The sequence below is a fragment of the Salmo trutta genome, chromosome 6 (assembly GCF_901001165.1).
Source record: "Salmo trutta chromosome 6, fSalTru1.1, whole genome shotgun sequence".
Taxonomy (NCBI): Eukaryota; Metazoa; Chordata; class Actinopteri; order Salmoniformes; family Salmonidae; genus Salmo; species Salmo trutta.
The window spans coordinates 38923638-39211995 of NC_042962.1; the positions used below are offsets into that span (position 1 = coordinate 38923638).

The following is a 288358-nucleotide window of genomic DNA, read 5'->3' on the forward strand; positions in this document are numbered from 1 at the left end:
GGAAGAACCCCTGAGAAGAACCAAGGGATGCGGGTTGTTCTGGACGTGACACAGGGACTCCGTGGCCACAACATCACATGCAATAACTTTTTTACTTTGCAGAAGCTGGGCCAGGAGCTCCTTGTGATATTCTTCAACATCTCGGACAGTGTTTGTCATCTGGATGGCGTTGACCCCAGCTTGGAACAGAGGGAAGCTCCAGAGGAGATGGCTCTTTCTCAAGGAGCTGGGCAATGCATTGGTAAGACCTCAAATCCAGAGGAGGCAACATATCCCAAGGACCCCAGCCATCATGAGGAGGATTCAGGAGGAGGATGCTAGTGCCCCATCCCCCAACCCACAGAACCAACAACTCTAATACCGGAGGTAAGTGTGAATGATGTTGTTGCATGTGTGTGTATCTGACTCTCCAACCTTGGCCTGCTGTAACAATATATGTGCGTGAGTGAGATGTTAGTAAAATTCCTGAACTGTGTTTTCATCATTCTAGATTGTAGCTGGTAGCAACAAGAAGCGCTGCAATGTGTGTGGACCCAAGAAGGACAGGAAGACACAGTACACACGCATCAACTGCAATAAATACATTTGCAACACACACACAGTAAAACTGTGTCCCTCATGTGGTGTGTAGACCGGCCTTAATTTGTGATCAATGGGGCACATTTTTCATTTCCATAAAATACTATATGTAAAATGTGTCATTACAATTTGTTCAGTTCAAAGCAATAAACATCAGTAGTGATGAAAATCTGGTTTCATTTATATTTGTTCAATATAAACATGATTTATTCCACCCATGTCTTCATTGTAATAGCTGTTATTGATAAATGTGATCTAGCAGAGGTAAATGGCAAATATTAAGTCAACATATAAGTATTAAGGATTTTTACGTAAATTGTTATGGCTATATTGTTGAAAAACCCAATAATGTTATGGGTCCATCAGACCCGCAAACATTGGATGAATAACAAAAACATGAACACCACCCAAGTGTTAAAGAAGGATTTTAAAGTCTTGAGACAATTGAGACCTGGACTGTGTATGTATGCCATTCGGAGGGTGAACGGGCAAGACATAAGATTTAAGTGCCTTTGAACGGGCTATGGTAGTAATTTAGGTGCCAGGCTGCTGAGTTTTTCACGCTCAACAGTTTCCCATGTGTATCAAGAATGGTCCACCACCCAAAGGACATCCAGCCAACTTGACACAACCTTGGGAAGAATTGGCGTCAACATGGGCCAGCATCCCTGTAGAATGCTTACAACACCTTGTTAGAATCCATTCCCCGACTACTTTTGTCTGTTCTCAGATCAAAATAGGGTGCAACTCAATATTAGTAAGGTTTCCCTAACATTTTGTACACTCTGTGTATGTTAAGGTTTTTGAGGTTTGATCAAATGTGACCAGATTTCTCTATGAAAAGTCCAATTTAAGTGGTTCACTTAATTTTTTTATTTGATAAAAGTACAGACTCAGATCTTCAAAATGTTACAAACTGTAGTTGGAGGAAACATGGGAATGTTATGCCACTTCGAAAGTTGATAAACTTGTTAACCCACTTAGGAGACAAGCAGAAAATACCCTTGAAAGATTTTTATGAGGTTTTCACACTTGCTAGAGAGCTCTTCTTTGCTTACTCCCATTCAGCATCGTTCACCACATTTTAAGCCTTAGTCCCACCCGTCTCTTTAAGAATTCACATACAGATACATGGTCAACCTCTCCATTATCTCAGCCAATCGTTGTTAGCCATGAAGTATCCTGTCTTTCTCCATATAAAGCTCAGCGCTTTCTTCTTGGCTAAACTAAGCTCATAATTAATAATATTTACGGATCACATACAAGTTTGTAATTAAGGCCTAGAAAGTTCACATATTCAAGAAGGCATTTCTGGAGATTTTTTTTAAATAGTCATATATATTTTCTTTCTTTCACACGGCATTACTTTGAGGTAGAAACTATTGTCAAATGCCCCCGATCCTGTAACCAGTCACAAATGTAATTAATATTTGTTTAAAGATCACATGCTAACCTAAGTTTAAATATATCTGCATTATTAATTTAGCATCATATGCATTAACATCCATTCTCACTTAACAAGCATAGGTCAATGAATAAACCGGTTTTCAGACATATACATAACATTGACAGAGCTAATTCCTCTATCTGGCTGCATTATTCTACACACAAGGAGTAGGGTGAAGTTTCCCTTAGACACTGATCTTGGGTCAGAATTGCATTGTCAGTATTGCCTGCCCTCTAAATACACCTCTGCTGTCTTCAACCAGGAACTCAGCGATCACTACCTCATTGCCTGCGTCCTCAATGGGTCCACGGTCAAACGACCACCCCTTATCACTGTCAAAAGCTCCCTAAAACACTTCAGCGAGCAGGCCTTTCTAATCAACCTGGCCCTGTCACGACTTCTGCCGAAGTCGATGCCTCTCCTTGTTCGGGCGGTGCTCGGTGGTCGACGTCACAGGTCTTCATCATTGATCCATTTTTCATTTTCCATTGGTTTGTCTTGTCTTCCTACACACCTGGTTCCAATCTCATTCATTACATGTTGCGTATTTAACCCTCTGTTTCCCTCATGTCCTTGTAGGAGATTGTTTGTTGTTATGCTCATGATTATGGATTGGTGCGCGACGGGTTCTTGTACCCACATTTTTTTTATTATGTACTTTGGTTTTGGAGTTTTTGTTTTACGTTATTAAACTACTCCATTTATACCAAGTTTTATTCTCCTGCGCCTGACTTCCCTGCTACCTACACACACGACGTGACAGAATCTCTGACCCTAATATGAAGTCAGCAGAAGAAGGTACCCCGGACATGGAGGTGGAGGAGCGCATCCAGGATCATACGGAGAAGCTTTACCATCTGGGCGCCGCCATGGATCGCGTTGTCCAGAATATGGACCGCTGGGAGAGACAGGGAGTTCTTCCAGTGCCTCCACCAGCACAACCGGGGTCTATCCTGAGCGGCCCTTTTCTACCTGAAGCCAGTGGGATCCGTCTCTCCATGCCACAGGGGTACAACGGAAGTGCTGCCAACTGCCAGGGTTTCCTCTTCCAATTAAACCTTTATCTGGCCATGGTCCACCCAGCTCCATCGGACCGTGAGAAAGGTTTCGCCCTCGTCTCGTGCCTCACCGGGAAAGCCCTGGAGTGGGCCAGCGCCATGTGTGGAGAGGGAGATGCGGCATAGGACCATTTTGAGGAGTTCATCCGCCATTTCCGGGCAATCTTTGACCACCCAACCGAGGGCAGAGCGGTGGGTGGGCACCTCTACCATCTAAGGCAAAAGATGAGAAGCGCCCAGGAGTTTGCCCTGGAGCTTAGGACCCTGGCTGCCAGTGCTGGATGGAACCACAGGGCCCTGATCGACCATTACCGTTGCAGTCTGCGCGAGGACATCCGTCGGGAGCTGGCCTGCAGAGACACCACCCTCACCTTCGACCAGTTGGTGGATCTGTGGATCATCCGGCTGGACAACCTGCTGGCTGCTCACGGACGTCCAGATCGGGGTCTGGTGGTTCCATCCTCCCGCACCCCCTCTCCGATACCCATGGAGCTGGGAGGGGAGGTGCACAGGGAGACCGGAGGGGGTTCCCGCTTGTGCACCATCTGTGGCCGCAGAGGTCACACTGCTGGTCGGTGCCGGGTTGGTTCCTCTGAGAATCGAGGCAGCGGGCAGGGCGCTCTGGCGTCACCCCAGGTGAGCCGGCACCATTCTCACCCAGAGCCCTCTGTTGCACATATATTTGTGTCTGTCACTTTTCCTGAATTTTCCCCGCGTTCCCAGCATAAAGCGCTAGTAGATTCAGACACGGCTGGGAATTTCATTGATAAAGCGTTAGCTCATAGTTTAGGGACCCCCATTGTACCCGTGGATGTGCCTTTCCCCGTTCACGCCTTAGATAGTCGACCATTAAGATCAGGGTTTATCAGGGAGCCACCGCTCCTTTGAGTATGGTGACGCAGGGGGTCGCGAGAGTGCTCAGGTAGGTGTTTAGGGGTTTCCGTTGGTGCTGGAAAGTCCAGACCAGGTCTCCACCGTGCGCATTCTCCCAGAATATGCCGATTTGGCTCTCGCCTTCTGTTAAAAGGCTGTGACTATATTACCACACCCTCGACGGGGGGATTGTGCGATAAATCTCCTGGTAGACGCTGCACTTCCCAGGAGTCACGTGTATCCCCTGTCGCAAGCGGTGGCTATGGAGACATATGTCTCCGAATCCCTGCGTCAGGGGTACATTCGGTCCTCCACTTCACCCGTCTCCTCCAGTTTCTTTTTTGTGAAGAAGAAGGATGGAGGTCTGCGCCCCTGTATTGATTATAGAGGTTTCAATCAAATCACGGTGAGGTACAGTTACCCGCTACCTCTCATTGCCACGGTGATTGAGTCAATGCACGGGGCACGCTTCTTCACTTAACTGGATCTCAGGAGTGCGTACAACCTGGTGCATATCCGAGAGGGAGACGAGCGGAAGACGGCATTTAGTACCACCTCAGGGCATTATGAGTACCTCGTCATGCCGTACAGGTTGATGAATGCTCCATCAGTCTTCCAATCCTTTGTAGATTAGATTTTCAGGGACCTGCACGGGCAGGGTGTAGTGGTGTATATCGATGACATTCTGATATACTCCGCTACACGCGCCGAGCATGTATCCCTGGTGCGCAGAGTGCTTGGTCGCCTGTTGGAGCATGACCTGTACGTCAAGGCTGAGAAATGCCTGTTCTTCCAACAGTCTGTCTCCTTTCTAGGGCATCACATTTCCACGTCAGGAGTGGAGATGGAGATTGAACACATTGCAGCCATGCGTAATTGGCCGACTCCCACCACGGTGAAGGAGGTGCAGCGATTCTTAGGGTTTGCCAACTACTACTGGAGGTTTATCCAGGGTTTTGGTCAGGTAGCGGCTCCAATTACCTCATTGCTGAAGGGGGGACCGGTGTGACTGCAGTGGGTCGGCTGAGGCGGACAGGGCTTTTGGTCACCTGAAGGCTCTGTTTACCTCGGCTCCCGTGCTGGCTCATCGGGATCCCTCTTTGGCGTTCATAGTGGAGGTGGACGCGTCCGAGGCTGGGATAGGAGTCGTGCTCTCTCAGCGCTCGGGCACGCCACCAAAGCTCCATCCCTGTGCTTTCTTTTTGAAGAAGCTCAGCCCGGCGGAGCGAAATTATGATGTGGGGGACCGGGAGTTGTTGGCTGTTGTCAAGACTCTGAAGGCGTGGAGACATTGGCTTGAGGGGTCTAAACACCCTTTTCTCATCTGGACTGACCACCGCAATCTGGAGTACATCCGGGTGGCGAGGAGACTGAACCCTCGCCAGGCAAGGTGGCCCATGTTCTTTACCCGTTTTGTTTTCACTCTGTCATACAGACCAGGTTCCCAGAATGCTAAGGCAGACGCACTGTCCCGGATGTATGACACAGAGGAGCGGTCCATGGATTACACTCCCATACTTCCGGCCTCTTGCCTGGTGGCACCGGTGGTGTGGGAGCTGGACGCGGACATTGAGCGGGCGTTACACACAGAGCCCACTACCCCCCCCCAGTGTCCAGCTGGGCATCTGTACGTTCCGTCTGCTGTCCGCAACCGTTTGATCTATTGGGCCCACATGTCACCCTCCTCTGGTCATCCTGGCAGCGATCGGACGGTGCGTTGCCTTAGTGGGAAGTACTGGTGGTCCACCTTGGCCAAGGATGTGAGGGTTTATGTTTCCTCCTGCTCAATGTGCGCCCAGTGCAAGGCTCCCAGGCAACTGCCCAGAGTGAAGTTACAACCCCTACCCGTTCTACAACGGCCGTGGTCGCACCTCTCGGTAGACCTCCTGACGGATGTTCCTCCCTCACATGGCAACACCACGATCCTGGTCATTGTGGATCGGTTTTCTAAGTCCTGCCGTCTCCTCCCTTTGCCCGGTCTCCCTACAGCCCGTCAGACTGCGGAGGCCCTGTTCACTCACATCTTCCGGCACTACGGGGTGCCTGAGGACATAGTCTCTGATCCGGGTCCCAGTTCACGTCCAGGATTGGGAGGGCGTTCATGGAACATCTGGGGGTCTCGGTCAGCCTCACCTCAGGTTTTCACCCCGAGAGTAACGGGCAGGTGGAGAGAGTAAACCAGGATGTGGGTAGGTTTCTGCGGTCATATTGCCAGGACCGGCCGGGGGAGTGGGCGGCGTTCATCCCCTGGGCAGAGATGGCCCAAAACTCTCTCCACCATTCACCTCTCCCCCTTCCAGTGCGTACTCCCCCAGCCGGTTCTGGCACCTTGGCATCAAAGCCAGATCAAAGCTCCTGCAGTGGACGAATGGTTTAAGTGCTCGGAGGAGACCTGGGACGCTGCTCATGTGCACCTGCAACGGTCCGTGGGGCTGCAGAAGACAAGCGCCAACTGCCACCACAGTGAAGCCCCGGTGTTCGCACTTGGGGACCGGGTCTGGCTCTTGACCCGAAACCTGCCCCTACGCCTGTCCTGCCGGAAGCTGGGTCCGGGGTTTGTGGGGCCATTCAAAGTCCCGAGGAGACTGAACGAGGTATGCTACAGGTTACAGCTTCCCTAGATTACCATATTAACCGGTTTAGGATAGGGGGCAGTATTTTCACGTCCAGAAAATAACGTACCCGATTTAATCTGGTTATTACTCCTGCCCAGAAACTAGAATATGCATATAATTGTTTGATTTGGATAGAAAACACCCTAAAGTTTCTAAAACTGTTTGAACGGTGTCTGTGAGTATAACAGAACTCATATGGCAGGCCAAAACTTGAGAAGAATCATTTATTGGCCTTCTATAGCCTCTTTCTCAAAAACAGAGAATCTCTGCTGTAACGTGACATTTTCTAAGGCTCCCATAGGCTCTCAGAAGGCGCCAGAACGGGGAATGATGACTCTGCAGTCCCTGGCTGAAAAACAGCAGGGGATTTGGATAGTGGTTGATTTGAGAACAATGACACGGGCGTGCGCATGCATGTGAAGACACCATTTTCTTCTTTCAGTCTTTGAACGAAAGCAACGTCTCCCGGTCGGAATATTATTGCTATTTTACGAGAAAAATCGCATAAAAATTGATTTTAAACAGACATGCTTCGAAGTACGGTGATGGAATATTTTGAAATTTTTTGTCATGATATGTGCCGGCGCATCATCCATCGAATAGTGTCTTGAACGCAAGAACAAAACGGAGCGATTTGGATATAACTATGGATTATTTGCAACCAAAACAACATTTGTTGTTGAAGTCCTGGGAGTGCATTCTGACAAAGAACAGCAAAGGTAATCCAATTTTTCTTATAGTAAGTCTGAGTTTGGTGAGTGCCAAACTTGGTGGGTGTCAAAATAGCTAGCCTGTGATGGCCGGGCTATCTACTCAGAATATTGCAAAATGTGCTTTCACCGAAAAACTATTTTAAAATCGGACACCGCGATTGCATAAATGAGTTCTGTATCTATAATTCTTAAAATAACTGTTATGTTTTTTGTGAACGTTTATCGTGAGTAATTTAGTAAATTCACCGGAAGTTTTTAGTGGGTATGCTAGTTCTGAACGTCACATGCTAATGTAAAAATCCTGTAGGTTCATGCTCTACAACATTCGCAGAGTACGACCCTGCCTCACACAGGAAGCGACGCAGGCCCTAATCCAGGCACTTGTCATCTCCCGTCTGGATTACTGCAACTCGCTGTTGGCTGGGCTCCCTGCCTGTGCCATTAAACCCCTACAACTCATCCAGAACGCCGCAGCTCATCTGGTGTTCAACCTTCCCAAGTTCTCTCACGTCACCCCGCTCCTCCGCTCTCTCCACTGGCTTCCAGTTGAAGCTCGCATCCGCTACAAGACCATGGTGCTTGCCTACGGAGCTGTGAGGGGAACGGCACCTCCATACCTTCAGGCTCTGATCAGGCCCTACACCCAAACCAGGGCACTGCGTTCATCCACCTCTGGCCTGCTGGCCCCCCTACCTCTGAGGAAGCACGGTTCCCGCTCAGCCCAGTCCAAACTGTTCGCTGCTCTGGCACCCCAATGGTGGAACAAGCTCCCTCACGACGCCAGGACAGCGGAGTCAATCACCACCTTCCGGAGACACCTGAAACCCCACCTCTTTAAGGAATACCTGGGATAGGATAAAGTAATCCTTCTAACCCCCCCCCCTTAAAAGATTTAGATGCACTATTGTAAAGTGGTTGTTCCACTGGATATCATAAGGTGAATGCACCAATTTGTAAGTCGCTCTGGATAAGAGCGTCTGCTAAATGACTTAAATGTAAATGTAAATGTAAAAAGCTGGTTTTTGATATAAATATGAACTTGATTGAACAAAACATGCATGTATTGTATAACATAATGTCCTAGGAGTGTCATCTGATGAAGATCATCAAAGGTTAGTGCTGCATTTAGCTGTGGTTTTGGTTTTTGTGACATTATATGCTAGCTTGAAAAATGGGTGTGTGATTATTTCTGGCTGGGTACTCTCCTGACATAATCTAATGTTTTGCTTTCATTGTAAAGCCTTTTTTAAATCGGACAATGTGGTTATATAAAGGAGAGTCTTGTCTTTAAAATGGTGTAAAATAGTCATATGTTTGAAAAATTGAAGTTTTGGGATTTTTGAGGAGTTTGTAATTCGCGCCACACCCTATCATTGGATATTGGCGAGGCGTTCCGCTAGCGGAACATCTAGATGTAAGAGGTTTTAATCCCTCGTTCGATGTATCTCTCCTCAAGCCAGTGGTGGCTGGTCCACTCCAGGACTCTGAGGTATGGGAGGTTCCTCCGCCCCCTCTGGACATCGAGGGGGCCCCGGCGTATGCTGTTCGAGCCATCCTGGACTCGAGGCGTCGAGCGGGGGGCCTTCAGTACCTCGTGGAGTAGAAGGGGTACGGTCCGGAGGAGAGATGCTGAGATGTAGATCCCGTGTGGCTCAGTTGGTAGAGCATGGTGTTTGCAATGCCAGGGTTGTGGGTTCGATTCCCATGGAGGACCAGTACGCGCTACTTTTTTTCAGCCAGAGCCTGCAAAGCCACGATTCAGCTTTTTGCCGCCTTCTGAGATCCCATGGGAGCCGTAGGAAGTGTCACGTAACAGCAGAGATCCCCTGTAATGGATAGAGATAATCAAGAAGGGCAAGAAATGGTCAGACAGGGTACTTCCTGTATAGAATCTTCTCAGGTTTTGGCCTGCCAAATGAGTTCTGTTATACTCACAGACACCATTCAAACAGTTTTAGAAACTTTGTAGTGTTCTCTATACAAAGCTACTAATTATATGCATATTCTAGTTTCTGGGCAGGAGTAATAATCAGATTAAATCGGGTACGTTTTTTATCCGGCCGTGAAAATACTGCCCCCTAGCCATAACAGGTTAACTTTACTCAGAAGTATTCTGGCATTACATGGTTCACATGGCATATCACTCATACTGTCTGGCTACTGTAAAACATGGAAATGGAATCCCACAGTATGAATACACAGACTGGATTATGGCATAATGTTCAGTACATTACATCCCTCCCTTATTTCAAAATATAGATACACTTAGGTTATCAGTACTGGTCGGTATACATTATTGGTCGGTATACATTTCACTTGGGATACAACATTAAGGTTAACTATTTCACAGTCTTTGAACTCAATTAATGAAATCTCTTCAATTAGATATCTATTGGGTCTTCTATTGGTTCTCATAGAGTATCGAGGGTTTTGATCAGGATCCGGGTCTCGATCTGGTTGTTCAGCGGCATGTTGACAAGTGTTCAGGTCATCCTCTTCTTCCAACAGCTCGGGGTCAAAGTTAACAGCTATTGACAGTGAGAGCTTTTTGAAGGATAAGTTTCTGGTTACCAGACGTCCAGAGCTTGTCACCGTTATTATCAATCCTCTGATTCTCATGACATTGTAAGGTTTAGGATCATAGGGATTCATGAGTTTTCTTTTGACGTGCTGACGGCAGAGTACCGTGTATCCTGGTTTGAGTGTGGAGGGTCGTGCTCGGTTCTTGCATTGCTTTGCATGTTGGTCAGTGTCATGTAGCTTGGAGTTTGGTGCAAAGTGAGGCATTGTGGGAAGTGTAGTGCAGAGTTATTTCCAAACATCAGCTCTGCTGGGGTTTGTTGAGTAGTTCCGTGAGGTTTTGCGCGGTAGTTTCTCAGAAAACTGTACATATTTTGTTTCCAAAGTTTTCCTTCAGAGTTTGTGGCTCTGACAGTTTGAGTGTTCTCATGAAGCATTCTGCTTCGGCATTAGCTCCCGGCCAGTAAGGTGTTATCTTTCTATGTTTAAATCCAAGGTAGTGGCTGAAATCTGTGAAGGACTGTCCATTGAAGGGAGTACCATTGTCCGTTTTTTGCAATCACAGGTACTCCAAAAGAGGAGAAAACTTTGTCAATCTTGGGAATGACAGAAGTGGCCTTCACGATTTCAACTTCCGGATACCTTGAGTATTCGTCGACAACTACAAGTTGGTAGTCACCCGATGGGAAAATACAGCAGATATCAACTGCTACTTCTAGCCATGGACCTTTGGGTAGTTTCAACATAGACAGTGGTTCCATAGGATTTTCTGCAGTGGCAGCTTGACATGTAATGCAGTGCTGAATTGCTTTTTAAACCATGTCATCTTTACCTGGAAACCAAACCTTCTCTCTCAGTAGATGTTTTGTTTTCACAATACCTAGATGTCCTGTGTAAGCTAGGTTGATTGCTTTTTTTATGGAGAGAGGCTGGAAGAATGAGCGTGTTCCTCTCAGAATGATGTTTGCTTGTGCATTGATTGTTCACTGATGTCTCATGCAAAATACATTGCGTGCACAATTATTAGGCAAGTGAGTATTCTGACCTTATCATTGTTTCTATTCACATTTTGGAACTCCAAAACATATAAACTTGAATGCTTATTGGATTTAATCATTTTCAGGTGATATGTATTTGTGTAATGAGGGAGGGTGTGGCGAAAGTGAATAACACCTTATATCAAGGTGTGCATAATTATTAGGCAGCCTCATTACTTCAGGTAAAATGGGCCAAAAGATAAATTTAACTGACACTGAAAAACCAAAAATGTAAAATGCCTTTCAGATGGATGCAACACTCTTTAAATAGCTAAACTATTGAGGTGTGACCACCGGACATTCAAACGTTTTGCTGTGAATAGTCAACTGGGGCGCAAAAAACGCATGGGGAAGAAAAGGCACAAATTAACTGCAAAAGACTTGAGAAGAATTAAACGTCAAACTACCAGGAACCCATTATCCTCCAGTGCCACCATTTTCCAGAACTACAACCTACCTAGAGTGTTCAGAAGTACAAGGTGTCAAGTGCTCAGAGACATGGCCAAGGTCAAGAAGACTGAAACAAGACCACGACTGAATAAGATTCACAAGTTGAAGCGTCAAGATTGGGCAAAGAAATACCTGAAGACAGAATTTTCAAAGGTTTTATGGACAAGTGACTCTTGATGGACCACATGGATGGGCCCGTGGCTGGATCAGTAATGGACACAGGGCACCACTTTGAGTCAGGTGCCAGCAAGGTGAAGTAGGTGTACTGGTATGGGCTGCTATCATTGAGGATGAAGTAGTTGGACCTTTTCGGGTTGAAGATGGACTGAAACTCAACTCCCAAACCTACTGCCAGTTTCTGGAAGATTCTTTCATCAAACAGTGGCACAGGAAGAAGTCCTCAGCATTCTAGAAGGCCATGATCTTTATGCAGGACAATGCTCTATCACATGCATCCAAGTACTCCACTGCTTGGCTAGCCAGCAAGGGCCTCAAACATGCCTGAATAATGACCTGGCCCCCTTCCTCACCTGACTTAAATCCTATTGAGAACTTGTGGGCCCTTCTCAAACGTGAGATTTACAGTGATGGAAGACAATACACCTTTTTGAACAGCATTTGGGAGGCTGTGGTTGCTGCTTCAGCAAAAATTGAATGTGAACAGATCAAGAAAGTGACAGACTCCATGGATGGAAGGCTCATGGCAGTTATTGAAAATAAGGGTGGCTATATTGGTCACTGAATATTTTTGAAAAGCCAAACATTTTATATAATTGTCATTTTGTGTTACTTATCTGTTACACTTACTCTAAAAATTGAGAATAAACAAGTGAGTTGAGAGAAATTATTTTTGTAATTTAGTTGCCTAATAATTGTGCACACTAATAGTTGCCTAATAATTGTGCACACTTATATATTTCCCTGAGAAAGACAAAACTCACTTTTCCTTTGTTAAACATTCAGGTTTGAGGTTCAATAACATTTTGGGTTGACTGAGAGCATTGTGTTTGTTCAACAATAAAATGAATCCCGAGGAATACAATTTGCCTAATAATTGTGCACGCAGTGTAGTGCATTTAATGTTTGGAAATCAGCATCTTGTGTGTCACTTGGTGCACGTTGGTTCAAATGACATTATGGAGGTGAAGTCTGAGAGACTCAGAAACAATTTCTTGTTGCTCTTGGAAACAGTTCGAAGCCTTGTGGGAAGAATCGTTATCAGAGGACCAATCCCATCTCCTTGCCATTGTGGGACTGAGAGTTTTAGTCGTATGTGGCCTTTTCATCATCTGTTGCTAATGCATCTTTCTAAAGACATGGGTATGTCATTTGTTGAAAATGTTGATTGTTTTTGGAAAAACAGAGGAACTTCGTCAATAATGTAATTCATCTGGGTGAAAATGGCATCCGCATGCTATCATCCAACATTGAAAAGGTATTTAAACAATCAAAATGCTATAGGGCTAGTCCCAGTATTGCTTTAACAAGTATTTTGTCAGACTACAGTTTAACCATATGTTTTCATAAACATAGGAGTAACGTACTTAGTAATCTTGTCCCCATTCACTTGGTTCACACTGGCGATTATACTTGTGTAAACACCTCAAGTACCCTGTCGATATCAACCATCTACATGTTTTTAAAAACTGTAAGGGACTTGGGTTTTTACAGTTGAATATACGTAGTATATTGTCAAATTTTGATTTTAATAAGATTTTAGTTTCTCATGCTAGTCCTGATTTCTTTGTTTAATCTGAAACTTGGTTATCAAGGAATTCTAATGATGCAGATATTGCACTGGATGGGTATAATGTTTTTAGACCTGACAGGATGAGTAGAGTGGGAAGAATGGCTATCTATGCTAAAAATTACCTCTCCATTGCACTAATTAAATCTGTCTCCATTCCAAATCAATTTGAAGTGATAGCTCTAAGTCTTACATTAGGTAACAACTGTAACGTTACAATTGTTGGGGTGGCAGGTAGCCTCGTGGTTAGAGTGTTGGGCCAGTAACTGAAAGGTAGCTAGATTGAATCCCCGAGCTGACAAGGTAAAAAACTGTCGTTCTGCCCCTGAACAAGGCAATTAATTCACTGTTCCCCGGTAGGCCGTCATTGTAATTAAGAATTTGTTCTTAGCTGACTTGCCTAGTTTAAAAAAATGTATAAAACAAATCGCCCACCTTCTGCTAGTTAGAATATGCTTAGCTATTTAACAGAATTATTAGCCACTTTTATATCAACTGAAGTCATTTTGCTAGGAGATTTTAACTTTGATTGAAAAACACAGGACTCAGACAGTTATAAAGACGTTTGTACTGAGGTAAATCTCACACAATTAATCACCGAGTCAACAAGGCCAAATCTTAAGGTGCCTACAAAGTCCTCATTGCTGGACTATATACTAACAAATGCACCTGAGAAATATAGAGCTAGGGGAGTATTTTCACTAGGTTTCAGTGATTACTGCCCCATTGCATGTGTTAGAGATGTCAGAATTCCTAGGGCCAAACCTTGTATTATCACAAAAATAAATTACAGAAACTTTAGTGAACAAGCTTTCTTACAGGATCTTTCCCATAGTAATCTTGAATCTATTTGTAATATACATGGAGCCGAGTTGGCATTAGAAAAATGTACTTGTGTTTTTATTTCCATTGCCGATGAACACGCTCCATACACTAAGGTTAGAGTAAAGAATAGATCAAACCCATGGTTTAATTCGGACATTTCTGATGCTATTCGTAAAAGAGATGTAGCATGGGCTAAGGCTAGAGAAACTTCTTCTAGCTCTGACTGGCTGACTTTTAGGCAGCTGAGAAACCTGTGCATCAGATTTGTTAGAAGAACGAAATCGGATTACTACTTGACTAGTTTAAATGACTGTTATGGGAATCCAGCCAAATTCTGGAAAGTAGTTAAAACATCAAAGAACAATATGCACTCCACACTCCCAAATCAGACAAGGTTGGATACTGGACTCATTACTGATAAGAACGGCATTGCTAATGCCTTCAACAATCACTTCATTGCAGCAGGCAATCTTTTTGAAAAAATGTCGACCACAAATGAAGAAAGAAAAGATACATATCAAGGGATTATGCATGAGTATGCTGATGGTCAGGGTTTCTCACTAAGCCTCTTTACAGAGGGGAAAGTTATTGATGCGTTGCTAGCCATAGACACTAAGAAAGCAACATGGGCTGACAAACTTGACCCAGGGTGGCTGGCTAGAGCTGCACCACTTATCTCTGGTGCTCTTACTCATATGTTTCTCACGTTGTCTATGTGCTGCCTCTGCACAAAGGTGGGGATACTGGTGACCTTTATAATTATCGACCAATCTCTAATCTGTCTTTTATTGCAAAAATGTTAGAGTCATTGGTAAATGTACAGCTGCACTCTTTTTTGGATGACAACTGCATACTGAACACATTTCAGTCCGGTTATAGACCGGGGAACAGTACTATTACAGCCACCACACTGGTTGTAAATGATATTGTAAGAGCTTTGGATAAGAAGTTGAACTGTGTTGCTTTATTTGTTGACCTGTCGAAGGCAGTTCATCATTCTCTTCTGCTGAAGAGATGGGGTAAAATCATATTTTGCCACTGTTCAGAAAGGAGTGAACTATATACATACATTCTATCTTTAACTCAGTGAAAAAAATGCAACTTTAATTTCTATGCTGACGGCACAGCCCCATCACTTTCTCAAGCGTTTACATTCATGCAGTTTGACTTTCAATTGCTTCAAGATGCACTTGTAGATCTTAGGCTGGTGCTTAATCAAGTAAAACTAAGTATATGGTATTTTCACGATCCAAAAAAATACAATTGGAAAATCTGAACATTGCTACAAATGATGGCACTCTCTTGGAACATGTTCATACCTATAAATACCTTGGAATTTGGTTAGATGATAATCTCTCTTTTAAAACTCATTACTGAGCTGGTAAAGAATCTGAAATTGGAGAATTTGATTTTTTTATAGAAATAACAATTGTCTGTCATCACATCACAGAAAGGAATTGTACAGGCCACTTTTATCAGTGCTTGATTATGGTGATGTTTTATATATGCATGGGTCAGCATCATTATCATGGAATTCTAATGATGCAGATATTGCACTGGATGTGTACAATGTTTTTAGAGCTGACAGGATGAGTAGAGTGGGAAGAATGGCTATCTATGCTAAAAATTACCTCTCCATTGCACTAATTAAATCATGCAGCGTTGTGCTTTGTTACTGGTGCAAAATTTTGCACACATCATTGCCTTTTGTACACTTCGGTTGGCTGGGACTCCCTGACTTTTAGAAGGGCCAGACTGGTTGACATTTGTCTATAAATCTGTCTTACAGAAACTTACTGATTATCTTAACTCAAAAATCCAGTGGTCAAACAGTATTTATCACTCGATTACAGGATATGCTAGTGCTAGAGATACCCCAGATTCACTCTGAGTTAGGCAAAACGGCATTTGAATATCCTGCCCCACACTCATGGAATGAACTGCAGAGAACTCCAGTTAGATGTTTTGGTACCTGTAAGAGAGTTTAAATGCACATTACATTAACTTTTTATTATAAGTCAATCACCACCTTCCGGAGACACCTGAAACCCCACCTCTTTAAGGAATACCTGGGATAGGATAAAGTAATCCTTCTAACCCCCCCCCCCCCTTAAAAGATTTAGATGCACTATTGTAAAGTGGTTGTTCCACTGGATATCATAAGGTGAATGCACCAATTTGTAAGTCGCTCTAGATAAGAGCGTCTGCTAAATGACTTAAATGTAAATGTAAATGTATAAACTCTGATTGCTTTTTGTAATGTGTGTTTTTCTTATAGAAGTTTATTTATTTTAATCTCCATCTTGTACTTTTTATGTTTTAATTTGTTTGTTTTAAATTCTTATTAATTGCTGTGTTGTTTTTATTGTTGTATCACAGGGCACAACTGTAAAATAGACTCAGCTTATTTCCCCTGTTAAAATAAAGGTTAATAAAATAAAAATAAAAATCATGGTCATCAGCTGCTCCGGCATCTTACAGTGTGTCAAATATATCATACACAGCCGACCCTGCATAGTGTAACAGTAATGCCCTTTTCTGTGTGTTATCCACAATGTCTAAGGCCACTAGATAATTGTTGAATCTGTTGATACATTTTTTACGCCGATGGCCAATTGAGGTGTGTTCTGTGTGCACAACAAACATCGGAAAGTTTGGTAAACCATTGTGGTTTACCAATGTTAGCTAGCTGATTCCGAGCTAGGCTGTTGTTGTGATCTGCGTTTACCCACATAGGCACGTAGTTCGTCTTGTAAATTGCATTCGTCGCCAATTGTAACGTCCCACTGTTTAGATTGCTTATGTTTATAAGAACTGAGGTCGGGGCGTTCGTATACTTTAGTTTAACCTTACTCAGAAGTATGCTGGCATTGCATGGTTCACATAGCATACGACTCCCACTGTCTGGCTACTGTAAAACATGGAACTGGAATCCCACAGTACAAATAAACAGACTGGATTATGGCACAATGTTAACTACATTACAATTATAAGCTCATGAACAAAGGGGAGATGATGAGTGGAAATAGTTTAAATATCAAGGTATCTTAACAGAGACCAACTCTGTTTTAAATACCGTATCATTATCTACTCCCATACCGTTTGTTGATCACACATTCTCTACCGAAAATAGGCTAGGCTCTAGGACAGGAGAAGATAACAATTCATAGAGGCACGCCTGTGACAGAAATGCCTACAGTACCTACAGAAAGTATTCACACTCCTTTACCTTTTCCACATGTTGTGTTAGACTGAATTTAAAATGGATTCAATTTAGATTTTGTGTCACAGGCCTACACACGATACCCCATAATGTCACAGTGGAATTATGTTTTAGACATTTTTACCAATTAATTAAGAAGGAAAAGATTAAACAGGTTAACATTCACAAGGCCGCAGTGCCAGACAGATTACCAGGACGTGTACTCCGAGCATGCGCTGACCAACTGGCAAGTGTCTTCACTGACATTTTCAACCTGTCTCTGACTGAGTCTGTAATGCCAACATGTTTCAAGCAGACCACTATAGTCCCTGTGCCCAAGAACACTAAGGTAACCTGCCTAAATGACTACCGACCCGTAGCACTCATGTCTGTAGCCATGAAGTGCTTTGAAAGGATGGTCATGGCGCACATCAACACCATTATCCCAGAAACTCCAGACCCATTCCAATTTGCATACCGCCCCAACAAATCCACAGATGATGCAATCTCTTGCACTCTACACTGCCCTTTCCCACCTGGACAAAAGGAACACCTATGTGAGAATGCTATTCATTGACTACAGCACAGCGTTCAATACCACTGTTCCCTCAAAGCTCATAACTAAGCTAATGACCCTGGGACTAAACGCCTCCCTCTGCAACCTGGACTTCCTAACGGGCTGCCCCCAGGTGGTAAGGGTAGGCAACAACACATCCGCCACGCTGATCCTCAACACGTGGGCCCCTCAGGGGTGTGTAATCAGTCCCCTCTTGTACTCCCTGTTCACTCATGACTGCATGGCCAGGCACGACTCCAACACCATTAAGTTTGCCGATGAGACAATAGTGGAAAGCCTGATCACCGACAACGATGAGACAGCCTATAGGGAGGCGGTTAGAGAACAGGGTGTGTGGTGCCAGAACATATGTATTGATACACCACCCAAAGTGTAGTTAATTTGCTCAAAGGGGATATTCAATGTCTGCTTTTCTATCCATCTGCCAATAGGGCCCTTCTTTGGGGAGGCATTGGAAAACCTCCATGGTCTTTGTGATTGAATCTGTGTTTGAAATTCACTGGCGACTGAGGGACCTTACAGATAATTGTATGAGTGGGGTACAGAGATGAGTAAGTTCTAAAAAATTATGTTAAACACGATTACAGCACACAGTGAGTCCAAGCAACTTATTATGAGACTTGTTAAGCACATATTTACACCTGAACTTGTTTATGCTTGACATAACAAAGGGATTGAATAGTCAAGACATTTAAAGGTCTTACTCACATCGGCTACTGAGAGCGTGATCACACAGTTGTCTGGAACAGCTGATGTTGTCATGCATGTGTTACTTGCCTCGAAGAGAGCATAGAAGAAATTTAGCTCGTCTGGTAGGCTCATGTCACTAGTCAGCTTGTTAAGCACAAGCGGCTTTGATTCCCTTTGTAGTCTGTAATCTTAGTCCTATATTGAGGCTTTGCCTCTGATGGTTCATCGGAGGGCATAGCGGGATTTCTTACAAGCTTCCCGGTTAGAGTCCCGCTCCTTGAAAGCAGCAGCTCTACTCTTTAGCTCAGTGCACATGTTGCCTGTAATTCATGGCTTCTGGTTGGGGTATGTACGTACAGTCACTGTGGAGACGTCGTCATTGATGCATTTATTGATGAACCCAGTGACTGATGTGGTGTACTCAATGCCATCGGAAGAACCCAGGAACATATTCCAGTATGTGCCAGCAAAACAGTCCTGTAGCTTAGCATCTGCTTCATCTGACCAGTTTTTTATTGACTAAGTCACTGGTGCTTCCTGATTTAGTTTTTGCATGTAAGCAGGAATCAGGAGGATAGAATTATGGTCAGATTTGCCAAACGGAGGGCGAGGGAGAGCTTTGTACGCGTCTCTGTGTGTGGAGTAAAGGTGGTCTAGAGCTTTTTTCAACTCTGGTTGCACATTTAACATGCTGGTTTAATGGGCAACTAGGATTTAAGTTTCCCTGCATTAAAGTCTCCGGCCACTAGGAGCGCCGCCTCTGGATGAGTGTTTTCCTGTGTGCTCATGGCCGTATACAGTTCATTGAGTGCGGTCCTTGTGCCAGCATCGGACAGCTACAAAGATTATAAATGAAAACTCTCTTGGTAAATAGTGTGGTCTATAGTTTATCGTGAGATACTCTACCTCAAGACTTCCTTAGATTTCGTTCACCAGCTGTTGTTTACAAATATACACAGACCGCAACCTCTCCTCTTACCGTAGGCAGCTGTTCTATCCTGCCAAAAAGCATAAAACCCACCAGCTGTATGTTATTCATGTCTTCGTTCAGCCACGACTCGGTGAAAGATAAGATATTACTTTTTTTATGTCCTGTTGGTAGGATATAAGTGCTCGTAGTTCGTCTAACTTATTATCCAATGATTGTACGTTGGCTAATAGGACTGATGGTGAAGGCAGATTACCAACTCGCCGTCAGATCCTTACATGGCACCCAGACCTACGTCCCCGATATCTCTGTGTCTTTCTCCTGCGAATGACGGGAATCAGGGCCTTGACAGGCGTATGAAGTAAGTCCGACTCGTTAAAGAAAAAATTATTCTTCCAGTATGGGGTGAGTCATCACTGTCCTGCTATCTAGGAGCTATTTTCAGTCATAAGAGAAGTGGCAGAAACATTATGTACAAAATAAGTTACAAATAATGCAAAAAACACACACAATAGCACAATTGCTTAGGGAACCGTAAAACGGCAGCCACCTCCTCAGGCACCATTATCTATTTTCCCATCACTCTCCTTCTTGGTCAAATAGTCCTTACACATCCTGGAGGTGTGTTGGGTCATTGTCCTGTTGAAAAACAAATGATAGTGGGACTAAGCTCAAACCAGATGGGAGGCGTATCACTGCAGAAGCTGTGGTAGCCATGCAAGTTAAATGTGCCTTGAATTCTAAATAAATCACTGACAGTGTCACCAGCAAAGCACACCCACACCATCACACCTCCTCCTCCATGCTTCACGGTGGGAACCACAAATGCGGAGATCATCCGTTCACCTACTCTGTGTCTCACAAAGATACGGCGGTTGGAACCAAAAATCTAAAATTCAGACTCATCAGACAAAAGGACATATTTCCACCGGTCTAATTTCCATTGCTCATGTTTCTTGGCCCAAGCAAGACTCTTTCTTATTGCTGTCCTTTAGTAGTGTTTTCTTTGCAGCAATTTGATCATGAAGGCCTGATTCATGCAGTCTCCTGTGAACAGTTGATGTTGAGATGTGTCTGTTACTTGAACTCTGTGAATCATTTATTTGGGCTGCAATCCTCTGCAGCAGAGGTAACTCTGCGTCTTCCTTTCCTGTGGCGGTCCTCATGAGAGTAAGTTTCATCATAGCGCTTGATGGTTTTTCTGACTGCACTTGAAGAAACTTTTGAAGAAACAAAGTTCTTGAAATGTTATTGACTGACTTTCATGTCTTAAGGTCAACGGCATCATGAACTCTACTAAGTACCGGGACATTTTAAGCAAAACCTAGAGGCTGAAACTCTGGCGCAAATGGATCTTCCAGCAATACAATGACCCCAAACACACATCAAAATCCACAAATAAATGGTTAGTTGACCACAGAATCAACATTTCGCAATGGCCATCACAGTCTGCGGACTTGAACCCGATTGAAAACCTGGTTTGAATTGTAGAGGGCAGTCTGAAGCATATCAAGGATCTGGAAAGATTCTGTTTGGAGAAATCCCGCCCCAATGTGCTCTCAAATCTCATAAAACATTATAGAAAAAAGCTAAGTGCCGTTACCATTGCAAGGGGCTAGTGCACAAAGTATTGATCACAGGGGTGTCAATAGTTTTGACATCGACAGTACCAGGTAATAGTTTGGACACACCTACTCATTCCAGGGTTTTTCTTTATTTTTACTATTTTCTACATTGTAGAATAATAGTGAAGAGCTTAAAACTATAAAATAACACATATGGAATAATAAAGTAACCAAAAAAGTGTTAAACAAATCAAAATATTTTATATTTGAGATTCTTCAAAGTAGCCACCCTTTGCCTTCATGACAGCTTTGCACACTCTTGGCATTCTCTCAACCAGCTTCATGAGGTAGTCACCTGGAATGCATTTCAATTAACCTCTACGGGCTAGGGGGCAGTATTGAGAATTTTGGAAAAAATATGTGCCCATTTTTAACTGCCTCCTACACCAACTCAGAAGCTAGAATATGCATATTATTGTTCAGGTTTGGATAGAAAACAGCCTAAAGTTTCTAAAACTGTTTGAATGGTGTCTGTGAGTATAACAGAACTCCTATGGCAGGCAAAAACCTGAGAAGGTTTCATGCAGGAAGTACCCTGTCTGACAAGGTGTTGTTCTTGCTTCTGTTTATTGAAGAGTCAGGATCTTAGCTGTAACGTGACAATTCCTAGGGCTCCAATAGGCTCTCAGAACCCGGGAAAAACCTGAACGATGACGAGGCAGCCTCAGGCTGAAACACAGAATCCCCTTTTCCAAGTGTCCCATCAGAGGACAATAGAATTAGGCGCGTGCGCGATTCGACCCCGTGGAGTATTTTCCTTTGGCTGTTTAGCTAATTGCAGATTCCCGGTCGGAATATTATCGCTTTTCTACGAGATAAATTGCATAAAAATTGATTTTAAACAGCGGTTGACATGCTTCGAAGTACGGTAATGGAATATTTAGAATTTTTTTAACTCTCGTTAATCTAACCACACTGTCCGATTTCAAAAAGGCTTTACAACGAAAGCAAAACATTAGATTATGTCAGCAGAGTACACAGCCAGAAATAATCAGACACCCATTTTTCAAGCTAGCATATAATGTCACATAAACCCAAACCACAGCTAAATGCAGCACTAACCTTTGATGATCTTCATCAGATGACAATCCTAGGACATTATGTTATACAATACAATGCATGTTTTGTTCAATCAAGTTCATATTTATATCAAAAACAAGCTTTTTACATTAGCATGTGACTAGCATGTGACTAGCATTCCCACCGAACACTTCCGGTGAATTTACTAAATTACTCACGATAAACGTTCACAAAAAAGATAACAATTATTTTAAGAATTATAGATACAGAAGTCCTTTATGCACTCGCTATGTCCGATTTTAAAATAGCTTTCGGTAAAAGCACATTTTGCAATATTCTGAGTAGATAGCCCGGCCATCACAGGCTAGGTATTTTGACACCCACCAAGTGTGGTACTCACCAAACTCCGATTTACTATTAGAAAAGTTTGATTACCTTTGCTGTTCTTCGTCAGAATGCACTCCCAGGACTTCTACTTCAATAACAAATGTTGGTTTGGTTCCAAATAATCCATAGTTATATCCAAATAGCGCCGTTTTGTTCGTGCGTTTAAGACACTATCCGAAGGGTAAAGAAGTCATTTCGTGACAAAAAAATTCTAAATAATCCATTACCGTACTTCGAAGCATGTCAAACGCTGTTTAAAATCAATTTTTATGCTATTTTTCTCGTAAAAAAGCGATAATATTCCGCCCGGGAGTTGTTGTTTTCGTTCAAAGAGAGAGAAAGTAAACATGGTGTCGGCTCATGCACGCGCCTCCAGTCTCATTGTCCTCAGATCGACCACTTACAAAATGCGCTACTGTTTTTCAGCCAGGGCCTGCAAAGCCACCATTCATCGTTCTGGCGCCTTCTGAGAGCCTATGGGAGCGTTAGAAAATGTCACGTCATGCCAGAGATCCCCTGTTTTGGTTAGAGATGATCAAGAAGGCCAAGAAATAGTCAGAGAGAGCGCTTCCTGTTTGGAATCTTCTCAGGTTTTGGCCTGCCAAATGAGTTCTGTTATACTCACAGACACCATTCAAACAGTTTTAGAAACTTTAGGGTGTTTTCTATCCAAATCAAACAATTATATGCATATTCTAGTTACTGGGCAGGAGTAGTAACCAGATTAAATCGGGTACGTTTTTTATCCGGCCGTGCAAATACTGCCCCCTATCCCCCACAGGTTAATGCAACCGCTGTGAAAGATTTCAAAAAAGCTTCACGGGGAAAGCACACTTTGCAATAATCTGAGGACGGCGCTCAGAAAACAACATCAGGCAATACAGATATCCGCCATTTTGGAGTCCTCTAAAATCATAAATAGCATTATAAATATTCACTTATCTTTGATGATCTTCTTCAGAATGCACTCCCAGTAATCCCAGGTCCACAATAAATGTTCGTTTTGTTCGATAAAGTCCATCATTTATGTCCAAATACCTCATTTTTGTTCACGCATTCAGTCCACTACTCCAAATGCAGGAAGCGCGCACAAAATTTAACGACAAAAAGTTATATTGACGTTCGTAGAAACATGTCAAACGATATATAGCATCAATCTTTAGGGCCTTTTTGACATAAATCTTCAATAATATTCCAACCGGACGATTCCAATGTCTTCAAAAATGTAATGGAAAACAGCTGCCTCTCACATGAATGCACGCCACTGAACTCATTATTTTCTGAGTCACCAACTTCCCGGCCTTCTCGTTTGCTCTCTGTTCACTGTAGAAGCCTGAAACAACTTTCTAAAGACTGTTGACATCTAGTGGAAGCCTTAGGAAGTGCAAAATGAACCCTAAGTCACTGTATACTGTAAAGGCAATCACTTGAAAAACTACAAGCCTCAGATTTCCCACTTCCTGGTTGGATTTTTCTCAGGTTCTTGCCTGCCATATGAGTTATGTTATACTCACAGCCATCATTCAAACAGTTTTAGAAACTTCAGAGTGTTTTCTATCCATATCTACTAATAATATGCATATCCTACCTTCTGGGCTCGAGTAGCAGTTGATGTTGAGATGTGTCTGTTACTTGAACTCTGTGAATCATTTATTTGGGCTGCAATCCTCTGCAGCAGAGGTAACTCTGCGTCTTCCTTTCCTGTGGCGGTCCTCATGAGAGTAAGTTTCATCATAGCGCTTGATGGTTTTTCCGACTGCACTTGAAGAAACTTTTGAAGAAACAAAGTTCTTGAAATTTTATTGACTGACTTTCATGTCTTAAGGTCAACGGCATCATGAACTCTAAAGTTTAATTTGGGCATGCTTTTCATCCAGAATTCCGAATGCTGCCCCCTACCCTAGTGAAGTTAAAGTGGACAGTCTAGATGCTGCTAATAATGGAAATGTTATCATAGTCATGAGTTTAGCTCTCACACAGTCAGCATCAGAATGAGTGAAGAATAATACACTAGTCTTAAATACATCTTAAACTAAAAGCATTGTATTTGTTTCAAAACATTTTTTAAGACCTAAACCTCAGTTGGAGTATGCACAATGGGTGTGACCATTTAGAAAGTTGAGGAAGCTAAACTCCTCGGTATACCCCTGGATGGTCTATTATCATGGTGAAATCATATTGACAAAGTTGTTGTGAAGATAGGGAGGGGTATATTTGTTATGAAAAAGACGTTTTTGCATTTTTGACACAAAAATCAACTGTACTTGTTGTTCCAGCTCTGGTCTTGTCCCATCTTCATTACTGTTGGTTAATATGTTCAAGTGCAGAAAAGAAAGACCTAACAAAGCTGCAGCTGGCTCAAAACAGAGCAGCACACCTTCCCCATAATAGCACATACAGAACTAACATCAACAACATTCATGCCAGTCTTTCCTGGTTGACGGCTGATGAGAGATTAACTGCTCTTCTAGTTTTTATGAGAAATCGTCACGGCTTCATTGCTCCAGACCACCAGAAGGGGGAGTTAGAGCACTCATTATGCATTTGGGACCCAAGGTTTTTATATTACCAATTATATTGAGTGGTTCCAATGACGAATTGTGATGCGAGCCACCTGTCCCTGGTGGCGTTCTTCAACAAAATTGGCTGACAAAAATAATTATAGATACACTTCTCCTTAATGCAACCGCTGTGTCAGATTTCAAAAAAACTTTACAGCGAAAGCACACTTTGCAATAATCTGAGTACAGCGCTCAGAGACGAAACCAAATCCGCCATTTTGTGGAGTCAACAAAACTCAGAAATAACATTATAAATATTCACTTACATTTGATGATCTTCGTCGGAATGCACTACCAGGATTCCCAGTTCCCCAATAAATGTTCATTTGTTTCGATAAAGTCCATATATATGTCCAAATACCTCCTATTTGTTCGCGCGTTCGGTAGAGTACCCCAAATGCACTGTGCTCGCGCAGTTAAGTTCAGACGAAAAGTCAAAAAAGTTATATTACAGACGATGTATAGAATGTCAAACGATGTATAGAATCAATCTTTAGGATGTTTTTATCATAAATCTTCCATAATATTCCAACCGAACGATTCCTTTGTCTTCAAAAAAGAAAAGGAACACAGCTAACTCTCACGGGAGTGTGCGCCACTGAGCTCATGTCATTTTCTCACTCATCTACTTCCAGGAGCTCTTATTATCTCCCTATTCACAGTAGAAGCATGGAACAACGTTGTAAAGACTGTTGACATCTAGTGGAAGCCTTAGGAAGTGCAAAATGAACCCTAAGTCACTGTATACCAGATAGGGAATCACTTGAAAAACTACAAACCTCAGATTTCCACACTTCCTGGTTGGATTTTTCTCAGGTTTTTGCCTGCCATATGAGTTCTGTTATACTCACAGACATCATTCAAACAGTTTTAGAAACTTCAGAGTGTTGTCTATCCAAATCTACTAATAACATGCATATCCTACCTTCTGGGCCCGAGTAGCAGAAAGTTTAATTTGGGCACGTCATTCATCTGAATTTCCGAATACTGCCCCGTCACTAAAAAGTTAATGAAGCCTATGCATAGAGTAGAATATAATAACTTTATTGTGCCAAGGATGCAAGTCCTATATACATGTACTGTAGTTATTACCACACATGAGATTCCCACATTGTAGCCTGTACATTGAATATATTCACTGATCATGTACTCTTCCTTGGCAAATAAACGTGCGGTTCAGGTATGAATCTCTGAGACATTCTTTTTCAGTCATATCAAACTCCATTATTTGAATGATGCTCTGTCTGCATGTATGTATTACAATTATACACTTCAACAGTGTTCACCACTCCTGCTACTGGGACATCAATGATTACACATTGTAACTATGCAATAGACGCGAAACATGATTGATTTGTAATTCAAATATACAGAGAAAAAATATGCATATCTAACTCCCTTCATCTGCATTAATCCGAGGACACAGGATAGAATTTAAATAAAATTCTTAATTTCAACCAGTGGAGAATGTGAAACGCTTTATTGAAAGAAGTTCATTATCCAGGTGTTATAAATACATAAATGCATTATAATAAGTATAATTGTAATATTATGAATACAAGTTCAATCTGTTCTTCAATGCACATATGGTGTGCATTATAAAACGAGGAAGAAAGACGAGGTGGGGAGAGAGGTGTAGAAGACAGAAAGGGAAAGAGGTAAGAACATCGGCAGACAGCATATGATTAATGAATTACAGTGCTACCCTAATAGTCTCTCAGTTCATCACAATTGCGGTGTCTCCTAACCAACCTTGGGCACCAGTTGGCCCGAAGGTTATCTTAAGAGCGGGCGAGGTGGCGGTGATGGGACTGGTTTCCTCTCTCACATCAAAACATACCTGCAGACGAGTGCAAATTGGGGAGGGGGGCTAATAGCTGAACAATAGACTATTCAACCTTTACAAAAGAATATTCTAATAGCCGAGCTACGTGTGAAACCCCCCCCTCCTATCACAGACCAAATTTGCCCTAACGACCAAGGGGTAGCTTGCTACTCAATGTAATAAAGTAATGACTTTTCAAATAAGTTACCTTACACGTTATGTTGGCTGACAATTTGTTAGCTACGCTGCCCTTACGAAACACATAGCATATCATTACAGCAGTATGTACGGGTACGTTAGCTAGCTACCTAACGTTACTAGTTATACATCAAACTTGCCAGTATATTAACTATAGGCTATCTAACTACCCAATGTTTATTGACTTAATTATTCTCGTCATTCTTAGCTTAGCTAAATGGTATAGTCGTTGTGCTTTCTCAAAGGACATTCGGGTGCTTTCGTAAATTTGCTCAGGCAATCTATAGGCTGGACAATAGAACGAGTCAAAATTCACCCTGAAAAACAGCTTAAGAACGTTGGCTAAACTGGAACACTAGCACGAGCCCATAGCAAATGAATTGAATCGAACGTTCGCAGAGCCTGTTTTGACTGGAGTGATGCTTAGAATTCCATAAAAAATGCATCCATTTTTATTTTACCACTACAAACTGTTCGTCGGACGAAACTGGAAAAAAACTACTTTTGTAGAAAGTAAACATCCGCACCTTGATGGTGTCAACTGTGCTTATGTCTGCGTAATGAAAAACTAGGGAAAAAATAAAAACTTCTGACTATTTCTGGTCTAGCGATTGATGAAAAAGAGCTCGTTGCCCAGACTTCCATAATTACAAAGAGGAGATTCTCCTGATTTAAAATGGTGTGTGTGTAACAGTTTGCTTCTGTCCCTCTCCTCGACCCCTACCTGGGCTCGAACCAGGGACCCTCTGCACACAGCCACCCTCGAAGCATTGTTACCAATTGCTCCACAAAAGCCGCGCCCTTGCAGACCAAGGGCAACAACTACTTCAAGGTCTCAGAGCGAGTGACGGCACCGTTTGAAATGCTATTAGAGCGCACCCCGTTAACTAGCTAGCCATTTCACACTGGTTACACCCGACTTGAAAAAAACTAAATATACACAGTGAGATGTTTGGCGAAAAAGACCAGCATGTCTCTCCATAGGCAAACAAACGAGCTCAGGACAAAAAGTATTTTTGGGCTAGCATTTGATGACAACCGAGCTAGCTGCCCAGGCTTACATAATTAGAAAGAGGAAATTCTCATGATTAAAATGGCATCCGACTTGAAAAAAATCTAAATATACACATTGCGAGATATTTGGCGAAATAGACAGACATGCCTATATTTCCCCCATAGGAAACAATGAAAAGACCGCAGAGTTCCAATATTATTTTTGTTGCTTACATTTAACTATAAAACAACATGAGCAGGTCTCATTGCCAACAATAGCGAAGCAGGCATTGTGACGTTGAACAATAAGTTGGGAATAGAACATTCGGAAGGCGAGTTGGTGCCACGGTGCTCAATAGAACTAAAAGGAGCTGGCAGGGTGAAAATGCACTAAAATAAGGCCTGTTGTTTCGCGACTACTTCAAAATGACGGCAAGCAGTTGAGAAATAGGGTCATATTATGAAACTGGACTCCACGGCGGATGAAATGAACTAGTTATCAGAAAAGAACGTTGATAAAAATGTTATGTGTCCAGCCTACTATCTACACAGATTTCAGAGCACTCTCGTCTGAGTGTACCAGAGTGCAGAATAAGTAATTTACGAGAGCTCAACACTCGTTGAATATGGCCGGTGTCAGTAAACATTGGAAAAAAGCGTAATTAAATTGTTTCCAGCAGCACATTTACAGTCACCAAAGCTCTGGTTAACACGAAAACTGCCTTACCAGCTCTGCTAGGTAAAATGGTCAGTGGTCTCACATGTGTCTGGAAGTAGCTAGCAAGCTAGACAACTTTAGCTTGCATGCTTGACTGCCGTTGTAAGTCCAGAAAGCTCAAATCAACCCTACTCCTCGGCCCGAACATCCAGTGTGCACTCCGAGAGCGAAACGGTCAAAATTTACAAACTGAAAATCTGACAATGCTCTGAATTTATGAGCGCCACGTTGTACAGCACCATATGTTCTGTTCCATCTTAACGGAAACCCGGAAGGTTTTTCATTTTTCATGGAATAGAAACACCATAATATTAATCAAATGAATTAAGCAAGTAATGTTACCAGTCAAAAGTTTGGACACACTTACTAATTTTCTTTATTTTTACTATTTTCTACATTGTAGAATAATAGTGAAGACATCACAACTATGAAATAACACCGGTCTCCTGTGCGCCCTGCATTCTGTAGTACAGACATGGCCTGCTTTCCCTTATGTAAGGAATTAGGCACTTTCCCATGTTCACTACACTATGTGTTGTAGACTGCACAGTAGCCTAATAAACAAATAAACTCATTTCGTTAATGAAATAATGATAAAGGGTTTTGTTTTTTGTTTTTCTCTGAATAGAAACACTATAATATTAATCAAATTAATTAAGCCAAATTTCTTAAAATCAATTCCATATACTATGTTATTACAAAAAAGTTTTTTTTTTAATTCTCTGGTAAGGCCAATATGGAATACTATCAAATGCTTCTCAAAGATGCCCTCTGGTGGTCAAACTAGCAATAACTTGCAGTAACAGAAAAAATGTCTGGGAATTAAATGACGTGCCACAGAATGCTGCAGCAGCATGCAAGGTGTGCCGCAGTATGACACAACTTTTAAAGGAGGAACCACTGTACCCCACTAGACATTCCACCAGGGGTCTCTTCACAGTCCCCAAGTCCAAAAATCATTCATGGCAACGCAAAGTATTATACAGAGCCATGATCGCATTGAACTCCTTTCCATCTCCAATTACTCAAGCAAACAGCAAAATTACCTTAAAAACAACATCTAATGGCACAAAAAGGACTGTAAAATGACACACACACAAACACAAATGCACAGAGACACACTATCACACTCTAACACACAATCTACACACATTATGTTTTATTTGTATTGCTTGTATATTGTTGTAATTTAATGTGTGTGACTGTTCTTGCCGATCAGTCTTTTGTTACTTTTCATGCTTTATGTTTTTGTGTGGACCCCAGGAAGTATAGCTGCTGCTTCGGCAAAGGCTAATGGGGATCGGAATAAATCAATAATAAACCAATTTCACTCACACAGCACCTGTTTTCACGATGGTGTATTCCAGCATCATAACCTTTCTTTTCTTTTTCCTGTTACATTAGCCATTTCCGTGTGAGCTAAGAGTCAAGGAAAATAAACATGGTAACGAATTGTCACGTGGCGCAAGGGAACAGAACCTCTGCAAGTGGACAAATTAGGAATGATTCAGCACCACACAAATAACGGACAGGTCCCTGCACCGCTCTCGCTGCTTGCCTGGAAGCTTAGGCCTAGGCTATGTCTGCTTCACTACTCACATAATTAAATTATGAACACAATTCAACACAACAAGCTGGGTTTGTAAAAAAATGTATTATCTTAATTTAAAAATGTTTTCGACCTGCAATATAATTGTTCTGAACCACAAGCCGACCTTCGGGTTGAAATAATATTTTCATTTTACCCACAAGCTGATTTTTTTGGGGGGGTATCCAATCCGATGCAGGACTTTTATGCATATGAAATGATCGCTTACGGCGACCTGTATCTAATTACATTTCTTACATTTATTTGACAGGGACAATGCATTTCAATCAACATTTCTGTAAATGCGCCAGATTTAGCCAGCTAGGTAATTTTTAGCTCTAGTCCCTGAGCAGGTAGATAAAAACATTTAAAACACATTCATAAATATTTGCATGTCCCCAACTTGACACTTAATCAATCATCACAGGTTCCCCATCCTCAGCTGTTTCATGGACATGAGAGAGTGTGCTCACAAAGCCCATGATAAAGGTCATTACCTTAGGGTGGGTGGAATTCTTTACTGGGGAGTCTTCTGCAAAGCAACTGCTATCTGACTTCTGGCTGGCTCCTCTTACTAGCGCTGTGATCGGGAGAAAAAAAACAGATTGATTGAGAGAAAGGGAGAACATTTTGGGCCGAATCCTAACTTGAGATCTGACATCAATGCATGACTTATGTATTTATACATCATTTCAAGTGAGGATTCCGGCCTAAGGCAGAGTCTTACAGTGACAATTTCATTTTGGAGTCATTATGAAGTTTTTCACCATTAGAGGGTAGACTTTCCTCACTTCCGGTTATGTGGTTTCAAAAAACACAAACTGAGATACACACTGCTTTTACCTATAGAACTGATGACAGTTGGTGTAAACTCGCCTTTAAATGAAAATAAGTCCCTCTAATGTCCTCAAGATTTTCACCTTCATTACTCCCTTCATCACTCTGCTTTTGATGGAGAAGGGAAAAGTATTATAAGTTTTATTATGTATAATGTGGCTTTCCCGGATGCAGTTAATAACGTACAGAATACAGCTTTTATCAAAAGTGTAAAACTACCATCAACTGTTATGGTAATCTCAGAGCTAGAAATCAAAAAACAAATAAAAATACACTGTCAAATCACATTTTATTAGTCACATGCGCCGAATACAACAGCTGTAGACCTTACAGTGAAATGCTTACTTACGAGCCCCTAACCAACAATGCAGTTAAAAAAAAAAACATAGATAAGAATAAGAAATAAAAGTAAAAAGTAATTGAAGAGCAGCAGGAAAATAACAATAGCGAGACTATATACAAGGAGGTACTGGTACAGAGTCAATGTGCGGGGGCACTGGTTAGTTGAGGTAATGTGTACATGAAGGTAGAGTTATTAAAGTGACTATGCATAGATGATAACAACAGAGAGTAGCAGTGGTGTAAAGGCGGGGGGGGGGGGGGCAATGCAAATAGTCCGGGTAGCCATTTGATTAGGTGTTCAGGAGTCTTATGGCTTTGGGGCAGAAGCTGTTTAGGAGCCTATTGGGCCTAAACTTGGCGCTCCGGTACCACTTGCCGTGCGGTAGAAGAGAGAACAGTCTATGACTAGGGTAGCTGGAGTCTGACATTTTTTAGGGCCTTCCTCTGACACCGCCTGGTATAGAGGTCCTGGATGGCAGGAAGCTTGGCCCCAGTGATGTACTGGGCCATTCGCACTACCTTCTGTAGTGCCTTGCGGTCGGAGGCCGAGCAGTTGCCATACCAGGCAGTGATGCAACCAGTCAGGATGCTCTCAATGGTGCAGCTGTAGAACCTTTTGAGCATCTGAGGACCCATGCCAAATCTTTTCAGTCTCCTGAGGGGGAATAGGTTTTGTCGTGCCCTCTTCACGACTGTCTTGGTGTGCTTGAATCATGTTAGTTTGTTGGTGATGTGGACACCAAAGAACTTGAAGCTCTCAACCTGCTCCACTGCAGCCCTGTTGATGAGAATGGGGGCATGCTCGGTCCTCTTTTTCCTGTAGTCCACAATCATCTCCTTTGTCTTGATCATGTTGAGGGAGAGGTTGTTGTCCTGGCACTACACGGCCAGATCTCTGACGATCTCCCTATAGGCTGTCTCGTCATTGTTGGTGATCAAGCCTACCACTGTTGCGTCATTGCCAAACTTAATGATGGTGTTGGAGTCGTGAGTCATGAGTGAGTGAACAGAGAATACAGGGGGGGACTGAGCACGCACCTCTGAGGGGCCCCTGTGTTGAGGATCAGCGTGGCGGATGTGTTGTTACCTACCCTTATCGCCTGGGGGAGGCCCATCAGGAAGTCCAGGATCCAATTGCAGAGGGAGGTGTTTAGTCCCAGGGTCCTTAGGTTATTGATGAGCTTTGAGGGTGCTATGATGTTGAACGCTGAGCTGTAGTCAATGAATAGCATTCTCACATAGGTGTTCCTTTTGTCCAGGTGGTAAAGGGCAGGGAGAGGTTGAAAATGTCAGTGAAGACACTTGCCAGTTGGTCAGTGCGTGCTCGCAGTACACGTCCTGGTAATCCGTCTGGCTTTGCGGCCTTGTGAATGTGAGGCGTTGGTGTCTCAAACTAGACACTCTAATGTACTTTTCCATTTGCTCACTTGTGCATCGTGGCCTCCCACTCATCTTTCTATTCTGGTTGGAGCCAGTTTGCGCTGTTCTGTGAAGCGAGTAGTACACAGCGTTGTACCAGATCTTCAGTTTCTTGGCAATTTCTCACATGGAATAGCTTTCATTTCTCAGAACAAGAATAGACTGTCAAGTTTCAGAACAAAGTTTCTGGCCATTTTGAGCCTGTAATCAAACCCACAAATGCTGATGTTACAGATACTCAACATGTCTAAAGATGGCCAGTTTTATTGCTTCTTTAATCTGCACAACAGTTTTCAGCTGTGCTAACATAATTGCAAAAGGGTTTTCTAATGATCAATTATCCTTTTAAAATGATCCACTTGGATTAGCTAACCCAACATGCCATTGGAACACAGGAGGTTGCTGATAATGGGCCTCTGTACATCTATGTAGATATTCCGTTAAAAAATCTGCCGTTTCCAGCTACAAAAGTTATTTGCAACATTAACAATGTCTACACTGTATTTCTGATCAATTTGATGTTATTTTAATGGACAAAAAAATGTGCTTTTCAGGGTACATAGTGTTAAATTCTCAAAAGTAACTAAACCAATACACAACTGAAAGGTTGTTGAGAATTCATTCTGTTTGTAGACTTTGAACATACACGTGAAGTGTATTTTCTTTGTCTTCGAGCTGTTTATTCAGCCAGCAGACCGAAATTTTCCATAGGGGTCAAATTAATTCAGGGTATGGATAAGGCAAGATAGCAAAGTTTGAAAATGACTGGGGAAATGATTGATGTCTCAGAAACAACGTAACTGCTGAAGTAAGGAAGGAAAATAAAAACTACTACTCAGCTGCTCTACAAAAAAAGGTAGACAACTGTGCAATGTGGAAAATAATCAACTCTTTCACTGGTAAAGCCACAAGAATATGTCAAGTGTACAGAGTATATCTACACAGGATGCCTAAAAAACATCTGACCCACTAGAAATGGCAGAAGCTTGCTAATTAAATAGGCTCCCTCAGAATACCCACTTTCATATGTTTCAGACTCAGAGCATGTTTTTGGGCAAGAGCTAGTTGATGAAGTAACAGTACTAAATGAACTTCAGAAAATCAAGCAGCAAAAGCCCCAGGGCCAGACAATATTCCACCTAGAATTCTAAAGTACTCTGCCACAGTGATAGTGGGTCCACTGACTCATATCCTCAATCTGTCAATCTCAAAAGGGGTGATACCATATCAATGGAAAACGGCCTATATAACACCAATCTACAAGTCAGGGGATAGATTGGATGTGGCCAACTATCGTCCAGTGTCAATTCTATGTGCTCTCTACAAAGTGTTGGAAAGATGGTGCACACACAGGTTGCTAACAATTTATCACTCAACAGCCTATTTACAGCCTTTCAAAGTGGTTTTAGAAAAATACACAGCACATCTACAGCAGTGCAAAGGTTTGTCGAGGACATCAAATTAGCTAGTAAAAGTCACAGCAGCACTCTTCTTGGATATGAAGAAAGCTTTTGACACTGTTCACCACCACATGCTCTAGAGGAAGCTTGAGAAAAAAGTTTTGACAGCACTGCAATCAAGTGGTTTATATTATACTTACAGGGGAGGAGTCAGTAAAGCACGAAGTCAGCCTAGGTACCTGTGGTCAATGGCATACCACGAGGGAGTGTGCTTGGACCCCTGGTGTTCCCTATTTACATAAATGACCTTCCATTGGTGCTGGAGAAATGCCATATACATATGTGACCGACCGGCTCAAATCGGTCTTATGTAGCAAAATTTGAAATGGTGTTTTTTACATTGGATAAAAGTAGACACTCAGAGCTACAAACTGGTACATCATACACTACAGATGAGGAACAATGGGAAAGTAATTTTGCTTTGAAAGTTGACAAACTTGTAAACTCACTTTTGAGAAAATGGCCTTTGAATGTTTTGGTACTACTATTGGAGAGCCCTTCTTTGTCTGCACCCATTCAGCATCGTTCACACCCTCTTAAGCTTTATCCCGACCCATCTCTTTAAGGGTTGATCCAAGTGTTCTGTACTAACAGCAGTCAAACACCCAACCTACTTCCAGACATCTAAGATGTTTTCCAGCAGCATACCACCCTGCATCCCACTGCTGGCTTGCTTCTGAGACTAAGCAGGGTTGGTCCTGGTCAGTCCCTGGATGGGAGACCAGATGCTGCTGGAAGTGGTGTTGGAGGGCCAGTAGGAGGCACCCTTTCCTCTTGTCAAAAAAATACCCCAATGCTCCAGGACAGTGATTGGGGACATTGCCCTGTGTAGGATGCCGTCTTTCAGATGGGATGTTAAACGGGTGTCCTGACTCTCTGTTGTCACTAAAGATCCCATGGCACTTAACGTAAGAGTAGGGGTGTTAACCACGGTGTCCTGGCTAAATTCCCAATCTGGTCTTCATACTGTACCATCATAGCCACCTAATCATCCTCAGCTTACAATTGTCTCATTCATCCCCCCTCCGCTCCCCTGTATTTATTCCCCAGGTTGTTGCTGTAAATGAGAATGTGTTCTCAGTCAACTTTTTTTAAAGTGAGAGAGAGAGAGAGAACAGCTCACTGAACATAACTCACCCTAGCAGAGCTGGTTATGCTTTTATGTTATCCATAGCGCTGGTGACTGCAGAGCGTTTCGCGTTCAGAGCACACACTGGACGCTCTGGCCAATGAGTAGGGTTGAGCCGAACATTCTGACCTCACAATGGCAGTCAAGCACCCAAGCTAACATTGGCTAGCTTGCTAGCTACTTCCAGACACATAATGAGAGAATACCCCACTCTGACCATTTTACTCTGGCTGTTTGAATGTTATCTAAAGTGTTGGTGACTGTAACTGTGCTGCTTGCAACAATTTAATTATGCTTTTTTGCCAACGTTTACTGACGCTGGCCATATTCAACGGGTGTTGAGCGTTCGTAAATTCATCAGTTAGACTGCACTCTGGAAAACTAAGATGAGAGTGTAGCTAGCTAGCTAAACAATGAACCATAATCCCAACTCATGACGTTACTACCCTGCATGAATCTGCAGGTAGCTAACCAACCAGGTTCAATGTTAGCTAGCTAACATTAGGCTATAACTAGTCAAACAAATGTGTTTGAGATACAAAGAATAAGATCATACACATAACATTAGCTAGTGAGTCAGCCAGCTAATGTTAGCTAGCTAACAGTACACTTTAACTTGAAATGAACCCACTTTCTGTCAAAATTAGAAATGTGTAATGTCTGAAAAATGTACCTTGCTAGACTATCTTACCCATATATATCATGGTTGGATGCGTCTCCTTCCGGATGCCATGGTTGCCCTTAGTTTGAAGATGTAATCTGGAGACAGGTGTTTTCTCCATTTCCTTAGCTATCATACTCGAATTCCACTGATTTCAAAACTCGGTCCTCCAGAAAGTGAAGAGCATACACGTAACGTTAGCTAGCGAGCCAGCCAGCTAACATTAGCTAGCTAACTGTACACTTTAACTTGACATTAGGTTTATGCAGTTTTACTACGCGATACATTTAAAAAAAAGCCGCGTTAGGCAGGATTACCTAAACACAGATTTAAAAAAAACACCTACACTGGACTGAACACGCCAGCCTGGTCACAGGGAAACTACTGTCTGGGCTTGGCACTTGAAAAAGGGCAAGGGGCTTCGTCTCCAAGGACATCATCCTGACAATTTAGTACACCATGTTAACAACTCACATGGACTACTGTGCCACAGTTTGGCTTCCCACACTACATCATTGCAATAAGACCAGTCTTAATCAGCTACAGCATATCATCAACAGCGCTGCTCGTATCATGACCGGGAGGGAACACATAAAGACAGAGGTTCTTCTCAATTCCTACCGATTGAGATACAGATACATTTTCTCATTGACAATGTAGCATTTGTAGGTAAGGACAAAAAGGACATGAAGCCCACAATGTGTCCAGCACACACAAACATGGCCTTTTGCTGTCCGCATTTCATTGACTGGCGCTACCGGAGTTGGGATGGAATTACCTCGTCTAGAGTAGGTGTCTAAATGACTAAGAGTAGGTGTCTAAATGACTAAGAGTAACTGTGTTATCACAATACTGAAGTCAGCCATGAGAGGGTGTGTAACTGAGTTGAACAGACTGTATTTTCTCCCAACATGTCACATTTTTACACACACAGCTCTAAGACCATTCAATGTAGACTACAGGGTAAGGGGAGAGGTGTAAAAATATCCTCTTCATTTCCTTAAAACTTAGGCCAATAGTGGGCCTACTGTTGGGTTGCCTCACATCTCAAACAAACAAAAGCTCCAAACATTACAACACAATGTAAAATTAGGATATTTTACGATGTATTTAAAAAATGTAGTGTTTGCACAAGAGAATAACAGGCATAAGGAGTTGAATTTGAGTGTTTTAGAAAGACATATTTTTCCCAATGAATGGGGCACAATACAAACAAAACAAAAGAGATGTGAATGTATAAACTGTGTGCGTGAATAAATTGCAACCAAGTTGAGTGGGAAATCATGTTGGGTTTTTATTTTAGTGGAATATCCACACCTTGAAATAAAGGAGTAGGCTACCTATGGTACTTACACACGCATGCACGCATTTGACATTGGGTAGTTGTCTGTGGTCCTGAAAATGTTCCCTATGGGGACATAAGGACATTAGGCTATTGAACAATCAACTAAGACTTTAACAAATAACTTTCCTATGTTTGTTTTAAAATTGGCATGGATGGTCTTACCACAGTCTACAGCAACCTGCCAGCAAATATCCCTGGCTAACCTATTCGGTCAAGCAAGCATTTAGGCATATAACTCATCATGACAATCCCAAAGTGATATCAGCAGAGCAACGGTCAAAACGTCAATTACTTTTTGGATTACGTTGAATAGAAAAGAGCAGCTGTTAAACGTCTGACCAAGTTAGTGAAGTGGAAAACACTAGTACATTGTTATTGCGTGTGCGGCTTGCGTTCCCAACCCTGGTTGAGAAGGACTTTTGGCTCAGACCTCGCATCGACCATCTCTCGAGCCATCAGCCAAGGCACGCACAGTTAGAGAGATTACACTCTGAAAGCAGAATATTTTATAACCCAATTAAATCCATGTTAGAGTTGTCTGACCCACTGGCCTACCTCTCTTATTGTGCATTTAGGCCTGGAACTTTCTTGTGAAGGGCACTCTTTAGGGCTACAAGCTTTTCCCTGTAGGCCTAGAATAGGCTACTACCTGAAATTTCTAATAATAATAGGCCTATGTCAATTGCCTTGGCTATTAGGCTAATCCAACAGTCAAATCCAACATTTGACCAAAACAAATTCACACTGTCACACTAAGCATAACTGTAGGCCTATAACCAACCCTCTCTCTGTCATAACTCTAGGCCTTTAATGGAAACAAAATGCAGGTCTATGTTGCTGGGTGAAATAGGTTAGGGTGAATGTGAGGATGCTTCTTTTATGGCACATGCCTGCTAATTGGAGTTAATTTATCCTTCGGGTGCAAACAGGTTCTTGCAGTCTCTGACTGGTGACAGATGGTAGTTTTATTTTCAGCCACGATAGGGAAGGCACCCAGAGGTCCGGTGAATCTAAATTGGAAACGTCACGTGAGGCTTGAGGCCTTTTGCCGGAGTCTTGGCCCGCCATATGGCACGTGTCGGAGAAAGGGGCGGTCATTGATCCCACCACTGTCCATGCAGGGATTTTACAAAGTGCATCCATAGGTGCACTACACCATCAGTCAGCCTCAGCATCAATACTATAAAACTGCAGCATCCGGAGTTTGCAGACAGATTGAATCAGAACTTTTCAAAGGATATGGAACTCTTTTAACAACATAAACTGCATTAAAAGGTAATTATTTATAGTTTCAGTTTTAAGAATGTCTCTTGTCAGCTTTTTATTGCCTGTAGACTGCTATTTGTGTTGGGTTTAAACATTACTCTGCTAGTGGGTTTTTTTTGGGGGGGGGGCACTGTGGAGTTTTATAGCCTATATTTTTACACTTACTAGTACATCGTACTGAGAAGTGGTTATAGGGCTATTCAACATAAGGGTCAACTTGTTGTGGTATATAGGCCTATTTATGAAAACAATAGCAAAGGCACTTTATTATGCACAGGGATGATGCATAGGGATGATAATGATGAATGTATCAGTGCCTCATTCAGCCTACCATGCCTCATAACATGATTCATTGCTTGCATGGCTATTTGGCAGGCATTAATAGTTGAATCTGTCTAAGCTCAGATCATGCAGTTACATAATCATACATGGGTGTTAGGATTACATAGAGTTACACACATTTGCCGCAGGTGTCTTTGTATCAGCAGTTTTGAACTATGTAAGTAACTTTCTCCTTCTCTGCCCTGACAGACCGTCTAACACAGAGGACAGCGGCATGCCAGTGTCACAGCAGGATGTTTCCAAATGGACCGAGGAATGCCGCAACACTCAGAACATGGAAACAGTAAATGGTGAGCACAAGACCATGAGTATGGACGGTGACAATGACGACGATGATGGATTCAACAGAATGGAAGAGAATAACGACGATGAGGAGCAGGGGGAAGAAGGAGGGTTGGGGGAAGAAGAGAGCCTTGAGGAGAGTCCTAAGAGGAGTGGGACCAAGAGGAAGAAAATGACAAAAGCCCGACAACAGAGGTTTAAGGTCCGACGCATTAAGGCCAACGAGCGAGAGAGAAACCGTATGCACGGGCTCAATGATGCGCTTGAGAGTTTGCGTAAAGTTGTACCTTGCTACTCCAATACTCAGAAACTTTCCAAAATAGAAACATTGAGGTTGGCAAAAAATTACATATGGGCTCTCTCTGAGATCTTGCAATCGGATGAAAGTCCAGAGTTGATGTTGTTCGTGCAGGCTCTATGCCAAGGACTGTCCCAGCCCACCACCAATCTAGTGGCAGGATGTCTGCAGCTCAACCCCAGGACGTTTTTACCAGAGCAGGCCCAGGACATCCCATCTCAGGTGCACCAGACATCGACTGCATCCTTCTCTTTGCACCCCTCCTATCCTTACCCTAGCCCGCCGTATGGTACCATGGACAGCTCCCATATCCACCACGCCAAGCCCCACACTGTCGACAATGCGCTTGAGCCGTTCTTTGAAACTACATTCACAGACTGTACCAGCACCAGCCCCCGGTTTGAGGGACCACTAAGTCCACCATTGAGCGTGAATGGGAACTTTTCCTACAAGCACAAGTCAACGACGGAGTTCGACAAGAGCTATGCCCTTTCGATACAATATGCAACTCAAGGTCTGGCGGGAGTACAATGTCTTCATCCGTTTTATGCAAGCTCATCACAGCGCTTTGATATTCCCATGGACAACTTTATGTCGTACGAGACTCATAACGAGAGGATGCTGAACGCTTAGCTCAATGTCATATTCCAGAAAACATGAAACCCCTGAAGTGTCTAACATTTTGTGTTTGATTACACATGGACAATGAATGCACTTGTAAATGATTTATGTATTTGTTTATTCGTTACTACCTTTACGGGTAGAATTATCTTTTTTGTATGACACAATTATACTGTTTCATTTTTCTATGCAAACTTCTTGATAGAAAGAGCAAATTAATGTGTATTGCCCAACCCAATCATATACCAAGAGCAATAGTTTGGATTCATCAAATAATTGTTACAATAAACAATAATGGAAATAAAAGCGTTTCTATATGTATGACTTTGTTTGTGTATTTCTCAACCAATTACTTATCCCTCTTTGTAATGATTATGCTATCAATGTATACCATTAATTAGGCTACGCATTCTTTTACCCAAGCATTAGCCTGCAAACAAGCGCACTGTAGGTGCTGTCCAGTGCTTAAATTAGAACCTGGAATAAGATGTAGGCTAACTAACGATAATGGACATCCAGCTTTGCATTGGTACAAAATGTGCCAAAATTGGCTAAGTCCAGCTGACTGCACTGTTCGAAGGAAAAAAAGATGGCAATAGTCATCATCATGTGTTTCTCCTTTCAATGGGTCAATACTCTAGCTGCTCTGAAGTTGTTGGACGCTCATACATATGATTATTAGTCAATAACACAGTTATTATTCCATTTGTCATTAGCTTCTGATGTTTGCCTATCAATTACTTTGGTAGTCAAAACACAACAAGATACTGAACACAACAAGACGCAACATTGTAGCCTTCCTCCACCATTCAAGCTTCAGACAGAGTCAGTAGACATCAGATAACGGGTTCAAATAGTATTTGTTTTCTTTCAGATACTTTAGCTGTGCTTGATTGAGCTTGCCAGGCGTAATGGAACCGATGCAATAGTGCCAAAATTGCAAACCCCACCCATCTGGCACTCCAGGAAGGTTAAATTATATCACTAAGTATTTTAAATAAAGCAAATACTATTTGAACCCAAATATGGACATAAAACAATAAGCACAAACTGCTGCCAAACGTTTTGTATTGTAGATATGTGGTAGTTGTTCTTAACTGACCTGCCTAGTTAAATAAAGGTAGTAGAGTAGTGGCTCGAGGGCACACACTTAATGTGTTGTGAAAAGTGTTATGAAATGTAATGTCATGTAATATTTCAAATTGTATATAACTGCCTTAATGTTGCTGGACCCCAAGAAGAATAACTGCTGCCTTGGCAGCAGCTAATGGGGATCCTTAATGAATACAAATACAAACATTACACGCTTCTGTACAGTATAGTAATATGTAGTACACAGTATGAGCATACTGTAAACTCTGAAGCATTATATTATGAATGTGTGAAACACCTGAACCGAGGACAAATAGATTGATAAAGAAGAGTGTCTTTCCGAGTGCTGACGTAATCTATAATGCTTTTGCTGGCTAAGGCTATGTACTGTAATAAGGCTTAATGATGTAATCCCTGTTATTGTTGTGCAGATGTTATGAAACCATATTCCTCATCTACGGCCATTTTATGAGATCATTAAGTCCTTTATCCACCTCTGCATTAGAAATGACACTGTAGTTTCCAAGGTTAATGAGGTGGCATCCTTGTTGTCCACATTATTTCCACAATACACAATTTACAAGGTAGTTGCCTATACTGTGCTTTTGATTTGAAATGATCAGGGGACCCATAAAAAATATAATTTACACCACATATAGTATATACAGTACAATGCAAACACAAACAGTGACAACCTATTTGTGTGTTGGTTACACCCTCATGATACAAAGCCAAGCTTGTCAAGGCTAACTAAGTATTAAGGGCCAACCGATTTAGGTGTCATGAGATTAAATGAGGAGAAGACTCTCTTAACTGGAAAACAACTTCAAAACTATTTACTGAAGTCGTTGTGTGTAAAGAGGGAAAATGTGTATATTTTGGGATGTGAACACTTTGACCTGACGAAGATCAGTTTCGGATCGAAACGTTGTCAATAAAGAGGTGAATTGGGAGCTTTAGCAGTGTGCGGGCCTTCTTGTTCTATAAAGAGGGCAAAACCATCATGTGAATGAGATTCTGCCTATATTGCAGCAACCCCCACCCCTGTTAGACAGACTGAGATAGTTACCCTTTCAAATAATACGCATAAAGCATCATACCTGAATGTTTAAGTATTATCGTATATGTTATCTTATATTGAATACCATGGTTATGTGGAAAGACAGAGGGACCAAACAAGGAATGCCAGAGTGGAGGGGGCTGCATGACTCCAGTGCTACCAACTCTATCATGACCCCAACAAAAAAATTCAGTGTGTCCAAAATGTTATATGTCAGTGTGTTCCCAACAAATATGTCTAGCGGCACTCTAGCCAATACAAATTGTTGGTTTCAGAAGTTTCTGAGTAAATGTTCCACTCCATGACTTATTACCTGACTAAATAAAGACTATTAGCTGTAAATTGTATGATAACTAAATTAACCCTCAACCGGCTGGTAGAGCATGTTTGACAGTGGATTTAAAAGTGGATATGAAACAAAACTTAACTTGAACTTGATTGGTCATCTCTCCAAGCTCTCCTTTCAAATACATGTAAAATAAATACTGCCCATCTCTCTCTCTCTCTGTGTGTGTGTGTGTGTGTGTGTTGCCAGTTAGTGTGTCTCTCAGTGATCTACTTTAGGGTCAGCTCCAGAGATTGGGTTAACCACTTCTGAGAATCAGCCCATGCTCAGGTGGGGTGGGTTCATGGGTGCTCATTTAACCCCGATTGAAGAGGGTAATCCTGGGACTTGGAATAAGTCACTGGATCAGATGGTCAAGGTCGAGGCACGTAATGGCATGACAGGGTTGTGTTCGTAAGGCACCAAATGGGAGCAGTGTGCCCATAATCCCAGTTACCTTCTAGGGATTTACTTTCCAATCCAATTTTAGCCTGTCATTTCAGTTAAGATTGTCAGACTAATACAGATTAGCCTATTTACTGAGCCAAGCATGTTATGTCTTCCTTGAGCATTCAGAGCAGTGAGGCCATCCTTGTTTGTTAACTGACCTACAATCTATGTACATACAAAGTAAATAAAAAGTGTTGGCATGGACCAAGCCAATGTTTGCAGACTTCACTGACCTCAGACACTTTAGATGACACATGGTGGATACATTTTGGGCTGACATTGTCTGATATTTAATTTGATTGAGTGGAGGTCAGTCCAGGTAGGAAAGGAAGAATGTACCTCCATTATAAATTTGAGAACATTTTAAAACAATATTTAAGGAATTTAAAAACAAACGTAATACAACTTTAATGTTCTGATTATAGGTTAGCAAAACAAGCTTTATTCACTTATCACAGCTATTTAACTGTCATTGATGGGCAAAAATTACAAAATACAATTACAAAACACAAATACAAAATAGCATAAAGATCAATGCATCAAATTATACAATGGGTACTAATCCTGAATGCTGATTGGTTAAAATTGCATTCCAGCCGGTGTCTATTTCACAAGTTACCACCAGCTAAATCTATGATTTAAAATGCCTATTTACTCTGTTCCATCTGACTGCGCAATCCACTGTCTCATCAGCCCAGCCAGGCAATTTATAAACTTGATCTCCACTATAAAAACATCTAGACAGGATTATTTGTGAGGATAACATCGAGGAGAGTAGCCTTTCTGGGTGTTTGGAAATATACCTTGTGGATTTGGTGATAATCTGAGAAAGATTTAGGGAGTCCCATTGCTTTAGGACTTGGTCAGATGGTTCAAGCATGTCCCAGTTTAGGTCACCTCGCAGGAAAAATTCAGACTTAGTGTAACGGGCCAGGAGAGAGCTTAGGGCAGGTAGGGTACAGGCCGGTGCTGATGCAGGACAATAGCATCCAGCAACAATCAACAAAAAGCTATTTGAAAGTTTAATGCTTAAAACCAGCAAATCAAATTGTTTGGGGACAGACTTGGTGGATACAACCGAGCACTGAAGGTGATCCTTGGTAAAGATTGACACTCCCCCACCTTTGGAAGATCTGTCTTGCCGAAATAGGTTATAACCAGAAAGGTTCACATCAGTATTCAAAACACTCTTTCTTAACCACGTCTCAGTAATGACCAACACATCTGGATTGGAGCTGTGAACCCACACTTTCAATTGATCAATTTTAGGAAATAAGCTTCTAGTGTTAATGTGCAGAAAACCCAGGCTTTAACGAGAGCAGAAATCAGTGAAGCAGATATCAGAGCACAAGTTAGAATTGGGGCTAGCAACAGTAGGTGGGCCAGGGTGTACATTCCAGATATCATCATCAGTAATACAATCAAGGCACAGCATAGGACAGGGAGAGCTCTGCAGTGCTGATTTATGACATCTGAATGTGCATCAGATGGCAACAAGATAACATTGTACATCAATTTCATCAGGTAACATGAATACAAAACTGGCGAAAGGTGGTTAGAATAGGATGGGAGGCCAAAGTCTGTGTAACCAATAGAGAGTCAGAGTTCCGAGTGTGGGAACAAACAGTCTGTCCCATCGTTGGATAAAGAAAGTTTGAAGTCAACAAAGTATGCAGGTGTCCTGAGGAAAATAACAAAAGGCACGTGAAAAAAATGAAATACACTGCTCAAAAAAATAAAGGGAACACTTAAACAACACAATGTAACTCCAAGTCAATCACACTTCTGTGAAATCATACTGTCCACTTAGGAAGCAACACTGATTGACATGATGAGGGTGACAAAATGACTACCGTAATAAGTTTGAGAGCGCTCGATTTAATCTAAACAGTAAACAAAAAAGTTGTTTGACCTTAACCCGTTCGGCAATTTCATTGGTCTAATGAAAGCTTCATGCCGCCAAAAAACTGAGCACGTCACAGAATGTGTTTTTTTGGAGAAAAAAAAATTGAAAGCGGGAAAAATCCATATATTAGCCACGTCATTGTTTAAGCCGCAAGGTTCAAAGCGTGAGAAAAAAGTTGCGGCTTATAGTCCGGAATTTACGGTAATGCTGAGGTTGGAGCCCGAAGTCGGGCTGAGGCTGGAGCTGGGATTGTGGGTCGGCTTGGGCTGGGGTTGGAGGTCGACTTGTTGCCTGCTCATGGCATAGCTGCAGCTCAAACACCACTCTCAGTGTATTATTGGTGAGAGAGCAGGGAAGAGAGAGCGAGAGGATTACATAGGTCAGGTGGGTTGAGGCAGAGGAATGTAATCACAGTTACCAGGGCAGATGTGCTGTAAACAGCATGGAAAGAGCACTTGTGGATGAAACACAATTTAATAACACTGATGTTGTAAAGGGATGCATTGGGGAAACAAGATTAAACCCTACTTACAAGTAGAGTAGGTAATGTTATATGTTATATATGTTATATATGTTATTTAAAAAAATGCACAAACATTTAAATGGAACACCACTGGCTAAACAGTAACAGAGTTTTGGAAGAAAATGACTGCGACCATCCAGTATTATTTATTTTCTTTCAGATTATGAACCAATGGAATAGTCCCAAAAAATGCTAATCCCATCCATCTCCCACACCATACAGCCTTGATCAAAAATGATTTGAAAGGAAACAAGCTATGCTATTTTGAACTCAGGTCTGTTTAGAGTCCGTTCATAGCTCTCCTTTCAGTCAGGAGGTCCACACTGCTGCTGTGTCTTTGAAGAGCTGTCTGAGCCGAACATATGTAATTACAGCAGACTCAGGCTAGGACTAGAGATCCTCCTCAGTAATACAATATCATCCTAATCAGGAAGGGAAGGTCTTCCGGCCTTCAACTGCAGAGCGCCTGGACATCTCCTAAATTCACCACATAACTTGTAAATAAATGAGTCCTTGACCTGCAGTGAATCAATGATCGTGCCAATTGGATGTATTGATGTCTGATATGGCTATGGTTCACAATTGCACCCCCCCCCCACTCCAAACATTGGTAGTAGAATGGCCCTTACTGAAGAGCTCAGTGACTTTCAACGTGGCACCATCATAGGATGCCACCAACAAGTTAGTTTGTCAAATTTCTGCCCTACTAGAGCTGCCCCGGTCAACTGTAAGTGCTGTTATTGTGAAGTGGAGCAACAACGACTCAGCCACGAAGTGGTAGGCCACACAAGCTCACAGAAGGGGACCGCCGATTGCTGAAGCGCGCAGCGTGTAAAAATGGTCTGTCCTTGGTTGAAACACTCACCACTGAGTTCCAAACTGCCTCTGGAAGCAACGTCAGCACAAGAACTGTTCGTTGGGAGCTTCATTAAATAGGTTTCCATGGCCGAGCAGCCGCACACAAGCCTAAGATCACCATGGGCAAAGCCAAGCTTCGGCTGGAATGGTGTAACGCCATTGGACTCTGGAGCAGTGAAAACGAGTTCTCTGGAGTGATGAATCACGCTTCACCATCTGGCAGTCCAACGGACAAATCTGGTTTGGCGGAAATGCTACCTGCCCCAATGCATAGTGCCAACTGTAAAGTTTGGTAGAGGAGGAATAATGGTCTGGGGCTGATTTTCATGATTCAGGCTAGGCCCCTTAGTTCCAGTGAAGCGAAATCTTAAAGCAACAGCATACAATGACATTCTAGACAATTCTGTGCTTCCAACTTTATGGCAACAGTTTGGGGATGGCCCTTTCTTGTTTCAGTATGACAATGCCCCCGTGCAAAAAGCAAGGTCCATACAGAAATGGTTTGTCGAGATTGGTGTTGAAGAACTTGACTGGCCTGTACAACCCTGACCTCAACCTCATCAAACGCCTTTGGGATGAATTGGAACGCCGACTGCAAGCCAGGCCTAATCACACAACATCACTGCCCAACTTCACAACTCTCGCGTCATGACCGCAAGCGTTGCAAAATACATTTACACATGTTATTCAATCATTGCACCCACACTGATTGCACGCGTCAATGAGCGTCTACATAGCCAGGCACTGCAAGTCCCGCCTCTCCCATCTCCTCATTGTTTTTTAGAAGCATATACCCATGTAGGTGATTGAAAGATGAACTGAGGTCCACACTCCAGTTCAGTTGGTGGTGGTAATGCACCTTAAAGTTGGCTGCCAACCCCCATATAAAGTCCAAAGAAGAAGAAGAAGCCTGAAGGAGGAGAGATTACTAGAAACAAACTTGGTTTATCCTTTTATCTGTGGATAAATTGTAGGAGTAGAGGACCTTGTGCATTTCAGGTAAAAAAACAATCCAATGTTTATATCCCAGGACAAATTTGCTAGCAACAGCAAGTTAGCTAGCTAACTGACATAAATGTTTAATGCTTTTCAACCTGTCCCTAAATTAATATAGTTGGTTCAGAGATTGTTTTGATATTTCAACATGCGTGTCCTGATCGCATCTGGTGTGGGTGGACAAAATCATAATGCGCATGCTAGCGGTCCGGTCTAGTCAGCATGTAATGCTCTTGTGGTTGAATGGAAACATATCCCCGCAGCAATGTTCCAACGTCTCGTAGAAAGCCTTCCCAGAAGAGTGGAGGCTGTAATAGCACTAAAGTGAGGACCAACTCTATTAATGGCCATGATTTTGGAATGAGATGTTCGACGAGCAGGTGTTTACATACTTTTGGTCATGTAGTGTAGGTAGCCTAAACAGTACCAACTACCCAGCCTACAGTATCCAGATAACACTGGGCTCACCACTAGATGGCAGCGCTGACAAAAATCAGTAGCCAAGACACTGCACCATAGAGCCACTAAGCATTTAAGGTCAGTGTTGGTGTTATGAATATAAAATAAAGTATTTTTGCTGTATTTGCACAGTAGCTCTTTTTTTTCCAATGGTGGAATTAAAAACCAAAGAATTGTTGTGGGTACTTTTAATACTACTACTACTACTACTACTACTACTATTAATACTGATACTACTACCACCAACAGGCAGACTCCCCTCACAGGTATATGCTTCCAGTGATCAGAATAACAATACTTTGTAGACAAAACAATTGCTATGGGGTTTCATTGAAATTCTAGCAATTATTTTCTCAATATAGAATAATTACAGGAACTGAAATGTATTTGACCTTTCAGGTTCAACACAGTAAAAGTTATATTTATGTATGTAATTTGGAAATACAACATTGAAATGTCTCTTTGATGAGAGCTCAATAATAAAATATAGGAAGGTGACAGTGCAAATGCTGGGCAACTGATGAGAGAATTATCTAAAAAGGTAAATGAATCAATAAAGCATGATGAATTATTAGTCATGTAGCATGGTTAATGAATAATCAATGTAATGAATGATTAGTCCGATTAGTCCCAGAAAGTCTAGTAGAGGCTGGAGAGGGAGAGAAATGTGTGTGTGTATTTAATGTGCCCAAGAGGGCAGGGGCCAGATGGTAAAGTGAGTAGAAACTTCAAGAGGTTCCTAACCTTGAGGGAAAGGAACAGGCTGAGCTGGATAGTGATAAACAGTGTGGGAAGTCAAAGGGGGATGCAGTTCACCAACAGTTTGTGTGTAAATGCATGTGCGTAAGTAAGCAAGAAACTATATAATGACTGTTTTGTTATCTTGACGTCAGAACGTTCTCTGAATAAAGCTACAGAAACCTTTTGCAGAAAGCTGAGTCCTTGCCTAATTATTTAACCCATTGTCTTACACACCTTGGGCATTAGTCAAGGCGTATTGATTATTGATTATTATCATCAAGATATACAATTCTTTTAACAGCAACATCATCAGTATATTCAAAAATAGTATCTGAAAGTACAAATGCAATTGTATAATGTGCATGTTATTTAGGCTACACACAGCACTCGGGTAAAAACTGTTCCGACAGCAGTTGGTGCCTGTTCTGGTGCTTTGGTAGGTTCCTGAGATCTGAAGCTATTGTAAAAGTAAAATGTGAAAGAGCCATGAGTGAGCAACAAAGCACATTTTCACCCATAGTCGATTTGCATCACCTTGAGATTTGAATGACAGAAACAATGACCTTATCAAAACATTTTGTCTACATATTAGAATAGGTTGGGAGCATAACTGTTTGGAAACGTAATTGCATTAATTACTTTATTCATTCATGTTTTGTGTCTCTTGGGCCATGCTGTAAATATAATCATGTAATGGGATCTGCGCTATATACTGTACAGTGTGTGTGTGTGCATACATGCTCGTCTATACATCTCCCAACATTGATAACAAAGAAACAGAACAAAACACACGCATAAACACATCCCCCTGCCTGTCCCTGAGGAGAGTGTTTCCACAGTGTGTTTAGTCCTTCTCTTCTGATATAGTCATTGAAAAGACTCTCTGAATCACACCATCAGTGACTAATTAATTATTACCAATTGTATTTCCCAACCAATGCTGCAATCACATGGTACAGGTACTGTATAATTAAAACTAACTTGTTCGCCTTTTTTTTACAATTGTAACAGACACAATTTGAAATCGCCCTTCGAGCTTGATAACAGACATTGGCAAGATGCTTAAGTTGGCCCTCTCTTGGTGGTAATTGAAGCATTGCTCGAGATGCTATGACAGACTCATAAATGGCCCATGGGGCTCTCATCAAAAGTAGTGCACTATGTAGGGAATAGGGTGCCATTTGGAATGCAGTCTTTAATAGATTGAATCACCTGTGAGGGCAATCAGACAGGCTTTATTTGTTTCTTTACTTGTCACGGCCGCTGGAGAAATGAGCTGCTAGCTAGGTCAGGGAAACTGCTGACACGTCGTTGGGGAGCATCAAGATGCTATTCGGACAGATTGCACAGAGGACATTGTGGCACTCACACAGACACACACACACTCTTGTGTGCATACATGCACGTGTGCGCACACACACATACACACACACACACACACACACACACAGATGGCAGCAAGAGCAGTGAAGCATCCCGGGCTGTGGTGTGGGATCTCTCTATTTACTTTCCATTAAGGACAACTTCTGTTTGGGTTAGAGAAATTATGCACATGAAAAGTGATCCAATTTTAGTATGAGTGGCATCCCGTGCCGGTGATTTGGTATTCAGGCACTGTCCAACAGCCTCCTGTCAACAGAAGCAGAGCAGGGCTAACGCGGCAGGTTAGGGGGAAGGAAAGGGGGAGGAGAGGGGTGAGGACGGCGTGATTGGGCTTTGGGAACTGTAGGAACTCTAGAGAACAACCTTGAGAGAGCCAGATGTTTGACTGACATTTCTGTTGCTCCTGTCCACCAAGCCTCTTCCTCCCTCTGCCTCAACAGACTCCACTCGGCACACCAAGGTCATTTTCATTAGGACAGGGTGGTCCAAATTGCTCCCCATAACCCCTCAATGTGGTTAGGATGTCTGAAGAGTCTGGATAGGTATAAACAGTGTAGTAGTAAAGCTTCCACCATATTGCTTCCTGCAAGGATTATGGCCAAGTAAAGTGATAGGGATCGAATTGGGACTAGCTTGTTGTGTAGTGTACCATAGTGTAGCGTAATGTAGTAGAGTAGCGTAGCATTGTGTAGTTTCGGGGGTTGTGGCGGACTGCTGTGCATGCATTGCTTTCACACTCCAAGGTCATTTTCACACTCTTTATGTAGCACGTTATTGTCTGCCCTTGTAGAGTGACATGAGAGAAAGATTGAATTATATTGCACATTAAAAAAGTTGTTTGAATCAGTGACACCCCCTATGGCTAATGTCCTTGTATTTCATCATTCTCAGTATTACTACTGGCCAGCACCATTGACTTGGCAGCATACAGTATATTTGAGGAGCTTTACATAGCCAAGATCTTTTCAGAAGCTTTGTTTCATTTTGGCCATAGTACATCCCTTAAGGCTCGAGACTTATGTTTGCCATATCAGAAGGTGGAACATTTATGGCGTTTGGCTCATGTTGATGCTCTCACTCTGTGTCAGTGAGAACACATGCTCTGTCGGTAGCTCAGTGTTTGCAGTTCTAGTCCTCTCTCTCTCTCTCTCTCTCTCTCTCTCTCTCTCTCTCTCTCTCTCTCTCTCTCTCTCTCTCTCTCTCTCTCTCTCTCTCTCAAGGGGCTTTATGGCATGGGAAACACATGTTTACATTGCCAAAGCAAGTGAAATAGATAATAAACAAAAATTAAATGAACAGTGAACATTACACTCACAAAGTTCCAAAAGAATAAAGACATCATATTATGTCTACATACAGTGTTGTAATGATGTGCAAATAGTTAAAGTACAAAAGGGAAAATAAATAATCATAAATATGGTTTGTATTTACAATGGTGTTTGTCCTTCACAGGCTTCCCTTTTCTTGTGGCAACAGGTCACAAATATTGCGGTTGTGATTGGACACTGTGGCCTGTCACCCAATAGATATGGGAGTTTTATCAAATTTGGATTTGTTTTCGAATTCTTCGTGGGTCTGTGTAATCTGAGGGAAATATGTGTCTCTAATATAGTCATGCATTTGGCAGGAGGTTCTCTCTCTCTCCCTTTCTCTCTTGGCACAGGCCATGCCATCACACTGTGGCCATGGCCAGGCTCCCTGCTGCTGTGTGCCTGGCTCTCCATGCCAGTCCTGCTTTATTTATCCCATGCCTGGACAGTGCCAGGCCCTACTGATGCCAGGAAGACCCCAGCCCTCTCACCCCCTCATACAGGGATTAAACTGGGCAACCCCCCAAAGGGACAAACAGGCACTAACGGTTCAGAGAATAAATAAAAAGGAAATGTCAAAAGGGAATTGTCAGTTGAAATTTGAAGGAAATGTCTTGTTCGTCTTTAAAAATGTGTGTGTCTCTGGTGTATCACATTTGCTCGGACCTTGCGGGGGGCCCCACGAAACTATGTGCACGTGTGTGTCATTGATTTCTCTCACTTTATGCTGTGTGTGCATGCGTGTGGTGTGTACATGTGTGCGTGCAGGCGTGTGTGTGCATGTGAGAAAAACAGCGTGACAGAGACTAACAAGAGTAGACAGGCCATTGGGTTGTTAGCTGCTTGGTTAGATAGTGAGAGGAATAACATGATCTGAACATCAATCAATCACACACACACACACACACACACACACACACACACACACACACACACACACACACACACACACACACACACACACACACACACACACACACACACACACACTTATTTCCAACTTACTCAGAAGTGTCACTGTGAACTAGTCTTTCCTCATCTCATTTGTTATCTCTAATGGCATGGCTTGTCTGTGTGTGTGTGGGTGTGTGTGCCTGCGCACATGTGGTGCCAGCTTGTGCGTGTGTGTTTGTGTGTGCGTCTTTCTCTCTTTCCTCCCACAGAGTGAGGGGTTTTCTCAGGGGGAATTGAGCCAGTGTCTAGGAAGCTGCGGAGATGTGCTGATCTTAGTGTGTTTTCATACTGACGATAAGGCTCAGAGGCAAGGCGTGCTAGTTCTCCACCACTCAACACAGTGCAGCATTTCTTTCTCTCTCTCTCTCCCTTTCTCCCATTTCCCCTACTATCTCTCCCTCTATCGCTCTCTTTCTTTGTCCCCCTTTCTCTCTCCCTCAATCTCCTTCTCTCTGTCTCTCTCTGTCCCTCTACCCCCCCCCCCACACACACACACTCCATCTCTTAAAATAGGAGGACACAGATTCTATTCAGCATTGGGAGGGAGTTGTGTGTGTGTGAATATGTGGACCAGTCTACTGAGCCGAGGTGAGCGATGCTGTTCCGTTGTTGCTGATTTGTTTTCAGTACTGCTGTGTTTACAGAACTCGTAGCTGGTAACAGTACAGCAAATGCATGACTTCAACATTTCTTTCAGTTTATTGATTTCATTGTAATGGTTCGCTGCTTTGAGTGAATAAGTGTGTGATATACAGTGTCTCTGTTAGGTTACAGTATGCCAACAGATTTTTTGATTTCTTGTCTTTTTGTATTGACATTTGAGATGCATTTTTTTTAATGGGGTATAGTATTTTGATTACACAGTTATGGACAACTCTCTATAGCTGTAAAGGGGTTGCCGTGAATTTGACAGTAACTTACAGGCAGCTAGTGGTAAGTAAGTTACTGTATTTCATATTGCAGTACAACTACTGTAATCTAAATACAGTATCAAAGCAAGTACTGAGTAATGACATGCAGTAAAATACCGTAGAATTGACTGTATTATACTGTTAAAAGAATATATATGTAGTAATTCTACGGTAATTGGAATGAACTAATAAATGAATGTATGAATTAATTAAATTCATTAAGGGCAGATGGGGTTTGTATTTCACAGTATTATACTGTAATTACATGGGATTGGTGCAAGCAGGTTGGCTGATAGCTAATGTGTTTACATTCTGTCCCAAGATGGCGTAGCAGTCAGACGTCTTTGTCCTTCGTCTTGTCCCATGTGTATATATATATATATATTTACATTTTTTCTTCACATATCTTTTTATATATATTTTTTCTAAAAACTCAACCTCAAAACACTCTCCTGCAACCCTCCTCACCAATTAAAAAAAAGAATAAGTATTATTAACCTCAAAGCTGAAATCCTCAACAGAAGCTAGCCAGAGGTTAGCCAGAGGTTGGCCAGTTAACTGGCTAACGTTGGAGTTCAGCTAGACACGGTTAGTGGTCATCAGCTATCCCTTAGCTCAAAAAGCTATCGCCAGTTTTGTACAGCACGACTCAGACCAGAGCATACCGGACCTATTTTCTCTCCATGTTCCCGGATTTCTACCGCAGGCTCTGGACATCTACACCTGGATCTTGCAGCTAGCTAGCTGCTACCCGAGTGACTATTGGCTAACGTCAGTCCCGGAGCTAACATCAATTATTCCGGAGCTAGCCATCTGAAGAGTTCCATCAGCCACTCCTGGGCTGCAATCACCTATCCGGACCCGTTTTACTGTCGATGCGGAGCCCCATCGGGCCTTCATGACTGGACTACCAACGTTATCTGCCCGAGGGAGTTATCCAACTGGCCCCTCCGTCGCAACGTAACCTGAACGCCCATCTGCGGCCTGCTAATCGTTAGCTGTCTTATCGGCTGATATCTGATTAGGTCTATCGGCCGATTTTCTTGGGCCACTATAACTATAACTATTTTGCCAATTGGACTGGTCCCCCCTACCACACGAAACCCCACTAATCTACAGACGGAAACGCATGAGGTGGCTAAATACAGACCTCCCTCCATCTTATGCCAGGTTGCTACCTATGATCCGGCTAGCTGTCTAAATCACACGGGACCCTTATGATCACTCAGCTAAGCATGCCTCTCCTTAATGTCAATATGCCTTGGCCATTGCTGTTCTGGTTAGTGTTTATTGACTTATTTCACTGTAGAGACTCTAGCCCTGCTCATTATACCTTATCCAACCTTTCAGTTCCACCACCTACACATGCTATGACATCTTCTAGAGACAATATCTCTCTCATCACTCAATGCCTAGGTTTACCTCGACTGTATTCACATCCTACCATACCTTTGTCTGTACATTATACCTTGAAGCTCCATCGCCCCCAGAAACCTGCTCCTTTTACTCTCTATTCTGGACGTCATAGACAAACAATTCTCATAGTTTTTAGCCGTACCCTTATCCTGCTCCTCCTCTGTTCCTCTGGTGATGTAGAGGTGAAATCAGGCCCTGCAGTGCCTAGCTCCACTCCTATTCCCCAGGCGCTCTCTTTTGATGAATTCTGTAACACAGAAGTCATCAAAATGATTTCTGTGTTACAGCTAAATGCAGCATTAACCTTTGATGATCTTCATCAGATGACACTCCTAGGACATTATGTTATACAATACATGCATATTTTGTTCAATCAAGTTCATATTTATATCAAAACCCAGCTTTTTACATTAGCATGTGACTAGCATTCCCACCGAACACTTCCGGTGAATTTACTAAATTACTCACGATAAACGTTCACAAAAAACATAACAATTATTTTAAGAATTATAGATACAGAACTCCTTTATGCAATCGCTATGTCCGATTTTAAAATAGCTTTTCGGTGAAAGCACATTTTGCAATATTCTGAGGAGATAGCACGGCCATCACAGGCTAGCTATTTTGACACCCACCAAGTGTGGTACTCACCAAACTCAGAATTACTATTAGAAAAATTGGATTACCTTTGCTGTTCTTCGTCAGAATGCACTCCCAGGACTTCTACTTCAATAACAAATGTTGGTTTGGTTCCAAATAATCCATAGTTATATCCAAATAGCGGCGTTTTGTTCGTGCGTTCAAGACACTATCCGAAGGGTAAAGAAGGGTGACGCGCACGACGCGTTTTGTGACAAATTTTTTGAAATATTCCATTACCGTACTTCGAAGCATGTCAACCGCTGTTGAAAATCAATTTTTATGTGATTTTTCTCGTAAAAAAGCGATAATATTCCGACCAGGAAAACCTGTTTTTGTTCAAAGACCAAAAAATAAAAACATGGTGTCGGCTCGTGTTCTCAGATCGACCACTATCCAAATGCACTACTGTTTTTCAGTCATGGCCTGCAAAGTCACCATTCATCGTTCTGGCACCTTCTGAGAGCCTATGGGAGCTTTAGAAAATGTCACGCTATACCAGAGATCCCCTGTTTTGGTTAGAGATGATCAAGAAGGCCAAGAAATAGTCAGAGAGAGCGCTTCCTGTTTGGAATCTTCTCAGGTTTTGGCCTGCCAAATGAGTTCTGTTATACTCACAGACACCATTCAAACAGTTTTAGAAACTTTAGGGTGTTTTCTATCCGAATCAAACAATTATATGCATATTCTAGTTACTGGGCAGGAGTAGTAACCAGATTAAATCGGGTACGTTTTTTATCCGGCCGTGCAAATACTGCCCCCTATCCCCAACAGGTTAATACTCCAGCCATCCTACAATCTAAGCTTGATGCTCTCAATCTCACACAAACTATCAATGAACCTACCAGGTACCACCCCAAAGCCGTAAACACGGGCACCCTCATAGATATCATCCTAACCAACTTGCCCTCTAAATACACCTCTGCTGTTTTCAACCAAGATCTCAGCGATCACTGCCTCATTGCCTGCATCCGTAATGGGTCAGCGGTCAAACGACCTCCACTCATCACTGTCAAACGCTCCCTGAAACATTTCAGCGAGCAAGCCTTTCTAATCGACCTGGCCCGGGTATCCTGGAAGGATATTGATCTCATCCCGTCAGTGGAGGATGCCTGACTATTTTTTTTAAATGCCTTTCTCACCATCTTAAATAAGCACGTCCCATTCAAGAAATTTAGAACCAGGAACAGATATAGCCCTTGGTTTTCCCCAGACCTGACTGCCCTTAACAACACAAAAACATCCTGTGGCGTTCTGCATTAGCATCGAACAGCCCCCGTGATATGCAACTTCTCAGGGAAGTTAGAAACCAATATACACAGGCAGTTAGAAATGCCAAGGCTAGCTTTTTCAAGCAGAAATGTGCTTCCTGTAACACAAACTCCAAAAAGTTCTGGGACACTGTAAAATCCATGGAGAAAAAAAACACCTCCTCCCAGCTGCCCACTGCACTGAGGATAGGAAACTCTGTCACCACCGATAAATCCACTATACTTGAGAATTTCAATAAGCATTTTTCTACGGCTGGCCATGCTTTCCACCTGGCTACCCCTACCGCGGTCAATAGCACTGCTACTCGCCCAAGCCTTCCCCATTTCTCCTTCTCCCAAATCCAGTCAGCTGATGTTCTGAAAGAGCTGCAAAATCAACCCCTATTACTAGCCTGTTCAACCTCTCTTTCGTGTCATCTGAGATTCCAAAAGATTGGAAAGCAGCTGCTGTCATCCCCCTCTTCAAAGGAGGGGACCCTCTTGACCCAAACTGCTACAGACCTATATCTATCCTACCCTGCCTTTCTAAGGACTTCGAAAATGCAGTCAACAAACAAATTACCGAGCATTTCGAATCACACCGCACCATCTCCGCTATGAAATCTGGATTCAGAGCTGGTCATGGGTGCACCTCAGCCACGCTCAAGGTCCTAAACGATATCGTAACCGCCATCGATAAGAAACAATACTGTGCTGCCGTATTCATTGACCTGGCCAAGGCTTTCGACTCTGTCAATCACCACATCCTCATCGGCAGACTCAATAGCCTCGGTTTCTCAAATGATTGCCTCGCCTGGTTCACCAACTACTTCTCTGATAGAGTTCAACGTGTCAAATCGGAGGGCCTGTTGTCCGGGCCTCTGGTAGTCTCTATGGGGGTGCCACAGGTTTCAATTCTTGGGCCAACTCTTTTCTCTGTATACATCAATGATGTCGCACTTGCTGCTGGTGAGTCTCTGATCCACCTCTACGCAGACGACACCATTCTGTATACTTCTGGCCCTTCTTTGGACACTGTGTTAACAACCATCCAGACGAGCTTCAATGCCATACAACTCTCCTTCTGTAGCCTCCAACTGCTCTTAAATACAAGTAAAACTAAATGCATGCTCTGCCCGCCCGCCCGTCCAGCATCACTACTCTTCATGGTTCTGACTTAGAATATGTGGACAACTACAAATACCTAGGTGTCTGGTTAGACTGTAAGCTCTCCTTCCAGACTCACATCAAACATCTCCAATCTAAAGTTAAATCTAGAATTGGCTTCCTATTTCCCAACAAAGCATCCTTCACTCATGCTGCCAAACATACCCTCGTAAAACTGACCATCCTACCGATCCTCGACTTCAGCGATGTCATTTACAAAATAGCCTCCAATACCCTACTCAATAAACTGGATGCAGTCTATCACAGTGCCATCCGTTTTGTCACCAAAGCCCCCATATACCACCACTGCGACCTGTATGCTCTCGTTGGCTGGCCCTCGATTCATACTCGTCGCCACTGGCTCCAGCCAAACCCACTGGCTCCAGGTCATCTACAAGACCCTGCTAGGTAAAGTCCCCCCTTATCTCAGCTCACTGGTCACCATAGCAGCACCCACCTGTAGCACGCGCTCCAGCAGATATATCTCTCTGGTCACCCCCAAAGCCAATTCCTCCTTTGGCCATCTCTCCTTCCAGTTCTCCCCTGCCAATGACTGGAACGAACTACAAAAATCTCTGAAACTGGAGACACTTTTCTCCCTCACTAGCTTTAAGCACCAGCTGTCAGAGCAGCTCACAGATCACTGCACCTGTACATAGCCCATCTATAATTTAGCCCAAACTACCTCTTCCCCAACTGTATTTATTTATTTATTTTGCTCCTTTGCACCCCATTATTTCTATTTCTACTTTGCACTTTCTTCCACTACAAATCTACCATTCCAGTGTTTTACTTGCTATATTGTATTTACTTTGCCACCATGGCCTTTTTTGCCTTTACCTCCCTTATCTCACCTCATTTGCTCACATTGTATATAGACTTATTTTTCTACTGTCTTATTGACTGTATGTTTGTTTTACTCCATGTGTAACTCTGTGTTGTTGTGTGTGTCGAGCTGCTTTACTTTATCTTGGCCAGGTCACAATTGTAAATGAGAACTTGTTTTCAACTTGCCTACCTGGTTAAATAAAGGTGAAATAAATAAATAAATAAAAAATTACAGCATATCAATTAATATTTAGTATTTTATATCACTTGCACTTCCAGAGGTCTTATCAAAAGCTTCCAAATTGACAGTGACTACAGGGCAAAACTGACCAAAAGGAAATGGCAAAATGCTCAACTGTTAAAGTTTTAAGACTTGCTCCAATCTGTCCCCTATACATTTTAATTTCATGGGACACTACTACTACATACCAGCTAAATTGGTACAGCATTGTTTAAATATGTTAATGTGCCAGAAACAGCAATACCATGCACCCACTCGTGGTCAAAATGTTTTTGGCACTCCAAAAATACGGTACTGTACTGTATTCTGTGGGATGGAATTACAGTATCATTCAAAATTATTTCCCTGGCCACAAACCTTTCCCACAATGCACAATAAATTACAGTATGCTTCAGTAAATAGTTTCACACTATTTTACTTGTCACGACTCCCGCCGAAGTCGGCCCCTCTCCTTGTTTGGGCGGCGTTCGGCGGTCGACGTCACCGGCTTACTAGTTGCCACCGATCGATGTTTCACTGTTCGTTTGGTTTTGTCTTTATTGTGTACACCTGTTTTTGATTTCCCTAATTATGTTTATTATTTAACCCTCTGCATTTCCTGTTTGTCTTGTCGGCGATTGTTTCCTGTTTTGTGTTCTTGGAGGGGTTGTTCCCCAATCCTGTATTAGAAGAAGTTTATTCATGAATTTACACTCATCCATGTGTCCTGCGCCTGACTCCGACACTTCTTCTAACTAGTGCATTACAGTACTGCTGATAATACCCCAAATGACCGTATAAATTACAGTTTCCGTTACAGTGTGTCTGTGCATGTGCTCTACTCCATCTACTTGGGAATCAGAAGGTGTGTGTGCATGCGTACAGCGTGTGACTGTAGATTGTTGATACGAGAGTGAGGGCTGTTTTATTCTGTAACAGACAATCATGACTGTGTGTGTGTGTAAGAGAGAGAGGGTTTGTGACTGTGTGTGTATTTTCTTTGGTTGTGCGTGTGTGCATGCGTGACTGTGTGTGTTTGTTTGCTGAAAGAGCTATTTTGAGTTTGGAGTTTTCTCCTCTGTCATTACGTAGAAAGCTCATTCAAGAGGTCAACATCACACCGTCTGTCTCTCTGTCTGCATGTCTGCCTGTCTGTCTTGCCATTGGCCATCAGAAATTAGTGTGGCTACCGTGCACGCAGTATATTGGTCAATTCTAATGCCCATTGATTGTATTTATTGATGTTGTCTGGATTTGAATGTATGTCCAGCATTACACATTATGTACTTCAACCTTATGTAGTTCAATTACTGTAGCTCAATAGACACAGTATTAATGTGGAGAATAGCTTTAAATCTGCTTTGCAGTGATGGGAGGAACTCCATATTGCCGTCTCACACCATGCCACTTTTATGGGGGGCTGAAAAGTAGTCAGTCTGCTTAATACTTGCCCTTAGGCCCCCTTATATTGAGTTGCGTTCATTAGGGTACACAACAAAAAATCCTTTAAAACATTTCGCAAGGGTAAACGAAAATTAACATTTCTATTGGACAAATCCAGGTAGTATCTATCCCTTTATTTCGGACCCCTTTCTTACATGTCATGCTTAATGAACACAACCCTGTTGGTGTGATGCTTTAGCCTCGCAGTCCACTGCTCCTCCACAATACAACTCCAGTTCATAGCCTGGAGGAACCATGGAGAAATGGTTTTTCAGACATTTGCCCTCAGACAGGCTGGCTGGAGTTAATACAAAAATATATATTTTTATGTGATGTGCATGTAAGTTCCTCTGGATAATTTTTACTTGCTCTCTCTGCTGAGTTAATTTATTCTTTGTCAGATGCTCTTGAAGTCTCTTCTGTGATGTATTCATTCTCAGCGCTTAACAACAAAATCCATTAAGCCCACCTTGTACCATGGAAATGACTGAGGTTTTGTTAGATGGAGATGGAGGAGGGAGAGGTAGAATTATATTAAAGTTGAAATCTGGGATTCAAACAACGTCAAAGCATCCACCCTGCCAGTTTTTCTGATAAACAACTAAGGGGTTGGGGCGTGAAAAATGTAACTCTATCATATTCATAGATGGAGCTATGGATGCAAGGATCAATGACTATATATCATTACTTTAAAAGTCAAAAATGGTATGTACCAATCCCAAATTGCAATTTCAGTACAACTGAAGTAAGTGCCTTTTGAAATTTGTGCGTCTTTGCACTTTAATATGAGAGTTCAATGCAATTTAATTACATTTTAATCAACTCCAACAACCGACACACTACTGATTTAGAGAAGTACCAAGATCAAATATTGGATGAATAATGTGAGGAATGTCTTTAGAGATCAAATAGTAGTTTCGGAATTACCGGTAGCGGTGCGTGGGTAAAATCAATGGGGAAGCCAAGCCAGAAAAAAAAGTAATATAACAACCTACAGTTGAAGTCGGAAGTTTACATACACTTAGGTTGGAGTCATTAAAACTAGTTTTTCAACCACTCCACAAATTTCTTGTAAACAAAACATAGTTTTGGCAAGTCAGTTAGGACATCTACTTTGTGCATGACACAAGTCATTTTTCCAACAAGTGGTTACAGACTTGTTGGAAAAATATTTCACTGTATCACAATTCCAGTGCATCAGACGTTTACATACACTAAGTTGACTGTGCCTTTAAACAGCTTGGAAAATTCCAGAAAATGATATCATGGCTTTAGAAGCTTCTGATAGGCTAATTGACATCATTTGAGTCAATTGGAGTTATACATGTGGATGTATTTCAAGGCCTACCTTCAAATTCAATGCCTCTTTGCTTGACATCACTGGAAAATCAAAAGAAATCAGCCAAGACCTCAGAAACAAAATTGTAGTCCTCCACAAGTCTGGTTCATCCTTGGGAGCAATTTCCAAAAGCCTGGAGGTGCCACATTCATCTGTACAAACAATAGTACGTAAGTATAAACACCATGGGACCACACAGCCATCATACCGCTCAGGAAGGAGACGCGTTCTGTCTCCTAGAGAGGAACGTACTTTGGAGCGAAAAGTGCAAATCAATCCCAGAACAACAGCAAAGGACCCTGTGAAGATGCTGGAGGAAATATGTACAAAAGTATATATGTCCACAGTAAAACGAGTCCTATATTGACATAACCTGAAAGGCCGCTCAGCAAGGAATAAGCCACTGCTCCAAAACCGCCATAAAAAAAAGCCACACTACGGTTTGCAACTGCACATGAGGACAAAGATTGTACTTTTTGGAGAAATGTCCTCTGGTCTGATGAAACAAAAATAGAACTGTTTGGCCATAATGACCATCGTTATGTTTGGAGGAAAAAGGGGAGGCTTGCAAGCCAAAGAACACCATCCCAACCGTGAAGCACGGGGGTGGCAGCATCATGTTGTGGGGGTGCTTTGCTGCAGGAGGGACTGGTGCACTTCACAAAATAGATGGCGTCATGAGGTAGGAAAATGATGTGGATATATTGAAGCAACATCTCAAGACATCAGTCAGGAAGTTAAAACTTGGTTGCAAATGGGCCTTCCAAATGGACAATGAGTCCAAGCATACTTCCAAAGTTGTTGCAAAATGGCTTAAGGACAACAAAGTCAAGGTACTGGAGTGGCCATCACAACGCTCTGTCCTCAATCCCATAGAAAATGTGTGGGCAGAACTGAAAAAGTGTGTGCGAGCGAAGAGGCCTACAAACCTGATTCAGTTACACCAGCTCTGTCAGGAGGAGTGGGCCAAAATTCACACAACTTATTGTGGGAAGTTTGTGGAAGGCTACCCGAACCGTTTGACCCAAGTTAAACAATTTAAAGGCAATGCTACCAAATACTAATTGAGTGTATGTAAACTTCTGACCCAATGAGAATATATATATATATATATATATATATATATCCTGAGCATTCTTATGTCTCCTAGATATAGAACAAACACCTCAAAACCTTGTTTCTTATAATACATTTTTTTTACTGTCTTTTTTGCCATTTATGAATGTGTTATTCAGTGCGTTTCTTTGGGCTATAGTATGAAAGGCCAAATTCAATATATTCTCCAAATAAATGTATCCCATAAGTGGTCCTAAGATTCAATATCAAATAGTTAAATGATCCATAGTGTGACCACCTTAAAACAATTCGATATGTCAGTTTAGAACCCCCTCAATGGTTTAGACTTAGTCACCCTATTCTTACAAATGTAGTGCACTATGTAGGGACATTTGAAGTAGCACACTATATAGGAATAAGGTGAAATTTGGGACACAACCAGAATGCCAAAGCCTAGGCACTACATCCTGAGATCAATAGGAACCCAATGAAAGTTTCAGAAGGCTCCCATCCAATTACTGGCATTATTCAAATCCCAAGCTTGCTAAACACTGCATTGTTAAATGGTGCATATGTTGTTTGATGTTAATTTCAAGAGCTTGAAGCCCTCAGAAGTTCCCACCTTTGACTGGTTAGACTGTAGAGACATTGAGGGGACTTTTTGTTGTGAATGGTGCCAATAAAAATAACGAAATGATGGACTTGTTACTCTTTGAACTTTTAATTATACAGCACTATAGGTCAATACACACAGCATTGTGAAAATGCCTTCAAATCGGTTGTTTGTCTCAGAACATGTGGCTTTGAAAGCATTGGACCCAGCCACATTTCTTTGTTTGATAAATCCTGACTTTTGTATGGTTGGTCTACCTGTCAACCTGTCTGCCTGCCTGTTTGTCTTTCTGTTCATCTATCCTTATTTGGCACTGTATGAAGCAAAGCAAAACCGCGCTTTACCAACCTCTTTCAGTAGTATGTTCCGTCAGCTCAAACGACAGTGACAGTTAGAAAGCGATGACTCCATCGCCTCATTCACACTGTCACACATACAGCACCCCCACCAATGCTAAAGAGGTATTTCAGCATAAAGATTATCTGGAAGGTATGTCCCATTCTACTCAATGTTAATATGATGTTGTAAACATTGTGGGAATAAAAGCTGGGCTCAGGCCGGAGTGTATGATCTGTGATTGATGAGTGTGTCAGCTGTTTGGGATGAAAGGCCATTATCACTGGGAGATACAATTATAGATCATGACACGGTTGGATTTCACTGGGAGCTCTGTTACCTCTGTCTACTAGCTTAGTCTACACACAGCACCACGCTACTGTAGTTGTGTTGAGGGGAAAACTCATGCTTTTGTATTGGTAAGGAAACAGGACAGCATTATGTTAGCCTCAGAACATCTTTACTAAGACAATACTGGATATGCTGTAGAGAGCATATGGCTTCTGTAGCATAATGCTTCAGCTCTGGTTAATGATATGATGGTGTGAATAAATAAGAGGTGCTTGTATATGCTTCAATTCAAGAGGGCTAAGTCAGGGGTGTCATACGAATTTCAGTCTCCCCTCAAATTTGGGCACACACTGCAAATTTGGATATAATGCCCTGCCCCCCCGAAAAAATGCTTCTGTGTTTCGATGCTCCCGGACTATAGATTTTATTTAGGTGATTAACAGTCACATAATTCAGAAATACTTTCCCCTGCCCCCTCTGCTTGTCCATCTTGTTCATGCTTCTATAGGACCTTACATTAGATCAGACTCTCCTACCCACATGCAAAAGCTCAACAGGAAATTCACTTATGAATATTCATTGAAAAACAAGAACAAGAATAGTTTCCTTTGGCAAACCTCGCCCAGTGTGGTCTAGAATCCATTTGGTGAGAGTGTTGTTCTGTTGAATGATCACAGTGAAAACCTATGGTCTCTCTGTCTCCTTGCTATGAGCCAGAGTGTTTGGAACGGGGAGAGCAAAGGGGAGAGGGGAGAGCAAAGACTCCATCGCATGCAGACCCTAAACCAGGAGTGTCAAACGTCCGGCCCACAGGCCGGATCAGGCCCGCAAAGGGGTTTAATCCGGCCCGCGAGATGATTTTGTAAAGTATAAAAATGAGCTGCAATTTTTCAATAAAAGAAACTGCTGTTCCAATTGCGTCAACTGGATGGCGCAATAGCAATTGTGTTAAGCAAGCAAACTGTTTGTACCGGAGCAGAGCAAGTAGGTCAAGCAAGTGCAGCCAGTCCGGATGAGCTACTTTGTTTTGCCCGCGATATTTATTACGGCTTCTACTTTTAACATTATGTGCTTTGGCACCCTCATTGCCCCAATATGGCTCTGTCAAAAAAGAGAAAAGTGGACGCAGAGTGCAGTGTTCCAAGAAAAATGGTATTAAAACAAAGATCGTATTAAAACAAAGAAAACAATCTGAAGTTGTTGTTTTTAAGTTATATATACCATGATTTTACCGGTCCGGCCCACTTGGGAATAGATTTTCCTCCATGTGGCCCCTGAGCTAAAATGAGTTTGACACCCCTGCCCTAAACCCTTTCTATCCTCTCCTTACATTACCTGTCACACGTGGAGGAGATTAGGGCTGGGGTGGGGATGTGTAAAATAAGGATATGCATGTAACCAGAACCAACAACAGCACATGCTTTCTATTCAATGCTGCTTGGTTGTAGTGTAAAAGCATCTCACTAGGCCTTTGGAAATTGATACTGAAATTGATTTGTCACACTGCTTTGCTTTATCTTGGCCAGGTCGCAGTTGTAAATGAGAACTTGTTCTCAACTTGCCTACCTGGTTAAAAAAAGGTGAAATATATATATTTTTTAAATACCATGGTTTGGATCTCAGCTGTATCCCAGATGGCACCATATTCTCTGTTAATGAACTTCTATTTTAACCAGGGCCCATTGGACTCTGGTCAAAGTAGTGTAGATAATAGGTTGCCAATTGAGACACATACCTATAACGACACAGGGCGGGACCCAGATGCAGACACGGGAGGCAGATGGTTCGAGTCTCTTGTTTATTGAAATACAAGGGGCAGGCAATGGGCAGGTCGGGGAGAGGCTGAAGTTTATAAACCAGGTAAGAGTCCAAAAGGTACAGTGGGAGCAGGCAGGCTCGAGGTCAAGGCAGGCTGAATGGTCAGGCAGGCAGGCAGACTTAGTGTAGCCAAACTTCATATCAATTTGTTTAAAGACCCAGTGCAGCCCAAATGGGATTTCCCTGTGTTTTATATATATTTCCACTAGGGCTGGGCGATAAATCAGTATCAATAATTATCCAGGTAATTACTTCCCTCAATAACGATATAAACACGTTTAGATTCATTTTCGATAATGTCAATATAGAATAATTAAGTACAGCAGTCCATTTCACCTCTGTGACGCAGTAGGAACGTGCGGAGGAGTGACAATATGCACATGGAAAGGTATACGTTCACTAAAAACCACTTAGAACCTCGAGTGATGGAGTAGCCACTATTAACCACGAAAAATGAGTGTTGTAGGCGAAACATTGGCAGTGATAGCCATGGAGAAGGAGCAGCTTCCAACAAAGAAATTATTGATAAAAAGTGTTAAAATGTTTCAGTAATTTGGAAGTGTTTTGGCTTTTTGAAGTCCGACAAAGAGCAGAGCAACGTTCGGTGCAAATTGTGCCGTAGATAGGTGGCTACGAAGTCTGGTAATACGACAACCCTTTTTCAACATCTGAAGCAAAATCACTCTTTGGAACATGCAGGAAGTTTGAGTTTGCGTCACATTATTGATAAACGCCATTCAAGAACCAGCCAATCTAGGGATGTTTGCCCGAAGCAGTCAACACTGACAGTGTTTCTGCCCTACAAGCAAACATCGAAAAGACACAAAGATATCACAAATGCTATTATGGATTGCATTGCTAAGGACATGCTACCAATTACCACAGTCGAAAAAGGAAGGTTTCAAGACACTTATCAATTTAATTGACCCCAGGTACGTGCTCCCTGGCCACAAACATGGAACAAATTTCCTTCAAGTATAATTTTATGTGTAGCTCACTTAATTATATATTTTTTAACTTTATTTAACTAGGCAAGTCAGTTAAGAACAACTTCTTATTTACAATGACGGCCTGCCGGGGAACAGTGGGTTAACTGCCTTGTTCAGGGGTAGAACGACAGATTTTTACCTTGTCAACTCGGGGATTCGATCTAGCAACCTTTCGGTTACTGGCCCAACGCTCTAACCAAAGTCTGTTGAGGCATTCTTGAGTTCGAAGCAGATATGCACCACACTATGAGGTTGGAATAATACTGTGAAATTGTGAAAATGTTGATAATGCCCTTTTAGTGTCAGAGCTGTTTGAAAAGACCGTCTGAAATTTCAACCTGTTTTGGTGGGATGGAGTTTTGGCCTGCCTGGTGACATCACCAGGCCGTAAATTAGTTATAGACCAATAAGAAAGAGTTCCAAACCTCTCTGCAAATAACAGCTAGCTCACCTCTGGACTGAGACACAACCACTATGATCCTACTCCACTCCTATGAACAAGACAGCTGTCATACCACCAGAGCTGAGCCTGCCTCATAACTTTACAATGGTAGAATCACAGTGGAGTGGGTTGTGTAACAGAACAGTAGTTATACCCCACCTGACGTGGCTGCTCATCCCACTCCACATGGAACTACATTTCAAACAGCGATGATAAGCTCCAAGCAAGGCTCCATAGGTAATATGAGCACTACTGGTCCAATCTTAGTGTAATAAGGAGCTAGTTGGTCTTAGTGATCTTGTAGGAAGATTCCTTGTGAGACCTGGGTTCCATGTAGCACAGCTTTTGTGCATTTTAAATAGCATACACTTAGCATACACTCTCCACAATGCTTATGTAATTATCTTTGTGCAGAAAAACTCTGTTGTATCACCGCCGTTGTGCCAAATCTGTTGTACATCGAAACAACTTCCGGTCCGGAGCGAGCAGTCGCACTTCGCTTCGCTCCACAGGTAATATTACACTTCTTTACATTACAACGGTTTGGTTTGTTTGATCTGAGCAATATTCTCTTAGCTATCAAAGATAATTGTGTAGTTTAGAGTAATTAGAGTAATTACCGAGGCCAGCTATTTTTTCGTCCTCCTAACGTAGTCAACACTGCTAGCTGCTAGCTGCTAGCTAGTCAACACCGCTAGCTAGCCAACCGTTACCGACTAGCAGCGCTGTAGATACTAATACATTACAACGGAACGATTTGACTAGTGCAGTGTTAGCTAGCTAGCTACATAGCTGTCTTTGTCATAGCTTGATAATTGTGTAGTTTAGTAATTATCTAGGTTAGCTAGGTTAGCTAGCCAGCTATTTCCGTCCCCCGCGACGCCATTGTTCCATACCTAGCCAACTATTACCGACGAGCAGCATTGTAGAAACTAAATACATTACAAAGGAACGTCTTGATTAGTTATGTTATGTTAGCTAGCTACAAAGTTGCTTTTGTATAATAGCCAACCTCTACCAACTAGCAGCACTGTAGAAACTATTACATTACAACGGGACGACTTGATTAGTGTAGTGTTGTGTTAGTTAGCTAGCTAGTTAGCTAGCATTTGTCATTTTAGTCAATAAGATTTTCGCAACGTAAGCTTAACTTTCTGAACATTCGAGACGTGTAGTCCTCTTGTCATTCCAATCTCCTTTGCATTAGCGTAGCCTCTTCTGTAGCTTGTCAACTATGTGTCTGTCTATCCCTGTTCTCTCCCCTCTGCACAGGCCATACAAACGCTTCACACCGCGTGGCCGCTGCCACTCTAACCTGGTGGACCCAGCGCGCACGACCCACGTGGAGTTCCAGGTCTCCGGCAGCCTCTGGAACTGCCGGTCTGCGGCCAACAAGGCTGAGTTCATCTCAGCCTATGCTACCCTCCAGTCCCTAGACTTCCTGGCGCTGACGGAAACATGGATTACCACAGATAACACTGCTACTCCTACTGCTCTCTCCTCGTCTGCCTACGTGTTCTCGCATACCCCTAGAGCATCGAGCCAGCGGGGTGGTGGCACTGGAATCCTCATCTCTCCCAAGTGGACATTCTCTCTTTCTTCCCTGACCCATCTGTCTATCTCCTCATTTGAATTCCATGCTGTCACAGTTACCAGCCCTTTCAAGCTTAACATCCTTATCATTTATCGCCCTCCAGGTTCCCTTGGAGAGTTCATCAATGAGCTTGATGCCTTGATAAGTTCCTTCCCTGAGGATGGCTCACCTCTCACAGTTCTGGGTGACTTTAACCTCCCCACGTCTACCTTTGACTCATTCCTCTCTGCCTCCTTCTTTCCACTCCTCACCTCTTTTGACCTCACCCTCTCACCTTCCCCCCCACTCACAAGTCAGGCAATACGCTTGACCTCATCTTTACTAGATGCAATTCTTCCACTAATCTCATTGCAACTCCCCTCCTAGTCTCCGACCACTACCTTGTATCCTTTTCCCTCTCGCTCTCATCCAACACTTCTCACTCTGCCCCTACTCGGATGGTATTGCGCCGTCCCAACCTTCGCTCTCTCTCTCCCGCTACTCTCTCCTCTTCCATCCTATCATCTCTTCCCTCTGCTCAAACCTTCTCCAACCTATCTCCTGATTCTGCCTCCTCAACCCTCCTCTCCTCCCGTTCTGCATCCTTTGATTTTCTCTGTCCCCTATCCTCCAGGCCGGCTCGGTCCTCCACTCCTGCGCCGTGGCTCGACGACTCACTGCGAGCTCACAGAACAGGGCTCCGGGCAGCCGAGCGGAAATGGAGGAAAACTCGCCTCCCTGCGGACCTGGCATCCTTTCACGCCCTCCTCTCTACATTTTCGTCTTCTGTCTCTGCTGCTAAAGCCACTTTCTACCACTCTAAATTCCAAGCATCTGCCTCTAACCCTAGGAAGCTCTTTGCTACCTTCTCCTCCCTCCTGAATCCTCCTCCCCCTCCCCCCCTCCTCTCTCTCTGCGGATGACTTCGTCAACCATTTTGAAAAGAAGGCTGATGACATCCGATCCTCGTTTGCTAAGCCAAACGACACCGCTGGTCCTGCTCACACTGCCCTACCCTGTGCTTTGACCTCTTTCTCCCCTCTTTCTCCAGATGAAATCTCGCGTCTCGTGACGGCCGGCCGCCCAACAACCTGCCCACTTGACCCTATCCCCTCCTCTCTACTCCAGACCATTTCCGGAGACCTTCTCCCCTACCTCACCTCGCTCATCAACTCATCCTTGACCGCTGGCTACGTCCCTTTCGTCTTCAAGAGAGCGAGAGTTGCACCCCTTCTGAAAAAACCTACACTTGATCCCTCCGATATCAACAACTACAGACCAGTATCCCTTCTTTCTTTTCTCTCCAAAACTCTTGAACGTGCCGTCCTTGGCCAGCTCTCCTGCTATCTCTCTCAGAATGACCTTCTTGATCCTAATCAGTCAGGCTTCAAGACTGGGCATTCAACTGAGACTGCTCTTCTCTGTGTCACGGAGGCTCTCCGCACTGCTAAAGCTAACTCTCTCTCCTCTGCTCTCATCCTTCTAGACCTATCTGCTGCCTTTGATACTGTGAACCATCAGATTCTCCTCTCCACCCTCTCCGAGCTGGGCATCTCCGGCGCGGCCTGCGCTTGGATTGCGTCCTACCTGACAGGTCGCTCCTACCAGGTGGCGTGGCGAGAATCTGTCTCCGCACCACGTGCTCTCACCACTGGTGTCCCCCAGGGCTCTGTTCTAGGCCCTCTCCTATTCTCACTATACACCAAGTCACTTGGCTCGGTCATATCCTCACATGGTCTCTCCTATCATTGCTACGCAGACGACACACAATTAATCTTCTCCTTTCCCCCTTCTGATAACCAGGTGGCGAATCGCATCTCTGCATGTCTGGCAGACATATCAGTGTGGATGACGGCTCACCACCTCAAGCTGAACCTCGGCAAGACGGAGCTGCTCTTCCTCCCGGGGAAGGACTGCCCGTTCCATGATCTCACCATCACGGTTGACAACTCCCTTGTGTCCTCCTCCCAGAGTGCGAAGAACCTTTGCGTGACCCTGGACAACACCCTGTCGTTCTCCACTAACATCAAGGCGGTGACCCGATCCTGTAGGTTCATGCTCTACAACATTCGCAGAGTACGACCCTGCCTCACACAGGAAGCGGCGCAGGTCCTAGTCCAGGCACTTGTCATCTCCCGTCTGGATTACTGCAACTCGCTGTTGGCTGGGCTCCCTGCCTGTGCCATTAAACCCTTACAACTCATCCAGAACGTCGCAGCCCGTCTGGTGTTCAACCTTCCCAAGTTCTCTCAAGTCACCCGCTCCTCCGCTCTCTCCACTAACTTCCAGTTGAAGCTCGCATCCGCTACAAGTCCATGGTGCTTGCCTACGGAGCTGTGAGGGGAACGGCACCTCCGTACCTTCAGGCTCTGATCAGGCCCTACACCCAAACAAGGGCACTGCGTTCATCCACCTCTGGCCTGCTCGCCTCCCTACCTCTGAGGAAGCACAGTTCCCGCTCAGCCCAGTCAAAACTGTTCGCTGCTCTGGCACCCCAATGGTGGAACAAGCTCCCTCACGACGCCAGGACAGCGGAGTCAATCACCACCTTCCGGAGACACCTGAAACCCCACCTCTTTAAGGAATACCTGGGATAGGATAAAGTAATCCTTCTAACCCCCCCCCAAAAGATTTAGATGCACTATTGTAAAGTGGTTGTTCCACTGGATATCGTAAGGTGAATGCACCAATTTGTAAGTCGCTCTGGATAAGAGCGTCTGCTAAATGACTTAAATGTAAATGTAAATGTACATCAGTTGTACAACATGAGTGTGTAAGGGGCATTTGATTACATTAGATATGCCCTCAAGTCACCAAGTTGTTGCATAACTGACATGGTTATAAATTAATAATAATAATACAATAATGTTGTTGCATTCCCCTGGCTTTGAAATATGCACTGTGGTCCTACTATATTTCACAGTGAAAGTGTTCCTTAAGTGAACAGCCAGCAGAAGGATGTTGAAGTGAATTGTGAAGGTGTTTGAAAGAGCGTTGATGATGATTGTACTTCTGCTTCAAAATCTAGGAGATGGCACACTAGTTATCAAGCTGAGAAATCCCCCTCCTGCTGACAATCCCAAAGAGGAGAGTACATCTGTTGTTATTGTGGAAACTCATGTCTTCCTGTCAACTTAAATTGAATGATAACAATGCACCACTCTGAATATAGCAGTGAACATCTGAAATATCACCCTGACTGAATGACTGAACTATCACTTGGTGACTCGATGAAATGGCATTCGCACCGATATCGTATAGCTGGTGTACATACTGCACTGCTGTCCGAGTAGACCTGTTTCCACTGCTAACAGTGAAAGGATGTATCAAGTGTGTGTGTGTGTGTGTGTGTGTGTGTGTGTGTGTGTGTGTGTGTGTGTGTGTGTGTGTGTGTGTGTGTGTGTGTGTGTGTGTGTGTGTGTGTGTGTGTGTGTGTGTGTCCGTGGTTGTGTTGTTTGTACGTGAGCATGCGTGTGTGTGTGTCTCTGCTTGTGCACATGCATACATACCAATGTGTGGGTAAAGCTGAAACACAGCGAGGGTGATGTTTTGTGATGGGAATTCATTGATGGCTGTGAGCATGAGCTCGACCATTTGTTTTCTTTGTCAAACCCCTTTGTTCATTCAATTAATGCAATGGTAGGCTATGGCATTGTGCTTTATATCTTTACATTATGCTTCATGACAGCTTATGAGAAGTGCATCTAGGGCATTTTGTTGATTCCTTCTGTTAATATGTGGTCTCAAAATAGTGAAGAGAATGCAATGGAAGGCAATTTCATTTGATCGATTTTATTGTGTATGCTACTATATTCAGCATCTCATTTACAGTGTGAGTCATACAACTGTTTTGTGTTTTGTCTCCTGTTTTTTACCTTTTAGTGGACTTTTCAAGTGCATAAAGTGCCTTGATATTCATCCAAATGAACGATTTCACAAGAAATCTGAGATACACTCTGTGTATGTGAAACTAATAGCATTATTGGCTGCTGAAATTAAGACGGGTTAGCGTTTAGCTACAAATTAGATGTGCCTGGGTTGGTGTCTGAAGTGGTTTACCTGCATGTTTGTTTCATTGGGCATCGTCACCTCTTCCTGTCCTCGTCCTGTGAACTTCACATCTAAGCATTTCATTTTAATGTACTGTATTTCATTGTATTTTATTATTCAACATTTTTTCGAGCAGGTGTGAACTTCACAGAAGTGTTCTTTAAGTTAGGCCTAATTGCAATGGTAGGTTCTATATCTTATACAAGCATTGCTGTAGCCTGTTTTCCAATTGTTCTGCCACTGGCTTTGACTTATAAAGGCAGTCTATGTTTATTTCCCATGTGGAATCTGGACTTTCGTTTTCTGTAGAGCACGCTGCTCTACAGAAAACGCTTTCCCAAACTCGGTCCTGTGGTTCCCAAGGTTTGCATATTTTGTTTTTTTGCCCAAGAACTATACAGCTGATTTAAATAATAAATTCATTATCAAGCTTTAATTATTTGAATCAGCTGTGTATTGCTCGGGCAAAAAAACTAAACCTGCACCCCTTAGGGTCCCAAGGACCGAGTTTGGGAAATGCTGCTCTAGAGAGAGATCCCAGGTGGTCCCGTATTTATGGTTTCAATCACACTAGAAATTGCTAATAGCTCCCACATTGAGATCCACCACTCTCTTTTCATTTTATGCCAACATGTTGGATTTGTCTTTGCATTTGTCCATACTAGCAAGCGATATTTAATTATGACTTAATTATGTGGGATGGAGACTCAGTGTTATGCACAGATGCTCTGAAGTTTAAATGTTTTAAAGAAGTGGGGCATATTTTCTGTTCAGTGACCACCCTGTTCACTGCTCTAACCCAACTCTGCCTTGACCAATTCAATCAACCAAAGCCAAATGCAAACCTTATGACTGGCAGGTCTCTACTTATTAGCCTCTGTTCCCACCAGGTCATCTGCCTCTGCAATTGAATCAGTCCTCCCTGGCATGCGGACCCAAGTATGTGACATGCCCTGATTTCATATCACCCAGTCTGCATCAGGTGTTTCTAATAGAAGGGAACCTTCAATCTTCTCACAAAAACGTCTGTAGCATCCGAACGGTTTGGCCTCCCCACTATTATGACCCCTCTATGGAAAGATGAGACTCTCACGAACACGTTTTGCTCTAGGACCCCCACAAGCTCGTGGGACTCATCTGACGTCAGTACAGCCGATCTGCCAACTTCTGTCTGTACCGTCCGAACAGTTTGGGCTACACACTAATATTTCTGTGGATAGGTGAGACTCTCACGAACAGGTACACTACCGTTCAAAAGTTTTGGGTCACTTCGAAAGTTCCTTGTTTTGAAAGAAAATGTGGGAATGTGATGAAAGAAATAAAAGCTGAAATAAATAATTCTCTCTACTATTATTCTGACATTTCACATTCTTAAAATTAAGTGGTGATCCTAACTAACCTAAGACAGGGAATTTGTTACTAGGATTAGATGTCAGGAATTGTGAAAAACTGAGTTTAAATGTATTTGGCTAAAGTGTATGTAAACTTCCGACTTCAGCTGTAAATGGCATTGACCTTGACCCTGGAGTAGAGGAACTTCAACTCTTATACTATAATACCCCATAATGACAGAGTGAAAACATGTTTTTAGAAATGTTTGCAAAATGGTTTTAAGATGAAGTACAGAAATATCCAATTTACATAAGTAGTCGAAACATGTTAGAATTACCTTTGGCATCAATTACAGCTGTAAGTCTATAAGAGCTTTGCACACCTGGATTGTATAATATTTGCACTTTTTTTATTCTTCAAGCTCTGTTAAGTTGGTTATTGATCATTGGCAGACAGTCATTTTCAAGTCTTGCCATATATTTTCAAGTCAAAACTGTAACTAGGCCACTCAGGAACATTCAATGTCGTCTTGGTATGCAGCTCCATTGTATATTTGGCCTTATGTTTTAGGTTTTTCACCTGCTGAATAACTGAATTTGTCTCCCAGTGTCTGTTGGAAAACAGAGTGAAACTAGGTTTTCCTCTAGGATTTTGCCTGTGCTTAGCTCTATTCCGTTTATTTTTATCCCCAAAAATCTCTCTAGTCCTTGCCGATGACAGGCATATCCATATCATGACGCAGCCATCACCATGTTTGTGGTACTCAGTGATGTGTTGTGTTGTGTTGGATTTGACAAAACATAACGCGTTGTATTCAGGATATAAAGTTAATTTTTTTGCCAATTCTTTTTCAGTTTTACTTTGGTGCCTTATTGCAAAACGGATCCATGTTTTGGAATGTTTGTATTCTGTACAGGCTTACTTCTTTTCACTCTGTCATTTAGGTTAGTATTGTGGAGTAACTACAATGTTGTTGATCCATCCTCAGTTTTCTCCTATCACAGCCATTAAACTCTGTAACTGTTTTAAAGTCACCATTGGCCTTATGTCGAAATCCCTGAGCAGTTTCCTTCCTCTCACGCCAAGGTTCTTAGAACTCTGGGAGGTGGACACAATGGAGTTGTCAACCGTGATGGCGAGATCATGGAACGGGCAGTCCTTCCCCGGGAGAAAGAGCAGCTCCGTCTTGCCGAGGTTCAGCTTGAGGTGGTGATCCGTCATCCACACTGATATGTCTGCCAGACATGCAGAGATGCAACTCGCCACCTGGTTATCAGAAGGGGGAAAGGAGAAGATTAATTGTGTGTCATCTGCGTAGCAATGATAGGAGAGACCATGTGAGGATATGACAGAGCCAAGTGACTTGGTGTATAGCGAGAATAGGAGAGGGCCTAGAACTGAGCCCTGGGGGACACCAGTGGTGAGAGCACGTGGTGCGGAGACAGATTCTCGCCACGCCACCTGGTAGAAGCGACCTGTCAGGTAGGACGCAATCCAAGAGTGAGCCGCGCCGGAGATGCCCAACTCGGAGAGGGTGGAGAGGAGGATCTGATGGTTCACAGTATCAAAGGCAGCAGATAGGTCTAGAAGGATGAGAGCAGAGGAGAGAGATGTAGCTTTAGCAGTGCGGAGAGCCTCCGTGACACAGAGAAGAGCAGTCTCAGTTGAATGACCAGTCTTGAAACCTGACTGATTTGGATCAAGAAGGTCATTCTGAAAGAGATAGCAAGAGAACTGGCCAAGGACGGCACGCTCAAGAGTTTTGGAGAGAAAAGAAAGAAGGGAGTAGTTGTTGACATCAGAGGGATCGAGTGTAGTGTGCAATTTGATGTTTTGGTGCCGCTCGGGCAATTTTAAAATATTGAGGAATGTTGTTGTTTTCTTGTAAATGTGTGTTGTGTGGTATTTTACTAGTTTTATATTGTAGTTGATGTTAGATTTTCTCTTATGAAATTATAGATGCAAGGCTCCCTTGTGAAAGAGACCCTTGTATAAATGGTGACTCCCTGCTTAAATAAAGGTAATATAAAAAAATACCTTTCTTTACATTTCCTTTGAGGATCCTCCGCTCCTCCAAAGCCACATGCCAAAGTGTGTTTTTGTCTGAAAAGATCTTGAAAAAAAAGTTGGACACGTTTTATGAAACTCTACTGTGATGTATTCGTCCTGTTGTGATGTATAGCTGCCGAAATTGCAAACTTATGATTGATTTATCGTTCTCGTTTCCTTTTTAATTGAGTTTCAGCCGTTATACGCTTTTATAGAATTATGTCTGCTTACACATCACCAACAATGGATTATGTGATGATCTAAGTGAAGAGCTATGAGCTATAATGTTCTAAGAGATTTCAAGTTACATTTTAGTGTGTGTAAGACTGATTTTCTATAGCCTGTATATATACTACCGTTCAAAGGTTTGGAGTCACTTAGAAATGTAATTGTTTTTGAAAGAAAATAACATTTTTTGTTCATTTAAAATTACATACATTTTTTCTGAAATACAGTGTAGACATTGTTAATGTTCTAAATGACTATTGTAGCTGGAAACGGCTGATTTTTTGTGGAATATCTACATAGGCGTACAGAGCCCCATTATCAGTAACCATCACTCCTGTGTTCCAATGGCACGTTGTGTTATCTAATAGCAGAACAGCACAAACTGGCTGAACTCTGCCTAGAAGGCCAGCATCCCGGAGTCACCTTTTCACTGTTGACGTTGAGACTGGTGTTTTGCGGGTACTATTTAATGAAGCTGACAGTTGAGGACTTGTGAGGCATCTGTTTCTCAAACTAAACACTCTAATGTACTTGTCAAATCAAAATCAAATCAAATGTATTTATATAGCCCTTCTTACATCAGCTGATATCTCAAAGTGCTGTACAGAAACCCAGCCTAAAATCCCAAACAGCAAGCAATGCAGGTGTAGAAGCACGGGGTCCTCTTGCTCAGTTGTGAACCGGGGCCTCCCAATCCTCTTTCTAGTCTGGTTAGAGCCAGTTTGCTCTGTTCTGTGAAAGGAGTAGTACACAGCATTGTATGAGATCGTCAGTTTCTTGGCAATTTCTCGCATGGAATAGCCTTCATTTCTCAGAACAAGAATAGACTGATGAGTTTCAGAAAGAAGTGCTTTGTTTCTGGCCATTTTGAGCCTGTAATCGAACCCACAAATGCTGATGCTCCAGATACTCAACTAGTCTAAAGAAGGCCAGTTGTACTGCTTCTTTAATCAGGACAACAGTTTTCAGCTGTGCTAACATAATTGCAAAAGGGTTTTCTAATGATCAATTAGCCTTTTAAAATAATAAACTTGGATTAGCTAACACAACGTGCCATTGGAACACAGGAGTGATGGTTGCTGATAATGGGCCTTTGTACGCCTGGTTTGAATCCAGGCTGTATCACAACCGGCCATGATTGGGAGTCACATAGGGCAGAGCACAATTGGCCCAGCGTCGTCCGGGTTTGGCCGGTGTAGGCTGTCATTGTAAATAAGAGTTTGTTCTTAACTGACTTGCCTAGTTAAATGAAGTTAAAAAATTATATATATTTTGAAATATTAATTTAAAATACCTATCACGCTCCATCTCCTCTTTCTCCGTCCTCTTGATTCCGTTCGTAGGAATGCATTACATGTGTGCAAACACTGCCGCAAATAGAACCATGGTTTCCTATGAGTTTGGAAGACATTTAGCTAATCTCACTCACACACACACACACACACACACACACACACACACACACACACACACACACACACACACACACACACACACATATATATATATATATATATATATATATATAGGAAGTGCCTTCCATAGCAGCTATCTCCCGGCGTTGGTGCGGACCCCTCCTATTATGATGCTGTCCACTCTGGATATGAAGTCCTTCATGTCCTTCCCAGTGGACACCACATCAGCAGTGGGACTCTTCCCCAACTTCAACACAGTGAGTCTCCTGCTATCTTGCTGAACTGCTCTGATCTGAATTGATAAGTGATGCTATAGGCAGGACTATTAAATTTGACCAAGAGGGAGAGTGATGGAGGGATGCATCAGATGACCTGGCCCCCACAATCACCCAACCTCAACCCAATTGAGATGGTTTGGGATGAGTTGGACTGCAGAGTGAAGGAAAAGCAGCCAACAAGAGCTCAGCATATGTGGGAACTCCTTTAAGACTGTTGGAAAAGCATTCCAGGTGAAGCTGGTTGAGAGTATCCCAAGAGTGTGTAAAGCTGTCATCAAAGTGTTTAACACTTTTTTGGTTACTACATGATTCCATGTGTTATTTCATGGTTTTGATGTCTTCACTATTATTCTACAATGTTGAAAATAGTAAAAATAAAGAAAAATACTGGAATCAGTAGGTGTGTCCAAAAAACTTTTGACTCGTACTTGCTTAATTAATTTGATTAATATTATTTTTCTCTATTCCAAGAAAAATGAAAAACCCTCTGGGTTTCCATTAGGATGGAACGGAAAATATCGCGCTGTACAACGTGACGGGTCGACAATACAGTACTGGGCTATTTAGCTAAAAAATCCCCGCAGGGCACGAGGAAGGAGTAGACTGTCCTTGTAAATTAGGATTTGTTCATAACTGACTTGCCTAGTTAAATAAAGGTTACACTAAGAGCATAACATTTCTGCACCCTAATTTTCTAATTCTTGTTTAACCAATACCCAAATGGAGATTAAGTGAAAATAAAAATGTCATTGATTTATCAAGACCAGGCCCATGCTTACCTCAGAGCAGCGCGAAACGGTGCTAAAATAGTTGTAGGCTTTTTCTTCTAACTTGTATATGCTCTTTAAATATATGAGACATGCACCATTTTTAACAGCACACCACTCAACACTAGTGAGACTCATTTCGCCTATGGTAGGCCTACAGTATATCAAAGAAAAACACATTTCAATGACGTGACTCTCCGCCAATAATTAAATTTAGAGGATTGGAGGACTAAATTAATATCTAAGGGGCATTTTCCGTTAGGATCTGTGAGAATATCTGACAAAATCTAAGGGGCTTTTATATAATTCTAAATTAATTAATAATCGCTTTGTTTAAAAAATAACGATATTTTGGAGATTTCGTTTTTCATTTAACCTAGAGTGAGAGAGAAAAAGGCAATTATTGGACATGGGGTGAGACATTCTCACTCATTTGTAAATAAAGCCATTTATTATTTATTTTGTTATTTAGGTTTCTCCAGAAATAAATAATTCTAACTTGATTATTTAGCAGACATCACTTGCTTATATTCAGGCAATAGATATTTAAGAATATTATGGAATATTTGAACATCAGCATTTTGAAAGAGTATTTTTATCATTATTTTATTAACGAAAGCATAAAGATGCTGATGAAGAAATACAGTACTGTACAGTATATGCTTTTACATTTGGATAATAAAGCATTTAAAGCCTTTTGAAGATGCATTTGTTTTTTAGGCTACTGTGCAGTCTGACAAGTAAACATAGCATACAGTACATACTGTAGTAAACATGAGAAACTGCCTAATTAGCAGGCCATGTCCAGACTTTCTCGGTAAACTTAAGTACTCATTAAATCTGTCTTTTAATGCTTTTTTAGGGTTGCATCAGTCATGGACGGAAACTTCTGAGACACAGTATTAATGACGAACACCCAGAGGTTCTCTGGTAAGCCATATTTGCCTTGGGATCCATTCCAGTTTGTATATTTTATTTTACCTTTATTTAACTAGGCAGTTAAGAACAAATTCTTATTTTCAATGACGGCCTAGGAACAGTATACTGTGCTCACTCATGGTATCTCTCTTTGGTTACACATCCTTGGAATAGCAGAACAGAATAACTGTCCGGGCGGCCCTTGCTGTGCCTGGTGAGCAGTTGGTCAAGTTCTGTTGTCAGAAGAGGAATGGAAATGTCAGGGTGAACCCGACGACCTGACGAACCCACCATATATGTTGACTATGCCTGTCAGAGGTGGAGTTCCGGAGCTCACAGGTGTGCTTTGAATGGATTGTGACTTCATCTCGTTCCTCTTCCTTTTCAAACGCCATTCTCCACCTGACTCTCCGCCAATGCCGCCTGACTCTCCACTAAATTGTTTCAAGACAATTACATTAGAGAGTCAACTTTGATTGAATATTTTTTTAAAAAAGAAAAAAAAGGTAGTGCTTTTTCAGCCTTGTTCTTTAATATCTAATGTATGTACAGGGAAGATAGTTCACATTGCTCTCTATTATGCATTAGGTATAAACAAATAGAATATTCTATAATTGTGGTACAACAAAGGTAAACTATTCTGCATTATATTTATTTATTTATTTCACCTTTATTTAAGCAGGTAGGCAAGTTGAGAACAAGTTCTCATTTACAATTGCAACCTGGCCAAGATAAAGCAAGCAGTTAGACACAAACAACAACACAGATTTACACATGGAGTAAAACAAACATACAGTCAATAATACAGTAGAAAAATAAGTCTATATACAAAGTGAGCAAATGAGGTGAGATAAGGGAGGTAATGGCAAAAAAGGCCATGGTGGAAAAGTAAATACAATATAGCAAGTAAAACACTGGAATGGTAGATTTGTAGTCGAAGAAAGTGCAAAGTAGAATAGAATAGAAATAATGGGGTGCAAAGGAGCAAAATAAATAAATACAGTAGGGGAAGAGGTAGTTGTTTAGGCTAAATTAGATATGGGCTATGTACAGGTGCAGTAATCTGTGAGCTGCTCTGACAGCTGGTGCTTAAAGCTAGTGAGGGAGATAAGTGTTTCCAGTTTTAGAGATTTTTTAAGTTCGTTCCAATCATTGGCAGCAGAGAACTGGAAGGAGAGGCGGCCGAAGGAGGAATTGGCTTTGGGGGTGACCAGAAAGATATATCTGCTGGAGCGCATGCCATAGGTGGGTGCTGCTATGCTGACCAGCGAGCTGAGATAAGGGGGAACTTTACCTAGCAGGGTCTTGTAGATGACCTGGAGCCAGTGGGTTTGGCGACGAGTATGAAGCGAGGGCCAGCCAACGAGAGCATACAGGTCACAGGGGTGGGTAGTATATGGAGCTTTGGTGACAAAACGGATGGCACTGTGATAGACTGCATCCAATTTATTGAGTAGGGTATTGGAGGCTATTTTGGAAATGACATTGCCGAAGTCGAGGATCGGTAGGATGGTCAGTTTTACGAGGGTATGTTTGGCAGCATGAGTGAAAGATGCTTTGTTGCGAAATAGGAAGCCAATTCTAGATTTAACTTTGGATTGGAGATGTTTGATGTGAGTCTGGAAGGAGAGCTTACAGTCTAACCAGACACCTAGGTATTTGTAGTTGTCCACATATTCTAAGTCAGAACCGTCCAGAGTAGTGATGCTGGACGGGCGGGCAGGTGCAGACAGCGATCGGTTGAAGAGCATGCATTTAGTTTTACTTGTATTTAAGAGCAGTTGGAGGCCACGGAAGAGAGTTGTATGGCATTGAAGCTCGTCTGGAGGGTTGTTAACCTCTATGGGCTAGGTGGGATGCTTGCGTCCCACCTACTCAACAGCCAGTGGAATCCCGTGGCGCGATTTTCAGATACCTTAGAAATGCTATTACTTCAATTTCTCAAACATATGACTATTTTACACCATTTTAAAGACTCTCGTTAATCTAACCACACTGTCCGATTTCCAGCCAGAAATAATCAGACACCCATTTTTCAAGCTAGCATATAATGTCACAAAAACCCAAACCACAGCTGAATGCAGCACTAACCTTTGATGATCTTCATCAGATGACACACCTAGGACATTATGTTACACAATACATGCATGTTTTGTTCAATCAAGTTCATATTTATATCAAAAAACAGCTTTTTACAGTCTCTACCTCTATTAGGCTGTAAAGCCTCATAACTTAACTGGCTGAGGTAGGCTATGTTATATAGGTCTAGGCTCTGAAGAAGTAGACTCCAATTAAGCCCACTTGTTGTTTGTAAAGTCAAATTCAAATTTCAAAAGGCACTCGCACATCTGAGCAATCTTTTTTGCATGTGCATGGCAATTGTTGAACAAGATGAAGGAAAAAGGAAACCTCACACTGCTCTTGATAGTACCACTGATATTTAATAAGCTTACGTATCGGCCTCACGGCCTTCGTCAGAGCTTTTGCAGTGTGCGGTTTCCTTAACCTGTTAGGGCTAGGGGGCAGTATTTACACGGCCGGATAAAAAACGTACCCGATTTAATCTGGTTATTACTACTGCCCAGAAACTAGAATATGCATATAATTATTGGCTTTGGATAGAAAACACCCTAAAGTTTCTAAAACTGTTTGAATGGTGTCTGTGAGTATAACAGAACTCATATGGCAGGCAAAAACCTGAGAAGATTCCAAACAGGAAGTACCCTCTCTGACCATTCCTTGGGCTTCTTGGCTCTGTTTATTGAACATTTAGGATCTTTGCTGTAACGTGACACTTCCTACGGCTCCCATAGGCTCTCAGAACCCGGGAAAAAGCTGAATGATGTAATTCCAGCCGCTGGCTGAAAAACTTTAGCGCCTTTGGTAAGTGCTCTATCAGGGGACCATCAGACTGAGGCTCGTGCACGAGGGGATCCCATGAATATTTTCGCTTTTTTACGAGAAAAATGGCATAAAAATTGATTTCAAACAGCGGTTGACATGCTTCGAAGTACGGTAATGGAATATTTAGAAATGTTTTGTAACGAAACGCGTCGGCCGCGTAACCCTTATTTACCCTTTCGGATAGTGTCTTGAACGCACTAACAAAACGCCGCTATTTGGATATAACTATGGATTATTTGGGACCAAACCAACATTTGTTATTGAAGTAGAAGTCCTGGGAGTGCATTCTGACGAAGAACAGTAAAGGTAATAACATTTTTCTTATAGTAAATCTGACTTTGGTGAGTGCCACACTTGCTGGGTGTCTAAATAGCTAGCCCTGTGATGCCGGGCTATCTACTTAGAATATTGCAAAATGTGCTTTCACCGAAAAGCTATTTTAAAATCGGACATAGTGAGTGCATATAGGAGTTCTGTATCTATAATTCTTAAAATAATTGTTATGTTTTTTGTGAACGTTTATCGTGAGTAATTTAGTAAATTTACCGGAAGTGTTCGGTGGGAATGCTAGTCACATGCTAATGTAAAAAGCTGTTTTTTGATATAAATATGAACTTGATTGAACAAAACATGCATGCATTGTATAACATAATGTCCTAAGATTGTCATCTGATGAAGATCATCAAAGGTTAGTGCTGCATTTAGCTGTGGTTTGGGTTTATGTGACATTATATGCTAGCTTGAAAAATGGGTGTCTGATTATTTCTGGCTGGGTACTCTGCTGACATATTCTAATGTTTTGCTTTCGTTGTAAAGCCTTTTTGAAATCGGACAGTGTGGTTAGATTAATCCTTCATCTTGTAAAGTGAAATTAAAATGAAGATTATTGTTGAAATGAATTGCTTGACTGGTGTAGGTTTTCTCCATCTGTTGGTGTGCAACACTTGCATAACAAGTTAGCTATATTTTCAGCACCAGCCACTGTTCACCTCCTATTCATTGCACTGCGGTTGCCACCAGTTTTTTTTTTAAATGTAATCTTTATTTAACTATGCAAGTCAGGTAAGAACAAATTCTTATTTACATTGAAGGCCTACCCCAGCCAAACCCAGATGACGCTGGGCCAATTGTGTGCTGCCCTATGGCACTCCCAATCATGGTCGGATGTGAATCAGCCTGTATTCAAATCAGGGACTGTAGTAAAGCCTCTTGCACCAAGATGCAGTGTCTTAGACCACTGTGCCACTCGGGAGCCATGACCAATATATATATATATATATATTTTTTTTTTATTTTATTCCCAGAACACTAACCGTGGGTAGGTAGATGTGGAAAGATAGATACAAATGATTTATTGCACCTAGCTCAAGTTGGGGAAGGGGGGGGTTCACACTGAGCTCAAGAACAAGAATACACTGACAAGTTTCAGAAGAAATGTCTGTTTCTGGCCTTTTTGAGCCTGTAATCGAACCCACAAATGCTGATGCTCCAGATACTCAACTAGTCTAAGAAGGCCAGTTGTATTGCTTCCTTAATCAGGACAACAGTTTTCAGCTGTACTAACATAATTGCAAAAGGGTTTTCTAATGATCAATTAGCTTTTTAAAATGATAAACTTGGATTAGCTAACACAGCATGCCATTGGAACACAGGAGTGATGGTTGCTGATAATGGGCCTTTGTACACCTATGTAGATATTCCATTAAAAACCAGCCGTTTCCAGCTACAATAGTCATTTACAACATTAACAATGTCTACACTGTATTTCTGATCAATTTGATGTTATTTTAATGGACAAAAAAATTAGGTTCTCTTTCAAAAACAAGGACATTTCTAAGTGACCCCAAACTTCTGAACGGTAGTGTATATTGTCACTTTCTCTTTCTCTATGGTTCACAGATCCCCCAGCCTCTTCCTCTCTTGCTTCGTGGTTTGTCTTGACACCTTATCAGTAGGTTGGCCCCACCTTCCGAGCGTTCCCCTTGCTTCTGGGGATTGTAGTGTTTGGTGGTCGGCCATGTTGTGATCTGTAGTTCTGGTCAGGGTGGCTATTTTAGTGAGAGGGCAGAGCCCGTTTATTAGTTCTGCCCTCACATATCTGCCATTTATCACTCGACCCCCTTCTTTGCCTCAATATGCTCATCAAGTGAGAGATCAGGGTCCAGAGTAACACCGAGGTCCTTCACAGTTATATTTGAGACAACTGTATAACCATCAAGATTAATTGTCAGATCCAACAGAAGATCTCTTTGTTTCTTGGGACACAGAACTAGCATCTGTGTTTTGTCCGAGTTTAAAAGTAAAACATTCGCCTCCATCCACTTCCTTATGTCTGAAACACAGGCTTCCAGGGAGGGCAATTTCGAGGCTTCACCATGTTGCATTGAAATGTTCAGTGAAAGTTAACATTATATTTTCCAAATTACATCACCAAGAGGTAAAATATATAGTGAAAACAATAGTGGTCCTAAAACGGAACCTTGAGGAACACCGAAACTTACAGTTGATTTGTCAGAGGACAAACCATCCACAGAGACAAACTGATATCTTTCCGACAGATAAGATCTCAACCAGGCAAGAACTTGTCCGTGTGGACCAATTTGGGTTTCCAATCTCTCCAAAAGAATGTAGTGAACGATGGTGTCAAAAGCAGCACTAAGGTCTAGGAGCACGAGGACAGATGCAGAACCTTGGTCTGACGCCATTGAAAGGTTATTTATCACCTTCATGAGTGCAGTCTCAGTGCTATGATGGGGTCTAAAACCAGACTGAAGCATATCGTATACATTGTTTGTCTTCAGGAAGGCAGTGAGTTCCTGCGCAACAGCTTTTTCAAAAAGATTTGAGAGGAATGGGAGATTCGATATAGGCCAATTTTTTATTTCACCTTTATTTAACCAGGTAGGCAAGTTGAGAACAAGTTCCCATTTACAACTGCGAACTGGCCAAGACAAAGCAAAGCAACACAAACAACACAGAATTACACATTGAATAAACAAGCGTACAATAGTTTTTTATATTTTCTGGGTCAATGTTTGGCTTTTTCAAGAGAGGCTTTATTACTGCCACTTTTAGTGAGTTTGGTACACATCCAGTGGATAGGGAGCCATTATTATGTTCAACATAGGAGGGCCAAGCACAGGAAGCAGCTCTTTCAGTAGTTTAGTTGGAATATGGTCCAGTATGCAGCTTGAAGGTTTAGAGGCCATTACTATTTTCATGAATATGTCAAGAGATATAGGATTAAAAAACTTGAGTCTCCCTTAATCCTAGGTCCTGGCCGCATTGTGCAGACTCAGGACAATTGAGCTTTGGAGAAATACGCAGATTTAAAGAGGAGTCCGTAATTTGCTTTCTAATGATCATGATCTTTTTGTTGGTTCTTATTCTCCTCAATTAACAAATTCTTATTTTCAATGACGGCCTAACTGCCTTGTTCAGGGACAGAACAACATATTTTTTAACTTGTACCTGCCACCCCAGGTAGCCTAGATAGCCCCGATAGTCCAGGATTATGAGGAAAAACATTAAGATCCAAAATATTTATTCCACGGGACAAAACTAGGTCCAGAGTATGATCGTGGCAGTGAGTAGGTCTGGAGACATGTTAGACCAAACCCATTGAGTCAATGATGGCTCCGAAAGCCTTTTGGAGTGGGTCTCTGGTGTTTTCCATGAGAATATTAGTCATCAAAAATGTGAATATTATTTGCCATGATTACAAGGTCCGGTAGGAATTCAGGGAACTCAGTGAGGAACGATGTATACGCAGAACACACCTCAATTGAAACTGTTGTTAGAAAATAAAACTTGTTCGAAAATAATTTTATAATTTTCAGGCAACGTGCCTTGGTTTGAGGCAGCGCGGGTAACTGTCCTGTTGCGTAACAATCACATTTTGGAACAGAGAGCATTATAAAACTCACGCAGGGGGTACGGTTATAGATATTTCGAATTCACTCGTGAAAAGGTTAAAGGAAAATTCCACCCCAAAACAATCTTTTGGTATTTGTTTCATTAGTCCATTGTTGACATTGTCCCAAAATGTTTTGCCTGTCAGAAATCAAGTTTTCCAGATATGTAACTTTTAAAATACAGAAATCATCCCCGTGTGGTGAATTTTGCAATATTTGATTTCTGTATTTCGAAAGTTACATGTCTTTTAAACTTGATTGCTAACAAGCAAAATATTTTGGGACTAAAATATATATTTTGGGTGGAGTTTTCCTTGAAGTATCAAAAGTAAAACAAAGTATAAATCATTTCATATTCCTTATATTAAGCAAACCAGACAGCACCATTTTCTTTCTTTTATAAAGTAAGGATAGCCAGGGGCACACTCCAACACTCAGACATCCTTTACAAGCGAAGCATGTGTGTTTTGTGAGTCCGCCACATCAGAGACAGTAGGGATGACAAGGGATGTTTTTGTATTTGCATTTATTATGGATCCCCTTTACAGCTACTCTTCCTGGAGTCCAGCAAAATGAATGCAGTAATACAATTTTAAAACATTAAAATACATTTTAATGTCTCCAACTTTCTCAATGTCCACATTATTAATTACAAGATTTAGTTGAGGTTTAGGGTTTAGTGAATTATTTGTCCCAAGTACAATGCTTTTAGTTTTTGAAATATTTAGAACTAACTTACTTATTTCTTGCCACCCATTCTGAAACTGACTGGAGCTCTTTGTTAAGTTAAGTGTTGCACTTGCTGTACTACCTGACGTGTATAGTGTTGAGTCATCTGCATACATAGACACACAGGCTTTACTCAAAGCCAGTGGCAGGTCATTAGTAAAGATTGAAAAAAGTAAGGGGCCTATATAGCTGCCCTCGGGAATGCCTGATTCTACCTGGATTATGTTGGAGAGGCTTCCATTAAAGAACACCCTCGGTGTTTTGTTAGACAGGTAACTCTCAATCCACAATATACCAGGGGGTGTAAAGCCATAACATATTCTATATGTTTTTCCAGCAGCACACTATGATTGATAATGTCAAAAGCCGCACTGAAGTCTAACCAAACAGCTCCCACAATCTTTTTATTATCAATTTCTCTCAGACAATTATCCGTAATTTGTGCAAGTGCCGTGCCCTTCCCCATAAGCATGCTGAAATTCTGTTAATTTATTTACTGTAAAATAACAATGTGTCTCGTCAAACACAATTTTTTCTAAAAGTTTACTAAGGGTTGGTAACAGGCTGGTTGGTCGGCTATTTGAGCCAGTAAAGAGTGCTTTACTATTCTTCGGTAGCGGAATTACTTTTGCTTCCCTCCAGGCCTGGGGGCACACACTTTTTTGTAAGCTTAGATTTAAGAGATGGCAAATAGGAGTGGCAATATCGTCCACTATCATCCTCAGTAATTTTCCATCCAAGTTGTCAGACCCAAATGGCTTGTCATTGTTGATCGACCCACCCCCCCAAAAAACACGATGCTAGTGTTTCATAATTTGGTTAGTTATACTTGGATGTGTCGGTTCAGTGTTTGTTGTTAGTATGTCATGCCTAACTTGGCTAATCTTGCCAATGAAAAAATAATTAAAGTAATTGGCAATATCAGTGGGTTTTGTGATGAATGAGCCATCCGATTCAATGAATGATGGAGCTGAGTTTGCCTTTTTGCCCAAGATTTCATTTAAGGTGCTCCAAATCTTTTTACTATCCTTCTTTATATAATTTATCTGTGTTTCATAGTATAGTTTCTTCTTTTTGTTCTGTTTAGTAAAATGATTTATCAATTTGCAGTAGGTTTGCCAATTAGTGATGCAGCCAGACTTATTTGACATTTCTTTTTGCCTTATCCCTCCCAACCATAAAATGTTTCAATTCCTCATCAATACATTTTTTTTACAGTCATTTTCTTAATGTTCTTAATATTCTCTTGCTGACAGGTGTGGCATATCAAGAAGCTGCTTAAACAGCATGTTCATTACACAGGTGCACCTTGTGCAGGGACAATGAAAGGCCACTCTAAAATGTGCAGTTTTGTCACACAACACAATGCCACAGACATCTCAAGTTGAGGGAGCATGCAATTGGCATGCTGTTGCCTGAGAATTGAATGTTCATTTCTCTACAATAAGCTGTGAAGGGATCCTGAGGCCCATTGTCGTGCCATTCATCCTCCGCAATCACCTCTTTTTCAGCATGATAATGCACAGCCCCATGCTGCAGGATCTGTACACAATTCCTGGATGCTGAAAATATCCCAGTTCTTCCATGGCCTGCATACTCACCAGACATGTCACCCATTGAACATGTTTAGGATGCTCTGGATCGGCATGTACGACAACGTGTTCCAGTTCCCGCCAATATCCAGCAACTTCGCACAGCCATTGAAGAGGAGTAGGACAACATTCCACAGGCCACTGATCAATTCTATGCGAAGGAGATGTCACGCTGCATGAGGCAAATGGTGGTCACACCAGATACTGACTGCTTTTCTGATCCACGCCCCTACCTTTTTTTAAGGTATCTGTGATCAACAGATGCATATCTGTATTCCCAGTCATGTGAAATCCATAGATTAGGGCATAATGAATTTATTTAAATTGACTGATTTCCTTATATGTACTATAACTGAGTAAAGTCTTAGAAATTGTTGCTTGTTGCATTTATATTTTTGTTCAGTATAAGTACTTTACACCACTGGTTAAGACTCATAGCCTGAGGGGTGCCTGGGAATGGTTAGGCCGGGCGGATGCAATAGAAGGTGATGGATTCTGGGTTCTGACTCCTGAACTTGGAATAATGTTAATTATCAGGTATCCTATTGAAATATTGAGTGCTATAGTCTAGGGTTTATACCAGAAGTTAGGAGGAATGTATATGGTGGATGCAATTAAGCTTGGAATGTACTGAGTGAAGGAAAGACGATCACATTTTGGCAGGCACTGATAAAGCTGGAGAGATGTGGTTTAGTGAGGAAGGGTGTTGAGGTCAGGTCATGTTAAGGGAGAAGGAACAGTTTATTGCCCACGTCACTTAACTTCCTGGTTAGCAATAAAGATGTAATATTTAGAGAGAAGGAAGATGTCACCCAAATTGGGGTATATATACTACGACTGGTGGAAATATGTCTTTGTCTTATGCAGCTGTATTACCCAGTGGGTGAATAAACTTGGTTTGAGGTTTACTGATCGTCCGTGAAATGTTAAGGTTCATTGAGAACCTAACAAAAGGTGAGGCATGACAGTCTATTATCAAATATACACTCAGTGGCCAGTTTATGAGGTACACCACATTTACACGCAGAAAGAGTTTCAGGCTTGTTTTTTGAAAAATGAGCTAGATTTTGTAGTTTTTCTAGGTGGCTCCCATTTTGGCTGTAGTGTTGCGGTGCTCGTCGGTGAGGGCTCGAACTTCGTTATTTATCTCCGGTAATGAACATACTATTCTCCGTCTTAAATTGTATTGTTTATTTACATATTAGGGTACCTGAGGATTGATTAGAAACATTGTTCGACTTGTTTGGATGAAGTTTATTGGTAACTTTTGAGATTCACTTGTATCCATTTTGAACGAGGGAAACCGGTGGATTACTGAATCAAGCGCGCCAACTATACTGACTTTTTTGGGATATAAAGAAGGACCTTATCGAACAAAAGGACAATTTGTTATGTAGCTGTGACCCCTGGGATTGCAAACAGAGGAAGATCTTATGATTTATTTTATCGCTATTTCTGACTTTCGTGACACCTCTGCTTGTTTGGAAAATGTTTGTAATGCTTTTGTATGCGGGCAGCTGTCCTCAGATAATCGCATGGTATGCTTTCGCCGTAAAGCCTTTTTTAAATCTGACAAAGCGGCTGGATTAACAAGAAGTTAAGATTTTAAATGATTTAAGACACTTGTATTTTCATGAATGTTTAATATTACACATTTTGTATTTTGAATTTGGCGCTCTGCAATTTCACCGGATGTTGTCAAGGTGGGGTGCTAGCGGCACGCCTATCCCAAGGTGTGATCCTAGCATAAATGCTAATTGAATGTTGCGTTGTGCATGTGCGTTTATGTTTACACAAGCGCGCATATCAAGGGAAGAAAACCAAGTATCCTGGCAGATTACAACTTGTTCAGAATGAGTCTGACGTAATCAGTTAATTTTCAGGTCAATGCCTGGAGGAATCTGTAGTGGTTTTACTACAAGTCACTGTCTTCCACTATTGTAGTGGAGATAGCTATGAAATAGACTTCTTCATACCTATGTTATCCACGGAGGAGCTAACCTCATGACGGAAGTACTCTACGTGGTGTGATCATGGTTCATGACTTCTAATAACTTTCCTCCTGAATGGAGGGTTCTATTTATTAGTGGCATGTGTGTTAACCATTGGAAGAGTGCTCTGGAGATTCCCTTCCCCGTGTTGCACTCTGAGTGACTCCTATGTCGCTGTTGTCAAGGGTAATTTGATTGGTTAGGTCTCTAACCTTCTTACTGATTGTAGCTGGACTGACTGTTGCTGGTATTGGTACTCAAGGGGACCAGTTATCCTACCGATTTATTCTGAAATATTATCCTGCCAGAACACATGATTAGAGCATTTTACTAGATGTATTATAGTTGAACCTGAACTCTGGCAAGGCTTGACTATTTTTGTATTTTTTTTGCCATTTGTTTGAGGTGGAAGTCCACTGGACTTCTTCTACGACTAGTGTGGTACACCTCAGTAATATCTTAGATGTGTTCTAAGATTATTCCCATCTAGGGGCCTATCTGCTCCTCACTGTTCTCATAGGTGAGTTTACAACTATATTTGATTTATGCTCTGGCGGCCTCGTACGGTGTTGCCCAAATTCTCGACCCACCCACCGGCCTCGATGAGGCTCATCATGGGTCTGGGCTACTATTCCCCCCCTTTGTGTCTCGGGACCCCCCCACAAGCGGGTGGTGTTGGTATCCAAGGCGCAAACGAAAAGGTCGGACCCTATGTACGAGTTGTCAGCGGCCGAGATGTTATGAGAATGGCTGTAAACTTTCAACCAAATCTCCTGGTGTTTGTGCTTAAAAACGCTCCGCGTGTGGCAACCTCTTCAGTACCTGTGAACTGAGACGAGGATATCGGTCTGTGATATCGCAAAGTATTTCACCAGTGGGAGTCATCAGGTCAGATGCTGGACTGACGCCATTAGTGTCATTGTAAGGGGTGACAGTCCCCCACAAAGCGGAAGGTGTATCATCGGAAGCAGAGTATTCTCTGCGCATCAATGTTTTTTTGCTGAGACAGCCGCAGTGCTTGCGAAGGGCAAGAGAAGTTCATCTCAACTACCATATTGCACGACTGCAAGGAGGAGGGATGTTGCTCATTCAGAGACAGCTGGCTCAAAATCATGAAAAGAATGGTCAATCAGGTTAGCTGATGGAATGTGTTGAGATATCGTAATATCTCCTTGGATTGGATTCTAAACGTCTTCCCAAGGGTGCTTTCGACAGATACCCCTCGTGAATGACTGTGTTGCAGCTAGCTTTAGGGGAAGACAGTGTGGTCAGTGGAGAAGGCACTGTGGCCTGTGACCATACCTGGTTGGGTTTCCAATCCATCAGTGGGAGTAACCGATCCATCAAGTCTGCTCCAAGTAGCAAGGGTACAGATTCGAGGCTGGTAACATACACAGGGTGAACAAGCGATACGTCCTGGAAGTGTAGTTTCAGCATGACTCTCAACGTAAGAGGCGAGGTAGTGTGAGTGACCCCTCGAAGTGCAGTGTTGCATCGTTCCACTTTCAACCAACATTTAGTTGGCTTCAAAGCCCTTTTAAGATCATCAAACAATGTTTGAGAGATGAGCAACATTGTCGCGCCAGAATCAATTAGCGCATGACAAGTTAAGCAATCCTCCAGCACTGTTTCCAGGTATGGGTGTTTAGAGTCGTGCTTAGTGGACATGTTCCCCACAAAGTGGAGTGGTCATTCGCAGCGATGTGATGTGCCATTTCTGTTCAAGGTGGAAGCAGATCGACTTTTCAGATTTTGAGTGGGCTTGGCTTTAACGAAACGTTTTACCTTTTTCTTCGCAACCTTTGTATCAGAGTCTTGTGGCAACCTTTGATCAAGCGGGCCCTGGATAGGGTCTCGAGTGAGAGCAGGAGAAATTAGAATTTTAACATCCTTGCTATGGGTATTAATTCCTGCGGACCTAGTGTCAGTACTTCTCCGTCTAGTCCTTGTAACTTATCTTTTACCCTTTTCTCAACTTTTTCTCGCTTAATTCTTCACGTAGTGGAACTTCTGGAGAACATTGGTCTATGTTTTGATCATCCTTTAACCCTTTGTTACCCTTGTGCTCTGACACTTTGTGTGGGTTGGGTGCAGGAACGTAGCGAACAGGTTGATTGTCGCGGTAGTCGTTTTGATGGTGACGTACTTTATAGTTATTTCGACCACGGAGGTTATTGGAATCGTGGTTTTGTGGTAGAAACTGTGTTGTGTGTCATCTCTCAACACTCCAATACCTGATAATGCACCCTCTAACTGGAGTGAGGGCTCCTGGTCAAACTTCAAAACAGAGCGGTCAGGGCTCTTAGCGTTGTGAACTTTTGAGGCCTCAAAAGCTGTGCTTGCAAGCTCTCTGAATTGTAAGATGGGCAAGCCAACGTGGGCTGCAGGGCCCAAGTAGGTAATGAAGGTGGGATACATATTCGACAGAAACATTTGTTGGAATGGTAACAGCTCTTCCATTCCTGTTTCAGTGATTAGGCCAAAGTAAGCTGAACGAAGCCTTTGATAGTAAGCTTGTGGGTGTTCATTCCGAGATTGTTTGACGGTGTTAGCCAGTGAGCTGTCGTGTTTGCGAGTCGCAGAACCACTGAATTCTAATTTCAAAGCTGTGGCAAGTTTAGCGTAGTCATTTAGCACGTGTTACTGTTGTAGACGAATTAACCTCGTCACGTGTTTATTTGACGTTCGCTTCAACAGGTAAACCCTGTCAGAACCCGTTGCGTTCGGGTAGCCATCCAATGCATCCTCTATGTCAGCTAGGAACATCTCAGTATCGTTTGGCTGACCTGTAACAGGGTCAAAAGTGGGGAAATTCTTGACGAGTTTGTCAAGGTATTCCACTCCAAGCGGGCGGAGAGGGTTGGCTTCATCCTGTGGGGAAATTAGGGCCGAAAGGCCAAGTGGAGAAGCCAAACTTTGGCTTTGTTGGCCAAGAGGCACCACCGAATGGCCAAGAGGAGAAGGCTGAGGTACACATGAGGGAGGCAAAGTCGGAAACCTATCATCTTTACTCCTTTGAGTACAGGGCTCCAGTTGCTTGGATGGGTGGTCGCTGTAGAGTGTGACCATTCTGGACTTCCTCCAGATGGTACCTAAGGGTGATATTCTGCTGCATTGCAGAGTCCACTTGAGCACTTAGAGTACTGATTTTGGACACATGAGTGTCGCACTTGCTCCTTTTGGTCTCAAACTTATCTGTGATGGTTTGCAGATAGAGGTCTTGAGTACGGAGCGAGAGATTCAGTGATGAGATTTCCTCCGCTTTCTTAGAAATCAATATTTCCATCTTCATCACCCGAGTTCTCTCATCATTCGTTTGGTCAGCGACTTCAATGAGTTCTGCTGATCTGTCATCCAACTTAGTCATTGTGTTCATTAACATATCATCTTTGGTCTGCAGCACTTTGAGTAGAACCGTGTTACTTTGAGTAACATTCAACAAAACTGCATGCATGTAATCAAGCTGAGCGCTGCTGTTTGTAGATAACTCTTCAGATTTATCTAGTTTGACGTGGACATCATCATATTTAGTTTTGGCTAAATTGAGTTGTTCCTGTAGCATATGATTTTGTTCCTGTAGATTACGATTTTGTTGAAGAGTTTGTGCTTGTTCATCATCATCATAAGTTTTTGCAATTATATTTAATTGTTCAGTTTTCAAACACTGTTCCATAGCTAGCAGAATTTTTCCAAATTCTGCATTTGTCATTGGTTTCCCGGTTCTCTCCACCTGTCCCTTTATGTCTACCATTACCTGCTCGTGCTTCAGCTGTGCACTGTGGTATTGGACTGATGCCAACCAATCAGTCAGACATCAGGGCTAGACTGGAGAGAACCTTTACGAGGCCTGCTCCCGATGGTTGATTTTGGAGAGCGCTGTTGTCTGCTGTTTTTACGCTAATGGCATAATTAGGGTTGGTATCGCTACTAAGGTCAAAGATCAATCCATTCATGGGTGGAGGTTCACTAATTAGCGGGCGAGTGGGGACTACCCCCTCTGATAGCTTGCACATTATTAGAACATTTGAAAGGAAAAATATTTTTCCTAATTTTCCAAAGTTTGGTTTTGGAATACGTTGGGAGCTGCAAAGACGATTTTAATATATTTATAGATGTTAATGAACCATCAGTACTGTACCAGTACTGTGGGAGTTGGACGTGAATGAATTTGCAAACGCAAATTGAATTAATTAATCAATGATAATGATTAATCATACCTGGATAGGCTATCTGGGAATTAAACTTTACTTAACCTGTGAAGTTGGTTCATCTAGGTTACTATTGCAAAGTTTAAAATGTCTCATTTAATTGGAAGAACCTAGAAAGGTACGTTTGACAATTTAACTTATTACATTGAATGAGACAATGATATCCAAGCAATTGGGATTGTCTGAATTATCACAAAAGTAACCAGTAGTTTAAATGTTAAGGTACATTCACCACTAGGTTCACTTCTCCCTAGGGCCACATGGGATTCCCGCCGGAGGCGGGACTTCCGTCAGTACTGGGTTTACTGAATGTGCTTTGGAAAAGCAAATTTTACTGATTGATCTATGTTAATGATAAATCAAACCTGTATAGGCTATCTGGGAATTAAACTTTAAATTAACATGACAGCGTTGCTTCATCTAGGTTAATGTGGAGAAAGTTTAAATTGTCTCATTGTTGAAACCCAATCAATTTGGATATTATTTAAAAGATCCACTTGAAAGGTAAATCTGGCAATTTCACTTGTTAGTTAAATTGAATGAGACATCGATATCCAGTCAATTGCGATTGGCTGCATATCTTAACGTAATCCAGGTTTGGGTGTCACCTAATTCTTTTTCAAAAAATATACTGGCGATTCTTCACCACCAGTGAAGCAGCAGAAAGCTGAAATCAAACGGAGGTACAAAGGGCGGGACTTCCGTCACGCAAGGCGGAGGAATTTCAACGTGACACAGAAAATAGAAAATACTGTTTCCCTTTGTTAGCTTAGCATCTCGTGCAAGCTAATTGTACTTTGTACAGAAATCTCACTTCCAATCACAAAATAGGGTCCCCTTCACCATGGAAAGGGGGGTTTACTAGTAACGTCTCACATTAACCCATTTGGCATACTTTGCTAGCATTATGTTGACCGGAGCTACACGGTACATAAATACAGATACGCCTGTGGCCTACCCAAGAGGTAGGCGGACAGAATACTTTGGCACAGTCACCGAACAGATCTATCCTCTAATTTCTAACCTTACTGGCTCTATGCCCTTGCTCTAGAAATTAATATTAACCTAACAAACTAAATCTGGAATTTACAACTCATTGCTATGACTATCAACACACAGGACCGGTTGGCGCTCTCCTTAGCTTGTTCAAATGGAAACACACACACAACCAATTTGTATACAAAGCAATCGGTTTGTTCAGATCTGTTTGCACAATTGATATATATACACTGCTCAAAAAAATAAATGGAACACTTAAACAACACAATGTAACTCCAAGTCAATCACACTTCTGTGAAATCAAACTGTCCACTTAGGAAGCAACACTGATTGACAATACATTTCACATGCTGTTGTGCAAATGGAATAGACAACAGGTGGAAATTATAGGCAATTAGCAAGACACCCCCAATAAAGGAGTGGTTCTGCAGGTGGGGACCACAGACCACTTCTCAGTTCCTATGCTTCCTGGCTGATGTTTTTGTCACTTTTGAATGCTGGCGGGGCTTTCACTCTAGTGGTAGCATGAGACGGAGTCTCCAGGATGGCACATCAATGCGAGCTGTGGCAAGGTTTGCTGTGTCTGTCAGCGTAGTGTCCAGAGCATGGAGGCGCTACCAGGAGACAGGCCAGTACATCAGGAGACGTGGAGGAGGCCGTAGGAGGGCAACAACCCAGCAGCAGGACCGCTACCTCCGCCTTTGTGCAAGGAGCAGCAGGAGAAGCACTGCCAGAGCCCTGCAAAATGACCTCCAGCAGGCCACAAATGTGCATGTGTCTGCTCAAACGGTCAGAAACAGAGTCCATGATGGTGGTATGAGGGCCCGACGTCCACAGATGGGGGTTGTGCTTACAGCCCAACACCGTGCAGGACGTTTGGCATTTGCCAGAGAACACCAAGATTGGCAAATTCGCCACTGGCGCCCTGTGCTCTTCACAGATGAAAGCAGGTTCACACTGAGCACATGTGACAGACGTGACAGAGTCTGGAGACGCCGTGGAGAACGTTCTGCTGCCTGCAACATCCTCCAGCATGACCGGTTTGGCGGTGGGTCAGTCATGGTGTGGGGTGGCATTTCTTTGGGCGGCCGCACAGCCCTCCATGTGCTCGCCAGAGGTAGCCTGACTGCCATTAGGTACCAAGATGAGATCCTCAGACCCCTTGTGAGACCATATGCTGGTGCGGTTGGCCCTGGGTTCCTCCTAATGCAAGACAATGCCAGACCTCGTGGCTGGAGTGTGTCAGCAGTTCCTGCAAGGTCTGGGAGGAGATCCCTCAGGAGACCATCCGCCACCTCATCAGGAGCATGCCCAGGCGTTGTAGGGAGGTCATACAGGCACGTGGAGGCCACACACACTACTGAGCCTCATTTTGACTCGTTTTAAGGACATTACATCAAAGTTGGATCAGCCTGTAGTGTGGTTTTCCACTTTAACTAAGAAGTGCGACTCTGAAACCAGTCCTACATGGGTTGATAAATTGGATTTCCATTGATTATTTTTGTGTGATTTTGTTGTCAGCACATTCAACTATGTAAAGAAAAAAGTATTTAATAAGATTATTTCTTTCATTCAGATCTAGGATGTGTCGTTTAAGTGTTCCCTTTATTTTTTTGAGCAGTATATAATTCAACAACAATGTCCAAATCTTAGATTCCTCGCACGGGGCGTCATAATATGTTGTGTCTTTGGCATCATTGAAGAGAAGACCGTTATTTTATCAAATCGATTCTCTGTAATTATTATTACGTGATTAAACTAATCATGTAAATGTAATTAACTAGGAAGTCGGGGCACCAAGGAAAATCTTCAGATTACAAAGTTATAATTTTCCTAATATAACTCTTCAGATATTTTAATATCTGATCAATTAGTCTTCTAATTAATGTATTATTCTTTACCTCACGTTAGTCTCATTCCAAACGTCATAAATTGTTGTTTATCTGCACGAACCCAGCCTTTACTATGAATCATCCATACACCAGTTGTCTTAATAATTTATTTACTAACTAATTAAATAATCACAGAAATGCATAAACAAACAGTAGAAATGGTTACAAGGAGAAGGGTGGGAAATACAAAAAGGAGTCACTACACAGTTGATAATTATATTAATTGAAATGCTAATCCTTCGCTCACTCATTGGGGAATAATTGCAATCAATATATATTTATGCGCAGTGTGTTGTCGTGACCTCTGTTGGAATCGTCCGTCTTTCTGTCGGAGAGTTCGTCCGAGCGTCTCTCTCTCTCTGCTTCCCTGTCTTTCGTGGTTAGAATGGTTACTTCAGAGTACCCTTCAAAAATGTTCTCATAGAATAGATTTTCGGAGGATGTCGGTCTTCGCATCCCATGTTGACATAATTTCTAGCTGCAGCTAGAAATTAGTATCTAAGATTTGCTCTTATTCTGTCGGGATCGATAGACTCAGAGTTTAACCATTTCCACCCATGTAGCCAATGCTCCACGTGGTATGGTTCGGAATTCAACAACCATAACAACCTCAGCTGACCGAGGTATGCGTGGTCTCTACTCAAACCTTTGCCCCCTCAGTGTCCATCGAGGTACGTGTGGTCTGAAGAGGATTTCTTCAGGTGGGGGTTTTATTCATAACAGTAGAAAAGGGCTGTCCCATGAGCCAGATCATGTCTATGCTCATGGGGGCGGGCCAATGACTTAGTTAAACTTCAAAGGGAATACAATTCCATCACATTAATGGTTTAACATAGCATTACATCATTTCACAAATAGTTTCATCTTTACTCATTCATTTTATACAATAATTAGACGCAAACCTCATAACGGAGGCACCTGTATAAACAGAGTTATGGTAATGTGGCTGTATTGTCTTTCATGAGGTCACAAACATGAAACAAAATGGACCGGGTCGTAGCTGGCTTCCCCACCGACCGTTTACACATTCTCCAAAACATGGATATTGTTCTGTTCTCAAGTTCTGTGATGTAGAAGAAGTTCCTTTGTTCTACTGTGAAACTCTCACTCTCTCTATACTGCATGGCCAGGAGGAGAGAGTCTCCTCGGGGAATGTACAACCTGAGATAACTGAACCTGGGTGTAGGAGAGCGAGAGAGAGGGATGCCACGATATATACCCAGAAAGGGCCACGTCATGACACTACTGTAGCCTATAGAAATGCATTGAATAACACATTCATAAATGGCAAAAAAAGACAATCATGAATCATAAGGAATATAGGTTTAGAACTGTCTGTGCTATATACAGTATAGGAGATATAAGAAAGCCCAGGAAATATATTATTTTTTGCACACATATTTAACCCCAGAGTTGGGTAGTTTACTTTCTAAATGTAATCCGTTACAGTTACTAGTTACCTGTCCCAAATTGTGATCAGTAACGTAACTTTTGGATCACCTGAACTCAGTAACTTAATGCATGTGAGCCAATCAGTTGTGTTGTGACAAGGTAGGATTGGTATACAGAATATAGCCCTATTTGGTAAAATACCAAGTCCAAATTATGGCAAGAACAGCACAAATAAGCAAAGAGAAAGGACAGTCCATCATTACTATAAGACATGAAGATCAGTCAATGCGGGAAAAACAAGTGCAGTCGCAAAAACTATCAAGAGCTATGATGAAACTGGCTCTCATGAGGACCGCCACAGGAAAGGAAGACCCAGAGTTACCTCTGCTGCAGAGGATAAGTTTATAAGAGTTACCAGCCTCAGAAATTGCAGCCCAAATAAATGCTCACAGAGTTCAAGTAACAGACACATCTCAACATCACCTGTTCAGAGGAGACTGCGTGAACCAGGCATTCATGGTCGAATTGCTGCAAAGAAACCACTACTAAAGGACACCAATAAGAAGAAGAGACTTGCTTGGGCCAAGAAACACGAGCAATTATACCAGTGGACATTAGACCGGTGGAAATCTGTCCTTTGGTCTGACGTCATCAAGGCAAAGGCGGGCTATTTGAAGAATCTGAAATATAAAATATATTTTGATTTGTAGCAAATGCAGCATATGGCATTCTTTTTTTCACATGTAAATAACACTTTTCAGTAATGCTCAAAGCATGCCATTCCCATGAGTGCAGCGTTTATTTTTCAACTCAAATCAAATGAGCCCAATCAGTGAAAAATCATAAACTGTCAAGTCTGCTTCCACTCCCCCTCTCCGGTGCTCGAGGCCACCAGTTCACTCATCATTATGCACAACTGCCAACATAGTTACGCGCACCTGCGCTTAATTATGGGACTCACCTGGATTCCATCATGGGGTATAACAGGGGGCATAACATTTTTTGGAATGACTGGAATTCTGACAGACTTTGTTGTTTAATGTAAAGATATAATTTAATCATATTATTATATGTAGTAGAAAGCGATATCCATATATGGCAAGCTATGTAAACTTTAACATTGATTCTATCCTGCAATAGAAGTCGTTCAATTGGTAACATACATTTTTGTCTTCTTCTAATGCCTCTTCAGGGAAAAGTAATCTAAAAGTAACTGAATGTAATCAGATTAAAGGATCGCACCCTTTTTTCAATTATTGACTGAAATTACATACCCAAATCGAACTGCCTGTAGCTCAGGACCTGAAGCAAGGATATGCATACACTTGATACCATTTGAAAGGAAACACTTTGAAGTTTGTGGAAATGTTAATGTAGGAGAATATAACACATTAGATCTAGTAAAAGATAATACAAAGAAAAACATGTGTTTCTTTTTTATTTTTTGTACAATCATCTTTGAAATGCAAGAGAAAGGACAATGTATTATTCCAGCCCAGCGCAATTTAGATTTTGGCCACTAGATGGCAACCGTTTTAGACTGATCCAATGAACCATTGCATTTCAGTTCAAAATGTTGTATCAACACTGCCTAAATGTGCCTAATTGGTTTATTAATACATGTTCAAGTTCATAACTGTGCACTCTCCTCAAACAATAGCATGGTATTATTTCACTGTAATAGCTACTGTAAATTGGACAGTGCAGTTAGATTAAAAATAAATTAAGCTTTCTGCCAATATCAGATATGTCTACGTCCTTGGATATTTTCTTGTTACTTACAACCTCATGCTAATCACATTAGCCTACGTTAGCTTAACCATCCTGCTGGGGATCCAGAAATTCCACAAATTAACTTTTAACAAGGCACACCTGTTAATTGAAATGCATTCCAGATGACTGCCTCATGAAGCTGGTTGAGAGAATGCCAAATGTGTGCAAAGCTGTCATCAGGCCAAAGGGTGGCTACTTTGAAGAATATCAAATATATTTTATGTATTTTGATTTGTTTAACACTTTTTTGGTTACTACATGTTCCCATATGTGTTATTTCATAGTGTTGATGTCTTCACTATTATTCTACAATGTTGAAAATAGTCAAATAAAGAAAAACCCTTGAATGAGTAGATGTGTCCAAACTTTTGACTGGTACTGTATATATATTTTTTCATATATACATGTTTGTATTTTTTCCCCTTAACCCTACCATTCCTCCCCTAATTGGGGTAAACCAGTGGACAAAAACACTTAGGCTTCTACTTCCAGCTTATACATACATTTCATGGACACAGTATATTTTACAATTGTTATTTTTTGTTTGTTTTTAGTCCCATCCTTCAGCTCCACTCAACCCCTCCCATCTACTTTTGAATTCTATTCACCACAGATTTTTCAACTGTGCTGTGATGTTTCACAAAAGTTCTGAAACTTTTTATTCTCATAGATTGTACATATTGTAAATTAAAAATGTAAAAATTGCTAAGAGTATTATAATATTATTGATTGATTTTACATTTACTTTTTAAATCATGCATTACTACACAATCTAATATGACTCATGGCCCTTCTAGCCGTCTCTATTTAGGACAACAAAAAGTAAACAAAAATGCCCACAGTCATCAAGCAAGTTAAGCGATTATTAAATATGTTTAAGTGGTTGATAAGACTGAAGAGATCTTTTAATCAATCTTCTAACAAATGAACAACTCTTACAAATAAAGTAGAAAGACCATTTTTGATTGCCTTTAAGACATCCTCTATATCAAATTTCAGCCAGACCGCCCAGCCAACACGAGCTGCCTACACACACGAGCTGCAATCTTCTTATAGCCCAGGCCATCTTTATGTAGAGCAACAATAATTTTTTTCAGATCCACAGAGAGTTCTTTGCCATGAGGTGCCATGTTGAACTTCCAGTGACCAGTCAGTATGAGGGAGTGTGAGAGCGATGACACCAAATTTAACACACCTGCTCCCCATTCACACCTGAGACCTTGTAACACTAACGAGTCACATGACACCGGGGAGGGAAAATGGCTAATTGGGCCCAATTTGGACATTTTCACTTGTGAGTACACCCCTTTTTGTTGCCAGTGGTTTAGACATTAACGGCTATGTGTTGTGTTATTTTGAGGGGACAGCAAATTTAAACTGTTATACAAGCTGTACACTCACTACTTTACATTGTAGCCAAGTGTCATTTCTTCAGTGTTGTCACATGAAAAGATATACTCAAATATTTACAAAAATATGAGGGGTGTACTCACTTTTGTGAGATACTGTACCTTCGGTAGGAGTCGTGACAGTCCTTCAAACTTTGCTTTCATCAAAGAATCCTCCATTTGCAGCCTTGCAGACCTTTGGCATTCTAGTTGTCAATTTGTTGAGGTATTCTGAAGAGATTTCACCCCATGCTTCCTGAAGCACCTCCCACAAGTTGGATTGGCTTGATGGGCACTTCTTACGTACCATACGGTCAAGATGCTCCCACAACAGCTCAACAGGGTTGAGATCCGGTGACTGTGCTGGCCACTCCATTATAGACAGAATACCAGCTGTCTGCTTCTTCCCTAAAATAGTTATTGCATAGTTTGGAGCTGTGCTTTGGGTCATTGTCCTGTTGTAGGAGGAAATTGTCTCCAATTAAGCGCTGTCCACAGGGTATGGCAAGGCGTTGCAAAATGGAGTGATAGCCTTCCTTCTTCAAGATCCCTTTTACCCTGTACAAGTCTCACACTTTACCTCCACCAAAGCAGCCCCAGACCATCACATTGCATCCAACATGCTTGACAGATGGCGTCAAGCACTCCTCCAGCATCTTTTAATTTTTTCTGTGTCCACAAATGTTCTTCTTTGTGATCGAACACCTCAAAATGCATCTGTCCATAACACTTTTTTCCAATCTTCCTCTGTCCAGTGTCTGTGTTCTTTTGCCCATCTTAATATTTAATTTTTATTGGCCAGTCTGAGATATGACTTTCTTTGCAACTCTGCCTAGAAGGCCAGCATCCCTCTTCACTGTTGATGTTGAGACTGGTGTTTTGCGGGTACTATTTAATGAAGCTGCCAGTTGAGGACTTGTGAGGCATCTGTTTCTCAAACTAGACACTAATGTACTTGTCCTCTTGCTCAGTTGTGTACCGCGGCCTCCCACTCCTTTTTCTATTGTGGTTAAAGCCAGTTTGCGCTGTTCTGTGAAAGGAGTAGTACACAGCATTGTACGAGATCTTCAGTTTTTTGGCAATTTCTCACATGGAATAACCTTCATTTCTCAGAACAAGAATAGATTGATGAGTTTCAGAAGAAAGTTCTTTGTTTCTGGCCATTTTGAGCCTGTAATCAAACCCACAAATGCTGATGCTCCAGATACTCAACTAGTCTAAAGAAGGCCAGTTTTATTGCTTCTTTAATCACACAATAGTTTTCAGCTGTGCTAACATAATTGCAAAAGGGTTTTCTAATGATAAATTAGCCTTTTAAAATTATAAACTTGGATTAGCTAACACAATGTGCCATTGGAACACAGGTTGCTGATAATGGGCCTTTAAAAAAAAAAAGCCGTTTCCAGCTACAATAGTCATTTACAACTTTAACAATGTCTATACTGTATTTCTGATCAATTTTATGTTATTTAAATGGACAGAAAATGTGCTTTTCTTTCAAAAACAAGGACATTTCTAAGTGACCCCAAACCTTTGAATGGTAGTGTACCCTTAATCTTATGTACAGTATCACTAGATTTGTTTTAACTTGACATTTCTTCCATATATTGTGGGAGGATAACCAACCTTCCAATTAATGGCAATGCATTTATTAGACACTATAAATACTAGTTTACACAATTTTTTCAGTGTCAACATTTCCAAGCAAACAAAAACTGGGAGAATGGAGAATCTGTAGACATGCTGAAATAAAAGAACATACTCTGCCAGAATTCAGCCAGTCTTCACAAGACCACAACATATGCAAATTTGTCCCCTTTTGTGCTTTACACCTCCAGCAGAATAATACAATTTCTGAGTGCATGATATTCAGTTTCACTGGCATATAGTGCATTCAATGGATGGTCTTAAACTGCAGTAATTTATGTCTGAGATTACTGCAGTTTGCTGTCCTGTAGCTACTGTAGGTCTACCCATCAATTCTAGATGGAAATTTGTATCATTCACATCATATACTGCAAAATGCACCTGAGCTCCGTAGGTTGGTCTTCCCTGGCTGTCTGACCCTGCTGGGACCCCTGTCACCATCTGATCCTACTAAGACATGATGAGCATAGTGTTGGGTACTCACTGCACTAGAAGACTGCAATCCCATGGGATGCCTGCTGGACCTGCAGGTCCCCACAGAGATCATTGCGGTGCGGTCAGCATTTTTCATGCTGCAGGCAGGAGCGGGCAGTCAGACAGACAACTTTGGGATGAAAATATTTTTTTTGCACCACAAATTATTTTGAAACGGTCCTTTTTCTGCTTTGTATGCTTTAAACTATTGTATTACAATCACATATTTTGTGCACTATTCACTACTTCCCTGCTTCAACTTCAGTACCCTAACTCTCCTAGTTTGGCGTGAGAATTAAAGTGTGCCTAGTATGTGTGGTCTCATTGAAATATTGTTGGCAGGGGCGAAAATCTGATCAACTTTGGAGGGGACAATTACATCAAATTTTCTCAAGAGCAATTCCTGAGGGGGACACCAAAAGTAGTGCTGTAACACATAGCCTACATTGTAATATGGTAAATGTATATTGAGGAACCAAAGAAATAAGGTGTTTGCCGTACTCCTAACTACCGGTACCCAAAACTACACAACTAATCACAACAGCAATACCATTGCCTTTAACAAATCTTAGTTCAGTCACCAGTTTAAGTTGAGAGTGGGGGTATCCATGGCATTTTCCAATTATGTTCCTATTTTACAAGTAAAAAAATGGAGAACCTTTCATAATGTTGCCAAAGACTCAACTTACCTGAGACTCCCTGTCTCTGCCAGTCTGTCCCTGCATATCTGTCCCCAACTCTGCTGTCTGTGTGCCATCTCCTGCCTGCTCTGCCTAATGACATCATTGTGAAACATTTCCATTAGAATTTCATTTCTTTCTTATGAAGATTTTATCAACTAGTCTTTGAGATATTAGGCTACTAGGTTCAAACTTTGCATTTTGGTGTACTGAAAAATACTCTGATGTCCGTCTTTTTAATTTTTCTGCCATTTTTCTACCTGGCTGGCTGGCTGGCTACACACACACTGGCTACAAACACACAATGATAGAAGATAAGATGATAGAAGCCCATCTCCTACAGTAAATAACCTACACACTGTGTATCATTCTATTTGGGCTTCGATCTAAAAGCTAGCAAATGTGAAACGGATTGCAGTGACAAGAGTTGACAGCTGTACGAGTTCACCATTTACACAACATATGCTGCAACCTTTTGTAATTTTAATAGTTTGTTTCATATTGGCTGGCTTCCAACAATAGCTGAATTTGCAAAGCTAGCGAGCACCAATTTCGTTTCAGTGGTGTTTGCTATAATCTTTGCTACCCGGGTTAAATAAAGGTGAAATAAAATAAATAAAAGTTCCCTTGCGACAATTTAGCTTTTGCAACGAGACCATTAAATATATTTAAGACAATGGTAGAAGAGAGTGTAGTTCTGTTCAGTTTGGACTTTAGTTTATCGCTGACCTTATCACAGGGACTTTGAAGCACTAATTTACATCATCTGCATGCTGATCTTGGAATAAATTGACGATAGCAAAGATTCCATCTTTGACGAGGCCACATAAATGGAATAGGTACTAGCTAGCTTAATAGTTCATATTTGCGCGCTAGCTCTGCAAATTCAGCTAGTGTGTGTGTGAACCCTGCCAACATAAAACAAAACATTGCTATGGGCGCAATTGACTGGATGAACCTCACGTCAGTTACGTGCATTGAGTGCCTTTCAGACCGTAGACACGACCCCTCTGTTACCTTGCCAACTAAGGAACTGGCAGTGGATCAAACCATTGTGAGGCAAAGGGTGGGGGGGTCGCAATCTTTTGAAACTTAAAAACGCACAATTAAGTGTCTATAATCAGCACAATTGCTTTCATTGCATATTATTAATATTATTTAAATTACATAGTTATGTTTACAGTGATATATTGGGGGGAACAAATCATATTTTTCCCAGGATGGGGGGGGGGTCATGTCCCCCCGTCCCCCCAGGATTTCTGCCCCTGATTGTTGGCTGCCTACATGGGCAGAGAATCACGTGGCAGTTAACTTGAATTTGAAATTAACTTAAATATGATTAGACTGTAGTTTACTAGTGTCCATAAATAAATATTAATGAAAATAAGTGGAGGGCGCTCAACAAACGTGAGTCAAAGTGCAATCCCCCCAAAATAATCTTCATTAAAACGGAAAATGCACAACGCGTACATAGCGAGCGAGTGTTGCACCTTTTCATTTTCAATAAGTATGGATTAGCCATTTATTTCTCTGCCTGCAAATCGTCCTCCTAAAAGGTAGGCTATATCCTATAGGACTATGCATAACGTAACAAGTGTCGCTGTCATCATTACTGCTGCTTCCATTTCAGTAGCCATACTTACGAGACCAGGTGCGCGTGTGGTCTCAATTAAATAGAGTAGTCTGTGGCCTATGAATACACGGGCAGAGAAGCACGGGGCAGTTATCTTTCCAAGGAAATGTACTTCCTAAACAGGCCCATGATTAGGCTATAGTTTACTACATTGCCTAGAAATAGGCCTAAATATTGATCACACATATTTCTCCGTCTGAAAACCTTCCCACTCATAAAAGGTAGGCAATGAAAATCGCTCAAGAGAAAGTGCAAGTCTCTCCAACTTTGCTCTCTTCAAATTACATCTACACATATTGGCTGATATAGCCCAGTAATACAATTAAGTGCCATGTGAGAATCTCTGGTAATTTAAAGGTTCTTTTTGCACATTTGATATTGCCTATAGTGCGCAAAATTGCTGGCAACATGGCTGGCAAGTGTGCTGCGTCACATACGCCCAAAATAACATTGCGGGACTGCGGTTGGGTTTGGGACCAGTTCTTGCAGTAGGGGGTGGGAGTCAGAAAGCCAGCAATTGCGGGCGGGCGGGAGCGAGATGAAGAAATCGGTCCAGCCCAGACCTCTACTGTGCACCATGACAGTGAAGCCAGTAACTTTAGAGCTGCTTTTTTTTTAACTGTGTCAGTGTGAAAAGTATGGACTTAGCTTGGGAAACTGACAGATCAATAACGTTACATTGACGTTATTGATCTTACTAATACAACTCACATTGCACTGAAAACACGTCTGAATATCAATCGTCAATCGTTTGGCTGATAGTTTCATTCAGGTCTAGTTTGATTTGAGGCAAACATAATAGCTAATGTAAACCAACTTTTGGCCAGCTCTCTCTCTAACTGGTGAAAGCTTGCCAAGTTAATTTACTTATGAGACATGACATAACAAAGGCTACAAAACTTTACCATATAAACAACTGCTGTTCGATAGTAATAATAGCCACCTCATATCGTTATCTGACAGATAACTAGCTAGAGCTGATCTGGCTGTGGTGGCTACTGTAGCTTATTCCTTCTCCTCAGTCAAGAGGGGATGAAACATTAAATAACATTACATGTCAGTTACAATACTTGCTCAGCACTGTGAAAAAACATTTTTTTTTAATTCTCTTAAGTTAAACAGCAGTTACCCTTCCAGCTACATCAGTCAACTAAAGAGTAGCAAGTACACACTAAACTATGCTCAACTCTCCCGTGCAGGTCCAGCCAGCCTTCCAGAAGCTTTGCCTTCATCCAGCCTCTCAGCCCGCTCTGTGGTACAAGTAAACACTCCAAAACAGACTACTTGAACTCTCACAGGCGTTTTTGTATCACATTCCAATGATCAAACTGGGGGAACACAAATGCAATTTCAGGACGGACGGACGGACGGACTCACACACACACACACACACACACACACACACACACACACACACACACACACACACAGGGATCAAACCGGGGCCTGTAGTGATGCATCTAGCACTGAGATGCTGTGCCACTCGGGAGCTAAAAACAGTGGGGTGGACACGGGGCTTGAACTGCGGTCTCTAGTGGGGCAATTTGCTATTTATTAACATACTGCTTGTTGTATCTCCTGTTTAATGCCTCTTCAATTGACAGCAACTGGGCTCTGTTGTCCTCGGTCCAAGTGTTCTCCTCTCTCACTCTCGCTCCAGACACGTGAAATGACTCAGGGTGTTTGAGACTTTTGCAGACAGGCAGTGTTCAGGAGAGCTTAAGTGTTGTGGTATTTAAGTATTGTGGAGTTGACATTGTCTGCCCTGTTTAATTAGGTAGTAGTTAGAGAGAATAAAGTAGATGGCATCGGTCAAAATCGTGATTTATGACCCTATGTCCGGCTGAGGCGTACATACCCAAATAAGGGCATCCGGTCAGGACATCCTGGCGGGAAGGTGTCACGTGGTTAGGGTCATATAGTTGCATCTGTCACGTGTTAGAGTGTGTGTTATTTTATATCTATATTGCGTCTCTTTGAAGTGGTCATAATGATTGATGTGTAGGGACCTCATTGAACTGGGGGGGTTGTGTTTGAACATTTCAAAGAGGATGGCCCCCACACCCCCCTATTTTATTGTTCTTAGGGTTGTTGTCTATGAATTAGGAATGTCCAGGGGGCTATGTGTTGGAGGCTGATGGCCATATGACTTATATGTTCAAACCTGAGGATTCAACGGTGAATATTTTCACAGACAGCGGCCCCAGACCCCTTTATCATACAAAACCCGGGAGTTTTTCTCCTGCACTGCGTATGAGAGAATGGCTTAAGATACGCCTAGCGCTCTGTCAAATTGAACAGGCCTTTAGCGCTACAGAATTACCAGGCTATGCATTGGAAGAGCTTGTGGGGGGTCGCCATGATTTACAAGCCATCAGGATCTCTTCAATGGCTTATAGCCCCGACTCCAAAGTGACAATTTTAGCATGTGAACAATTTGATAGTACAAATGCGACGAAGTTTGTCAGTTCATATTATTTTCCAAAGCCTGCAAGGATGTGAATTATTTTATGCCTGTGTTTAGCTTTAAATGGAGGGATTACCCTATATTCATAACCCTGAGGAATAAGATGGACAGTCTTTTCCAAAATCGTGAACAATTACGTCGATGGCCGCTTCTATCCTTAAGACACACGGGCGAGTGTCTACAGGCCAGACGTAGGATCTATCCCTGTGTTGGAGGCAGACGTCTTATAAATACGCCCCAGACACACATGTGGCCCCAGAACACTAAACATGATTTTAAAAATAAACATGGATTTTGGTAAAGCAGTGATGACCGTAACAACTGAAGCAGGACCGCGGTTGAAACATAGAGAAAAGACCCAGTATAAAGCAACAATATACAACACGCCAAAAAAGCGGTTTCTATGTGTGTGTAGAACCCAAATACCGCCCGCAACTGCACTGAAAGATCAAGTGATGATGTCTAATGGACAGCACTGGGGGTATCAGTTTGATTACCCGGCCCGTAGATTGAAACTCTATACTGTAGCCGAAGGTGGAGAATATACAGACCAGACTTTAGGAGTGAACTATGGGGCAGAAGACTGGTCGGTTTCTCTCAAGGTTTTGTGTCCCGAACTGAGAGTTATCACCAAGGGGTATAGCTTGTTCACGGCCTACGAGACCCGTTGGGAAGGTACCCCAGACTCCTCCGGAAGAGTATTTCACAGGGTGAAAATACAGAGAAAGAATGGACTTCCATGTGGATGCATGGAGTTCTATATCAGCAACGAGGAAACCCGCAACCAAAACATTTGTGATGGTGGCCTGACTAGGGATTTCAGGTTGCGCATGCTTATTCCTTTTAAAAGTTGGGATCTAATAGGAGTTGAGCATGTTAGTTGTTGGACGTTCTTTTTGTACAGAGCCAACAGTGGCAGAGCATTGTTCGGCTAAGGAAGTGCATAATATATATGTATCCTGGGGATTATGATTCAAAGGAACTCCAAGAAGGGTCATCCTCAGAAGGGTCAGCCTCCGAAGAAAACTAAGTACGCGGCTGCGTTAACCACACCCTGACCCCCCCAAAGGCCTGGTTCTACAATAAAAGGAGGTCCCTTAAAGCCTCCACTTCTTCATTTCAGCATATACCATGGATATTCTACAACATACCTGGACTCTGATACGTCATGGGGGCCAGACCCTAAGGACTGTATGCCTCGCAGCCAACCATTCTACTCCCCCCAGCCAAGACCCGCGACACCCCCTACATGTCCACAGCCTGAGGATGTGTTTGATGGGGTGGTCAGTACTATTTTTGTGGACACCATCAAGGCCTCTGTAGCTTCACTTTTAAACGTGGTGATTGGAGAGTATATACGTGAAAAATGCATCGGTTGTGAGATCAATCACCCCAGCCAGCGCCGGCATCCGTGTTTATATGAGCCCCCAAAATACTACTTCTTCACTTCTTCCATTTTGAGGAGCTGGTGAAAAGACTGTGGTCCTGCAGGTTTATACCTGCGCTGGTCAGAGCCTTGGAGTCTATGGGTCTTGTGCCGTCTATTCACAGAGTTTACGGGGTAACCGAGGCTTTCCTACATGAACTGAAGGAGGCGATCTACATCCACGAGAAACTCAAAGAAATCCGACACACCCTGGTGGACGACAACAAATACCGGGAAGCTGTGGTGGAGGACGTGATGCCTTTCTGGCTCAACAAAACCCCAAAGACTGAGTGCCTTCCCTGTGGCTCAGTTGGTAGAGCATGGTGTTTGCAACGCCAGGGTTGTGGGTTTGATTCCCACGGGGGGCCAGTAGGAAAAAAAATGTTTTATGAAATGTATGCATTCACCACTGTAAGTCGATCTGGATAAGAGCATCTGCTAAATGACGTAAATATAAAAATGAGTGACAATACCTATTTGTTATTTAGATGTAAAGCAATGTGGAACTATATACTTACGTTGTTAGAGAGAATAAATACGTTTTTTCTTTTGAGAGAACTTACAAATGTGATGCATCAAATTATTGAAAATAAAGTGAATGTATCGTTTTACACAACCCATAATACATGGGCTAATGTAGAGCGTGTGCTAAAAATGGAGCAAATCATGAATCATGTACGACATATGGGCATATGTTTACGGGCAGCTTACATAAAAACCCATTTAATTTTCAACACTTCAATGCAGAGTATGTAGCTCTCTGTCAGGACGGTTATTTTGCTGAGGGTTACACATTGTATGCTTTCAATTTATCCCCTGATGATGACACCTCAGGAAATCTGTCTGTGGTGTCCCAAGGTAACCTCAGGCTAGAAATGCGTTTCCGTACACCTTTAGCCTGTACAGTTAGCATGATTGAATCAGAGCACGCATAAACAATCTTGGAAGTGAATGCCTGAAGACAGGTCTTAGTGGATTATTATTAAGGATCGTTGAGCAAAGACATGAATACCCAAGAGTTGGAGGGGCTCATGACCCGCTTGATTGGAAAACTATTTTATGGAGCGTGGGCTTGTGATGAATTACCTATTGAGAAATGGCCTGAGTGGCCGGCCATGTTTATTGTCAATACCCATCCTAAACACATGCCGGGTGAACACTGGCTAGCTGTGACACTAGAAGATGAAGGAGGAAGAAAAATCGAAACTTTTTTTGATTCCTACGGCTTTCCCCCCGGTTTTTCACATTTTCCCAAATCTATTTTAAAGATTTTTTGACCAAAAACGGATCAAAAATCTATTACAGCATCAAACAAGTGCAAGATAACCTTTCCACTACATGTGGTCAACACTGTGTATTCTACCTGTGTCAAAGAGCCCGTGGAGTTTCTTTTGAAGATGTTATGTCTCTTTATAATGATGATTTAAGAAGTAATGATGCCGTTGTAGATTGTTTTGTTAGAAAATATCAAAAGTGTTCAAATATGTGTCCTTTAACCTGTTAGGGCTAGGGGGCAGTATTTACACGGCCGGATAAAAACGTACCCGATTTAATCTGGTTATTACTATTGCCCAGAAACTAGAATATGCATATAATTATTGGCTTTGGATAGAAAACACCCTAAAGTTTCTAAAACTGTTTGAATGGTGTCTGAGTATAACAGAACTCATATGGCAGGCAAAAACCTGAGAAGATTCCAAACAGGAAGTACCCTCTCTGACCATTCCTTGGCTCTGTTTATTGAACATTTAGGATCTTTGCTGTAACGTGACACTTCCTACGGCTCCCATAGGCTCTCAGAACCCGGGAAAAAGCTGAATGATGTAATTCCAGCCGCTGGCTGAAAAACTTTAGCGCGTTTGGATGGTGGTCGATCAGAGGACCATCAGACTGAGGCTCGTGCACGAGGGAATCCCATGTTTTTACTTTCTCCCTCTTTGAACGTAAACACGCTTTCCCGGTCGGAATATTATCGCTTTTTTACGAGAAAAATGGCATAAAAATTTATTTTAAACAGCGGTTGACATGCTTCGAAGTACGGTAATGGAATATTTAGCATTTTTTTGTCACGAAACGCATCGGGCAGGTAACCCTGTCTTGAATGCACGAACAAAACGCCGCTATTTGGATACAACTATGGATTATTTGGGACCAAACCGACATTTGTTATTGAAGTAGAAGTCCTGGGAGTGCATTCTGACGAAGAACAGCAAAGGTAATAACATTTTTCTTATAGTAAATCTGAGTTTGGTGAGTGCTAAACTTGCTGGGTGTCAAAATAGCTAGCCGTGATGGCCGGGCTGTCTACTCAGAATATTGCAAAATGTGCTTTCACCGAAAAGCTATTTTAAAATCGGACACCGCGATTGCATAAAGGAGTTCTGTATCTATAATTCTTAAAATAATTGTTATGTTTTTTGTGAACGTTTATCATGAGTAATTTAGTAAATTCACCGGAAGTTTTCGGTGGGTATGCTAGTTCTGAACAAAACATGCTAGTGTAAAAAGCTGGTTTTTGATATAAATATGAACTTGATTGAACAAAACATGCATGTATTGTATAACATAATGTCCTATGAGTGTCATCTGATGAAGATCACCGAAGGTCAGTGCTGCATTTAGCTGTGGTTTTGGTTTTTGTGACTTATATGCTAGCTTGAAAAATGGCTGGATACTCTCCTGACATAATCTAATGTTTTGCTTTCGTTGTAAAGCCTTTTTGAAATCGGACAATGTGGTTAGATTAATGAGAGTCTTGTCTTTAAAATGGTGTAAAATAGTCATATGTTTGAGAAATTGAAGTTATAGCTTTTTTGAGGTATTTGTAATTCGTGCCACGCTATACCATTGGATAGCGACACCCAAACCTGAAATAGACCAAGCTGGGTTTATCAATGCCTTTTCAAAGGCTCTAAAATCCAGAAATATCTTGCTACGCAAACGAATGGTTGATTTACTCGAGCGGCAATACAGTCAGGATCTATCCTTCTGGCGTAGAACAATGCCCCATTTGTTAAGCAACAAACCGTTTAAAAAACGCAAATACCGGCGGTAAAAACAGTTACCGAAATGGACGTGCCAATAATTGAGACGGTTGAAAGCCTTTTGGTGAAAGTACCCCCCGATCTACAAGCTTTAATTGAACGGATGAACGGATGAACGAGGGTGGGGTATCAGACATAATTCCGATAGACGAAAATCAATTTTCCCAAATTCCCGCCGACCTAATTGAAATAATTAAACATATGAACGAGTCAGGAACAACCTATGAAAACCAATTATCGCAAATCCCGCCCGCCCTAGTTTTTTAATAAACCAGATGATTGAGAGCCTGAGATCTTCTACACCCAGGGGCGGAAATCCCGGGGGGGACACACGACCCCCCCCATCCTTGGAAAAATATGATTTGTCCATCCCTAAGATATCACTGAAACATAACTATGTAATTTAAATAATATTAATAATACGCAATGAAAGCAATTGTGCTGATTATAGACACTTAATAGCGCGTTTTTAAGTTTCAAAAGATTGCGACCCCCCCACCCTTTGCCTCACAATGTTTTGATCCACTGCCAGTTCCTTAGTTGGCAAGGTAACAGAGGGGTCGTGTCTACGGTCTGAAAGGCACTCAATGAACGTAACTGAAGTGAGGTTAATCCAGTCAATCGCGCACACACACTAGCTGAATATGCAGAGCTAGCGCGCAAATATGAACTATTAAGCTAGCTAGTACCTATTCCATTTATGTGGCCTCGTCAAAGATGGAATCTTTGCTATCGTCAATTTATTCCAAGATCAGCATGCAGATGATGTAAATTAGTGCTTCAAAGTCCCTGTGATAAGGTTAGCGATAAACTAAAGTCCAAACTGAACAGAACTACACTCTTCTACCATTGTCTTAAATATATTTAATGGTCTCGTTGCAAAAGCTAAATTGTCGCAAGGGAACTTTTATTTATTTATTTTATTTCACCTTTATTTAACCCGGGTAGCAAAGATTATAGCAAACACCACTGAAACGGAATTGGTGCTCGCTAGCTTTGCAAATTCAGCTATTGTTGGATGCCAGCCAATATGAAACAAACTATTAAAATTACAAAAGGTTGCAGCATATGTTGTGTAAATGGTGAACTCATACAGCTGTCAACTCTTGTCATTTTAATCCGTTTCACATTTGCTAGCTACCTTTTAGATCGAAGCCCAAATAGAATGATAAAAGATAAGATGATAGAAGCCCATCTCCTACTGTAAATAACCTACACACGGTGTGTGTGTGTAGCCAGCCAGCCAGGTAGAAAAATGGCAGAAAAATAAAAGACGGACATCAGAGTATTTTTCAGTACACCAAAACGCAAAGTAAGAACCCTAGTAGCCTAATATCTCAAAGACTAGTTGATAAAATGTTCATAAGAAAGAAATGAAATTCTAATGGAAATGTTTCACAATGATGTCATTAGGCAGAGCAGGCAACAGATGGCACACAGACAGCAGAGTTGGGGACAGATATGCAGGGACAGACTGGCAGAGACAGGGAGTCTCAGGTAAGTTTGTTGAGTCTGTTTGGCAACATTATGAAAGGTTCTCCATTTTTTTACTTGTAAAATAGGAACATAATTGGAAAATGCCATGGATACCCCCACTCTCAACTTAAACTGGTGACTGAACTAAGATTTGTTAAAGGCAATGGTATTGCTGTTGTGATTAGTTGTGTAGTTTTGGGTACCGGTAGTTAGGAGTACGGCAAACACCTTATTTCTTTGGTTCCTCAATATACATTTACCATATTACAATGTAGGCTATGTGTTACAGCACTACTTTTGGTGTCCCCCTCAGGAATTGCTCTTGAGAAAATTTGATGTAATTGTCCCCTCCAAAGTTGATATCAGATTTTCGCCCGTCTACACCGGAACCCGTACACACCCCGCCATTAACGCCCATATCAGAAGAGTCTGTAACGCAAAATGATGTTTTTGAGGAATTGGAAAATTGTCTAATAAATCAGGAGGGAGATGATCTTGATAGAAGTGTCAGGGTTGTGTACAGAAATAAATTCAGCAATACAGAGATTAGACAGTTTTTCAATTTCACATGGATGAATCAAAATCTCAATTATGCGATTTTCATGTCCAACATGATTTTGGATACTCTGAACGAACTGTTAGAAAGGGCAAGAGATTATGGCGAACCTCGTGATGTCTTACAGTTGGACATTTGTGGAGATAGCATGCAAAACACTATCTCTTATTTTACCCAATGGTGAAGCAGATCTTGAACAATTTATAGCCCTGCTGGAACGACTTGTTCAATCAAATTTATCCATCATAGCCGATAGGTCGCTAGAGCTTATAGTGCAAATAAAACGGCAACCTCTGGGTGGTGGGAGTCAGAGAAGGAAACTTGATAGCCTAATGCAATCAGAAATCATAAACAATAAAAGGGCATGCCTCATAAATGTTCACAATCCTGGTAATAAGCTATGCTTTGCAATAGGCCTAGCACATTTACTAAACCCTGGATGTACGGATCTAGAGGCGTTACAAAAGGGTAGAGAGCTTCAAAATACTGTCGGTCTGGGCATACAGGATGCAGTGGCATTCTCTGACATAGTCAAATTTGAAAACTTTCTGAACATCAAGATGCTTCTCTCTTGAAATTCCAAAACAACCCCCAACCTCATCCTCAGATCCTGTACTTTTATGTGCAAAATGACCATTACTATGCAGTTACCAACATCGGAGCGTTTTTAGGCGTACCGTATGTGTCCAGCCTGTCATAAAAATCACCACAAAACATGTCATTAAACTGTTGACAGCCCCTCTCTCTTTTTTGTTGTTGTACTTTTAACCTCTTTTCCGTGATAGCCAATTGGTAGTTACAGTCTTGTCCCATCACTGCAAATCCCGTGCGGACTCAAGAGAGGCGAAGGTCGAGAGCCATGCGTCCTCCGAAGCACAACCCTGCCAAGCCTGCTCGCGGTACAACTGGTGACCGAAGTTAACGTGCATGTGCCTGGCCCACCACAAGGAGTCGCTAGAACGCAATGGGACAAGGACATCCCAGCCGGCCCTAACCCGGACGATGCTGGGACAATTGTGCGCCACCTCATGGGTCTCCAGGTTGCGGCCAGCTGCGACACAGCCTGGGATCGAACCCGGGTCTGTAGTGATGCCTCAAGCACTGAGATGCAGTGCCTTAGACCGCAAGCCACTTGGGAGGCCCAGCCCCTCTCTCTGCGCACTTGAGAAAGGAATGAAGGAGAGAGGGGAGAAGATGGAAATACACAGTGATATTCTGTAGCTAAAGGTAATGTGTAAGCCTATTAATTATGAAAACATAAAAATGCCCTATTACTAGGCTATTCAAAATCAAATACAAGTTCACTATAATTGTAGCTCTGTAAGCCGCCCTGCACAATCAATAAACCAACAGCCTCGCCTAGGCCTATACGTTCTCTCCCAGATTCATGGATAGACATTTTAGAGCATAGTATAAGGTAACCAGTCCATCCAGTATGCATAATAATACAGCACAGTCAAAGACGATTACTAGAATGTGTTTAATTTTGGAATAAATGCTAGACCAATTATGTAACAAAGACATCTTAAATAAATGTTTATGTTTTTCTGCCATGCGTAATATGAGCTAGACTAAAGTTGTATAACGTCACAGTCATTTTAATTAGCAGGGGTTTTTTTGGGGGTGGGGGGTGCTTGGGCTCATATATAGGCCTATGCATATGGGTGTTTTGAATTAATCATAACCTTTCATTTTGTTAGACCCTGTTTTCCACTCAGCTTCAACCTGTTGTTCAACTTCTTTCTTCAAATTGATCAATCACAGTGAGGTGAGTTATAAAAGCACATACTGTTATGGTGATAAGTGTTTGTGGCTCCTGAGTGACGCAGCGCTCTAAGGCACTGCATCTCAGTGCTACAGGTGTCACTACAGACCCTGGTTCGATTCCAGGCTGTATCATAACTGGCCGTGATTGGGAGTCCCATAGGGCGGCGCACAATTGGCTGGGGTAGGCCGTCATGGTAAATAAGTATTTTGTCTTAACTGACATGCCTAGTGATTGTTAGGGAGTTGGGTGCTACCAACACATGTCCAGAGTGCATAAAAGGAGATTACTGTGACTCAACGATCATATGTAATTTTACTCCGGTCATAACTCATGACTGCCGGTGTGGCGGTAACCGCAACAGCCTTAGGGGGAAGTGAACAAGTGTGTTCTTGTACACAGCCTTTGGTTTAGAGAGCGACTGCTGGGTGGACACTCACCGATTTTCACTTATTTTGGAATTGAAGTAATTGTGTGTGTGTGTGTGTGTGTGTGTGTCCTTACAAAAAGATACATGAACAAATCACATGCTATCAATACTTTTGGGTTTAAGTTTCATTATTTTTGTTTGCAATACTAAGAATTTTGTTCTCGACTTCAGAAGTTTTGCTTGATATTAAATGGGCCAAAAGTAACTCAGTCTAGAGGATTGCATCATATTATAAAACTGTTACTCTATTGATGGTATTTATAGTGGCAATCCTTAATTGAAACATTAACAAAGTGTACTCCCCACCCCAGGTTCAGTAAAAAGCTGAAGGATGGGGCTGGAGAAATGCAACCACTCTCAAATCCATAGACTACGCTATGGATGCTGACCATTAAATTATATCAAAAATTATAGTTCTGCCGGTCTCAGGGTAATTGCCCGTTAATTAATATTAACAGGTTTAGCATCTGCCACTTTGGACCATTTACATTTTAAAAAGTCTAAAGGATCCATTTATTATAGCCTACATCATCACAATAAATCCATTATTCATTTTAGACAGGTCTAAAGAAACATGAAATGAAGAAAATGTAGTCTATTTCAGAAGAGCAGAATAGCATAGTGAGTTGTCATTATGTTAGGCCCTGATATGGCTATGCCATATGGATGTGGGCTACACTAGTGCATTTAGCAGACAAGATTTGCTTAGAATTTCATGCCATCATTTTGTATTATTATATAGTATGAAGAATACAATTGAAAATAACTTAAAATAGAAAGGATATTTTCTCCAAATGATTTCAAAGTAAGTGTGCAGATGCAGCTATTCTGTGTTGAGCGGTTAACAAAGAAACAGGTCCTCCAACAGTATATGCTTAATTGAGTTATTTATGCAACTTTAACTGTGCTACAAATGTTGGGCTATATGTTTTCATTTTTAATACATTCCAAGGCTGCATGATGGGACTCTAATGATGATTTGGAAAAAAGTTGCATGAAAGGCATGAGCTCTGATTTGTTTATTGTGCAGGCTGCACACACTTCCTCAGTCTCTCATTCACAATATGACAAGCACTTGATAATATTCTCTACAGGCGTCAAATATCCTGGCGTCATTCCCCTTGTGTGGCGTAATGCCCCCTAAAACATCCATGCTATTTACGGCCGCCCTTGGGCTGAATATAATAAATATAATTCCCTTCTCCTGGCTGCAATGCTCCAAAGCACCTCTCACTCACATGGCTCTCTCCGATATCTCAATTCTTATTAGCCAATGCCAGTCATGTGATCAGGTCCTTCTCAGAGGAATTTCAGCTAAGAGGTAGACTACAAGTAAATGCGTGAGTCCCTCTTATCGAATTCCGAGGGGCATATTGAAGATGTTAAGTGTCCACATTTATCCTACTTTTCATCAGCCAACAAGATGAGTAGGCCTAACGAACAGCAAAAGCACTAGCCTATGTCAATCTACTATTCCCCCATAGGACAAAAGTTGACCTGTTCTATTGGTCAACTTGTCCTTCTGTGCAATAAATACATATTTAAAAGCAATAAGGCTGATGCAACAGATCGGAACATTTAGCTTAAAATGTTGATACGCTATTAGGCTATTTCTTCACATTATAAGCATAGCGATGTGCACATGGCAGTAGGCTATAAGTGAAAATATTCCTAAATAAAATCAATTAGCGGTAAAACACTTCACGAAAGTGAAAGCAAACGCAATAATGCATGTAATGCTTTATTATAAAGGTGCATTTTTATGGTGAAATGATCTTCCCCAAACTTGAAACTCACATGCAGTCTATGAACAATATGCCAGTTAGTGTAAGGGATGCGTACTGGCGGCAGAGAAGTCAGGCGCAAGAGAGCAAAAACTGTGTTTACAACGGCGCAGTTTAATAATAAAAACCACCGGAAACAGTACAATCAATCAATGGGTACAAAACCCGTCGCACACCAGACATAACTTGCACAAGCACTTACAATAAACAATTCCGGACAAGGACATGGGGGGGAACAGAGGGTTAAATACACAACATGTAATGATGGAATTGAAACCAGGTGTGGGGGAAGACAAGACAAAACAAATGGAAAATGAAAAGGAGATGGATGATGGCTAGAAGACCGGCGCCGCCGAACGAACAAGAAGAGGCACCGACTTCGGCGGAAGTCGTGACAGTTAGGTTCTACACCTGTTATAAATCCAATTTAATGTGCTTAATTGAAAAAAGTTATTTGGCCACATTAGTTGTGATACAAACCTTATCAAAACATAGGCCTATGGGCTAGGCTACATGGGATGTGCAACTATGATTTGAAAAAGTCGCAACAAAAAGGCATGCACTGTTTCTTGCCTTACTGCACAAGCTGGGCATCATTCTCAAGTGATTGGCCAATATTGTCACCCATCAGACTATTCTTAATTTAATGTTGTCTTTACATATACTAAATAATATGTTTGTAATGAGTTTTGATTTAGAATGGACCATTATCATGCACCTGTCTTAGAACATGGGCATGGGGAAAAAAATACATAATCTATGCACTTAAATAGCAAATGGAGGAGACTTTTCCCATGGTTAATTGTCATGCCAGTCAGGGAGGCTATACTCCTGTTGTAAAGTGAAGCAATGTGCTTAATATTAGGACAGTTGATAAATAAATATAGTAGGCCTATAGAAAGCTGATGGGATCATCCTCTTTTTAATAGAGGCCATCAAAACTGTTTTCTCACACAATTGCATAGCCTATAGAATTGCTGTGCAACATGATCTCATGGGCTCTCATGAAGTGTTTGATTTGATTTTCGAGTGATGAGTGTGACAATAGAGTTCTGAGTACCAGGCAGTTAGCAAGTTTGGTAGGCTACTAATGACCATCAGGAGAATCAGAGCTTAAAGAAGCCTAGTTACCATCATGTGGAATTTGATTGCAGTCATCATGACCCGTGACTGCTGGTGTGGCGGTAATAAGGTCACAGTAAAAGCCCTAGATCTACAAGTGTGTGTGTGTGTGTGTGTGTGTGTGGCGGTGATCTCTGTGTCAGAAATGAGCCTGAACAGTTAATTTGTTCTCCTTTGTAGAGCCAAGCCGAGGCACACTACAAAGGCAGCAAACATGCCAAGAAGCTCAACGTGCAGGAGACTCCTAAACATAACACCCTGAAAAACAACAGCACACCCAGCCAGGACAGAGGAAAGAGTATCACATCCTCCACCACCACCTCCTCCTCTTCCTCCTCCAGTCACGCTGTCACTGCCTGCAGCTCTGAGCAACGAGGTTAATAGCTCCTCTTGTTTACGTATGAGTACCAAATGGCATCCTATTCCCTACATAGTGCATTACTTTTGACTAGAGCCCTATGTGTACTCTGGTCAAAGGTAGTGCACTATATAGGGAATAGGGTACCATTTGGGACAGGAAATTGTCTGCTACAAATATTTATGCAGCATGCGTTTGGACAAGTGATGATGTGTGTGTGTGTGTGTGTGTGTTAGTTATTGTTATACTTCAGCTCAGAGGCGCTTGTAAACATGTGTCAGGGTCATTTTAATTTAGTGCCTACACCAACGTGCTGAGTTTGATTGCTAAAGTCACTGACCTTTGAAAGTGGTGTTGGATTGCATACCCATTGATCTGAGTTGGGATTGGTAGGCTACGCTACAACCTGGGCTGTTGCTTGGTTTAGTGATTGATGTATTTGTGCTGGATAAGTAGTGATGGGTCCCAATATCAATAATTTGTTATGATATCGATATAATTTGATATCAAAATGAGCAAGGCATATTGTGAATAGGTTTAACACCGCCACAGCTTAGGGATGGGGCTGGAGAAATGTTAGCACCTGCAAATTCATAGACAAAGCTATGGATGCAAGGAATGACCATCCATAATATCAAGATTATAGGCAAAGTGGCCGTCAACAATTACATTGTTTTACTCCCTTGTGTTTGTAAACAATCTTATATTTTGGGTTCTGATGGGTTACGACAGTTGAATTAAGCTCATGTGGCATTCATGAGTTATACTCTTCAAGAATCAATGGGTATATTTATGTACCAATTGCAGATTGCCCGTAAAAAAATATTTTTAAAAAGCTCCATCATCATGTACGGTCTGTTCCTCCGCAAGTCAGCTCAAATATACTGGCTAATTCATATGCACGAAAAGGAAGAAATAGGTCCGAAATGGGGAAGTAATACCTGAAATTGTGTTTTCGTTTTGCTACAGCGTGCTCTTATTAACACGACCCAGGTCACTGCCTTGCAGCAGCTGTGGAAATGCTCTCTGACTCATCAGTCCTGAACAGAGGGAAGTCAGATGATGTTAGGTTGGATTAAGGTTAGATAAAACCATAGAGGGAGTCTTCTCTTGTGGTAACAACGGCATGTATCAATACCTTTACAGACTATGACATTCAGACTAGTTTGAGAGGGAAAAGGCTCTTAAGTCATTAATTCAATTGATCACAGATTGCATGTATCAATGCCCAATTCTGTGGCCTGTCGTGGTCAAGCGGTCTCCAGAATACAGCCACTGTATCAGTGCAAGCGTGGGTTCGAGCTAGTGTCCTATCTAATAAAACACACACACAAAAAAGGCCAATCCCCCTACTTACTAACTCTGTAGCACAACACTGCGTTAAGTGGGTTATGAGGTGGTTTAACTGTTGTATCTGTTTGATTTTCAGTTAAAATAGGGTTATATCCAAACAATCTCTACACCATGGCATCTTCAAAAAAGTTTTTCCCAGCTGCTGGCCTGGCATTGGCATCCTCATCTAGCCTGTGTAAACCTCTGTGTGAGCCCACACCTGCCAATCGGGTCCCAGAGATGCCAAAGCCCGCCCTCACCAAAGCAACCCCAGTGCCTGTTGTGCCTGCTGCTCCCGCTCCGTGCGAGCCCTCTGACGAATCAGAGGAGGAGAAGGTCAAGAAGCTCCTCTACTGTTCGTTATGCAAAGTGGCCGTCAACTCCCTCTCCCAGCTTGAGGCTCACAACACAGGTCGGCTAAATGGAATCTACTAGTTGCTAATTGTTTATGTAAACATTTGGGTATGTTTCCTATACTGTATATATAATGTAATAATACATTTATTGTCTGAGGTGTAATTTCTGTCCATCTATGGGATGTACCCCTTTTGGCTCAAGAGCACCCTTTAAACATCACATATAGCCTCTTTAATTTGCTTGCTTGTTATTCGACATCCTTAACCAGGTTCCAAGCACAAAACAATGCTGGAGGCGAGGGATGGAGCAGGGCCCATCAAAGCCTATCCCAGGCCAGGGGCTAAGCTCAAGGTCCAGGCCACCATCACCAAAGGCTCAGGCCTGCAGAACAAGACGTTCCACTGCGAAATCTGTGACGTCCATGTCAACTCAGATATCCAGCTCAAACAGGTAAAGAAATGGACAATTACAGACATTTATTCATTCAATTGATCACAAATCCAAAATAATACATTTTACCTCTGTACAACAAGTGGATTTAGTTAGACTTGGCAGAACAATCTTCTTTCCAAGATGGCATAGCAGTCAGACGTCTTTTGTCCTTGTCTTGTCGTGTCTCGTGTGTGTATATATATATATATATATATATATATATATATATATATATTTACTTCTTTTCTTCGCATATCTTTTTATATATATTTTTTCTTTTAAAACCCAACTTCAAAGCACTCTCCTGCAACTCACCTCACCAATAAAAAAAAAAGTATTATTCACCTCAAATCTGAAATCCACAACAGAAGCTAGCCAGAAGCTAGCAGTAGTATTCAGCTAACCACGGTTGGCGGTCATCAGCTATCCCTTAGCTCGAATAGCTATCGGCAGTTTTGTACAATGCAAAGCAGACCAGAGCATACCAAACCTATTTTTCTCTCCATATCCCCGGATTTCTATCGCAAGCTCTGGACATTTACACCTGGATCTTGCAGCTAGCTAGCTGCTATCCGAGAGACTATTGGCTAACGTTGGTCCCAGAGCAAACATCAATTATTCCGGAGCTAGCCAGCTGAAGAGTTCCATCAGCCACTCCTGGGTTACAATCACCTATCCGGACCCGTTTTACTGCTGATGCGGAGCCCCACCGGGCCTTCACGACTGAACTACCGATGTTATCTGCCCGAGGGAGTTATCCAACTGGCCCCTCCATCGCGACGTAACCTGAACGCCCATCTGCGGCCCGCTAATCGTTAGCTGTCTTATCTCCTGCTATCTATAACTATTTTGCCAATTGGATTGGTCCCCTCTACCACACGGAACCCCACTAATCTACAGACCGAAACACACAAGGTGGCTAAAAACAGAGCTCCCTCCATCTTCTGCCAGGTTGCTACCTATGGCCCGGCTAGCTGTCTGAATCTCACTGGACCCTTATGATCACTCGGCTAAGCATGCCTCTCCTTAATGTCAATATGCCTTGTCCATTGCTGTTCTGGTTAGTGTTTATTGGCTTATTTCACTGTAGAGCCTCTAGCCCTGCTCATTATACCTTATCCAACCTTTCAGTTCCACCACCCACACATGCTCTGACATCACCTGTTTTCAATGATGTTTCTAGAGACAATATCTCTCTCATCATCACTCAATGCCTAGGTTTACCTCCACTGTATTCACATCCTACCTTTGGCTGTACATTATACCTTGAAGCTATTTTATCACCCCCAGAAACCTGCTCCTTTTACTCTCTATTCCGGACGTCATAGACTACCAATTCTCATATATTTTAGCCGTACCATTATCCTACTCCTCCTCTGTTCCTCTGACGATGTAGAGGTGAATCCAGGCCCTGCAGTACCTAGCTCCACTCCTATTCCCCAGGCGCTCTCTTTTGATGACTTCTGTAACCGTAATAGCCTTGGTTTCATGCATGTTAACATTAGAAGCCTCCTCCCTAAATTAGTTTTATTCACTGCTTTAGTACGCTCTGCCAACCCGGATGTCCTAGCCGTGTCTGAATCCTGGCTTATGAAGACCACCAAAAATTCTATAGTCTTCATCCCTAACTACAACATTTTCAGACAAGATAGAATGGCTAAAGGGGGCGGTGTTGCAATCTACTGCAGAGATAGCCTGCAGTCTTCTGTCCTACTTTCCAGGTCTGTACACAAACAATTTGAACTTCTACTTTTAAAAATCCACCTCTCTAAAAACAAGTCTTTCACCGTTGCCGCCTGCTATAGACCGCCCTCTGCCCCCAGCTGTGCTCTGGACACCATATGTGAACTGATTGCCCCCCATCTATCTTCAGAGCTCGTGCTGCTAGGTGACCTAAACTGGGACATGCTTAACACCCCAGCCATCCTACAATCTAAGCTTGATGCCCTCAATCTCACACAAATTATCAATGAACCTACCAGGTACCACCCCAAAGCCGTAAACACGGGCACCCTCATAGATATCATCCTAACCAACTTGCCCTCTAAATACACCTCTGCTGTTTTCAACCAAGATCTCAGCGATAACTGCCTCATTGCCTGCATCCGTAATGGGTCAGCGGTCAAACGACCTCCACCCCTTACTGTCAAACGCTCCCTGAAACACTTCAGCGAGCAAGCCTTTCTAATCGACCTGGCCCGGGTATCCTGGAAGGATATTGACCTCATCCCGTCAGTAGAGGATGCCTGGTTATTTTTTTTAAATGCCTTCCTCACCATCTTAAATAAGCATGCCCCATTCAAGAAATGTAGAACCAGGAACGGATATAGCCCTTGGTTCTCTCCAGACCTGACTGCCCTTAACCAACACAAAAACATCCTGTGGCGTTCTGCATTAGCATCGAACAGCCCCCGTGATATGCAACTTTTCAGGGAAGTTAGAAACCAATATACACAGGCAGTTAGAAAAGCCAAGGCTAGCTTTTTCAAGCAGAAATTTACATCCTGCAACACAAACTCAAAAAAGTTCTGGGACACTGTAAATTCCATGGAGAAAAAGAACACCTCCCAGCTGCCCACTGCACTGAGGATAGGAAACTCTGTCACCACCGATAAATCCACTATAATTGAGAATTTCAATAAGCATTTTTCTACGGCTGGCCATGCTTTCCACCTGGCTACTCCTACTGCGGTCAACAGCACTGCACCCCCCACAGCTACTCGCCCAAGCCTTCCCCATTTCTCCTTCTCCCAAATCCAGTCAGCGGATGTTCTGAAAGAGCTGCAAAATCTCGACCCCTACAAATCAGCCGGGCTAGACAATCTGGACCCTTTCTTTCTTAAATTATCTGCCGAAATTGTTCCAACCCCTGTTACTAGCCTGTTCAAACTCTCTTTCGTGTTGTCTGAGATTCCCAAAGATTGGAAAGCAGCTGCGGTCATCCCCCTCTTCAAAGGGGGGACACACTCTTGACCCAAACTGCTACAGACGTATATCTATCCTACTCTGCATTTCTAAGGTCTTCAAAAGCCAAGTCAACAAACAGATTACTGATTATTTCGAATCCCACCGCACCTTCTCAGCTATGCAATCTGGTTTCAGAGCTGGTCATGGGTGCACCTCAGCCACGCTCAAGGTCCTAAACGATATCGTAACCGCCATCGATAAGAAACAATATTGTGCTGCCGTATTCATTGACCTGGCCAAGGCTTTCGACTCTGTCAATCACCACATCCTCATCGGCAGACACAATAGCCTTGGTTTCTCAAATGATTTCCTCGCCTGGTTCACCAACTGCTTCTCTGATAGAGTTCAATGTGTCAAATTGGATGGCCTGTTGCCTGGGCCTCTGGCAGTCTCTATGGGGGTGCCACAGGGTTCAATTCTTGGGCCAACTCTTTTCTCTGTATACATCAATGATGTTGCTCTTGCTGCTGGTGAGTCTCTGATCCACCTTTACGCAGACGATGCCATTCTGTATACTTCTGGCCCTTCTTTGGATACTGTGTTAACAACCCTCCAGACGAGCTTCAATGCCATTACAACTCTCCTTCCGTGGCCTCCAACTGCTCTTAAATACAAGTAAAACTAAATGCATGCTCTTCAACCGATTGCTGCCTGCACCTGCCCGCCCGTCCAGCATCACTACTCTGGACGGTTCGGACTTAGGTGTCTGGTTAGACTGTAAACTCTCCTTCCAGACTCACATCAAACATCTCCAATCCAAAGTTAAATCTAGAATTGGCGTCCTATTTCGCAACAAAGCATCCTTCGCTCATGCTGCCAAACATACCCTCGTAAAACTGACCATCCTACCGATCCTCAACTTCGCCGATTTAATTTACAAAATATCCTCCAATACCCTACTCAATAAACTGGATGCAGTCTATCACAGTGCTATCCGTTTTGTCACCAAAGCCCCATATACTACCCACCACTGTGACCTGTACGCTCTCGTTGGCTGGCCCTCGCTTCATACTGGTCACCAAACCCACTGGCTCCAGGTCATCTACAAGACCCTGCTAGGTAAAGTCCCCCCTTATCGCAGCTCACTGGTCACCATAGCAGCACCCACCTGTAGCACGCACTCCAGCAGGTATATCTCTCTGGTCACCCCCAAAGCCAATTCCTCCTTTGTCCATCTCCCCTTACAGTTCTCTGCTGCCAATGACTGGAACGAACTTCAAAAATCTCTGAAACTGGAAACACTCATCTCCCTCACTAGCTTTAAGCACCAGCTGTCAGAGGAGCTCACAGATCACTGCACCTGTACATAGCCCCTCTGTAATTTAGCCTAAACAACTACCTCTTCCCCTACTGTATTTATTTATTTTGCTCCTTTGCACCCCATTAATTCTATTTCTACTTTGCACTTTCTTCCACTACAAATCTACCATTCCAGCGTTTTACTTGCTATATTGTATTTACTTTGCCACCATGGCCTTTACCTCCCTTATCTCACCTCATTTGCTCACATTGTATATAGACTTATTTTTCTACTGTATTATTGACTGTATGTTTGTTTTACTCCATGTGTAACTCTGTGTTGTTGTATGTGTCGAACTGCTTTGCTTTATCTGGCCAGGTCGCAATTGTAAATGACAACTTGTTCTCAACTTGCCTACCTGGTTAAATAAAGGTGAAATATTATTTTTTTTAATTAAATATAAAATCGCCTCAGTGTGTGTTCAACACACACTGAGGCGATTTTATATTTAATAAAAAAATGTTATTTCACCTTTATTTAACCAGGTAGGCAAGTTGAGAACAAGTTGTCTTTCACAAAATCCTGTACAACGGTATAGTTTTTTATTTCTACAACTTTTTGTGTATATGCCATGCCATTGCCTGTATAGTCTGTATAGCCTGTATAGTCAAATTACATTTCAAATGTCTGTAGTATGATATGTCATCTTGCAAAGTTATCATAAGAAGTCTCTAATTCATAGAATATGTCCTCCATGAGTCAACTAGGTGGGTGGCTTTTGTATTTTTCTCCCACAAGTATTATTAAATAATTACATTGTCAATCTCGACCAAAATAAGTGGCTGATAACGTCACATTCATAATGAAAAGGCCGACGGCATGGGTTGTCATTTTCTGGATGGCCGCAATATATGCAGGCTTTTGTTCCAACTGTTAAAAAACCTGATAAACTAGTCTTGATATAAAGTATATTGATTGATTGATTGATTTAAAGTATATTATTTCAATCAGTCGTGTTAGTACTGGGCTGGAGCAAATGCCTGCACATACTGAGACCCTGTAAGATCAGAGATATGTCCTACAGAGATATGTCCTACAATGAAAGGTTACAACTGCATCAAACTGATTAGCTCCGAAGAAATACGAAATCAGTGCCAGTTTAGTGATTTGCTTACGGCGGCCATATTGAGGTTGTGATCCAACTCAATCTTTGAGTATGAATGACTTTGAAATATAATATTTCATGCGCATACAGGACTAATGTCAACCCTTTGTTTCAGCACATTTCCAGGAGGAGGCACAAAGACCGAGTAGCCGGGAAACCCTTGAAACCCAAATACAGTCCTTACAGCAAGCAGCAGCACAGCACCACCACCACCCTAGCAGTAAGGCAGTATTATCATCAGTCATTTTCCTCAGTTTTGGTGGAGATAGTCAGTCCAATCTACACTGAATGCACAAAACATTAGGATCACGGCAGGTGGGTAGGCGAGTTGGGCCAGTAACCAAAAGGTTGCTGGATCGAATCCACAAGCTGACAAGGTAAAAATCTGTCGTTCTGCCCCTGAGCAAGGCAGTTAAACCACAGTTTATTTGTTTGTTTTATTAAATTTATAAAAAAAAAAAAAAAAATTTTAAGGGGGTGGATCTGTTTTAATATTGCAGATAATTTACATTGATGGAAGCAACAATCTGTCTGCATCATTTCCAATCCCCCATATATTCTTGGGGTAAATATATATTCATCTACGTACAGTGGGGAGAACAAGTATTTGATACACTGCCGATTTTACAGGTTTTCCTACTTAGGTTTTCCTACTGCCAAAACTATCGTTTGTTAACAATATATTTATGGAGTGGTTGAAAAACGAGTTAATGACTCCAACCTAAGTGTATGTAAACTTCCGACTTCAACTGTATATGTATATGGGTATGTGTATATATACAGTGGGGAGAAGAAGTATTTGATACACTGCCGATTTTGCAGGTTTTCCTACTTAAAAAGCGTGTAGAGGTCTGTAATTTTTATCATAGGTACACTTCAACTGTGAGAGACGGAATCTAAAACAAAAATCCAGAAAATGACATCGTATGATTTTCAAGTAATTAATTTGCATTTTATCTCTAATGTTCAATTTACATAAACTTGTAAATTACTTATAAATGAATAAACCATGATAATAAATCATGAAATAAAAAAAAATAAAAAATGATTATAAAACATGAATTAAACAAACTAACAAATGGAACAAACAATGAACAAACATTCACCGCGAGGTTTACAAATTCAGAGACTTATGGCCTCTGTACTATGATCACACAATTTTATTTCCATCTATCATCACACAACAAAATGCCATTCCAGCTGAATCTGCTGTCTTGTTCTATGTCAGATGGAGCGGCTTTTAGTTTCTCCACTTCCCCCTTCTGGTTCCTCAGAGAGTAATAGCTTATGAATATATGCATGAAAACCAAAGTCTGAGACTATGACAATTCCCACTCTCTCTTCACCTGACACTCTGCCTCCAGGATACTTTCCTGTTGGGTTCCACAAAAATGAAAGCTCTAAAAAAACTTTCTCATGCTTTCGCCCAGTCTTCCCCTTTCGGCCTCAGGTTCCGAGAGGTGTTCCCAAGTCATGTCATATTCACTTTGTTCCCCATCTCCTCTATTTCACCTGATAGGCACGTCACCTGATATGCAAGTGCGTATCCCTAATCAACGTTACATCCTCTTGAGGTAACTCAGCACTATATATGCTTTCACATCAATGCCTTCAACATTTTGTTCAGAGTACAATTACCCCAACAGCTATCCTCTATCACATTAACCAATAAAGCAGCTAACCCCAACCCAAATATGATGTTTAAAGTAGCTCCCAGGCCCAACCCATCTGTATGTCTTACAGTGAAATCGAGTCTCTCGCTCCGCTTCCTCTGTCATGGTGTCTTCACTCACCCATTATGCAGCTGGACCTCACTTCACGTGAGAACAATGCACCCCCCAAGGAGAGACATGATGATCTTTACCGCTGCAGGTACTGTACGGCGTAGTGTGTGTGGCCCAAACCAACGCTGTCCCAACACCCCTGCCTGGTGTCTCTTGATGGTCACTCAATCTCCAGAATTCAGCCCATGCCCTTGGTTATTTCTGCTTTCACCTGAGGATATACACACTGCAACACATCGGTCATTTCCTGACAACATAAACTCTCCACCTATGGCAAGATCACTAATTTGTGACATTTGAATAACCACCTACCCTGTACTCCCATCGGTCTCCCAGTTACAATTACCAATCCATGTGGCATGAGTCTACATAAACTAATATCCCAACAATGCTACTAAAGTAACCCCTGCTACTACCAACATGGCCCATGACTATAGTATCACAATACCCCTCATTTGCACAGTAGTCCAATTCCATTCTGTCAATATAGCATCCTTCGCTACTAGTACTGCTCCTTCAGTTATTGTCCCTACAGCGACTGCCGTGAGAATAACTCCAGCATGTAATCTGTCAAATGTTCGCCGGCTATTAGAAATTGGTATGAGTTGGGAATAATATCCAATCTAACAAAACGCTGAGTCACAGGTGTCCTGAAAGTTTACCATAGTGTCTGAAATGCCACCACTATCTCTTCTACTCTCACCATGATCTAGGTATGTGTAATGTTCAACTAAATCCCCATATTGTGTACAGTTAGCTGTCCTCCCTCGCCTATGAGCTATCTCCTATAACAATATACAGTCTCTGGGAATGATACTCTATCATTACATCTAACCCATAACACACAATACTACTTCTAATGCATTTTCTACAGTTATAAACACACTAACACATTCTCAAATCAGTTAGTCAATATACATCATTCCCTTCTATGGAACAATGAACACCCACATATTCCACGAAACCTAAAAACATATTGACTTGAAAAGGAAAGAGAAAAAAAAGTACATGTTTAATAACATCACTGATGTGATGTAACATAATTCTGAATACAGGGTAAAACAAAAGAGAACAAAAAATGTTAATGGTTGTCCCAAGCTATCATCCAGTGATTCCCCTAACAAACCTCCTCCCCTCAGGATGACACTTAGAGATAAGTTTCTGGAGACTCTCTCAGCCGAATACATTTTAGCAGTACCCCCACCCCTCATCGTTATGTAGCAATTCCTTCTCTTTGTATCCCAATCACAAAGAACACATTTAATAAATTATCCAACCCAAATTTAGATTGACCAGTCCTAAGTGCTTACTTTGAGTCTAGGACTCGAATTCCAGCTTCTCAATTTAGCACCGATCACCCCTGTTAGAACATACATTTATAAACAAACCTTTTATTGGCGGTCATAACGCTTCTCATTACAGCCCCCTTTTGTCCCCGTTTTCCAATCACGAGTGGCCTGGTAATGAAAGATCAGTATCTCTATGCATCCTTAGTCTAAATAGTTAGCCGGTTGTATACCACCACCTTTCCTTCACCCGGCATTTATCATTCTAGCGTGTTTTCTTCAGACGTCGTTTACAGTTATTTTTCCCAATGGTACATGTAACATTTGCCTGTCACATTTCATGGCCCTTGATAATGTTCCGATTTTAATATCCAAATAGATACTTCCGTTTATCCCATGTACATGAGTTTGTCACCTGAGCCATTCTCTCCACGCTCACTCCACATGTGCTCTCAGCACCTGTCTCTCATTGCATGCCTTTGTTGGTCTTTCTTCAGCCGGTTAGGGAGGATTTGAGGTTTACACACACTGTTTGTGGTCAAATTATTCCTACCATGCATTAAGACACAATATGACGTCACCTTCCATGATAACCTCAAAAAAGCACAGATCATATTAGCAGTTTAGTTCATTTCATTTCTGTTTCAGGAAACCAGACAAACATTGACTATATGTCTAATTATGACAACCATTTCTTAATAACATTATCTCTACGACAAATGTCAAAAAGCATAACAATGTTACTGCTAAAACCATTTTATAAATTAGTCCATACTCCCTTATTCTACTGGCGACCTCTCGGAAGAGTTACCAGATTATGAAGTTAGCCTCCTAACCCCTCGCAGAATTCCCCACTCCAGTATTCTCATCTGGTGAAATTTGTATCGAAACAAAAACACAAAATGAAATCAGCAATACATATATCACAATCCATTTGAAGTAACTGTCATCTCTTATTAACATATATTTTCATTTCTATATGCAGACTGAACACAGTACCACTGTATAAGTACACAAAGACCAGGACCCTCAGGGAACTGGTAATTTTCCCCTTTCGAATGCGTGATTCAAAAACATGTTAAATCGAAAATAAAACAAATTCGAATAACTTATCGACTTAGAATTACAACTCTTTATAACTCCCTATGGAAATAATAATAATCTCCTAAAGTAATGGTACAATTTGGATAGAGAATGGTGTTTCTCATACATTTTATATTTAAATCCCCCCGATAATTTCTAGTGAGGTTCTAGTAAGGGTCATTCCTCACCAGAAATTCTAGGATACAGGGCATTCGACACCATTAAAATGTTTCCTCTCCCTTTTCTTTCCCTGCCCTTCAGAAACTATGTAAATACCTTTCAAAACATTTCCATCCTTCTGCTTACCCAGTTTAACTGAATTGAAAAGACCCCATCCAATAAATCCCACAGTATCAACACACCACTAACGCACATTCGTAACCAGTAAATGGTGTGTGAACAGGCCTCACTTATTATCCGGAACTCGTTTATGGCCTAATCCAGATACGTTAATAACTAAAACTGCTGAATATCACTAAACTCTCACCCCCTTCAAACTCCAGGGACCAGCAATCCAAAAGTATTAATTATAAACCAAACCTTTTATTTGTAAATCCACTGTCCTTACTCCAATCATTAAATGTTTGTCTAACGATTCACTGGTCTCTTTTCCCCATGATTCTCCATAACCACCACACCACATAAAAAAATGTAAAGTTAATTTTAGGTTTGGTAACCCCTATACCAATTACTCGTGACCCCAGTTCATTTTAGGTTAGGTAACCCCTATACTAATTCCTTGTGACCCCTCCACCCTTTCGTCCATTCTAGAATTCTATTCCACAATAAGATGACATAAAATGTAAATCTATTTAAAAATAAAACCACATAAAATGTCTTATGATATAAAAAAAACAAGGCTTTCTGAGTTTGCAAGGAGTGTTTGGCCTTCTAATTTAAATTTGTTACCTTTATAATCTATTCCCCTGGCATTTTGCCTAGATTTTTCAACCCAAAATACATTTTCCTGTGGCAAATTTAGCCAATTTCTCATTGCAAGGAATCCGCAATATGTACATGTGGCTCTCTAACACTTTCTCTCACCAAGGCTGCCGTCTTAGCCATTTCGTCTGCTTTACGATTACCTATGGCAATTTTATCTGTACGACTAGTATGAGCTTCACATTTCACCACTGCTAATTTACTGGGTAACTGACATGCTTCTAATAATGCCTCTACCTCCAGACCATTTTTTATTGGTGTTCCTGTTGCTGTTAACATGCCCCGTTGTGACCACAATGTACCAAAATCATGAACTACTCCAAATGCGTACCGAGAATCAGTGTATATTGTTACATTCTCCCCTTCCGACAATCTACAAGCCTCGGCCAATGCATGTAACTCTGCCCCCTGTGTTGACACCGAGGCTAACAGTGGGTCAGCCTTCACTATTCCTCTGTCATCACACACAGCGTACCCCGTTGTTCTCTTCCCTTCTGTGTTCATGTAACTAGAGCCATCTGTATACAATTATTGTCCCGATTCCATTGCTGTCTTTTGCAAAACAGGCCTAGGTTTTGGAGTAATCTGATCTGGGTTACATGTATGCGATTCACCCTCCCCAGTCAACGGCAATAACAACGCAGGATTCAAAGCACCAATCTTATGAAATTGTAGACTTTCCCCATTTAACGTTAACTCCCAGTTTGTCCATCTTGCACCAGCAACATGTTGTGCTTTCGTGCTGTCCACCATGGTTGCTACTGCGTGTGGAACATACAAATCTACTTTTTGACCCATTGTAATGGAAGCCATGTTATGCAACACTATTTCTGTCGCCTGTACCGCTCTAAGGCACGGTGGCATTCCTCTTGTCACCGAGTCTAGCGATTTACTCCAGTACATTACTGGTCTTTCTCTACCCCCAATGCCTGCTCCATGTAAAATGATCCTGGTATTGTCACTGGTCCTATGTTTAATGTCATAGGTAATAGTTGTATCGCCTTAGATTGTGACCCTGTTACCCCGCTGAACGTGATACTTTTCCCTGTCGCATATTTTGCCAATTTTTCATCGTATGGAATCAGTGATATGAGTGCTTGTATCTATTAGAAAGTTGTGTGAGACGTGACCTCCTACGTCACCTTTCACATAAAAAAAGTAATCTCTATGAACCACTATTGATCGAACGGAGGCCATGTGTTCCTATGCAAAATGTTCCTGTCCCGCTGCTTTCAAGAGGGTTTGCTGCTGCTCTTTTGACACAGAAGCAAAACGCTTTTACAGCGGCATTTTCTCCCAAAACAGCATGTTCCAGTACCACTGTATACTCATTCTTCCAATGCCCGCTCCATTTTACCTCACAGATCTTTATTTTTCTCTTTTTGTAGTTTTATCCGCTGCTGATAAAATGCTGTGATTAGGATGCCTGCATATTGTGGTTTGGACCGTTCTCTGATCTCAGTGTTCCACATTACGATTGCATCCATACATTCTTGACTATTTTTAAACATTCTATTACCGGAAAATGTGTTCCAACTTCGCTAATTTTCCCCACCATTTATTTGGTACTTGGTTTGATCATATGCTTTTTTAGTGCCTCTAAGGCTATGGTAACATTTTCCTTTTCTACTCCTCCCTCCCCGGGAGTATCCTGGACTTTAGAAGCCATTTCAGTTTTATTGTCTCGGCGTCACCCCCCCAACTGCGTTAAGTAATAATAGTCTAGCCTATTAATAATTTGGACACTTTTGTACCCTTTTAGTGCTGGTTTTCAGGGAATAATAAATAATAAAGATATATTTATTAAGTGTGTATATGTATGCATGTATATACAGTTGAAGTCGGAAGGCTACATAGAACTTAGCCAAATACATTTAAAATCAGTTTGACAATTCCTGACATTTAGTCCTAGTAAAAATTCCCTGTCAGGTCAGTTAGGATCACCACTTTATTTTAAGAATGTGAAATGTCAGAATAGTAGTAGAGAGAGATTTATTTCAGCTTTTATTTCTTTCATCACATTCTGAGTGGATCAGAAGTTTACATACACTCAATTAGTATTTGGTAGCATTGCCTTTAAATTGTTTAACTTGGGTCAAATGTTTCGGGTAGCCTTCCACAAGCTTCCCACAGTAAGTTGGGGGAATTTTGGCCCATTCCTCCTGACCGAGCTGGTGTAACTGAGTCAGGTTTGTAGGCCTTATTGCTCACACATGCTTTTTCAGTTCTGCCCACGCATTTTCTACAGGATTGAGGTAAGGGCTTTGTTATGGCCACTTCAATACCTTGACTTTGTTGTCCTTAAGCCATTGTTGTCCCCATGTGCAGTTGCAAACCGTAGTCTGGCTTTTTTAATGGTGATTTTGGAGCAGTGGCTTCTTCCTTGCTGAGCGGCCTTTCAGGTTATGTCGATATAGGACTCGTTTTATTGTGGATATCTACATCCACAATGAAAGTACTTTTGTACTTCTTTCCTCCAGCATCTTCACAAGGTCCTTTGCTGTTGTTCTGGGATTGAGTTGCACTTTTCGCACAAAAGTACGTTCATGTCTAGGAGACAGAACGCGTCTGCTTCCTGAGCGGAATGATGGCTGCGTGGTCCCATGGTGTTTATACTTGCGTACTATTGTTTGTACGGATGAACGTGGTAACTTCAGGCATTTGGAAATTACTCCCAAGGATGAACCAGACTTGTGGAGGTCTAAAATTTCTCTTCTGAGGTCCTGGCTGATTTCTTTTGATTTTCAAATGATGTCAAGCAATGAGGCACCAAGTTTGAAGGTAGGCCTTCAAATACATCCCATGTACACCTCCAATTGACTCAAATGATTTCAATTTGCCCATCAGAAGCTTCTAAAGCCATTACATCATTTTCTTTTCCAAGCTGTTTAAAGGCACAGTCAACTTTAGTGTATGTAAACTTCTGACCCACTGGAATTGTGATACAGTGAATTATAAGTGAAATAATCTGTCTGTAAACAATTGTTGGAAAAATTACTTGTGTCATTCACAAAGTATATGTCCTAACCGACTTGCCAAAACTATAGTTTGTTTGCAAGAAATTTGTGGAGTGGTTGAAAAATGAGTTTTAATGACTCCAAACTAAGTGTATGTAATTATCCGACTTCAACTATGTTGAAGATTGAAAAAGAGTTTGGTGCATTTTTCCCCATATTACATGCAGTTCGCTTTATTTTTATAATATACTGCTCAAAAAAATAAAGGGAACACTTAAACAACACAATGTAACTCCAAGTCAATCACACTTCTGTGAAATCAAATTGTCCACTTAGGAAGCAACACTGATTGACAATACATTTCACATGCTGTTGTGCAAATGGAAGAGACAACAGGTGGAAATTATAGGCAATTAGCAAGACACCCCCAATAAAGGAGTGGTTCTGCAGGTGGTGACCACAGACCACTTCTCAGTTCCTATGCTTCCTGGCTGATGTTTTGGTCACTTTTGAATGCTGGCGGTGCTTTCACTCTAGTGGTAGCATGAGACGGAGTCTACAACCCACACAAGTGGCTCAGGTAGTGCAGCTCATCCAGGATGGCACATCAATGCGAGCTGTGGCAAGAAGGTTTGCTGTGTCTGTCAGCGTAGTGTCCAGAGCATGGAGGCCCTACCAGGAGACAGGCCAGTACATCAGGAGATGTGGAGGAGGCCGTAGGAGGGCAACAACCCAGCAGCAGGACCGCTACCTCCGCCTTTGTGCAAGGAGGAGCAGGAGGAGCACTGCCAGAGCCTTGCAAAATGACGTCCAGCAGGCCACAAATGTGCATGTGTCTGCTCAAACGGTCAGAAACAGACTCCATGAGGGTGGTATGAGGGCCCGACGTCCACAGGTGGGGGTTGTGCTTACAGCCCAACACCGTGCAGGACGTTTGGCATTTGCCAGAGAACACCAAGATTGGCAAATTCGCCACTGGCGCCCTGTGCGCGTCACAGATGAAAGCAGGTTCACACTGAGCACGTGACAGAGTCTGGAGACGCCGTGGAGAACGTTCTGCTGCCTGCAACATCCTCCAGCATGACCGGTTTGGCGGTGTGTCAGTCATGGTGTGGGGTGGCATTTCTTTGGGGGGCCGCACAGCCCTCCATGTGCTTGCCAGAGGTAGCCTGACTGCCATTAGGTACCGAGATGAGATCCTCAGACCCCTTGTGAGACCATATGCTGGTGCGGTTGGCCCTGGGTTCCTCCTAATGCAAGACAATGCTAGACCTCATGTGGCTGGAGTGTGTCAGCAGTTCCTGCAAGAGGAAGGCATTGATGCTATGGACTGGCCCGCCCGTTCCCCAGACCTGAATCAAATCAAAATGATTTATATAGCCCTTCTTACATAAGCTGATATCTCAAAGTGCTGTACAGAAACCCAGCCTAAAACCCCAAACAGCAAGCAATGCAGGTGTAGAAGCACGGTGGCTAGGAAAAACTCCCTAGAAAGGCCAAAACCTAGGAAGAAACCTAGAGAGGAACCAGGCTATGAGGGGTGGCAAGTCCTCTTCTGGCTGTGCCGGGTGGAGATTATAACAGCACATGGCCTAGATGTTCAAATGTTCATAAATTACCAGCATTGTCAAATAATAATAATCATAGTAGTTGTCGAGGGTGCAACAAGTCAGTAACACAAGAGTAAGTGTCAGTTGGCTTTTTCATAGCCGATCTTTGAGAGTATCTCTACCGCTCCTGCTGTCTCTAGAGAGTTCAAAACAGCAGGTCTGGGACAGGTAGCACGTCCGGTGAACAGGTCAGGGTTCCATAGCTGCAGGCAGAACAGTTGGAACTGGAGCAGCAGCACGGCCAGGTGAACTGGGGACCGCAAGGAGTCATCAAGCCAGGTAGTCCTGAGGCATGGTCCTAGGGCTCAGGTCCTCCGAGAGAGAGAAAGAAAGAAAGAAAGAGAGAGAGAATTAGAGAGAGCATATTTTAAATTCACACAGGACACCAAAAAAGACAAGAGAAATACTCCAGATGTGACAGACTGACCCTAGCCCCCCGACACGTAAACTACTGCAGCATAAATACTGGAGGCTGAGACAGGAGGGGTCAGGAGACAAGACACTGTGGCCCCATCCGATGAAACCTCCAGACAGGGCCAAACAGGTAGGATATAACCCCACCCACTTTGCCAAAGCACAGCCTCCACACCACTGGAGGGATATCTCCAACCACCAACATACCATCCCGGGACAAGGCCGAGTATAGCCCACAAAGATCTCCGCCACGGCACAGCCCAAGGGGGGGCGCCAACCCAGACAGGAGGACCACGTCAGTGACTCAACCCACTCAAGTGACGCACCCCTCCCAGGGACGGCATGGAAGAACACCAGTAAGCCAGTGACTCAGCCCCCGTAATAGGAGTAGAGGCAGAGAATCCCAGTGGAAAGAGGGGAAACCGGCCAGGCAGAGACAGCAAGGGCGGTTCGTTGCTCCAGCCTTTCCGTTCACCTTCACACCCCTGGGCCAGACTACACTTAATCATAGGACCTACTGAAGAGATATGTCTTCAGTAAAGACTTAAAGGTTGAGACTGAGTCTGCGTCTCTCACATGGGTAGGCAGACTATTCCATAAAAATTGAGCTCTATAGGAGAAAGCCCTGCCTCCAGCTGTTTGCTTAGAAATTCTAGGAACAATTAGGAGGCCCGCGTCTTGTGACCGTAGCGTACGTGTAGGTATGTACGGCAGGACCAAATCGGAAAGATAGGTAGGAGCAAGCCCATGTAATGCTTTGTAGGTTAGCAGTAAAACCTTGAAATCAGCCCTTGCCTTAACAGGAAGCTAGTGCAGGGAGGCTAGCACTGGAGTAATATGATCACATTTTTTGGTGCTAGTCAGGATTCTAGCAGCCGTATTTAGCACTAACTGAAATTTATTTAGTGCTTTATCCAGGTAGCCGGAAAATAGAGCATTGCAGTAGTCAAACCTAGAAGTAACAAAGGCATGGATACATTTTCCTGCATCATTTTTGGACAGAAAGTTTCTGATTTTTGCAATGTTATGTAGATAGAAAAAAGCTGTCCTTGAAACAGTCTTGATATGTTCTTCAAAAGAGAGCTCAGGGTCCAGAGTAACGCCGAGGTCCTTCACAGTTTTATTTGAGACTGTACAACCATCCAGATTAATTGTCAGATTCAACAGAAGATCTCTTTGTTTCTTGGGACATAGAACAAGCATCTCTGTTTTGTCCGAGTTTAAGAGTAGAAAGTTTGCATCCATCCACTTCCTTATGTCTGAGACATAGGCTTCTAGCGAGGGCAATTTTGGGGCTTCACCATGTTTCATTGAAATGTACAGCTGTGTGTCATCTGCATAGCAGTGAAATTTAACATGTTTTCGAATGACATCCAAGAGGTAAAATATATAGTGAAAACAATAGTGGTCCTAAAACGGAACCTTGATGAACACCGAAATTTACAGTTGATTTGTCAGAGGACAAACCATTCACAGAGACAAACTGATATCTTTCCGACAGATAAGACCTAAACCAGGCCAGAATCCAATTGAGCACATCTGGGACATCATGTCTCGCTCCATCCACCAACACCACGTTGCACCACAGACTGTCCAGGAGTTGGCGGATGCTTTAGTCCAGGTCTGGGAGGAGATCCCTCAGGAGACCATCCGCCACCTCATCAGGAGCATGCCCAGGCGTTGTAGGGAGGTCATACAGGCACGTGGAGGCCACACACACACACACACACACACACACTACTGAGCCTCATTTTAAGGACATTACATCAAAGTTGGATCAGCCTGTAGTGTGGTTTTCCACTTTAATTTTGAGTGCGACTCCAAATCCAGACCTCCATGGGTTGATAAATTGGATTTCCATTGATTATTTTTGTGTGATTTTGTTGTCAGCATTCAACTATGTAAAGAAAAAAGTATTTAATAAGATTATTTCATTCATTCAGATCTAGGATGTGTTGTTTAAGTGTTCCCTTTTTGTTAATCAGTGTATATTACAATGGATCTTTCTTGAATAAGTTCCTCTATTTTTTTTTGTTTTTCCTTTTAACTTATTCTGTGCCTCTATGGTAGAGTTTTTATTGCTATCCATCTGTACTGTTAATTTCCTTTGTTAATATGGTGTCAAGGGGTGAGTGTAGCTGGTGCATAGAAGTCAGGCGCAGGAGAGCAGAGATGAGTGGACAAAGCACTTTACTTAGGCAATAATTTGCATAGAACGCAACCGTGTCATAAAACAAGTGCCCAACGAACAAGTGAGGCAACACAAAGTACAAAAACCCAAGTACAAAGTACAGGCTGCCACAAAGCACAGGAAAAAAACAAAACCCGGCGCAAACCAGCTGGAAGCGTGCCAACCTCAACAATAAACAATTTCACACACAGACATGGGGGGAACAGAGGGTTAAATACACGACAAGTAATGAGGGAAATGTAAACCAGGTGTGTGGGAAAACAAGACAAATGGAAAATGAAAGGTGGATCGGTGATGGCTAGAAGACCGGTGACGTCGACCGCCGAACGCCGCCCGAACAAGGAGAGGAACCGACTTCGGCGGAAGTCATGACAGTACCCCCCCCTTGACACACGGCTCCAGCAGTGCACCAAAAACTGGCCTTGGGGACAACCCGGAGGGCGAGGTGCAGGGCAATCCGGACGGAGACGGTGGAACTCCCACAGCATTGAAGGATCCAACACGTCCTCCACCGGAACCCAGCATCGCTCCTCTGGACCGTACCCCTCCCACTCCACGAGGTACTGAAGGCCCCTCGCCTAGAATCCGGTATGGACCGAATACACCGGGGCCCCCTCAATGTCTAGAAGTGGAGGAACCTCCCGCACCTCAGACTCCTGCAGCGGGCCAGCCACCACCGGCCTGATTAGAGACACATGGAACGAGGGGTTAATACGGTAATCGGGGGGAAGTTGTAACCTGTAACTAACCTCGTTCAGTCTCCTCAGGACTTTAAATGGCCCCACAAACTGTGGCCCCAGCTTCCGGCAGGGCAGGTTTCGGGCCAAGAGCCAGACCCGGTCCCTCACTGTGGTGCTGGTCTGCGCTGGCTTTCTGGCGCAGCATGGCCCGCTGAAGGTGAACATGAGCAGTGTTGCCCAAACGCCGCCCAAACACGGAGAGGAACCGACTTCGGCAGAAGTCACGACATATGGACTCGACCTAAATTGCATGACCTCTAAAGGCACGTTTGAAAGCGTCCCATACAATAAGGGGATCTGCTGTACCTATGTTGTCGGAAAAAGTCAGTTATAACTTGTTTACAACTAGGACAGAAGAATTTATCATCCAGTAGGCTTTGATTAAATTTCCAATATCCTCGTCCACGTGGAAATTCTGTAAGAGTAATATATATGCCAATTATGTGATGATCCGACCACATGCTGTCCCCTATCAACACTTTAAACTTTTGGTGCCAGAACGAATGACATAAGAAAGTAATCAAGATGACTAGCTTGATTAAGCCTCCGCCATGCATTTCTCACTAGGTCAGGGTATTTAAGCCTCCATATATCCACTAATTCCAATATATCCATGACATTCATGATTTCCTTAACCTCTTAGTGACCCATTCGAGACAGGATCCCGTTAACGGACAAACTAGCATGGCGTGAAATTCAAAACAGCAAAAATATCAATTTCAATTTCTCAAACATACGACTATTTTAAAGATACACTTGTCCTTAATGTAACCACATTGTCCGATTTCAAAACGGCTTTACAGCGAAAGCAAAACATTAGATGATGTTAGGAGAGTACATAGACAAAAATAACCACACAGCCATTTTCCAAGCAAGGAGATGTCACAAAAACCCAAAACACAGCTAAATGAAGCACTAACCTTTGACGATCTTCATCAGATGACACTCCTAGGACATCATGTTACACAATACATGTATGTTTTGTTCGATAAAGTTCATATTTATATCCAAAAACAGCATTTGTTCAGAAAATGTGATTTTCAGAAAATGTTTAGCCTCCAAAACTTCCGGTGAATGAGCACAATGAGCACACATATTACAGAAATACTCATAAACGTTGACAAAATACATAAATTATTTTAAGAATTATAGATACAGTACTCCTTTATGCAACCGCTGTGTCAGATTTTAAAATAGCTTTTCTGCGAAAGCACATTTTTCAATATTCTGAGTACATAGCTCGCCATCAAAGCAAGCTATACAGACACCCGCCAAGTTCTGGGGTCACCTAAACTCAGAATTAGTATTATAAATATTCTCTTACCTTTGCTGATCTTCTTCAGAATGCACTCCCAGGACTGCTACTTCCACAAGAAATGTTGTTTTTGTTCGAAATAATCCATATTTATGGGTCACTATCCAAAGGCATAACGCGAGACACAAAAAGTCAAAATGTTCCATTACCGTTCTTAGAACATTTACATTTTAGTCATTGAGCAGACGCTCTAATCCAGAGCGACTTACAGTAGTGAATGCATACATTTCATACATTTTTTTGTTGTCGTTGTTTTTTTCCCGTACTGGTCCCCTGTGGGAATTTAACCCATAACCCTGGCGTTACAAACACCATGCTCTACAAACTGAGCCACACGGGACCCGTGAAGCATGTCAAACGTTGTTTACGATCAATCTTTATGGTATTTTTAAGGTAAAAATGCGATATTCCAACCGGACAATAGCGTAGTCATTCCAGAAGAAAAATAAGGAAAGGCGCACTCGCGGGATCGTGCATTACCAATCCCTTTGTCCATAGGCAGTCCACTCATTGACTGAGCTACTATTCTCTGCCCGGTTCCAGGATAACGAGGAAAAAACTTTCTGAAGGCTTTTGACAGCCAATGGAAGCCTCAGGAAGTGCAACGTGACCCCACAGACACTGTAGTTTCGATAGGCATTCAAAAGAAGAACAACAATTCTCAGATCTCCCACTTCCTGGTTGAATTTTTCTCAGCTTTTTGCCTGCCATATAAGTTCTGTTATACTCACAGACACCATTCAAACAGTTTTAGAAACGTCAGAGTGTTTTCTATCCAAATCTACTAATAATATGCATATTCTAGTTTCTGGGCCAGAGTAGTAACCAGTTTAATTTGGGTACGTTTTTCATCCGGCCGTGAAAATACTGCCCCCTATCTCTAAGAGGTATCTGTTTATTGTCTGTCAAGTTGTGTATGGTTCACACTGCAGCTCTTTGCCCAAACTTGAAAAAGGCCTCTTTAAGGACTGAAGAACGCAAGGGCAAAACACAAAAAGAAATCTACATTACTTCAAGTAAGGTCATTTCAAATTAAATATATAATCTCAATGTAGTCATTATCTAAATTATACTATATACTAAATTAGACAATTGGTCTCAATTCTCAACACAAATAAACACCTAACTGGCAACAATTTTACACAACAATGTCCATGTGCCTACCGGTTGAGTCTCCAGAATCCTAAATGAGCTGAATGTGTATGAATGAGAGTCTCCTCTTCCATGAAGGACTTCCAGTGAAATGCTTTTTCACCAAACATTTCACCACCTGCTATCACAAAGGTGCACCAGTATATATGTTCCCCAGGGAAACACAAGCTAATGATGGGTTCCACAATGCATTCACTCTTTCGCCCCCTGATGGTGTTTTATCTTTGAAATCAGTTCAAAATGTGAATGCCTTGAATATGAATACCTGTCTTTTTGACGCAACATTGTCCAATAACATATTTAAAATCATCCATCTACCTTGATCATCCATCTACCTCAAAATTACTGTTAATTAATGTCATCACTCCTTTTGAATTTCATTGCCCATGTGAGAAATATATTTCACCCCCCAGTCCTTTTTCCACAAAACTTAATCTAAAATTGTAGAAATGAGTTTCCTGTGAACGATAGATATTATATTCCTTCTCTTTTAGCCAGATAAATACTGATCGTCTTTTCTTATCTGCTAAGCCATTACAATTATAACTGGCTATACTTATTTCACCAATTACCATAATGAGACACAAGTTTCAATTCTATTTATCATAATATATGTTTGTAAACATACCATTAAAAAGTAACATGAGTAACCCACTGTTCCCCGGGTGCCGATGACGTGGATGTTGATTAAGGTAGCCCCCCGCACCACTCTGATTCAGAGGGCTTTGGTTAAATGCGGAAGACACATTTCCTTCCTGAGTTGCACTTCCTTTTGCCCTCAGAACAACCTCAATTCGTCAGGGCATGGACTCTACAAGGTGTCGAAAGCGTTCCATAGGGATGCTGGCCCATGTTGACTCCAATGCTTCGACAGTTTTGTTAGGTTAGCTGGATGTCCTTTGGGTGGTGGACCATTCTTGATACACATGGGAAACTGTTGAGTGTGAAAAACCCATCAGCGTTGCAGTTCTTAACACACTCAAATTGGTGCGCCTGGCACATACTACCATACACCGTCCAAAGGCACTTATATATTTTGTCTTGCACAATCACCCTCTGAATGGCACACATACACAATCCATATCTCAATAGTCTCAAGGCTTAAAAATCCTTCTTTAACCTGTCTACTCCCCTTCATCTACACTGATTGAAGTGATTCAAGTGGCATCAATAAGGTATCATAGCTTTCACCTCAATTAACCTGGTCAGTCTGTCATGGAAAGAGCTGGTGTTCCTAATGTTTTGTACACTTAGTGTATATACACTATGTTTCCAGACTGAAAGAGAATAGCAACTCAGTGAAATAATATCCAGTATCCTGAGATAATATGTATATTAATTCAGTTGACATACAATGTACAGTATTAACTGTATTATCTCACCCTGTTCTCTTGTTCACGCTGTCTCTCCATGCAGTGGCCTTATCTACTCACCATGTCTCTCACTCATTTACATTTACATTTACATTTAAGTCATTTAGCAGACGCTCTTATCCAGAGCGACTTACAAATTGGTGCATTCACCTTATGATATCCAGTGGAACAACCACTTTACAATAGTGCATCTAAATCTTTTAAGGGGGGGGGGGTTAGAAGGATTACTTTATCCTATCCCAGGTATTCCTTAAAGAGGTGGGGTTTCAGGTGTCTCCGGAAGGTGGTGATTGACTCCGCTGTCCTGGCGTCGTGAGGGAGCTGTCCTAATATGGACACCATGGCTCGATTTTTATCCATAGGAATTCTTTGAAGGTATGCCTTCAGAAAGTATTCACACCCCTTGACTATTTCCACATGTTGTGTTAGAAAGTAGGCTTAAAACGTATTTAATTGTCATTTTTGACAACGATCTACACAAACTGTAATGTGAAAGTGGATTTTTTTTCTCAAACATTTATAAAAACAATTCATGAAAAGTTAAAGACTATCTTGATTAGATAAGTATTCAACCCCCTGAGTCAATACATGTTAGAATCACCTTTGGCAGCAATTACTGCTGTGAGTCTTTCTGGGTAAGTCTCTAAGAGCTTTATACACCTGGAATGTAACATTTTTGCACATTATTATTTACATTTTCTTTCAAGCGCTGTCAAGTTGGTTGTTGATCATTGCTAGACAGCCATTTTCAAGTATTTTTAGGTCATAACTGTAACTAGGCCACTTAGGAACATTCAATGTCGACTTGGTAAGCAACTCCAGTGTATATTTGACCAAGATTTATTAACATTTACTAAGTGTTTGCATCAGGTGCAAAATTGCAACTTTTCAGCAAGTGATAAAACACCAAAAACAATGCTAAAACATGAAACTGCATAATTTACATAATTTACTTTTGTGTTATTCTTTCTCCTAACCGTTATTTTACTTTTTTTGCTCTGTCCTCGATGTTTAATTCCGTTTTGAATATACAGGTTTTTTTCAATATTGGCCCTATATGTGTAAAAACGTCATACTGTATGTCATATGGGTTTATCCACAAATATGAGTAAGTACTGGTGTGACTCATGCTGCAGCAGGATTTCGTTATGCAAGCAGGTTATGTAAAGAACGTGTGTCTTTTGATCCTCCTGCCGAGTGCTGTGTAAGAAGCTCAGCATCACTCCACTGACACCACATCTAGCTTATACTCAAAACATGTTTACATAAAATCACTTAGTACAGGCTACACTGCATGAGAAAAGCTTCCCTGTGGCTCAGCTTCCCAGTAGGCTCAGGTTTCCCTGTGGCTCAGTTGGTAGAGCATGATGTTTGCAATGCCAGCATGGTGTGTGCAACGCCAGGGTTGTGGGTACGATTCCCACGGGGGGCCAGTACAAAAAAAAAAATGCATGAAATGAAATGTATGCATTCACTACTGTAAGTTGCTCTGGATAAGAGCGTCTGCTAAATGACTAAACGTAAAAGCATGCAAGAACAAAAATATGCAGTGGCTAAAATCACCAGTTATGTTTTCAGCCATATCAGCAGAATCACCAGAGAGATTACATTTCATATTTAAACAATTTACACATAATCTACATTGGCCATGTTGATAATTTAGTACTGCATTATAGTTTTGAGCCTTTAATGTGGCTGTTATGACAGGAAAATCTTACCACATATGTCAAAGAACACAATCTAACACTAGAAAAGATTTTAAGAAATTTTAGGAAAGTATTTTAGCAGTGTGAAAGACTCAAGTCCTCAAGTCTTTTCCCCCCCTTTCCTTTGAAGTGAATGCCGGGGTTAAACCGTGGTTGTCATAGTATTATGAAGGCCTTATGTCAGCTTATCTATGTACTCTTTTCGCTCGCCCTTGATGCGGGTGATCCCACTTAAACACCCAGGCCCCATGCATAATGTTGAAAGCAAGTCATTACAGTCGAGAGCGCTGAAAGAGGAACACAAGTGTCACAAATCTCCCTTGATTGCAGTTAATGCCAGATTTAGAAAGCATAGTCCTCTCCCTTCATATTTTTTAAATGTCAGTACTTAACTGGCTAATTTGATCTGATAGGCATGGTTAGCTGGTTTGTGCTACTGTAGAGTGAGAATGAATAGCAAATACTAAATAGCAATAACACTGGGCAGTTCTCATTATATAATTTTATGGTTGGCCCAACATGAAAAAATGACCTTGCAAATAATCCAATAGCAAATCATAGAAACATGTACAGTATGTAGGCTACTGACTATTAATGCTATGCCCTGACACACCATTTCTCCCTTCTATGAAAAGGCCTCCAAATGGCAATATTTTCCCTATATAGTATACTAACCAGAGCCCTATCGACCCTGGTGAAAAGTAGAGCACATATAGAGAATAGGGTGCCATTTGGGATGCAACCACTTTGTTTGCAATCTGCCTGGAGTGCTTTGTATGCACAACCATTAATCTGTTAATTCTTGGGAGACTGGGAGCAACAGTTTGACTCTAGTCTTCTGTTATGAAAACATGACTACATGGAATCTCTCTGTTTCTCTCAGAGCTAATATCACACTGACATGACTGAACATACCAGAGTATGATACCGTTCAGGTAGGAAAGGGAGAATGGACCTCGTTAAAAAAAGGAAAATAAATACAGTTGTTGCATATGGACATAAACATTGAGACGAGCATCACTACAGACAGTTAATCTGGGCTGGCTGCTCACCTCCTACTGATATATAGGAAGCTCTGTGTTAGTCTTATTGAGTTGGCCCTGGTATCCTCTCTGGAGGGAAGCCAATTCTGTTCAGTAGTGAGGGAAGGGTGCTTAACATCATTGAAGCTACTACCAATATCCATCGGCGCTCAGAAACAACCCCTAGCCCTCCTCCACCCTAGACACTTGAAGATCTGAGAGGATATTCTAAAAGCTCTACCTTGCCTTCTGATAGGCTAGGTGGAATAAACACCTGTGCAATTCTTTCACATCTAGGGGGTATCGGCGGGCACCAGTGTGAAGCTAGCCACAATAAGGATTGGCCACAATAGTGGAATTTTTATAAAAATCACTCATTGAAAGTGATGCAAATGGTTACAAATATTGGAATCAAGACATATTTGGATTAGATAATGATAAACAAGGTTGGAATGTTGTTATATAAATTCAAGAAAAGACACCCTACCCTATGGATTGTGCACACATGAAAAAACTCCTGCAATAAGAGCTGAAACACTAATATTTGTTTAAACCCTACATAGTTGTGTTCTGTGAATATCACTGAGCTGGCTGATACCCAATTTCATGAGTGTATAATCCATAGGTTAGGCTGTACAGTGCAATATGAATGTCCAATGCACACAATATACTGACTGAAAGGTGATTTCCTACAGTCAAAGTCCTGCAATAAGAGCTAAGAAGCCAATATTTGTGTCAACTCTACACAGTTGTGTTCTGTGAGTGTCACTGAGCAGGCTCATACCCCATTTCATGGTTGCACAATCTCTAGCTGTACAGTTGTATAGTTCAATAGATACAGGTAGCCTCAAGGTTAGAGCGTTAGACCAGTATCTGAAAGGTTGCTGGTTCAAATACCAGACCCAACAAGATAAAAAATAAAACAATTCTGTCACTGTGCCTTGCCTAATTGCTGTACAATGGTGCTGTGAGTGTCACTGAGTAGGCTGATACCCACTTCATGGGTGCACAGTCCATAGCTTAGGTTGTACCGTGCATATGAGTATATCCCCAGTGCATTTTTATTTATTTTTATATTTTATTAACTATTGTCTTTTGTTGAATTTATATAACAACATTCCGACCTTGTTTAGCATTATCTAGTCCAAATATGATTCCACTTTTTCAATTAGTTTGAATCATATTTTTTGGGGGACCTTTAGTTTGAAGGTGAACCTCAAATTCCACCATTGTGGCTAATCCTTATTGTGGCTAGCTTCACACAGGTGTGGCGGGGAATGAGTTGTTTCTGGATAGGGCCTATAGACCTTTATTCTAAAAGCCTAAAGAGAGGCATATGACTTGTTGCTAGTGTAAACTAGCTGGTAAATCACTTCAAGTTGAAAGATCTATGACAGTTTATTCAAGCTCTCAGATTAATGTGTGGCTGATCATTTTCTGGTGTAACTCATGCATTTAATTCCACATTTGTTCGTTGATGGCCCCTGATTTAGAGCAAATACAGCCAATCAGCCCCCGAGTGGTGCAGCGGTCTAAGGCACTGCGTCTCAGTGCTAGAGGCGTCACTACAGACACCCTGGTTTGAATCCAGGCTGTATCACAACCGGCCGTGATTGGGAGTCCCATAGGGCAGCGCACAATTGGCATAGCATCGTCTGGGTTTGGCTGGTGTAGGCCGTCATTGTAAATAAGAATTTGTTCTTAACTGACTTGCCTAGTTACATTTTGTTTTTATTTTAAAAAATTTGCAGGTTCATTTCTCATGAACATACTCCAGTCAAACCATTTCCATTTCACATTCTCTACAGTCAATTGCTCCACAGCGACAGTAAGCAGTGAAGTGAGGTGTATGATAGTATAATGAAGTCTTTCTACATTTCAAATGATCTTGTCACACCAGAATTACAACACATCTCAACTGCGAACGAGAATGATTTTGTAACTGAGCCTTGTACTTGTTTTCATGATAGTATGGCGTCCTCTACTGTAAAATGTGATAACAAAAGCGCTTTGGACAAAAATGTGATTGTTTTGGACATCCTTTGTGTTTTATGTTCTTTTATTATTCCCATTAAATGCTTCTTGTTTGCATTCACTTCTTTTCATTTGACTGTTTTACTGTAAAGTGTGCTGCAATGTTTTATTTTAAATGCACTTTAAAGTTTGATTAGACTTTTAATTTGACCATATTTCTGTACGAACTACAGGATGAAGATCTGATTTAGAATACAAATAGAGCATTTATCACCACAAAAATGACTAGCCTTTCTTTGAAGAAAAGACGTTCCAGTAAGGGACTGTTGATCTGTTGGTAATAAAAGAAAATGGAAAATCAATAAGGAAATTAATCGAATAGACAGCAATCACTTTTTTCCCCTCTGCACTACATCTTGAGAGTAACAGAATGTTCAGTTCACTTAATTGGCCTTGTGGGTGTTTGCCTCACATTTCTTGGAATTCAAATCAACAGTTGTCATCTATGTGCCCTAAACTAAAACAGGAAGCACCCGTGCTCAGGTCTGTTCAATGCTGGTCCGACAAATCAGATTCCAAGCTTCAAGATTGCTTCGATCACGTGGACTGGGATATGTTCCGCATAGCTTTCAACAACAACATTGATGAATACGCTGATTCGGTGAGCGAGTTTATTAGCAAGTGCATCGGTGATGTTGTACCCATAGCATCTATTAAAACATTCCCCAACCAGAAACCGTGGATTGATGGCAGCATTCGCACAAAACTGAAAGCGCGAAACACTGCTTTTAATCAAGGCAAGGTGACCGGAAACATGACCGAATACAAACAGTGTAGCTATTCCCTCCGCAAGGCAATCAAACAAGCTAAGGGTCAGTATAGAGACAAAGTAGATTCGCAATTCAACAGCTCAGACACGAGAGGTATGTGGCAGGGTCTACAGTCAATCACGGACTACAAAAGAAAAACCAGCTCCGTCGCGGACCAAGATGTCTTGCTCCCAGACAAACTAAACAACTTCTTTGCTCGCTTTGAGGACAATACAGTGCCACTGACACGGCCCGCTACCAAAACCTGCGGGCTCTCCTTCACTGCAGCCAAAGTGAGTAAAACATTTAAACGTGTTAACCCTCGCAAGGCTGCAGGCCCAGACGGCATCCCTAGCCGCGTCCTCAGAGCATGCGCAGACCAGCTGGCTGGTGTGTTTACGGACATATTCAATCAATCCTTATCCCAGTCTGTTGTTCCCACATGCTTCAAGAGGGCCATCATTGGTCCTGTTCCCAAGAAAGCTAAGGTAACTGAGCTAAATGACTACCGTCCCGTAGCACTCACTTCCGTCATCATGAAGTGCTTTGAGAGACCTGTCAAGGACCATATCACCTCCACCTTACCTGACACCAATAGACTCACTCCAATTTGCTTACCGCCCCAATAGGTCCACAGACGACACAATCACACTGCACACTGCCCTAACCCATCTGGACAAGAGGAATACCTATGTAAGAATGTTGTTCATAGACTACAGCTCAGCATTTAACACCATAGTACCCTCCAAACTCGTCATTAAGCTCGAGACCCTGGGTCTCGACCCCGCCCTGTGCAACTGGGTCCTGGACTTCCTGAGGGGCCGCCCCCAGGTTGTGAGGGTAGGTAACAACATCTCCACCCCGCTGATCCTCAACACTGGGGCCCCACAAGGGTGCGTTCTCAGCCCTCTCCTGTACTCCCTGTTCACCCATGACTGCGTGGCCATGCACGCCTCCAACTCAATCATCAAGTTTGCAGACGACACTACAGAGGTAGGCTTGATTACCAACAACAACGAGACGGCCTACAGGAAGGAGGTGAGGGCCCTCGGAGTGTGGTGTCAGGAAAATAACCTCACACTCAATGTCAACAAAACAAAGGAGATGATCGTGGACTTCAGGAAACAGCAGAGGGAGCAGCCCCCTATCCACATCGACGGAGTGGGAGGGTGGAGAGGGTGGAAAGTTTTAAGTTCCTCGGCATACACATAACGGACAAACTGAAATGGTCCACCCACATAGACAGCATGGTGAAGAAGGCGCAGCAGCGCCTCTTCAACCTCAGGAGGCTGAAGAAATTCAGATTGTCACCAAAAACACTCACAAACTTTTACAGATGCACAATCGAGAGCATCCTGTCGGGCTGTATCACCGCCTGGTATGGCAACTGCTCCGCCCACAACCGTAAGGCTCTCCAGAGGGTAGTGAGGTCTGCACAACGCATCACCGGGGGCAAACTACCTGCCCTTCAGGACACCTACACCACCCGATGTCACAGGAAGGCCAAAAAGATCATCAAGGAAAACAACCACCCGAGCCACTGCCTGTTCACCCCGCTATCATCCAGAAGGCGAGGTCAGTACAGGTGCATCAAAGCGGGTACCGAGACTGAAAAACAGCTTCTATCTCAAGGCCATCAGACTGTTAAACAGCCATCACTAACATTGAGTGGCTGCTGCCAACATACTAACTCAACTCTAGCCACTTTAATAACGAAAAAATGAATGTAATAAATGTATCACTAGCCACTTTAAACAATGCCACTTTATATGTTTACATAACCTACATTACTCATCTCATATGTATATACTGTACTCTATACCATCTACTGCATCTTGCCTATGCCATTTGGCCATCACTCATTCATATATTTTTATGTACATATTCTTATTCATTCCTTTACACTTGTGTGCATAAGGTAGTTGTTGTGAAATTGTTAGGTTAGATTACTTGTTAGATATTACTGCATGGTCAGAACTAGAAGCACAAGCATTTCGCTACACTCGCATTAACATCTGCTAACCATGTGTATGTGCCAAATAGAGTTTGATATGATTTGATAAAGACTTGTCTCGCATGAAAGATGTTAACATAGGTGTAACTCAAATATAAAGGTGAATAAAAACATGGCTGACTGTTTGCTATGATGCTGCAATCCTCAAGATACAGTTCAGGCCTCTTGAGCTGGCTCACCTCCTGATTGACAGGAGTACTATCCTTCAACCACTCCCCTGTCAGGAACCCAGACACTCTACTGGCATTGGCTCTGGCCTGCATATGATGCACAGCACTCTGGGCCAGGCCAGGACACTGCAAGGCCTACGGTTCAGCTCAGTATCCGACACAACCTTCTGAGATGAGCCTGGATGATCAACTTCCCTCAGGATCATCAGAGGGGTTTCTGGGGTCAACACACAGGATGGACTCCCAGAGGAATTTAGCCTTGCACCGATCAGTAGTTCCAGCACGGTGAGTGACTTTGACTTTGGAACCAAGAGATGGAGCTCTAGCTGTGTTGTTACCATTGGAGACTTGAGCAGTAGTCTACTGTTACTTGAGATGGGCATCTCATCTGAATTGCATCCTGTGGTAACCTCAGAACCCAGATCCAACAAAATGTATTTTCTGTCACAAGAGACTATTCCTATGGATTCCTGAAAAATGGGGAGAGTATTTGGAGAATACAAACTAGGCCTAGTTGAATTTACACTACTTCTAAATAAACTGATGTTTTGACTTGAAAGGCTGTGAGAACAATTTTTTTTACAGCTCCAGGCATAAGCGACAAAAAGGGGTAAGGGATAGGAGAAAGGGGGATATCTAAGCAGTAAGTTAGAAATTTGGTTGTGCATCAGCAGTTTTTCTCTTGTTTTGTCAGTCACTGACAGTCACTCAACAGTGCCAGAAAGTATTCACACCAGATTTTGTTGTAGTGTGAACAACCTACTGTACAATTCCTAAGCTATCATTCATTACATTAAAAGTAGGCCTAGTTCCATGTCAGTGATGCTTTGACCTGCTTGCTTTGACTCTTAAAAGGATCACTTTACAAAAAAAGATATGTTTGGGTAAAAGTCCGCTGTTGATATGGTCCCAAAAGTTGAGCATGTCAAGCAGGAAAGTTATGATAGAGCATTTTGTGGAAAAAAGCAAAAATGTATGATGATGCAACATGCACCATATTATTGTCCATGGAAAAATGGGCCACAGAGGTCATCCACAGTGTGGGACCCTCACAGTCACTACACTGACATAGGGAGAATCTCAATTGCATCTCCTTGATACCTTGCATCCTCTCTCCTTGCCGCCGTTTCAAAACGCATTGGATGAGATGATCAGAAGGAAGGGACCTCCCTTCTGATCTTTCAACCCCCCCAATGGGGTTTGAAAAGGAGGCAAAAGGACACAAGGAAATTAAATTGAGATTGTCATATAGTGACATTTAGTAAGTTGGCATCCTTCATGGTGGCCGGTGCTTGCAACCCTAGGGGTCAGGTGCTTGAAATGAGTCATCAATGTCAGCAGCACCCCCTGCTGGCATAGATACGTGGCTGTGTTACTTCATTGTCAGTTCATTCTGAGAAGCTTCCAGTCTGAAACTGCTGGCATCTGAAATTCTTTCACAGATAATGAATGCATTGTATAATTCATTGTATTTCTTAAAATGAAAAGGGGTTAGGCTATTTGTGACAGCCTTTCAGAATAGAGGGGCAACTGTCCAATATGACAGGTTAATCAGATATTCATAAAACATTTTAGACTAGTAGTACTGATCTAGAATCAGCACCCTCGTTCCCATATAACTGTTTTCATTATGATCTAAAAGGTAAACTGATCCTAGACCAGCACTTCTACACTGACACTATGAAGATGAGCCCTGCTTCTCATTGCAGGACATAGTGCTAAAGAATTGTGGAAAGTGCAAAAATTGCCATATCCCTCATTATATAATCTGGCAGCATAGTTCAATTAGGAACTTTTGTTCAACAATGTGTGTTATAAAGAGGTGACTATTCATTGTTCAGTTAAAAAAAATGTAATCACCTGCAAAATGAGGTTTACAGTATTTTTGCACTAAAAAAAACATCCCCCTTTGTCTTCTGTCAGATTAAACAGTATTATGATAATCAATTTGCGGAAATCATATACAAACAAGTGATTTCACTTCATTTTTAAGATGCATCTTTACATTTCGAACATCAACATCATACAGTCACAGAACTCCTTCCATGCCCAAAATCTTTTTTTAAGGCATTACTCTTTTGGTGGCAAACATGATAACTTAAAAAAACAATACAAAGTGTCTTTCACATAGCAATATAGTGAACACTGTGGGCATGCCAAGTTTAAAACATTGGGCGAGTTTGTTTTGCATCTCCCGGTGACTTGGGTGGGTGGAGATTTCACTCTAGGACCAATGGAATGGTCTAAAATAGACAAACTCTGCCCACCCGGGGTACCAGGAGATGCAAGCGAACTCAGCCCATTGATGAAAATGTCACCACATACAAACATTCTAAATTGGTCCTCAGCACAGTTAGCAACCCTGACATGTAAGGGTTTTGGTTAAAGGCTAATGTATTCCACCTCTGTGTTTCAAGTGAAATTGTTCACTCCATAGTGAATGAACAGTAACATTGCATATCAAACATTTTATTCTGCAATAATAACATACAACTTCCTGGAATAGTACAAACATTCAAAAAGGACTTTGTTTTGATCCATAATTCTTAAAGTGCAAAGCAATGCTTCCACAGGAAATAATACAATACTTTTTAAAAATACCATTAATGCAATACCAAGCAGTGACTGCATTGCAGTATGTGAGCAATAAAAGCTGGAGTGTTCATTAGGCACTGAAGGGAAGAAAACGACAGGGAAGGACAACTAGTCATTCAATAAGAAACACTCATTTTCTTTTTCAGTTTTAAAACTTTTTTCCATTGCGTGCCCTAATGAACTCGACCCTGGTAACACCACACATTACAGTAGCCTCATATCAGTCTAACTTCAGTGGAGTAACTGAAGTATCTGATTACATTCAGCTCTGCAGAATTCACAACTCTTCACGCTTTAGCCAAGTCATTATTCACGCTTCATAAAATATAGACAGTACTATGCCTACAAGTTTGCACAGGCCTACTGAACAGACAGACCAGTTACTTGACAGTGGACTACCAATCTCAACTCCAGGACCTGGATTTAAAAAAATCTTCTAAAGAAAAAACATAAATTTAAGAAAAGTCCAGAAGATATGAACAAACACATACACACACACTGTAAGTGCAATTCCTCAAAAATATTCTTAAGAATTCATGATTTTCTTATGAACCTCGTAAAATATATTTTTATGAAGGTTTGTGAATTTGGGCCCAGTCTCTCTTTATCTGAAGCCACTGCAATGTATTTGGTGAGTGACAGGACAGGTCAGATGGACAGGTGAGTCTCTGGAGTGTCTGACATGGCTCTGGGACTGATAGGACTGATGGCACCACACTCCTCAGGGACACTGCAGGAGGAGTCCCTATTCACACTGGCATTGAGACACAGCACAGCAGCGCCTGTATAGATGACACAAAATGGAGGCCAGGCTCATTTTCAGCAGGAGAAACCATTTTGAAACGGAGGTGTCTCAACATACATGACTTGTCCAATTAGAACCCAAAGTGTTCTGGTACGTTGTGCCCTGCCCTACTAGACACCAGCCACGACTAACAACTTATAAAAAGGGAATGTGTGTGCAAGAAAAATACTGAACATAAATAACAAAATGCAACAACAAAAAAATACACTCCAGTTTATGATTAAATAAATGAAAACACGTGGAAGGTGTCTGGTATTTGAATTCACAAACTTAGAGTCTGAGAAGTGACATCATTTGGTAATTACTGTAATGGTTGAGGGGAGCAGTGTGTGTGTATGTGTTTGTTCATATCTCTTACGGTCCATCTCATAAACACAGCTGTCACTGTGAGCCTCTGTGTCCGAACAAGTCCGTGTCCTCCTCTGGGTTGACCTTTGACCTGATAACACACCCTCCTTTGGCGGGAGGCCAGACCTGGAAATGACAAAGGTTTCACTTAGAAACAGATCTAGATACAGATCTAGGATCAGCTTCCCCAACCAGTAGTGGGGGAAATATACAACTGTCCCAAGATCAGCATCTAAGGGCAAATTCACCCTACACCTGGTAATGACAAGGACCTTTGTTTGTAGTAGAAAGAGTGGAATGTTTTCTGTACGCAAGAATACCTGTCAAAATTGTACGTGCCCGGGTAACTTATGGACCGCTTCATCTGCAAATGGAAAAAAGGAAATGGAGTTAGTACCTGTGCCCATCACTGATTAACATCTGCAATTGTGGTATATTACAAAACATGCGTCTAAAAAGTAAGTAACATTGGAAACTAAAACACCGTCTCTGTTCAAGTCGACAGAAGCTCTGAAGCCCAAGGCAAAGATTGGAATTCTATCATTTGAATGACTTAGTATCTGGCTAAAACAACTTAGTATCTTGTTCGAACAATTTGTATCGCGTTTGTTGTTCAAACTATATAGTAATTAGTTTAAAATAGATACCAAGTAGTTTCAACCACTTCTCATTTGAATGACAATTGTTATTTTGTCTAATTAGACCTAATTTGTTATGCAGCTTGTCAGACTGTGTAATGATTGCCGCAGCAATTCCATCAAGTGATATGATTATTAATTGACAGTTCTTTGATAGCCTAAAGTAGGGCTGCTTTGAATGCCAGAGCATGTAAGTATGCCGCAGAGCGTAATTTGAGCAAATGAAAAAAAATGTTGTCGGCATTCTCTCCTGCTTACATGTCACTCTGGTACTACTCAGCCACAAGCTCTGGGCATGCTCTGTCTAGCATTTTTTTGTTTCCTTTATCACTATTTTTTAATTAGGCCTTTTTGGTTGAAATTATTTAGCCTACTGCACCTGCAGTAGCCTATATCTAGTTTATATTCTACTTTCTAACTATATGAAATGTAGTTTCAATTTTGAAGGACTTCAAATGTATTAACATATGTTTTAGATAGGCTACTGTAAAATGTTTTTCTTGGAATAGAAACACCATAATATAAATCAATTTAATGAATCTAAAATATCAGAAATAAATAGTAAATAATAAAGGCCACTATGAGCTTCTTTTCATATATAAAAAAAGTAATAATCCCAAATTGCAACGGTCAAATGATTTGCGCACAGCAACAAGCACCAACAAGCTTCACATGTGCATTGAGCGTGGGAAATGTGCTCTACAAATGTATTATAATTATTATAAAAGACAGAAAAATTCACATGTAAAAGCGTAATTACATAAAGGAACATTAGTGAGAATATAGAATATATGAAAAGCTTCAAATTGAAAAATATATTGAGATAAAGCCGCCACGGTGTATGGATGCTATTTCAAAAAAATCTATTACATTTAAGTAGTGACCGGCACAGAGTCCAGCAGGACAGTGTCATAAGGCTGCATAGTCGTAGGTCTACACTTCACCACTGCTGGAGGGAATACACAGCCGTCCTTCATTGTGAGCTAAAATGTTATGTGTGCGACACAACAGGTAAATGACAATAACCTATTAACTTGATGGTAAGGCAAAAAATAAATATTGATTTGAAAGCATCCATGAGAGGGAGAACCATGCGTAATGGATGGATTTGGCGGACGTGCTGCAAAATAAATCCTCGCATTGCAGGGATCCACTTGATATTTGAATTACTACCTCATCTATGTTCCTCACACATACAATTATCTGTAAAGTCCCTCAGTCGAGCAGTGAATTTCATACACAGTTTCAACCACAAAGACCAGGGAGGTTTTCCTATGCCTCGCAAAGAAGGGCACCTATTGGTAGATGGATAAAAAAGTACAAAAAAACAGACATTGAACATCCCTTTGAGCATGGTGAAGTTAATTACACTTTGGATGGGATATCAAAACACCCAGTCACTACAAACATATGTGTCCTTTAAACTTAGTTGCCAGGGATTTCACCATGAGGCCAATGGCGACTTTAAAACAGTTACAGAGTTTAATGGCTGTGATAGGAGAAAACTGAGGAACATTGTAGTTACTCCACAATACTAACCTAATTGACAGAGTGAAAAGAAGGAAGCCTGTACAGAATAAAAAATATTCCAAAACATGTACCCTGTTTGCAACAAGGCACTAAAGTAATAATGCCTAAAATGTGGCAAAGCAATTCACTTTTTTCCTGATTACAAAGTGTTTGGGAAAAATCCAATACAACATATTACTGAGTACCACTCTCCATATTTGCAAGCATAGTGGTGGCTGCATCATGTTATGGGTATGCTTGTAATCATTAAGGACTGGGGAGTTTTTCAGGATAAAAAAAGAAACAGAATGGAGCTAAGCACAGGCAAAATCCTAGAGGAAAACCAGGTTTCGTCTGCTTTCCACCAGACACTGGGAGATTAATTCAAATCTCAGCAGGACAATAACCTAAAACACAAGGCCAAATCTACACTGGAGTTGTTTACCAAGACAGTTTATGTTCATGAGTGGTCGAGTTACAGTTTTGACTTAAATCTGCTTGAAAATCTATGGCAAGAACTCAATATGGTTGTCTAGCAATGACCAACAACAAATTTGACGGCATTTGAATAATTTTGAAAAGAATAATGAGCAAATATTGCACAATCCATGTGTCAAAAGCTCTTAAGAGACTTACCCAGAAAGACTCACATCTGTAATTGCTCCCAAAAGGGATTCTAACATGTATTCTAACATGTACTATCAACTCAGCGTGTTGAATACTTATCTAATCAAGATATATTAGTATTTTGTGTAGATCGTTTCCATTTTAATCCCACTTTGTGGAAAAAGTCAAGGGGTGTAAATACTTCCTGAAGGCACTTTAATTAAACAATATTTTAGGGAGTGCAGATTACCAGCGTAGAGCTGTTTTTACGCAATAATCTATGTTCTCTTTTGGTGATATCACTGTTGCGCATGCCCTTGGTGACAGTGTGTTCAATTACAGACAAAAGTTGTTTTGTCGGGTTTGTAGTGTGTCTCTCATAGAACATCTGATAATTCAGTTGCCTAAGTACTTCAGTTTTATAGACAGCATATTCTTGTACAGTAAAAGCCCCTCCCTTGTCCACTGGGTGGATGACTATAGAGGTGTCATTCTGGAGACTAAGGGCTTGTTTCTCAGAGCGGGTAAAGTTATTCCTAACATAGGGGATATGAACTGTAACTCAGTCAAATCTTTAAATTGTTTCATGTTGCGTTTATATTCTTGTTTAGCATACATAGGGGAATGTATAGCTATGCCTTGGATCAAGTCAAGCAAGGATGCAGCACATTGAAAAAGAGAGAAGACATCTGGGTAGTGTTCATTAGGCACCAAATGGGAGAAAACCGATTGAAACGGAGTGACAACCTGGAATTTTCCAATACGAAATGCTCATTTTGCAAAACGTTGTCTGTTGCATGGCCTAATGAACACACCCCTGTAATGAAGCTGTACGGTGATTTTTTTTACAATTATTATTTAGGGGTGGATCAGCTTAATCTTTGCGGAAAGATTGTTGCTTCCATCAGTGTAATTGTAATCATTTCCAATCCCCCATATCTGTTTTTGGTAAATATACATATCCATACATATACATACCTATATAGATATACATACTTTTATTTAGAATATAACTTTATTATTCCCCGCAAACCCTATCACCCTTCCCCCAAATGGAGTAAACTAATAAACAATAACACTTACACGGAACCCAAGCAGTCTGCGTGCGTGCGCCATCGTTCATACATTTATTTTGTCCCCTCACACCAAACACGATCACGACACGCAGGTTACAATATCAAAACAAACTCTAAACCAATTATATTAATTTGGGGACAGGTTGAAAAGCATTCAACATTTATGACAATTTAGCTAGTTAGCTTGCACTTGCTAGCTAATTTGTTCTATTTAGCTTGCTTACTGTTGCTAGCTAATTTGTCCTGGGATATAAACACTGAGTTGTTATTTGACCTGAAATGCACAAGGCCCTCTACTCCGCCAATTAATCCACACATAAAACGGTCAACCGGATCGTTTCTAGTCATCTCTCTTCCTTCCAGGCTTTTTCTTCTCTTGACTTTATATTGCGATTGGCAACTTTCATAAATTAGGTGCATTACCGCCACTGACCTCATTCGTCTTTCAGTCACCCACGTGGGTATAACCAATGAGGAGATGGCACGTGGGTACCTGCTTCTATAAACCAATGAGAAGATGGGAGAGGCAGGACTTGCAGCGCGATCTGCGTCAGAAATAGAACTGATTTCTATTTTAGCCCTTTGCAACGCAGAATCTCGTTGGCGCGCGCAAGCAGTGTGGGTGCAATAATTGAATAACATAGATTTCTACATTTATTTTGCAACGCTTGCTCACGCGACGTGATGCGAGCGGTGTAGTCAGCCTGTTAGGCTTCTACATCTTACAGACACAATCTATTTTACAATAGTTATATTTTGTTTGTTTTTGGTCCTTCCTCTATTTTTGATGTCCATCCAGTTTGATTCTATTTGTAACTGTGGTATTTCACAAAATTTCTGAACCTATATACACATTTTACAGACCCCGTATGTTTTACATTGGTTACCTTGTTATATTGATTGACTATGGCTTTTCAAATCACCCAGTACTGCTATCTGCAGCGTTAGGAAAATGCTGCAATTATTCAGCCATTCCTGAACCTGTGACCAAAAATGAGCTGCATATGGACAATATAAAAAATAATTGATCTAATGACTCTGCCTCCTCACAGCAAAATCTGCAGAGTAGGGAAGATTGTATCCCCCATATATATAACATTCTATTGGTTGCAAGAATTGTGTATAGTAATTTGAATGGAAAAATGTGAAGTTTTGAATCCGCCGCTGTTTTGCGTATCAATTCATAAACCATGTGCCATGGAATGGGTACATCAAAAATCTCTTCCCAAATATTTTGCAATTTATATGGCACAGCTGTCAGTTTGTTGGTCCTTAAAACTTCTTAGGGAACAAATCCCGTTAACGGGACCAATTTGACAACATCCGGTGAAATGGCAGAGCGCCAAATTCAAATTAAATTATTAGAAATATTTAACTTTCATACAATCACAAGTGCAATACACCAAATTAAAGCCTGAAATCTTGTTCATCTAGCCACCATGTCAGATTTCAAAAAGGCTTTATGGCAAAAGCAAACCATGCTATTATCTGAGGACAGCACCTCATCAAACAAACACAGACAATCATATTTCAACCCGCCAGGCGCGACACAAAACTCAGAAATAACAATATAATTCATGCCTTTACCTTTGACGAGCTTCTTCTGTTGGCACTGCAATATGTCCCATAAACATCACAAATGGTCCTTTTGTTCGATTAATTCTGTCGTTATATATCCAAAATGTCCATTTATTTGGTGCGTTTGATCCAGAAAAACACCGGTTCCAACTCGCGCAACATGACTACAAAATATCTATTAAGTTACCTGTAATCTTTGTCCAAACATTTCAAAGAACTTTCCAAATACAACTTTATGTATTTTTTAACGTAAATAATTGATAACATTTAAGACGGGATAAACTGTGTTCAATACAGGACGAAAACAAAGTGGAGTGAGCTTTCAGGTCGCGCGCCACTAACAAACAGTACACTTCACTTGACCCTCGTTCTGAACTGCACTACTTCTCCATTTCTCAAAGGTAAAACATCAACCAATTTCTAAAGACTGTTGACATCCAGTGGAAGCGATAGGAACTACAAGCAAGTGCCTTATAAATCTAGATCCCCATAGAAACCCCATTGAAAAAAGAGTGACCTCAACAACAAAAAAAGAATCCTGGATGGTTTCTCCTCGGGTTTTCGCCTGCCAAATAAGTTCTGTTATACTCACAGACATCATTCAAACAGTTTTAGAAACTTCAGAGTGTTTTCTATCCAAATATACAAATAATATGCATATCCTAGCTTCAGGGTCTGAGTAGCAGGCAGTATACTTTGGGCACGCTTTTCATCCGGACGTGAAAATACCGCCCCCTAGCCTAGAGAGGTTAAATGAAATTGGAATATGTTTTTATTCATCACACTTTTCTTTAACCATTTATGTTGTTTAATACAGGGCCGACATACAAGTTCCTTACTTTTGTCCCCTTCCATTTTTGTGGTAATGCTGCAATTAGTTGGTTATAATTTTGGGTAGAGCAGACATTTCCATATGTCTGTGTTAGCTGCATGTGTGACATAACTCCACCAGTCCTATGTATGATATCATTCACTAAAATTGTACCTTTTTTAAACATTTCTTTGAAAAATATGTTTTTTTTATATCAATCATTAGTATATTAGTGTCTTTTCAGGTGGATTAAACTGAAATTGCCAACCAACTTTCTAAGGTTTGTTTAAAAAAAGAATGATATTTTGGAGATGCTTTCATTTTCAAATAACCGAAAGTGAGCAGTTGTAATCTGAGTAAAGGGAAAAAGGCCATTCTTGAACATAGGATGACACATTCCTACCAATTTACTAGAGAACCAGTTTGGATTTAAGTATAACTTTTGTATGTCTGATGCCTTCAGTGAGAGGTCTAATGCTTTAATATTTAATCATTTCTGCCCTCCGAAATCTTATTCGTTATATAAATAGTCCCTTTTAATTTTGTCTGGCTTGCCATTCCAAATAAAATTTAATATTTTTTGTTCAGATAATTTAAAAAGCAGGTAATTGGGTGCAGGCAAAACCATAAGCAAATAGGTAAACTGTGATATGATTAAAGAGTTAATCAGGGTGATTTTTCCACAAATAGACAGGTATTTTCCTTTCTATGGTAACAAGATCTTAACTATTTTTGCTAACTTTCTATAAAAATGTATTGGAGTGAGATCATTTCTTTCTTTTGGGATTTGTATAGCGAGTATGTCCACATCTCCGTCAGACCATTTAATTAGTAAACTACACGGTAATGTAAAATTAGCATTTTTTTGTGATCCAATACGTAATATAGTACACTTGGTTTTAATCCAGAGAGGATAGCAAAATTATATAGATCCTCTATGAGGTCTTGGAGAGATTCTAATTGTGGTTTTAAAAAAAAACATGAATCATTAGCGTACAATGACACCTTAGCTTTTAAGCCACGGATTTCTAATCCCTTAATATTAATTGTTGGATCTAATTTGAACAGCTACCATTTCGATGGCAATAATAAATATATATGCCGATAGCGGACAACCTTGTTTTACTCCTCTAGCTAGTTTAAAACTTTGAGATGTAGCCATTATTTACTATTTTACACCTAGGGTTACTATACATAACTTTAACCCATATAATAAAAGATTCACCAAAATTGAAATATTCTAGGCATTTACATTAGAGGTTGACCGATTAATCGGAATGGCCGATTAATTAGGGCCAATTTCAAGTTTTCATAACAATCGGAAATCGGTATTTTTGGACACCGATAAAAACATTTTTGTACACCTTTATTTAACTAGGCAAGTCAGTTAACTTCTTGAGGCTACCTGGGACGTTAGCGTGCCACCTGTGGCGCACCCTATCAACAGCAGGTGCATTTCAAGAGCGGCAAATTTGAAACCAAATAAATGTACAAATTCAAATTTCTCAAACATACAACTAACTTACAGCCTTTGAAAGATAAACATCTTCTTAATCTAACCACGTTTACCGATTTCAAAAAGGTTTTACGGGGAAAGCATAAAGTTAGGTTATGTTAGGAGAGTACATTGACAATAGCTGTGTGCAATGCATTGTCGATTCAAAGACATGCGTCACCAAAACCATACAATCAGCTAAAATTATGCACTAACCTTTTACAATCTCCATCAGATGACACTCCTAGGACATTTTGTTAGACAATGCATGCATTTTTAGTTCTATCAAGTTCATATTTATATCTAAAAACAGTGTTTTACTATGGCGTTGATGTTCAGGAAATCGTTTCCCTCCAATACCGGCAGTCAAGTCATGACGACAAAATAATTAATTAATATTAGAAAACATTGCTAAAATATTATATTGTCATTCAAAGAATTATAGATTTACATCTCTTGAACGCAATGGACTTGTCAGATTTTAAATTAACCTTACTGGGAAATCACACTTTGCAATAATCTGAGCACTGCGCCAGAAAAATACGCATCGCGATACAGACTAACCGCCATGTTGGAGGAATCTAAAATCGAAAATACTATATAAATAATCCATTACCTTTGATTCTCTTCATCAGATGTCACTTCCAAAGAGTCCCAGGTCCATAACGAATGTATTTTTGTTCAAAAAAGCTCATCATTTATGTCGAAAAACCTCCGTGTTGTAGCGCATGATCTAAGCCAGCCGGACTTCACTTCACTTCAAGAACGGAAAAAATATATTTCCGTTCGTTCAAACATGTCAAACGTTGTATCGCATAAATCATTAGGGCCTTTTTTAACCAGAACATGAATAAAATTCAAGGCGGACCATTGGGTTTTCTTTTAAAACGTTTCGGAATGAGAGTACCCACCATCAAATCGCGCGCCAGGGTGAATGATGGACCATCACGTTCCATGGCTCTTATTCGGTCAGATCTCACTGTAGAACACTCAAAACACTTTGTAAAGGCTGGGGACATCTTGTGGAAGCAATAGGAAGTGCCAGAATATAATTCACCCCCTTTGTTTTTCAATGGCATAGGCTCAAAGTCAATTCAACACATCAGGTATCCACTTCCTGTCAGAATCTGTCTCAGGGTTTTGCCTGCCAAATGAGTTCTGTTATACTCACAGACACCATTCAAACAGTTTTTGAAACTTTAGGGTGTTTTCTATCCATATATAATAAGTATATGCATATTGTAGTTACTGGGTAGGTGTAGGAGGCATTTAAAAATGGGCACATCTTTTTTCAAAAAAGTCTCAATACTGCCCCCTATACCCTAACAGGTTAAGAACACATTCTTATTTTCAATGACGGCCTAGGAACGGTGGGTTAACTGCCTTGTTCAGGGGCAGAATGACAGATTTTTACCTTGTCAGCTCAGGGATTCAATCTTGCAACCTTACAGTTAACTAGTCCAACGCTCTAACCACCTGCCTTACATTGCACTCCACGAGGAGCCTGCCTGTTACGCGAATAAGAAGCCAAGGTAAGTTGCTAGCTAGCATTAAACTTATCTTATAAAAAACAATCAATCATAATCACACATGGTTGATGATATTACTAGTTTATCTAGCGTGTCCTGCATTGCATATAATCGATGCGGTGCGCATTCGCGAAAAAGGACTGTCGTTGCTCCAACGTGTACCTAACCATAAACATCAATGCCTTTCTTAAAATCAATACACAAGTATATATTTTTAAACCTGCATATTTAGTTAATATTGCCTGCTAGCATGAATTTCTTTTAACTAGGAAAATTGTGTCACTTCTCTTGCAACAGAGTCAGGGTATATGCAGCAGTTTGGGCCGCCTGGTTCGTTGCGAACTGTGTGAAGACTATTTCTTCCTAACAAAGACAGCCAACTTCGCCAAACGGGGGAGGATTTAACAAAAGCGCATTTGCAAAAAAAGCACAGTCGTTGCACGACTGTACCTAACCTTAAACATCAATGCCTTTATTAAAATCAATACACAGAAGTATATATTTTTAAACCTGCATATTTAGCTAAAAGAAATCCAGGTTAGCAGGCAATATTAACCAGGTGAAATTGTGTCACTTCTCTTGCATTCATTGCACACAGAGTCAGGGTATATGCAACAGTTTGGGCCACCTGGCTCATTGCGAACTAATTTGCCAGAATTTTACGTAATTATGACATAACATTGACGGTTGTGCAATGTAACAGGAATATTTAGACTTATGGATGCCACCCGTTAGATAAAATACGGAATGGTTCCTTATTTCACTGAAAGAATAAACGTTTTGTTTTCGAGATGATAGTTTCCGGATTCGACCATATTAATGACCTAAGGCTCATATTTCTGTGTGTTATTATGTTATAATTAAGTCTATGATTTGATAGAGCAGTCTGACTGAGCGATGGTAGGCACCAGCAGGCTCGTAAGCATTCATTCAAACAGCACTTTCGTGCGTTTTGCAGCAGCTCTTCACAATGCTTCAAGCATTGCGATGTTTATGACTTCAAGCCTATCAACTCCCGAGATTAGGCTGGTGTAACCGATGTGAAATGGCTAGCTAGTTAGCGGGATGTGTTCCTGGTTCGAGCCCAGGTAGGAGCGAGGAGAGGGATGGAACCTATACTGTTACACTTGCAATACTAAAGTGCCTATAAGAACATCCAATAGTCAAAGGTATATGAAATACAAATCGTATAGAGAGAAATAGTACTATAATTCCTACAACCAAAAACTTCTTACGCGGGAACCACCAGCTTTCATATGTTCTCATGTTCTGAGCAAGGAACTTAAATGTTAGCTTTCTTACATGGCACATATTGCAGTTTAACTTTCTATTCCAACACTTTTTTGTTTTTGCATTATTTAAACCAAATTGAACATGTTTCATTATTTATTTAAGTCTAAATTGATTTTATTGCTGTATTATATTAAGTTAAAATAAGTGTTCATTTAGTATCGTTGTAATTGTCATTATTACAAAAAATTTAAAATTAAATAAAAAAATAAAGATTTGGCGGATTAATCGGTATCGTTTTTTTTTGGTCCTCCAATAATCGGTATCGGCGTTGAAAAATCATAATTGGTCGACCTCTAATTTACATATAAACGCGAGTCGTACTTGATTAAAAGCCAGGCCTGGTGTCCCCGATATTTCATAGTATTCAAATATTTCCAGTACTTGTCTTATACACTGCTCAAAAAAATAAAGGGAACGCTAAAATAAACACATCCTAGATCTGAGTGAATTAAATAATCTTATTAAATACTTTTTTTCTTTACATAGTTGAATGTGCTGACAACAAAAATCACACAAAAATAATCAATGGAAATCCAATTTATGAACCCATGGAGGTCTGGATTTGGAGTCACACTCAAAATTAAAGTTGAAAACCACACTACAGGCTGACCCAACTTAGATGTAATGTCCTTAAAACAAGTCAAAATGAGGCTCAGTAGTGTGTGTGTGGCCTCCATGTGCCTGTATGACCTCCCTACAACGCCTGGGCATGCTCCTGATGAGGTGGCGGATGGTCTCCTGAGGGATCTCCTCCCAGACCTGGACTAAAGCATCCGCCAACTCCTGGACAGTCTGTGGTGCAACGTGGCGTTGGTGGATGGAGCGAGACATGATGTCCCAGATGTGCTCAATTGGATTCAGGTCTGGCGGGCCAGTCCATAGCATCGATGCCTTCCTCTTGCAGGAACCGCTGACACACTCCAGCCACATGAGGTCTAGCATTGTCTTGCATTAGGAGGAACCCAGGGCCAACTGCACCAGCATATGGTCTCACAAGGGGTCTGAGGATCTCATCTTGGTACCTAATGGCAGTCAGGCTACCTCTGGCGAGCACATGGAGGGCTGTGCGGCCCCCCCAAAGAAATGCCACCCCACACCATGACTGACCCACCGCCAAACCGGTCATGCTGGAGGATGTTGCAGGCAGCAGAACGTTCTCCACGCCGTCTCCAGACTCTGTCACGTCTGTCACATGTGCTCAGTGTGAACCTGCTTTCATCTGTGAAGAGCACAGGGCGCCAGTGGCGAATTTGCCAATCTTGGTGTTTTCTGGCAAATGCCAAACGTCCTGCACGGTGTTGGGCTGTAAGCACAACCCCCCACCTGTGGACGTCGGGCCCTCATACCACCCTCATGGAGTCTGTTTCTGACCGTTTGAGCAGACACATGCACATGTGTGGCCTGCTGGAGGTCATTTTGCAGGGCTCTGGCAGTGCTCCTCCTGCTCCTCCTTGCACCAAGGCGGAGGTAGCGGTCCTGCTGTTGGGTTGTTGCCCTCCTACGGCCTCCTCCACGTCTCCTGATGTACTGGCCTGTCTCCTGGTAGCACCTCCATGCTCTGGACACTACGCTGACAGACACAGCAAACCTTCTTGCCACAGCTCGCATTGATGTGCCATCCTGGATGAGTTGCACTACCTGAGCCACTTGTGTGGGTTGTAGACCCCGTCTCATGCTACCACTAGAGTGAAAGCACCGGCAGCATTCAAAAGTGACCAAAACATCAGCCAGGAAGCATAGGAACTGTGGTCACCACCTGCAAAACCACTCCTTTATTGGGGGTGTCTTGCTAATTGCCTATAATTCCCACCTGTTGTCTATTCCATTTGCACAACAGCATGTGAAATGTATTGTCAATCAGTGTTGCTTCCTAAGTAGACAGTTTGATTTCACAGAAGTGTGATTGACTTGGAGTTACATTGTGTTGTTTAAGTGTTCCCTTTATTTTTTGAACAGTATATTATCTCCAATGTATCGTCCATGTAGACAACCTGTCTGATTAGGATGAATAATATCTGACAATACTTTTTTAATTCTATGCGCCAAGCATTTTGCTAGGATTTTTGCATCACAACACTGAAGTGTAAGAGGCCTCCAATTTTTTAAATGGACTGGATCTTTATATATACCACTTGGGTCCTGTTTCAGTAATAATGATATCAGACCTTCTTGTTGCGTGTCCGATAATCTACCATTTATATAGGAGTGGTTAAAACATGCTAATAATGGTCCTCTGAGTATATCAAAACAAGTTTGGTATACTTCCACTGGTATGCCATCCAGCCCTGGAGTTTTCCCATCCTTAAAGGCTTTAATTGCATCAATAAGTTCCTCCTCTGTAATTTGGCCTTCACATGAGTCTTTCTGTACAGATGTTAATTTTACATTATTTTAGGAAAAAAATCCATACAATTAAATTCGGTTGGTGGAGATGGAGGAGACTGAAACGAAAACATATTCTTAAAGTACTTAACGTCATCTTTCAAAAATATAATTCGGTGAATCATGCATGACTCCATCATTTGTAACAAGTTTCAATAAAACATTTTTGGTAGCATTTCTATATTGAAAATTGAAAAAGAATTTGGTGCATTTTTCCCCATATCACATCCATTTCGCTTTATTATAATATATTACACTAGATCTTTCTTGAATAAGTTCCTCCATTTCTTTTTGTTTTTCCTCTAACTTATTCTGTGCCTCTATGGTACAGTTTTTATTGCTATCTAACTGTACTGTTAGTCCTTCAATTTCCTTTGTTAATATGGACTCTTTTGATCTACATTGCTTTAGTTTGTGAGATGAGTACTGAATTGTATGGCCTCGAAAGGCACATTTAAATGTGTTCCATACAATAAGGGGATCTGCTATGTTATGTTGGAAAAAGTCAGTTATAAATTCTTCTGTCCTAGTTCTAAACAATTTATCATCTAGTAGGCTTTGATTAAATTTCCAATATCCTCGCCCACGTGGAAATTCTGCAAGAGTAATATATATGCCAATTACGTGATGATCCAACCCCATTCTGTCCCCTATCAACACTTTTTAAACTTTTGGTGCCAGAGAGAATGACATAAGAAAGTAATCAAGACGACTAGCTTGACTAAGCTTCTGCCATGTATATCTCACTAGGTCAGGGTTTTAAGTCTCCATATATCCACTAATTCCAATATATCCATGACATTCATGATTTCCTTTAGTGCCTGAGGGTGATAGTTCGTAGTGTGATTTCCTTTACGGTCCATAGAGGTGTTTAAAACTGTATTAAAAATCTCACACCATAATAAAGAGTCTAGTGTTGCTTGTAGAGTTGATAAATTCTTATATATATTTTCAAAGAAGCTTGGATCATCATTATTTGGACCGTATAGGTTAATAAGCCATATATGTTTATTGTCCAATAACATATTTAAAATAATCCATCTACCTTGATGATCTGTTTGGACAATTTGCTCATTTGGATCAAAATTACTGTTAATTAATACCATCACCCCTTTTGAATTTCTTTGCCCAAGGGAGAAATATATTTTGCCCCCCCAGTCCTTTTCCCACAAAACTTAATTTAACATTTTTGAATGACTTTCCTGTAAACAATAGATATTATATTCTTTCTCTTTTAGCCAGGTAAATACTGATCGTCTTTTCTTATTATCTGCTAAGCCATTACAATTGTAACTGGATATACTTATTTCAACTTAAGACAACTTTCAATTCTATTTATCAAAATATATGTTTGTAAACGTACCATTAAAATGTAACATGGTGATTGAGTGTCTACTGTATATAGCTGTACCATGATATTTGCATTGCTACTAATAAACCTCCAATTGGTCTCCACTATTCCACCTGCTAAAAGCCCTCCTTAACCCAAGTTGGGTTGTCATCCCAATGCCCGGCAGACCACCCCCGACCCCCGTATCCCATAGCCCTGAAGAGACTGGGATCCATCCTTCGAAAAAAGCACACAGTGACATTACAGAACAGAAGTATATCAACCGCCAAATGCATTTCCATCGCCCTCACCTCAATTTGTATTATATATATCATCTAAAATATATATATATATATATATATATATATATATTATATATATATATATATATATATATATGCTACATTACTACAAATATTAATAGCTAATTATGGAAAATAAGAAACAGGATGTTTTTATATATATATATATATATATATATAAATCCTGTTTCTTATTTTCCATAATTAGCTATTAATATTTGTAGTAATGTAGACAATTTATGCAAAAGGATTTTACCTCTCACCAGTCTCGCCATTACCAAAATTACATTATTGCAAGCAATTATTATATTAGCAAACAATTATAGTGAATCATCCTATATTGTTCCTAACATCTTTTACTCCTTTGCAACAGTTGTGGGATATGCACATACACCCACACACTCAACCCATTTCCCCCACACAACCATAGGCTCGAATTCACCAGTTGCACCATCCCAGAGCCCAACTCAAGGTCTTGATTTACGAATGCATATACAGTTGCAGCTGTATGAGAAGGCCTGTAAGACTGTGCAAAAAAAAAAAAAGGGCAGAAATGGGAAGATTTTATTAACCATTGTCACGTCCTAGATGGAGGTCAAATGTACCCCTTTGCCCTGAAACACCCACAACACGGTCCCCCGTATTGACCATATTCCCAAGCATCTCCATGCAGTCAGACTTTTGATTTTGTGCCACAATAATATACCCCCTCTCTGAATGTCCGAGTGTGACCCCCTCCCCATGGGTTACTGCAGCTAGTGTTGCCAGCACTGCCACTGCCTGGGTGGGGGCACCCCACCGGCTAGGTACAAGGTCGTCAAGGTTCTCATTAGCAGCTTTGAGAAATTCCTTGTATAGTATGCTCTCCCTTTAGGGGGCTTTGGCTTTGCAGGACCAACCCTGCCAAGCAGGCTCAGAATCTTGAGGGGGCAGTGCTGCTCTAGGTCTCTGACCACATTTTGGCGGCATACAGACCGCTTACAGCAGGCCCATAAAACAGTTAGGGACTTCTCCTTAGTATCTGGGTCATTCAGGTGGGTGTCTAGGGTATAGGGTTGTGGACCGTTCCATCAATATAGGATCATAAATAAATAAATTAGATGTATAATTTATTTAAAAAATGTAGTTCCCCATGATAGGACAATAAATTAAAATTTATAATTTATTTTAAAACGCTGTTCCACCATGATAGGACAAGAAATAAATAAGAAAAAGTATATCAATCATCTGAACAACATTGAAAGTTCTCTCACACCCGCTCACAGCAATACATTGGTTCTGGGATATGCAACCATTTTCTTCCTCACTCAACGCCACACTTTCCCAAACATAAAAAAAACACCACACCATCCACACATACTGTGCCTTCTGTTTACTGAGTTTTTACCTTCACCATGTTGAATTTGTGTTCCAATTAGTTATATTTGAAGATATATAGAAAAGCTATATTTTTTTGTTGTATTATTTCAAACCACAACCGGGCTAGAATTGTGTTTCATTATTTTCGTCGTCTATAAGAACTTTATCATTTTTAAGATACCTGTTGTTCAGAGACACAAAGGCTTATCAATATGATGAAGTTGCCCCTAGACATTAATCATTGGTCAGTTTAGCATTTTCCCCACTAATAGGATTGGGGAGGGGAATCTCCTAGATCTGTACCTAGGGGAAACTTCACCCCGGAGCTAGACAGTACGTTGAATACCATCCTACCCGGGAAATCTGTATTGGGGACGGAGAAACAGGGGACATCATCATGTTATCTGGAGGGTTCAACAGCACCATGTCTGTCTTGAACTTGGAGTTGGCCATCTTCATACATTCTTCCAGTGTTTTGATGAAGGTGTAACACGTGGCACTCAGTAAAGAGGAGGCCTCATTCAGACTCTGGAGCAACAAAGAAAAGACAAGGAGAGGTGAATCAGTCAACAACAATTGGAGATTAGGCACAGACAAAAATAAAGACCTAAACATAAACAATATTAAGCCTAATATATTGGTTTGATATAATACACAGACATGCCTCAGACCTTCCTAGGTGATGTGAAGAAACTACTCTGTTTAAATTGGCAACACAATTTGTGTTACTAAAAAAGTGCTTGAAGAGTTTACAGGGCTCCAAACTGCAACCATTTAGTCACATTTGGCAACCCTTTGACTTTGTATGTTACATTTTTTAAATTGGACATACCGGTGAGAGTTGCACATTTTACCTGGTCACGTCAATCAAAACTTCAAATGTTTTGGGTGGATAAAACCCTGCTTTTGTTAAACAGTAAAGTTAAACAGTACATTTTTTGGGGTGCACGAGGGGGGAGAAGAGGGTGTGAGAGTCCCACTCATCGCATCAGCTGGCCCTGTTGAAACGGGCTCAGTGGCTCCGTTTCAACAGGGCCAGCTGATGCGATGAGTGGGACTCTCACACCCTCTTCTTCCCCGTCGTGCACCCCGAAAAATGCATTATGATTGTATAACATTTAAAAATGCAATTGCGGGGGTAAAACACAAGTTTGGAAGCAAGCTGCTGTCCATGCAAAAGAGAGTAGGATCTCGGCTTTCTTTAAGTATACTTTTTATTTCTCAACTCTCAATATTTAGCTCAAGGCACACTGTTCTACAATCAAGATATCTGATATGGCTTTGAAATACGGAGTGCACTAGGCCTCATTGGGGACATTTAATTTACTGTTAGATTAATACATGGCAACACTAGCAGTAGGTGTTATAGTTTGAGTCAGCAATCGAGCTAATGTGTTTGAAGTTCACTCCCTTAGGTGGTGAATTAGTACCAATTGAATTAGGCCGATGTCATATTAGTGAACATAAACATGAACGCAAAACATTTTTATTCTGGAGTCCTATTTTGACAGTAAAACATAACAATAATAACCTAATTATCAACCCAAAATTCATGACAATCACTGTTACATATAAAAAATATCTTGAATTATGCATTCGTGCTTGGACATGTTATATGTAACAACTTATTTATTGAATACTATGAGTCTATTGCACTTCTTAATAAATCACTGTAAATTTAAATTACTTTCTAAGATAATTACTTTTCTATTATTTTTCTATTGCGTGTCCCTGCAAAAATGTGGGAGTGCGACCAAATTGTGGGCTGGTGCTACCAACTGAAAAAGTTACTGGCTCCAGTGCCACCAGTGGGAAACGTTAGTCTGGAGCTCTGGTTTAACATAATTTCTGTATCCATCAAAACAAATATATATTTTTGCTGTCTGTTTTTATTTCCCCAACCCTGGGCTCCCAGTCACACCACACTAAACACACACGATAAGTGCCTTTCTCAAGGGCACAACTGCAGTACCAGCTTGCACCAGATATTTCCTCACCAGCCTTGGGATTTGCACCGGCAACACTCCAAATCCTGGCCTGGCGCTCTGATCTCGTGTACAGTGGCACTACAACCATTTAATTTGGGGTAGATGAAGACTAAAACAGCAAACACACCCACGCTGGTGATTTCTGACAGCCAACAATAGGGCGGCGTCCCAATGGCACCCTATTCCATACAGCGCACTACTTTTGACCAGGGCCCATAGGTTTCTGGTCAAAATAAGTGCAGTATGTAGGGAATAGTGTGCCATTTGGGACACAGCCTAGCTGAAACCATGCAGGTATAGTTACCTCCGAGCGGGAATTGGAGTGGTCACCTTCCTGGTCCTCAGACTCCTGTATCGTGTGGACCTGCTGCATTAGCAAGTCACAGTAGAGACGCAGCTCGGACATCTTCGTCTTAAGAGATTCTGTCTTCTCTGTTATTTCTTCCAATAAAAAAAATATATAACACTGTTATTTTAGTGAGAGACCCTTTAAGGCAAGGTACTGTAACTCTAGCCTGGTTAGTGGTCTAGATCTGTTGGTGCTCTTCAGTGTTTCCCCTAGGATTTTTTCCAGTAGCAGTGTCAGAGTTAGCACTTATCACTTATCTAAGGGTGTGTTTAGTCCGGTTCCCTTTTTCAGGGCAATGTGAAGACAAAGCTCCCCAGTTTGCTTGTCATTACACTAGACTACTGCAACACTGTTTCCCCTGCCATGCAGGGGAAACAACTTGCAGACTTGCAGACTTGTTTACGCTGCTGTGCGTTTTTGTTGCCGATCTTACTTTGCTACCTAACGGTTTTTACTTTTTCATTACCGTATATTTTTACTTTTTACCCTCACTCAACTTTTTTCATTCAACTTTCTTACCCCGGAGGTTTTATCTGGACATGGTTCGTCAGGACTTCAAACAGCCGAAGCTAAGTAACATTAACATGATGCCTTCTAATTGCAGTCGCTGTACTTATAATATACAGGAGAACGATCGCCTTACGGCAAGGATAGCTGTGCTACAAGCCCAGCTTCAGACGCAATCGCTAGGCAAGGGTAATTTCAGTGTAGGAAAGGATGAAACAGCGTCTGTGCCACCAGTAAGTACAGATAGTAACGTTAGTATAAACCCCCTCGCACGGTCCCCGCAGCCGGACAACTTTCTCATGGCTTCTGGAGGGAAACGCTGTAGGAATGCTCAACCGGAGTCGCTTATTCAGCCGACAGAAACTTTCAACCGGTTCTCCCCATTAAGTGAGTCGGAGTCGGAGGCCGAGACTTCTCTGGTCTCTACTCTTCCCGCTGTGGGGTCTGAGACGCCGACGGCTCCCACCGTTAGCTCTGACAAATTGAAAACCCTAGTCATTGGCGACTCCATTACCCGCAGTATTAGACTTAAAACGAATCATCCAGCGATCATACACTGTTTACCAGGGGGCAGGGCTACCGACGTTAAGGCTAATCTAAAGACGGTGCTGGCTAAAGCTAAAACTGGCGAGTGTAGAGAGTATAGAGATATTGTTATCCACGTCGGCACCAACGATGTTAGGATGAAACAGTCAGAGGTCACCAAGCGCAACATAGCTTCAGCGTGTAAATCAGCTAGAAAGATGTGTCGGCATCGATTAATTGTCTCTGGCCCCCTCCCAGTTAGGGGGAGTGATGAGCTCTACAGCAGAGTCTCACAACTCAATCGCTGGATGAAAACTGTGTTCTGCCCCTCCCAAAAGATAGAATTTGTAGATAATTGGCCCTCTTTCTGGGACTCACCCACATACAGGACCAAGCCTGGCCTGTTGAGGATTGACGGACTCCATCCTAGCTGGAGGGGTGCTCTCATCTTATCTACGAACATAGACAGGGCTCTAACTCCTCTAGCTCCAGAATGAAATAGGGTGCAAGCCAGGCAGCAGGCTGTTAGCCAGCCTGCCAGCTTAGTGGAGTCTGCCATTAGCACAGTCAGCGTAGTCAGCTCAGCTTTCCCCATTGAGACCGTGTCTGTGCCTCGATCTAGGTTGGGCAAAATTAAAAATGGCCGTGTTCGCTTTAGTAATCTCACTAGTATAAAGACCTCCTCCATTCCTGCCATTATTGAAAGAGATTGTGATACTTCACATCTCAAAATTGGGTTACTTAATGTTAGATCCCTCACTTCCAAGGCAGTTATAGTCAATGAACTAATCACTGATCATAATCTTGATGTGATTGGCCTGACTGAAACATGGCTTAAGCCTGATGAATTTACTGTGTTAAATGAGGCCTCACCCCCTGGTTACACTAGTGACCATACCCCCCGTGCATCCGGCAAAGGCGGAGGTGTTGCTAACATCTATGATAGCAAATTTCAATTTACAAAAAAAAAAAACAATGACGTTTTCGTCTTTTGAGCTTCTAGTCATGAAATCTATGCAGCCTACTCACTCACTTTTTATAGCTACTGTTTACAGGCCTCCTGGGCCATATGCAGTGTTCCTCACTGAGTTCCCTGAATTCCTATCGGACATTGTAGTCATAGCAGATAATATTCTAATTTTTGGTGACTTTAACATTCACATGGAAAAGTCCACAGACCCACTCCAAAAGGCTTTCGGAGCCATCATCGACTCAGTGGGTTTTGTCCAACATGTCTCTGGACCTACTCACTGCCACAGTCATACTCTGGACCTAGTTTTGTCCCATGGAATAAATGTTGTGGATCTAAATGTTTTTCCTCATAATCCTGGATTATCGGACCACCATTTTATTGCGTTTACAATTGCAACAAATAATCTGCTCAGACCTCAACCAAGGAGCATTAAAAGTCGTGCTATAAATTCTCAGACAACCCAAAGATTCCTTGATGCCCTTCCAGACTCCCTCTGCCTACCCAAGGACGTCAGAGGACAAAAATCAGTTAACCACCTAACCGAGGAACTCAATTTAACCTTGCGCAATACCCTAGATGCAGTTGCACCCCTAAAAATGAAAAACATCTGTCATAAGAAACTAGCTCCCTGGTATACAGAAAATACACGAGCTCTGAAGCAAGCTTCCAGAAAATTGGAACGGAAATGGCGCCACACCAAACTGGAAGTCTTCCGACTAGCTTGGAAAGACAGTACCGTGCAGTATCGAAGAGCCCTCACTGCTGCTCAATCATCCTATTTTTCCAACTTAATTGAGGAAAATAAGAACAATCCGAAATTTCTTTTGATACTGTCGCAAAGCTAACTAAAAAGCAGCATTCGCAAATGGAGGATGGCTTTCACTTCAGCAGTAATACATTTATGAACTTCTTTGAGGAAAAGATCATGATCATTAGAAAGCAAATTACGGACTCCTCTTTAAATCTGGGTATTCCTCCAAAGCTCCATTGTCCTGAGTCTGCACAACTCTGCCAGGACCTTGGCTCAAGGGAGATACTAAAGTGTTTTAGTACTATATCTCTTGACACAATGATGAAAATAATCATGGCCTCCAAACCCTCAAGCTGCATACTGGACCCTATTCCAACTAAACTACTGAAAGAGCTGCTCCCTGTGCTTGGCCCTCCTATGTTGAACATAATAAATGGTTCTCTATCCACCGGATGTGTACCAAGCTCACTAAAAGTGGCAGTAATAAAGCCTCTCTTGAAAAAGCCGAATCTTGACCCAGAAATTATAAAAAACTATCGGCCTATATCGAATCTTCCATTCCTCTCAAAAATTTTAGAAAAAGCTGTTGCACAGCAACTCACTGCCTTCCTGAAGACAAATAATGTATACGAAACGCTTCAGTCTGGTTTTAGACCCCATCATAGCACTGAGACTGCACTTGTGAAGGTGGTAAATGACCTTTTAATGACGTCAGACCGAGGCTCTGCATCTGTCCTCGTGCTCCTAGATCTTAGTGCCGCTTTTGATACCATCGATCACCACATTCTTTTGGAGAGATTGGAAACCCAAATTGGTCTACATGGACAAGTTCTGGCCTGGTTTAGATCTTATCTGTCGGAAAGATATCTGTTTGTCTCTGTGAATGGTTTGTCCTCTGACAAATCAATTGTAAATTTCGGTGTTCCTCAAGGTTCCGTTTTAGGACCACTATTGTTTTCACTATATATTTTACCTCTTGGGGATGTCATTCGAAAACATAATGTTAAATTTCACTGCTATGCGGACGACACACAGCTGTACATTTCAATGAAACATGGTGAAGCTCCAAAATTGCCCTCGCTAGAAGCCTGTGTTTCAGACATAAGGAAGTGGATGGCTGCAAACTTTCTACTTTTAAACTCGGACAAAACAGAGATGCTTGTTCTAGGTCCCAAGAAACAAAGAGATCTTCTGTTCAATCTGACAATTAATCTGGATGGTTGTACAGTCGTCTCAAATAAAACTGTTAAGGACCTCGGTGTTACTCTGGACCCTGATCTCTCTTTTGAAGAACATATCAAGACTGTTTCAAGGACAGCTTTTTTCCATCTATGTAACATTGCAAAAATCAGAAACTTTCTGTCCAAAAATGACGCAGAAAAGTTAATCCATGCTTTTGTTACTTCTAGGCTGGACTACTGCAATGCTCTACTTTCCGGCTACCCGGATAAAGCACTAAACAAACTTCAGTCAGTGCTAAATACGGCTGCTAGAATCCTGACTAGAACCAAAAAATTTGATCATATTACTCCAGTGCTAGCCTCCCTACACTGGCTTCCTGTTAAGGCAAGGGCTGATTTCAAGGTTTTACTGCTAACCTACAAAGCATTACATGGGCTTGCTCCTACCTATCTTTCCGATTTGGTCCTGCCATACATACCTACACGTACGCTACGGTCACAAGACGCAGGCCTCCTAATTGTCCCTAGAATTTCTAAGCAAATGGCTGGAGGTAGGGCTTTCTCCTATAGAGCTCCATTTTTATGGAATAGTCTGCCTACCCATGTGAGAGACGCAGACTCAGTCTCAACCTTTAAGTCTTTACTGAAGACTTATCTCTTCAGTAGGTCCTATGATTAAGTGTAGTCTGGCCCAGGAGTGTGAAGGTGAACGGAAAGGCTGGAGCAACGAACCGCCCTTGCTGTCTCTGCCTTGCCGGTTCCCCTCTTTCCACTGGGATTCTCTGCCTCTAACCCTATTACAGGGGCTGAGTCACTGACTTACTGGTGTTCTTCCATGCCGTCCATGGGAGGGGTGCGTCACTTGAGTGGGTTGAGTCACTGACGTGGTCTTCCTGTCTGGGTTGGCGCCCCCCCCTTGGGTTGTGCCATGGCGGAGATTTTGTGGGCTATACTCGGCCTTGTCTTCGGACGGTAAGTTGGTGGTTGTAGACATCCCTCTAGTGGTGTGGGGGCTGTGCTTTGGCAAAGTGGGTGGGGTTATATCCTGCCTGTTTGGCCCTGTCCGGGGGTATCATCGGATGGGGCCACAGTGTCTTCTGATCCCTCCTGTCTCAGCCTCCAGTATTTATGCTGCAGTAGTTTATGTGCCGGGGGGCTGGGGTCAGTCTGTTTCATCTGGAGTATTCTCTTGTCTTATCCGGTGTCCTGTGTGAATTTAAATATGCTCTCTCTAATTCTCTCTTTCTCTCTTTCTTTCTTTCTCTCGGAGGACCTGAGCCCTAGGACCATGCCTCGGGACTACCTGGCATGATGACTCCTTGCTGTCCCCAGTCCACCTGGCCATGCTGCTGCTCCAGTTTCAACTGTTCTGCCTGCGGCTACGGAACCCTGACCTGTTCACCGGACGTGCTTGTTGCACCCTCGACAACTACAATGATTATTATTATTTGACCATGCTGGTCATTTATGAACATTTTAACATCTTGACCATGTTCTGTTATAATATCCACCCGGCACAGCCAGAAGAGGACTGGCCACCCCTCATAGCCTGGTTCCTCTCTAGGTTTCTTCCTAGGTTTTTGGCCTTTCTAGGGAGTTTTTCCTAGGGAGTTTTTCCTAGCCACCGTGCCTCTTTCACATGCATTGCTTGCTGTTTGGGGTTTTAGGCTGGGTTTCTGTACAGCACTTTGAGATTTCAGCTGATATACGAAGGGCTATATAAATAAATTTGATTCATGCCCCTCACATTGGTACCACAAAAGAGAGATGAGGATGTGAAGGTTTGTTGGAAAAACATGTGCCGTTTTTGGATATTGATTGGATGGGGAGACATTCCCAAATATGTGTGGAAATTTGTACTGACACGATATTCAGATCATTTGTTTGCAATATATGATCTACTTGGGCGGCAGGTAGCCTAGTGGTTAGAGCGTTGGACTAGAAACCGAAAGGTTGCAAGATCGAATCCCTGAGCTGACTAGGTGAAAATCTGTTGTTCCTAGGCCGTCATTGAAAATAAGAATTTGTTCTTAACTGACTTGCCTAGTTAAATAAAGGTAAAAAAATACTCCAATATAGATTTGGCCATGTGTTTTAGGTTATTTTCCTGCTGAAAGGTAAATTAATTTAAGCAATTGTTTTACTCCTAAATTGATTTAGGTTTGCCATACCAAAGGGGTTGAATACTTATTGACTCAAGACATTTCAGCTTTTCGTTTGAATTCATTTGTAAAAATGTATAAAAACATAATTCCACTTTGACAATATGGGGGTATCTAAATTCAATCCATTTTAAATTCAGGTTTACCCAATTACTGGGAGTTTGAGTATGCGGCTCTACTTTTATAGCCTACAAATTCAGGCTGTAACACAAAAACACGTGTAAAAAGTCAAGGGGTGTGAATACTTTCTGAAGGCACTGTACATGATACCAAGTCTCGTTCCAAGACGGCGGCAATTAAAAAAATTTAAAAGTAAATTGGGCTGATTTATAGGCACATTGAATGAACCATGTTGCACCGTAGTTTAAAAAGTCTGTGGATAGCGCCCAAACTAAGACGTCATATCTGAATTTCTCCATCTTTATGCACCTTCGCCATTACAGCATTATTTAAATCTGCAGTACTCCTCTACTATTTATTCTGTCACCAATAATATTTACATGCTAATATCATATTCTGATTATAATTACGTCTCATCTTTTAACTAAATGCAATCTATTATCTTCCAAAATGTAAGTTTCAAGTTTTATCAGTTGTGTTTACGGGATACTCATGGTATACATCGTCCAACGAAATGCTTACATGCAGGTTTGTTCTCGACAATGCAACAACAATAAAAATCTAAAAACCTGAACAAAGTAAATGGCTCAGTAGAATCTAAGAAACGTTTTAGCATAAGTATAATACAAGTATAATAAGAGTCTGGTAGCAGCAGTTGTGAAGTGTGTGTAGCATGAATGAATGTGTGTGTGTGTGTGTGTGTGTGTGTGTGTGTGTGTGTGTGTGTGTGTGTGTGTGTGTGTGTGTGTGTGTGTGTGTGTGTGTGTGTGTGCAAAGGTGCAGAGAATCAGAGCAGGTGGTCAGTCCAGTTCAAGTGTTCAGCAATTTGATGGCTTGTAGATAGAAACCGTCTCTTAACCTGTTGGCATCCGACTTCATTCTCCGATACCATCTGCCGACGGTAATGGAGGGAACAGCTTGTGGCTGGGGTGTGTAAATGTCCTGGGATGGGTGGGAGCACGGTTCCAGTGATGTACTGGGCCATCTTCACAACCTGCTGGAGGGCATTGCGGTCGTGGACGAAGCAATTCCCGCACCAGGCCGTGATGCAACCGGTCAGGAACCTCTTGAAGGTGCAGCGGTAATATTTGGAGAGGACCCGGGACAGTATACCGAATTTCTTCAGCCGCCCTCTTGACAAGACAAGTCCTCGGTGTTGTGGACGCCGAAGAACTTACAACTTGTGATTCTCCTGCTCCCTCTGCGTCCTGAAGTCAACAATCAAATCATTTGTTTTGTTGAAGTTGAGGGAAAGGTTGTTGTCACGACACCACAATGCCAGTTCACTTACCTCCTTCCTATAGGCTGACTCGTCGTTGTTGGTTAAAAAGCATACAACCTTGGTGTCGTCAACAAACTTGATGCAGTTGGTGTCGTGCAAAGCCACCCAGTCGTGGGTGAATGGGAAGTATAGCAGAGGACTGAAGACACACCCCTGGGGGCCCCTGTTTTAAGAGTCAGTGTAGAGGTGGTGTTGTTGCTGGATCCAGTTGCAGAGGGTGGTGTTCAGACCCAGGGCTCTGAGTTTGGTGTCGAGCTTAGAGGGAACAATATTGTTGAATACTGAACTGTAGTCAATGAACAGCATTCTCACATAGATTTCTCTGGTCGAGCCGTGAGAATAGCGATGGAAATGGCATCTTCCGTGGATCTGTTGGAGTGGTCGGAAAATTGGAGTGGGTCCAGTGTGCCCGGCATGATGGCCTTAATGTGGGTCATGAACAGCCTCTCGAAGAACTTCATGATGACAGGTGAGCGTGATGATAGTCATTTGGGCACCTTGGTTTTTTTGGGCACTGGGACCATGGTGGGCTCCTTAAAGCAGGTGGGGACTACAGTCTGGGACAGGTTGCAGATGTCAGACAAGACGCCCGCCTGCAGGTACGGAACACACTCAGAGAACAGGACCAGAGATGCCATCTGCGCCGACGGCTTTGTGAGTATTCACCATTTTTTTTGTTTTCTTCACGTCAGCCTCGGCGAGCAAAAGCAGCTGAATTCATGTTTGAGTCAGTATTGTCTTTTTGCGTCCCTCGTACCTGTAAGTACGTATATCTAGCGGTCCGATAACACAATCTGATGGAATTGCTTGTCCTGCACTTTGTAAAAACCCAAAATGCATTGAGTGAAAGTTTGAAAAATATCCTGGTTCCTTTCTTAACATAGGAATGTGAATGCAAAGAGGACTCGGACCACAAAATAGGTGAAGTGAAAAGTCCTCATTCAAAGGCAAGGGCAGTGTGAATACAAAGATGACTGAGTTATTTAGCTTCTTTTTTTTTTACCTAAAGTTCACTTTAAAGAGGACTGGGGAGATTAATGACGAACAAAGAAAACACTGCTGGGTCAGTACCTTTTCCTTTATTGGCCCTTGTGTCAGTAAGGCCAGCTTTGGAACTTCCAAGTGCCACAAGCCACTTCTGTCGTTCGGCAACATTGACAGCTTTGACGTAAAAATGCTGCTCTCCTGGTATGATCAGTTCCAGTCTGGTATTGTCAGTGGCGTGAACTAATGAAAAATATGTCAACACAACCCTTCAGCACTACAAGTACAAGAATCAACCATAAGTCGAGATTCAACAGCAAATACTACCTGTACTGAGATTAAAGGGGTTTAACAGGGCAACATGGGGTTTAAACGACAATAAAGCAGAAACCCTGCCAATGTTTGGGTAAACAGCGGAGGGATGGTAGTTAAGAAATGTAACCACTACCAAATTCATAGGGTGAGTGGCACAATATAGGCCTTTCAGAAACAAATCATACCTTTGATTTCACAGACGGACATCTTAATACTTCCTTTGCTCCCTTTGCAGACATCATCTTGAGAATCATAGTAGGAAATTATCCCATCATCTAAAACAAACCAGCGCGGCTGCCACCCTGCAATCATTTCAGATACGCTAGGTTAGTTCTTCTTGAGCTGACAACTTTGTTTTTACAGGTTAGTTCTTCCTCAACCTAGTTAGATATCAACACAACCAACCAGTATTACCAAGAACACCTAGTCAATCACTCTTCCAGGTAGCCTAAACTCAACTCCACAATTTACGATGGAGTTGAGCGGCAACTAGTTTGAGGAGGGGGCAATTGTGACCTGCAATTTGGGGCATTTCTGCATATGCAAGAATCCCTCATACTTCTATTTGTCCATTTTAAAGCTAGGACTCTGGTATACAGGCGGAAGTGCTCCAGTACAGTAGGTGGTGATGATAATGCACCATAACGATGGATGCCAACTGACGATAAACTCCACAGAAGAAGAGGTGGGGGTGACAACAGTAGCTAGCTATGATAAACAGTGTCCTTCGCCCCCGCCTGTCGGGCAATGTTTTACAACATTGCCCGACAGGCGGGGGCGAAGGACACTGTTTATATATAGGTGCTAGCTTGGAAGCGGGATAGGAAGCTAGCTAGCACACCGGTAAACAGTGTCCTTCACCCCCGCCTGTCGGGTAGTGTTTTCACACAGTTCTGTTAATGACAGTGAGGACAGGTGTTCGGCAAGCGGGAGCAAAGGACACTATGTGCTAGCTAGCTAGTGGGATCGGTAGCTAGCACACCGGTAGACAGTATCCCTCGCCCCTGCCTGTCAGGCACTGCTTTGCCGCAGTTCTGTTAACGATGACGAGGCCAGGTGTTTGGCAAGAGGGAGCAAAGGACACTGTGTGGTAACTAGTTAACTGGGTCATTCCTACTTTGCGGTGCCTGTTCTGTCAGCAGGAAATATCAGTTCTTATTTAGTTTAAATGGTGATTCCAAAAAGCTTTAAATATAAGGTCAGGTGTCCTTTACCTTAAACACCAACATTTGGATATTGAAAGGGCATTTGAAATACGTTTTTCCCCTGTGGATTTAAGCATTTTTGTCATGTCCCCAGGTGTTATTCATCAACTTCTAATAGAAATAAGCCATAAACCCACCCCCCCCCCCAAAGAAATTATGAATTATTTTATAGTCCAAGTTAAAATATCTCAAAACGTTTTTGTTTTTTTCATGATTATTGTATTTATTATTATTGCATTTTAAATGTTCTGTGTCCTTGATATCACCTTCCAACCTGTTAGTTTGTAGCAATTTGTAGTAAAGCTGCAATACTTTTTGGGCGAACTGACCAAATTCAAATAGAAATATGAGTTATAGAGATGTCATTGTCATAGAAAGCAAGTCTAAGAAGCAGTAGATTGCTTCTATGTGCGCTATTTCTATGCTTCCCATTCTTAAATTTAGTTTCAATCTCGGTTTTGTACACCAGCGTCAAACAGCTGAAAATACAATATTTTTTGGTTATGGAAAATGTATTTCACAGCGGTTTAGATGGTACAATGATTCTCTACACTAACCTTGCTTATTTTGTCACATGAACTGAAAATAGCCAAACTATTTGAATTTTAGCAACCAGGATATGCCAGAGTGATTTCTGCATAGTGTATCTTTAGACTTTAGGCTTTCAATGACAATGTCATATTTATATGTTCAGGTTGTGGTTTGGTTGAAAAACAATGGTGCAAAGCTAAATAAATATAAACAGTCAGTTTGATCTATTTTCCCATGTTTCATGACATTAGTCTGTCTCACTCATACATTTCCACACTAATAGGCTAAATTATAGAGAAAATGTAACACATTTTCTACATGTTAAAATACATTACATATAGAGGTTCAAAACCTGTTCAAATGTTTACCATTATGCTAGTTTAACCTCAACACAGAGCTATGACTAATTTAGGCTACAAATGTCCACCCTGTTAGGTTCCACCTTGCCTAAATGTCAGACTGTAACCATGGTTACTCCATGAATATCAGTCTGAAAGAAGTAGCTGTAAAAAAGACGCATCTCTACATGGCAGAATGTTGAATAAAATGATATTTACACTTACTTTACCGGTTGTACATGCTGTTGGTCCTTTTTGCGGTAGGAGGTGGAGATAGGGTATCCACAAGAAAGCCTTGTTTACCCCACTTTTTGTGGCGCGGGTGGGTTCTGTAACTTGTATTTTCAATCTGTTAACGCATTGCACATCATGATCAATATGTCAACAATAGCCGAACATGACCGAAGCACATTTCCTCGCAATCAGCTGGAAGTGTTTGCGTTCGGTTAAGCTCGGCCATATTGTGTGTTTGTCACATGCGAATTGCATCAGTATTGAAAATAAAAACCAGAAATACAAACGATAAACAGATCAGCATCGGCCTACTTAAGGTTGGGTTGATAACACTCCTCCGTGGATATTTTGTCTCACATCCCTGTCTGAAAAAGGACCAACCGGTAAAGTAAGATTTTATTCAGCATTCTGGCTTGTAGAGGTCGTGAAAGGAAACTTTCCTGATCCAAACACTAATTTCTATGTCTTGGGTCTTCAGGTTAGGTTCCACCCTGTTATTATTATGCAATAACTGTATGGGATTATGCACCTAAAATAGATCTAAGTGCCTGAGTTTTTCTGAAAGAATACAAAACAAATAATATATACACATATTTTTTTTCTAAAGTTATGAAGTCCAAAAAGTACCGCAATGTAGGAATGACCCAGCTAGGATGACTCCGATACACTGGAGGCGGGTCGACACCGGTAGATATCTAAGACACTGGTAAAGTGTTCTTCACCCCCAAAAAACTCATAAAACTTGTATTTCCCTTTTGACCACATTTCAATCGCATTGACAATCAGGGGAAATCTGCAGATGCAGGAATCCCACATGCAGGAACGCCCCAATCACACACTGTTGACTAGTGTGGGCAAACTGTTACTCCGTTACATAAAATGAAGTTATTTCTATTTTTTTAACTACTGATTTCAGCACCCAAATAATATCCCGCAATTACACACGACATTGGTAACTGTCTGTGACAGTGGCGCTCCAATCCGCCCACAAGCACAACACTACTCACAGCCCAACTCCATCGTCAATCGTTGAGTTTAGTCGGTTAGTGCAGTTAGCTAGCTTACATAAGTGTAGTTTGCATCTTATAAAAGTTAACTACCTTAGACATATCAAATTACACAGAAAGGGCTGTGAAGGGTAGACAATCAGATGTAGGCTGTGTTTTCTATGCGAACGTTGGCTTAGCTAAATTGAATGTCAATATGACAGCTTTGTTAACGAGATAGTTTAGCTAGCTAGACTATGGACCAAACACATTAAATGCATAGTGTTACCTGTCATATAATTTGTCCACTTATAGAGAACTCCTTCCATAATGTGCTTGCAGAAATACCACACGACCCACGTCTCCAAAAATCTCGTCGCTAGCTAATACTGATAACGTACCAAAACTCGCAAGCCATTTAGCTTGCCAACTTCATGATGGTAGCTAGCGAAAACCAAACTAAAGATGTATGTTAACTTCACAGTAGATAATGCCATGTGAATGACTATGCGTCGGCCAACAACACAGTGTGAATTCCGTTCATTTTGTTATCTTGTTGTAATTGAACTAGCGTTGAATAGCCGATTGCCAGTTGATCGCTTCCTAGCTAGCTAGCTAGCTACATTTGTAAACAAAAAGTACGTCACGTCTGTTTTGAGCCTTCAAAATACAAGCTCTCGTTTTACTTAGAGGCTTTCTTTATAAGCACAACTTTACACCCCATAATTCTCCTACATGGTACAGAGACAAATAATAATGTTGTATTTATGTAGAGTTTTTTGATAAACTCTGAAAATAAGGTCAGTGGTAAACACAGGTTTAGATCTTATACGTTTTGTTCTATGCGTTAATTGTCATAAACTAACTACACTTTTTGTGAATTTTGAAGAATTTATGTAATAAACAAAAACACAAAGGCTTATTCATGAAGGTCATGTTAACTAATATTATCTCATACAACAAAAAGTATAAGATCTCCTAAACCTGTCTTAACCTCAGACCTTATTTTCAGCATTTCTTCCAAAACCCTATTATTTCCCCATAAAATGTTCCCAAATAGATGGCTAAACAAACCAGTCTGTGGCAGTAGGAGTGAAAAGTGGAGCCTTGTCTTTTGGCTGATCCATTTGTGGTTTCAGGGTGGGTTAAAACAGAGTTGGGTGCTGTGAAATCGTTGAAGGTAACCAGAAGTGGTCTTGTGATAATTGCTTGTGATTCTGCTTGTCAGAGGAAGCAGGTGCTCCATGTTAAACGAATGGGGACAAGAGATGTGAATTGTTTTGCTCTCAAGGAAAGGGCGCCATTCAGAGGAGTGATTACTAGGGTAGCGATAAATGTGAAAGTTGACCAACTGAAGGGGAAGATTCATGGTGTTTGTGATGCTCGTCCTTTCTTGCGACGCAGACAGGGTGGTGTGAGTGGTGAAACTGAAGAGTTGTTGTATGTCCTTTTGAGTTTTGATGTTGAGTCATTGCCCGACAAAGTGCTGTTAGGATATATAAGTTATCCCGTACGATCTTTGTGCCGAATACATTACGTTGTTACAGGTGTCAAGTTTATGGGCATGTTGCAGCAGTGTGTAGGAGGGGGCTTCCTAGGTTTGAGAAATGTGCAGTAGGGCATGAGACAAATGAATGCATAGCATTGGGGAAAGTAGTGGTATGTGTTAATTGTAGGGGTGCTCGTGGGGCTGGGGATCAGAAATGTCCGGTGTGAGAGAGGCAGATTGAGGTTTTCCAGGGTTAGAGTAGTGCAGAAGTTGTTGTATGCTTAGGCAGTGAAGAAAGTAAAGGACGATGGATCAAGGAAGAGCTGAGAGGAGTGGTGTTAGTAGTACAGCTGTACCAGTACAAGGATAGGCCAACAAGTTATATATGTTTCAGTAAGATTGGATTTTTAGCATTTATAGTAATGGTTATCAACTGTACTGCAGGGATGGGATGTAGTTGCAGAAAATTGAGGTTGTGGTGGCAGCTGCAGAGAGGTATTTGGGTGTGCAAGACTGGACGTCAGAAGACTTACAGGGTGTGTTAAGTGGTGGTATGGGTCAGCCTCAGCCCCCTCCGGCCCTTCCCCCCCATATCCCTGGGGAAGGGAGCTGGCTAGATTGGCCCTGTGCCCGGGGGTCAGCCCACCCAGTCTCTGAAGCAAGACTCTAGACAGAGTCTCTGAGTTAGAGCATTCTAATCACCTTTAAATGCACACTGGACAGGTGTAAAGAGCATGTGTACAAAAAATGACATTTGACACTAGAAAAAGCAAGTGAAAAATGATAATTACAAGTGTTAAGACATCTTCCGGCTAAGACGATTTGAACCTTTTGGCCTTCCATACGTTAACAAAGGGCTCCGTGACGGGTTTTGATAGAACCAAGCAGCCAAGACAATCTCCAGTCCGGGTTTTGCGTTTCGCGAGTAGTTAAAAGCCAAGCTCTCATCTCTTCCTTCCCTTCCATTCCCCTTGTGCGCGTTCCTGCAGGAGCATGCGAAAGGAGTGTGAAGTGGCGGTCAAAGCAACTTGATACGGCAACTTTTCTCCCAAAAATATAGACACACCGTACTGCAACCATGTCCATCGGCGTAGTAGAGTCTGGATTTTCAAACAACAAGGTCCTGAATATTCGTTACCCTCTCCACCGAGCGTGTATGGATGGAGACGTTGGTGCTTTGTGTTCGCTTCTTCAGTGTACCACAAATCTAGCAGATCTCATCACGGAAGACTCCTTCAATGGCTGGATTCCCATTCATTGGGCAGCACATTTTGGAAAGGTATCTAGCAAACAGTCTAAAACCAATAAAGATTGATGGCAGGCTTAAATCTAGCTAGAAATGCTAAAAATAATGGACATGTTAACTCCCTAGCAAGATGGCTAGATACATTTTTCCGATGTATGACGCTAATCCGATACAATTGATATATCTTTCAATCAATGTATGTATCTTAAACGTTCCAATGTAGTTAGCTACTGTCATTATCTGAACAGCGACTTAGGTCATTTGTCTTAATACTAATAAGAATATTTTCTAATTGTCAGGTTTGTTTTTCTCCATAATGTGAAATCAAATGTTATCACCTAATGCCACGTACATGCTTGCGTTCACACCTGAAAGCAAATATTGTGTAAATGTACAGCGATAATATCGACATTGATTGTCCTATTAGTGCATTAGGCTTCAACAGCAGCCTGAGTTGTCAGTATTTCATTTGGGCCATAGAGCTAACATTAGTCTTCCCGAGAAAGTAGCTTGCCTTCCCTTCCTGTCAGTTTATTTCTGGAAATGTCCAATATTTTATAAAATACTGCATTGTTTTCTATTGGCTGTGTATGCGCCAATAGCAAACAACCCGCCAACAATATCTAACATTACAGCTGGAACAAAACTTGCACCTACCTGCCCTGCATAAATTTATAGTCCGTGCTGTGCTCATGGAATAAACCGAATTCAAGAAAAGTCTTGCATGACTGTGGCATTGCTTTATTCAAACTTTGTTTTTAAAAGTCTACCCCATTAAAAAATATTAACTTACTTTTTTTTTTTTTTTACAATATCTTTCAAACTCTTTGTTTAATTGAAATGGGCTGGCAGGCTCCCAACTGGGAGCACTGGTATAAGTTAAGAACGCATCATTTACATTTGGGAGCACCATAATGTATTTATTTTTTATCCCGATTGAGATATAGCCTATATGAATTCTAGCTACTTCTGAAGCACATGCTGTGCCCTAGGAACTCATATTTAACTGTGTAAATACACGTATTATAAAAAGTAACATTTTGAAATTATAAAGTAATATGAGCTTTCATAGAACATTTACACTGTCTCTTTAAGAACGTCAAGTTTCTTTTGTTTTTCTGGCCCGGATTACCCCAGTGGGAGGAGTTTGATGCGGGTGAAATGTGATTACATTCATTTTAGAACCGGGCTGCCGCCCAGGTGTGAGCCAGGTGCTCCGCTCTGGCCGATTGCGAAGTCTGCTTAAAACAAAAGGGACATAATTACAGTGGTGTTAAAAAACCTTAAGTAGTATTTTAAAGTTGTTTTTGTGGCATCTGTACTTTACTTATATTTGACAACTTTTACTTCACTACATTCATAAAGAAAATACATAATTTTTTACTCCATACATTGTCCCTGACACCCAACAGTACTCATTACATTTGGAATGCTTTAGCAGGACATGAAAATGCTCAAATTTGCACATGTAACCGATGTGAAATGGCTAGTTAGCGGTGGTGCGCGCTAATAGCGTTTCAATCGGGTGACGTCACTCGCTCTGCGGCCTTAAGTAGTTGTTCCCCTTGCTCTGCAAGGTCCACGGCTTTTGTGGCGCGATGGGTAACGATGCTTCGTGGGGTGTCAGTTGTTGATGTGTGCAGAGGGTCCCTGGTTCAAGCCCAGGTTGGGGCGAGGAGAGGGACGGAAGCTATACTGTTACACACACTTATCAATAGATCATCCCTGGTCTAACCTTCTGCCTCTGATCTGGTGGACTCACTAAACACACATGCTTAGTTTGTAAATTATGTTGGCGTTTGCCCCTGGCTATCTGTAAATAAAAAAAAGAAAAAGGTGCCGTCTGGTTTGCTTAATATTAGGGCTGCACAATATATCGGTAAGCATATCGGAATTGTCCGACACTAGCTAAAAATGCCAACATGGGCATCGGCTCTATGTATAGTTTAACGCTAACATGCATACCTGTATAACATAGGTAGATGATGTAATGATGCCATGAAAAATATAGCACTACACGTGCAACTCAGCATTCCTAACCTAGCCCACAATGTCAGCTGTGTGGATCTATTTTGAAGTTTCAAAAAGGCCATAAGTTGACAAAGAACGTATGCAACGCTTGTGCTGCTATTATTTCCCGAGGAGGGGAGAAAGGGAAATCTTTCAATGTCACACACCTAATTACTAATTTGACAGTGCATCACCCCCCGACGTTCAACAACTACTTAAGACAAAAGCAGAAAGAAAACAAAGCGCACACTTCCAACAACTAAACAAGTTCAAGTCGAGCAGTCATTTGAAAGAGTAAGAGAATTTCAGCGAGACAATTCAATGGCAAAATCCATTAACACCAAGATAACGGAATTCATTGCCCTTGACAATCAAATATTCTCTGTCGTGGATGTTGGCTTTCTCCCTGGTACACACTACCAAGTAGGCGCTATTTTTCAGATTTTGCCGTACCGGAGTTACACAGTATTGTTGAAACGCACATCCATGAGCTACTTGCTATGGGCGTCACTGCTATTAGCTTCACGACTGACTTTTGGACCAGCAACGTCATCCCCATGAGCATGCCGAGTCTGACAGCAGAGTGGGTCGACAAGGATTTTGTACTAAGGAAAGCCGTATTGCATGCTCAAGAATGTGCTGGTTATCATACCACTGCTGCCATTTCAATTGCATTTGAGAACATGTTTGAAACTGGGAAAATCCCCAAGAACAAATTACACGCTGTGCTACGTGATAATGCACGTAACATGACAAAGGCTTTGGGAGAATGCGGAGTCACCAGTTTTCCATACATGGCGCACAGGCTGCAACTGGCTGTGAGCGACGGTGTTTTGGCCCAATGCAGCATATCTGACAGTGGTAACAGGTAGAAAGATAGTGGGTCATTTTAAACACTCACAGCTGGCATACAGCCGCCTACAAACAATACAGGAGCAGCTTGGAGTGAAAACGAAAAGGCTTAAGCAAGATGTTTCTACCAGATGGAACAGTACTTTTTACATGATGGAGAGCCTGCTGGAACAGAAACAAGTGTTTGGCGTGTACGCAGCCGACTATAAGTTACCTGCAACAATCAGTAGAAACCAGTAGACTCTCAATGAAAATATGAACACACTCCTAGCTCCATTCGAACAACTGACTCGAGAAATAAGCTCAACTGCATCTGCAGCAGACGTGATACCCTCTTTCATTGCACTGAAACGCCTGCTCAACAAAACTGCCGACACAGACCGTGGGTTAAAACTTGCAAAAATACTCTACTATAGGCTGTGAACAAGCAATTCGGTTGCATTCTCTCTGAGCCTCTTTACTGTGTCGCCACCATGCTCGATGCTAGGTACAAGGACTGCTACTTCGACGCAGACAAACAGGGTTTACGTGAAATGTTAGACACAGCTGGACAAGCTGGAAACGGACACAGTGACAGTGCGCACCGAGGAAGAGGACCCATGACAGGCCACGGACAGACAGAGCTGAAACTTCACTGCTTGACATGTATGATGAAATCCAGGTTGAGAATGAAAGGACCGAACAATGAAACAGCACAGAAAGTAAGTGAAGAAAGTAGGTTTTGATTATGTTTTACTGGTAATGGGGACATGTGTAAATGCCAACGAAATACGTTTTTGGGGTGCGTGTGTCAACTACTTAACTGCACTAGAATGCTTAAGGCTGCTAAAATGTTTAATATTGGGTATCGGGTTTTTTGGCAAGGAAAGTAACGGATATTGGTATCGGCCAAAGTTGTCATATCAGTGCATCCCTACTTAATATAAAGAACTTAAAATGATTTATACTTCTGATACTTAAGTATATTTTATCAAATACTTTTAGACTTTTACTCTAGTTTTACTGGGTAACTTTTACTTATCTTTACTTTTACTCAAGTATGATGATTGGGTACTTTTTCCACCACTGCGTAATTAAGTGATGAGTAGGATTCTGTGTTTTCATATGCAAAAGTGATTGATTTTGAGAAAAACGCTTTCTGCCTTTCTGATAAACTAGTTTGTAGATTCAAACATGACAGAGTCTGGCCTGAACATGAGCACAGTCAGCGGGAATGACTGCAGTTGAAGCCTCTATACTGTGACATATATGGGCTTAGGTGTTCTCTTTGGTACAAGGAGCTCATTACAGGAAAAAAAGGAGACTAAGATCAGGGTTGGGACAATGCCAGTATCGTGATACTCGTTAGTATCGTGGCAAGGAAACAAAACACGAAGTGTATTGAACTGCTTTAGGAAAACAACCCTAATGTTGGAAACGAACATCATTATGTTGTCATCCAGAGTCACATTTTCCAAGCTATAGTACACAATTTTTTGACATACAGCAGATTTTTAAAGGACGGAAGAGTTTGGTCTGCTTCGTGTTTTCATTTTTAGCATGAAAACAATATTGCAATACTAGTATCATCCCGGCCCTAATAAAGATGCCACTGGTTGGTTAGTGTTAGGGATGGATATTGTTAAGATTTTAATGGTATTACTACTCTTACCGATACTGCTTATTGATCCGGTACTTTAACGCTATTCTTAGCGATTCTTTTTGTAATTTTTTTACAGGATTTTTTTTTTATTAAGAACAGAATTAACATTGCTTTATTATCTGAAATGTAAAATAAACAATTATTTACAGCAAAAGAAACAGCAATGTTTTGAACAAATCACTATTATAAACTCTAACATGGAACCCAAACCAGCTGCGCATGTGCGCCATCGTGCATACATTTATTTTGTCCCCCTACACCAAATGCGATCACGACATGCAGGTTAAAATATCAAAACAAACTCTGAACCAATGACATTAATTTGGAACAGGTCAAAAAGCATTAAACATTTATGGCAATTTAGCTTGCACTTGCTAGCTAATTTGTCCTATTTAGCTAGCTTGCTGTTGCAGAAATAGAAAGGAGTTCTATTTTTGCGTTGCGAGCAGTGTGGCTGCATTAATTGAGTAACATAGATTTCTACATTTATTTTGCAACGCTCGCGCACACAACGCGAGTGGTGTGGTCAGCCTATAATGTTGTGATGATGGAAAGTTGAAACAAATTACAGTGGTATAGAGCAACACAGGTGGGGCATGCAGGTAGGCTGCAAATGGACTAACAGTTCTTAGCAGTTCTTCTGGAGAAAGATCAACATATTTGCCTTCTCTGGTAGAAGTTGTGACCTCTCCTGGCTTATTGTGTTCCCTGCCGTTGAAAATACTCTCTTGCTAGGGGTGGAGCACAGAGATAGCTTGTTGCAATGTTTGTGCGGAAGGGCAGAGTAACTCTTCTCCCACCACCACATCACAGGATCTTCAGCCATGGGGATGGCCTTTGTAGAGCTCGACCTCTAGGTCGACACGCTCGCTGAGGGACGAGGTGTCCTGTTGGATCGTCAACCTCAACTCCCTGTCCTCCTCTGAGAACAGCTCCTCCAAGGCACTCCTTGTTTTGTACAATGGAGGGATTTCCTCTCCTTCAGACTCCTCCTCCTGTTGCTGGTGTTCTTTGTCTGTCTGCTCCGGCTCCTCTGACAGACCTGGTGTTGCTCCTGTCACATTGGCCTCAACAGTTGCCTTCCTCAGCCTGTCCCAGGTGGCGTCATTCACCGGCCTCCCTTTAAATCTGGGGTCCATTGCTGCGGCCTCATGCAGGAAGGCTTGAATGTCCTCATCCTGATAGTGCTTGGAGAGGTTCTCCCACACCTTCTCTTTGATGGTTGCCACAAATGTTGTATCTTCATGCTTCACAGTGAAGTGCTCTTCCAGTTTTTGGAGGATGGGTATGATCTGTCCACAGGTGGCATTTGTTTCGCATGACACCCACAGTGTGGATGTATAGAGGATTCTCATGTACTGGACAAACTCCTCAGCCTTATGGAAGTCCTCGTCCTTCAGACGGTCCACGTTGTCCTTGGTCATTGTTTTCGCAGTCGTGTGTCCAAGGCTGCTGCTTGGATTGCTGGATACTGCTCCATGAATCTCTACCATTAGATGTAGCGAGTTCCATCTGGTCTTGACATCAACAATGAGTGAGTGTTGCAGAAGGCCTGAAACAACAACAACCATTTAATTACTGCACACTTGAATATTGATTTAAATTGTTAAATGTGGGAATTTCAAAATAATACTTTAATAGATTGAACTGGCTTCTTACCAAGGAGTTGCTGCTTTTCCTTCAAGACTGTTTTGGACATCGATGATCTCTTGAACCACACGACCACTGCCCATTTATCAATGAAATAATTTTGTAGATTTTCTGCTCTGCCAGATTCAATGTGTGCTCAAAGCATCCTATTTTTAGGATGTGTAGCCTCTTCATGGCAACATCCATATTGCCAGCATTATCAACAGTCACAGCTATAATCTTGCTCGGCTCTATCTCAAACTCTTCCAGAATGTCTGAGATCTCCTCTGCAACTACTTCGCCAGTTTGCGATTTGTGTGGAGAATTTATGCATTTTAGCTAAACAATCAGCTGGCTAATGGTTACTTTTGATCATGAACCCATGTTTGCATAATTTAGGTAACACTGTGTGTGGGCTCTAGGCTGCTAGCATACATACCTAATGTAGATCAACAAGAGATGAACTACGAGCTAGGCAGTCTAACTGCATTTCTCTGCCTGTACAGAGATGTTCGATAGATGTTTGGACAGATTGCTCGTGTTTCCGCCCTTACAAGCAAACGTCTTGTTGCACTTGTGGCAACGAGCATTGTCAGCATCGACTCTGAAATGTAACCACACTTTTGAACGTTTAGCTCTCTCTGCCATCGTCACTAATTAAGAGCAGGGTGCTGTAGCGTGTGAGCGACACAGGCTCCGCGTGGGAGAGGGAGATCTCTTCTGGATTGGGAATAGCGAAAATGCATCATAGACGAACATCTTAATTTTATTGCAAATTAGAAACGGTTGGTGAGAGAAAATGTGTAAGATAACGTTTATGTATAAATAGGAAATGTATTTTCTTAATTTCTCCAGTACTGAAAGCAAAACCGATAACAGCGGAGCTTATCGATACTACGGTCTTTCATAATTTAGCCCCCGGGCCCGTTTTTAATACCAGCTTTCGGTACCCATCCCTAGTTAGTGTGGCCTTGGGGTTTACCCTAAACAAACACACTTTCTTTGCTGTGGTTAGTTGTCCGTAACGAGACACAGCTCTGAATAAAACAGTCTGTAGTGATACTCTGACTGTGATTTGCGTCACAGCCCTGTCTTGTCAATCATTCACTCTGCTCTCAACAGCAAAGCTTTGTGATTGGTCATCATATGTTGACTCACTCTCACTTTCTTTACAGTTGGAGTGTGTCTTCCGCCTGGTGCAGGTTGGCTGCGAGGTGAACGCCATGACGACAAGGTTTGCCCAGACGCCCGCCCACATCGCGGCTTTTGGAGGCCACCCAGAGTGTGTGCTGTGGCTGTTGCAGGCCGGGGCCGACATCAACAGACGGGTTGGTCTCAGACTTACATACATTCTGTCATTCTATTTCTATTGGGTCTCAGACATTACCGTCTCACAGATTACATGACAGTGGCACTTATGACTGGATAGACAAAGACAAGACAGACTACAAGAGCTACATGATTTGTAGGCATGTTTGTGTCAAACTCTCAGTACTTTCCCTGTTTGCAAAAGTTAGTCTCACCACCTATCTTTTCCATGTGGCCCATGTAGGCCAGAATTATCCTACTACGGAGGGATCAGGCTTTTTGGGAGACAGAGCAATAGTTCATGCTGTGTGTGGGTTTGTCTGAGATTGTCTCTTTACGTCACACCAGACTGTTTGACTATGGCCTCGAAGTCACAGCATTGAGCCAAGAGGCAGGCAGCCGTGTCATGACCACAGCTCAAATAGGGTCTGCCCCGGCCTGCCGGTGCAACTGTGTGACTACCGTTCTAAATGCACCTAAAGGAAGCAGCCAGGGAAGCTCTGCTCAGGAATTCAGATTAGGTCGTCACGATTGCGTGAAACTCTCCTGCTCCATCCTTTCCCCCTGGCTCTCGCCGCTTTGACATTTTAGAGGTTTTATGGGTCAAATTCAGCTTTCTGATCCAATGTAATGGGACGAGTAGGAGAAGATTGTGACGCCGCAGAGCTATGGGGGAACATCGCTACACTGCCCTACATCAAACATATACACAAATAAATAGTAGGGATGTACATCTTTCCCTTTCAAGACTATTTGATACATGGGCTCCGAAATGATACAGGAACAATACGTTGTAGTTTGAAACGATTCAGTACGATTCCGTTTACTGTGATATGATTCGATGAACTAATATTTGTGGCATAAACGCATTCATTTTCCATTCTACATGTATACTGCATCTACCAAATATTGTCTGGATGTCCTTTGGGAGGTGTATCATTTTAGATACACACAGGAAACTGTTGAGTGTGAAAAATCCAGCAAGTGATTCCTGTCCTTGTTATGTTTACTCTGTGTATCTAAAAATGACCATATACCCTGATTTGTTTAAAGCAAAACTACCAAAACTATTGCTGATGGAGAACCTATAAAACAATAAAAATAAACTACTGTAAGCCCCGTTCAGCAGGTATAGCCAACTGAGAGTTGTCTCCTGTACCTTACTTTTATTACGCTAAAACAACAACACCTAACTACCTACATAGGTTGTCACTCAACTAATAAAGCCTAATTTCAAGCCATTTTTGTGTTTGAATGTTGGTGCTGCGCAAATGTGCATGATCAGGAACAGGCTGCCTACCTCACATTGGTCAACTCGCGAAGCTGGTTACTGTGCACAGTTTGTCTAGGCTACTGATATTCCCTGGGGTTGTTCGGTATGCAAAATGAGTTGTAGATCAATGACTGTCAAAACCGTTACATGCTTAGTTTGACACTGAAGGAGAAAACGCATCAGTTGTCACAAAATATAAGGTATTTTCAGAAGGTAGAAAAGTAATATGAGCAACAGTCGTTGATTTCGTCACACTTGAGTTGATTTTTGGACCAACACAAGCTTCATTTGGATCAGTTTGGGGTTCGAGGGACCATGCAATCATATCTTAAACATTTAAATCGGGACCAATGCATATCAGTGAATGTTACATCCCTAATGCATACACACAGAGCCCCTTCTCCCTTCACCACCCTTAACTGTTCACTAACAGTAAATTAGTGCAGCCTGACCTATATTCCGGCTGCATGGAGCAGAACGGGATGGTAGCCAGAGGGCGGATATGCTGGCTAGAGTGCAATGTGTCAGTTCTCCTTGGCTCGGGGGTGCTGGAGAGCTGGGTGAGGAGTTGGCAAGGTGAGTAGTTCAGCGGCTGTCTCCAGTGCCCACTGTCTCTGTTGGCAGCAGACATATTTTCACAGCTTCTCACTGTGATTAGTCCCTCTGGAGGACTGTTGCTGCTGTGCTGAACTGTTGGCATGCTGCACAGATAGTGGCACCTTTCAGCAGACACTGAGGGCCTTACATATGAGTAGCCAATATCAACAGGTAGCCTAATGGTTAAGAGCCTTATGCCAGTAACTGAAAGGTCGCTGGTTTGAATCCTTGAGCCAACTTGGTGAAAAATCTGTCAGTGTCCTTGAGCAAGGTACTTAACCCTAATTACTCCTGTAAGTCGTCTGCTAAATGACTCAAATGTAATAATGCCTTGATAAAATGTTTTTTCATTCTCCCCATTGTACTGGTTGAGAGCATGGTTAGTCCATCTACACAGTGTTCTCTATCACTTTGTATAGTGATGTGTTTTTTCCTTGTCTTGTTCCAGGGCTATGTAGGTGAGACCCCCATTCACAAGGCAGCCTGGGCTGGAAGTATGGAGTGTCAACGCCCTCTTGATACAGGGTGCTAAACCGGAGTAAGTCCCAAACTTCACTGTCCCTGTTTACACCTAACTGTACCACACAATACTTTGTTACCACGGAAATTACATTATTGTTGAAAAGTGGAACTCCACCAGATGGCCTCCACTCTGCATTCTGCCCCCCTTGAAGTCAAGGCATTTTAGCTGTGTGAATTTGGCACCCCGTATTGCTTAATGATTGTCTTTGTGCCACTTCTGTGCTGGGTTGTGTTGTAGAAAATGTTTATGCCAGTAGGGTGTCTTTTACAAGCATGCTTGCTCAAACTAATTATTTTATGAACCAAATCGGTACAAACATGGCACAAACTAATTTGATCCATTTGATCATTTCTGAGTAACACGGGGGACCTACTTTTTTTTGAATGAAATCACTAATTTACACACAATTGTCACAGCACAGGACCTTCTCTGGAATACACCTCCCAGTGCACTGTATCATTACCATGTGCCATCTACTTCAACCACCACAAATTATGGCCTTGAATTAAAAACTGGCACCACAACCACTCTCTCTTACTTATTGTAGGTGGCTTTTTGTCCCAGTTGTCTACTGGTGTTTGTGTGATACACATGGCTTTTGGAGAATTGTTGTTGGTGGCGTTCCTTTTCAATAACTGCTGCTGTGGTGGTTATTTCAATGTTTACGTTTCATTGTCTCTTAACTCGGTAATGTTAAAAAATGTTAGGTTATGCTAACTTGAACGCATTTAAAATATGTCTGTAATGATTAGGCTATACTATTAGATTTAATGTACTTCTCTTAGCAGGGCATAGGCCAAATGCACATTTCCTCCTGACTTATACAGTCTGTATTTCTCCCTCTCCTTGCTAGTGCCATATAATAATTCTAGGGTAGGGCTGGGCGATATGGCCAAAATATTATATCACGGTATTTGAAACAAATAGGACAGTATGACGATATTTAACGCTATTCTTAGTTTTGGAATAATTTATTAAAAAAACTAATATTTCACCTTTATTTAACCAGGTAGGCCAGTTGAGAACAAGTTCTCATTTACAACTGCGACCTAGCCAAATAAAGCATCACTTTGTATAGTGATGCGCAGTGCGACAAAAACAACAGTTACACATGGGATAAACACATGTACAGTCAATAAAACAATAGAAAAGGTCTATGTACAGTGTGTGCAAATGTAGTAAGATTAGGAAGGTAAGACAATAAATAGGTCATAGAAGCATAAATAATTACAATGTAGCATTAACACTGGAATGATAGATGTACAGATGTTGATGTGCAAGTAGAGCTACTGGGGTTCAAAAGAGCAAAACAACTAAAAACAATATGGGGATGAGGTAGTTGGGTGTGCTATTTACAGATGGGCTGTGTACAAGTACAGTGATCGGTAAGCTGCTCTGACAGCTGATGCTTAAAGTTAAGAGAGGGAGATATGAGTCTCCAGCTTGAGTTTTTTTTCCGCAATTCGTTCCAGTCATTGGTAGCAGAGAACTGGAAGGAAAGGCGGCCAAAGGAGGTGTTGGCATTGGGGATGACCAGTGAAATATACCTACTGGAGCATGTGATATGGGTGGGTGTTGCTATGGTGACCAGTGAGCTGAGATAAGGCGGGGCTTTACCTAGCAAAGACAGATGACCTGGAGCCAGTGGGTTTGGCGACGAATATGTAGTGAGGGCCAGCCAACGAGAGCATACAGGTCACGGTGGTGGGTAGTACACTGTTCAAAAAAATAAAGGGAACACTTAAACAACACAATGTAACTCCAAGTCAATCACACTTCTGTGAAATCAAACTGTCCACTTAGGAAGTAACACTGATTGACAACAAATTTCACATGCTGTTGTGCAAATGGAATAGACAACAGGTGGAAATTATAGGCAATTAGCAAGACACCCCCAATAAAGGAGTGGTTCTGCAGGTGGTGACCACAGACCACTTCTCAGTTCCTCTGCTTCCTGGCTGATGTTTTGGTCACTTTTGAATGCTGGCGGTGCTTTCACTCTAGTGGTAGCATGAGACGGAGTCTACAACCCACACAAGTGGCTCAGGTAGTGCAGCTCATCCAGGATGGCACATCAATGCGAGCTGTGGCAAGAAGGTTTGCTGTGTCTGTCAGCGTAGTGTCCAGAGCATGGAGGCCCTACCAGGAGACAGGCCAGTACATCAGGAGATGTGGAGGAGGCCGTAGGAGGGCAACAACCCAGCAGCAGGACCGCTACCTCCGCCTTTCTGCAAGGAGGAGCAGGAGGAGCACTGCCAGAGCCCTGCAAAATGACCTCCAGCAGGCCACAAATGTGCATGTCTGCTCAAACGGTCAGAAACAGACTCCATGAGGGTGGTATGAGGGCCCGACGTCCACAGGTGGGGATTGTGCTTACAGCCCAACACCGTGCAGGACGTTAGGCATTTGCCAGAGAACACCAAGATTGACAAATTCGCCACTGGCGCCCTGTGCTTCACAGATGAAAGCAGGTTCACACTGAGCACATGTGACAGAGTCTGGAGACGCCGTGGAGAACGTTCTGCTGCCTCCAACATCCTCCAGCATGACCTGTTTGGCAGTGGGTCAGTCATGGTGTGGGGTGGCATTTCTTTGGGGGGCCGCACAGCCCTCCATGTGCTCGCCAGAGGTAGCCTGACTGCCATTAGGTACCGAGATGAGATCCTCAGACCCCTTGTGAGACCATATGCTGGTGCGGTTGGCCCTGGGTTCCTCCTAATGCAAGACAATGCTAGACCTCATGTGGCTGGAGTGTGTCAGCAGTTCCTGCAAGAGGAAGGCATTGATGCTATGGACTGGCCCGCCCGTTCCCCAGACCTGAATCCAATTGAGCACATCTGGGACATCATGTCTCGCTCCATCCACCAACGCCACGTTGCACCACAGACTGTCCAGGAGTTGGCGAATGCTTTAGTCCAGGTCTGGGAGGAGATCCCTCAGGAGACCATCCGCCACCTCATCAGGAGCATGCCCAGGCGTTGTAGGGAGGTCATTCAGGCACGTGGAGGCCACACACACTACTGAGCCTCATTTTGACTTGTTTTAAGGACATTACATCAAAGTTGGATCAGCCTGTAGTGTGGTTTTCCACTTTAATTTTGTGTGATTTCAAATCCAGACCTCCATGGGTTCATAAATTGGATTTCCATTGATTATTTTTGTGTGATTTTTGTCAGCACATTCAACTATGTAAAGAAAAAAGTATTTAATAAGATTATTTCATTCATTCAGATCTAGGATGTGTTGTTTAAGTGTTCCCTTAATGTTTTTGAGCAGTGTATTTCACCATCTCTGAGAAGCTCATCCTACACCTGCATTTCTAGCACATTCAATTTCAAGATGTAGGAATGCACACAAATCCAGACATGCGTATTTTATGTATGGAATCCATTTAATGCATTTTCCCATTCCGTGTGTACCCAAATGCTCTTTCCTAACTGTTCAGTTTGAATGATTTTCCCTGTTTTTGATAGGTCTCCATGATATGGTAGTTGTGTGAATGAACCTCAACATATTTTACACATTTGTTTTTCACAAACATCTTTGTCATCCACATTTTGGTAATGCCCTAATCGAATCCTGTGTAGAAAATATGGCTATATCCACATCCCTGTGTGTCATTTTATGCTTTGGTAACCCAATGACATAATCCCTACCTGGACTAAAACTGTAAGGCTGTAATAAATGTATCCTGTATATTAAGGTTTTCTTGAAAGAGGGTGTTTATGAAAGTACATTTTGACTGATTACATGGTATAAGTTGCATTCCAAGTTCGTCCCCTACATATTCCCTTCCGCCTATACCAAGGTTATTATAGTAAACAAAACTAAATACTTTTTCAAATTTTTGTTAAAATAAAATTAAGAATAGTTAGTGTTTTTCTAAATATCTTTGACTGTATAACAAATTAAAATAAAAGCATTCGGCCTCCCGAGTGGCACAGCGGTCTAAGGCACTGCATCGCTGTGCTTGAGGCGTCACTACAGACCTGGGTTCGATCCCAGGCTGTGTCACAAGCGGCCGTGACTGGGAGGCCCATAGGGAGGCCCATAGGGCGGCACACAATTGGCCCAGCGTTGTCTGGGTTAGGGGAGGGTTTGGACGGGGGGGGGGGACTTGGCTCATCGCACTCTAGCGACTCCTTGTGGAAGATCGGCCGCCTGCTCGCCTCCCGAGCCCGTTGGGGAGTTGCAGCGATGAGACAAGATCGAAAAAGGGGGTAAAATACAATAAAAAATCTGAATCTGGTGGATAAATGCTGCCAGTAGATGGCCATGTTTCAAATAGGCTTGCTTGAGCATCACTATCACAACCTAATGGGGAAAATATTTTGATGGTGAGCATGAAAAATGGTGGCAGCAAAAGGTGAAACCCTGCATGGGATTGTTTTGAGTACATTGCTGGAAAGAACCATCTATTGTTGTGTCAGCAGCATGTGTGGAACAGAGATAAAAGGGAAAACCAAACCAAAACCCAACAACGAATCATACAAACAAATTCAGGCTAAAGACAAGGTGAAGCTATAAGTAGCTGCAAGGCAACGTTAGGACAACCAACTAGCAGTTTTGAATGAAAAGAGCAGAAACATGCAAACCTCATTCAAATGTGTAAAAAATAAAATAAAAGAAGCACTGCTTAATTTATTCATCCAGTCTGGCAATACCACAAGACTGTGTGATGAACCAGGCCTCAGAAAATTCTACCAAATACCCCACTGGGCATACACTGGTTGAATCAATGTTGTTTCCTCATCATGTCAATTAAATTATGTTGACCCAGTGTGGAATAGATGCTGAATTGACATCTGTGCCCAGTGGGGATCCCAAATTTAAAACTCCTGCCTCTGCTAGAGTAAACGTGTTGATTGCTTTGCAAATGGATACAGCAACCCATGAAATTAAGAACATTCTAAAAGCGGCATGAAAAACAACCTTGTGTGTAGACTGCTGGAGCAAGAAAGGACTGACTGCTTTGTTTGTGTGCATATCAGCCTGCTTCTATCACCGCTCCTCCAACAAGACACCACATGTGTTGATCAGCCTCCATTGGATTTTAGATCCACACACCGGAGTGTTAATTGACTGCACATTGGACGCATAGGACATACCAGAGTAGAAGAGCCTACTCGTAACTGACAACAGGGCGAACATAGCTATCAAGCTTTCCAAACAGGCAAGAGAATACCCGTGAACAACGACAACCAGAGCTGGCCATGATTATAAACGGCGTGGCATAAATGTCTGAATCTGAGTCAGACACCGATGATTATCCTTTTTAAATCCAAGTCACATTAAGATCCTTTAAAACATACCCAAACCTATGACCTGACCCTTCATCTTGTGTTACTGCCCCCAGTGGCAAGATGTGACATCCCCAAAAAACAACTATAGGCCTACGACACACAAATGGTTCCTAGCCTCCCACACATGGGCTACTTTCTGTCTGTAAAGTTAAATAATACAAAGACAAAACCGATGTGATTTTATAAAATTAAATAAAAACAAGTAAAATTAACTGAAACTAAACTGACTTTGAAAAAAATGTAAAAAAAAAAAAATGATACAAGCTGGTGCTTTGGTTTAACTCCTTGTAAATCCTGTGTTTAAGAGCCAAAGGGCAGACTTCTTACTCCCCTGACTGATTCTAAATTCCAAAGGGAAGCAATGAGAAATTAACTTGTTTGTACTATAAAGTTGGCTAGTTGAGATTTTAATTAAGTTGAATCAGTTCAATGAAACACAACAATATGGACTGCATTGTATAATAGGCTAAATAAGGATTTGTGCTGTATCACTGTATTTGACAACCCTTAGCAAATAATACATTCTCAATGTGATATGGATGGTAGTGATTAATTTGACACAGTATCTTTCAACTGTACATTATAGAAATAATTACATATGTTTATAGTATGCCTAGATTTTTTTTTACTATTAATGTTTTGTTAGTGTATCCATTAAATTATTCATCCTTGTAAGTACAAATTTAGTTTGGCCAGGGGTATGTATTTATGGTACATTGTCATGTGTGTTTAAAAGGCACATCGAGAGAGAATGTATACTCAAAGTACTATACTTTAATTAACCTATTTGATGACCTTGACGTGATGAAATGTCATAGGCATTTAATTACATTGAAATCCTCTGTCTGGGGTAAAGTAATTGTCTGGGTCAAATTCAAAGGTTTATTTTTGTTGTGTGATCCTCCTCTAGTGGCCATAGGAAAGACTGACATCACTGCCTCTATTTTATACACATTTTCAAACTTAATCTATTCTGCGCTAGAATCAATATTGCCTAAATGATTCTATAAACTCCAAAATACAACAAATTCAGCTGTTGGAGGAAAAGTGTGATGGTGTGAGCACTTTTGCAAGCAGAGCAGAGCCATAATGGTAAACGTATCATGATAATGAGGCAAGGACGTGTTTGCAAAATAAAATCAATATGCTTACCACTTATTTTTGTGTTCATGAACCTGCCAAGTGTGCTATGTGCCATCCCACATTGAATCTGACTAGTCATGTCTTTTTTTTCAACGGCAGATGAACTCAAAGCCACCACGGGTCAGACGACTGGCAACGGTGGGCCACAGAACGGTGCCATCTCCACCAATGGCCACATGCCAACACACCTCAATGGGGCCAACGCTGCCGTGCTGTCAACCAGCTTCTCCTCGCCATGGGGACTGCTGGCCTTGGCTACTTCCACTGAAAACGGGCTGTCGTCATCACGGCCAGCTTATCAGGAGGCGGAGGAGACCCGGCGGCGTTCAGCCCACGAGATGTGCGGTTCACTACATCTGACGGGAAGCCCCAGCAGCTGCGTGTCCCACCGGCCCTCCTGGGAGGCCATGGCCAGCGACCCGGGGGACACCCTGCACGACGGACACTACCATGGCTTCGGGGACACGGCAGAGGACCTGGCAGAGGAGCACAGCAGCTCGGTGCGCATCGAGCAGCTTTACGACCAGGCCGTGCTCAGTGCCATGCATCTCTACCACGGATCCTAAATAGGGGGAGAATGGCCCTTCCCAAGTAAGTAGTCCGTCTATCTACCTGCCCCGGCGGTGACACAACTTTGCCTACAGCCGCTAGCCTGCCTTAAAACTCAATGGTTACCATAACATCATTGTTGCACTGGGGATGGAGAGAAGAGTCACTTTGGCCCATCTACCAAAGGGAACAAATAGCATTGTTTTTGTATTCGATATTTGAAATCCTTATTTTATTACTGTCTGTGTTGTAGCACAACAGATGTGATTGTGGTAAGCTGATCATAGTTTGTCTGGTGATGGTATTGAATACAATGCATTAGTTTGTTTCTCGAAGGTGCGGGTTATTAGAATTATGAGTTATGATAAGACAGCGATGCCTGATTTTTGTGTTAGACAGAAAGCGTAAATGACTTGTGTTTGGCATGTAGGTTCTGTGCCAACACTTACGTTAACTTGTTGGGGATAGGGGGCAGTATTTTCACGGCAGGATAAAAAACGTACCCGATTTAAACTGGTTACTACTCTTACCCAGAAACGAGAATATGTATATAATTAGTAGATTTGGATCGAAAACACTAAAGTTTCTAAAACTGTTTGAATGGTGTCTGTGAGTATAACAGAACTCATATGGCAGTCAAAACCCTGAGACAAATCCTAACAGGAAGTGGAAATCTGATTTGTGGAATCACTTTCAAGCCTTTGCCTATGAAACACACCGTGAGTTAGGATTCATTTAGCACTTCCTAAGGCTTCCACTAGATGTCAACAGTCTTTACAAAGTGGTTTGAGTCTTCTCCGGTAAAAACTGACCGAACGAGAGGCCTGGAAAGTTTGTCATAGAGGGAGGGCCATTACTACTATGATGCGCGTGCCCGTGGGTACTCTCTCGTTCCGAAACGTTTTGTAAGACAATGCAATCATCCGCCTTGAATATTATTGAAGTTCTGATTGAAAAAGGCCCTAAAGATTTATGTTATCCTCTTACATCTTACATGCTCTTACATGCATCCTCTTACATGCTCCAATATCCAATGATAGGCGTGGCGCGAAATACAAACTCCTCGAAAATCCGAAAACTTCCATTTTTCAAACATATGACTATTTACACCATTTTAAAGACAAGACTCTCCTTTATCTAACCACACTGTCTGATTTCAAAAAGGCTTTACAGCGAAAGCAAAACATTAGATTATGTCAGCAGAGTACCCAGCCAGAAATAATCAGACACCCATTTTCAAGCTAGTATATAATGTCACAAAAAACAAAACCACAGCTAAATGCAGCACCAACCTTTGATGATCTTCATCAGATGACACTCCTAGGACATTATGTTATACAAAACATGCATGTTTTGTTCAATCAAGTTCATATTTATATCAAAAACCAGCTTTTTACATTAGCATGTGACGTTCAGAACTAGCATTCCCACCGAACACTTCCGGTGAATTTACTAAATTACTCACGATAAACGTTCACAAAAAACATAACAATTATTTTAAGAATTATAGATACAGAACTCCTTAATGCAATCGCGGTGTCCGATTTTAAAATAGCTTTTCGGTGAAAGCACATTTTGCAATATTCTGAGTAGATAGCTCGCCATCACGGGCTAGCTATTTTGACACCCACCAAGTTTGGTACTCACCAAATGTTGGTTTGGTTCCAAATAATCCATAGTTATATCCAAATAGCGGCGTTTTGTTGTGCGTTCAAGACACAATCCGAAGGGTGACGCGCCCGGCGCGTTTCGTGACAAAAAAATTCAAAATATTCCATTACCGTACTTCGAAGCATGTCAAACGCTGTTTAAAATTAATTTTTATGCGATTTTTCTCGTAAAAAAGCGATAATATTCCGACCGGGAGTCGTTGTTTTCGTTCAAAGACTGAAAATGAAAACATGGAGTCGTCTCGTGCAGGCGTGCGCCAGTCTCATTGTTCTCAGATCGACCACTTACCAAATGCGCTACTGTTTTTCAGCCATGGCCTGCAAAGTCATCATTCAACGTTCTGGCGCCTTCTGAGAGCCTATGGGAGCGTTAGAAAATGTCACGTTACAGCAGAGATCCCCTGTTTTGGATAGAGATGATCAAGAAGGCCAAGAAATGGTCAGAGAGGGCACTTCCTGTTTGGAATCGTCTCAGGTTTTGGCCTGCCAAATGAGTTCTGTTATACTCACAGACACCATTCAAACAGTTTTAGAAACTTTGGAGTGTTTTCTATCCAAAGCTAATAATTATATGCATATTCTAGTTTCTGGGCAGGAGTAATAGTCAGATTAAATTGGGTAAGTTTTTTATCCGGCCGTGAAAATACTGCCCCTATCCATAACAAGTTATACAACGTTTGACATGTTTGAACGAACGTAAATAAAAAAAAATTGTTCATTTGTGACGACAAGTCCCGCGCACTTCGTACATTTTGAGTAGCCTTCGGAACGCGCTAACAAGAAGGAGCTATTGGGACATAAATTATTAACTTTTTCGAACAAAACTACATTTGTTGTGGACCTGGGATTCCTGGAATTGCCTTCTGATGAAGATACTCAAAGGTAAGTGAATATTTACAATAGTATATTTGATTTTAGATGAGTCCAAGATGGCGCTAACCTAGCCTATTTTTCTGAGCATAGCACCTCGTTTATTGCAAAGTGTGATTTCCCAGTAAAGTTATTTTTAAATCTGGCAATGCGGTTGCATTCACGAGATGTTAATCTATAATTCTTTGAATGACAATATTATATTTTACCAATGTTTTCGAATAGTAATTTTGTAAATTGTAGCGCTGGTTCACCGGAAGCATTTGAGGGAAAATATTTTCTGAACGTCACGCGCCGATGTAAAATGCTGTTTTTATATATAAATATGAACTTTATCGAACAAAAAATGCATGTATTGTGTAACATGATGTCCTAGGAGTGTCATCTGATGAAGATTGTCAAAGGTTAGTGCTGCATTTAGCTGTGTTTTGGGTATTTGAGATGCATGCTAGTTGCTTTGAAAATGGCAGTGTGATTATTTTTGGCAGGGTACTCTCCTAACATAATCTAATGTTTTGCTTTTGCTGTAAAGCCTTTTTGAAATCGGACAACGTGGTTCGATTCAGGAGAGGTGTATCTATAAAATGGTGTCAAATAGTCATATGTTTGAGAAATTGAAGTTATAGCATTTATGAGGTATTTGTATTTCGCGCAACGTGATTCCACTGGCTGTTGACTAGGGTGGGACGCAAACGTCCCACGTTTCCCAGACAGGTTAAATCTATTATGGCACAAAAAAAAAAAAAAATGTTTACTGACTTTGTTTTACCTTGAGTCTGTACTTGGAGCACTACAAACAGTATTTCTCATTAAGACAATCTATAAACTGACTTATCGCAGTCCTTTTTACATACATTTTTTGGGGGTCTTCTGAAATAAAACATTTATCAAATTGCATGCCTGACCCTTTTGCTTCTATGGCATTGCTAAAATGTCAGATTATTTTGAATGACCTTTTCTTATCTTGCTTGTGCACATATGGAACGCTGTTTGGGTCTTTACGTGTCAAAAAAGATATGCACTATTTGACGCGTCAAATAACAATATGCAAATATTGGCCAATCACAAATAAGACGCATGTGAAGCCAGCTTTATGAAAAACATTGTCAATCATCATCACCAACAAACGAATAAGTCATGACGAACCTTGAAAACAATGCTGGGGTGGTTGTAAAGGTAGGATTAATTCTGGTTGGTAATACCTGGAAAAAAGTCAACATTGACCGCTCATGTTGACCAGTAGTGTGTGCCACAGAAAGCAAAATTAGAGTATAAAGAAACATAAACATTACAATGTTACTAAAATAAATGTGTAAGAAAATAATGATAATACACAATAACACAAAAACAACAAAGTTAACAAACAAATTAAATGAAATAAGAAATACACATTTTGATCTTTGCATAGTAAGATAAAATGACAAATCAAATATAAAAAGACAAATAACATAAACAAATATTGGAAAGCTGCAACAGCTCGACTGAACATTTAGTCCACTTTTTATGGAAAGTTTTCCAGGTGATACCGGCGCCTGGAACTCAAGCCTAACCTAGTCCTGACAGGCAGCGCAGACATAATACTCCAATGATGGGATGGTTTTCATAAAGGACTGGTGGAACCATCGTGTGCAGCGGTCACAACCAATCTGAAATTTATGAGGAAAAATTGTAATATATTTAAAACATTAAATACATTTTCTTGAATTACAATTATTTCATTATCAGACAAAGCGGATGATACTACCTCTAGAAATATTACTGTTTATACAAATTCGTACTTCTAAAAATGTGCCTTTAGAAGTGAACAAGCAATTACCCAGTTAGTGTCTTCCTCATTACTGTCCACCTCCCCACAGAAGTGGCACAGTTGGCTCAGGTCATGTAGCAAAACATAATGTCAAGTAGTCTATACATCTTTACATGTACAGTTGAAGTTGGAAGTTTACATATACCTTAGCCAAATACATTTAAACTCAGTTTTTCACAATTCCTGACATTTAATCCTAGTAAAAATTCCCTGTTTTAGGTCAGTTAGGATCACCACTATTTTAAGAATGTGAAATGTCAGAAAAATAGTAGAGTGATTTATTTCAGCTTTTATTTTTCATCACATTCCCAGTGGGTCAGAAGTTTACATATGCTCAATTAGTATTTGGAAGCATTGCCTTTAAATTGTCTAACTTGGGTCAAATGTTTCGGGTAGCCTTCCACAAGCTTCCCACAATAAGTTGGGTGAATTTTGACCCATTCCTCCTGACAGAGCTGGTGTAACTGAGCCAGGTTTGTAGGCCTCCTTGCTCGCACACGCTTTTTCAGTTCTGCCCACAAATTTTCTATGGGATTGAGGTCAGGGCTTTGTGATGGCCACTCCAATACCTTGACTAAGCCATTTTGCCACAACTTTGGAAGTATGCTTTGGGTACATTTGGCAGACCCATTTGTGGCCAAGCTTTAACTTCCTGACTGATGTCTTGAGATGTTGCTTCAATATATCCACATAATTTTCCTCCCTCATGATGCAATCTATTTTGTGAAGTGCACCAGTCCCTCCTGCAGCAAAGCACCCCCACAACATGATGCTTCTCCCCCTGTGTTTCACTGTTGGGAGCGTGTTCTTCAGCTTGCATATGCCTCCCCCTTTTTCCTCCAACCACAACGATGGTCATTATGGCCAAACAGTTATATTTTTGTTTCATCAGACCAGAGGACATTTCTCCAAAAAGTACACTATTTGTCCCCATGTGTAGTTGGAAACTGTAGTCTGGCTTTTTTATGGTGGTTTTGGAGCAGTGGCTTCTTCCTTGCTGAGAAGCCTTTCAGGTTATGTCGATATAGGACTCGTTTTAGTGTGGATATAGACACTTTTGTACCCGTTTCCTCCAGCATCTTCAAGGTCCTTTGCTGTTGTTCTGGGATTGAGTTGCACTTTTTGCACCAAAGTACGTTCATCTCTAGGAGACAGAACGTGTCCCCTTCCTGAGCGGCATGATGGCTGCGTGGTCCCATTGTGTTTATACTTGCGTACTATTGTTTGTACAGATGAATGTGGTACCTTCAGGCATTTGGAAATTTCCCCAAGGATGAACCAGACTTGTGGAGGTCTACAATTTTTCTTCTGAGGTCTTGGCTGATTTTTTGGGGGGGGGATTTTCCCATGATGTCAAGCAGAGAGGCACTGAGTTTGAAGGTAGGCCTTGAAATACAGCCACAGTTACACCTCCAATTGAGTCAAATTATGTAATTTAGCCTATCAGATGCTTCTAAAGCCATGACATAATTTTCTGGAATTTTCCAAGCTGTTTAAAGGCACAGTCAACTTAGTGTATGTAAACTTCTGACCCCCTGGAATTGTGATACAGTAAATTATAAGTGAAATAATCTGTCTGGAAAAATTGTTGGAAAAATTACTTGTGTCATGCACAAAGTAGATGTCCTAATCGACTTGCCAAAACTATAGTATGTTAACAAGAAATTTGTGGAGTGGTTGAAAAACTAGTTTTAATGACTCCAACCTAAGTGTCAGGTATACGTAAATGGCTGTACTGGAGTCAGGCGCAGGAGAGCAGATATTGGGTAGCAAACGGAGCCTTTTATTTATGTAAACAAAAAACACACGGCACAACGAACACGAGATACAATGCGGGTTGACATAACCCAGCGCAACCAGTCTAACGTGCGCATACATGAAACAATAAAGAATCCCACACAAAGACATGGGGGGAACAGAGGGTTAAATACACAACAAGTGATTGAGGGGATTGAAACCAGGTGTGAGGAAAACAAGACAAAACAAATGGAAAATGAAAGTGGATCGATGATGTCTAGAAGACCGGCAACGCCGAGTGCCGCCCGAACAAGGAGAGGACCCGACTTCGGCGGAAGTCGTGACACTAAGTGTATGTAAACTTCCGACTTCAACTGTATTTTTCTGAGCAAACAGGGAACAAGGGAATAGTATAGGTTTCTTGTAACATAATTATTTCAATACATGTGTTTTAGTGGCCATCTAGTGAGAAGTTGGATCAAAGATAACCTTGAAAGATCCATATAAATGTTTTTTGTTTTTTTAATCTACAATTATATTAAATTAGAAATTGAACATACCAGTGTTTTGGAGGAGAGTGACTGCTATTCCTTCTCTCATGATGTTAACATCTTTGTCCGTATTTCAAAAGACAATTGACTACTCCTTCAGAACACATTCAGCAAACTGGGAAAAATATTTGATGGGCATTTCAGTTTTCCCTAACAAAATTATCTTACACTTGAGATTATAGTTCGCAAGTATACAACAACACAGCTATAATGTAATTTGACAGTTCTATTTTGCCCTTTAGTCAGTATACTTTCAGTAGGTTAATTTTACATTGCCTTGAAAGTAAGTATGAGAGTATAAGTAAAGACCCCACAAGAAGTAACATCTTATTGGCATGGGTGAGGAAGGGTACCACATGCCCATCTGGAGATATTACACCCGTTCTCTCTCGGGAATGATCTTAACATATGTTCATAAAAGTACAGCATTTTTGAAACACTTTTATTACAATATAGAGATTAATAACAGAGGGTGGAATCTGAGAATGCAGGGATCCCAGCAGGGTGTGAGTTGAAGTCAAATCTGGAGCTGACAAGGGCTGGAATGTAAATGACGTAATCATCTCGGATTATCTAACATCTGAGACTGGGCAGTCATTCCCTCGGATGAAGAGCATCTCCGTCTTGCTGAGGAGGAAATGTCACCTGTCTATCTGATGTAGGAAAAGAGATAAGTTGAGTGTCCTGTGAATGTTTATGTATGTGCTGTACGTGTGTGTGTGTGTGTGTGCGTATATGTATGTCTATAATCTTGGTATATTTTACATTTTAATTTCTATTATCATTTGTGTTTTGTGGTTGAGGGGTGGGGGAGGTTGATGGGGATGGTGGAGGTGCTGGGGGTGTCCTATTGAAGGCGAAGGGGCCTATTGGGGAGGGGATTCTTCATGGAGGTACATTCAGTCATAGTTTATTATATTATTATAAAAAAAAAAATATTATAACAGTTTACTGTGATTATGGATATGCACTCATGTTGACTTATATATTTTGACTTTTTCGCTGTCACGTCCTGACCAGTATAAGGGTTATTTGTTATTGTAGTTTGGTCAGGACGTGGCAGAGGTTATTTGTTTTGTGGTTCGGGGTGGTGTTTTTGGTAGAAGGGTATTTGATTTATGTATTCCGGGGTTTTTGGGCACTGTTCCTTGTTTATGTATTTCTATGTTTAGTCTAGTTAGTTGTATGTCTATGTTTAGGTTAATGGGGGGTTGGACTCTCAATTGGAGGCAGGTGCTTTCTCGTTGCCTCTGATTGAGAGTCCTATATATGGGTAGGTGTTTGGTTTAGTGTTTGTGGGAGATTGTCTCTTGTTTTGCGTGTGTGAGCCTCACAAGACTGTTTGGTTGTTCGTGCGTTTTTTCCGTGTTTGTTATTTTGGTGTTTTCTTGGTTTCAATAAATATCAAGATGAGCATCCACATTCCTGCTGCGTTTTGGTCCTCCTTTCCCGACGACAATCATGACATTCGCCCAGAGAACATTTTTTTTTATTCGTTATTATTACTACTGTACCTACATTCTTAAAAACTAAAACAGAAAAAGTGTAAAAAGATGTAGGAAAAGCCATAAGACGGAAAAGCACCATGGGATGGGGATTGAGGGATGGGTAGAGAGAACAGTAGATGGCTCTGAAAACTATTATTGCTGAAATCACCACTTCCTTTTGTGACTAGAGTCTAATACTTCCTGAGGCACACATCAGAGGGCATGACAGGTCACCAAAAATGATTCTGAAGTGTGCCAGGCCTTGCAGTCCCAAGATAGGAGGGGGCTGGGGGATTTCAGCAGGCAAGAAAATGGCCTTGCCGAAATCCCCCTCCCCCTTCTAATTTCCTTCACTTTGTGGCCAGAGTCAAGTACTTTCTGTGGCACACATCAGAGTCTAATACTTTCTATAGAACAAACTTCGTCAGGATAGGCAACCGAAATTAATAATTAATGTATGTGTTTTATATTAAACAGAGGGAGTAAAATGTAGGTAAACATTTCAGAAACATGTCAGTCGAATAAGACATGGGAGAGATGAGGAAATTTGGCAAAGAGATTTATTTATAGACTAATACACTTGACTAATACAGCCAAACCGAAAACTGCAGACATTACTGTCTGAAATGAAACTCAGCCTAACGTGATCAGAAATCTCAACTAGCAAACAAGTCGCAGCAATAAAGAATTGAATGTGTGCGCATTCACGTGAAAGGTGTTTTGCAGGGGGGAGCATTTTGGCGCAACCTCGGTGGAATGATGCTGCTGCTGCTCATTACTCTCCTTATCCTTTGTTTGGGTACTTTGTGGAAGCCACTTTCTGATATTGTGGCAGATTAGCTGGTTTGAGCTAGCTAAATTGGCTAAGGCTAATAACACTAACCCTTTTTTTATAGCTAGCTAAGAAGCTAACTGGACTCTAATGTTGGGGCGTGAGGCAGAGTTGAGTGAAGCAGCTTTAACAGTAAATTTGACCCAGCAGGTCCACCCTTATAAATCTAAATCAAATATTACAGGTGGAGGTATATCATGTTATTCACCTAGCCTACCACAGAGATGAGAAGTGTACCTAATCGCCCAGTGGCTTTCCATAGCCCCCCCCACACCACGGTGCGTGTGCTGACACAGCGCAGCGGGATACATATATTGTTTGTGCCAACCTGTCACTCAATCATTGAAACTTTTTTGCAATTTTTTGTTGTTGAAGGGGCTCAAGTTTGATCTGAGGGGGCTAACCTTGGCCTTCCTTTGACACTGGATGCTGTAGATGTCCTGGAGAGCAGGCAGTATGGCCCCAGTGATGTGTTGGGCTTTCCTCACCACCCTCTAGAGCGCCATGCGGTTGAGGGTGAAGCAGTTGCTGTAACCTGGTTTTATTTGATTTTTATTTCACCTTTATTTAACCAGGTAGGCCAGTTGAGAACAAGTTCTCATTTACAACTGCGACCTGGCCAAGATAAAGCAAAGCAGAGAAAACAAAACAAGAGTTACAAATAAACAAACGTACAGTCAATAACGGAATAGAAAAATCTATTTACAGTGTGTGCAAATGTAGAAGAGTAGGGAGGTAAGGCAATAAATAGGCCATGGAGGCGAAATAATTACAATTTAGCATTAACACTGGAATGACATGTGCAGATGATGATGTACAAGTAGAGAATATAGATACTGAGGTACAAGAGGATAAGAAACAATATGGGGATGAGGTAGTTGGGTGGGCTATTTACAGATTGGCTGTGTACAGGTACAGTGATCGGTAAGCTGCTCTGACAGCTGATGCTTTGTCATTGTCGTGTGTGTAGGTGGCAGGGAAGTCAGGCGCAGGAGAAACCAACTTGGTGTAACTGGAGTAGTTTAACTTAGATAAAACAAACTCAAACCAACGTACATAAAAAAAATAACAGATAAAATAACCCGTTGCGCACCAATACAAAATACACAAACACATAACACCAAACAATCTCCGACAAGGACATGAGGGGAAACGGAGGGTTAAATACACAGGATGTAATGAATGGGATTGGAACCAGGTGTGTAGGAAGACAAGACAAAACCAATGGAAAATGAAAAATGGATCAATCATGGCTAGAAGACCGGTGACGTCGACCACCGAGCACCACCCAAACAAGGAGGGGCATCGACTTCGGCAGAAGTCGTGACATGCTTAAAGTTAAAGAGGGAGATATAAGACTCCAGCTTCAGTGATTTTTGCTTTTCGTTCCAGTCATTGGCAGCAGAGAACTGGAAGGAAAGGCGGCAAAAGGAAGTGTTGGCTTTGGCGGTGACCAGTGAAATATACCTGCTGGAGCGCGTGCTACGGGTCGGTGTTGCTATGGTGACCAGTGAGCTGAGATAAGGCAGGGCTTACCTAGCATAGACATAGATGACCTGGAGCTAGTGGGTTTGGCGACGAATATGTAGTGAGGACCTGGTGGTGATGCAGCCCGACAGAATGTAGGTATCTAAACAACAGGATAAAAATGTTGTTTTATAGAAAGCATAGTCTCTTTTACCAGCTACATGCTTAATCCGTTATGCACAGCTTAGTATAAAAATGAGATGTACCAGTAGACTACTTCCTACTATTGCTACATGATTCACCAAGTTGGCAGTTGTAAACTAGCCCAAAGTTAGCTCTAGTTTATCTCCCTGTAAAATGGATATCTTCCTACAGGGTTCTAGCGCGATGCGCCTAATAGAGGGTCCTGCCATTACGTCGAGTCACTATAAGTTGATACTTGTAAAAAAAAAATATCCATTCTAATGCTTCCTTGTGCATATGCATGTCCTGTGTAACTGCATGCTTTTCTTTGTGTGCTGAAATCTGTAGTTTTTGTCAAACTGCCCCCAGTAATCCACTATTTCCAATGGAGTAGGAAGTTACGACGTCAAACGTGCACCACTCGATACCTTTATAAATATTCATTCTTGAATGCTTAATGTGTACCTGTGCTTGTCCTGATTGTTATAGAGTTGTCAGTTGGATTTGGAATCCATATTTTTTTAATAAATTGCATTTATGCATCCCCTGCCCAAACCAAAAAATATCCAGTGCAAAGACAGGCTTCTCCTTCTCTTTTAATAACAAATAACAGCTTCCTTGGCAGAGGTTGCATAAAATGCTACTCTTATCAAAAACTATAGATTTCAGCACCAAAAGAAAGCTTGCAGTTACACAGGACACACATAGGTATAAGGAAAACATTAAAGAATGGACATTTTTATAAGTATTTACCGATAGTGACTCGACTTTGTCGGTAGTACACACTGCCGACACATCTCAACTCCTTGGACGGAATTTTGTTTACTTAGCTAGTCCAAAGTAGGCTCAACTGACAGATCACTATATTATCCATAAGACCATGTAGACAACTTGATGTAGGTTATTTGAGAGTAAGTCATTCAATGCATTATTTTCATTGCAGGCTAGAGAGAACACCGTTTGAGGATGGTAAGTAGGCCAGCCTTCGTTCTGACATCTGAAGCCTATACATGTCATGTCAAATACCATTGGTGTTAGTTCACTTGATCTGCTGCAGCTCTTCGTCTCACAACTCTCCCATCCATTAAACAACTTCTTTGCTCGCTTTGAGGACAATACAGTGCCAGTACAGGTGCATCAAAGCTGGGACCGAGAGACTGAAAAACAGCTTCTATCTCAAGGCCATCAGACTGTTAAACAGCCATCACTAACATTAGTTGGCTGCTGCCAACATACTGACTCAAATCTCTAGCCACTTTAATAATTAAAAATGGGATGTAATAAATGTATCACTAGTCACTTTAAACAATGCCACTTTGTATAATGTTTACATAACCTACATTAGTCATCTCATATGTATACACTGTACTCTATACCATCTACTGCATCTTGCCTACGCCGTTCGGCCATCGCTCATCCATATATTTATATGTACATATTCTTATTCATTCCCTTACACTTGTGTGTATAAGGTAGTTGTTGTGAAATTGTTAGAGGACTTGTTAGATATTACTGCACGGTCGGAACTAGAAGCACAAGAATTTCACTACACTCGCATTAACATCTGCTAACCATGTGTATTGTGACCAATACAATTTGATTTGATTTTGAGTTCACGGAAGAGTATCCAAACAAACCACCCGCAGTCAGATTCATCTCCAAGATGTTTCATCCAAATAGTATGGCATTTTGTCTTTTCCTTTTCGGAATTTAATTTGTTACTATTGTGCTTTGATCCTGTTATCGTGGTTTCCTCTATCCCCCAGTGTATGCTGATGGCAGTATATGTCTCGATATTCTTCAGAATCGCTGGAGTCCAACCTATGATATATCATCAATTCTCACCTCTATCCAGGTATGTTGTATGGAAAACATCATTATCCAAGTTAACTGACCACATATGCACAGTATGTCTACACAGTGTGTTTGCATAGCTCAAGGAAGTGGCATGCATAACTCATGTACAGTGGACAATGACACTAGTGCAGGATTCTCCAATCTTGTTCTAGAGAGCTACTGGTTGTGAAGCCCTGCAGTAACTCACCTGCTTGAAATATTCAACTAATCATGGTCTTCTCTCTGGAGTCTGGCCCATAAGTAGCTGGGTCAGGTGTGTTACTGCAGGGCTGGAACAAAAGCCTGCACAGCTAGTATCTCCACTAGAGTTGGAGAACCCTGCACTCGTGTAATCTATCCATAACGTCTATGATCCATACACACATTTAAACTTACCTCCATCATGTTTCATTGTTGCTGTTTGGTCATGGAACTTCTTCCTTGTCTTTCCAGTCTTTGCTGGACAAACCAAATCCCAACAGTCCGTCAAACAGCCAAGTGGCACAGCTGTACCAGGAAAACAAACGGAGTACGAGAAGAGAGTCTTGGCCATCATCGAGCAGAACTGGAGGGACAGCTGACCCCCCTCGAGACGACCTCTGACCTCCCAAAGAACGTTCTGGAACATTGTGTGATTTAGCGTAGCTGAGTGATTCGTGAATCATTTATTACTCTCCTTTGTTTTTGAGAAATCATGTGCACTTTAATGGTTTGCTCTACCAAGGGGAGTATCTTGCAGGTTCTTCTGTCACCCCTCGTTTACTTAATCCGTTTACTCTTCCACTAACCTATCAATCAAGTTGGACTGGTCCGAAATGTGGGTCGGGACTCAATGACAGTGAACACATTCACATGCGCACAGTATTCCGGATAGTAACTCATTGTAACAAGCGTCGTTAAAGGTAGACCAAAACGCAGCAGGTACGTGAATGCTCATCTTCCTGTTTATTAAAGAAATGAACACTGAACAAAAGAACGATGAAAACAGTCCTGTAAGGTACACAGACAATACATGGAAACAACCACCCACAAAACACAAGCTGAAAACCCCTACTTAAATATGGCCTCCAATTAGAGACAATGAAGAACAGCTGCCTCCAATTGAAGGCCAAACCAAAACCCTGAACATAGAAATAGAACTAGAAATACAAACATAGAAATACATGACATAGAACAGTACCCAGAAATCCCAACAACACAAAAAAAACACACCCCTGCCACGTCCTGACCATACTACAATAACAAAATGACCCCTTTACTGGTCAGGACGTGACACTCATGTCCCGCTTAAGGTCTTATTCGGGATAAGCTGTTTACATGCACCTTTAATATCCCGCTCAAGAGTATCCCTGTATTCATGAATAAATAGAACATTCATAATTAATGTTCATATGGGTTAAATGGAATAACAACATAAATCTGGACACTGACTGTAGGTCTATAACCTCTCAAATGTAGCCTAATATAATATTAACTCCTGCAGAATTATGCATTTCTTTTAGTAAAATGGTACAACAAATGTAAATTTTGTCTCGGGAACAGAAGTGGAGAAATGTCTTTCAGCATCTCTTGAGAAAATATGACTGCAACGTGGTATCTTTGACATTGTTATGCAAGCAGACAGTATTTAAACCACATACAATATGCACCCAAGTTGAACTGAAGTATGATAAGAAACCTGTTTCATCGTTTTCCCAGCTTCTCATTTCGCTCAAACTGATGACATTGGACATTTCCCAGAGGAACAATCTTTCCACTGTTTTGGAGTTATTGCATTTTTTCCGGTCCCTAAACGAAAGACAACTTTATGAGTGTTAACTGGAATACTAATGCATTCATTCTATTGATGTAAGACATTATTCTGGTGAGCACTACTTTATTTAGTTTTCTGGGGCAACAAGTTATGACAGAAGAGAACCTGCATGTATCTAACTACAGTTGACAAATAAATGGCCAACCAAATGTCGGAATTTATAATATGGCCTAGCAAATGTCAGAAATTATAAGTAGAAATGTATCTAAATTAGGGGTGAAAGCAGCCTAAGCCAGTAGGCTACAAGGTCCAGTACAGAGTATCAGCAAAATCAATTATTATGGTGGATAGAACTGCGCAGGTAGCCAACTTTCTGAAGTGATTTGTTTGACAATCAGATTAAAATATCATCACACAACACCCATGATTTCTGAAACTAATCCTACGCAGAACATGAAAACAACAGTAAACGGTGTAAGATGTTTACATGCCACAGTATCCTGTCTAAAATCAGCAGATTCCAGGCATCTAATCCAGGATTCTCATAACCAGGATTCAAGCTTTTTCGGGTTATTGTAAACAGGATATGATGTTTATATAACTCAAAATCAGAATACTTGAGTATCCCGAATAATAATGGGATATTGTTGTGCATGTAAACGTTGTCAGTGATATGCAAGGGCATACTTTGGGGAGGAGGAGATACAGCTCTACCTCAGTGTAGCATTAACTGGACATGTGCTGTTACTGTCCTGACCCCATTCAGAATGTACCCCATAGACTTGATTGACCCACATGCAATCCATAACCCGCCACGCCATGCCATACTCCCTGTGTTTATGCATGAATGCCTCTGGCAGTGTATGTCTGAAACAACACAGGAAACCTTTCCAGGTTGTTTATTAGTAAAGGTGTCATATACACGTTTTATGGTAAATCTTTTTTTGTAATTATAGAATTTTAAATGACTATTCATATATGACTTAACACTATACACGTCAGCTGCTACAGCGACTGAAATGACTGCAACGCTTAACAAAGCTGTAGGTTGTTTTGGAATGGGTTACGACTAAATATTTCCAAAACTAAAACCATTGTATTTGGGACAAATCATTCACTAAACCCTGAACCTCAACTACGTCTCATAATGAATCATGTGGAAATTGAGCAAGTTGAGGTGACTAAACTGCTTGGAGTAACCCTGGATTGCAAACTGTCATGGTCAAAACATATTGATACAACAGTAGCTAAGATGGGGAGAAGTCTGTGAATAATAAAGCACTGCTCTGCCTTCTTAACAACACTATCAACAAGGCAGGTCCTATACGGAGAGCTAACTTTAATGACATGCATGTCAATCTCTCATGGCTCAAAGTGGAAGAGAGATTGACTTCATCATTACTTGTTTTTGTAAGAGGTATTGACAAGCTGAATGTACCGAGCTGTCTGTTTAAAATACTAGCACACAGCTCGGACATCCATGCATACCCCACAAAACATGCCACCAGAGGTCTCTTCACAGTTCCCAAGTCCAGCACAGACTATGGGAGGCGCACAGTTTTTTTCTGTGAGATGTTACCCCACTCTTCCACCAAGACATTTCTGGGGGGAATGGCCCTAGCCCTCACCCTCCGATCAAACAGGTCCCAGACGTGCTCAATGGGATTGAGATCCGGCCTCTTCGCTGGCCATGGCAGAACACTGACATTCCTGTCTTGCAGGAAATCACGCCCAGAACAAGCAGTATGGCGGTGGCATTGTCATGCTGGGGGTTCATGTCAGGATGAGCCTGCAGGAAGGCTACCACATGAGGGAGGAGGATGTCTTCCCTGTAATGCACAGCGTTGAGATTGCCTGCAATGACAACAAGCTCAGTCCAATGATGCTGTGACACACCGCCCCAGACCATGACGGACCCTCCACCTCCAAATCGATCCCGCTCCAGAGTACAGGCCCCGGTGTAACGCTCATTCCTTCGACAATAAACGCAAATCCGACCATCACCCCGGGTGAGACAAAACTGTAACTTGTCAGTGAAGAGTCCTTTTTGCCAGTCCTGTCTGGTCCAGTGACGGTGGGTTTGTGCCCATAGGCGACGTTGTTGCCGGTGATGTCTGGTGAGGACCTGCCTTACAACAGGCCTACAAGCCCTCAGCCCAGCCTCTCTCAGCCTATTGCGGACAGTCTGAGCACTGATGGGGGGGATTGTGCGTTCTTGGTGTAACTTGGGCAGTTGTTGTTGCCATCCTGTATCTGTCCCGCAGGTGTGATGGTCGGATGTACCGATCCTGTGCAAGTGTTGTTACACGTGGTCTGCCACTGCGAGGACAATCAGCTGTCCGTCCTGTCTCCCTGTAGCGCTATCTTAGGTGTCTCACAGTACGGACATAGCAATTTTTTGCCCTGGCCACATCTGCAGTCCTCATGCCTCTTTGCAGCATGCTTAAGGCACGTTCACGCAGATGAGCAGCAACCCTGGGCATCTTTCTTTTGGTGTTTTTCAGAGTCAGTAGAAAGGCCTCCTTAGTGTCCTAAGTTATCATAACTGTGACCTTAATTGCCTTCCGTCTGTAAGATGTTAGTGTCTTAACGACCGTTCCACGGGTGCATGTTCATTATTTGTTTATGGTTCATTGAACAAGCATGGGAAACAGTGTTTAAAACCCTTTACAATTAAGATCAGTGAAGTTATTTGGATTTTTACGAATTATCTTTGAAAGACAGGGTCCTGAGAAAGGGACGTTTCTTTTTGTGCTGAGTTTACATAGAGCCATGACTACATGGAACTCTATTCCATATCAAGCAACTGATGCAAGCAGTAGAATCAGATTTAAATAGCAAGTAAAAATACACCTTATGGAACAACGGGGACTGTGAAGAGACACACCAAAGGTACAGACACATGCATACGCACACATTGTGATACTGTTGTATGGTGGTATTGAACATTTTGTGTTGTGGATATGTGGTGGTGTAGGGATCTTATCTTTAGCTCATTCAGTACAAACAGTTCACTGTTATATCTTTTGTTTTATATGTAATGTGGGTGCTTTGGTGTGTTTGGACCTCAGGAAGAGTAGCTGCTGCCTTGGCAGCAGCTAATGGGGATACCTAATAAATACAAATTATACACTGAGCATATAAATACTAAGAACACCTGCTCTTTCCATGACAGACTGACCAGGTGAATCCAGGTGAAAGCTATGATCCCTTATTGACGTCAGTTGTTAAATCCACTTCAATCAGTGGAGATGAAGGGGAGGAGACAGGTTAAAGAAGGATTTTTGACACAACTGTGGGAAGCATAAAGTATTGGAGTATGTGAAATGCTTTCGACACCTTGTAGAGCATGCCCTAACGAATTGGTGCTGTTCTGAGGACAAATATTGAGTGCAACTCAATATTAGGAAGGTGTTCCTAATGTTTGGTAAAACTCTGTGTTCCTCCCCCGTCAGCCAGGTTTGTGACATTAGTGAAGTGATGTGGTGACTAGTGTTGTTGTGAACTCACGAGATAACAGCGGCGAAGACTTGGCTTCAGAAGCTGGACAGAATCCAGTATATAGCTTTAAGGATATGTATTGGCGCGTTTAAATCAACATCTGTATGTGCCTTGGAGGCAGGTGAGATGCCTTTGGATATACAGAGTAAAACATTGTCATTAAAGTATACTAGTAGACAAGGCAGTGGTTTTGGTTGGACAGTTGTAAAGCTTGCTGATGAGAGCGGTTTGAGGGAGTTGGAGGTTAGCCCTTTGTGATAGGGGATGTTCCTCCATGGTTACTCCCAGATCCTGTTGTTGACCTAACCTTGGTAGAGAAAAGGAACGAATGGTCAGAAGTCAGTGATATAAGGAAACTGGTTAACAATTACATTGGTAGAAATGTTTCACAGTTGGATCCAAGGACCCAGATAGTAGGCGCACAGGAGCAGGCATTTATGTTCCTGAATTTGATGTGCAGATATGTAGAAGACTAACAGATGAACTGTCAGTATACTCAGTTGAACTGTTGGCAATAATAGTTGCCTTCCAGTGGGTGGAGGACGTACAACCTGTTAGAATTATAGTATGCTCAGATTCTCAAGTCTGTTTTGAATCATCGGGTAAATCTAATAGGAGTGACCTACTATTGGAGGTATTAATATTAATATGTTGAATTGAGAGAATGGGTATAGTAGTGAGATTCTGCTGTATCCCAGCACATTTGGGTGTGGAAGGGAATGAAATTGTAGACCAGCTAGCCAAAAGAGCTTTGAAACAAGATATAATTGATGTTAATGTTCCACTGGGTAGAGGTGAGTCCAAATGTAAGATCAGAGCCATTTTGACAAATGTGTAGCAGAAGAGATGGGACTCTGAGCATAAGTATTTACAGTGCATTTGGAAAGTATTCAGACCCCTTCCTTTTTTCCACTTTTTCTTACGCTACAGCCTTATTATAAAATTTATTAAATAAAAACATGTCTTCATCAATCGACACACAATACCCCATAATGACAACGCGAAAACAGGTTTTTAGAAATTCGAGCTAATTTCTTCAAAACAAAAAACAGAAATACCTTATTTACATAAGTATTCAGACCCTCTGCTATGTGACCTGAAATTGTGCTCAGGTGCATCCTGTTTCCATTGATCATCCTTGAGATGTTTATACAACTTCATTTGAGTCCACCTATGATAAATTAAATTGTTTGGACATGGGCTCCCGAGTGGTGCAGCGGTCTAAGGCACCGCATCTCAGTGCTAGAACCATCACTACAGACACCCTGGTTTGAATCCAGGCTGTATCACAATCGGCCGTCCCATAGGGCGTCACACAATTGTCATCCGGGTTTGGCCAGTGTAGGCTGTCATTATAAATAAGAATTTGTTCTTAACTGACTTGTCTAGTTAAATAAAGTTTAAAAATGGTTTATATTAAACAATGGAAACGCACACACCGGTCTGTATAAGGTCCCATAGTGTACAGTGCATGTCAGAGCAAAAACCAAACCATGAGGTCGAAGGAATTGTCTGTAGAACTCAGAGACAGGATTGTGTTGAGGCACAGATCTAGGGAAGTGTATCAAAAAATGTATGCAGTATTTAAGGTCCTCAAGAACACAGTGGCCTCTGTCGTTCTTAAATGGAAGAAGTGTTTGCTCTTCCTAGAGCTGGCCACCCAGTCAACCAGTAATCGGGGGAGAAGGGCCTTGGTCAGGGAGGTGACCAAGAACCCAATGGTCACTCTGACAGAACTCCAGAGTTCCTCTATGGAGATGGGAGAATCTTCCAGAAGGACAACCAATCTCTGCAGCACTCCACCAATCAAGTGTTTATGGTAGAGTGACCAGACGGAAGCCACTCCTCAGTAAAAGGCACATGATAGCCCATTTGGAGTTTGCCAAAAGGCACCTAAAGAACTCTCAGACCATGATTAACAAGATTCTCTCATCTGATGAAACCAATAAGGAACTCTTTGACCTGAATGCCAAGCGTCACGTCTGGAGGAAACCTGGCACCATCCCTACAGTGATGCATGGTGGTGGCAGCATCGTGGTGTGGCAATGTTTTTCAGCGGCAGGGACTGGGAGACTAGTCAGGAAAGATGAACGGAGCAAAGTACAGAGATCCTTGATGAAAACCTGCTCCAGAGTGCTCAGGACCTCAAACTGTGGCGAAGGTTCAACTTCCAACAGGACAACGACCCTAAGCACACAACCAAGACAACGCAGGAGTGGCTTCAGGATAAGTCTCTGAATGTCCTTGAGTGGCCCAGCCAAAGCCCGACTTGAACCCGATCGAACATTTCTGGAGAGACCTGAAAATAGCTGTGCAGCAACACTTCCCATCCAATCAGACAGAGTTTGAGAGGATCTGTAAAGATGAATGAGAGAAACTCCCTAAATACAAGTGTGCCAAGCTTGTAGAGTCATACCCAAGAAGACTCGAGGCTGTAATTGCTGCCAAAGGTGCTTCAACAAAGTACTCAATAAAGGGTCTGAATACTTATGTAAATGTGATTTTTCCGTTTTTTATTTTTAATACATTTGCAAACATTTCTAAAATCCTGTTTTTGCTTTGCCATTATGGTGTATTGTGTGTAGATTGATGAGGGGAAAAAAACAATTTGATCAATTTTATAATAAGGCTGTAACGTAAGAAAATGTGGAAAAAGGAAGGGGTCTGAATACTTTCTGAATGCACTGTATGTGCCCTCCAAAGAAAGGTCAGTGATCAAGATTCAAAGGTCAGATTAGGAAGGAAGAGGTGTTTGCTCGATTGCACTTAAGAAATTGTACATTGAACTTGTGATTACATGTCGTTGGCAAGCATGTGATTGGTTTGTGTCTGGAGTGTATATTGTTGTAAGTATGTTGAAGAGAGGGAAAGTGTAGGGTCATTGATGTTAGACGAGGTTGGGAAAGGATTTGGGGGATGGGGTAAGATTCTATTAGAAGTTAGTAGGGCTCTTTTTTATTTTCTCCGAAGTACTGAGTTAGGTCGGAGGATTTAGAAATGTTAGAAACCGTGATAGACCAAACACTCCAACACAGTAGGTGGCAGCATGCACCTTTAACGTTGGTTTGCGGACCACCATTATATCATAGAAGAAGAAGAGCTCGCGAGATCTGGATGTATTGTACGAGGCTAGTTGTGAACGGAATACGACTTTGTAATGCAGAGTACAGCAGCTTTCACGATTCAATTTACAAACTTGCGCTTTACAATCAAATACATACTTCCATAATTGATGTGTGCAGGACCGCTTGCTTCCGTTTATTTAGCACATGTTGGACCGCCTGCAAGCACATTTGCACGCGCTTATTTGACGCGTATGGGGTTAATTTAGCATCTGCACCTGCTTACTTTACACGCGTAGCATTAAAAGGATTGTGTTTTGACCACGTGCTTTAAAACCTAATCCGGCGTTCCATAATATTGAAGCATGTCGAGGTATCGTCCAGGCACAACGGACGACACATTTGGAGGTGGCAGTTGAGTTGCCTGCTAATCAACATTAGCTATATTGAGAACTGTCAAGCTAGCTAGTACCTGTCTGTTACACTGGACACAAGGGACTGTGGACGAGTGGCTCTACCGCCAGCTACATCATATTATTTTGCACTCAGTTGTTACCATGTGGCCCTGCATAACAATATTTACGCCGTTTCTATTGAAATTAAGAAGCGGGTATGCTTTCTCCAAGGACATTCAGCCAACGTTAGTGTTACCAAGCAAACTGATTTTCAGACCCAGTGTATCATGTACAGGGGCGGGGAAGAAATGGACTCGACCAACAGGATACTACATGGGGTTGAAGACCTACAACAGCCTCCCACAACCAGAAACATCCACTGGTATTGGCTCAGGAAGGAATTGCTACTTGGTATGGAAAACATGGGATTTCATATAGCTACTACTACTGACCTTTCTGGGACGGTAGTAATTATTTGTACTGTCATTGCAGGTATAGCTGTGGACCCACTGTCTATGACCATGCTTACCTGGGGAACCCACTCTCAAAGTATTTTTTTAATTATACAAAAATGAAATGTCATAAGTTTATTTTGCTATACTGATACCGCTGAGTTTTTCTCTCTCTCGTAGCTCCTATGTCAGATTTGACATCATCCAGATGGTTCTATCCAGGGTCTTTGGCATTAATGTCATCCATGTCATGGTCATCAGACATCGATGATAAAATCATCAGAAGAGCTTTGGAGGTAGGCTTATTATACCTCTGATGCAGCACCTATAATTACTATATTGGTATCTACTATACTATATTGGTAGCACAAGATGCTGTTGTGCTGATGATATTGGTGAAAATTTCATAATTTGATTATATTTTTGACATTGCAGAAAAGCATAAATCCAACAGTCCTGGCCAGATTGTACGAAGAGGAATTTGACATGACATGTTAGCCGTGAAGGTGTGTGAGTATGTAATGTTTGTTGGGTGGAAGAAATTAGCTTTTGTTAGCTGTGTACTATATAGTACTTACCCTGCATACATTAATTACTGCACATATATTTGATATGCATGTTTGTTTATATTTTTCAAGGTTCTTCCTCCTGCTGTGCACTTGAGGGTCACTGAGAATATACCGCAAATCGTGGCTTTCATCGAGGGCATCATCAGAAATGAACACGTCTATGCCACAAAACAAGGTATGTCTATATGTAAAAGTTGTTGTTTATACATTCTCAAGCCAAGATCAGTTTGCAAATAGTTGCGGAATCTGAATTCCGTGTGTTCATTCTGCTGCAAGGGACGTGTATTTCGGTATCAGGTCAATCGGGGTCCGTTACGGCAAGCTTATGGGTGCTGGAGATGCAGCTGGTGAGCCTGGTACGTGTTTACATCACTTCATTGTGACATGTTTTTGTCATAGTGACTCTTACTTCCTTTGTGTTTGGAAGACTACAGTCTACAGTATGTTTTTTCAAGACCATAAGCAAGGCAATGATTGACTAACTGATACATGTTTTGGGTAGGAACTCAGCTTTAACATACTGTTTCCAAGGGGACACAGAGAAACGGAACAGCAGGGATGTTGCCCTGTTCCAAGCCGCAGGAGCCCTCTTGGAAGTCTCCCTGGGGCAAGAGAAGACCCGGCTGCCACATCGAATGCGCATATTTGTAAACAACAGCTGGTGCACGAAATCTAAGGAAATCTCTATATTTTGCTCGCCTGAAGTAGAGTATATTGTGAGAAATTGCAGGCCACACTACTTGCCGAGAGAGTTTTCAGATATTATTTTCGTGGCTGTTTATTTACCACCACAGACAGATGTTGGAACTAAGACCGCACTCAATCAGCTGTATAAGGATATAAGCAAACAGGAAACCACACACCCAGAGGCGGCGCTCCTAGTGGCCGGAGACTTTAATGTAGGGATACTTAAATCAGTTCTAACAAATTTCTATCAACATGTTAAATGTGCAACCAGAGGGGGAAAAAATTCAGGATCACCTGTACTCCACACACAGAGACGCGTACAATGCTCTCCTTCGCCCTCCATTTGGTAAATCCGACCACAACTCTATCCTCCTGATTCCTGCTTACAAGCAAAAATTAAAGCAGGATGCACCAGTGACTCGGTCTATAAAAAAAGTGGTCAGATGAAGCAGATGCTAAACTACAGGACTGTTTTGCTATCACAGACTGGAACATGTTCCGGGATTCTACCGATGGCATTGACGAGTACACCACATCAGTCACTGGCTTTATCAATAAGTGCATTGAGGACGTCGTCCCCACAGTGACTGTACGTACATACCCCAACCAGAAACCATGGGTTACAGGCAACATTCGCACTGAGCTAAAGGGTAGAGCTGCCGCTTTCAAGGTGCGGCACTCTAACCCGGAAGCTTACAAGAAATCCTGCTATGCCCATCAAACAGGCAAAGCGTCAATACAGGGCTAAGATTGAATCATACTACACTGGCTCCAATGCTCGTCTTATGTGGCAGGGCTTGCAAACTATTACAGACTACGAAGGGAAGCACAGCCGCGAGCTGCCCAGTGACACAAGCCTACCAGACGAGCTAAATCACTTCTATGCTCGCTTCGAGGCAAGCAACACTGAGGCATTCATGAGAGCATCAGCTGTTCCGGACAACTGTGTGATCACGCTCTCCGTAGCCGACGTGAGTAAGATCTTTAACCTGTTATGGCTAGGGGGCAGTATTTTCACGGCCGGATAAAAAAACGTACCCGATTTAATCTGATTATTACTCCTGCCCAGAAACTAGAATATGCATATAATTATTAGCTTTGGGTAGAAAACACTCCAAAGTTTCTAAAACTGTTTGAATGGTGTCTGTGAGTATAACAGAACTCATTTGGCAGGCCAAAACCTGAGAAGATTCTGTACAGGAAGTACCCTGTCTGACCATTTCTTGCCCTTCTTGATTATCTCTATCCATTACAGTGGATCTCTGCTGTTACGTGACACTTCCTACGGCTCCCATGGGATCTCAGAAGGCGGCAAAAAGCTGAATCGTGGCTTTGCAGGCTCTGGCTGAAAAACATTAGCGTGTTTGGATAGTGGCCAGTAACAGTACTATGAGACTCAGGCTCGTGCACGAGGGGATAGCATGCTTTTATTTTCTCTCTCTTTGTACGTATACACGCTTTCCCGGTCGGAATATTATCGCTTTTTTACGAGAAATTGCATAAAAATTGATTTTAAACAGCGGTTGACATGCTTCGAAGTACGTAGAAGTCCTGGGAGTGCATTCTACAATTTCATTCCCTTCCACACCCAAATGCACTGTAAGTCGCTCTGGATAAGAGCGTCTGCTAAAATGACTAAAATGTAAAATGTAATTCTGACGAAGAACACCAAAGGTAATCAAACTTTTCTAATAGTAAATCGGAGTTTAGTGAAGGCTAAACTTGCTGGGTGTCTAAATAGCTAGCCCTGTGATGCCGGACTATCTACTGAGAATATTGCAAAATGTGCTTTCACCGAAAAGTTATTTTAAAATCGGACATATCGAGTGCATAGAGGAGTTCTGTATCTATAATTCTTAAAATTATTGTTATGCTTTTTGTGAACGTTTATCGTGAGTAATTTAATAAATTCACCGGAAGTTTGCGGGGGGTATGCTAGTTCTGAACGTCACATGCTAATGTAAAAAAGCTGGGTTTTGATATAAATATGAAGTTGATTGAACATAACATGCATGCATTGTATAACATAATGTCCTAGGGTTGTCATCTGATGAAGATCATCAAAGGTTAGTGCTGCATTTAGCTGTGGTTTTGTTTTTGTGACATTTATATGCTAGCTTGAAAAATGGGTGTCTGATTATTTCTGGCTGGGTACTCTGCTGACATAATCTAATGTTTTGCTTTCGCTGTAAAGCCTTTTTGAAATCGGACAGTGTGGTTAGATTAACGAGAGTCTTATCTTTAAAATGCTGTAAAATAGTCATATGTTTGAAAAATGGAAGTTTTCGGATTTTAGAGGAGTTTGTATTTCGCGCCACGCCCATCATTGGATATTGGAGCAGGTGTTCCGCTAGCGGAATGTCTAGATGTAAGAGGTTAAACAGGTCAACATACACAAGGCTGTGGGGCCAGACGGATTACCAGGACGTGTGCTCCGGGTATGTGCTGACCAACTGGCAGGTGTCTTCACTGAAATTTTCAACATGTCCCTGATTGAGTCTGTAATACCAACATGTTTCAAGCAGACCACTATAGTCCCTGTGCCTAAGAACACAAAGGCAGCCTGCCTAAATGACTACAGACCCGTAGCACTCACGTCCGTAGCCATGAAGTGCTTTGAAAGGCTGGTAATGGCTCACAAACACCATTATCCCAGAAACCCTAGATCCACTCCAATTTGCATACCACCCCAACAGATCCACAGATAATCCAATCTCTATTGCACTCCACACTGCCCTTTCCCACCTGGACGAAAGGAACACTTATGTGAGAATGCTATTCATTGACTACAGATCAGCGTTCAACACCATAGTACCCTCAAAGCTCATTACTAAGCTAAGGATCCTGGGACTAAACACCTCCCTCTGCAACTGGATCCTGGACTTCCTGACGGGCCGCCCCCAGGTGGTGAGGGTAGGTAGCAACACATCTGCCACGCTGATCCTCAACACTGGAGCCTCCCAGGGGTGCGTGCTCAGTCCCCTCCTGTACTCCCTGTTCACCCGCGACTACATGGCCAGGCACGACTCCAACACCATCATTAAGTTTGCAGACGACACAACGGTGGTAGGCCTGATCACCGACAACAACGAGACAGCCTATAGGGAGGAGGTCAGATACCTGGCCGGGTGGTGCCAGTATAACAACCTGTCCCTCGACGTAACCAAGACTAAGGAGATGATTGTGGACTACAGGAAAAGGAGGACCGAGCACGCCCCCATTCTCATCAACGTGGCTGTAGTGGAGCAGGTTGAGAGCTTCAAGTTCCTTGGTGTCCACATCACCAACAAACTAGAATGGTCCAAACACACCAAGACAGTTGTGAAGAGGGCACAACAAAGCCTATTCCCCCTCAGGAAACTAAAAAGATTTAGCATGGGTCCTGAGATCCTCAAAAGTTTCTACAGCTGCAACATCGAGAGCATCCTGACTGGTTGCATCATACGGCAATTGCTCGGCCTCCGACCGCAAGGCACTACAGAGGGTAGTGAGTACGGCCCAGTACATCACTGGGGCTTAGCTGCCTGCCATCCAGGCCCTCTACACCAGGTGGTGTCAGAGAAAGGCTAAAAAAAATTGTCAAAGACCCCAGCCACCCCAGTCATGGACTGTTCTCTCTACTACCGCATGGCAAGCGGTACCGGAGTGCCAAGTCTAGGACAAAAAAGCAGTTTTTACCCCCAAGCCATAAGATTCCTGAACAGGTAATCAAATGGCTACACGGACTATTTGTATTGTGGGCCCCCCCCAACCCCTCTTTTACGCTGCTTCTACTCTCTGTTCATCATATATGCACTTTAACCATATCTACATGTACATACTACCTCAATCAGCCTGACTAACCGGTGTCTGTATGTAGCCTTGCTACTGTATATAGCCTCGCTACAGTTTTTCACTGTCTTTTTACTGTTTTTATTTCTATACTTGCCCATTGTTCACCTAATACCTTTTTTGCACTATTGGCTAGAGCCTGTAAGTAAGCATTTCACTGTAAGGTCTACACCTGTTGTATTCAGCGCAAGTGACAAATAAACTTTGATTTTATTTGACTTAAGTCCTCCATGGGTAATGATGGAGAACGGCAAAAAGGATACGATTCATATCTGCATTTGTACTTTTACTTTATTTTCTTATACATGACATTTACATCTTAAAGGAAGTGCTGAGAAAATTTCAAAGTCCTTGAATAATTATATCATGTTAAAGGTAAAGTGTTGATCTACAGTACAGCTACTTTTAAATCAATAAACATCATTAAATGGTTTCAGGCTTGTACTATAGAAAAGGTCATTTGTTTTATAACATGTCTTCGTTCTTCCTAATTGAGGTAATATCTACTTCATGTGTGTCCATCTCTCTCTCTTGTAGGACTTCCTAGAATCTTACTCCGCCAATGAATTCTGAATGTTCTGCCTGCTGACCAAATACAGATCAGGTGTGAATCCTTTTTGGTGGTTTTTATTGTGGTACACTGGTTTTCATTTTACTCAAGTGATGTTGAGCTCATCACTTTTGTTGTTTGCAGCAATCAACTACAGTGACGCCAGCTTGAACGAAGCCCGGAGCTCCCTGGCAACCAATTACTGCCTTCACCCATGATGCCCAGGTCTACATGAGGGGCCAGCTGCAATGCCAGGCTGTGCAAGAGGGGGCATTATGGGAAAGGTAGGGCCTACATCTCCTTTCTGCTATTATACTTATATACAGTGTAATACACCATTGAATACACACACAAGTTCATTCTAGTTCAGGAACATCGCATCAGGAGAGTCACATGCATTCTCAGTTGATTGAGACATTACTGCAATTTTCAATTATGATGCCTTTGTCAAGGTGATATATTTGCTTGCATATTTTACACAAGGTGGGTCACTTGTATCTATGTTTAATAAGTCTGGTTGAACAGTTAATTTTCCTACCATACCCCATGTTCTTCAGACGGTAAGCAGATAAACCTTGACCAATTCCTTGGCGTCTGTGTTTTCAAGGTTAGCTGAAACCAAAGCAAACGTTGTCAGATGACTTTGATACGCCAAGGGTCGTCAACGCCATCATGAGCCTTGTTTACCATGGGAACCGCCATCTTCAGCCCATCACTAAGGTAACCTGTCAAGATGAGAACCATGACAAACATAGCGTACCCCTCTGAGGAACAGGTTCAGGCTAAGAAAGTCAACATCTCAACACAACTAACCTGAATAAGATGTAACATCACAAGTCATACCTTCACAGATTGCATTGAATTGTTACAAAGATGACACAATTTATCATGCAGATTTTCCTGTGTTTCATAAGGGGATGGCTTGTACTCTATGGTGTACCCTGCCTTTTTCCAGTGCAACATATGATTGTGTACATGGTGTGTCTGCACCATTTTAATGGTAAATGTCCATAAACGTAACTTTTTTTTTTGGTGGTTAAAATGGCACCAATTATGGGCTTAACGTCAGGTTAATTATAACAATTTTATGTTACATTTGACATTTTAGCAGACACTTTTATCCAGAGCATACTGGTCCCCCGTGGGAATCGAACCCACAACCCTGGCATTGCAAGCACCATGTAATACCAACTGAGCCACACAGGACCATAAGGGACCATAACCCTAAATGGTTTACTTGTTCCCATATCTCACCTATCTTCACCTTCAGGAGGCTCATTCTGTAGATTCTTCGGGGACCCTAGAGAACGTGGTGGAGCAGTTGGCTCGGTTCCGTCGCGATGTGCGGGCCTTTGCTTTGTCCGTGGAAGACGCCCCTTGGATAGCCCACTCATGCCAGTCCAAGACCACACTCAGAAAGGGTACCCCTCCTCAAAGCCTGCAACACCCTGCGGGAAAGACTTTGCACCTTTGGGAGTACACAAGGGTTAGTGTGTGTGTAGGTCAGTTGGAGCCTCCTCAAAGGAGGAAGGGGGAAGACGATCCTACTCAGTGAATTTCATAAAAATAGTGAAACTTTAAGTTACCCTTTTTAGAAAATCTATACTAAATATATGCACATCAAATAACTGATTTAAAACTCACCGTTTTGAAATGAAGGTCTACAGTAGCCTCAACAGCGTTCTGTCGGGTAGCACCATTGTGTAGCCGGAGGACAGCTATTTTTTGTCATCTGGGTACATTGACTTCAATACAAAACCTAGGACGCTCATGGTTCTCACCCCCTTCCATAGACTTACACAATAATTACAATGACTTCCAGAGGACGTCCTCCAACATATCAGAGCTCTTGCAATATGAACTGACACGTTATCCTACCAATCAAAAGAGTGTGGATATTTACAAGCTAAAATGAATGAGATTTTGGTAGTAAGACACCCAATGGGCTTTTTACATTTTTAGTGCCCCCTTGTATGCTAAGCCGGTAATACCATAAATCCTGGAATGGTAGAAGAACCGTATGAAAATCGGGATAACGCCCAAGCTTTACTGTACTGCGTGATTGTAGCGGGTTTACTAACATGTTACTTCTAGTAGCTATGTTGACTATTATTTTTATTTATTTTTTACCTTTTATTTAACTAGGCAGGTCAGTTGAGAACAAATTCTTATTTTCAATGACAGCCTAGGAACAGTGGGTTAACTGCCTTGTTCAGGGGCAGAACAACATATTTTTACCTTGTCAGCTTGGGGATTCGATCTCGCAACCTTTCGGTTACTAGTCCAACACTCTAACCACTAGGCTACCTGCCGCTTTAGCTAAAATGGTGACAATGATGTGGGCTGTGCTGTTTTTTTCGCTGGGTCACAGACAGCTGTTGTGCTCCAAAGTCCCCAAGTGAAGGTGAGAGGAGGAGAGCGCATAGATGCGGGAAGGAATTATTAATCCAGTGAGGATGATGTATGCATGTGGCTGCTATGAAAGTGAACTGTGTGTGGGGGTAATCAGGGCTGTATTCATTCTACCAATTATGTTGCAAAATGTTTCTTAAACGGAAGTAAACGAGATGGACCGACCTGCAATAGAAACTCTTGTTTTGGTTGCAAAACTGAACAACTGTTTGGAATAATGATTACACCCTAGATCCGCTAGATGCAGGCAAGAGTTTGCAAGGCGGTATTGAATGTGTCACTGCCACCTTTGTCTCTAAACCTCCTGTGCACCTACGTTAATACGTTATAAACTTATATATGTAGGTTAGGTTGTAGCAACCTCATGATGGGTATAGGGCAAATTCGAGTATCATGTTGATCGATGTTACATTAAGCTGGGTGAATAGAATATGAAGCACTGGATTACCTCTTTCATTTCACATTTAATAGTCAGATTTCCTTTAGGCAAGTAATATTTGAATACATTTTTTTTTTTCATGTTTACATTTCCTCAAGTAAACCATAGGATAAAACTAATCCAAGAAGTTGAACACTTGGATACTTTATGCCATCTAGTGTCTCTAAAAATACATGTAGCTCTCTTAACAACAACAGACACAGGTTGGTTCCTTGAAACGGGCGATTATTGCCTTGCACGTCTTTTTCTCTGATGCATCCACGTCACGCCGTGAGAACTATATCTTTGAATGAACACAGTAACGTTGATAAATTATACAGTACTGAAACAAAGGAATGCAAATGGCGCTCGGCGCAACAATGCAAATGGCGCTCGGCGCGACTATAAACAGAGTTTTATAGGCAGAGGCTAAGAAAGACAGTAAAGGGACTTTCAAGGGACTTTAAGGATTCAAGAACCTCTTTTCAGGACAAGCAGCCAACTTGTAGACTTGTCAGTTTCTGGCAGGGTATGACTGTTGACATTGTGGACAGCCGCAAACTGACATTCTCTTTGTTTGTGTTGAGGTATTGGGCCACTTCATCTAGGATAAAAGTCGTATCGCTTTGCGTGTCTAAGAGCGCGTAGACGAGAACTTCTTGATCTGGCTGTTTTGTGGATGAGACCCAGACTGGTATGATTGAGGACGTTTGTGTGCTTAGGCCTTCTTGTATGACTCTGTTGGTAATTGCTGCTGCAGCTATTTCTTTGGTGTCTGCTTTGAGTAGTCGTCTACCTTTGGAGGTGTCGACCTTTGATGTTCCTTGAACTTGTCATCATGCAAACATGTCAGGTGTCTCTTCTGACATCTTTCACATGTACTCTTGTTATCACACGTTCTTGAGTGATGACCAGTCTTCAAACATCCAAAGCAAAGCTTTTCTGCTTGCACAAACTTGACACGATTTTGAACTGTCTGTTCACTGAACTTTCTGCACTTGAAGAGGACATGTCCTGTTCTTTTGCAAAAAATGCATGATGGGATGTTGCTCTGTGTTGTGTTTGTGGACAGTGTCTTTGCTTGAATGGTTCGACTTCGTGGATGCTTTGGTTTCTCGCTTTCCACACTCTTGAGCGCTTGTATTGAGGATATAGGATTGCAAGCGAGATCTGCTTCCTTTGATAGAAAGTCTACAAACACCTTGAATGGTGGGTACCCAGCGTTTGCTTGTCTGACTTCCATCGTTTTGCGGTTCCAACTGGATACCAGCCAATCTGGCAACTTCAGCAGAATCTTTTGACTCTCATTGCAGTCATTGAGAACTTCCAATGTCTTAAGGTGGGGCATTGCAGCCTCGCAGCTCTTGAGGAAGTCTGCAAAGTCTCTTAGTTCACAACCATCCTTAGAGCTTATCTTTGGCCATCCATGCAGCTTGTCTCTGAAGGACTTCCCAATTATGAATGGGTCTCTGAAACGTTTTTGCAACAGCTGCCAGGCTGAGTCGTATGCTGCTTCAGTGCCTAGTAGGAAAAATCCTTCATCAGCTTTCTTTGCGGCACCACCTAAGTACTTTCTTAGGTAATACAGTTTTTCATTCTTTGAAATGTTTTTCCTGTCTATTAATGTTTCGAAAGATAGCTGCCAGTCTTTGAATTTCAAAGGATCTCCAGTGAATAATGCAGGCTCTGGTGTTGGGAGACGATTGGCACTTATAGCTTCTGCTAGCATGTTGACCAGATCAGAGCTGTTCTGCACTTGATGCATGGACACTGAAGTTGGTGGAGCTTGAGGTACCAATTGTGGATTTTGGGAGCTTGTCTTGTAACTGGTAGAGGTTGAGGAATGAATGAGGGACTTGAGGCATAGAGGGCTTGCGTTGTGACTGGTAGAGATTGAGGGCGGTCTGGAGGAACTGTGAGGTTAAGAACTTGAAGTTCTCCTGCTGGTTCAACATCATGCAGGAAGTCGGGGGTCTCAATTGTCTTCGACTTGATCGTAGACCTTTACTCGAGCTCTTGCAGCGTTCAACTTCTTCACTTCCTCTAGATGTTTAAGCTTTCTACGCTTGTCTTGCATTGCCTGTTGTCTGGCTAGGTTCTCAGATTCAAATTGTGTCAGCCGCTGTTTTCCTTCAGCCTCTAGCCTTTGAAGTTCTATCGCTTCCCTTTCTTGTTCATCCAACACTGCCAAAATCTCATTGGATGCGGCAGCTTCAGCTGCAGTCTCATTTCTTTTGACTGAGTGGATGCTAGAGTGGATAGAACCACATTTTGATCGACGAGACGGTGGCCTTGATAGAGAACCCGCAGAGTACCCGCAAAACACCAGTCTCAACATCAATAGTGAAGAGGCGACTCCGGGATGCTGGCCTTCTAAGCAGAGTTGCAAAGAAAATGCCGTATCTCAGACTGGCCAATAAAAAGAAAAGATTAAGATGGGCAAAAGAACACAGACACTGGACAGAGGAAGATTGGAAAAAAGTGTTATGGACAGACGAATCTAAGTTTGAGGTGTTCAGATCACAAAGAAGAACAAATTTATTTACATCCCTGTTAGTGAACATTTGCCAAGATAATCCATCCACCAGACAGTTGTGGCATATCATGAAGATGATTAAACAGCATGGTCATTACACAGGTGCACCTTGTACTAGGGACAAAAAGCCACTTTAAAATGTGCAGTTTTGTCACACAACACAATGCCACAGATGTCTCAAGTTTTGAGGGAGCATGCAATTGGCATGCTAACTGCAGGAATGTACACCAGAGCTGTTGCCAGAGAATTTAATGTTAATTTCTCTACCATAAGCTGCCTCCAACATTGTCCAGTGGATGGATTTTGCCTGCTATTTTTGTTCATTGTTTGTCATTCTGTTTCTACGTTATACTATTTGCTACTGATTTCATCAACACACACACATTAGAGGGAGTGGACATATAGAAGTAAAAGGATGCCAACCTTTGATTAAACGTTAATTTCTCAGATTATTAATTGTTATCAAACAAAGGTCACAAGACATGCAGCTGAACAAATACAATAGTTACACACATGCAAATATAAAGGGAAAACCCTCTTTGGTTTGGTGGAGTACATTTACATTTTCCTATCAAATCTCAGTTATTTCATTGATGTTCCTGCATGCTCGTTGGCCAGATACTACTTTAAAACGTCCAGCAGTCTTTTGCACAAGTTTCTCCTGTCATTATTTTTTGAGTGAACTCTGATCATCGAGCAAGCTGTGTCACAGCTTCATTGCTATATCTGTTCATGTAGGAATGAGTCATATGCCTTTTATTCTGCGGTGGATGCTACATGGGTAGAAGTTGCTCACGGTTGGTTTGGTAATCCTATGCATTTCTTCGCTTTAGACCTACACATGTTCTATGCATGTCAAAACCGAAGGCCACCTGTCAGACTGGAACAGTAGTGATGCTTAATTGCTTTGACAATTTTTTCAAATACGTTTTTATTCAAAGTCAATTGCACTTTTGAGATAGTGTAGCCTGTTCGGATGTCTAGACGGAGAATGAAAATAACAATGCCTGAAATGAAAAGAGCGAGGAGGCCCGACGTGAAACTGGTTATATTGGGGGACATGAACGTTGTGAAGACCTCTCTGTTACACATGGATAAAAAGTTAAATGGTACAATTAGTACCGTCGGCGGTGCGTTCTACTTAAGCAGTGGGGACCCTACAACATATTGCTTTGGGACACCGCAGGTAGGTATTTTTTATGTATATTGTATAGCACATGGGGAAAGTGCAGTGTCAATTTCTATTTTTATTTTGCATTTTTAAATGCACAGACAGACTAAATTATTTAGGCTATAACCATCAAGAGTAAATTGTTGACAGAACCAAGCATCAATATGTATTTCCAAATTCACAGTAGGGTTTCAAGAATCTTTTTAAAATTTGTATTTCATGTCTAATTTTTGGGGGATTTGTTTACAGTGGGGCAATTAATGGGTGGGGTTAGTGCTTGACACAGTAGTTTGGCCTGCTTTGCATACAGAGCTCAACTGAAGATAAGAGGTTATCTTGAGTGACTGGATTTTTCCATTCAAAACAGAAATCAGTAGCTTTTGTGTGTGGAATACCCAAAGCATATAGTAAAAGTTGATCTGTCTGCCCATCTGTATATCTCTGTTGATTTATGTCTGTTCTTACTGTATTGTAGAGCGACCCTGCGTTCATAAACATATATTGACTCCCACAAGGCGGAGAGGTTCTTGGAGCAGTTGTTAGCGTGCTGGTCTTTTGACCAGAAGGTTGAGGGTTCGCAGACCACCTTGGACAAGCTCCCCCTCTGTTCTTGTTTCATTACACTATGTAACCATCTAAACATGCTTAATATTTCACTACTAGGTCTGGAGCAGTTCCACAGGCTCGGCCCCATGTACTGCCGGGGCGCGTCCGCTGTCATCCTCACCTACGACGTGACCAACTGGCAGAGCCTGGCCGAGCTTGAGGAGCGATTCCTGTCTCTCACCGACACGGCCAATCACGACTGCAACAAGGCTAACTTTACTGACCCCCCCCCCCAATGAGGAAGAAGACTATGGGGGGGTTGCCCTGTCCACATACCGCACTATGCCTGCCACCTCACCCCTCCAGCCTCCCCTACTATGGGCTCCCCTGTGGCCAACCGAGAGGTTCGAAAGGAGGAAGCCATGGCCCTCTACACGCTGGATGAGTGTTTGAGCCTGCCTGCAGAGAGGATGTGCTTTGAGACGAGCGCCAAGACAGGTGACAACGTGGATGCGTTGTTCGAGGCCCTGTCCGACATGGTGCTGCAGTCCATCCTGAGGATGGGGTTGGAGAGCGAGGCCTCACCCACCATAGACCTGGAGGACTATGGGCCGGTGTCCAGCAAGCAAACTAAGGGGGGCTGCTGCTGAATGGAGTAGAGTGAAGTTGCCCCAAGATGCTGATCTTTGGTCTATTTTGGATTTTCCCCACAAATGAGTAAGGTTAGGATTGGGGGAGGGGAAGCTGATCCTAGATCTGTACCTTGGGGAAAGTTTACCCCAGAGCCTGCTGAAGATGACAAGGAAAGCTTTCTTGGGGAGAATCTCAATTGTATTCTCCTCACCTCCTCTCGCCTAGTATTCTTCTCATAACCCATTGGATGAGAAAGCCAGAGGTCCCTTCCCTCTGACCATCTCCAATAGGTTTTGAGATGGAGAGAGGATGCGAGGAGTACGCAATTGAGAATCTCCCCTGGAGTTGGGGGTTGGTTTTCACAAACACATGTACATACACCCACGTAGTTTCTACTTTAATACAGAGGGATTCCTCATCAAGTGAGCTCAACTGTTCAGCAGGGCTAGATTACTGCACGCGCCCTGGGCCCCTAACCCATATTTTGGTTGCATATGATACATACATATGATGCAAAATGTGAACAAAATGAGATGCGCTATAAAATATCAACCTTGAAAAATCTGCCCAATGGCAAAAAGTGTAGAATTTTAGGAAATTGGCTTTAAAACTGTATATGTCAAAATGTGCTCTTAGCCTCATGACACAATGCATAGAATAGCATTAGAAAACTTGGAAAAATGTGCTAATTCAGTAAGTCCAGTAGTACGGCACTGCTGTTCAGATTTCTAGATTTATTTTATAGTTTCACACAACGGAAATCACATTTTTCACAGTTTTTTTGTCAATTCTGATCTTGGGTAATTTTTGGACTGAGTTGCACAAACATGTCACTTGTCTGAGCTGTTTGTCCTAGAGAAAAATGAAGTTTCACTTGATTTGTGGCATTTGTAGTTTTCAGACACCTTTTTTTTCTTTGTTTACAATCTGCCTAAATTAAACCCATTCTACTTCAATAATGGTTATTGAATTTCAGCTTTCTGTGAATAACATGGTTTTTAATTTTTGAAGGTGTCATGTGTTTATTCTACATATGGTGTAGAATGCTACCACGAGGGGGTAGTGTAGGGACTGTTTTTAGAGGGCTCCCATTGAATTGGAGGACTAAGAATATGGCCAAAGAACCAAAGGATCCTCTTTACCCCCAAGACATTCTGTTGCCACCTTGACCTAGAAATAGAACAGAATTGATATACTGGTGAGAATGAGTCCCTGATGAGATTTCAAACTACTGTCCTTCATTTAGACTACATTTTGACACACACGCTAGTCAAAAATGTTCTTAGAACATGTTGATTCTCTGGGAAATTAGAACAGAAACATTTTGATATGTTCAGAATAACAACTAGGGCTGAGTGACTTGTTATTGGGGCCACTTTACTCCCCTGTCACCTTAGCCATTGGAACAAGTGTTCTAGTAAGAGGTTTACATGGCCGAGTGTCTGTCTAGAACTGTGCCATGGATATGATGGTGTTTGTTTCAGTGTCTTGAGCCGGTTAAACTAAGCTCCCTACCTGGCGGACTGGGACCAGAAATAAATAGATATATACACATACATACACACACAACCGTTCAAAAGTTTGGGGTCACTTACAAATGTCCTTGTTTTGAAAGAAAAGCATTTTTTTTGTCCATTTAAAATAACGTCAAATTGATCAGAAATACAATGTAGACATTGTTAATGTTGTAAATCACTATTGGTGCTGGAAACAGCTGATTTTTAATGTAATATCTACATAGGTGTACAGAGGCCCATTATCAGCAGCAATCTCTCCTGTGTTCCAATGGCACGTTGTGTTAGCTAATCCAAGTTTATCATTTTAAAAGGATAATTGATCATTAGAAAACCCTTTTGCAATTATGTTAGCACAGCTTTAAACCGTTGTGCTGATTAAAGAAGAAATAAAACTGGACTTATTTTTACTAGTTGAGTATCTGGAGCATCAGCATTTGGGTTCGATTTACAGGCTCAAAATGGCCAGAAACAAAGAACTTTCTTCAGAAACTCATCAGTCTATTCTTGTTCTGAGAAATGAAGGCTATTCCATGTGAGAAATTGGCAAGAAACTGAAGATCTCGTACAAAGCTGTGTTCTACTCCCTTCACAGAACAGCGCAAACTGGCTCTCACCAGAATAGAAAGAGGAGTGGGAGGCCCCGGTGCACAACTGAGCAAGAGGACAAGTACATTAGTGTCTAGTTTGAGAAACAGAAGCCTCACAAGTCCTCAACTGGCAGCTTCATTAAATAGTACCCGCAAAACACCAGTCTCAACGTCAACAGTGAAGAGGTGACTCCGGGATGCTGGCCTTCTAGGCAGAGTTGCAAAGAAAAAGCCATATCTGACTGGCCAATAAAAATAAAAGATTAAGATGGGCAAAAGAACACAGACACTTGACAGAGGAAGATTGGAAAAAAGTGTTATGGACAGACGAATCTAAGTTTGAGGTGTTCAGATCACAAAGAAGAACATACGTGAGACACCGAAAAGATGCTGGAGGAGTGCTTGACACCATCTGTCAAGCATGTTGGAGGCAGTGTGATGGTCTAGGGTTGCTTTGGTGGTGAGATTTGGGAGATTTGTACAGGGTAAAAGGGATCTTGAAGAAGGAAGGCTATCACTCCATTTTGCAATGCCACGCCATTCCCTGTTGACGTCGCTTAATTGGAGCCAATTTCCTCCTACAACAGGACAATGCACCAAAGCACTGCTCCAAACTATGCAATAACTATTTAGGGAAGAAGCAGTCAGCTGCTATTCTGTCTATAATGGAGTGGCCAGCACGGTCCCCGGATCTCAACCCTGTTGAGCTGTTGTGGGAGCAGCTTGACTGTATGGTACGTAAGAAGTGCCCATCAATCCAACTTGTGGGAGATGTTTCAGGAAGCATGGGCTGAAATTAATTCAAATCATTATTTATAACCTTGTCAATGTCTTGACTATATTTCCGATTCATTTTGCAACTCATTTCATGTATGTTTTAATGGAAAACAAGGACATTTCTAAGTGACCCCAAACATTTGAACGGTTGTGTGTGTGTGTACACACACACACACACACACACAGTACCAGTCAAAAGTTTGGATACACCTACTCATTCAAGGGTTTTTCATTATTTTTCCTATTTTCTACTTTGTAGAATAAAAGTGAAGACATCAAAACTATGAAATAACACATATGGGATAATGTAGTAAGCAAAACAGTGTCAAACAAATCAAAATATATTTTACATTTGAGAATCTTCAAAGAAGCCACCCTTTGTCTTGATGACAGCTTTGCACACTCTTAGGATTCTCTCAACCATCTTCATGGAGTAGTCACCTGGAAAGCATTTCAATTAACAGGTATGCCTTGTTAAAAGTTAATTTGAGGAATTTGTTTCCTTTATATATACAGAAGATTGCCCTATTTGGTAAAAGACCAAGTTCATATTTCAAGTTTCTCTTCAGCCACACATGCTAAAGAAGTTTGTCTTGTGTAAATGGGTATAGCACTATGTAGTGGAAAATTGTTCTGTTTGTGCTTCTCACTGTCTTTGCATTTGCACAGCAGCTGAACACATCTAGATGTAATATGTTAGCATTTGTGCTACACTAGTAAGCATGCATGTTTGCCAATCCATATACTAGGGCTGCATGATTAATCAAAGTCAGATCGAAATTGCAATATCCATATCGCAAATGGCTGCGATTCTCCTTTGACACTCCATTAATACAACAATAACTATACTATGGCATCTCTTCCAATGCGATGCGCTAGCGTTTCCCAAACTCGGTCCTCGAGACCCCAAGGGCTGCATGTTTTCATTTTTGCCTTTACACTACACAGTTGTTTCAAATGATCAAAGCTTGATGATTAGTTGAGTATTTGAATCAACTGTGTAGTGCTAGAGCAAAAAACAAAATGTGCACCCCTTGGGGTCCTGAGGACCGAGTTTAGGAAAATCTGATTGCTGACCTCATTCTCTGCATGGCATGCACATGCTGACCAATCACAAGTGTCCTAAGCGCTGTTAGATGCTAGTGAGGAGAGCGAGAGCTTTACCTCCGTAAACCTCGGAAACACGAGTGCTGTGACTGCTAAACGAGATCGATTTGATGCCAAAGTAAGGCGCATCTTCAGTGGTATGGCAGTATTTTGGCTATAGGCAAACAGATATTAAACAAATGCAAGTGTTGTGTAAAAAGTGCTTCAGAGTTGTGGCGACAACAAATGTATTCAATAATTTGAAGAAGAACAATCCCCTACTTTACGACGATTGCGTGGTGAAAAAGCATTGACAGCAGCAAAGCCCCTCAGCCACAGCCGGCCACCTACATTAAACAGGCATTGATTACCGATTAGTTTTCAAAATGTCCCGCAGACACAGAAATCACAGAGGCTATCACCTACACTGAGTATACAAAACATAAAGAAAATCTGCTCTTTCCATGAAATAGACTGACCAGGTGAATCCAGGTGAAAGCTATGATTCCTTATTGATGTTACTTGTTAAATCCACTTCAATTAGTGTGGATGAAGGGGAGGAGACAGGTTAAAGAAGGATTTTTACGCCTTGAGACAATTGAGCCATGGATTTTGTGTGTGGCATTCAGTGGGTGAATGGGCAAGACAAAGGATTTAAGTGCCTTTGAACGGGGTATGGTAGGTGCCAGGCACATCGGTTTGTGTCAAGAACTGCAACTCTGCTGGGTTTTTCAGCCTCAACAGTGGTCCACCACCAAAGGACATACAGCCAACTTGACACAACTGTGGGAAGCATTGGTGTCAACATGGGCCAGTTTCCCTGTGGAATGCTTTTGACAGCTTGTAAAGTCCATGCCCCCATGACTTGAGGCTGTTCTGAGGTCAAAAGGGGGAGTGCAACTCAATATTAGGAAGGTGTTTCTAATGTTTGGTATACTCAATGGATGTCACAGCCAAAGAAATGGTTCCTATTTACACAGTCAGACATCTTCAAGAAGATGATAAACAAGCTGGACAGCACAGATACAAGATTCCATCTCCCAAGTTACCATCCCAATACTGTAAAACTAAATTAAGGGAGAAGTTGAAACAGCTCACACGTGTTGATTATTAGGCTACTTTATTTAATTTTTTATTTAACCAGGCAAGTCAGTTAAGAACAAATTCTTATTCACGTTTTAAAGGCCATCGCATTGAATGGACCAGACACCAATGTTTTGGACACAGGCTGCACCTTGCAGTCGATAGACTACGTGTTACATGTTTTTAAGGCAATTAGACTCATAATTTCAATTATAATAATGATTGAGCCTACACATACAGGGTAATTACACAATCATAAGTTTCCTATTCCATCTGCAGCCTATGGCTGACTGAATAAATAACTTGGGTTATTTAAGAACTCATAATGGTAAAATAGGAAATATGAACTCAATGTTTGTTAGTTAATGAACAAGGGATGCTCTTATTGCACACTATATTTTAATGATCCCGTTTCAAATGTGTGTTTGTTAATGTAGGTGCAATAATCTTATCTATTATCATATGCATAGTTGTGTTGGACAATATTTGTTTAATTTGGTTTTGTATTCAGTTAGCACAGTATTTATTCATTCATATGATGCTCTCTACCCTGATGCTTTTTTTTACCATGTCTGATGGAATTAAGTTTTCACCTAAGTGTTTGAAAATCACAATTCATAATCGCAATTGCAATATCGGCCCACAAAAATCGCAATTAGATATTTTGTCAAATTGTGCAGCCCTATCATATACTGTACCTTCCATCCATAGGATGAGCTCTGGAGGTAAGGATCTCCTCAGCTCTCCCTACCTGAACAGCGGGCTTCCTCCCTGGGGATATTAAACAGGCGACCCACCCCTACTTCTGGAGCGGGTTTATGCCAGTAATGCTAAATCACCCTTGTGCTAAGTAGCTGAGTTTAATTCCCTGTAGACCAATCCCAGGGGTGTAAAATGGCTCGCAGGGAGAGAAAGTTGTGGTCAAGTGTCTAGCCCTGGCCCTATAATTCCTCAGTAGGATTATACAGTGAGTGAAAGGATCCAAGAGTAGCATGGTCCCAGATATGTTTGGTGTAACAATGACCATAGGAGTTGGCAAGGCAACACAAACAGATCTGGGACTATGCTAGCTCAAGGGTCCCTTAAAACAAAATTGTGTCATAGGGTCCCCATGGACTCAAATGGCTACCCCCCTTGATGTCCTCTCTGGCGCTCTCTCTGGGTGAAGTCCCTTGGTCTGACCCCAGTGTGGATTTAAGCCCACCCCACACTGGCACTATGTTCGGGCATCATATGGTTGAATGAGGGGGTCCGTATCCTCAGATCATATGATTAAAGCACAAGTGGTTAAACTTTTGATCCCGTTGCGCTCTGCGATTACTGATGTTGAATAACCTTAGTAGGATTTGGTGTCCCGGACTGACCCCTTAAGTATGACCTGCTAGCAGTGCCATTGATCACCCGGGCACTTGTTTACAGAGTTGAGAGTGAGCTGATCTTCTCTGGTAATCTGTCACCGCTCACCAGAAATGGGAAAACATGCACAGAAATGTGTCTAGTCATAAGATATACAGTATATACCGAAATATGCATGCAAAAATTTAACATTTTGCACTCTGAGAAACACATTTTCACGAAATAACTACATAAGACGAGAACCACAAACAACAATGTCCATTCGGAAATATTTGGATTTTGCGTGATCGTCCTCACTCAGTATATGCCCTCGACAGTATATGCCCTCTCCTAACCTTACCCTCAACAATAACCCCCTCACATCGCCCTGCTCCTCTCACCCCTCGGTGGTTTCAACCCTCCAAGCCAATCTCTGTCACAAACACGTCACCATCAAGACAGCAGGAGAGATGCAGCATACAGCAGAAGTCTAATTGGTATTGTGTGGAGAATTGTCCTTTTGTGCTCCTGCCACAGCCCCCAAACACACACACACACAATGACAGCCCGCCATGGCACACAAGGAAATTTGGGAATTCTGTTATGGGACAGCAGGATTAAAGAATGTGCTTACTCCACGCTCTAGATGCTGGCTCGACACTATCCCAGCTCCCGCCTGTATTTTAACGGTTTAAGGGAAACAGCTAAATGCTGAGGGAAATGTCTCCAACAGCTTCTCTCATCTTTTACAATCAGGCCAGTCATCTGTGTATTTATCTACCACTGCTTGGAGTTGTATATTATTTCATAACACAGCAATAGAGAATGTGATATTAAGATGATTAACTTTTTTGCTGCAGCAGTAGCTTATTTGTTTCCTTGGGTATTTATCAATTGTTGGCTATTTGCAGTATTGCTTTGGATATTGTGTGTGTGTATGTCCCTGTGTGTTTCTGTGTGCCCCTGCAAGTGCATGGATGTGTGTGGGGGGCTGTTGGCGGAAAGTAATAGAATATTTTTAGATCAGTGGGAAAAGGTTACACACACTGACTGAAAGTAACTGCTATAACTTGATAGCATGTAAACAAAAGTGGTTATTCCTAAATACTCTGCTGGCCTTGCTAACACGACCAGTCACCTCCAGAACCGCTGGCTAGCCTCTCAATCACTGAGCTGTCCTTTATCTGACATAGCCAGTGATGGCCTCTTTGTCTTTCCTTAATGTGACCACAAGAGTGAATGATCAATAAGGGCCTATAGATAGAGATACAACCCACAACAGAGACCCACAACAGCAGAGACATGGATGATTGACAGTTAAGGGGGTGGTGGACCATTCTTGATACACATGGGGAAACGTTTGAGCATGAAAAACCCAGCAGCGTTGCAGTTCTTGACACACCCAAACCAGTACGCCTGGTACCTACTTTCATACCCCGTTCAAAGGCACCTAAATATTTTGTCTTGCCCATTCACCCTCTGAATGGCACATATTGGGCTCTGGTAAAAAGTAATGCACTATATAGGTAATAGGGTGCCATTTGGGACACTGTCTATATTACCAGCGGTATCTCTTAGCAGCTTAGCTAACATCTCTTCATACATTATGTAACTCGTGGACAGATGCACGGAACACAAATGGTAGTAGCATTTGTCGACAGACTAACAGACAGTGGGATGCGACAACTAACGAGGAACTTTGTTCCAGTACACAGTTTTTTTGTCACTAATCATTTGGACAAATCACGATTTCGCAGATGCTCACATCTTTAGAATTTCAGAAGGGGAGGGGGCATTTGGCCCATACACTTACCTGAAACTGGCACTGAGTTTCTGTTCAGAGGGTCGGAGACTTTGCTAGTCCCGTTAATACATTTTCTAACACGTCTCCCCCAGAACTTAATCGAGCATCTGACACAATTACGGAACATTTTCGCTCTGGGTGTCCAAGATTACTTCATATGAAGCTGATCATGAGCATGGGGTGATTCTCCTTCAAATCAATCTGTTTAGAAGTCCATCACTGATGACCTATACTCCCATCTGCTACCCTGAGCATGGGCTACCCAACCCAGACACAGTACATGTATGGCTGGGGTAGCTACCTAGGGATGACATGGGTTTCCAATGTTAACCTGTGAGGCAGTGTGTGCCCCACATAATCTTTTAGAACGTAATAGTAGATATATTGTAGATGCACCTCACTCACTCACTCACCCAACCATGCCTCTCGGAATACAAGGCCTTGACACAAGATGACCAATGCTTTGTGGACTGCTGGTGTCTCCAGCCTTCCTCTTCACCTATCCTTCACCACATCTCTCATTTCCCTTCAGAGGCAAGGAGAAAGGAAGTGAAGAATCAAGGAAAGGCTAATAAGATTGACCCAGAAGAGGCTGCAGACACTGCATGTGGCTGCCGTACGCACTTTAATCCCCCTTCCAGTCACGTCCCAGCCAGGCCAGCTGTACACCTGACATCAGTAAATGCTAATCAGACATGAAAGCAAATATGTAAATGACCCAGCCACCCACTCGAAGAGGGGATGCAGGCTGATTGGCACTGATGTATCCTTGTCTCAGTCATGTCTTACAGTGAGTAACTGTTAATAATTCACTAATCATGGTGCTGTGATCCACTTTTTGCGGTGACCCTGTCGTCATGCTGTGCCGAAACATGAATCTCTCATTTACGTCACAAGTCTGTTATGATTTGAGTGTTATTTTAAAAGCTTCATAATCCTTTAAGAAACATTAGGTGGATGGCTTAAGTGTTTCTCAGCAGCCGTTCTAACTTCCGCCACCATCTTGTCCATGCTGGTTGGTCCTTGGCTAAAGTAGGATGCTGTTTCAATGTCATTGTGGCTGCTGTAACTGACCCTTATGCCCCAAATACTGCATCTCTTATGGCTCCACACCAGATGGGTGCAACACTGTGAGGAAAGGGGGCCTTCTGATTTGATTATCAGATGGGCTAGCCTGGCATAAACAAAATTCTTGTTTTTAAATATCATCCGGGCTTGATGGTTATTGAATGTAGGGCATTGGTATAAATTACAACTCAACCTGAATAAGTATAGAATACATTAGTGAATTAGATGTAGTGGCCATCTGGCCATGTTGTGATTCTAGGAAAGAAGAAGACTCATGACTATTCAGTGTTCACCATTCCCTTTTGAGGAAAACAGCACTTAGCCTTTTTATATATACTGGACAGTTGAAGTCAGAAGTTTACATACACCTTAGCCAAATACATTTAAACTCAGTTTTCCACAATTCCTGACATCTAATCCTAGTAAAAATTCCCTGTCTTACGTCAATTAGGATCAGTTAGTGAAATGTCAGAATAATAGTAGAGAGAATGATTTATTTCAGCTTTTATTTCTTTCATCACATTCCCAGTGGGTTAGAAGTTTACATACACTCAATGAGTATTTGGAAGCATTGCCTTTATATTGTTTAACTTGGGTCAAATGTTTTGGGTAGCCTTCCACAAGCTTCCCACAATAAGTTGGGTGAGCTTTGGCCTATTCCTCCTGACAGAGCTGGTGTAACTGAGTCAGGTTGGTAGGCCTCCTTGCTCGCACACGCTTTTTCAGTTCTGCCCACAAATTTTCTACGGGATTGAGGTCAGGGCTTTGTGATGACCTCTCCAATACCTTGACTTTGTTGTCCTTAAGCCATTTTGCCACAACTTTGGAAGTATGCTTGGGGTCATTGTCCATTTGGAAGACCCATTTGCGACCAAGCTTTAACTTTCTGACTGTTGTCTTGAGATGTTGCTTCAATATATCCACATAATTTTCCTTCCTCGTGATGCCATTTATTTTGTGAAGTGCACCAGTCCCTCCTGCAGCAAAGCACCCCCACAACATGATGCTGCCCCCCCCCCCGTGCTTCACGGTTGGGATGGTGTTCTTCGGCTTGCAAGTCTCCCCCTTTTTCCTCCAAACATAACAAAGGTCATTATGGCCAAATAGTTATATTTTTGTTTCATCAGACCAGAGGACATTCCTCCATAAAGTACAATCTTTGTCCCCATGTGCAGTTGCAAACCGTAGTCTGGCTTTTTGATGGCGGCTTTGGAGCAGTGGCTTCTTCCTTGCTGAGCGGCCTTCAGGTTACGTCGATATAGGACTCGTTTTACTGTGGATATAGATACTTTTGTAATCTGTTTCCTCCAGCATCTTCACAAGGTCCTTTGCTGTTGTTCTGGGATTGATTTGCACTTTTTGCACCAAAGTACGTTCATCTCTAGGAGATAGAACGCGTCTCCTTCCGGAGCGGTATGACGGCTGCGTGGTCCCATGGTGTTCATACTTGCATACTATTGTTTGTACAGATGAACGTGGTCTCTTCAGGCATTTGGAAATTGCTCCCAAGGATGAACCAGACTTGTGGAGGTCTACAATTTTGGCTGTCAGATTTCCCATGATGTCAAGCAAAGAGACACTGAGTTTGAAAGTAGGCCATGCATAAAGTAGATGTCCTAACCGACTTGCCAAAACTATAGTTTGTTAACAAGAAATCTGGGAAATTATTGAAAAACAAGTTTTAATGACTCCAACCTAAGTGTATGTAAACTTCTGACTTCAACTGTATATGTTTGAGATTGGAGAACACATTGGGAGGGTTCTTAGACCGTTCCTTACAGAATCTTTCCAGATTCTTGATATCCTTCAGTTTGCGCTTATGGACTGCCCTCTTCAATTCAAACCACAGGTTTTCATTGGGGGCAAGTCAGAGGACTGAGATGGCCATTGCAAAACGTTGATTTTGTGGTCAATTAACCATTTCTTTGTGGTTTTTGATGTGTGCTTGTGGTCATTGTTTTGCTGGAAGACCGACTTGCAGCTAAGTTTTAGTCTCCTGGAAGAGAAACCAGGTTTGTCTAAAATGTCCTGGTTCATGACCCAGGAAGCAAAACAGCTCCATAACATCAAAGATCCACCACCATACTTTACAGTAGGTATGAGGTTCTCTTCTGCATATGCATCCTTCTTTTTCAAGGCAAAACCGACCACTGGTGTGCATGACCAAAGAGTTTTATATTTTGGTTTCATCTGACCATAGCACCCAGTTACAATCCAAGTGCCAATGCTCTCAATACAGTTTTTTTTTTATGGCAACCATTCCAAATAGCCTATTGGCATGAAGGTGGTGTCTAATTGTAGATTTGGAGACTTGGTGACCAAGATATGACCAAGTTCTGTAATTCTTCAACTGTGGCGTTTGGACTTTTCTTTGCCTTCCAAACCATCTTCCTCACTGTATGTTTGGACAAGATACACTTGCATCCTCTACCAGGCAAGTGTACCAACAGTGGTTTTAAATGTCTTAATTGTTGCCCTAATAATGGTAAGTGGTATATTAGATTTTTGAGTTGTTATTATTGCCTGATTTATAAAAGTAACTAACCATTTTTCTATTTTTTAATTGTGAGTTATTTTCCTTTCTCCATAGTGATGGAATACAAAGGGATTGTACATGTGTATTACCTAATTTTTATATCCCAGTGAAACAGGAAGCCATGGAAGGCCACATAACATTTCCTTAAAATGAGATTAACCTAAAAAAAAGTTTAACGTTAATGCAGATTTAATTTTGTTTGATTTTACTTATAAAAATCTTTTGGGGTGCCAATAATTTTTCACCTACGCTCACATACGCTCTGTGTAATTAACACACAGACAGACAGACAGACAGACGGACACAGACAGAAATAATGTCTGTTTACCCCCTCTGTTTTGGCCCTATTATTATTCATATTATTATTTATTTATTATTGAACTCTGAGCTTTCTATTTTAGTTTTTCATTCAAGTTATTTCCATTCCATTGGATGGCCCTTTTCCATCTTACAACAAAATGTAATCCAACTCCTTATGATCTTCTAATGCAATCATCTTCTATGTCATGATACAAATAACGACTTACTATAATAAGTTGTTATGATATTACTACACTGTATTATGTTATTCTCTCTCTGTTTCTCTCTCTTTCTCTCTGCATATTCTCCTTTATTTATTCACACTACACAGCTCTATTAGTTTCCATATGCCACTTATGTCAACACCTCAAACACATAACATTATATTTAACTGAAGAAAATCGGATTATGGTAGGCTAGCCCTACCAGGCCCTGCTCTCTAATTTCATGTGTAATTCTGCACAGCTGAAAAACATCAACAAAAACAGCCAGTCAAGTGGAATGTGAAGGGCTTAAAATGATCTTAACTAATCATACTCAAATAGAAATACCACCGGGCCAACACAGGTGTTTTATACACAACCTACCGTTGACATAATCCACATTTCCTGATATACTACAATAGCTAGTGGGAACATGATTCTAGGACCATTTTAAGTTCAATCGAATAAGAAAAAAAAATATGTATGAACTATGATAGTTGTTTCCCAAATAGGATGAGAAAAGCATGGTCTTATTGTAGTATAATAAGCATAGTGGAATAACAGACTTGTGTATACCATATCAGAGGATTGGTATGTACATGCAGTTACTTTTACCTGATTGGTACCACTTTTACATATAATTTTACTTTTTCCATTTTGATAGGAACATAGCTGGGATTCAGAACACAGATAGGGGAAACATCTTGATAGCAGGAACTTAGACTATAGGCTTCACATAATGTACACAGTAAGGTGGAATATCAATTAACCTCATTTGGAATCTCTATGATTTCCCAAGAATTTTGCTCGGGCAAAAGAAACTCACACATTTTAGTCAATCACGAAGGGTTGGGGATTTGCAATTGGCCACAGACTGCATACAATGCAAACAAAAATGAATAAATAGGATGTCCCTTGGTTGTCACGAAATGGTTGCCTAAAGTGTCATGGTCCTCTGGAGGTTTTGTCTAGTTTCCGGTTGGTTACGGGGATGATCCGAAAACGTTTATAGGTCATTCTTGGGACGTTGTGTCATGGTCCCCTGGTGGTCTTGCCTTGTTCCTGGTTTGTCCCGGGGACGTCACCTAATGGTCTTAAAGAAACGTCCCCACCCCCAGGTCACCCGCACCCTAGTTTCATTACACATCATCCCATTTTACTGTTGCCAAACCTATCAAGGCCCTGATTGGTGAACCACTGATCCAGTCACAGCTCTTTGTCTTTTGGCAATGCTCGTGACACCCGCCCCACACACACAAACAGTGCTTTTAACATAGTGTTTTGAACTTACATATTTGACACATTTCACATACACTACCGTTCAAAATTTTGGGGTCACTTAGAAATGTCCTTGTTTTCCATGAAAAAATACATGAAATGAGTTGCAAAATTAATAGGAAATATAGTCAAGACGTTGACAAGGTTATACATAATGATTTGTAATTGAAATAATAATTGTGTCCTTCAAACTTTGCTTTCGTTAAAGAATCCTCCATTTGCAGCAATTACAGCCTTGCAGACCTTTGGCATTCTAGTTGTCAATTTGTGAGGTAATTTGAAGAGATTTCACCCCATGCTTCCTGAAGCGCCTCCCACAAGTTGATTGGCTTGATGGTAACTTTTTACGTACCATACGGTCAATCTGCTCCCACAACAGCTCAATAGGGTTGAGATCAGGTGACTGTGCTGGCCACTCCTCTGTCCAGTGTCTGTGTTCTTTTGCCCATCTTAATCTCTTATTTTTATTGGCCAGTCTGAGATATGGCTTTTTCTTTGCAACTCTGCCTAGAAGGCCAGCATCCCGGAGTCGCCTCTTCACTGTTGACGTTGAGACTGGTGTTTTGCGGGTACTATTTAATGAAGCTGCCAGTTGAGGACTTATGAGTCGTCTGTTTCTCAAACTAGACACTCTAATGTACTTGTCCTCTTGCTCAGTTGTGCACCGGGGCCTCCCACTCCTCTTTCTATTCTGGTTAGAGCCAGTTTGCGCTATTCTGTGAAGGGTTTGCGCTATTCTGTCATTTGGAACACAGCCTCATGCTCATGTACACAGCGTTGTATGAGATCTTCAGTTTCTTGCCAACTTCTCGCATGGAATAGCCTTAATCACTCAGAACAAGAATAGACTGACGAGTTTCAGAAGAAAGTTCTTTGTTTCTGGCCATTTTGAGCCTGTAATCAAACCCACAAATGCTGATGCTCCAGATACTCAACTACTCTAAAGAAGGCCAGTTTTATTTCTTCTTTAATCAGCACAACAGTTTAAAGCTGTGCTAACATAATTTCAAAAGGGTTTTCTAATGATCAATTAGCCTTTTAAAATGATAAACTTGGATTAGCTAACACAACGTGCCATTGGAACACAGGAGTGATGGTTGCTGATAATGGGCCTCTGTACGCCTATGTAGATTTTCCATAAGAAATCTGCCGTTTCCAGCAACAAAAGTCATTTACAACATTAACAATGTCTACACTGTATTTCTGACCAATTTTATGTTATTTTAATGGACAAAAACAAGGACATTTCTAAGTGACCCCAAACTTTTGAATGGTAGTGGACATGATTACATTGTGTATATTTATTCAAACAGTGTTTATTATTTAATGTTTCCGCACCTGGGATAGAAACTCTGTCACGTTCTGACCTTAGAACGAGGTCATTTTTCCATAGTAGATTGGTCAGGGCGTGACAGGGGGTGTTTTTGTCTATGTATTTTGGGTTTTCTGTTTTCTATGTGGGTTGTCTAGATTGTCATTCTATGTTGTATTTTCTATGTTGTGGCCGGGTATGGTTTCCAATCAGAGGCAGGTGTGTTTCGTTGTCTCTGATTGGAAGCCATACTTAGGCAGCCTGTTTTTCATGGGGTTTTGTGGGTGGTTGTTTTCCGTTTCGTTGTTTGTACCTGACGGGACTGTTGTTGGTCGTTTTGTTATTTTGCAAAGTGTTTTCATTAAAAGTAAATATGAGCACTTCACACGCCGCATTTTGGTCTCCTTTAGACGACCCTTATTACAAACTTACAACGTCTTGGTTCACAGCATCGCTGTGGTTCATGGCATCGTGCCGTGAACCTCTTGGTTCATTGCGCCGAAACCCTTAAGGGACCTAATGGGAACGTTGCCCAATATTCTCAAGACTTCCCCTGTATGCTGGGTAATCATGTGGATTTATGCATTGTGACAGGTGGTGGGGCGGCAGAGCAGAGCAGCTGCATCTCTGCATCCGAAATGGCACGCTATTTCCAAGAGCAGAACTTTTGATCAGAGCCCTGTACTATATTGGGAATAGGGTGTCATTTGGAACACAGCCTCATGCTACAGCTGTGAGGCTTACAGGCCCCTCTCTGCCCTACTCAGCTCTGTGAAGATTACATGTATCGGGTTAGCAACATTGTGAATGATCATCATGGTAAGACATTCCTCCCTCTTCTATGGCTTTGCCTGGCAATCACCCAGAGAGGAATATATTCAAATCATAAAACAGTTATCACATACTGTACCAGTCAAAAGTTTGGACACACCCACTCATTCAAGGGTTTTGCTTTATTTGTACTGTGTTCTACATTGTAGAATAATAGTGAACACATCAAACTATAAAATAACACATGGAATCATGTAGTAACCAAAAAAGTGTTAAACAAATCAAAATGTATTTTAAATTTGAGATTCTTCTTAGGGCTCCCAAGTGGCGCAACAGTCTAAGGCACTGCATCTCAGACCCTGGTTAGTTTCCAGGCTGTATCACAACTGGCCGTGATTGGGAGTCCCATGCGGCAGCGCACAATTGGCCCAGCGTTGTCCAGGTTAGGGTTTTGGCTGGGTTAGGCCGTCAATGTAAATAAGAATTTGTTCTTAATTGACTTGCCTAGTTAAATAAAAGTTTAATAAAATAAGACACTGTCAGTGATTTATAATTCAAGGCACACTTAACCAGCATGGCTACCACAGCATTCTGCAGCAGTACGCCATCCCATCTGGTTTGCGCTTAGTGGGACTATCATTTGTTTTCCAACAGGACCATGACCCAACACACATCCAGGCTGTGTAAGGACTATTTGACCAAGAAGAAATGTGATGGAGTGTTGGCTCCCAAGTGGCGCAGCAGTCTAGGCACTGCATCTCAGTGCTGGAGGCGTCACTACAGACCCTGGTTTGATCCTGGGCTGTATCACATCCGGCTGTGATCTGGACTAGTAAATAAAACACAAATATCAGATCACCTGGCCTCCACAATCACCCGACCTCAACCCAATTGAGATGGTTTGGGATGAGTTGGACCGCAGAGTGAAGGAAAAGCAGCCAACAAGTGCTGTTGGAAAAGCATTCCAGGTGAAGCTGGTTGAGAGAACGCCAAGAGTGTGCAAAGCTGACATCAAGGCAAACGGTGCTAACTTTTAAGAACCTAAAATATAAAATATATTTTGATTTGTTTAACACTTTTTTGGTTAGTACATGATTCAATATGTGTTATTTCATAGTTTTTTTCTACAATGTAGAAAATAGTAAAAATAAAGAAAAACCCAACCAAACTTTTGATTGGTACTGTATATGGAAAGAACACGTGAATAAAGAGGGTGAGGGGGTTGAACGAAGGACAAAAACAAAGAAACAAATTCATTTGCTAGACAAAAATATATATTTGAATCATAAAACAGTATATGGAGAGAACACGTGAATATAGAGGGTGAGGGATTTGAACGAGCGTTTGGGGGTGGGAGTGCCAACAGGGCCGGTAATACAGGACTAGTAAAATACCATAGCACTACTTTTGTGGAAAAGTTTTTGATTATAGGCTAGATAGTGAGGGGGTTGAAAGAGGGACATAAAAAAACAGAAACAGAAAAACATTACCATTCAAGAGAGCAAAACAGGGTAAGAGAGCATTGAGGGAGAGAGTGCGTACATTCTGTTTCTTCTGGAACACTGCACTATACAGTGAGCGACATGCGTTCTCTGTAAACATGTATGTATTTACAGCTTGCTGTGAGTCAACATTTACTTTTTTACCCCTTTTTCTCCCCAGTTGGTAATTACAGTCTTGTCCCATTGCTGCAACTCCCGTAAGGGCTCAGGAGAGGCAAAGGTCGAGAGCCATGCGTCACGACCCCGCCAAACCACACTGCTTCTTGACACACTGCTCACCTAACCCGGAAGCCAGCTGCACCAATGTTTCAACTGGCAACCGTGTCAGACTGCATGCGCCCGGCCTGCCCCAGGAGTCGCTAAAGCGTGATGGGACAAGGTCATCCCGGCCTGCCAAACCCTCCCCTAACCCGGACGACGCTGGGCCAATTGTTCGACGCCTCATCGAACGCGGATCTGTAGTGACACCTCAAGCACTGCAGTGCCTTAGACCGCTGCGCCACTCAGGAGGCCCAAGGTTGACTTTTTCAGTTTGTGGATTTAAACAATTTCCTAAATAACCAATACAAATGGTTTAAGTCACTGTTAATGGTTAATAACAACAACAATTGCCACCAAAAACAATTACATAAAACTGTGTTTTCTGTTTGTCTCAGAAAAAAGGCCAAGCCAGGCCAGGTTTCACTTGGTGATTACCAGTATCGTAGCTATAAGCCCTCTCCTCAGTACAATATGTTTTTTTGTCTGATAAGAGGTGGTGGTTAGTGCCAAGAACACATGTTGTGGTCAAGCTTAAACCTCTGAATCAACACTTTAATCGAAAACAGAAAAATAGGCAATGGTCAAACGTCACAAGGATCACAAACACAATACCATAAACAATAACACCCGAGAACAACACTTATTAGACACCCCTGGGGATTGTTTTTAATCTGTTCTGATGTGTGTGTGTGGGTGGGGGGGTACCCCATTGGTGGGGTTAGAAATACAATAGCCAGATGCTCTATAAAGGGGGTGGGGGATATTGGCTGAATAGAATGGCAGCATTCTACAGTAGCCTCACCCCCACCCCACCCAGCTTGGCACCACCGATTGGGGAAAAAAATAAAAAAAAATTTTTTTTTAAAGATTATGAAACCAATCAGGGCAGCTAAGCCTGGGGACAGGGGGGTTAAATGGGGTGTTGAGTGGGGTTTCATATGACTGTTAGAGGGTTGGGGGTGGAGGGAGGCTGTGACATTAAAGTTCAGAGAGAAGGACAAGACAAATCAAAGGTAGGTAGTATTTAGCATCGTGGCCCACAATTGGCAGGATGATCCAAGAGTTGGCAAATATTTGTTCCCCTGCTTATTGTAAAGACACTAATGCTGCTTTTCGACTGTAACACCAGTGATACTCTAGTGTTTACACCCTTATGTTATACTAGGGAAATTGTGTTTCCATAGCTAGGACTGACAGTGTAGACTTGTGAAGAGCATAGCCCAAAAGCCAGCAGATGTTGATATTGAGTCATTTCATTTTACCGTCCAAAAGGAGAGCATGTAGCTGGCAATACACTCATATCCACCGTGGACCGGTTCGTACATAATACATTCTCCATTCAGGCTGAAAAGGCATCGATTTCCTCCTTAACTCTATTTAATGGCGAGAATGCAGACAATAATATAGGTTGGAAAAAATGCATACTTTCTTTATGAAACACCATTTTCTACCACCATGCTAGAGTGGCTAATGCTACTTCCTGATGTTGCGCCCTGCGTTCAGCCAGGGGTAATCAACACGCTGCTGCAACCTGATTGACTGAATGCTATACGCAACATCCGAGACTAGCATTCCTAGTCATTAGCCACTCTAGCATGGGTGTGGAAAATTGTGTTTCATAAAGAAAGTATGCATATTTTCCCCGTTTATTTTCTTGCCTTCTCACCATACAATTTAGTTAAGGAGGAAACACCTTTGCAGCCTGAATGGAGAATGTTTTATGTACAAACCAGTCCACGGGGGTACGAATGTATAGCCGGCTGCATGCACTCCCTTTGGACGGTAAGAAGAAACAACTCAATATCGTCATCTGCCAGCCTTTGGGCTATGAGGAGCAGAATCAACAACCTCTGCATAATCAAAACCGTTGCTTTGTGAGAAGATGTTGAACTTCACAGTTAGCCATTGTTATGTAAAGGACAGCTGAAAAGTACCAGTGGCCCCAAGTGAGAGCAGGTCCCCTGGAGCCATGGCCCAGTGAGATATGGATGCCAGCCCGCATAGATGGAAACAGAAAAGTCTGAGCCTTTTGTGTAAAACACTGGGGTAAATTCTGTATGGAAATGCACCATAAGACAAATCAATAAAGCAGTAGCTTTACAAACAGGTGTTTTTCTATGCAGGGACCATGAGCTTAGGTTAGCCTATATTAAGCACTTGTTTTTACAGCTCAATGAATAACAACTGTGTTGATGATGCATAGCCTACACACCAAATGGGAGTAGGGGGTATCATTTATCCATGACTGAGAATGTTGTGTTAACTGAGGTCAACTGTGCATGCAGATTTGTATTTTAGAGAAAACAGAATAGGGCTAAGGGGTCAATTAAGTCAATGAAATGAAATAAATGGTATTAAATCTAGTCGAGTTGCTCCAGTAGGCCTATATGTAACATCCCCAGACTGGAAGAGTCTGGTGAGACTATTACTATTTTTTCACGCGAGAAATAAAGTTATTATATCAAAAATAGCCAGACGGTGGCAGCATTTCAGGCTTTTACGCGCAATAGAAGCTCACGACTCACCAAGTAAATAGAACCCCGAAAAACACACCTCTCATCCATGTCATCACTATCACGATTTAAATACCCATACTCCAACCTAAATGTGATTCCCACAGTATGACAAGCGATTTAAATGATTTTGTTGAAAAACTATCTATGTGCATGTGTGCATAAAAACACAATTATCACAGTTCCATCTGGGAGATAAAATGCTTTAAATTGCAGGCTTGTTGATGAACCATGAGTAGAAAGTAGAAAGAATATAGAGGTCGGATACGCAGTTCACTGCTGGACAGGGAAAGGAATACCCAAGCCGCAAAATATATCATAACGCACGGTTATTTAAAAGTAGGGTGATGCTTATTTAGCAATTGAGGCGCTCCATGACATGCACTGCAGTCTCACAACAATACGAATAGTGCTCAGCTACATATTGTGCATTTGATAAAGAATAAACATTCACAGTTTCCCACACTATACAGGGTAGGCCTATTGTATTTCCACAGCAAAAAAAACTAAAACAAATGTAATCCTCTATATTATGCACCGATTCTGAAGGCTATGCGCGTCTCTACCAAAATGATCAGAGTGCAATGCAAGAGGCAACACCTAGCCTATTTCGGCTATGTAGAACGCCTGCATTTGGACACTTACTCGGTTATTACATCGTTACAATGTAGCGGAAGGAGGCGTTAATTTGATATTTTGATACATTTACCCTACGTTACAGTGATATCTGCTGTACTATAAGGAAAGGAAAAACGGGTAATATATGAGGCGGGTTTAAAAGAACGAGAAGGGAAGGATATGGCTGCTGTGAGTCGGGTCCCGTTTACCAGCTGTTCGTTCATTCCACCAATGAGTTGGGCAGAATTGGCCAGATTGACAGGCACGTCTTTCCAAGGTTGCGCCGCCTTTTATGACTAGTTTTCTTCTACTTTTTACTGCAAGCCAGAACTGGATGTAATAACGTCACATGTTGTTTTTCTCTCTAGCGCATTCACGGTGGTGTTATTTGGTGATTAACTGTTGCAGACAGCGGGTGGGAATACCTGTGTCGGGTAATGGAATAAGTAAAGCGGATTTACATTCGTTTTTTCGGTGCTTTGGAAAATAGCACAAACAACTTCTCTAAAAGTAAGTGAAGCGTGCGCATCAGAATGGCGAGTCCTCCAACGAGTGGAGGACAGATGTTGTCTAATGTGACCAATAATAGTAATAACATTAAGAAATGTGGATATCTAAAGAAACAGAAGCATGGACACAGACGTTTTTTCGTGTTGAGAGAACCCAACGAGAGCTTTCCTGCCCGGCTGGAATACTACGAGAGCGAGAAGAAGTGGAAAAACAAGTCGGCTGCTAAAAGGGTGATACTGCTGAACTCATGTCTTTGCATAAACAAGCGAGCTGACTCTAAGCACAAACACCTCATCGCCTTTTACACCAAGGACGAATACTTTGCAGTGGCAGCCGAAAACGAGCAGGAGCAGGAGAGCTGGTTTCGAGTGTTGTCGGATATGATCGAAGAGGGGAAAGTCTATGACAGTCCCGCGTCTAATTCCACCTCTCTTTTCTGTTTCGAGGAGGCGAATTACGGTGTGATCACGCCAACCACTGCCTTTTACAAGGAGGTATGGCAAGTGAATATGAAGTCCAGAGGACTGGGTCAAACAAAACATTTGATAGGGGTGTTTAGGCTGTGCTTATCCAGTCGGACTATCAGCTTTGTGAAACTGAACTCGGAGGTTGCGGCTGTCAGTTTACAGCTCATGAATATCCGGAGATGCGGCCACTCTGACAGCTTTTTCTTCATCGAGGTTGGTAGGTCGGCTGTCACTGGCCCCGGTGAGCTCTGGATGCAGGCTGACGACTCGGTGGTTGCGCAAAACATCCACGAAACCATCCTGGAGGCGATGAAAGCCATGAAAGAGCTGTCAGAATTCAGACCTCGCAGTAAGAGTCAGTCGGCTAGAACCAACCCCATTTCAGTGCCCACAAGACGCAATTTGAATAATCTTCCCCCAAGTCAGACAGGGTTGGTGAGGAGGTCGAGAACAAACAGCATAGTGGCCACATCCCCAATGAGCAAGTTCACATCCTGTCGGATAAGGACTGCTAAGGGGGGGGGTGGCAGCATGGTCAGGCCAGTGTCTATGTCAATATCTATGAGCGGGAGTCCCACCAGTTCCCTCTCCAACCGGATCCCCCTGAGCCGGTCCAATACGCTCTCTAGCGGACGCATCTGCCGGATACTGGAGTCCAGCCTCCAGCACAGCCGCTCCTTGCCCGTCTCCAACTCCCCCCCCTCAGTCTGCAGTTCCATCTGCCTCTCTCCCATGAGTGGGACCCTCCCCACCCCTGATGCGGTCCACCGCCCCTTCAGCTGCAGCGCCTCCATCTCAGGCTCCCTCAGTGACGCAAGCTTCATGCTATGCGAAGAGTACAGCTCCAGCCCAGGCGACACCTCCAGGCTCCTACCCCTCACCAGGAGTGACACCCACGACTCCCTTTCCAGCATTCCCCCCTCCTGGGAGGCCAACGACCTGTGTGGCTACATGATTATGGACAGGACGAATGACCAACAGCGGGCGTGCCAGGAGGAGGGCCTGACATCGGAGAAGGCGTACAGGAAGAGGACATACTCTCTCACTACACCACGCCAACAGAGGGTGCCCGCCCAGCTGTCGTCTGCCTCGTTGGATGAGTACACCCTATTGTGGGCTGCCCACTACACCAACAGCGGGCACCACTCCAGGAACAGCTCCATCTCCGCCTCCCCAAAGGTGTTCTACCCCGAATCCAATGGTAACCAAGGAGGGGACGATAGCTATATGCCTATGATGGCAGCGCCGCCCAGGGGAAACAACAGCAAGGCAGACGCTTACATGCCCATGAGCCCCATGTGTGTCTCGGCTCCCAAGCAGATCATCAACCCCTGGGCCCAAATCCACCAGGACGGGGGCGGCTACCGGACCAACTCACCCAGCAGCGGAGGCTCCTTGGAGGACAGCGGCTACATGAGGATGTGGTGCAGCTCCAAGTCGTCCATTGAAATCCCTGACAGCCGCTCGACTTACATGAACATGTCCCCTAGCAACGCTGCTTACACCACCTCGCAGACCCCCCCGGACTACTTCCTGGAGCAGCTTCCGTGTGGTGAGCCTTCCATCTACTCCGCAGACTCCCTGCCGTGCCCCACCAAACTCCACCAGACTTCCAAGGAGGTGGGGGACACTGATGACCAGTACGTCCTGATGAGCCCCCAAGGCCATCAGTCGCTAGGTGGGGAGTCAGACGACTACTACTCAGTGATGACCAATGCGGCCACGCTCAACTCCTCGGTGCCCTCGGCCATCAGACAGAGCTGGGGGACTGAGAGCCTGACGTCCTACCAGGGGAGGATGGGACGACCCAACCGGCTGTCTCTCGACAGCTTTAGGATCCTGCCCAGCATGAACGAGCACCTCTTGCCCGGGGAACCCAGGAGCCCGGGCGAGTATATCAACATAGACTTCAGTGAGAGCACCAAGTACTCCTCCCCGTCAGCATCCAATGAGAGCCAGGAGTCGTCTCTGGGCTCCATCGGCAGCCAGCCGAGTTCCCCTCTCTCCGACTACGTGAACCTGCACCACATCGTCTCGCACTCACCCAAGGCTGGAGACACCCCTGCCGGGCGGTTGGACACGGTCCCTGAGTCATCCCTGTGCCCTTGTCTGGATGGGGAGGGAGTGTACCATCTCCGATCGAAGAGGGATTCCAAGAGAGGCAAGGATGAGTACACCGAGATGACATTTGGACTTGAAATGGCCAACATTCCTCACCAGTTCGTCCCTCAGACCTCAGCAAGGTACACTCAAGACTAGCCATAATGTCAGTTATAAATATGTTATTCAGCAACGTTATTTGGCTCGTTATAGAAAAGCATCTCAAACTATGAATAGGATTAATAGATTCCCCTGGCACGGCAGGCACTTTGTTGTGTTTGTAAGTGTATTGAGTTCAAGTGGATTGAGTTCATGATAAGTATAAAATATTTTCTATATCACATCTATGGATGTTTTGTAATAGACCATGTATTGTAATACATATTAACTCTGTTTATTATCTTCAGCCCCAGTGCCAGAGAGAAGAGGCTATCCCTGGGTGAGAAGGGCCTCCCAGTGGGCATTGGGGTGTTCCTCCTTGGCGCCGTCAACCCCCTGGATCCTGACAAGGCCGCCAAGGTGATCCGGGCCGACCCTCATGGGCGCAGGCGGCACAGCTCCGAAACCTTCTCCTCTACAGCTACCGTCACCCCTGTGTTCCCCTCGTTCGCCCATGGGAATGCCAAACACCACAGCTCGGTGGATAACCTGTCGGTGCGGAGCAGCGAGGGCTCAGACGAGGAATGTGACAGCCCCATGAGTAGAGAGACCTCTGCGGGCTTCCAGAATGGACTGAACTATATTGCCCTGAACCTAATGGAGAACAGGGACAGGGACCTGGAGGGACCGTGTTGCGAAGACCTGCCCACGGTTAGCTTTAAGCCGGCCACCAGCTGCAAGGGAGCCCTCCATGGATTACACGTCGCGCCATACGTCTGTTTGGGGTTCAAGGAGGCTGTCACTGTCACAGGTGAGTGGTGTGTGTGTGTGTGTGTGTGTGTGTGTGTGTGTGTGTGTGTGTGTGTGTGTGTGTGTGTGTGTGTGTGTGTGTGTGGTTTTAGCTGCCCATTTTATGGCTGGTCAGAGTTTGTAAAGGTAGGGTTAGAGGTCTGCAGTGGTCATATACTTATGGCAATGTTGCTGAAAACAACTTTGTCCATACTTTATGTGAAGAAACATGATGATAATTAAATCAACACATTTTTAGACATGAGAGAAAATAATTGAAATGCTTGTTGACTGGCTGCCTTAGAGACTATGCTTTGATGGCATGTTTGGGGTGAAAAATGTGTCCAACTCTATGGTGATCATGGACATTTTAGTTTATGGCTTCACTCATTTATACTGGAGGGTGCTGTCACTGTCAACAACAATAAGCGGATTTATATTGCATGAGAGGAAAACCTGAATGGAGGACTGGCAATGAGTTAAAAATGAATGTTATTTCAGTTAGTGCAGCATAGGCCCCCTCCTACTACTGTTCAGCTTGCTATTCTGCCATGTGTATTGCGATAGACGAGATAATGAAAAACACATGAGGGGAAAAACATATTTCGAAATGGACACATTGAGATTATTTGCTGTGGCGCCCTTGAATTTCGAATGTTTACCACCCAAGATACGTAGGTGGTACATGAATTCAAAACGGACCTGCTGCGTGATGAATGTTGGACTTTTGAAACCACTGAAGTAAACAAGTGGTGGGTGGGTACGTAGGCACCGTGACACTGCAGGACAAAATTGATTTTGGGCACCAGCCATTTTAGAAAACAAGTGAGAAGTGTTTATTCTCTGTCATACTAATTATATTAGAAAAGACACATGAGCGAATATGGTTGATCGATTTACACACTGAAATTACGCACAGTGCGCAGGGGGAGTGTATACATGGACAGTGAAGAACGAAGGGTCTAAATACTGTCAATATAGATTAATGTCGATTTATAATGGCTTGTTTACATTAAACTTACATTGATCTCCTATTGACAAGCACGTTTTAATAGCAATTATCATTGTATTACATGTTTAATACATCACCTTTAGGCTTGGGCGGTATACCATATACCAGGGTATTTGTAAATAGCCACAGGATGGTTTTTCAATACCGTTAATACTGTTTAAACAATTTCTTCGAATTTAAAAAAAAATAAATGTTAATATTTGTAGCAACTTTTTAAGTAAATACCTGCAGTCAACTTGTGCAATACGTTAGGAGGTAAAGAACATTGCATTCTTAATTTCATAAGCTACATTATTATGAAGCTTATGGTAGTCCCCAGTCACGTGTCATGTGGTGTTTCATCACAAGTATAGAGTCATAACAATGTGAACAAGTGTAAGCATCTTCTGACAGGTGGTTGGTTTCATCAGGTCTGTCGCAGCTTTGTGTTCTCGGAAAACCAGATAACCACGGTGGGATCCAGACAGGAGGAGTCTGAATGTAGACGCCTTCTGATAATGTCTGAAGGTCACAACACTCAAAACAGGTTTTAACACACACACAGATTACAGTTTATCATAACATAATTTATTAACCCCTTAAAAGGTATAAGGCCTTGGTTTAACCTTCTTCAGTACCACACATGCGGAGATCATCCATTCACCTACTCTGCATCTCACAAAGACACAGAGGTTGGAACCAAAAATTGCAAATATGAACTTATCAGAACAAAGGACAGATTTCCATCAGTCTAATGTCCATTGCTCATGTTTCTTGACCCCAGCAAGTCCCTTCTTCTTATTGGTGTCCTTTAGTAGTGGATTCTTTGCAGTAATTCAACCATGAAGGCCTGATTCACGTAGTCTCCTCTGAACAGTTGATGTTGATGTGTCTGTTACTTGAACTCTGAAGCATTTATTTGGGCTGCAATCTGAGGTGCAGTTAACTCTAATGAACGTATCCTCTGCAGCAGAGGTAACTCTGGGTCTTCCTTTCCTGTGGCGGTCCTCATGAGAGCCAGTTTCATTATAGCTCCTGATGTTTTTTGCGACTGCACTTGAAGAAACTTTCAAAGTTCTTAATTTTCCGTATTGACTGACTTTCATGTCTTAAAGTAATGATGGACTGTCGTTTCTCTTTGCTTATTTGAGCTGTTCTTGTCATTATGGGCTATCTTCTGTATACCACCCCTACCTTATCACAACACCACTGATTGGCTCAAAAGCATTAAGAAGGAAAGAAATTCCACAAAATGAACTTTTAACAAGGCACATGTTTTAATTGAAATGCATTCCAGGTGACTACCTCATGAAGCTGGTTGAGAGAATGCCAAGAGTGTGCAAAGCTGTCATGAAGGCAAAGGGTGGCTACTTTGAAGAATCTCAAATTTAAAATATATTGGTTACTACATGAATCCATGTGTTATTTTATAGTTTTGATGTCCTCACTATTATTCTACAATGTAGAAAATAGTAAAAATAAAGACAAACCCTTGAATGAGTAGGTGTGTCAACTTTTGACTGGTACTGTTACATCTACTATAATAACACTTTTCACGTTATTCATTCATAAATACTCATCTGCAGAGCTTGTATGCAACTCCTTCAGCGATCTGTTTAGGATAGTGCTGTGAGAATGCTGTACTCAATGTAGGGATCCAGCCTAAGCAAGCTAGAACATCTTGTCAGTGTTTTTATGACACGTCGGCACTAGGCAGTTCCTTATACACTGCCTGTTCCTTCCATGCCTCAGTCAGAAAGGCAGGCAGGCAGGCAATAAAACATGCTGCAGCCCTAAGCACACATCACTAAATCATCCAAGGCATATCCCAGGTCCATCTGACTGTCCTGGTGTCAGTTTTCTGGCCCAGAATAGTCCCTGTGGTGGCTATAAACAAACCAATGTTCCAGTTTCAGGGGCAAGGCACACGGAGTCAGTGTTTTGGCAGTCATTCACTCATTGTACCTTTTAAACATTGAGGTGCAGGAGACATGTTGACAGGTAAGGGTTTTTTAGTTGCTTGCACTTTTATCAAACACTGTGTGTGTTTGAGAGAGAGAGCGAGAGCATTTCTGACTGTTTCTCTGTGTGTGAGGCCTCATCCATGTGCGGGTCCCTTGGAGGTGGCATCCACGCCAATGTCTTTCATGAATTTGGCTAGTCACTAGTCACTCCGCAGGTCAGAAAAACAAGTGAGCTCGTTGTTTACTAGACGCCAGGCAATGACGAGGTGTCACGCTCTGAATTCCTGTCTGTGTTGCAAAGGCTGCTGGGAGGGACGGGTCAACTGAACATACATTATTATCCTAAACTCCCTAGTCCATGCTGATGATAAGAATACCCATAATGTTATGAAGCCACCACCATTCTTGAAAATATGAAGAGTGGTACTCTGGGATATATTGTGTTGGGTTGCCCCAAACATAACACTTTGTATTCAGGACATAAAGTTAATTTCTTTGCCAATTTTTTTAGCAGTTTTACTTTAAGATGCATGCTTTGAAATATTTGTATTCTGTGCAGGCGTCCTTCTTTTCACTCTGTCATTTAGGTTAGTATTGTGGAGTAACTACATTCCATCCTCAGTTTTCTCCTATCACAGACATTAAACTCTGTAACTGTTTTAAAGTCACCATTGTCCTCATGGTGAAATCCCTGAGTAGTTTTCTTCCTCTATGGCAAGTTAGGAGGGGTGCAGGTATCTTTGTAGTGACTGGGTGTTGGAGGCATTGGAAAACCTCCTTGGTCTTTGTGTTTCAATCTATGTTTTGAAATTCACTGCTCGACTGAGGGGCCTTACAATTATCTGTATGTGTGGGGTAGAGAGATGAGGTAGTCATTCAAAAATCATGTTAAACACTATTATTTCACAGTCCATGCAACTTATTATGTGACTTCTTATGCACATTTTGCCGAAACAAAGAGGATGAATACTTATTGACTCAAGACATTTCAGCTTTTATTAATTTGTAAAAATGTCCATAAGCAATTCTATTTTGACATTATTGGGTATAGGCCAGTGACCCAAAATCTCAATTTAATCAATTTTAAATGTATGCTGTAACACAACAAAATGTGGAAAAAGAACTTGTGGAAGAACTTGACTGGCCTGCATAAACCTCATCGAACACCTTTGGGATGAATTGGAATGCTGACTTTGAGCCAGGCCTAATTTCCCAACATCAGTGCCCGACCTCACTAATGCTCTTGTGGCTGAATGGAAGCAAGTCCCCTCAACAATGTTCCAACATCTAGTGGAAAGCCTTCCCAGAAGAGTGGAGGCTGTTCTAGCAACAAAAGGGGAACCAACTCCATATTAATGCCCATGATCTTGGAATGAGATGTTCGACGAGCAGGTGTCCACATATCTTCGGTGACTTCTTGCTAGTCAGAGGCCTAATACAGGGTTTATCTTCAAAGCCACACAATGAATGAGTGGGAGGAGAGGGAGAGAGACATGGCAGTTTTGCTAGGTACAAAGTACCAACTCAGCCATCCCAGGTATTTAGATCCTCCGACACCATGTGCGTCTGCCTGGAATGCCACCGGGTTGTTTTCGGACAAACGGCGCCCCTTAGACAGACTCCCGAACTTCCTCTTCTCTCTCCGTCACTGTCAATCAGTCAAAGGACTTGAGACTCGGCGGTGACATTGTTGATGGATAGATATTTTGCACGATTATCTAGACGACAGTTGGTTGCATAAATAGAGAGGTCACAGGACAGTCACTGTGTTTGTTTACTTCCTGCCTTATCGGCAGGCCAGGGCACGTGGGCACCAACTCTGTTTACCTCTGTGTACTAATGTATGCTAATGTAAATCCTATCACAATGACCTGAGAGTGTGCTAACGTGAGCTAACCCCATGACCTGGGCACTCATCCTAGGTGAACAAGGTGTTTAGAGATTAGTAGAAGTAGCAGGCAGAGGTTTAGGGATGTCTCTTCGTCTCTGGAGACTAATAGCCTTTTATCTGATCAGGTCTGTCTTGTTTTTCAATCCCTCTCTCTCTCTCATTTGACATCACTCTCTGTGATTTGACGTCAGGTGTTTTGCCCTAATGGCTGGCAGCAACGAGGGTAAACACCCAGAGTGTTTTTGTGTGCGGACACACACACACACACACGTGCGGACACACACTTGGGCCTCCTTGAGAGGGGACTGAGTGCTCCTATGAGCAGTGCGCGGTGAAAACTGCAAACTCTTCTTGAGTGGTGGCAGATGGCTCTGCATCTGGGAGGAAGGGGGTGTATTGCACCTGCCGTGCACCACTATCTCCCCGTCAACCCCCACCTTTGTCCCCTCCTCCACCCCCACTACCTCCACCTCATTACCGATGGACCACAAGCATGTAGCACACACGTTGCTCTGTCCCAAATTACACCCTATATGATACACTACTTTTTGACAGAGTGCAATGGGCCCTGTCAAAAGTAGTGCACTACATAGAGAATAGGGTGCCATTTGGGACACAGCACAAGAGCAGCAGTCACTGGTGAGTACTGGACAGTGCCTTGCACGCCAGTCAAGGCAGGCTAGCACCACCCACTACTATACATTAGTGACTGCACACTAGGGCTGGGCATATGGAAAATAAATTATCACTATCTATCAATTTTTTTAAATTCAATAACAATAATTATCACGATATTAATCAAATAATGTTTTAAAGGTTCATATCTGCTTCAGACTCAAGAATTCCTGAACAAACCAAAGGCTTTAATGTTTCTTATTTATTTTCAGAAGTAGAACTCACAAATAACATTTTAACACACTTTTTTTTAAAGCTGTAAACCGTTACAAGTCATGAGTAAGACATTTAAAAAATACAAAATAAAATAGTGCAAGTCAATATGCATTATAACTGTTAGCGTAATGGCACATCACAGTTGAAGTTGGGGTAGTTGTCTTACAAGCAAGAAAGAATGCACAGGTAGCACTTTGCCAGGTGGCTGACTTTGGGAACATTTTTTTTTGGTGGATCTTCCACCAGTCCAGTGGATTGGTTTCACTCTCAGCATCAGGAGACTGAAGGTAGCAGCTGTTCCTTTTCTACCAGCTGGATTTCAGTAAGACCTGTGGTGATGGAGCATGGCTTTTTGAAAAAACTGCCCAGTGACTTTCTCTTTTTAGCTGGTAGTTTTGGTGAAGCAGCAACAACATCTCCCTGTGCTGGGCTTGGGTTTTCATGTCCCTCATTGACCATCTCTGAGACAGCTCTTGCTTTTATGTGGCCCACCTTCTCCTCTTTGATGTAATGTGTTTTAAACTGAGGGTCGACCAACGAGGCTATGTCCAGGAGGTCATCTGTGGCTAGGTCATCATATTTGTCATTCAGATAGTCCATGACTATCGGTTTGATGGTTTGGGTGAGCTCTGTTTCACCATCATCAGGTTTCATGACCTCTGCATTGAGTACTGGCTTCAGCTAAGACACACTGACATAAGACTCACCTGACAGAGCATCTGTGAATTCTAGGAGTTGGGTCAATGCCTGGTTGATGGACGCAAGAACATCTATATCTGTATAGGTGGGAGCTAAGTGCCGGGTCTTCTTGTCACTGGACAAGACCTGTGAAATGGCTTTCTCCTGCTCCAGTACACTTTGCACCATCTTTTGACTTGATCCCCACCTGGTAGGCGACTCTGTCACCAACTTGTGCTGGGGTAGGTTTGGTTCTTTTTGAGCAACTGCCAGGTCTCTCTTCTTTTTCCATGAATAGGAAAAGGCACCTACCACTTTCTTACACACTCCAATTGCTCGATCCACCCGTTTGTTTCTCCCCACTCTCTCTAAGAGAAATCAAGAGATTTTAATAAAATGTTAAAATAACATTAATCCCTTTAGTTACGTACAAATGTAATATTTAACTTAATCAGTTGATGGAAAAAAATGCACATTTAGTTTCATCTAACCAATCCCTTCAATATACACTATTGACAAGGTTACTGACCAATGGCCAGGTGCAGACAATGTCCAAAACATTGCAGTCGGGTCCATTTGTTGATTTGAGCGGCCTTCGCCACGTTCGCACCACTATCCGTTGTAATGCAGACCTGTCTGTCTTGCTGCTGCAGGTGCAGCCCAGGGGCCAGTCTAATGTCCATCAACCTGGGGAGGGGGATGGGGGGTGAGGTGGGGGGGATGAAGCCGTAGCCAGTAACTCACACTCTAGCACAGCTCTCTCAGATATCCTTCCTATCCGTGAATCAGATTGTTCTTCATCTCCAGATTGCGTGTTGAATCGGATGTGATCAAAGATCATCATCAGCATTTGTCAGTGCTGCTTTTGGTTTAAAACACCCAATACAGTAGAATAGTGGAACATCACGCACGCCAGATGCAGATTATTTTCGCTCTGGGCCAGGCCAAGTGTGTGTGTGTTACGTGTTTTGTTCTTGCACAACACGCTCCCCTCCCCACCACTTTTACTTTCTCTCTATCGCTCTGAGAGTAGAAGTCAGGGAGCATGCTCAATGAGGCTCTGCTTTCATTTCAAAAGAAATTGAGAGAGGCAGTTCGACCCTCCCTCTCCTCGCTTGATTTGTCTCTCTCTCTGCTCCCGCTCTTTTCCTTGGGCTTATTTTCTCTCTCTCTCTTTCCTGCTCTTTTCCTGTTCTCTCTTTCCTCTTTTGGTGTTCTTTTCTCTCCTTTTCTTGTAGTTTTTTTGTTTTGCTTACTCTGTGTTACCGCTCTTTTCAGTTTCTCTCTTTTGCACTCCGTTTAGTATCACACACAAACATCCCCTCCAAACACACGCACTGCTGCGTCGGAGTTTCCAGCAGGTGGCGGTTGCAGTGCAGACGCTGTGACACGGTGACTAAACTAGGCCAGGATGTTCCCGGCTCCAGATAACCCACGCGGCAGGCGTCGCCAGGCAGCACTCCCTTACATTTAGCCTCAGCAGCTGCAGCCAGGGTTAGAGTTAGAGATGAGATTACACACTGTGTGTGGCTGGGGATTAGACACCGCCGCCGTGTCCAGGTTGCTCGTTATGGAGGTGGGATGAAAGGGTGTGTGCATACACACTCTCAATCTGTCTCTCTCTCTGCCTTAGACTCACATAAACACACACCATCTTCTAAAACCATTCATAAATTTCCTTTAGTAGTTAGCTGCACTGCAGTTCAGTTTTGGTATTGTAAACTGACGAAGTCCACCATAGTGGCATGTGTATTATATGAGAATAAGCAGTCTATAAGGTGTACAATCACTGAACAGCAACATATCAGAGCCTTTGCAGTGAGGTACAAGGCCTTCTGCCCCAACCGTGCCCTCTGTAATACGGTTTGCAGGGCCACTCTGCTCTCCTGCTCTGCTCTCTAAGCCCCCATCACCGCTGGCCGGGACCATTTCTGGAAGACCCAGATGGCATAGAGGAGCTCCACAGTACTGCAGTACTCCTAACCCCCCACCTCCCTCCTCAGCCCCTACAAAGCTGCTGCTGCTTGCTTGGTGTGATAGCGTCCCAAACGCATCGCCCCACTGAGCTATAATAATAATAATAATAATAATAACCCTCCTTTTAGTTGATCTCCTAATTGTTATGATAATCATTATTATAATAAGTAATCTCATTGTCATTAGTTGGCTTAGTATAGCAACCTTGTATAGCCACCATCGAGCTGTAGGCCTAAGTGCCTCCTGTTTAGTCTTAATACCATAACTTACTTAGGCCTATATTTCAATAATTACAGTATATAAGCTACAGTAATGTATCAATCATTAATTCATTCATGTCATCACACAGCATAGAAGTCATTCATGATTTAAAATACAATCAACCCTTTAGTTTTAAAATAAAATAGCAAAGTGACTCTTGAATAATTAGCATAAACAAGAAATAAACATGCATTTTGGAAATTGCATTCACTAAGGAATGCAACTGGTTTTAGACTTTGCTGTAATAAAGGCTTTACAACAAAAAAAGACTCTGGTATGCTTGTAATTTATTTTGTGTTGTTTACATTGTTCCAAACGGTCAGAGAAATTATATTGTAGTCTAACAGCACCTGTTTGGCAATTGGCACACATAATATGCACGCAGTGCTTGCTCCTTACCTTATTTTTCTTGATCTCCAGTATTTTCCATAACTAGTCAAATTTATTCCAAACGTCTGACTTCCCCTTTACCTCCTTAGCAACCTAAACATTCCCCCATTTTCAAGTTTATTTGTCAAGTCCTCTGCATCCATTTTTGCGTCACGTGTTTCGGAGTTTTTTAATTTTATTGATGTGATTATAATATGCTATAGGTCAGGCCCTATTGGTCACATGCATGCGATGCATACATGTGTTATGTAAAGAGAGCAAGGGTTGAGGGAATAAGGAATGTTTTTCCTAAACAAATGAGGGATTTCGGTAACAGACTTTTTCAGTCACAAATGGCTGTAGTTTCAAATATTGCAGTTTCTGCAACGCGGACAGCGCAATAAACACTGTTGATGTTATGTGGTGGTTGCTCCAGCAGGGAGGAGAGAGAGAGAGAATGGGTGCAAGTCACACAGCCACTCGCTGTGGTTTTTTTTGGAACACAGCGCAGAAAGTTTGAACCCGGCACAATCAAATCAGTTGCGGTTGGACTCCCTCTAGTCGTGTGTGCGTGTGCGAGCGAGCGTGGTGCAACGCACACTTGCTGTTCCGGTTGTCTAGCTTTTTTCCCCCAACAGCTACAGGATCTTAATTTGAGTCAGTTTGCTACAGCAGGAGAATAATCCTGCAGTAACAGGAAATGTGGATTATAGTTGCGCAGGAAATTCCTCAGCAACAAAAGACTGATCAAATATTAAGATCCTACATCTATAATTCGGAGTGTGTTGTTGTGACACACAAACAGGCTCAATTTTAATTTCTCCGAGGATGGAATGAATGGTAACAGGAGGCTGTTTTACATCTATCTCTCTCCAAATGTCAGATATAAGCATGGGATTTTTGGTCTATAAGAGTTGTTTGTGGTAACTAAGAACCCTAATTTGAGGTAGCTTGACTGACTAATCATAGGAAATCTAAGAGATCCAAGAATTTCTAAGCTAATTGCAGTCTGTATTGACTCAAAGCGCTATGTAATGCAATGAGCCTTAACGTGCTCTTCTCTCCTTTCTTTCTTTCTTTCTTTCTTTCTTTCTTTACCCCCCCCCCCCAAGACTGAACAGGACAGTGGACGAGCCAAGGCATCATCATTCATGCTCTGAGATGGACAGTCATACATTGGGGGTGGCCGAGACAACCTGCTGCTGTAAATGAACTCGAGAAGTAAGGCTGTGCCTCATGTGACCCAACAAACACCCCCGCCATGACTAACTCCCTCGCCCATGAACGGGAATCCTAACACTGGTACTGTCCCAGAGACTCTGTACTAAAAAGGAGATGGGGCCAGAGGCTCCTGTATATGGGGGACCTCTGTATGTGTCTAGAGGCCATATTTCTGGCTCTGTTTATTTGTTTTGAATTTTCCCTCTGGTTTTATCTCGTGGACTGTGAGTAGCCTGTCTGTTGACCCACAAGACAGGACACGTAAGGCACAGTACGTGTACTTACACCCTCCTCAAAAGATTAGTCAACAACCCCCCCCGCAACACACACACACAGTACGCATATATTATTTATTTACTTACATGAGTCGAAGTTTGCGTGTGTAAAAACAGACACCATCATCGTTTCAGTAACACATTCGCTAACAAACCATTTAAAATAATCCAATCCCTACCTCAGAAAGAGCAAGGCCACATACTGAGTAATGTATAGATATATTTAGGTTGTATTTATTTTGGAATATTTAATAAAAACCAACCCAAAGCCTTACTGTCTTTACTGTGGTTGTATTTGTAAGGCACAACAAAGACAATCTGATTTATTCTTCTGATATTAAAGTATTTTCTTAATTCTAATTTCATGCTATATGATACTATTTAAGAGTATTTATTACTAGTTCCAGTTATGAGGTGAGAAATACATATTAAAGTACATTAATGTAGTAAGGATGCAAAGATACTTCCTAGTAGTAGTCAGAACCTCAACTAACCCAGGCATTTACTGTATTTGCAATGCATTACCCATAATCCCTAGTTGTAACCTGATTACATGATAGAACATCTCAATTATTTAGTTTTGGGGGTAGAACAACACGATTTTGGGGTCATGGGGATTGCCACCATCACTGCTGCTGTAAGCACGAGGAGTACATAGTGCCAGGGTCCTGTTCATTAGGCACCAAACGGAAGAAAATGGACTGAAACAAGGGAAGACTACTTGGACTTATAAATGTTTGGTGCCCTAATGAATACTACCCAGTTCTCACACATTTCTCACAACTCGTTAGATTGTAACACACTAGAGACACATCTGAATGTAGTAGAAACGACCATTGAAAATTAAGTGGGAGGGGGAGACATTTATCAAACTGTATTATTTAATATGTACTACACTTATGAAGTATTTTCTCTGCAAATTATTTTTTGTGTAGATTATGTACATAAGAATTGATCTGAAATAGGATGTTGATTTTGAAGATACATTTTGTCATGTTGCAATGAAATTACTAAACAATGTAAAGAAAATATTTTTGAAAATGAGATGTTTTTGGATTGTAATGTATGCCTTTACCCCTATAATATTTAAAAAGAGAATTACCTTCAGTATATTTAGTTATCTTTGCCTTGTTGACAACACTTTACTCATATGGCATATTCAATAGCGAAACACATTAACTTAGTTTGTAACCAAATGAACAAAGGAAACTATTTTGCTGACTATTTTGAGATGGCACAGATTGAACATGTCTTCCATTGTACATACTTCATAAAAACTGTTGATTGTGATGCTCTAAAGAGAATTTTAATTGTATTAGTCAGTATCACCAACTAACAGTTTTGTTTTTGTCTCAAATGGCATCCTATTTTCTATGTGGTGTACTACTTTTGAGGGCTCTGGTCAAAAGTAGTGCACTATGTAGGAAATAAGGTGGCATTTGGGACTCAGTGGACAAACTCATGTAATGGGTTGAAATGAAATGAGAGAACCCTCCCTCCCATCAGGATATTCCAGGTGTCTGAGTACCGTAATTTCCGGACTATTAAGCGCACCTGAATATTAAGCGCACCTAAAAAAAAAATATTACTTTGAACATAAATAAGCCACACATGTCTATAAGCCGCAGGTGCCTACCGGTACATTGAAACAAATGAACTTTACACAGGCTTTAACGAAACACGGCTTGTAACAAAAATAAATGGGCTTTAACGAAACACGGCTTGTAACAAATTTAAAATTAGCAGTAAGCTTTAGTTGTCTTTTTGCACTGAGTCAATTCCTCACGCTGCTGTTTCCAACGTCTTATCATCGACTCATTAAGACCAAGCTCCCGTGCAGCAGCTCTATTTCCTTTTCCAACAGCCAGATCAGTCGCCTTCAACTTGAAAGCTGCATCATATGCATTTCTCCGTGTCTTTGCCATGATGAGGGTGACAAAATGACTACCGTAATCAGAATGATGGGAAGTTTGAGAGCGCTCGATTTAATCTAAACAGTAAACAAAAAAGTTGTTTGACCTTAACCCGTTCGGCAATTTCATTGGTCTAATGAAAGCTTCATGCCGCCAAAAAACTGAGCACGTCACAGAATGTTTTTTTTTTGAAAAAAAAATTGAAAGCGGGAAAAATCCATATATTATCCGCGTCATTGTTTAAGCCGCGAGGTTCAAAGCTGGGAAAAAAGTTGCGGCTTATAGTCCGGAATTTACGGTTTTTCTGCCTTTTTCTGCTGCTTGAAAACATTTCTCCTATTTAGGAGACCATAGAAAACTCATTCAGCAAATAACTTCCTTCCTGGCTTGTGTCAGACTCAGGGCTTAAAAGGGCAGCCAGAGAGGGTCAAGAGGGTTCTCACTCACACACACCACAACACTCTCACATCAATAGGCCAACTGCTCCAGTTCTCAACCATAGTGCACAGATTTCTCAGCTCTATTGTCCCTGTGGAGGCTCTATCCCTCCTAGGTACGCTTGATGGGACAAACAACACGCCACTACGAAAAAACGCATAACAGAGACAATGTCCTCTCTCCATTCAGAAGATACCAGCACATTTGCATCTCCATAACTCCCATCAGGATATTCTCGGGCTTTTGAGTATCGTTGCCTTTTCCTGCTGCCTGCAAACATTTCCCCGTTTAGAAGGAGACCATAGGAAGCTCATGTTCAGCAAATGACTTCCTTTCTGGTTACAGTGTCGGACACGGCTTAATAATGCAGCCATAACATTTACATTTTAGTCATTTAGCATACGCTCTTATCCAGAGCGACTTACAGTAGTGAATGCATACATTTAATTTCATGCATTCTTTTGTTTGTTTTTGTACTGTATTTTCTCTGCCTCTGTTGTTCCTTTCCCTGCACCTACAATCACATACCTTTTTCACTCCACTGGGAGTTGAGTTGTAGCAGGGTGTTGCGTTCCCTCCGCCAAGAGGCATACGTAAGTTATTTTACTGCTGCTCTTAAATTAGTTATAAGGGCACAGGGCGAGACCCAGATTCAGACACGGGAAGCAGATGGTTTGAGTCTCTGATATTTATTATAATCCAAGGGGCAGGCAAGCGAATAGTCGTGGACAGGCAAAAGATCATAGTCCAGGAGGTACAGAGTGGCAGTTCATCTTGTCAGGTCAACCAGTGTGTTATTCAGTGATCCTGCTTTTTCCTATTCTCTGTTTTTGCTTGTCCTCCTGGTTTTGACCTTTGCCTGCCTTGACTCTGACCCCGCCTGCCTGACCCTTCTGCCTGCCCTCGAGCCTGCCTGTGCCCAGTGGGCAGTTGATCTGGACATTAATAAATAATCTCTAAGGTCTGCCGTGACCAACATGACAAGAGGAACACTCCTCATGCACTTCCCAATTTCGAAAATGCACCCTGTGCATTCTATTATTGCAACTTTCAAGAGTAAGTTGAAAGCCTGAAAAGGCAGATGGTGGATGTGTATTCTTTAGTTAATGGTCTGGAACTGTTTGGAAAACTCTGATTTAGCGGTGGAGTTAACATGACCAGATGTTGGGAGATGGAGAGAACTTGAAGGACCCTTGAAGGGACCCACAGGAAGCTTAATTTGATGGGCCAAATGTCACTGTCACTCTGCGGTCGTGGTGTGGTCCTTTTGTGGAGGTCAGCGCTTTTTGACCACATTCGGTCGTGTGGTTGAACCTCCGGTCGGGCCCCAGGGTCAAAAGAAAACCAAGGCAGCTGGGGTTGTGGGGGTTCTATTTGTGTTTCAGTGTTCCTCTCAGTTGGGTGCGTAGGTGTGAGAGCAAAAGAGAATGAGATCGAGAAAGGGTTCGGTTATTTTGGTTGTAATTTTTTTGTGTGTGTGTATGCAGCAGCGGAAAACAATTGTTTTCCCATACCCTCCAGATGCTGATAAAATGATCCGATTAAACTATTTCCCCAACACACTCCACCACACTTTGAACACACTCTCTCAAAGAAGACTGAAGGCCCCCTTTCTTCAATTTTCTTATCCATCCTTTCTTTCCTGCTGTAGTTTGAAACAAATATGTCCATAAACAGGGCCTGTGAGACTGGAACAGAACAGTAGCTCTGTGGGGGTACGGAACACTTTGTACTTGATATGATGACAGGTGTTGCATAAGACTTCATATCTGCCTGGCTGCTGAGCTCCAGTCATTTAGTACTGTGTGTGCGTGTGTGTGAGAGACACTTTCTGGCTTTCAATTGACTAAGTACAACACACAAAATCATAGTAACTTTTTCACCAAACTTAATCAATGGTTAATCTACAAATACATATTTCACATTTCAATACATCTTCATATAAAGTAATTGCCTTTCACAATGCAATGCTCACTTTACTTTTGATATTCTCTTCTCATTTGTTACAATACATTTTACTATTACTCAACGGCTCTTAATTGATATTGACTTATCCATTTGGTATACCTATAGATTTTATACTAATTTGTCTACTACAGATTTTGAAAATGGCATAATGAAAATGTACACCTTGTGTACAAAACATTAAGAACATCTTGCTAATATTTTTGCCCTAGGAACAGCCTCAATTCGGACATGGACTCTACAAGTGGTCGAAAGCGTTCCACATGGATGCTGGCCCATGTTGACTCCAATGCTTTCCACAGTTGTGTCAAGTTGCCTGCATGTCCTTTGTGTGGTGGACCACTCTTGACACACACGGGAAACTGTTAAGTGTGAAAAACCCCAGTAGCGTTGCAGTTGTTGACACACTCAAACCGGTGCACCAGGCACCTACTACCATACACAGTTCAAAGGCACTTAAATCTTTTGTCTTTCCCATTCACCCTCTGAATGGCACACATACACAATCCATGTCTCACTTGTCTCAAGGCTTAGAAATCCTTCTTTAACCTGTCTCCTCTCCTTCATCTACACTGATTTGAAGTGGATTTAACAAGTGACATCAATAAGGAATCATAGCTTTCACCTGGATTCACCTGGTCAGTCTTGGTCATGGAAAGAGCATGTTCATAATGTTTTGTACACTCATATCAACTGTACGTGTGATGTGTGCTGTCTCGGTGAATTGAGAACGGAGCAAAAGACACATTTCCATTGTCCTCCGTAAGTAATGGACAATAAAGGGTATTGTAATTAGTAGAATGTAGCTTAACGTTTTGCAATGGAAACAGATTTTGTAAATGTTTTATTGGACAGGTAGTCTCTACCTGTTGCAGTCCACAGGGTTATTTCACAAAATGGAAATGACAACTGAAAATCAGAGGCTACACTAAAGTCTATGTGAACTGCAACTATTTACTCTGCCTACATATGACTCCAACCCCACAGTATCATAAACAGAGAGCATGTTGTTTTTCTGAATGAATAAGTTTACAATAGGATGTCTTATACTCGGAAGTATCACTTTTGTTTGCTTATACGTAAAAGTTATTGTACTGATATTTATGATGATAATAAAATATAACTATGTGCAGTCAGCAAGTTTTCCACATTGCAAATTATATTTCAACAAACTCTCTCTTATTGTTGTATACAGTAGCTGTTACAGTATACAATAGCTGTTATAGTATACCATAGTTACTGCTGTAGCTGATGCTGCCATTTAAATGAGCTCCCAAAGGAATTGTTTGCTGACTTACCTGGCAAAAACAGGGAAATATTTTATTTCTATTCCCTTCACATAGTTCAGATAGATTTCAGGAGAAGTTGCAAACATACCAGGTCAATTTTTTAATTTAACCTTTATTTAACTAGGCAAGTCAGTTAAGAACAAATTCGTATTTACAATGACGGCCTACCCCGGCCAAACCGGGACGACGCTGCAATCACGTCCAGATGTGATACAGCCTAGATTCAAACCAGGTACTGTAGTGACGCCTCTTGCATTGAGATGCAGTGCCTTAGACCACTGCACCACTCGGGAACCCTAAATGCCATCCTGTTCAATATTCTAAGGCCAGTAAGTTCATATCAATATTCAAAATGCCTTTTATTAAAAGAATGCCTCTGGACAGATTTGTGTGTGTGTGTGTGTGTGTATGTGTGTGAGAGAGATTTATAAAGAAGGAAATTCAATAAGACAGGCAGACAGAAAGAAAAAACTTTTTTTTTGCTCTATTGCCTTTACAGCAAACCTCTGATCAACTTATATGTCTGCATCATCTACACTACACTCTACTGTATATAGCACAGCTCTCAGAGCAGCTAGCTCTCAGACAACTGGGCCCATATTCTTAAAGCATCTCATAGTAAGAGTGCTGATGTAGCTTCAGTTTTAACTTTTGATCATAATGAAAAAAATCACATGGACAAGGGGGACCTGATCCTAGATCAGCACTCCCACTCTGAGAAGCTTTATAAATATGACCCCTGACCTCAGTTCAGTTTCTCGTCTGTGGCCAATTGCCTATAGATTGCAGTCATCAATGGCAAGGACACAAAGTGATGCAGAATAATTCCAAATGCATGATGGGTTGTTTCTTTCCACTGACAACCTCTCAGGCTTTACTTTGGGTCAACTGGGTATTTACAAAGGAACTGTGAAGGAGTAGTAAAGACATTTGTATGGAGAATAGAGAAGGAACTAACAAGTATTCTACAGGAGAGAAGGAAGAGAAACTGAAATTAGTTCAAGGAGATGTGTGTGTGCGTGCGTGCGTGTGTTTTTTCTTTTCAGTGCCTCAGGATGTACTCACTCCATTGGGCGGCAGGTGTGACACCATTAGTGGTTAAGAGTGTTGCGTTACTAACCAAAAGGTCGCTGGTTTGAATCCCCAAGCCGACTAGGCGAACAATCTGTCTATGTGACCTTGAGCATGGCGTCACCATTTCACCACATGGATTCACTACTTTGTTCAGAGGCGTTACCTTTTGTCCTAATCAAACTTTGATTGCACATTGCCCGAATACCCTTACACTAACGTACTCTTTTATATGGTTATTATAGGCTTGTTATTTGTACTTTCAGCAGTGATTGATAAGTGGTAACCATTATCCAATGACATTCCTCAGGTCAAAATGGTTAATTCTATGGAATAACTTCAAAGGTGATCAGTTACAGTGTATCAGTAATGTTACGGACCCCGTACTCCTAAAGGATGTTTCACCTGAAGAGAGTAATTTTACCTAATGCCATACTCTATCATACAGGAAATGTTCTACACACACACACACACACACACACACACACACTTCTTGGCAACTGGCCAGACTTTGACACTTCCGTGTCTGTATCTATGTGTGTGTGTGTGCGCACTTACTCAATGATATTATGCTGCCTCCGTTTTATGATGTTTACACCCCGATCGGGCTCAGTCTGTCCCAGAGCATAGCTCTTTTATGAGCCATAGCCAGGTTTTTATGGTCATGCCAACGATAACAGCATAATCAGCTCACGCTGCTGAACATGGTGAAAACACACTCCTCGGGGCATGTTTACTGAGGAGTATCAACATTAGGCTATGGGAAAAACACAGGAATGACAGATCTCAGATCAGCTTCATTAATGAGTAGTCCCATCATAAGCTACTGCAAACAATGGCATGATGGATCACAGATTAGCTTTATGTAATCCATACATAACATGATGATATATGACATGACTTATGACATAACATGATGACATCAGTGTAGCGCTGTATGGTGGAGATCAAACCTGGGTCTGAATAATATTTATTTTCTTTCAAATACTTTCAACTTTTGATTGAGCCATTCAGCAGGGCCACATGGGGTTTTTCTATTGGGACTATTCCATTGGTTCCATTGTGAACGCAGGCTCATACACACTACAACCTAATACACTCTTGGGGTCCTTCATTGACCTTGTGGTAAGTCTGTGGGGATGGACCAGAGCCATGAGGCAGACATTTCTAGGTATAAACTCCATGTAATAGATTTGCTACGCTGTGTGTTTGCTCAAAATGACCTGATATCTGCTTGTTTTGATGCTATTTACACTGTTGCCTTCGCACTACCAACAGGTCAAAAGACCAAAAACATTCAGATTAAGGCTGGGGAAACAATTTCATGATCTCAAATACTGCGTGTTTCCCTACGAATTACCTGCTCAACCAAATCCCAACCCTGGCAAGAATGGGGGCTCTGATCAAATCCCTATCAACCAGATCAACAAAACTTGATGCAGAAAACCCAACCTCCCCCCACCTTTCTCTCTCTGCTTGGCCTTGGCATCCCGCTGCTTCCTATTTAAGTTTTCCTATGACCCCTGACCTTTGAAGCAGTCTTCTGTCAGCTTGGAATCCTTTGGCACCCAGCCAAATCCTATTAGCCGGGGTGGCTGAGAGCCTTGTAAGCCACTGCCACTGCTCCATCAATGTACTGTAGCTACACACACACAAGTCCCAGTATGACCCCCTGTTAGTAATGGATGTGACACTGCTCACAGCATGGGTTGTGCTGTTTGCGTGTCCAGTCTCCCAGTAAACTGCAGCCTGGAACATGCCAGGCACCAGGCTAAAGCTTAGAGTAGACAGTACTGAGTAGACAGAGACATACATTTTCAGGGGCTTAATGGTGGGTGGAGGCACGCAACACGACTGTAGCGAAATCTAGCAGAGAAGCCTAAAGTAAAGTTGCTGTACCCAAACTCGAATCAAAGCTACCCAAACAAGGCTAAAGCCGGGGGCTCCCTAAAGTTTGGCACAGCTGTAAGACAAGTTCAAAGTGACATGGAGGAATGTCTTGACAGAGAGAGATCTCAATAATGTAAAGTTATTTACTCTCCCTGGCTGTGTCCCAAATGACACTATTGCCTACAGATGTAGGATCATAATTTGAGCTAGTTTGCAATAGTAGGAAAATAATCCTGCAGAAACAAGAAATGTGAATTATAATTAATGGATCATTTTTTGTTAGGGCAAAAAGGTCTGACATTTTAAAGTGGAAATTTCAACATTTAAAAGCCTTTTTAAACCTTGAACACACTGCAAGTTTGCATTTCCTACTGTATAGAAAAATTCTCCACAACAAAATAGTGATCAAATTAAGATCCTACATCTGTATACAGTGCACTACTTATGACCAGAGCCATATTGATTCTGGTCAAAAGTAGTGCACTTCATAGGGAATAGCGTGCCATTTGGGACGCAGCCTTATTTGATTTCTGTAATCTGCGCTGATTTGAAAGGTCTTTATCCAGATGTCTTCTCAGATCAGTGTAGATTAAGAAAAGGAGAGGAAATTACTCTACATTGTTGAGATGTACGGTAGAGTGTAGAGTAGTTTCCTCCATTTCTTAATCTGCATCATGTACCCCATGTCTGTTCAGCTGTCCACTTAGGGGAGAACAATATCATCCCATCCTTCTCATTATATATCACTCATCCTCTCCTACTCTAGAAGTTTGCTCTTCACGGATTAATCCTGGTTTCAACTGTACTGGGCAGACAGCGTGTATGGCGTGGTATGGGCAAGCGGTTTGCTGATGTCAACGTTGTGAACAGAGTGCCCCATGGTGGCGGTGGGGTTATGGTATGGGCAGGCATAAACTACGAGCAACAAATACAATTGCCTTTTATCGTTGGCAATTTGAATGCACAGAGATATCTTGATGAGATCCTGAGGCCCAATGTCGTGCTATTCATCCGCCGCCATCACCTCATGTTTCAGCATGATAATGCTCGGCCCCATGTCGCAAGGATCTGTACACAATTCCTGGAAGCTGTACACAATGTCCTAGTTCTTCCATGGCTTGCATACTCACCAGACATGTCACCCATTTTAGCATGTTTGCTATGCTCTGGATCGACGTTTACGACAGCATGTTCCAGTTCCCGCCAGTAACTTCGAACAGCCATTGAAGAGGAGTGGGTCTACATTCCACAGGCCACAATCAACAGCTTGATCAACTCTATGCAAAGGAGATGTGTTGCGCTGCATGAAACAAATGGTGGTCACACCAGATGCTGACAGTTTTTCTGACCCAAGCCACTACCTTATTTTTTAAGGTGACCAACTGATGCATCTCTGTATTCCCAGTCATTTGAAATCCATAGATTAGGGCCTGAATTTATTTCAATTGACTGATGAAATGTAACTTTTTGTTCAGTGAATATAGCCTACCAAATGTGCACCACTGTAAGGAAATGTAGCCTAACCCCCTAGAGACGATGTCTGCGCTCCGCGAAAATCTAATTAGCATAATAACATATTCCCATCAAAATCCGTCTGTTTAAACTAGAGATATCTGTTTTTTTACATGGCTCAATCCACCACATCCACCAATGGCGGCCTTCCACATCTGCTGTGGAAGGTGGCCGAGATACAGCGGTGTTTGTCAGACCATGAGACATCTAAAAAATAAATCTCTCTTCTCACGAAAACGGCTCTTGCATCCACAAACGGTTTAATATGACCACTCTAAGATGAGACTCTCACGAACACGATGGTGTTCTCCGTTCTGCTCTACGACACCCACAAGCGTCACGGAACTTGTCTGAAGTCGGTACCCCCAATCTGCAAACTTCTGCCTGTTGCGTCCGAACAGTTTGGCCTAAACACTAGTATGACCCCTCTGTGGAAAGGTGAGACTCTCACAAACACATACGTACATGTTGTTTTTTTTGCTCTAGGACACCCACAAGCCTCACAAGACTAATCTGAAGGTAGGTTTGAAAAATGAATGGAAGTATACACTAAGTGTACAAAACATTAAGGGCACCTGCTCTTTCCATGACATAGACTGACCAGGTGAATCCAGGTGAAAGTCATGATCCCTTATTACTTGTTAAATCCACTTCAATCAGTGTAGATGAAGGGGAGGAGAGAGGTAAAGAAGGATTTTTAAGCCTTGAGACAATTGAGACATGTATTATGTATGTGTGCCATTCAGAGGGTGAATGGGCAAGACAAAATATTTAAATGCTCAACAGTTTCCTGTGTGTATCAAGAATGGTCCACCACCCAAAGGACATCCAGCCAACTTGAAACAACTGTGGTAAGCATTGACATGCTTTCGACACCTTGTAGAGTCCATGCCCGACGACTCAATATTAGGATTACATTTTTTTTTTTCCTGATCTTTTTTATATCGTACAAATCTGTTATTCAATGCGTTTGTGTGGGCTAATAGCAGTAAGGCCAAATTCAGTGTTTCATCAAATAATCTTGTAATATATATTTTCTATACCTAAAGGGGTCCCAGAATTCAAAATCTAACTTTTAGCACTACCAAAGGACTCGTGACTCGAATACTACGGACTCTGACAATCAGATATTGCGGACTTGGGACTCGACTGGGACTACTTGACTGTTCAGTGACTTGACTACATCACTGCATGACCAAACCATGAACTGTGGGGTTGAATGTGGAGATCAAACTTGACACTTGGCTAATGATTGCCCTTCTGCAGCCCAGGGTTTCCCTGATGGATCAGACTCATGGAGAAGTCAAGTGCCAGTGAGTTCAGCAGTAAAGCTGCAGTAGCTGATTTACACCACACA

The 288358-nt window shown here is 42.0% G+C and overlaps 4 protein-coding genes, 1 long non-coding RNA gene and 2 pseudogenes across 8 annotated transcripts; 6 read left to right on the forward strand and 1 right to left on the reverse strand.

Annotated features, from left to right (window-relative positions):
- Positions 1–38598: 38598 nt before the first annotated feature.
- LOC115195215 (neurogenic differentiation factor 1) lies at positions 38599–40418 on the forward strand. The gene is made up of 2 exons (XM_029754999.1): positions 38599–38644; positions 39167–40418. The coding sequence occupies exon 2, from the start codon at positions 39192–39194 to the stop codon at positions 40188–40190; it is 999 nt and encodes a 332-aa protein (XP_029610859.1). The 5' UTR covers positions 38599–38644; positions 39167–39191; the 3' UTR covers positions 40191–40418.
- Positions 40419–52747: 12329 nt separating this feature from the next.
- On the forward strand, positions 52748–129074 carry LOC115195904 (zinc finger protein 385B-like). Of its 3 annotated transcripts, XM_029756248.1 has the most exons (6): positions 116978–117015; positions 117489–117556; positions 121070–121265; positions 122677–122991; positions 123205–123386; positions 128856–129074. In XM_029756248.1, the coding sequence occupies exons 4-6, from the start codon at positions 122712–122714 to the stop codon at positions 129042–129044; spliced, it is 651 nt and encodes a 216-aa protein (XP_029612108.1). In that variant the 5' UTR covers positions 116978–117015; positions 117489–117556; positions 121070–121265; positions 122677–122711; the 3' UTR covers positions 129045–129074. The 3 variants fall into 3 exon arrangements, with proteins under 3 accessions (XP_029612107.1, XP_029612108.1, XP_029612110.1); XM_029756247.1 differs by lacking the exons at positions 116978–117015; positions 117489–117556 and adding an exon at positions 52748–52823; XM_029756250.1 differs by lacking the exon at positions 116978–117015 and having other exon boundaries at positions 117088–117556.
- A 26991-nt stretch (positions 129075–156065) lies between these two features.
- Positions 156066–189428, reverse strand: LOC115195905 (pleckstrin homology domain-containing family A member 3-like). Of its 2 annotated transcripts, XM_029756252.1 has the most exons (8): positions 187659–187757; positions 184261–184377; positions 183848–184003; positions 175231–175367; positions 173293–173466; positions 157351–157394; positions 157041–157156; positions 156066–156659 (listed from the first exon to the last, which is right to left on the reverse strand). In XM_029756252.1, the coding sequence occupies exons 1-8, from the start codon at positions 187696–187698 to the stop codon at positions 156526–156528; spliced, it is 918 nt and encodes a 305-aa protein (XP_029612112.1). In that variant the 5' UTR covers positions 187699–187757; the 3' UTR covers positions 156066–156525. The 2 variants fall into 2 exon arrangements, with proteins under 2 accessions (XP_029612112.1, XP_029612111.1); XM_029756251.1 differs by lacking the exons at positions 183848–184003; positions 184261–184377; positions 187659–187757 and adding an exon at positions 189392–189428.
- Positions 189429–189886: 458 nt separating this feature from the next.
- Positions 189887–207408, forward strand: LOC115195118 (ankyrin repeat domain-containing protein 10-like; annotated as a pseudogene).
- Positions 207409–227735: 20327 nt separating this feature from the next.
- Positions 227736–236278, forward strand: LOC115195907 (uncharacterized). The gene is made up of 8 exons (XR_003878774.1): positions 227736–228495; positions 228577–228633; positions 228717–228832; positions 228972–229042; positions 229175–229280; positions 234161–234227; positions 234318–234457; positions 234781–236278. It is a non-coding gene; the product is annotated as an uncharacterized LOC115195907 (long non-coding RNA).
- A 3474-nt stretch (positions 236279–239752) lies between these two features.
- Positions 239753–242895, forward strand: LOC115195906 (ras-related protein Rab-20-like; annotated as a pseudogene).
- Positions 242896–262743: 19848 nt separating this feature from the next.
- Positions 262744–278222, forward strand: LOC115195908 (insulin receptor substrate 2). Its single transcript, XM_029756253.1, has 3 exons — positions 262744–265660; positions 265925–266427; positions 276540–278222. Exons 1-3 carry the CDS (start codon positions 262974–262976, stop codon positions 276542–276544), a joined length of 3195 nt encoding a protein of 1064 aa, XP_029612113.1. The 5' UTR covers positions 262744–262973; the 3' UTR covers positions 276545–278222.
- The last annotated feature ends 10136 nt before the right edge of the window (positions 278223–288358 follow it).

Coding starts and splice junctions, on each gene's coding strand:
- LOC115195215 (XM_029754999.1), top strand. CDS start 39,192: ATGCCAGTGTCACAGCAGGATGTTTCCAAATGGACCGAGGAATGCCGC.
- LOC115195904 (XM_029756247.1), top strand. CDS start 122,712: ATGGCATCTTCAAAAAAGTTTTTCCCAGCTGCTGGCCTGGCATTGGCA. Junction 122,992..123,204: donor GCTTGAGGCTCACAACACAG/GTCGGCTAAATG, acceptor ATCCTTAACCAG/GTTCCAAGCACAAAACAATG. Junction 123,387..128,855: donor CAGATATCCAGCTCAAACAG/GTAAAGAAATGG, acceptor CCTTTGTTTCAG/CACATTTCCAGGAGGAGGCA.
- LOC115195905 (XM_029756252.1), bottom strand. CDS start 187,698: ATGGAAGGAGTTCTCTATAAGTGGACAAATTATATGACAG. Junction 184,004..184,260: donor GTCCGTCTGTGAAATCAAAG/GTATGATTTGTT, acceptor ATTTTTCATTAG/TTCACGCCACTGACAATACC. Junction 157,395..173,292: donor CCCCAATACAGATTTCCCGG/GTAGGATGGTAT, acceptor TTCCATTTGCAG/ATGAAGCGGTCCATAAGTTA.
- LOC115195908 (XM_029756253.1), top strand. CDS start 262,974: ATGGCGAGTCCTCCAACGAGTGGAGGACAGATGTTGTCTAATGTGACC. Junction 265,661..265,924: donor GTCCCTCAGACCTCAGCAAG/GTACACTCAAGA, acceptor TATTATCTTCAG/CCCCAGTGCCAGAGAGAAGA.